The 288,358-nt window shown below is 34.5% G+C and overlaps 3 protein-coding genes across 3 annotated transcripts; 1 reads left to right on the plus strand and 2 right to left on the minus strand.

Annotated features, from left to right (window-relative positions):
• Positions 1 to 81,974: 81,974 nt before the first annotated feature.
• On the minus strand, positions 81,975 to 219,522 carry LOC140744852 (alkaline phosphatase). The gene is made up of 12 exons (XM_073076545.1): positions 219,162 to 219,522; positions 115,809 to 115,995; positions 106,126 to 106,207; positions 101,018 to 101,159; positions 99,378 to 99,552; positions 98,433 to 98,611; positions 92,154 to 92,361; positions 86,628 to 86,807; positions 83,949 to 84,143; positions 83,409 to 83,606; positions 82,784 to 82,911; positions 81,975 to 82,343 (listed from the first exon to the last, which is right to left on the minus strand). The coding sequence occupies exons 2-12, from the start codon at positions 115,903 to 115,905 to the stop codon at positions 82,098 to 82,100; spliced, it is 1,830 nt and encodes a 609-aa protein (XP_072932646.1). The 5' UTR covers positions 115,906 to 115,995; positions 219,162 to 219,522; the 3' UTR covers positions 81,975 to 82,097.
• A 10,656-nt stretch (positions 219,523 to 230,178) lies between these two features.
• On the minus strand, positions 230,179 to 232,683 carry LOC140744851 (uncharacterized). Its single transcript, XM_073076544.1, has one exon. It carries the CDS (start codon positions 232,669 to 232,671, stop codon positions 230,755 to 230,757), a length of 1,917 nt encoding a protein of 638 aa, XP_072932645.1. The 5' UTR covers positions 232,672 to 232,683; the 3' UTR covers positions 230,179 to 230,754.
• A 36,143-nt stretch (positions 232,684 to 268,826) lies between these two features.
• On the plus strand, positions 268,827 to 277,602 carry LOC140744853 (uncharacterized). Its single transcript, XM_073076546.1, has 2 exons — positions 268,827 to 269,032; positions 269,124 to 277,602. The coding sequence occupies exons 1-2, from the start codon at positions 268,827 to 268,829 to the stop codon at positions 272,803 to 272,805; spliced, it is 3,888 nt and encodes a 1,295-aa protein (XP_072932647.1). The 3' UTR covers positions 272,806 to 277,602.
• Positions 277,603 to 288,358: the final 10,756 nt, after the last annotated feature.

The following is a 288,358-nucleotide window of genomic DNA, read 5'->3' on the forward strand; positions in this document are numbered from 1 at the left end:
AATTTAATCTAATTATATAGACGACTATTTAATTATGATTATGAAAAACGGAATAAGCTTTCCATTAACTTTACAAAAACTCGTAATTTCTGATTAATCGGGCAATTAACCTTGAGAGCCCTTAATAGGCAATCGTGGGTCGTTACCCTTACCTTTATGACCATCCTAAACAAATTAAAATCAAGGACTGGTAACGGTTCCGTACTCAGCATAAGCAAACTTTTATGGACAGCAAAATAAGTTTGTTTTTCATTAAAATCATGAATACTGTAAAAACAATGGTATTTTTGCGCAGTAGTTGAACAAATTTTCATTGAGACAATTTTTTTATAATATAGGAGTAGCAGACGAGCATACAGTCCACGTGATGGTAAGTGGCTACTGCCGCCCATGAACATCTGTAATCAACCCCAGATAGGATTAGATATTCTTATCTGAGGTCGGCCACAGATGCGCCGCTACCCCAGAGGACTAAGCTGGAACGCCTCGGAAAAGTCTGTCTCCCCTTACCACACCCTTCAAACCGGAACACAGCAGCGCCTAACACTGCTGTTATTAGGTAGAAATAGCTGTGGCGGTGGAGCCGCCGGAGTTGAACCACAAAGGGTTCTACCACCTTCTAATTTTTATTTATTCAATTACTTTTATCAACTACATATAAATCAAAAGAGTTTAATGACTTTCCTAATTAAAGTTTAAGGATTTTCCTCATCGGCAGTTTTTTTTTCATACATTCAATTTTATACATTCTTATAAGTAATTAGTTCTAAGAGGTCTCACGCTACAACCTACGGCTATAATTTGGATGGCTCACTCATCCTCTTAATATTAGTAAATTACATAGGTATAAATAGTTTATTCTTGTATCTTAGTAAGACAACGCTATCTGTTGATAACTAAACCAGACTAATAAGGTAATAAAATTGTTTTATAATTCCATCAATAACTTATGGTAGAGTCATCACTTGTATATAATAATACACACCATGTATTTATCAATTTCTAACACTTTTGCTAATGTTTGCATATATTAAATCTACGTGTAGACTTGTTCCTCCGAATGGTCATAGCATTAAGTTACCCTTAGGGAAACCACAAAACGCGTCTAAAGAAGTTTTACATCTCAAACAAATTTCCCTCCAAACCATGTTGACTGTGACCCTCGTTACTCCATTCCCGATTTAATTGATTAAAGCAACCCAAATCTTACCCAAAACGCTTGAATCCTGAATGTTTTTGCCAATCGTATAGGTTCCTCACTGTGCTTAAAATATGTACCTACTTGAAACGAGAGCTCTATAATGGTTAGCTAACGATTAATCCATGCATCTACGAGCCCCTAGAAACCCAATACTCAAAGTTTATCGTCAACCCTTTAATGTTCCACATCTGGGCACGAATGTCCTCTTATATAAAGAGAGATGTTTAGGACATAGTCCACCGCATGTCGGCCAGGTAGGAATTTGTAGACTTCATACACTATGCACATTTACGTAGCGATATGCAGCAGTTAGCAGTAAACACTTATCATGAGACGGACTGCATGCACATTTGCTATTCCAATGAAATAAATCAAAAAATCAAAATGAAGGCGAAAATTTTAACTTTTAATGCAAGACTGTATAATTTCTGGTTTCACAGCATACACACATCAGACATCACTTACCCTCGTGAGATATTGTACGACATTATGATGATGATGATGATGACCTATACTATGGTTCATTATGTAAACCAAATAAATAATTAAGGAACCATGTGATTAGTTTATCAAAACTATGTCAAAATCAGATATTTTAACACTTTTAAAATTGATTTCAAAGTGAGAAGAGTGTGAAGGTTAAGTCAATAAAAACATTAAACGTTAAAAAATCATTTTATCGAAACCTTCGAAGTTGATAACGTCAAAAAGTTTATATTGAAAAAAAAATATATTGAAACGTTTTATAAAACTCGTGGTTATCTCGAATATCACGTTTGAGTGCTCCTTGCGTGGATGATGGAATAAGGTATTTGTCGTTCTTCAAGAGACATAGAGAGAGAGAATACAAGTTAAATAAAACAAGTGATTTTTGCGACCAAAACTTCATATGCATATTGAGTTGTCCCGGCCTCAGAGGAATATCTTGAGAATAATCTTAGTTTTACAGAAATAATTCAATATTTTTACTATTATTTTTCTATATATCTACTGGCCAAGCCCTAGTCACAGTGGAAAGTACGACCGGAGTCAAAAATAGACCCGAGCACCAATTAAACAACAACCAAAAACATGGAGTTGCCTATTAAGGAAAACAAAGAGAAATTTGGTTATAAGTAAATAGTTCTAGAGACATATCTACTCCAAATCGTCTCCAAGATAGTAAAAACCAATATGTTTGATTTATTTTATATTTACAAAATATTTTTAACTCTTATCGCTTATATTTTGCTGTGGGGCCGAGTCGACATAGGTACCCGTATAAAAGTATTTTTTACTCAAATACCATTCAGCTAAACTGGAAGGCTTACTTTTAGCAATTTTGGTTGCACATGCCGACGTCCAATCGTACAAGCTTTGATTTTAGCAAATAGACGTACGTTGTTCGTAAATTCTTTATAACATACCTTAACTTATTTAAAACTTTATCTATGTACTACACATTTACTTAACACACTTTTTCATCGTCAAATCTTACCAACGTAAATTTTACTTACATGTAATTCGACTTATAAAAGCTTCATTCCTATTACATATCTTAACTTGAATTCAACTTAACACCATTGAACCAAACAATGCTATTCACGATATATTCGTAGCATATATTGTGGATAGGATTGTAGATAACTACATATCCAGGGCGGAATCTTCAAGTGGCGTCGGAATTGGATTAGGATATGCATCGAATTAAGCTCCAATTGAGGGTATGTTGTCGTAACAATCTCGTTCGGTCCTCAGTAATACTGTTGTTTGCAAATGGACAGCATTACAGGGAAGTTTTGGTATATCTACTTGTACGTAAAATTATAGGGTATGTATCTACTAAAAGGGCTTTGTTCACAGTTGTAATCTAGGATTTCTTGTATCGTCGGTGGAATGGACACACACAAAGAAGACACATACCAGAACCGAAATCTAAAATATCATTCAAACGTTTGCCTGGCCCTCTGGCCATTGAACCCTTTGCGTGTCTGAGTTGGGGGTTCAGAATAAAAATAAATAAGATGACGTTTCTGTTTTTCTTTTTCCAAAATAGCTATAGTAAATACTTATAAGCACGTAACTGAAAATTAGGAGTAATTAGGACTAAAACTTTTCCCCGTTATTGTTTTTTTTTTTTCATTGCATTCTCAAACTGCACATAAATAAAACTAACGTATTCATTTTAATATTACGTATTACTCGCAGTGAAAGCCCATACTATCAATGTAAGCCCGAGATTCATTCATTGCGTTGAAACTGCACAATATTCGTTAAGCTTCATAAATTCATGCAAGTTTGCTTGTGAAAGTTCGGGAGACATTATTTTAAGAGGAGTTATGCGTTTCAGTGCAACCTCAACTGCAATCCTTCGCCATACTTTATCTTTCCGCCTCGTTACGCCCTTGCGAAAAAGTTTTCACAAATTCAAACTACATTTACCAAGAATGTTGATGCAAGTAAAAATACTTTTACGAACATACCGTCGGTTTCAAATAGGAAATATGTAATACCCCCCAATTTTCAGGACACAGAAAAACTTTTCTTTATGGACGAATAAAAGTGTTTCAATGTTTTCTTAAAAAAATAATTAACCTCTTATTTAAATCTATTGACAGATCATGTATTGACGAATGACGTAATAAACCATTTTTTTTTATATGCCTCTAAGACTTAATCCCGCGATATGTTTGAAGGTATAAAATTAAACGCTTTCACTTCAATTTCCATATTAGGTTTCTTGCACTGACAGTGACTAATTAATATTGAAATTATGAACACAATTAGACGTAGTTATGCAAAATGGATCCAACCCACAACAACCGTTTTTTTAGTTACTATCACAAATGGCATCTCCATATCAACTTTGGTATATGCAAAAAATATTCAAGCTGCATGGTACATTTTTTCTTCAGAAATATACAATAGGTATTAGTAATACCAACCATAAATTAAGCAATTTAACTTTTACTAAAAGACCTATTTTCTCACAAGCTAGTTTTTGTGGTTAGATCTCTTTTGCATAACTACGTCCAATTGATTACGCGGAAGCAATTATAATTATCAACTTACCCGTGAACATCAATTCTGATACAATATTAATATTAATTTCTCTGACTTCCTGTTATACTTAGGGCAATTTATTATATTCAATAATCTATAACTACTTCTATAAACATGGTAATGGTAGATGGTTGCTACCGGCTAAACATTTTATCCATTCCAAGTAGAATTGAGGCTGCTAGAACTTTGACTTTGACTTAGATTTTTGACCTATCTGCATCTGAAGGTGGTAGAACCCTTTGTGGTTCGACTCCGGCGGCACCAACGCCGCACCTATTTCTACCTTATAACAGCAGTGTTAGGCGCTGCTGTGTTCCGGTTTGAAGGGTGTGCAGCGCATCTGTGGCCGACCTCAAGTAGGAATATCTAATCCTAGCTGGGGTTGATTACAGATGTCCATGGGCGGCAGTAGCCACTTACCATCAGGTAGACTGCATGCTCGTCTGGTACTCTTATATTATAAAAAAAAACAAAAAAAAATGTTCGTAATTTAAAATAGTAAATTGTATGACTACACCTCCTCGCAACAACGTCAGAGCGGCCTATACACTTTTTCCTTTCTCCATATTGTAAATCGTTTTCTGTAGTTTGGCTACTCTGATGCGAACAGCCTCAATTACAGTTTTAAATTCGGTCGATTGCATATATGTCATCCTGAAGAAGTTGTTAGACTCCTCGACAGCAAGGCTGCTGTTGTATTGCAAATGTATAGTATAGACGTATTGCACACTGAAGATTACTTCTACAAGATTCATACAAAACTATTTCAATGCAATACTCTTGTCTTGCTAACGGATAAAGTGACCGAAAGAGAAGTAACCGGAAAAAGTAGTAAAGCAACCGGTATACAGGTATACAGTACGACATCCATCCTACTATCGTGCGGCAGCAAACTGACTTAAATCAACTAAATTAAACCGCTTTAAGTTAAATCAATTCATGTAAAATATCTCTGCTCTGTCACTTCTTTCAAACAGTACTCTTAGTATGAGTTTTTGCGTTTTTACAAAAATGACTGTTTTTTATTTGTTTACGTATTTCCCATACATTTCTGAGTTAAAAAAACTAGTGGCGCTAAGGGTACAGAACACAAACTGTTAGTTATCTGAAATTATAAAATGGAATGAAAACCCTCAAAAAATATGTACTTATTTGAAATGGAAATTGAAGCCTAATTTGGAATAATATATTCAGTTTTATGACATGGCTTTCGTAAGCGCGAATATAAATCTACTTTATCCAAATCTTGACTAACTTATTTTTCGGAGCCCTACTAGCCTAAGTCACGAGTTACGATGGATTCTTGCGTCGTTACTGCGCTAGAATGGGTTGGGTCTCATGAATTATGACCCCGAATCGCTCTACAACTAGGCGGGTTAACCCCATAAATAAGCCCTAGTCAAGCCGACGCATAGAATAGATCAATTTTTAGCCTATTCAAGCTAAATTGTGCCCACCTATCATGAATAAAATGGGATTTAAAAGTAGAACACTTTATTTCTATTTACTGCAACAGTGAACATATTTTTATATATGGAATAATATTTGAAGACTGTGGTAAAGCCAGTAACTATTTAATAATCTGTGGTAAAGCTATCGTCTGCATAAATAATTGTTTACCGAATGGCACGCAACACAACAAGAAAATATATATATAAAATTAAAAATCGATAGAAACGTAACTGTGTATATTGCAAAAGTAAAAGTCATACAGGAAACAGAACATATTGTTTTCCGGAAGTCCACGCTTTATGTCTTACAGTTGTCAGGTCATAAAAAAGGTAAAGATAACGTTTTTGGTATAAAGCAACTGCAATATCACGTAGATTGCAGATGTCCATGGACGATCTTGACCGCTTTAATAAATAATAATACTGATAAAATACATGTAGCAAGCGAGCATGCCGTCCACCTGATTGTAAGTGAATACTGCCGCATAGACATCTGTAATTAATCCCAGATGAGACTAGAGTGCTACCTGAGATCAGCGACTGATGCTTTACTACCCATGAGGACAAACTAAGAGCACCCTGGATAAGTATACCCCCCTTACCATACTTCCATCTACATTCACTTATGGTCGTTTGTCACTTCAATGAAATAAGGCTAGTAAATGCTCAAGGTCCTATGGTGATACAGTGAGAAATCTAGATGTTTGGATTGAAGCCAATTCAAATTACCTATATTTGCTCCGAGGTTTATATTCAATTGTGTTAATGTTATTCTATTGGCACTTTGGCAGCAAGATACTGTATACATATATATGTTTGTCTTATGTAAGTCGTACGCAGTTAATAATAAAATAGCTTCAGCTTTGATATACATAAACAAACAGTAAAAATTTAAAAGTCGTTCTTTATGTGACTTTTGTACAACAAACATTTGGTTAGAAGTATTCCCGGAACCCTATGACACAAAGAAGTCGGTTAAAAGTCATGAAAACTTATAGTACCGATACCTCAGATGTTGAGAATGTTTATACGGTGGCATTTACCCCGATGTAACCTATCTTTTATTTTCTATCGTTATATGCATAAAAGACTTTAAATAAATTTAACAACCCAATATTTTTCGTTTACAAGTAGAGTGTAGTCAGTATTTCATAAAATTCATATATTTTAAACACTTGACAGTACTATGTTGAACCAATTAAAACAATATATTTTTATACCTGTAAACAAGGCAACGATGTTTTTTAAGCTACATTTGAGTACATTTTCATAACAACGCCCAATACAGAAATAACAATCGGAACTCAATAAAACTATATTCAAACATACATAAATATCAATCCTGGTTACATATATCGACTTTTTATGATGCAATAAATTGAGTTAACGCTATTGTGTGTGTACAACTTTTGGCAATGAGAGGACGTATGGCAATCAATAACTTACCGATTTCTCGCTGAAGACCATTTTTGTCATACATCGAACGCTATGGGTCAGAACTATAATCGTAAGCTGTTTTCATGCAATTCGAAAAAAGATCCGTTTTAGTTTTCGTAAGATTTCTGGGTTCTCAAAGCATCATTCTTTTTATTGATAGCAAAACAATCTAATAATTCGAAACATCTAATCGTTGATACATTAGAAAATAATTATTTTTCATAATTTTGAGACACAAATTTCAAAGTATATTATTACATATGAGCTACGTTGGGCTACAACTCTGTTCAACTTGTACCAATAACCAGAGATAAACTTTCATTACTTTCAGATTCAATACTACAACATCCATCGCTATGAACTGTATGACTATAAAAGACTGATTTAATCCAGATTTATGTGAGCCGTGAACCGTTTAGTTTGCAATGGTACTATAGCTCAAAGCCTCTCGTTCATGTCATCCGAATATTTGATCCGACTCTCAATTGTACATACGTTTATTTCCAGTCCAGCCACAACTCAAATAACTGATAGCACTTGTGAATCGGAAATTAAAACCTCGTCAAAATAAACGTTTACAATAAAGCAGATACATTTCTAACATGCTTACTATTGAGTTTACCTTTGACTACAAATGTTCCACGGACTACAAATTTGTTTGCTGTTTCTATATTATAAAAAGCCTTATTCCTCTAGCATAGGTGCCATGAAGACATATAAAGCGCTCAAAACCAAAATAGGTATTCATAAATTACGTAACATTTTTCTTATTTTGTCAGATCTTATTTGTCATACTAAGTCTCATATGTTACCTGTTCTTCTATATATCTAATAACCAATTTGTAAATATGGTCAGGTTGATTTCCATATAATTACATGCATTTACTGCAAATAAAACGATGCATTTCCGTTTGCTACATTTATAGCATAATAAGACATGGAAGAATTATAGTTATGCATATTCATGAGCTACTCATTCTATGACGATATAATTTCATTTGTCTTCAGATAATCGTAGAATAGTTTTATTTCTACTATCAAAAATATAACATAGATTTAAAATCTTCACAAAAGCCTGGAGGTTCTAAAATGTGATTTACATTTAAAACTTGAATTTGATACGTGTACTCCTAACCTGACATGATTACTGTAAACTGCGTACAGGTCATCACCATATATAAAGAAATTAAATAGAGTCCTAATACAAGACAAAATTATTTCTTTGATATTTTATGGGACTAAATTAATTTATACGAAAGCATGACCTATCTGTACACAACGATTGTCCATGCCCTACTGCTTAACCAAAGCACTACATAATTGGTTCTATAAATAGGTGGAGTTGGCTTGTACTAACCTGTCAAACCTTGGGGATGAAGACAAATATTTAAGTATACTAGTTTGAACAATAATAAAAAGTCACGATTTTGCGTAGCACATGCTGAGCGCCTTTGATAATAGACAAAAACTGATAAGGTGCGGCCTCGCCTGGTATATGTTAGTGTTGAACCGAATGTGCTTAGCTCGAGTTCACAAATAAACACTTGAGTAGTGAACGACCCGCTGTTTCACCTTGTTGGTAGGTCCTTCCATCCATTTGAGCACGTTAAGTTCTCGGCCTTGCAATATGCAGTCTCCCCTTTGCAACGTTTTTAATTTAAATCACCCAACATTAGCGAATGTCTGAACATAAACATTTAATCACATAGAAATAAGAAAGAAAGAAAGAAACACATCTTGCCATTGGTGAGCAACGGAAATCTTCAAAACATTGTGAAATACGTTCATAGATTTTCTCAAGAGCGTGATGTCCACCAAACTCTTTATAAGAAAAGATTAGTGTAGTGTAGTATAAGGAGTTAATGATAATATTTTAGGAGTCTATTTCATTGCTTCTTTGGTCACAAACAATTTAAAGATTCGTGTACGTGTCGTGTTCGTGCACCGTATGAAAGAAAAAGCTGTAACCTTTGCAACCTACATTTATTATGCAGAAAGTAACTCACTGGGTAACCCAGTTACTTTGTTTTGTGGAATGTAGGCTCACCTTTGCCTGTTGAAGCTGTGTTCAAAGGTCACAAATGCAAATTTATTTTTCTTTTCATACCGCGAAAGTTTAAAACACGCATTATTCATTTTTATCTAAATTTCTGTTGAAATTTGTCGTTTTACAATTACCGCATAGGTTCTCACTTTGTTTGGATCAAATTATGTTTCATATGTTAATAACTTACATAAATAAAAATTGTTGTTAAGTTTGTTGTAAAACTAATGTAACCAGTTAATTATTATATTACTAGCTGACCCGGCAAACGTTGCATTGCCGTATAAATAAAAAAAATGTTAAGGGTGAGCAATCCTTATCACTTAGGGGGATGAAAAATAGATGTTGGCCGATTCTCATAGATACCGGATAAGCACAAAAAATTTCATCAAAATTGGTCAAGCCGTTTCGGAGGAGTATGGCAACGAAAACTGTGACACGAGAATTTTATATATTTGATGTTAAATCAAGAAGCCTATGTACGTCTTTCTCACAATGTAGATAGACACAACGACACCTCATACCAAATAATTTGTCATACATGACTGATACTCGTAAAAACTTATCGAACGTAGTTGGGTAAAAATAAAAGTATGATCAACAAAATAATCGTAAAAGTTATCACAATGGATTGTTGCCTACTTTGCAAATCTCTAATGAATGTCTTTGGTACACAACAATCTACACTTTGCCCTTCCGCCTTCACTCCGCTGCATCAACGCTTTCAAAGTATTTTTTCTCGCATTTCCCGGATCAATTTCAAGCTAATTGGCACTCCTTTAAAGGAGGCTCTTGCTCCAGTTATGAGTTATGTTCGAAGAAATTGATCTAAAACTGCGATATTGAATACTTTTTCTTTAATAAAAAGTGGATTGTAGTTCACTTAGCAAAGCTAGCCTAAGTAGGGCTTGTGTTTATGTAAGTATAAATAGCGTACCCTAAGGTCAGGGCAGGTCAGGAACCCAAAGCTTCAACTTGGATCCGATTGTAGCTCAGAAAAGACGAAAATCGCTCCGTCTTTATAAATCAAGCTTTGGTTTCGATCAATCCTTCTAAAATCAATATCAAATAATATCAAAATTAATTCTTCTCCTTTCGTCGTAAGATGTTCCGTATTGGTGAGAAAGTGGCGTAGGAAATTCTCTAAGTATACTGAGGGCAGATTTTTAGTCGCATAAAACTATTCATTGATCCTAGTTTAGTGTCGTCTAGAACTAATTGACAGGAAGCTGCTCAGATGACTAACAAAGGCGCTTGAGCTGCCTAATAGCCCCAGTGACAGATAGGAGCATATACAAAGAGATGCGAACACAATCCTCTTCATTATTTACTCGAGCCTACCGTCTCCTCGATTATTAATTAGTCATAATTTTGATTGACCCATTTTGACGTATCATTTATAATTTTTATATTGATTTATTGTGTTCTAGTTTGAAGGGTATAGTAAGGTAGATGAACTTGATAGAGATGTTCCAAATTAAATCTGCAAAGCAGAAAGCGTACGACTCTAATGCTTTATGGTGTTCTTAGGCGGCACTTACCACTTACTATCAGGCGAATTGTATACGCACTGACTGCCTTAATTTATTAAAAATAAAATAACCATAATAACATAATACTGTCGTTTAGTATTAAGATAATACAATCTTTCTTAAATTCTGTAGTGTGTACATACAATATACTATACACTGAGACTGTGTTTGAGCTGTAAAAAGGATGAAAAATATTATTTATGTAGCAATCTCGTTTAGTTATGAATATTTGTATCCAGGGAGATATATTTATTAATTTAACAATATTAACAAATGAGTACACAAGTAAAAGTTGTTTATTATACCAACAGTTGTTATAAAACATACAAAATATTTAAGTGTAATTAAGTGTAGTGTAATTTTTTCTCAAAATTACATTATCTTTTACGATCAAAACTAAGGCTTATATAAATTCAATGAAAATTTAAAAATAGTTTCTAGCATTGAGTTCATAATAAAATTTTAAACCGTCGAGATGCCTAATTAACCTGAAACTGTTGCATTATACCATTGTAATATATAAGTGTAATTAAGTGTAGTATATTTTTTTCTCAAAATTACATTATCTTTTACGATCAAAACTAAGGCTTATATAAATTAAATGAAAATTTAAAAATAGTTTCTAGCATTGAGTTCATAATAAAATTTTAAACCGTCGAGATTCCTAATTAACCTGTTTCATTATACCATTGTAATAAGTAAATTGCACGTATTTACAAAATTACAAACATGTTATTATGTACAACAGTTAACAATAATATCACACAAATACAAACGGGAATACCAATGACATCGCAACAAATGGAAGCTAAATTCGATGCATATTCTAATAGAGTATAGGAGCGCTGGTCAATTCCGCCCCGGATTACTACCAGTACTGTACTGTACATTCTGCACATGCAGGCTTACCTGTCATGATTCTATTATGGGTAAACATTCTGATTGTGTGAGGATCGACTGTTATAGGTATTGTGTTACGTTAATTTTATTTGTAGCTGATTCCATTGTGGTTTGACTATTAAGATTACCGCCACACATATTTCTGCCTTATAACAGTAGTAGTAAGCTCTGATATGTTTCATTTTAAAGGGTGTGATAAGAGAGACTTATCCGATTCGAACTTAGGCATCAGGGAGAGCTACACATGTGTGACCTACCTCAGTTAAAAAACAAAACTTATTTAGGAACTGCATGCTCGGGTTAACTGCATGCTCTTATACGCTGCATGCTATTATATAAAAACTTACATCCTTCAATTTTTCGGACGGAGTTCCAAACAAAAAACAGAGTCAAATTGATTAATTTTCGTGAAATCTGCTCGAAGCGGACGTCCGTAAATGCACTTAAGAAGAAATGGCCGAAACTTCGAAGAAAATTATAAATTTTGTGTTTATGGTGTACACTTTAAAAACACTGTGGCGCTCCCTTTAATTCGCTTAACTCTTTGATAATAGTAATGTAAATGTAATTTAACAAAAGCATAATTTACCTGTTTTGTTGACGAGGGGGGAAAATCTAATGACCGATTCCCAAAAAATTCATCGAAGTAACCTATTGATTATATTATGTAGAGTACAATGAAGATGTACATTCACAGCTCAACAAAAGTTTCTAGAATTTTATTTTTAACTTAACGTGAAGTAACAATACAATAGTTACTTTCAAAACATACAAGCTCAACATGGCGATTAAAAATTTCATACGTCATAACAAAGCGCAAAATGTTCTTTGTGGGAAAAGGCCGGATACAAAAGTCCAGAAGCTTTTGGCCGTAAAGCTTACGCTCTTTATCTAGCTTACGGCTTACAGACTAATGATGATAATGGACTTCAGACCCATTTGGTAGATATACTTGCCATTCGCCTCTCCAAGCCAAAAAGTTATACACTCAGAATAACATTTACTCGATTTATAGCACCATACAAAGCCAAAAAACGCAATTAGGATTGAATTATGTGCACTAAAGTATAATTGTATACAGTTTCAATTTCTTAGACTTATTTTCATCTTAACATAGAGTGATACGTTTATTTAGAGTACATCCACAATTTACGTCACAGACATAGAAACTTGAAAATTTAAACAATAATAATTATTTACATAATTTATGTATAACTCATATAAGTATCAAAAATAATATTCCGATTTTCTGAATGTTATCTTTATTTTCGATTTATGCTTTGATTTACAAGCAAAATATAAATACCCTATCAATACTCTGCATTTGTGCATCGCAGATAATCAATCCCGATCCTTGCATCATTTCAGATCAAAAATCTGAGATTATTTCAATGTCTGTTTTGATAAGTGTTTGAAAAAAATATCTAGATTAACTTTAATTGAGATCCCCCTCTACGGAGAACTTTTGTAGTTTTCCCTCCTCGTAAAATGGGTTTACTTCGATACAATGCATAAGTCCATTGTCCATTGCTACGAGTCAAAGTGTTAATTTCATTACCTAAACTGCAATGGATATCTTAGACACAAATTAACACTGTAGACATGACATAGACCTATAAATAGTAAGGTAGATATAGAGACAACTTTAATATTAATAGTTCCAGATACGTGTACCAAGTCTGGTGACAGTGTCGACTTTATAGTGAACCGACTTGGAGGAACTTGCGACAACTTTGATTAGGGTGCAAAATTAATTCTCCCGGGGGACCAGCCAATCTAATTCCGCGAACAGTTATCAAGTGGCTCGGAAATAGGGATGTGCTGTACTTGTACTAGATCCGATTTCTAGGACCCTAATATCGCGATTTTATTTGAGGATCAGCGAAAGTTCTTAGCCCGATATTTCGAATCAGGTTAAGGACGGAATCCAACATAAACCGCAAACACGAATAGCGAACTTCAATGTAACATACATAATATATAAACCATTATATAATTAAACATACAAAACTTATTTAAAGTATCATATAATAGTACGTTACAACTGTATCATACAGTCCGCATAGATTAGTAAAGATTACTCACTCCTAACAAAAAAATGTACCCAGTTTTGAGAATTGAATGAAATAGTTGCGTAAAAAAGTTTTGCCACGTCTCCGTGCTAACATGTCCCTAAAATATTTGAAATAGTTATTTATTTATTATGTAAATTTAGTAGTATTAGTTATTTTTTCGTAAATTTTCTCTAAAAATGTTTTTATTTGTCAAGAATTCAAAAAAATAACTTACTAATAAGCCGTTTATGGCTTCATTCAATTTCAAGGCGGCGAAGTATCTTAACTAATCTATGACAGTCCGTTACAAAGTTTAAAAATTAATCTTCGCCGACTGTTAAAATGGAATTACCGAGATAATATGTATTAACATAAAGTGATTATTTGACAATTCAAACCAAGTTGTGTGATACCGGACGTTATTGAATCGATCAGCTTGAAAATCGAATGTCTTTGAATCGATTCCAAAATAGATTAATCGTAGAATGATCCGAACTTCTGAAAAATTGGATAGCACATCGCTGGCTCGAAAACCTTTGGGCGTTCTGATTCCTGGCTAGTAGAACTTGCGAGGCGTAAAATGATTATTCAATACCCGCTACTTAATACTTGCAAATTCAGTGGTTCTTGGGTTCGTGATGTGGGACGGTGAGTATTAATATTTAATGTTGCGTCAACAAACGCTTTGAAGATAATATCCGCCAATTTGGACGCTTAATTTGGACAAACGTTTTATCAGTGGAATTTAAGATTTACAAAGTTAAATTTGACTCAGGAAAGATTTTCCTTAAAAGAAACGAGAGAAAAAAATACTTGTTGTACAAAATGTAATTGTCATGTCATGTACAAAGAATTAATAATAATGTTTTATCTAATAATGTTCCGTTACCGTAAAGTGTTTGTTTACAATCAAATACAGATCCTAATTCGATGTTCTAATCTCGCCTACGGTCATGACAGTGACGGATGACAGACTTCGATCACTAGTTCTTATTAGTGATCGAAGATGACAGACAATAAACAAAGACAGACAACAGTAGCACTACCATGAGTTGGCATAGAAACGCCACTATAGAAATTGTAAATAGAAAACTATTGTCATTTTGCTAGTGAATAACATAACTACTATCGTTACGGTATTTCTTGACAACGTCTGTCAAATTAATGACTCATGGGACCGAATTTGTATGGCAATAGATCATAATGACATTCGCTAGCGATTTGATTTCGATAGGTTTTTTACGTATCGAGTTACGCCACTACGGATTTTAGTTCTACGAGTAACCACCAGAGACGCTGTACAATTTTTCATACATTTATTTTACGCAGTCGCTAGCGAGTAATAGTTTTGTAAACTCATGGTAGTCCTACAGTACAGTAAAAGTAATAGTAATAGTTTACCAAATCAGCATCTACTGGCTTTGTAATTATACATTAATAACCATTCAAATATAGGACTAAGAAAACACATTCCACGAGAACATGCGCTTTGATCATCACCAAACGTTGCCATAATCACCTAAAAACATTATGGCCTACACCTTCAGTTTTCGGAGTTACGTTCATTAGGTATATAAGATTGTTAGAAAATTGAACAATCGAGTCGTCTTATAGCAAATTCTCGATTAACCGATATTCATATTTAAGGCCCATGTAAAAAATGTAGGCAGCAAATGCGTTAAATAACATGTAGCGGCTTATCGGTCTTATTTCAGCTACTTTATATTCCTTCGTCGTAGTATCTCGAAAATAAAGGATCCGATTCTGGTGATAAGGTGTATGTTATGAACCGATTACGTGTCAATTCGCGGAATATCAAAAATATTTGTTTCTAAAGTTTTATCAAAGTAGTACATTTGTTAGCTTGATACATTTATTAGTTATGTATAAGGTGCATCGTCCACAAGACACATGAGGATAAGTATGACGAGAACTTATAAGTAAAACTTAATAAATGGTTACTTGTTTTTATTTAAGTAGTTTAATAAATTCGATTTTTTTAGTCATCTACTCTCCTGTTTATTCCCCACTGTTGGGCTTGAAACTCCTGGCATGATTAGTATGATATAGATGTTGGCAACGTCAAAATAATTTTAACAGTAGTTTTAGCGACTTTATGATGATGGTAATTATTTAATCTCAGCCCTTCTCATTTTAACAGCTTATTCTTATTAGGCCGTAGCATAGTAATCCACCAAGATAGGTGGTTACTTTTACGTTACCTTGGTGGATTACTATGCTACGAATAGAACCAAATAGAACGATTTATTATTTTATACCCACTAAAGTTTTAAAACTTGTCAAACGAAAGGGAAATAGGGCGCAAACAAGCGTACGGCGGTACGTGAACAGAAACGGTTATACCGGGATGCGTTAGTAAACAATGACTGATTCACAAGTTTGTGTAGTTTCCCTTCGATAAAACACCCCCAGGTTGTTTTATTTACATTCCGTTTGTATTGTGTCGATACACGGCCTCAATACAAGTTTAAGTGTTTGGGAACATCTAAGTAGTGAGGTTCACAAAACTTTCGATACTACAGCCACTTATGTGATATCGAAATTATTCAAAGTAATAAGTTGTACGCTTCCGTGAGGAAAATAGTTCCGTGACACACATTTTCGCTGTCTACGTAATAGGTCAAAGACCGAATGTAATAAAAGAAAAACCTTTGATTTTTCACACTACTTTTTTGTGATATCGTAAGAGTATCTTCTTGGTGGGTAAGTTTATCAATCCTTACTAATATTATAAATCCGAAAGTAACTCTGTATGTCTGTCTGGTTGTGTCTTCTTCACGCCCAAACCACTGTACCGATTTTAATGAAATTTTGTACAAAGATAGTCTGAGACCAGAGAAAGGACATAGGATAGTTTTTATCCCGGAAATCCCACGGGAACTAGGGATGGCGATCTAAGATCGATTAATCGGAGAATCGATCTTTTCTACCAAAAAGTCGAGAGAAATTTTAATCGATATTAGTAAGGATTGAAACGTAAACTATGCATTTGATCAAGTGATGATGTTTAGCAAAGTTGAAGGTACGAATTTTCAGTTTTATGTATGTTAGTATTTTATATTATTTTCTTTTAAACGCGGGCGAAGTCGCGGGCAAAAACTAGTGTAAATTATAAGTATTGAGAGATAAACACATTGTCATCGGTGGCATTGAATACTCACCTGACTGAGTGCTCGTTTAATTCTCCGATTATAATTTCATAACATAACATATTCATCTTTCATAACATACATATTTCATAACATACTACAGTGATCGCCAACGATTCTTACAGATGGAGACATTATGGAGTATGTTATAGAGTATACTGCGAGAGTATCAGTTGCAAAAATACCCAAACTTTTTAAATAATAAAGTTGCACCACGTTCTATCTATTTATTATTTAAGAAGAAATTAGAATTAAACTTTTATATAGATATGTACAAGCTTTTTTTGCTGTATAAAATTATTCGCGTATTTATGGTGTCACATGTTGATAATTACAAATATCTGTTTTACTAATTACACCGGTCCCTAATTAATTAATTAAAATTCCAGACTACTGGTCTATAAAGGTATTAAACAAATACTGAGGATGTCATCCGAATTAGTAATTTTAGATTTGCATATTCATATCGATATTTTGATTAGCTATACATAACATTGTACATAATAGGTAATAAGTATCATAAATCTGTTTAGTAATAATCATAATTATTTCGTCTTATCTTGATGGTGTCACAGGGGAAATAAACTAATTATACTCCAACTTGATTCTGCCTAGTAACGCATTTGTTGCCAACTTCAGATAGGAACATGATCTTATCGGAGATTCATTACAGATGTCGGTAGATGGACGGCAGTGGTCAGTTATGACAGTGTACTCGTTTTATACTTCAACATTATAAAAAAATCTTCTTTTTTCATTAACCTTATTTCACTCTATAAAAAGGGAAACAATTCGTATGCATGAAACACAAATGACCTAACCTCTTGAATTATATAAGTAAAGTTTAATTGGTCCGGTTGGCAATTCTACTGTTGGAGACGAGATTTATTTTCTAAAATAACATTTTACAAATAATTAAAAGCAGGATATTAAGTGTTGTCAAAAATATCTATTTTTTCATCTTTGGAAATAAAAATAGAAAGTGACCATTTTTTTAAAAACCTTACTTTAGTTAGACTTACCCTTAAGTTAGACTTTGGCGATCATCTTTGCTACGGAGTGTGTGAAAAATTCTCGAGGTCTTATGTAAACTTCTAAGTAAGTCTAGGTGAGTCAAGGTAAGTCATATGTACCTTTCTAACTCCCTTTCGATAAGGACAACCTGTAACTTTGAGGAGCTCTAAAAATGATCGACTGATACCATTTTTTACTCAAAGCGGGGTTATATTCGGAGCAACGAAAGTACATTTTGATATGTCACAGTCAAATAGCCGCGGGCTGCGTATGTAATCCATCAAAGGCTTCAATCAATGTACTAGATTGAAACGGTAGTTCTACTTTAGAGAACATGTTCGTTTCGTTTTTAACACACTTTTATTAGCTTGGGTTGTATGTATGTATGTACGTAACAGTAACGGAATCTTTGAGCCCGATTTCTATCCACTTTGAACGTTCAGTTTAATTCAAAATTTTGAAAAATTATCAAAAACCGATGACAATACAAGATTTTAATAATTGTGTAGCATTGTCCTTATCAACATCCTTAGGATTAACGATTTTCGAGGCGAGAGAAAGCGCCTTAGGGATAGTACAGGCAAAGTTACTCGATTGATGTTTAGTTTTGAAAAATAATAATGTTATTTTCCTATAACTCATATGTACTGTAACATATCTATAATGCCATCTTGTAGAATGATTTTTAGGATTCCGTACTCAAAGGATAAAACGAAACCCTCCGCTGTCTCTTCGTGAGTCACAGGGCTTTATCTCTTGAACCGTAATAGATAGACACTTGATTTTTTTACAGACGATGCATAATGATGGTCGCTATAACAACAAATACTAAAAATTAATAAAACAAATATAGTTCAAAAAACTAAAATCACGCTTTTATGATAAAATCAACTAAAAAGTAGAAAATCATTTTCAATCTAGGAATCAATTAAGGAACAGTAAATTGTATAATTGTGAAAAAAGCGTGGAGTGCTCCACTTATCAATTTTCGAAAAGCACCCCTCACTTTTTCCTAATTGATTCCTAGATTGAAAATTATTTTCTACTTTTTAGTTGATTTTATCATAAAAGCGTGTTTTTCAGTTTTTTGAACTATATTTATTTCTCTTGCATGGCTTCCGATAAATGTGGAGTAATACAACTTTTATTCGTTTTTTGTTATATTTTTTTAATAAATATATAGGTATAGTGTTTGCCAGTTTTTCTAACCAATGCACATTATTATCTTCCAGATAATTTAGCAATATTACGCATAATTGGTAATAACAATGATATTTCCGTTTTGGATTCCGTATGACAGAATTAGGTTAAGCGTACCAATTCATTATTTTCTCTCTAACCAGGCGGAGAATCGAATCTGAGCCACTCAATGAGGCAGACGATACACAGGTCACAAAGAACTTCAGTTTAAAAATTATGGTCCTCATAATAAAAAATGGTAGAGCGATAATTCGCGGTTCGCGGTTGCGGCTATTGTAAAGAATTTTCTTATTCCACTAAAAAAAAACGGTAAAAAGTTCCACAGCAAAGTGTTGCGGAAATCTTTCGAGTTTAACGTAAGTTTTGCATTTCATAGCTGTACAACCGAGAACAAAAGGAAATAGGTGTAAGCAAAGAAATAATATCTTCTTTTAAGGAACGCTTTGCGTTGATGAGTGAATGAATCTACTTGAAAATATGAATACTTCTAAATCCCCTTACATCCGGTGGTAAAATTTCATATGTATGGTTTAGCTATATGGTGCATACTGTATGGCTTTAAATATTTACGTCGCCGTGAGAACGTAGATAATTATTTAATTCAACAAGTGTTGATTGGTTTAGATTTTTGATCACGTGGAGTCTCCCGCTCTCACATATACCATTGTACATATTAGTAGCGGATTGTTGCCAAGTAATTTTATCCTAACTTTATGGCATGGACTTTCGCAAAGTAACCCCTGACACTATTGATTAATATTAAAATACTTAGTGAATTTATTTAAGGGTGTTCTTATAATCTGTAATTACATTTTTTTATATTATGAATTTGGTGTTCGAACTGGACGCGGTAAAGTTTTTGTAAAACTTATTTTTTCCTTAAACTTACATACAGTATAGTAAGTAATTAAAACTTATATTAAGAATTTCATATTTTAATCGTCCACAGACAAACAATTAATGTCAATAGAAGTACCAATTATTTTACTCAGATCATTCAAAACACCGCTTTGTAATGACTATTCAAATTAATGTTAGACCTCATTTAGTTCTGTTGCGTACCTTCGGACGCAGCTTGCGGAAGTACAAACACGCTTCAATTACTAATTGTATTGGCCCACTAATCGATAAACTAGTTAAGGCAGTCTTACATGCGTTGCTAGCTATTCGTACTTTCCACCCACGATGCATGATGTATCTGTGTAAACTTGCCCAGCATCCATTTTATTTGTCTATGTAGATCTGCTGCCTATTTTCAAAGTTATACTTCTAGCGCTCTTGTCAGTGATAACGAAAGGTTAAGTAACCGCTAACCTCCTTAGGATTAACTATATCTAATTATCTTTACTTTTTCTATCTATAGGAACAAAAATAATTTATCATTATCATCAAGCCTGTGCAAAAAGAACGCATTGATACATTTTACACAACACGCTTCACACTTTTCAACATACCCTCGAGACATTTTACCTTAATGAACCCTTCAACCTTAAAGTTTAAACGGGTAAATTGCACATGAGTTTGCCAATTAAATCAAACGTTAATTAATTTGTAATTTACACTATTAGAAGCTATGAAACTAAATGACAAATACTATGTAAATGATGACAATGTTAACAATGCTACAAATACAGAACATTTACACAAGAATGTGCTACATGATAATTGAGAGCGAAACGAAAACGTTCTCTGAGGACTGTGAACATTACTAATGACGTATTCCGGTGAGGCATACCTCAACAATGTGTTTCGGGGATATCCGGAGTAATCCGAGGCGGGAGAGACGCAATTTGTCGGGCAAGCCGCGCTCTTGACGGGCGAGCGTCGTGGCACTGAGCGGCGCGCTGGCCGAATAATTGAAACTATACAGCTCTTTTATGTTATACATACATAAATAGAATTTGATTATAATAATAATAATATATCTTTATTTCAGACCCTTTATTACAGTCCATAGATTTGGTTAGTACATATTTTAATAATAAGTCATCGATTAAATGGTAAAAAAATATTTTCAAAATAACTCTACTATTGGTCATAATAGCTGAACATTTTAACAGTACTCAAACCTTATTTACTATTTTATTATATGGTACAACCTTATTTTATTAGTTTCTTTGTATTTAATGAATACAAAGAAAATAAATAAATAAATAATGACTAATAATAATTTACTTTCGTGGTATAATAAAAAAGCTAGGCCGCAGAGACGCCATTTGTCTAGCAAGCCGCGCTTTTAGCGGACACGCGTCGTGGCAAACTACCGCGACCTGTATCCTTACCAGGAGTTTTTACGTTTCGAGATATATGACTGTTTTGGTATTTGTTTACGTATTTGCCCATACAAATTCCAATCAGCGCCCCTAGCGGATTGTGTCAGAACTAGGAAATCGTATGGGCCAATACGTGAACAAATACCAAAACAGTCATATTTGTCGAAACGTAAAAACTCCTGGTAAGGGTACGGGTAGCAATAGTTTTAGTTGAAACTCCCTATCACGTATGACATAATATTATTTATAGAATTAAATGAGTAAATAATTTTGATCTGACTGCCCTTTTGATTATAATACAGGTAATTATGGTAATGTTAATCGTACTAAAATTATATTAAAAAAAAATATGTATTAATGTCATTTATTTATATATGACTAAAAATAAAGACGTTATATCCTTGTAAGATATATTGCTTATATCATAGGACTCCCGGAAAAGGCGCGTGAGTAAAACTTTTCGTATAGAGATATCCCACAAAAGTAAATGTTTCCACTAACTTTCAATCCCTTGTGTTTTTGTAAGTTTTCGAAAATACTTACAAGATAACAGTCAAATATCTTACCTCTTTTTTCCTCTGGACATTGAGTGTAATAAAAATACCTCAAAGCGGCCCTATGAATTCGTAATATGCACAAATTTTCGTATGTTGGTCGACACAAGAATTCGAGAAAGATTCCAGGGTGTGGAAATCTTGTTAGATGCCTACCTGAAGCCTAAGATTAGAATTCCGGCAACGAAAACGTACAAGATAAATAACTAATTCTCTATCTTTGTATTATGCTTAAGTAAACAAAGGGAATATGTACATAAAAAGCGGAAATTTAAAATATACATAAAACCTACTTCATAAAATTCATCATTAAATAATATAATATGAGTCATGTCATATTATATTATTTAAAAGAATAAGAAGGGAATTCGAACATCGGACCTCTCGATCCAGAGGCCTTGATTCAACAACTATACTGTCAAAGCTTTTTATTACTACTATGCATAATTACAATAAGATATGAAATAACAACTTGACCTGATTCACAAACTCGCACTCAATCCAACTATAAACTTTGAACCCAACTACATCAGGCGGGCAATGTATCGCCGGACCCAACTCCGCGATCAGTCATTCTTCAAAGGCCGTTGAAGGTACCCAGCGGATTATCAGCGCTATGATGGATAACGCAAGTCATTTGTGAAGCCTTTCTTCACTCGTCCACTATATTTTTTACGACCTGAAAATGAACATTTCGGAGGCACCGGCGACAGTTTGCGACTGCCATGAATAATATTACGCTTTATATACAGAGTTGGAACTTCTCGGCCTAAACAGTGGTTTAATACTTTTACGACTTGACGTAAAGAGTTAAGGTCCTTGGTCTCTTCTAGTGCATTTGTAAAAATATTCTTCTAGTGTAGTGGTTAATTAAATTTAGTAAATTTCAAAATAATGTCCTTTTATTATTTTATCAATGTTTATCCTGCTTTTGCAGTCTGGATTCAAATCCTAGATATAGCTACGGTTAGCGTAAATACTGCCTAAATATTGATTCGTATAGACTTCGCACGTAATACTAAGTAATACTAAGTACGAGTAATATGAGAAATTCATTCCGTATAAATTTTCTTACTCGCGATAATACCTACTTAAAATCGACTGATTGAAACAAACACATATACCTTCGTAGGATAATTTTCTTAAAACAGTGTTAATCTCTGTAAATGTATAAAGGCAATATTAAAGAGTAGTTCACGAGACGTAAATGATTACAAGGTTTCGATATTAACTAAGACGCACGAACAATGCAGGTACATCGTTATAATATCATCATCATTATCATCACCATCAATCAATATCATCATCAATAGTGAATATTAATGTACTTGAGTTTATTTCCCCTGTACGGTAATTAAAAAGTAATAATTATTATTACACTCTAATAAACATGTTACGTTTAAATAATTCCCTATATGAGTTAACATCGAAATAAAGAGGTAGTGTGGGTTGATAAGTTGATAATATCTTGTTATTATTTCGTATAATTTCATAATGGTCCTCCATAAAATTAATGTATGGATACGATAATTATTTTGTACACGATGTAGATAAAATTATAGAGTTAATAAACTAAGGAAGCCCTTAATTAATAATCTGCGTAATCTGCGTAGGTCTTTTGAAGTCAATATTAATAATAAGTTCCACTTCTTAGGTTCTATTTTTAGATACCTATTTATTAATTTTATACATACTGATGTCGCCAGCGAACATTCAGGCCACTTGACTGTGGCCTGAATGAGTAGTCATTCAGTCGAATGTGACCGAATGAATACTGACTAAGTTGGAACGCTTCGAATAAATAGGTACATTTCCCTTACCCGGAAATCGGAACAAAACAACCCTTAATACTGTTGTTATTAGACAGAAATAGATGTGGCAGTGGTGATGACGAAGAACTGTGATAAAGAAGGATAATTATGCTTTTTGCCGGCGGCAAGAGTGGGAGCTCGAACCGTCCAGTATGCGACCCCGAGAAGGACGACGGTATGTATGGCCACATACCGTCGTGAACACCAGATGGTGTAGGAGGAGCGAAAACTGCTCCCCCAGGACAGAGCCCGATCGGGGCATCACGCTTGAAGGACTCCAGTTGTGTTCCGTCGGAGTTCTCCAACAAACGTTGAGGACGGCCACCGGTAAAAATCCCACATAACCCGGCGTCGCTCCCAAGTCGTCGGGCACCTTTTGAAGGTTTCCCCCTCGTAAATCAAAAAGAAAAGGCCGCGCCTTGAATTTAATATTTCTTTGTCTTCATGTAATTATACGTCAAATCAATATTATTTTTTTATTAACACACTAGCCAATAATAGTCTGGATGAATAATATCATTGCAACACAACATTACTCCTCTAACCCACCATAACAAATAATGAACTATAAAACTATGATAATAGAAAATTATATAGATATTCGAAGAAGATCTTAAGAGCCCGTTATTAAGAGAATTAGAACGCGTAGGTGTGGGTTGTTTTAAGTGGCCTAAAGTATTTGTTCTGAACACTCCTCGAGTCGAGTGATACTCGACTAACTCGAGAGTCGGTCCCACACCTTTGACGCTGAAGTGTCGTATCTACCCACTGTTTGTTTTGTGAATGATACGGTTACGGACCCACTACAGTTTTATTACTGCTTTCTATGTCTATTTTATTATTATTCTAGTTGGTAGTAATTATTGAATTGTATAGAATAGCTTCTGATTTTACTACGCACACTTCTGCAGCCGCTAACAGCAGATATCAATTGATGTTTGTTAGATAGATAGATAGATAGATAGATAGATAGATAGATAGATAAATATTCTTTATTGCACACTTCAATAGAACATAACAATAGTACACAATTATATTAGTTAATTGTATGCAATAGGCGGCCTTATCGCTAAGCAGCGATCTCTTCCAGACAACCTATGCATGGAAAAGGTAAGGAGGGTAGCGAGGAAAGTGGGAAGTGTGTATCAAGTTAGGGAAGGAATATTAAACATGCCTTGTTGCAGAAGTAAAAAAGTAATAGAAATCATAATCCAAATAACAAAGTAACGAGTATCTAGTTTTACACTACCTGAAATAAAATACCTGAAATCATTTGGATTGAAAATATTTTATCTAATACCTCATTATTATTAATAAGATTGTAAGCAGCATACGAACATATAGTCCACCTGATAGTATCCGTGACAGTATCAGTGATAGTATCAGTGACGTCATCGACAACTGTAACTAAATTTCTCTAGAACAGGAGCTCATGACTTTATTCACAGATGCATTGCCACAATTGAGGACTATGATAATAAGTCACCCGGCATCTCAACCCTTCCACCGAAACGCAAGATTCGCTTTGTCCTAAAAATAGATTTGATGGTAGTATCTTACTAATGAAACCATACTGGTTCATAGAAGTATTTTCGTAAATGTTCTTGTAACCTAACCTACAGTGGTTATTATATTATAAAATGGTTATTATGATATAAAAATATGATCATGTGTTTTACTACATAAGAATATTTGAATAGATTTCACATCTGTGACCAGCTATAAATATGAATGAAGGAGCAGGCGATGACTAAATTGAAGCGGTTCTACGTAGCCAGTGATTAAAACGTTCCACATAAACCAAACCCCATTTGCATATCCAAAGAGAGGTTACAATACGCCTTCGATTTACTTAAACAGAAGTGGGTTTGCCTCAATTACGAGGCTGAGAATAGTTGGTGGTATGATTGAACTTGGAACATACTTATTTGATTTTTTCTTAATTTTTAAAGGTGTTTGAAGTCTAGCCAGCCAGCAAGGTGGACTATGTCCTAATTATCTATGTTTCTAAGTTTTTAACGAATAAAACAGAAATGAAAATAAAATAGAAATGAGTTCAAAGACTAATTATCTATCTTAAATGAATAACAAAACGTACATGATTTAAATGAATCACATATTATTTATGGTATAATATTATGTTACAAAAATAGTAGGTAACGTTACTGTTGTAATATTTAAATTTGACCCTTCTTTCTCAATTGGCACAACACTATATGTAATGCACATCACTACTGCTCTGTGTTGTCTGTGGTAGAATCTCTCACATTAAACACGTTCCAAGTTAAAATTTATTTTCATTTTAAAACTATTTCATTAGTTACAAATAATTTACTCACAAAGATACTATTAACAGAAAGACAATACATATGAATATTTTCTTATTTAGGATTAATCAAAAAGCACGAAGCGTTACCAAATTCCGGTAACACACGCAGTACTGTATAGTAAATCACATTATATACTAACTCCATTATATTTGAGCACATGTGTATAATTACACTGCCATTAGAGAAGCTATTGATATTTAATATCCTATACTTAAGCCAATGAACATTATAACAATGTGAATTACAGGTCAAGATGTCAAAATTACTATAGTTACTGCACAAGCAATTAACCCCATAACGTTTGAAGCTACCCCAATTTGATTTAAATTCTCTTATCCTAGATTTTATTTGCGCTACAAAATTTCATACAATAAATTTAAAATTACTCCTCCGAAACGGCTTTACCGATTTTCACCAAATTTATATGCTTATTCAGTAGGTCTGAGAATCTACTATCTATTTTTCATAATCCTAAGTAATAATGGTTGTTCACCCTTAACATTTTTTTATTTCAGCTAGTAGGTCAGCTAGTAAAGTATATATGTTAAACTTTACGTGAAACACGTTACAGGATATATAAATGTCTCAAATACGCAGTTATCTATTAGTACGTTAAAGCTACGAATATATATGGCGACATACAAATTATTCAGTGCGAAGTCACATGTGGTTAGTATTCGCAAAAAGAGTATATTTTCAGTTCGTAAAAAAATACTAGTGAGTGAAGAAAGGGCACAAATGACTTACGCTATCCATCATAGGGCTGATAATCCAGCGATGCCCTACAGGGGTTTCTGAAGGATGACAGATGACGGAGTCGAGGTCCAACCAGATGCTTGCGATATATTCGCAGTAACGTATGACGTGACAAACTACGTTGACTATACAATCGAGATAACCTAACCGAGAATAGGATGAATAAATGTTAACTTTGTTGATGTATTTTCCGTAAATGCCCAAAAAATTGTGTTAGGAACAATAATAGTAACCTCTTCGTAATAGTGACCGCTTCGCTACGCACATCGTTAAAAGTATTATAGTAAGTATTAATTCATTCATTGTGTTCTATAGTCATTTTATGAGTATTTTATAAATTCCTAAATTGTCAAAAATATAGTACACCATTGTATGGTACAGAAAGTAAGAATGAAAGAAAGTTAATATAGAAAATATATTTTTAATTGCCAATACACACGTTTGACACGAATGTATAGACATAAACGAACCTCAATAGGTATAATAATAGTCAGCGTAGTAACTGTAACGTTTCTAACGTAATTAAAACTTTACTTGAGGCTTGAAACTAGGTTTTGAACATAAAATGAAACCCTTCCAATAAGCCGTAAACTGTATTAGACATTTCGGGTTCACCTAGGTAACTTTACCCAATGAATTTTACAGATCAGACGGAACTTACTCAGTGCCTATTTGTGATAAATTAGCTTCAGTTAAAGGTAAAATTGAACCATTCATCAACAACTTTAGGACAAATTTCATAAGAAATATTTTTTTTGTTTATTTAACCTTGCTTATCTTTACCACGCTTTTATTAGCTTAATATGTATGTATGTATGTAACGGAAGCTTTGAACTCGATTTTTACCCACTTTAAACGGTCCGATTAATTGAAAATTTTGAACAGTTATCACGAACCGATGATAATAGACGATTAAAATCACCCCATTCACCTCATCAAGATCGTCAGGAATCAGGACTAACTATTTTCCTAGTGCGATTCTAGCGTGGTTTTTAGTTTTTAAACTATAATTATGTTCATTAACCTTTTTTCTCGTTAAAACGATAGTATTCTTATATTTTAATATTAAGCAGCGTTGCATTATATTGTCATAGAAATTGAAATAACTTTTAGAATTCAAATAAATAAAACGTTTACGCGTAGATTTACCATTTAAATATGTTAAACCTCAATTTTTTGAAAAGTTTCGAAGGAAAATGTTTTACAAATACGAGTATAAGCTTCGCAGCACAGACCAAAGTGATCGAATTGCTTAACCACTTAAGAGTGTTCACATTAGCACATGTTAGAATTCTCTCGTTTGAGCGAAAAACGGGTCACATTTTTTCATTTCCACTTCTTTTACTAAGTAAAATAAAGTTGAAACGGTTTATTTGTTTAAATTCGTTTCTTTATTAGAAAAAAATATTTTTTGAGTAGAAGTATAATGATTTTATTTCCTTGAAATATTTTACGCAATTTCATTTTGGACTTATTTACTTAATATAAAGAACTATTTAATGTTAGAGCATACTCAGTGTTATTTCTTGTATTTCTATGAACACTTTTATCAAACTGTGCAATAGCCTAAAGATTAATTACTTCAATTCTACTAACGGTTGGTTATATAGACCATTGACAACGTATTCACCAATCTGATTTTCAGGAAATAGTGTGACGTAGATCTGATTCAATTAGGTGAGACAACAGTGAGATGCTAACACGTATCATCTCACTGTTGTCACATCTAATTCTGTCATGAGCATTCACTAGCATTAATCGCATCGGCTTATTTAACAACCGGTGAGCGCCCGTCAGGAGCGTGGCTCGCCCGACAAATTACTTTTCGCTCCTGGATTATTCCGGATATCCCTGGAAAATATGACTGGAACACTCTCGCCGAGATGCATCATAATTTTGTCGTTTTTGTGTCATTAATTAAAAGTTATTCGTACGATATATGTATTTATCTAACTAGTAGGTCCAGCCAACCTGGGCTACGCAGAAAATAATAGAAGCGTTACAAATAAATATGAAATAAAAAGGAACTATAAAATTATAACGCCAGATACAAGATGTAAAAGCAAACAAAACGAAAAGGAAGAACTAAAATAGAAAAGAAATAAAAAAAATATTCAAAGGGCACATGACTTGTTGGAGCGATGCCAATTAGAGGAAGTGTTTGTTCAGCAGTTCCCCAGGACTTCAACGAACAATGAATGGATGCATTTAATATGCTACAATGACCATTGGTTATTATTTAAAAGCCCCTATATAACTATTTTGAAGGTGGTAGAACCCTTTGTGGTTCGACTCCGGCGGCACTATCGTCAAACGTATTTCTTCCTAATAACAGCAGTGTTAGGCGCTGCTGTGTTCCGGTTTGAAGGGTGCGGTAAGGGAGACAGACTTTTCCGAGGCGTTCCAGCTTAGTCCTCAGGGGTAGGGGCCTCAGGTAGGAATATCTAATCCTATCTGGGGTTGATTACAGATGTCCATGGGCGGCAGTAGCCACTTACCATCAGGTGGACTGCATGTTCGTCTGTTACTCCTATATTATAAAAAAAAACTCTATTGCATCAAAAAAGGTCATCAGTCGCATCGCAGACCTCGTAGACGACAGATCACTAGCCGGCACGCGCCCGTCTTGAGCGCGGCGGCCGACAAATTGCGTCTCTCCGCTCCCGGATTACTCCGGATATCCCTGGAACATATTGCCGGGGCATTTCTCCGCGGGATTCATCGTGAATGATGACCCCATCCGTAGGCTCTGTTTTGGTTTCGCGCTTAATTATTTTTCAGCTTATTTCGTTGTTTGAGGCGTTTGGGTAACTGATTCTTTTCACTTAATGTTGAAGACCATTTGTATTCAATTGTTGAGAATTATAGCAGTTTCATATTGTTGTCTCAATATAACTTCCTAATATTACTATGCATCTTTCAACAGATATTTTAAGTAATCATTATCTGGACATCGGTAAGTATTTTTAAAAACTAATATATTTTTTTCTTTTTCTATTTAAATTTTGGTAACAATTTCACGGATTTTATCAAATTAGAAGCGGCACAAACATTCAGTTCAACGGAGGTTAGTGGTTACTGCGCCTGACCCGTAGACATCTTTAACCATCTCCAAACAGAGCAGTTACGCAGTTCTAATTGCAGTCGATAACAGATCCGTTGTTACTTCTGTAGGGTAAGTTAAAACGTCTCAGTTAAACATGAGTAAAGAATAAATCTGCTTTTCTTTAAACCGAATTTTACACGAAATATACCTAGTATGTACCTACTAGCACATATCTACATACATAAATACATAATATATGTAAAAAAAGGTATAATCCTGTGTCCTCGATATAGCAACAAGTGGCTTCTAAATAAATAAAAATTATAACGAACAATGTCTTCAAAGGTGAAATCCGAGTACTTAAGAATAATTAACTGTTAAGGTAAAACAAGTATTACAACTATGAAATATATATATTAATAAGATGTTATGTCACTCAAACAATTTAATTGAATTTAATTACACCTTATAATATTAAACTCATTCAAGCTGGTTAGGCCAGAGTATGCCAAAGAATGAGAGTTATGCATACATACGCTTGAAGAAACATTGCTTTCCTTCTGGGCAGGAAAAAAAAGCTTTTTGTTTCGTTTTCGAGCCGATGTTTCCAAACGTGATAATCTAACCAAACACATTAAATTAAGCGAATAAATTCGAAAGCCTCTATGTTTAATTTTTACGTATATTATTAGATACATTTTATGACTGGGTTTCCCAAGAGGGCCTTCTCATCTGAACAATAGACGTTGTTGATACTACAGTTTCCATGCTGCATAATGAACTCACGCATACATAATGGACATAATATATCCCCACGGTTCACTGAACATACTACGTTCTACGTGTTTGGTATTCGCCTACGCCACCGAATTATACTGCCTAAAAATTTAAATTTGCCCCAGAATTATGCGGTCTTATGTAAAAAATTAAGTTCGTATCCCAGTTAATGTCCACTTTTTTAAAAGGAGAACCCTTTCTGGTTTGACTCCGGAGGCACCACCGCCACACCTTTCTACCTTATAACAGCTGTGTTAAGCGCTGCTATGTTTTGGTTTAAAGGGTGGTAAAGGAGACATTTCCGCAGCAATCCAGCTTAATCCTCAGAGGTAGTGGAGGCTATGACCGACCTCAAGGTGAAATCTAATCTTATCTGGAATTGATTATAAATATCCATGCACGACACCAGTCACTTACCATCAGCTAGACTGCATGCTCTTCTGCCATTGTTAAATTATAAAAAAACGTATCGTGACATAAAGGCCTTTTTTATATGATTACAGAATCATACAAAAACAATAAAATTAATCAGGTTATTTCATGCAGTCCAAATATTTATACCTATCACTATTAAATACTGTTGTTGAACTTATTTTATTAAATTATTGATATTTACTGATTGAATATTAAATTAAAGCTCCATCTCTCATAACCTTTATTCAAAAAATATTTAACGGTAAATTTGTTTAAGTATGCATCGTATTTAATTGTATTACTCTGAAAATAATGAAACTGATATTTCGTGTAATACATGACATTTTATTCGGAACAATATAATTTTAATAAGCATATTTTAATAAACGTGTAACAATATACATTACATAGGTAATTGTGTGGGTTTTTCTGAAAGCATTTCTTTTTATTTTCGCTGAAGGATAATTTTATATTCACAACAACAACTTAGAAACAAACATACATTATTAGAAATCTTTTAATAAATGAGTCTAACAATATATTGCTAGATTGCGAAATATTTTAAAAAGGGACCAGACTGATGTAAATTTGACTCATAAAATTGAGAAAAAAAAACTTATTCGCACATCATCATTTACAAAAATCTTCATTCATTTTCTACAACTTTCGAACATAGATTACTAAAGTTTATTCACTCCTAACAAGAAAATGTAACCAGTTTTGAGAATTGAAATTGTTGCGTAAAAAAGTTTTGCCACGTCTCCGTGCTAAAATGTCCCTGAAATATTTGAAATACATATTTATTTATTATGTAAATTACGCAGTATTAGTTATTTATTCGTAAATTTTCTCTTAAAAATATTTTTTATTTCTCAAGAATTCAAAAAAATAACTAACAAATCAACCGTTTTTGGCTTCATTCAATTTCAAGGCGGCGAAGTATTTTTACTTATGAAAGCTTTCGAAGCATATCTAAAAAGCGTGTGAACTGTCAGCTGTAGCTTAAATTTACTTGGTTGTCATTTCATCAGACACTTTCGCTGTTTGCGGAGTTGTTGATTTCTTTCAAGATTTCATAAAACGATGGCACAAGGGCATTATGTAAAGTAATGTCAAAGTGAATCATCATAAGAACATTTCCCACTTTCATCTTCCAAAAAATTAAACCTTTAAATCAAGTACTAATAATAATATTTCTCAAAGCTAACAAAATGTATGTTTTTTATTTATTTAATGTCAACAATTCTTCGTATAAAGTCTGTGTAAATATCTTTAAATTAAATCATAATATTTTCATCAATATCAATTTGTATACTTGTATATAGCACTGAATGTCGCAAATTTAACTTTGATTTATGATATGAGTATGAAAATTACTTTAATTGATTCGCTCGACAAGTAATGAATTTTAGATGCGCAATCCATCAAATTTGCAAGTCCATTTTCAGTTATTAAAGTTCTATCGTATTGTTGTTATTCTGTACTGTCTCGATGTTTAATCCTCTCTTGGCTTCTATTAAATATTTTTGCTATTTTTAAAGGTATACAGATAAAAATATGTAAATAATATAAATTAACATTATATGTAAGTTTATTAAACATGTATATTATGTAAATTTGAACCTAAATTTTACGAAATGAGTGAGTATATTCTTTTGAAACATGAATCGACACAAGATTGAGTTTTTAAAAGGATATATGAAATGAAAAGGATTTGTATTCGTGACGCAAATAAGGAAATGTAGATAGGCCAAACAAATATAGACGATACAAAATACTTCCCCAAAACAATGTTTACATGATACAAGGAGTATACCCCTAGAAATAGTTTCCCAGTAAATGCGGCCATCTATGATGCTTGGGGTTTATTTACAGAAATCTTGCATTTCTATTACTTGGAGTGTTCGGCTCTGAAGTAATTATTACTGTATTGAGTGTTACGAGGGTGTGAGGGGGGTTTGAGGTGCAAAACTATTGACATTTTAAAAATAAATGTTAATTTTATTATGAATTTCTAAGTGTTTCCTATCCATTTATTATTGAAATTATTTTTTGGAGACAAATAAAATACATGTAAGAAATATTTTTAAATAACAAACTTTTGAAATGTTAAGTAAGTGAACTGTTGAACTAAAGAAAAATATTTTTACTTGTTCGATTAAATGAAACACTTTAACGATTGAACAATGCTATTGGTCACTAATAAAATTACGTACCAACTTGGCAAAATGTATATAAACCTAAAATTTCAAAAATGTTCATATCTTCTTAAACGCTTGAGGCTTTATTTCAAGTGGAATGACGTTCTTCGTATTCCTTGCGTAATGGCTCTTGAACTCCTTTGAGACAAATCCTGACCTTTAAACCTAACCTTTGCCATACCTTGCACAAAATGTTTCGGAATAAAAAAAATATCACTCCCTTTTGTGAGCACAGCCGTGCCCCCCCCAAGCCTATTTTACCTTGTGTCGAAGTTGACAATGATACTGAGTCAATGGTTTTTTATGTGAAACGAGCTTTTTCCCGCGGCTTCCCTCGCGTTACGAAGTAATATTTTCATCCCCTATTTTATCCCCTTGGGGGTAGAATTGATCAAAATCCTTTCTTAGCAGATGCCTACGTCATAACATCTACCTGCATGACAAATTTCAGCCCGATCCGTCCAGTGGTTTGGGCTGTGCGTTGATAGATCACTATGTCAGTCAGTCACCTTTGAATTATATATATTTAGATTAAAGTAGGAAACGAGCGTGCAGTAGAGCTTATTTATAACAATATAAAAATAGCAAACAACCATGCAGTCCAGTCATTGTAAGTGGCCGTTGCCACTATAATCTGTAGTCACTCCAGATAATATTAAAATAGTAGTAGTTGAGAACAACAGAGTAAGAATGTCTACGATAAGTTTGTCTTTCTCACCACACCCTTGTTATAAGTCAAAAATACATATGGTGATGGTCTCTTAAAAGTTAAAAGCACAAAGGGTTCTATTATTTTCAGACCAAATTAAACTTAGTTACTTTCATCCATTATCCATTGCCATCCATTGCCATATGGAGTAGAAGATACTACTCTTGAAGATAAAGTTGTAAAGTTGATTAACTCTCGTATCATCTCTCTGTCAAAACACAGTAGCTTTAAATAACGGTTTTAAGACAGAAATAGGAAAAGCCCCGTCAAGTCCAGCGCTCAGGTTAACAACTCCCAATTATGCGAACTATAATTTCTGCAATTCTGCCAATCCGCAGTAAATGCACATACCTATTTATCGATGAGTACCGATTTCACTCTGTTAATGTTTTGATTTGACGTCGCTTGGAAATGATTCGGTTAGTTTGGAATTTCCGATCAGCAAGATTTCCAGCAAACAATCATTGAAAATTCTTGAAATTGTAAACTTAAATTACTTTGTTTTCTTGCTAAACATTAAGCTAAAAATTAAGGATATACTTAATCATATATTTTTATCTTCGATTTTTATTACTTTTTAATCCTAACTTTATCAAGAATAATATATGATGTGTACATACATACATACGTCAAAGGTATGTTGGCAACAACCACCTTTATCTCACAGTTGGTATGATTTTCTAAAGTCTAGTGCTTCTAAGTGTATATTACTACATACAGTATATTACAAATTAAACACCTCAAATGTCACTTATCATCATAATAACCGGAATCCACTCATAAAAATGCCAGCACCAAAACGCGTTTTAAAATCCACTAGCGGCCTCCATGTCCCTCCAATCCATTTACGCTTCCCACATTGCTTAACTTTGTAAGGTTAAGATCTACTCGAGCTGCAGGCTATACACATTACAAGTAAAGTAACTTAAAACAAATATACATTACATTTAAACAGTAGTCGAGTTAGTAATGCAATTACTGTGGCAAGGGAGACATACATTTCCGAGACACTCCAACTTATTCCACAGGAGTAGCGGCGCATCTGTGGCCAACCTCAGGTATTCTTATCTGGGGTTGATAACAGATGTTCATGGGGGCAGTAGCTACTTACCATCAGATGGACTGCGTACTCGTCTGATACTCTATATTATAAAAATACTAACTTTTGCTATATGTATGTCAATTCACTCGTTTTTAAATTCTGAAATATGTTATCTGCAGCGTACATTGTATGGGCAGTGTATATTCGCAATAATTCTAAACAAAACATTGAACAATGGCAGAGGAAATGGTGTGACGTCCAGAACCTATTTCGTTTAGGACAACAGCTGTAGCCTTTGTTACAGGGTTTTTTGGAATTTGACAATATTTTTAACGTTTCAAAGTGCTTTAAATAACTATATAAGTTTTTGAAGGTTTATAAAGCTTTGTTTTTTTATTTTTCGGTAACAATATTTTTGTCTATTATCTATTACTATCATTTAACTAAAGATGTTTTGACGACTATATGGCAAGTTGCCTACGGTTTGGTCTAGGCCATGACAAGGTAATATGACTACTTCGTTAGTTACAACATAGTTCTTATTAACTTCAAGAATCCCAACAAGCATTGCTTGTTTATTTACGTCATGCCAACATATTCCTTTAACGGGCGAATAAGTACGAAAGCCATCACTAACCTATGTAATTGGATAGTGTAGGTTAATAGAGTTCGAGATTAGATTGTATTATACCAAAAAAATAGGTTAATATTTGTAATGTGAAATAATATGATAAAATGATAACTTTACGTATTCAGTATTGTCTCATCATCAACCCATTACTGTCCCAGTGCTGGGCACGGGTCTCCTCTCAGAATGAGAAGGATTAGGCCATAGTCCACCGCGCTGGCCAAGTGCGTATTGGTAGACTTCATATACCTTTAAGATTTTTATCTCTCAGGTATGCAAGATTCCTCACGATGTTTTCCTTCACCGTTTAAGCAAGTGATAATTAATTTCTAATACGCACATAAATTTGAAAATCAGAGGTGCGTGCCTGGGATTTGAACCTCGGACCCCTCGATCGAGAGGCCGCGTTTCTTAACCACTAGGCTATCACTGCTATTCAGTATTGTCTAACCTAATGTTATTTCTGATTTCTTGATTGATTTCTCTTGTATGCCTATGCCTATGTAGCTATAACTTTATATCTTTCTGTATCATTTATCGCGTGTAATAATAAAATTAATCCTCAGTGTTAATTTAATACTTCCGTCTTCTCTCTCGGCAATTTCAGGAAAATAAAAAAAGAATAACATCTCAATAACAGGAGCCGAGAGTCTGCAGTAAAAGCCACTTTATGTGTTTCGCGCTATCTCTTTATTTCCGGGAAGATTTAGAGCCTATGAAGATTCCTATATCCACTAAACATTGTGAATTCTTAGAACGGAAAATATACTGCTTTTACTCAACTCTCACTGAAAAACTTAAAGAAAATAAGAAATTAGATAGTGATTATTATAATGTAAGTACTGTTAAGTTTTATCGCGAGCAATTAAAACAACGAATAGATTCAAGAGAATTACTTAAGAAAATGATCAATATTTATTTATGATTTAAGATTTAATCACATATTCCAAAAACTGAAAATATAGATGTGATTTATAGAATAACTGCTCTGAGAGCAACTTTGCCATAATTACACTTTAATCATAACACACGATCAAACATGAATTAAAAAATATATCTCTCCACAACGCTTATAACAGTTGGTCTACATTATTAAAACTCGTAAATCAATCCGCTACGTGAGGAAGCACTCCCAAATTGGACAAGTACCCGTAGTTAAATTGCATCCTTGTATTGAAGACGTGGGGCGCCTTAAGCATCAGAGTATTCGGAAGAACCGCTCCTCAGATGCGACCTGTTGACATTTCAACTGTAATAGAATATTGATCGAGCAAATTCTGCGGTCGACTTCAGTGGAGAAACCCTCTTAGGAGAAGGGTTTACTTGAAATTACTATTGCCCGCGGCTAGCACATCATTCATCAATAAGTGAGTCTACTACCACTAGTCCACTGAGTCTAATCTATTGTATTGTTCCTTAACTATTATGAATATAATTGTAAGTAAAAATCAAAACCTCTTTTCGTTGGTTAGTCATAAACGAGTTAATTCGATCAATATTATTGTAAGTAAAAATCAAAACCTCTTTTCGTTGGTTAGTCATTAACGAGCTAATTCGATCACTTCCTTTAAAAATGCAAACGAAGAAAAAGGAATCAAATGAGACGACACTTTGAAAGAAAAATATACGCGTAGAATTATTTTATAAGAAAATGAAAAATTCATTCATCAAACTTCATTTAATACACTACAACAGCTTTCCTGTGTTATTAGTTTAAAACTTAATCAACGAAGACTTATAAACAGCAAATTAGCGCATAACTAGCCAGCTTCATCAAACTTTGAAAGTATATTAAAAGAATATTATGAGAAAGCCATCAGGTTTGCCCTTTTGTACCTTAACTTTCTTTTAGTGTTACAACAAATAAATATTCACCGATTTTTCGTTAATTTTGTGCCTGTATTATAATTTTAATGATGTGGTCAAGATACGGGAATAATTATTATACTACTTATGTTCAGTTTGGATCACGTTTAACACGTTTTCAGGGGGACCAAACTCATCTATGATTAACCTTAGACGTTGTTTTTGAAGTCACAAATCTCCATGGACGGTAATAATTAAAAATCAAGCTGCATGTTCATTTACTGTTTCCATTACAACTAAGAGCGAATCGATACTGTGTACGAAGTTTTTTGGAGTTTACTCCTTAAGAAACGATTTGAGTTATAAGGCCCGGTACGGAAATTTTATGAGGAGTAAAATCAAGTGTAACACGAAAAGTTGAGCCGTAACGTAGAAAGAGACAAACATATATATCCAGTTATCCATACTGTTCGAATTTGGAGAGAGGTGAGGGGGCTGAGAGGTTGTTACTAACCACACTTGAATAAAAAACACACTTATATGTTCCACTGAATATATATTAATAAATTTACAAGGGGCCTCTTATAGTATCTACGAAAGGTTCTCAACAGCGTGATTCAACGGCTGTTTTAGCAGCGCCATCTAGTTTAATATTACGGAACTATCATATACAAAGTATTTGAATATTGAACACAAATTTGAATATTGAACACACACTTTACGCGCAACACCAGTGAAGTCACTGAATAGAAATGTCATAATTTTATTTTTTTTGTACTAGTGACGTGAAGGAATGCGTTGTATCGGTAAAATAGGTTCACAGACTACATATTAAAAGTATTTTTGGCCACAAATAAAACATAGATAATTTAAAATAAGCCAAATACGAATATATTAATGATCCATTACAATCCCTCCTTTTTATTACAATCATCATATCCTCTCAAAAAGGAAGTAATGTTTTTAACCAAAATATGAATCAAGAGTGCTTTTATTAATTTAAAATACAGTAAGTTCAAATCCCATATGAAAGTAATTATTACAATAAAAATAATTAGCAATATATAAAACATTAAAACGTTATTAACTAATTTGTTTACATTTTTGCATAAATTAAGTTATAGGTTTGATCATTTATAAACACTGTGAAAAATATGAACATTGGCGCCATAATATGATTAACAATCTTTTAAGAACGTTTTTAAAGAAGAGTAACATATAAAATCAGTAAGCAATTGAATAAGATATAATATTAGCAAAATAAGTTTTTAACATAAAGAGGCTTTTGTAAGTTACTGATATTTTAATTTAACTTATAAAAATGGATGCATTATTGATCAGCACCATCTATCAACGATAAACGGGCAAAATCAAAACAGTATTATTTAATATTTATTACAGAATTATTGCTAATGAATTATGTTCAAAATAAGTTATATAAAATTAGCAATACGTTTTAAATGAATTCTAGAATTATAAAACATTCAGAAACAATCCAAATTACATATAATAACATGTTTATTGAGTCTCATATAAATTGCATCCGTAAATTGCAACAAGGATATTTTATAGATGGCAAAGAAATTATAATTATTAAGTTTTAAGTTATAAAACGTTTAACATTGTTTTAAATATAAATAATTATATTATATTAAAATTTACTTTAATATAAACAATTATATTAAGTTACCATTATAATATTTGGAACCAAAATACATAGATTGATAAACTTGCAAACTTACAATTTATAAAACTTGCCACTAGATGGCGCTATTATACCCATGCGCCCATATATACATCTATATACAACGCACATAAACAGCAACCTAACCATCAAGTTTTAATGTTTTGATTTTAAAGTTTTCTTGTACTTCTATGCATTGATACGTGTATTTTTATGTACTATTAAACAAATCATCAAGTGATTAAAGTTGAAAAAATATTTGAAAATATGCAAGAAATTGATTTAGATGATAATGAAGAAGAATCCAAAAAACACATGGATGCGGTTAATTGGTATTTTCTATTCGATATATATCATAATTATCGTTCGTAAGGAGTAAACTCCAATCGTGCGTCGTAGCTGACACACACACACTTTTTTTTATGATATATTATCATAGCTGCTATTTGGAGTACATGTATTGTGAAAATTTATTGCCTACCTAGTACAGTTACATAGATAAACCGAAAAACGCCGCAATATATCAATTTCATATTATGGGTACCTTTTTAACTTTTTTATTACAGAATCATTAAACCTTTTAAACTGTAAGATTCCATTCAATTTCAATAACAAACCGACAGTCAACGGAGACTATGTAATAGGGTCCAGTTACGTAACAGGTCCGTACCAAAAGGACACGGAACCCTAATGGAAAACATATACACATTATTACATGGCTACAAAATCAACATAAGTTGTGTTAACAAAATTCCAACTCAAAATTACTCTGTTTATTTTGTGGTTGTAAGTGAAATACGAATTTCATTATTTGCTTTTATACGGAAGTTAATTAATGCTTAACAAGGTGTGTAAATAATACTAGTTCATACATTCTTTGTGGGTAATTATTTAACAGTAACCTCAGCCAGGCATAAAGAGCATGCAAAACGTTTCGTTCTTTTATAAATTTATTCAGTGAAGCTTCCTGTGTATCTGAATGAATAACTTGGCTGCGACTTTATAGGCGCACTTAAGTTCTATTTTTATTTATTTATTTATTTATTTTATAAGTTTTTGTACACAGAGAAAGTAATAAATAAATAACATAATAGAAACACAGTACAAAGGACTACTTATTTCACAATGAAATTTCTTCCAGCAGCCCTGGGATTGGAAATCTCACACGAAAACAAATTCAGCGCGCAAAAACAAAATAATAATAATCTACTAAGGTTATAAATACGGATAAATATATAAATACATACAATACATACATATAAACAATATATATAGGTATATATACATATTATACTTACAAATTATATACATACATATTATATTATGACATTGATAAGTAATACTCTTTGACTCTCTTTTTAAACAAAGAAATACTCTTAGAGAGACGAATATTAGGTGGTAATGAATTCCACAGTCTAACCGCATGAACAGAGAAGGAGTGGGAATAGAGAGAGGTTTTGTGGGAAGGATAGTTTAAAAGGGATTTAAGGTGACGTCTGCAGGGTGCCAGAGAGGGCCGTGCATACGAAAAACGTTGCTTCAGGTACGAAGGAGAGGATGGATTTTTAAGGATATTGAATAAGATACAGAGGATACGAGTATTCCTGCGTAGACGGATTGGGAGCCACTTGAGATCCTTGCGAAAATGAGAAACACGATCAAATTTACGTAAACCAAAAATGAATCTAATGCATAGATTTTGCAAGCGCTCAAGTTTATTCAATGACTCCTCTGTGGCATCCAAATAGCATGCGTCCGCGTAATCCAAAATCGGTTGAATGAGAGTTTGAGTGAGAGAGATTTTAGTTTTAAAGGGCAAGAAACCTTGGAGACATTTAAGCGAGTGTAAGGTGAAGTGAACCTTACGACTTACCTCCCGCACATAAGCGTCCCACGATAAGTTGGAGTCCAAAATGATGCCGAGGTTTTTTACAGTTGAAGAGTACGGAATAGGAGTGTTATTAACGACTAATTTTGGCAGTGTATTGAAGTCCAGCAAGTTGCGATGGTACTTGCTACCAATAACAATAGCTTGGGTTTTGCTAGGATTGATCGAAATTCCGTAAGAATTAGCCCATTTACTTATTTTACAAAGGTCATCATTCAACTTATTAATTTCATTATAAGCGTCGAGTACAGTGAAGTGACGGTACAGCTGCAAATCGTCTGCGTAAAGATGGAAGTTTGAGGAAATAATTTTTGTAACGGAATTAATAAAGATAGAGAAAAGTAAAGGAGAGAGAACGCCACCCTGAGGAACACCAGCAGCTAGCTCGCACCAGTCCGAGAAGTATTCTCCCTGGCGGACCCGCTGTAATCTTCCTCGAAGATAAGAATTAAACCATGTAACGGCAGAAGATGAGACGTTAATGGAACTGAGAACTCCGGTAAGGATATCGAAATCAACAGACGTAAAAGCACTGCTAAAGTCTAACAGAACCAACACAGTTAGAGATTTGTTTTCTATCGCCCACCGAATATCATCTGTGACATTTAGCAATGCCGTTACAGTGCTATGACCGGGCCGGAAACCAGACTGGTAAGGACTGAGAAGAGAGTTATTAATTAAGAAGGAGGAGAGTTGCTTATGGACAATGTGCTCAAGTACTTTAGAAAGAAATGGCAGTATAGAGATAGGACGAAAATCAGAGAGAGAAACAGGGTTCGCATTCTTAGGCAGAGAGATAATGTTTGCTTGTTTCCAAGCTAAAGGGAAGGTACATATGGATAAGGAAAAATTTAATATATGAGAAATGATGGGAAGGATATTTTCGAGGATTAATGAGATCATCTTTGAGCACAAATTGTCATTTCCAACCGCGGCCGAAGTAATAGACTTGATCGATTTTCTAACGTCTTCTTGCGTAACTACCGTGAGGTTAAATGGTGTATAAATTGGTTTCGGAGCATTTAATAACGTGCTTAGAGTGTTGTTTTTAGTGACTGGATCCAAGCAGGAAGGCGAAAGAGAAAAATGTTGGTTTAAGTGATTTAGATCCATGTCACTATCAACAACAGATGAGGTTTTGCCTATACCAACAGATTTAAGAAATTTCCAAACCTCAGCGGTGTTACGATTAACAAGAGAGTCGTGGAAATAGCGTCTCTTTGCATCCCTACACAGGCGACTGCAGCGATTGCGTAAGTGCTTGTACTTGGCCAGGTTCCGCTCCGAGGGGCAACGTTTGTACTTTTTCTTAGCCCTATCTCTGAGACCCATACACTCCTTGATGTCAGAGGTGAGCCACGGAGCTGGAGCATGCCTAACTTTAACACGCCTAAAAGGGGCGTGTAGATCGTATAATTTGAGTACCTGGTGGTTGAACTCACGTACCTTGTCATCAATGCTGGTGCTATTGAGGAGTCGTGACCAGTCAATAGCATCAGCATCACGCCGCAACGCCTCCAAGTCGATGCCCTTATAACCACGAAGTATGAGATATTGCGTCTTACGCTTAGAAGTACGAATTCGATAAGATAGATACACAAGATCATGATAAGAAAAAGAAGAAGTGAGTTGCCCATGTGTATCGACGTTGCCAGGTGAATGGACAATCATGAGATCAAGGAGAGATGGAGTGCAATTTGGAAAATGGTGAGTTGGGCCAAGTGGCAGAATATGGAGATTGTAAGAAGCTAATAGGGATTGCAGCTTAACACTGCGGATATCTTTTTCAATAAACATGTGTTAAAATCTCCCATTAATATAATGTGATCAGAAGTAGGGCAGATGTCACTTAAAATTTCATCCAAGGTGCCGAAATAATCAATGTTAAGATTTGGACAGTATAGTACTCCTAGTAGCAGTTTAGAGGTGTGAATTGTAAAGAAGAGAGGGTTTGAGAAAGGATTCCGAAATTAATAACGCGTCCAAGTGAGCAGTGCTAAAGGATGCCAAAAGATCGGAATAATGAGCAGGAATACTTTGTGCATTTATATGAGCAACATTGAAATTGGACAAGTAGCTGGAGTAAGTATTGGAGATCTGATCATGCAAGGTTAGACAAGCGGATGAAGAGTCACTGTCCGCACTTACAAAGCTGCAGACAGAGGAAGAGCATGAGAAAAAGCTATCATTAAGGTCAATTAAGTCATTCATAATTTTATATAAATATTTAAATAAATTAAAAAAGTATATTAATAAATAAATTAATCGTAATAAAAATAATATTTAAAAAAGAAATTGAAATTAAATATTTTTAGTGCGCAAACCCGTAACACTCACAATCAGGCAAGCTGAAAGAAATTTACAATACATATTTAAACCAAACCAATGATGATTACAACAGGTAACACAAACAAAAATAAAACATATATACAATTAAGACATCTCATACGTATCACTATGCAGAAATAATTAAGAAAATATATAACAATTAATAGTCATCACATTAGGAAAATATAAATATCCACTTACTATCCGTAATACATAAAGTACTTAACAATCATAACGTCACTGTCACTTAGTCAAACATGCCGTGTGAAACGAAACGTAGTTAATGTCATTGTCAAAACAAATGACACATAGTGACAGTGAGGTGAAATGTCTAACAATGTCAGAAAGCAGTTGAATTGTGAGCAAGCAAATTTAATCCTTAAGTTAGATAAACGATTTTAATATGGATTTAAAAGTGTAAACAAGACGAATATAGTGATAAGCATTATTTCAGCGTACCGACAAATACAATTATTAACATGGGAAGTGCTACGCGACCAAATGCAAAAGGTTTGTTTGATAAACAAGTTAGTGAAATGAGTTCATCAGTCTTGTAACATTGTAAAATACAGAAAAATGAACTAACGGCGCCGTGTTTTTCGGGCAGCAGTAGCACCTTTAGAAGCAGCATTTTTGGGTGACAATTGTGTTTGGCTCGACTCACAAGCTGCATCAGTGGTCTCAGGAGGATATTGTGCAACTAATATCTGGAGTTCCGCCAAAGATTCAATTTTCCGTCTGGACTTATTTGGGAGGAGTACCATGATTTTTCCCTCGACTGTCCAGCAGTTCTTCACCCCGAAGTGTTTCCGTGCTGCCATGAACGCTTTATGTCGTGCTTGCGTTAAAAACTCGGAGATGGTGATTCCAGTCCCTTTTAGAGCCGTTTTACCTTCCCAAACGACTTGCCGATGCTGGTTATCATGGCTATTTTCTTTTATTTTCAGTCTGTTTATTTTTGGAATTTATTAAAAGTGGTGGATTTAAGAATTAATTAAACTAATCTAATATAAGTGCTTTCATTACATTAAACCTGAAGATATTTATGTAATTTGGTTATATTTCAACTGCTGATGTTACAGAACTCGTATTTCACATTTAAATAATAATTTATTTTTATCTTGAAAATAAATTTCGAATAGGTAGTGACGTAATTTCGATTACTAAACATTTTAATGATTAATTTCCGCCAAAAAGCTATGTTATTTATGATTATTTACGAAGAACTATATTAAAAAAAAAACGTCTTTACCTATGTACGCACAATTAACATGGGTTGCCTTTTAAGGGAGAGATTTGGAAGTAAAATTTATCTTATCCTACAATTACTTGTATCCGCAATAGATAAATTACAGTTTCACAGTTAACCGTTCCATGATCCTTATCACTTATTACCGACTGTAATCCGTAGTCGCTATCTACAAGATTTATGAAAAGAGAGAGCAATGGTATTCTAAGCCGACAGCAAATAGCTTGCACTTATTTACTATCCGCTAATCTCAGGCCACTCGGGACCTATTTACAACGCCATACTTCGTAGTAAAACATTAACAAAGAGAGATCACTATAAAGGAGTCTTGTTTGTGAAATTACTACATAGCGCTACGCATGACCTCTGATGCATATTAAACATTACAACTAGCTCAGGTGAGCTCAAAAGCTCCTACATGTGGAGTACATGTGGATGTGGGGTACTTGATATAGTAGAATGTCAGAGCAGTTGGCCAATGATTATGCAAAAATCCATACTAACATATTAAATTTTTAACTCGGTTCGTCAATGTTAGCAAACGTAAAAAGTAACCTCATGGAATTATTAAATCATCATCATCATCATCATCAATATGAGAAGGATTGCTAAGTAGTCCAGTACTGATGTGTACTGACTTATTACAATATAGTTTTGAAGACTCTTTTCAAACGTATTTAGCTATAATTTTGTATTTTATGCAGCTTATTTAAATAATCTCTCCAGAGATATTGCTCCAGTTTTCTCTATAAATAAGTTAAAACCCTTGTCTTTAGTTTACGTTATCAAATTCAGAGAGACAATTGCAACGAAATAGTACCAGAGAAGTAGTCTAAAGAATTAATTTGAGAAAGTATTAGTAAGTAGGAGAAAAATAAAGTCAGTGATAATTTAAGTTTATATAAGAAAATTTATAAAACTCATAATTTAAAATAAAAAGTTTAACAATTTTTGGGGTTCCGTACCCAAAGGGTAAAAACGGCCTAAGATTAGATTACTAAGACTTCGCTGTCTGTCCATCTGTCCTTCTGTCCGTCTATCCGTCTGTCCGTCTGTCCGTCTATCATAGGGCTATATCTCCGGAACCGTAATAGTGATTTTTTTACAGAGGATGCATAACGGTGGCTGCTATAACAACAAATACTAAAAATAAAATAGAGTTGAATATTAAAGGGGCTCTCCATACAACAAACCGGTATTTTTCGACATAAATTAGAATATCCTGTGTTATAGGCACTATAGGCATACTAAACAAACATCCAGATTCAAAACTTTTGTGGGTCAAATAAAAGTACCGATGACTTAACAACATGATTACGGACACCATAAGTCGCATTCATTAAAATCGCAATTTATTTTAAGCAAAAAATATGTTATCCAACACTTCCTTCTTACGTGCATCGTATAAATTTTAGTTTAGTAAAAAGCATGCAAAACGATTTGTTGTTTTGTGAATTTATTCAGCGGAGCTCGGTGTATCGCTAAATGAACAGCTTTGCAGTAACTTTACTGGCAACATTTGCGTTGTAAATTAACCGGTAACCCACCTATTTCCTGAACTAGAAAACTCGCCCACGGAAATTGTGGTCGTATTAGCGTGCTTTTTACTGAACAAGAAATACCATGTAGGATGTGTTTTCGAACTACGCGTCGAGCTATGCTGAGATTTAATTAATATTACCTTATAATCTTGTCGATTGAAGATTATTATATAAGTTGACTGTTTTTTTTTAGAAATAAACGTAGCAAAATAAGTTATTTGTAATACTGTAGCACGCCAAAATATGTACTAAACCAACATTTATTTCAATTATTTTTTACTTTGTAGTGACATAGAAGTCGTTTGTATTTTTTTGTTAATTTTTTTTTTTCACCCTTTTTAGTGATGACATTCTAACTTTTATATTAATACAATATAAAATTGTATAAACGTGATCATGAATGAAGGTAAGGTCTGAATTTACATTGATTGGAACCGCCCCGAACGCCCGAACTAAGCGAGCAGGGCGCGGCAGCGCCCTGCTCGCTTAGTTTTGTCTTATATGTTCCAACCTAACCTAACTAAATAGTCAATGATGGACTGGCTTTGCAATTTCATTAGAACCTACACAAAATATCTTCAAACACAACTTAATTATTCCCATCGGTTGAGGAGTTACATATTTTGACTCCGGGCCACATTATCAGACCCTTAAATAGTCAATGATGAACTGGCTTTGCAATTTCATTAGAACCTACACCAAATATCTTCAAACACAACTCAATTATTACCATCGGTTGAGGAGTTACATATTTTGTCTCCGAGCCACATTATCAGAACCTTAAATAGTCAATGATGAACTGGCTTTGTAATTTCATTAGAACCTAAACCAAATATCTTCAAACACAACTCAATTATTCCCATCGGTTGAGGAGTTACATATTTTGTCTCCGAGCCACATTATCAGACCCTTAAATAGTCAATGATAAACTGGTTTTGCAATTTCATTAGAACCTACACCAAATATCTTCAAACAAAACTCAATTATACCCATCGGTTGAGGAGTTACATATTTTGTCTTCAGAACCCGCTCTGATCCTCATCATATTTAGATGGGACCAACTTGTAGCAATTGTACACACACGAAATTAAAGGCATTAAAATAGTTTCATAAACGGTGAAGTTATGGCTGTTATATTTACATGGGTGGAGGAGTTCCCCTCATTTTCTCCAGAACCCATCGATGGATCCTAACCATATTTAAATGGGACGAACTTCCAGCAAGTCTCTATACAATAAAAAAAGAATTATTAAAATCGGTCCACTAACGGCTGAGTAATTCGTGTACATACATAAAAAAAAAGATACCAGCCGAATTGATAACCACCTCCTTTTTGAAGTCGGTTAATGAATCGTATACCTGTGTCTACGTAGTTCTATTTCATGAATTAAAATATACAATGGGCGATTACAATTTGTTTCCTAACATAAATCAACAATCGGATTCGTCAAACGTTAATAATAATTAATATGTGTTTTTTACAGATAAATATTAAAGAAAAAGTATACCACGAAACGACAAAATAATTACCACCTTGATAAAAACTGTCGTTAAATATTCCTTATCTGAGATTAAGCATTGCCAACTCTATATTTTTCTACGTTTTTCCTTTGCTTCATTAACTCTCTACATAATTCCAACATCAGTAATGGTCTTTCCGTATAATGAATTTCTGTAGCAGCTGTTAATATTTTCTACCGGAAAACTTGAGCTGCTTTCCCGAGTCCCACTTAAGCTGAAGTATAACGAAGCTCAATAACTTGTTTCCTCCTGTTTTACATTTCATCGATAAGAATATTGTTTCCGTAATGAATATTTCTTTAAATATTTTAATATAGTTTATATTTTTATTTACATCTTCATCAGTCCCATCGCTGGGCACGGATTTTCTCTTTGTAAGAGGGATTAGGTCATAGTCAATCACGCCGGCCAAGTGCGAATTGCTAAACTTCACACACCTTTGAGACATTTTTAAAGCAGTCAGACGTATAGGTTTTCTTACAATGTATTTCTGCAGCATTTAAGGAAATGATAAACTACTTCTTATATGCACTTAACTTTAGAAAATTAGACACAGTGCCTGGTTTCAACCCCCTTACTTGACGCTTCACATTCCTTAATAAGTTTTAAATGTCACTTAGTAATTATTATATATATTAAGATGTTGTATTAACCATAACAACTTTTTGTGTGTTTTGAATATCGCACAATTTACATAAGATAACTTTATAAACATATTTTTATTGAATGTTTTGTGAAATTTATAATTTTTTGAATGAGTCTTTTAAATTACCAATTTGTTTCAACATACTAAGTGCACATTTCAAAGTATCTTTTTCCTTTGTGAGACGGATTACGTTATGAGAAGTGCACAAAGAGAGTGAAAAAGATAATGACCCACAACTAATGGTATAACCATTTATATTGCTCATAAGCCCTGGAAGACAAATTCTTAGCCACGATACCAGATGATAGCTGGTTTATATCTGCTTGAAAATATCTTTTAAGAACAGAGACAGGTCGGTATAGTTCGGCCGGCGAGTACCACCACTACACTTATTTCTATCACCTATAATATTCTACATAGGACGCAATCATCTTAGTTTCAACAGATCTGTGATCGGCTTCAGGTAGAATTTGTTATTTATGGAATTAGTCACATTTTTCCATGGGCGGTAGTCAACACTTAAACATAGATTAGTAAAGACTACTCACTCCTAACAAGAAAATGTAACCAGATTTGACAATTTAAATCGTCACTGTCATCTATTTTCGTGTTTGAAAAATTTAAAAAAAATTAGGTTTTAGATCTTTTACGAATGAAACGATATTTCTCCGCACAATTTCTTCGATTTCATCTTTTTGCGCCACTTAACTGCGCATGTCGGCATTAAATGGCTGACAGAATTGTCAGCTGTTTAAGCCATTTAATGGCTCCCTTCAATTATAAGGCGGTGAGATATCTACACTTATCTATGCAATTAAATGCAATGAGAAAAAGTTGAATATTGAAAAATGCTTTCAAACTAACGAACACTAGCAAAAGGTGGTATGAAAAGTCCATATAAATCCTGGATAATCACCGCGGCGACAGTCTCAAGTTTCTTATTGCTTAAGTCACGGCCACAGCTCGAACAAAGTGATGTCATAAAGCTACACTAGCGGATGCAAATTTTAGTTATTGTTTTCAGTGATCTTTTGAACTATGTCCCTTTGTTTTAGCAGATTTTGAAGTTATAACTCATGATAGGAAAAATTGTTCGTGGAACGATTTTTGTAACGAAAGCAGTTAGGCTGGAGCGTCACGTTACGATAATTAATCATCATCAACCCATTACTGTCCCATTGCTGGGTTGGGGTCGCCTCTCAGATTGATTAGGCCATAGTCCACCGAGCTGGCCAAGTGCGATATTGGTAAACTTCACATACTTTTGAAACCTTTTTTTAATACGAAAATTATTAAATAATTATCGATATATGATATGAACCGACACGATATGAATACATCATTAAGTTTATTATTTCAAATTTTAACAAACAGGTATTATTAATTTTTATGGTATTGATATATCTTCTTGTATAGTTGAATCTTAGCTTAAAACTAGTTTAAATAAAAATTAAAATATCTAGAAGCCTTTACTGTCTCAAAATACTAGTATTAAGATGCGTGTAAAATAGAAACATATACTTGTGCATGGAACTCCATATTATTTTGCCTGAACTATACTTCAAATGTTCGCGGTTACAAAGCAAGCCGCGCTCGCTCGCTGAACATCTCTCAAGATTTCGGGTACATGGAAAAGTTTTGAAAAATGTTTTTAGAAAAGTCAAGGAAAATAGCCGAGGAACGTTGGGCACTTTTCAAAGGACTTTGCAATTCACTTTGAATAGCTTAGATGCAAACAAAGTCAGTAGTTCCCATTAAAAATGCATTTCAATAAAAAGCGAGAAAAGAATGGATTAACTGTTTGGCGTTTATTAGTGTAAAACTTTCTGTATCACAAAGTTTGTTGAAAGATGAAACCTATTTAGATTTTTCTTCTTGGAATATTTACGTACTTAGTTAAGCTCTATTTTTCCCTCAAATCGTTCGTTAGTTATGTGGGTATTAAAAATGAATAATTTCTTAAACAGTGAAGGAAACATGGTGAGGAAATAAGCCTCTTTAAGAGTTCTCCATTATGTTCTCAAATATGTGTTAAATCCACTAAACAACACTTAACCAGCGTGGTGAAATGTAGCGACGTAGTATTATGTGGAGATCGAAGATTTAGCGCTGATGATGATGAAAATTTTCAATTCCACAGAAATTCTTCATCTCCTGTAATAGTGTCAATATGTCTTCCATAAGCATACACATTTCAGAAACATAGTTTCTTATTAAGAAATCAGTTAAATATGCATAACGTAAAAATACGTTAAAATATATTTTTTGGCGCATGTTCTTTTCGTAATTGCCAAGTCGGTGGAAAAATATCTATTTTTTAATATTTCATATTTTCCTCTCGTATAAGAATTCATAATTGATTTGTACTGTGCAGCGGAGACCAATTTATTCGACACACAATATGTGTACTTGTTTGATTTATTATTTTACTAAGCAGCATTAAAGCATAATAAATCCCTTAAACGTCACAAGCTTGCGACAGCAATCTTGTAAAAAGGACGAAGAAAAAGAAACGTCCAACCTAATTCAAAAGAAGACATAAGAGACACTAGATTGAATGTAGTCAGTAGTCAGGTTTTTACTACGGCGTAATAAAAAAAGTCTTTGTCATTTCCTCCCTTTATTTTTCTACTTGATTGATTGGCGGGCTTTCTGAGACGAACATAAGAAAACGGTTCCTTCAGTTTATAAATGAGGAAAGGGATGATTGACGTAATCCTGATGTTGGTATGAACTTTTACGTTAACTACAATCTTGACAGCGCTAAAATGACAGAAATTTAAATTTAGGAAGTATTGGTCTCTTCATAATTTTCAAACTCTCTTCTGCAACTGTCCATAGTAAACACAATTACTTTATTTTTGGTAAAATAAAATGTTCAAAACGCGTTTGTGCGTCAAAAATAATACACATTACTTTGTGTATAAACTTAACTCAACTAATTAAACAAATGGATACAAATGAAAGATAAAATATAATGAAAAAATTCGTGTGGCACTCGGAGACTGCCGCGGTAAAGCTATTGCATAGCATTTTTTATGCTATGAAAACGCTCAGAAGGAATTCCAATTGTTATGAAATGTACGATAATTTTTCGGCAGATACGGTAATAAAAATATATTTTTTATTAATAAATCGCCCTTTTTTCGAAAAAATGATCAATTAAAGGCATATATATAATACGTTTATGAATTCATTAAAACAGTTTCCCAAAAAGTTTCAAGTAGCCAATTATCGTACATTTGCGTACGATAATGACTCGCTATCGTACATCGTACGGTGGTATCAAATTATCGTACATGTACGATAATTATCGTACGGTTGCCAACACTGATTATACATCGCATTTTTCATTAATAAATGCACTTTGTTTATTCATATTTAAAACACTTTGTACACAAATTATTTGTACCATAAATCATAATGGCGTTTTGATTTTGTGCTGTCAAGTCTGTCAGTTGTAATTGTACGTTTAAAAATAACAAACACTCTTTTACGTTATTTTATCAATCCAGAATTCAACATAGCTTATGTTGATAAACATATTATTTGGATAATATGGTAATATAATTTTGAATTTTATAATGGGAATATAAAATATACTTCACGCAATTTTAAGATTTCTGCACGGATTATAAAAAAATGTGTATTACTGCCATCTGTGTTCAAGTTGACGAATTAAGGTTATCAAATAAAATAATAAGGAATGTAAAATAATACTTTGTTCAATTATATCCATATTTTTCTATTGACAGTCAACAACTCGGTTGCCTGGAGACTTGATATCCAACAGTCCTCCACCGCTATTTTCACTTACACCACCAGGGGCGCCGGCAGCATTTGGTCAAGGTGACGGCGCACCAGTATGCCATTTTCAGTTCTGACTTCATAATGGAGTCTACCTAATCTTCGGATGACGACTCCGAACTCCCATTTAACTCTTGGGTTGGTGTAACTGCGGACTTGTACCTTATCACCTTGTCCGAACTCCTGCGTTGGCGGTGCATTGTAATGTAATCTGGATAGTGGGGCGGATTTCTTAAATAAGGCATGCATATAGGTTCTTACCTCTCTGCCGAACATTTACTGATAAGGTGATAACTCTTTTGTATTAGGTGTACGTCTCAAGCGTGCCTTGACAGTTAACAGTTTATCAAATAAACTTCCGCTCTTGCTGATATAAAAGAACATTCAGGTATTAGCCGATTATTTTCTTTTTGTACATTCAAAAATTTAAATTTTAGCTTTGTATATATTTCTTCAAATTCGTACCTGTATTTTATTTCCTCTTCTAAATTTTCTTCTTCTGTAAGCCATTCAATTTTTTCTTGAATCGCGTAGAATTTGTTCAAATTTTCTTGTAAAGAATTCAGTCGTATATTTATTTCTTCAATGTCAATTTTTTCTATTCCCGAAATGTAATTTTCGGTTCGTTTCATTAACCCACGTAATGTGGCTCGTATTTCCTTATTGTTTTTTAGTTCATTCGACATCTCGTCGCCAATATCAAATAAAATAATAAGGAATGTAAAATAATACTTTATTCAATTATATCCATATTTTTCTATTGACAGTCAACAACTCGGTTGCCTGGAGACTTGATAGTTGGATATCAAGTCTCCAGGCAACCGAGTTGTTGAAAGGTGTTACTTATTTTCGTTACGGAATTTCTCGATTCGGTCGCCGCGCTCAAAGCCCGCGATAAAAGCTATGCAATAGCTTAAAAAGAAGCCGGTATCCATCGATAAAATTTCAAGTAATATACCTAGGACAGTAAAACCGTAACCATAAAGTACTGTGTACCTATACATTTCAAACAACATCACGTGAATTCAATTTGTTCCCATTTCCAATTTTCTTTTCACTCTGTAATAAAAGCAGGAAGCTGAATACATTCGTCCTACTATATTGATAGATGTATTTAAAGTGTACCTACAAGACATTGAAATTTTATATTCATTAGTTTTCCGCCTCCAAATCGCATTTTACCTTTCTTTGGATTTACAGCATTGGATCCCAAATTATGATTTTCTATGATACAGTTACAGCTAGGAATCAACCTACTAAAGACTAGGATTAGGTATGCAGGTGGTAGAAATATTTGGGGTTCTATTCGGGCGGAATCACCGCCACACCTATTTTGGCTTAACTACAAGAGCAATAAACTGTGGTGTGTTCTGGTTTTGACGGTGTATTAAGGGTGTGTAATACTTGTCCGAAGCCTTCCAGCGGAGTGGAAATGTAATTTTATCTGAGACTAATTACACTAATTGCTCCAGCTCCATCCCAAATAGAGGCGAGTCTTGCGTTGGAACCGCGGATGAGTGCTATTAGCGTACCCGCATTCCCGACAAAAGGGCGTCCAGAGGAACACCACGGGGTTTTAGTCGGTAGAAGTCTGGCATATCCTTAACGCTGCGCCCGCGGCTAAAAGAAACCTATGCAGGGATCCTCCACCAAAAAAAGGTTAGTTGCAGCTGTGCATAGCGCATATAATATAGCGTCATCGTAATATTTCAGTCTTTTTACACTCTTTATACTATATTACATTGATGTTATAAAAAATTGACTTCAATTTCTAAAAGACTTTAAAAATTCAAAATTTATGTACATTTCTTAATTTCGACCCTCACCTGTGATTAATGATCTGAGATAGTTCTTTTCTAAATATATTCCTTAAAAACCTTTTATTATAGAAAACCGTCTCTTCATAAACATTTTTTGTGTATGTATTTTAAAACATCCACTTTAATTTTAAATCCATTCATTTGGACAGATCTATTTAAAGAAACATTTCCATCAATTTATCTTCTTCGGCGAACAAGCCATGCAGGATTGGATATAACTCACTAGAGAGTGCGACTTTAAAAAACTTTGAACTCTCTTCACCCAATCTATTATTTTTATACGCTTTGATTTTCTTAGCAGATAGAAGCTTGTTGCCGTGGTATTGAACGTTTTTGCATTTCGTTGAATGCGATTTGTATCCTTATATTTATTGGTTCAAGTAATATCTATAAGATTAGTTTCGTTAGTACCTTACTAAAGCAAGTTTGGTATAATTAATTATGTACTTCATTCTAGATATATTAGCGATACTGCTATATTATACGATTACATATTTATACAAACAATACTTGTTCTATTTTGATGTTAGCGAAATGCAAAACATCATGCAAACATCAAACATACTGTAATAACACATGAACTATTTATAAAAATAATATTTAGTATTGTGTGCTCAAACCCTCCTTGAAATACTTGCGAATCAATGATTCCGTCACTAAATTCACTTTCCATACAAAAACTAGAACATAAGCTCAAAAGCTCGAATAGCAATTCCATACTTCCGTATGTTAAGCATGAAAGCAAAAGCATATATTTTAAAGGATTTGTTTGTATGGTAATACAGCAAACGGTGTTTAAATAGGCATTTCCTGCAATTTATCGCTTCCAACGAGTTGACCCCGGTAAGCGTCGCAAATAACTCGTGAGGGTACGGAACTGAAAAAATAAATTTCTTTTACCAATCTGTGCCTTCAATAAGAGATAGATATCTCGGTGTTTAAATGTTATTTTATTTCCTAAATTGCCTGATTTTGGTGTATGTATCTTATAAATTTTAATTTGCTAGTTAAGTTGGAATCTATACCACTCGTTAAAGAAGAAATAAAACACTATCTCATTCTTGTAAACCTATTACAGTCCCACAGCTGGGCACAGGTCTCCTCTCTGAGTGATATGGGTTTATATTCATAGTCCACCACTCTAACATATTGAGTTTCAACCCCTCTTCAAATCCTGTTGAGATTTTTTTAAAGAACACGCAAGCGTATAATTTACTCACGACGTTTTCCTTTGCCGTTTGATAATAATTTTCTAATACATATAACTCGAGCATTGAACCTCGGACCTTCGACCTTGAGGGTTCGAGTTTCAACCACTACACTATCATTGCATCTAATCCTATGTGGAGTTGATTACAGATGTCCATGGGCGGCAGTAGCCACTTACTATCAGGTGGACTGCATGCTCGTCTGCTTCTCCTATATTATATAAAAAAAATAAGTTGGAGCTTATAATAATGGATATTTTTAATACACTATCATTTTCCTGCTCCGCTAGAATTTTTGTATAATTATAAGACTTGTTAACGTCGAGTACTTTTCCAGACACAACTACGGTTTCTCATTTATGAAAACATGTGATTTAAGTCTATAACTTAAATTATGTTTGTTGATATAAAAATATTTAAAAATTACACAATTATTCGGCAAATAAATACTACCTACATACGCTGTCACATCAAGTCACGCTTCTCGGAAATCAATATACGTAAATAAAACCCGCAATTTAAATTGGGTATTTTCGGCAATTTATCGTTTCCACCAGCTCAACCTTCGGAAGGGTCCGAATCGTATTGATACAATACCATACTATAAATATCTTGGAACCCGATACGCAGTCCTTACCCATTCAGACTTTTATTACAATATCTACTGATAAACGTTATCGCCATTCAAAGCTGTGATCTATCTTACAAAAAACATCATTCAAAGTCCCAAACTAGTAGGTATTTACAAGCAAAAACTTATTTTAAAAAGTAAATTTCATAGCCTATTGACAAAAAAAAAAAACAAAAAATATATCTCTATTTTACACAAGAAGAGTCTCTCAAACAACGTGGACGACAAAATACATTGTTTGTGATTCTTTTTTGCGAGAGCACTTTATAAGATTTGTTTGTGGTGACGGATAGAAGATTACATTCTTGGCAAACAGAAAGCCGTGGATTATCTTCAAGAATTCTTGTGTAAACTATAGGTCCATTTTGTATACATTCCAAGTAGGTATAGAATACCTTAGGTATTTCTTAACGTCTTTAAACGGTATTAATTTTCCTTGAAAGAAAATGTAATTTCATGAGTGACAAAATTTTCTTTTGCGTGTAGCGAAATGTCTTTAAAAACGAATAACTAGAAAAAATACCAACTCCGAAAACCTTTTAACACATTTTCCGTATAGATCTACCATTAGAAACGAGTTAATTCGCTGAAACACGAAATAAATTAGGCAAGTGTTTGCTAAATTGTAGCACCATCTTTTATCAAAGAGTTAATTAAAGTGAGAAAATTCTCTTTTACATCTAATTCTGGAATAATGAGGTAATTATGCGCGGCGGGTTAAGGAGAAGAAAATTGAATAATTCGTAACATTATTCAATTTAGCGAACACAGAATCTGCGCAAAACCAACATAAGCTTACAATACGGAAGCTTTCTTGTAATAATAAAATAATAAATTAATATTTATTGCCTCTTTGAACGCAATGAATTTGTAAAGCATGTTTTTAAGGTACGAGAACCAGCTGGTATAAATTGATAGGAAACCGCCATTGCATCGATTGCTAGTGTGAAGCGGTTCGACGTTTTGTTGTAAAGGTGTGGATGCCAGGTGACTTACATAATATGAAGCGACTATTTTAGTCCTCAGGAGTAGCGGTCCGAAAATAGTAGTACCCTTCGTGGTTCGATTCCGGCGGCAGCTCCGCCACATTTATTTCTGCTTAATGAGGGTAGTGTTAAGCGCTGCTGTATTCTGGTTTGGAGGGTGTGGTAATGGAGATGATCCAACTAAGTCCGCAGAAATAACAATGCATTTGTGGCGATCTGAAATAAGAATCTAAACTTATCTAGTTGTTGAAAAATGTCCATGAGCTGCAGTAGCCACTAGCCCACAGGTGCACTAAAACTCGTTTTCAATTTCAATATTAAAAAAAACATATACTTCCATATACACGTCCATATCTTATTATTCATTGGCGTAACAGCAATGCAATCAATTATTAAGTAACAATAGTAGTAGCAGTAGTTCTACTACAAGCAATCTACTGGATGTCAATAGAAATTGATATTTGCAATCCAATATCATAAAAATTAACATTAGCGACCATCATTATATCATAATATTACCTTAATTGCGAATTAATGAGTCTTTTACGCAGTTGTCGATGCAGAAATTATTAAATTACACTTTTATACTATGTCACTGTAAAATACTCATAAAGATTAATGATTTTTACAAAAAATATGAATTTGTGATATTGATTTAAACTATTCCCGAAAAATGTAGCATACCTTTATACCCAAGATATATGAATATGTGGAAGAAACAAAAGCTTTGTATGTGTGTGTATAATATTATGAAAATGTGTGCGTAGAGTGTATGTGTGGGTATGCTTTTGGTAACATAGATTTACCATTAATAGGAACCACATCAAAGGCCATTTAGGTGGAGAAAGCCCGTAATGATTGATTGTTATTAATTACGTTCCTAATGACTTCATTACCAACATTCACCTTTGATGTACTTCCTCTACAAATATAGTTGTACAAGATACGAGTATAAATAAATCCTCAAATGACACTCTGAAATGTATATAAAATATGTTTAAGCTTAAAAAGTGCCGTAAAATATTTGACGCTCATTTTAATTTATTCAAATAAAACAGTTCCTGGATTTCGACGCCAAGTTTGAAAAAAGTGGCGTTTTTCTCACTTTCGAAATGATGAAAATAAGACAGATGGGCAGATAAGCTGATAGCCTAGTGGTTGAAATTCGGCTCAATCAGCGGGTTCGAGATTGGAATCCCAGGCGTGCACTTCTGATTTTACAACGCACACGACGAAAGGAAACGTTTTTATTAAATAATAGAATAGTAGCAGACGAGCATGCAGTCTACCTGATGGCAAGTGGCTACTGCCGCCCATGGACTTCTGTAATCAACCCCAGATAGGATTAGATATTCCTACCTGAGGTCGGCCACAGATGCGCCGCTACCCCTGAGGACTAAGCTGAAACGCCTCGGAAGAGTATGTTTCCCTTACAACACCCTTCAAAACGGAACACAGCAGCGCCTAACACTGCTGTCATTAGGTAGAAATAGGTGTGGCGGTGGTGCCGCCGGAGACGAACCACCTTCGTACATACTTGCGTGAGTGTTCTTTAAACAATCTCAAAAGTGTACGACGACACCAATGCACACTCGGTCAGTGCGGTGTTTTTGTGAAGTAAATTTAGAAGACTAAATTTTTAAATGAAAATTATCGGAACATTTTTTTGGGAAAAAATATTTTGTGACATGTGAACTTTCAAAATGTGGTTGCACTTACATGAAGTGTGATGAATAATTGCAAGTCACGATATAATTATTTTTATGTTTCTTGTAATCTTAGTAGTATCATAACACTCAATACAATCATTTATTATACTTACAAAGGTCCTTTTATTAAGAATTCCATGATGGGAGTACAAAATAAAACTTTTAAAAACTCCTGTTGCATGTAAAATTTTAAATGAACCTTAATGGCTTCAACAAGATTTTACAATTACCGTCTGAAACTAACAACCAGAACCGACGACATATATTATACCCTCAGAAACAAGGAAGCTCACATCAAATTTAGCCACTAGAGGTCAACTATGTCCCCACCGAGCTCTATGTTGTTTAACTTTGTAGATTAATTACAATCTACACTGTCAGTAGTTATATACAACAACCCTTCGTTTTAACGTATCTGTTTACACAGATATAGAAACAAATTTTACCATAAAAATATGAATATTGTCATAGAGCACTTATTTGCATATGCCGCAGTGATTAATTGCCAAATGTTTGCAAAGCCTGCTTTATTAAAATTCAACTAATTTCATTTCATATGCGAGGGTTTGAAAATAAACATTGAAAATTGGTTGCTATTGAACATCGAATTAGTTTATTACAAAAGGGCTTTAATTCGCTTGTAGCTTTATCACTACAAGCAAAAGGCGGGTCTCAACAAACTTAACGGGAAAACGTTGCGTTCAACGAGCTCCCAATTTTATTCTGCAAATCCGGAAAAAAACAGAACAGCAATAAACAAAACTTAAAGTTTTGCTTCCAAAACGACTATCTATAAATATTTAGTAACGGGCAATAAAAACTTGCAGTTATGGAAACACGGCAACCGCTTCCAACATGCTATTCAGCATACAAAGTTTGAAAAACTGTACAGTTTAACGCTTTGTTGAAAGTTAAGTTGTTCACAAAAATATATGTCGTTAGCATTGTAAAAAGTCGTGACTGTTGTACTATGGAAATAATTTAACCTTACAAGTCTCTCGAGGCTAGTTTGGGCAAACTTATAACTCGAATAAATGAATATTACGAGGTTAGGCTTGTCCAAAATATGATTTCATTCTGACGTTATTTTCTCGAAAATTTGTGTAGGCACCTATATAATCGACGCTATGTTTATGTACGAGTTTTAGAACTTGTTTTTGAAGTTCCATAACCAATATATTGAAAAACTAAAAAAAAGTAGGTACATTCAACTGCAATATCACTACAAAAAAGTAAGTAGTGTAAAAAAGGTGGTTAAATGGGAAAATAAATGAACCCCTATTTTGATCTTTTGGAAATTTGGTTCTTTTCGGTACAAACATATGGCATGGACGATAGGTATAATTAGAATATTCTGATCAGGGGATTGAGTGTGATTGGGATTACCGTCGTCGCAGAACGGAGCAGTAGCCCAAGATTATTTATTTTCCTCGTAATATAGTATTTAATACCTTATGAAGTATCTACTAAAATGGCGTACATAATTATAATATTTACTAGTAGCGCTTTCATTATAAGGAAAATAAACATCTGCATTTAAACACAAAATATATAAAACAATAATTTACTATTAATATAAACTTTTTATATTCGGATTTTTCATAAATAAAAAGTCATATAAACTTATGCAAATCTAAAATATTTCTCATTTACAAAGTTATTCATAAAAATATAAACACGAGAGTGATTTCATGTATCACATAAAATACGCCATCTGGCACACATTTATAAAATTAATAATAACCAAAGCAAAGCTCTGATTAATAAACCGTTCTTTATTCCGTGAGCTAAATTGAATATGAGGATAGGCAAAAAGATAAACACAGTACACAAACGTTTATTTTTTAATCAAAAGCAAATCTTATGGCAGTAATTTCTAATTAAACCAGGAAGTTTGTGTAGTATATCCGCCAGCGAAGGTTCGGACCTGTTCATAAGGAAATCCGATTATTAGATTTTTATGAGCCTAGTTAAGACAAGTTTTAACCGTCAAATGATTAATCGCTATATTTTCGTGAATCTCGCGTCTGGGTAAAAAATTCGAAAGTGGACAAGTATTAGTCTGAAATGCCTGAAATATCGGACGAAACTGTTTTTCAAGCGTAGTAGTCCTCACTCTAGTATTCTAATATTTGGTAGACTTTCCGTAGATAGAGTACTCCAGGTCAATTGTAGGTCTGTAAATAATCGGAGACTTGTACTGCTATTTAATAAAAATCAATTAATATATAAAATACGTGTACCTCGAGTAATAGTAATAGTAAAGCAAAAGTATAGGCAAGCACTTCGTCCCGCGGTAAGGTCTCACAACCAAAAAAAAGGGGCCAAATCAGCCTTATATGTACATCATATCTTTTCCTTAGAACACGTCCTCATATGGAGGACTTAAAAGATTATGGTATAATAAATTATAGATTCAGTATAAAAAAAAAGCATTGCACTCCCTGCAAACCATTGTATTAACTCCTTTGTTGGTTATAAACAAGCCCATATGGATCCTGCGACACAATCCGCACAATACTAGAGATGTGCCGAGTCCGGTCGACTCGAGTCAGTACTCGAATACTTACATAAACTTGCATACTCGAGTACTAATAAGTGATCATTCGAGTAACAGTCATATTGGAATACTGACGGTACTCGTACACTGACTCGAGTTTGAGGTACCTTATATAGGCAAACGAGTGAATACAGCAGGAATTGTGCAAATTAAAATTTGTTTAATTGTGTTTAGCCTTTTTTTTACCTTTTTTTGGAGTTTTTACTATTTTGTTACAAAGTACTCGAATACTTCATGCTAACTCGAGTACATTGTGAATACTCTGGACTCGAGACCTAACTCGATTATTTTTTTATGAGTACTAAAGTTGTCGAATACCAAAAATGGCCGACTCGGCACATCATTACACAATACAAATGCTGGCCTTAAGTGGCTTGACATTGTAAATGGCTAAATCCTTTTATGTTTATGTACACGACGATTTTTCAGTTTATCTTCGCTTAATTGTAATCCTAAGACCCAAAAGTCAAACCAAGCGAGTAATTAAATGTACATTTGTAACGTTCTCAGATTAAGCTTGTTAGTCCGGTATTAGTCCAGTTTCGTGTTGTTACTTCTTAAGATACATATAGGCTATTTAAATGTTATTTACGCATTGGCCTTAATGTTATATTTCACGAAAAAGATCTTGTTTGAAAAATTTACTTTTTGAGTACCACAGTAAATCTTCTGATTTAATTTCATTTGACTATAATTTACTTACTCGAATTGTTTGAAAAATATTTTGTAAAACATTTATTGTATGGAATCTTTCTCTTTTTTAATATTTTGCAATCCTTTTATTTTATAATCCGATCTGCAATTAATTCACTTTTATTATATCCTTAGTAATGAATTTTCCCTGAAACTCAAAAACCTTGAAGAACTTATGGTTTGAAGATGTTCGATTCCGAAGGCAAAACTATTTCTGCCTAATAACAGCAGTGTTAAGCACTGTTTCCGGTGAGTTCGATAAACCGAAACGTTCCAACTTAGTCCTAAGGTGGCAACGCGTCTGTGGCCGACCTCAGACAGGAATCTTATGGGGTTAAAATTAGATGTCCATGGACGACGGTAGTCGCTTACTATCAGGTGGACTGCATGCTCGTTGCTACTTCAACATATAAATAATGATACTAAAATATACTTTAACGCCTGTCCAAAGCGACATATTTCCTAGCCAGATTCACTTAAAGTGCTTTACGTAAATGAAGGTCGAAAAGTGTGCGCGATTCGAAATAGAGCAAATTTCCCCCAAGGCTTCCCTCGTGTTAAGAAATGGAGTGTTTTCGTGAACGTGACCGGTCACGTGCATCGCTTCAAGAGTGTCACTGGGGTCTAAATTAAGATATTGCTGGTAGATAACATTTTTGTTGGAAAAATCAAGTGGATTAGATAGTAAAAATATATTAAAAGTTTTTTTTTGAAAACAAGCGTTTAGTAACGTCGTTTGTTTGTATACTTTTAAAAAAAAAATTATTACGTACCCTTACATGGGAAGGTATTTGACCGCCATATTATACAGTACTAGAAAGGAGAGATTTAGAATGACATCTCTAATCGCATCAAACTTGGTCATACAAAAAAAAACGTATATGGAAATTTTCAGTTAAATCGGTTGAGGTCAACTGGTTTACAATTCAGTTACAAGATTTAATCCTCGTTTATGTACATTCGAAACAAGGCAAGTCAAATAAAAACTTGTAAAAGTGAAATACAAAGTATAGTAGTTACATTTACAATAAATAATATTTGTACACATTTTTTGTTTGCTTTACTTCTACTAAAAATCAAAACTTGCTTTAATCTCAGGGTTCTTAAGTATATAATATATTAATAATATATTTATAATATATATATATATATATATATATATATATATATATATATATATATATATATATATATATATATATATATATATATATATATATAATATTTATATTGTATGTTCAATAGATGAACTGTTCAGTGTTCATGGTCATTTTATTAGACTACACCAAAGACCAAATGCAGTTCTTTCTCAATCCGTGGTTTGGTTGTCATAACCATTGAACTATAATAACAACAATAGGGATTTATAGATATATAGGAGATCTTTGTCATAATTTTAGTCATCTTAGTATTACCCTAAATCCAACTATAAGAGACATAGAGTCACACAAAGAAAATAATTAAAAAGAAATTAACAAAAGGAACTAGTATATCAATTCCATTTTCAAAATTACTACTTCCGATAAAGATACGAATAATAAAATTAAAACGAACATTACATCCGATACTTGTATCGGATGAGTAACGGAGCGACCGCAGCTGCAGCTCGCATTAGCATGCAACGGTGTGTTTTAATTTTGCTTGCTTTGTTTGTTTTATCCGAACAATTACAACTCTAATGGCCAACCACATTGTTGGAACTATCACAGCTCGGAACCATTCTCGAATTTGTGATCAAATTAACAGTTAAAAATTGATTCCTATCTGTACTGGTTCGGTTAGTACAAATATAATGCAAATCGGTCCACTACCGTCCTATCCGGCACGGCGTCCACACTAAGAGTGACGTCCCAGATCAACTAACAGCTAACTCGATGTCGCCAGATTCGCACCACTACCGCACGCCACACCGCAATACAAGTATCTATGTTTAGTGTCTAATTATGAAGGTACTTACTAATACCCTACACTATCTATAATTCGCAAAGTATATATTCGTAATCAGACAATTTTGCCGCGTATTTCAACGGTGTTTAAAAACAGTATCCAAAACATAAAAACATACTGTAACAAAAAGAACTTGCAGATTTAGTCCGTTTTTAATATTCGGAAGAAACTCCGACAAAGATACGAATAATAAAATTAAAACCGACGTTACATTCGATACTTGTATCGGATGAGTAACGGAGCGACCGCAGCTGCAGCTCGCATTAGCATGCAACGGTGTGTTTTAATTTTGCTTGCTTTGTTTGTTTTTTCCGAACAATTAAAACTCTAATGACCAACCACATTGTTAGATCTATCACGGCCCGATAACATTCTGGAATTTATGATCAGAATAATAGATAGAAGGTGATTGCCATTTACTGTTCCTATTGTTTATTTTCATAAATAAATGTTTTTTTCCGTGCGTTTCGTCCACATTTAAAACAGTGTACTAAACACACTAATAAAAATAACCTTTACATTTATTCCGTGTATGAATTTGCTTCATCCGATAAAGATACTAATAATAAAATTATAACCGGTATCGTATCCGATATTGTATCGGATGAGTAACGGAGCGACCGCAGCTGCAGCTCGTATAGCGTGCAACGGTGTGTTTTAATTTTGCTTGCTTTGTTTTTTCCGAACAGTTAAATCTCAATATGGTTGGAACTATCACTGCCCGGAACTATTCTGGACTTTTTGATGAAAATAACAGTCGACTCCTATATGCTTTTCCTATTGTTTATATTCAAAACTAAATAATTTTATTGCGCGTTTCTTATGCGTTTAAAAATATTTTCACACTAACAAACACTAACCAACTCTTTCCCGTAGATAAAGTTCCAATATTCATTGATTTCCCACGTCTATGATAGTGCCTACTGCAAACAGGTCAAACAACCCCTTTTAATAATATACGGCCCCTCGAATCCAAAAAGATTTTCAAATTAGATTTGTATCGTATTCCCAGAGAACAGCATGTTCGAACAATCAGCAGCGTCATAATACATAGAATAGATTAGTATAGTAGATATAGATTATATTGTTTATGATTATTTGCCAACAGTAAACAGCCAATCTAAAATGTTATTCAATATCTTTGATCATAACTACGGATTGCCTGAAATTCTACTCGTAACAACCTTCATTCTGTTCAGTTCATATTTTCAGTATAAATGAAGAATGAAGAATAATAAAATAACTAGTTTCAATGATTGAAAATGGTTTCTAAAATTACAATATAGATAGTTTAATGTGATTACGTCTTGTAAATAAAGCATAATTCGTAATTTGAAGCGAAACAGACAGATCGACTTAGTTCATTCGTTTATTATTATTATTTTTAGGATTTTGCTGTTTTCTTGTAGGTATATAAATTCACAATTATTACTTCTTTAGACTAAAACTCTTACATATGAAGGAAACCTAGATTATTTATCCACTACGATGATCACAATACTCCCACCTACTTCAATTTCCAATCATGAAAGCATACAGAAGCAATTAAGAACCCATTATATTTTGATACCACAGAATTTGAACCGAGCTTTAATGTTTGACCGATTGGAACGGCAATTAGGACGAAGTTCTCTTACGTACAGTCAGCTCCAAAAGTAGATGAACATATTAAGGTTTCAAAAATACAATATGCCAAAGCATTTATAAGTAGCTGAACACAACTAGCACCATCTTATATGTATTTCTTATGTGCGTGTGTATGTCACTGAACTCCTCCTAAACGACTGGACTGATTTTGATGAAATTTTTGTGTGTGTTCAAGGGGACTTGAGAATGGTTAAGATTCACAATTTAGTCAGTGGGAAAAGGTTTTTTATTATATATAATAATATATATAATAATAATCTCAGGTCTGCTGGAAGAAATTTCTTTAGAAATAAGCAGTGCCTTTGCACTAAATTTTAGATATAGCTCTCTTTTATGTTGTATTTTTGTGTGCATAAATTAATAAATAAATAAATAAATATATAAAAATAAAAATATATGTAATAAATTATATATAATAATAAAAACCCTTTCTTCTTATGTGCGTGTGTATGCCACTGAACTCCTCCTAATGGACTGATTTTGATGAAATTTGTTGTGTGTGTTCAAGGGGACTTGAGAATGGTTTAGATTCATCTGTGATGAATTTAGTCTGTGGGAAAAGGTTTTTTTTAATAAATTTTTAATTCGTAAGTACATAGTTATAGAATCGGAAACTATGCATTTGATCAAGTGATGATCTTTAGCAAAGTTGTTGTCCAAGAGCCCACGAGGATTTGGGAGTTGGTAACACTAATTTTCGACAGATGGTGCCCACTGTCTTTCCAATGCAGGTACAAATTTTTCGTTTTATGTATGTCATATTATTTCTTTAAAATGCGGGTGAAGCCGCGGGCACCACTAGTAATTATATAATTATATACGTTCATATGAACGTCGTAAAGTTTCAAAAGTAGCTGAACAGTAACATATCATACGATGACGTTAGCTATTTTGCACATACAATGTTTAGGCACTTTTGACGCGTTAGTGTCATATCTTTTGACACTTTTGACAGTTTATAAAGTTCATCTAATAATGATGCTAGAGGTATTCAGTTAATTATGAACGCTTGATTGTATAGTTATTTTTGAAATATTCATCTACTCACCTACTTCTGAAGCTGACTGTACAATGGCTATCAATAACAAAGCTCGTTTCCGCTATAACAATAACAACAGTTAAACCACAATGTGATGCTTTCAGTTATTTCGTTGTTGAAACTTTTGATAGAAGATTTGAAATGCTGCACAATTTAAATTTTCTGTCAAAAGCGATCAAGCGCGAGAGCGAGAAGATATTTCGGTATGTGTTGCAATGATTTTTCCAATTTTTCATTTATCACAAGCGAATAATATTTTTCGATATTATGTGCACATTTGAAATCAATAATAACAATTTTATAAAGGTGAGGGAAAATATTTTCAGGAAACCGACACGCCTGAAAGTTATTTAAAAAAGATCTCAAAGGTATATGAAATTCACCTATTCGCACTTGGCAGTATGGTGGACAACACTGTGAAAAAAGGATGACATTATTCCTGCTGTGAAGAAGACTTCAGTGATCTTTAGATGCGATCTGTATTACTAAATGACGACAAAAAGTGAATGTTCATTTACGGCAAAAACCACATCAAATGGCAGTTGATATTAATTTCCTAACAATGTAACTACTATCACTAGGTTAATAAATTAAATAAGTCATCATCAACACATTAGTGACCCACTGCTGGGCACGGGTCTCCTCTCAAAATGAGAACGATTAGGCATAGTCCACCGCGCTGGCCAAGTGCGTATTGGTAGACTTCACATGCCTTTGAGATTTTTTTTATAAATCTCTCAGGTATGCAGGTTTCCTCACGATGTTTTTCTTCACCGTTTTAACAAGTTATAATTAATTTCTAATACGCACATGCCTTAAGTTAATAAGTTATATAAGTACTCTTCTTTAACTCTACAAATTGAATAACACGGAGCGGCAATTGTTTTAATTACGTATAGGCACACGATTTCAATATAAATTATTAAACATCTAGTCTGTGTGTATGCATGCTAAAATTTATAAACGTTCGAACTTCATTTATTTTCAATAGTGACATAATAAATTACCCTGACAACTATTGTGTGCAATAATGATCAGAAATTTGTATTGTACCTGTTATGTACCTAATAATGGCACAAATTGCCCAATTTCAACAATAGGCCGCTGCTAAAATTTATTGTACCTACTTCGTTTCGAGTGATTGATGATCCAAAGTAGCTCCATTTGGTCATATTGTTTGTTGATAAAAGACTTTTTAATAAAATAAAAAAGGTGAGTGAATTAAGAAAGCTTTTCATGAACTTAGCATTTTATGTTCTGCTCTACTTTTAAATTGTATGCGATACAATTATCTCCACATCACATACATATTCATCAAGCTCTACTGTGTTTTTGCATCATTTTTATATCTTTAGAAGTAATTGATGATAATGTGGAATAATTACCAAACAGGTAAAGTGCTGCGAAACACTGCTGTTTTTTAAGTATATTAATGGAAAATATTGGTATATATGGATGAGTATATTAATGGAAAGATATATTATATGTTAAACAATTACTTAAGCGTACCAACACAGCCGTGATCGATCTCCGGTAGGCTTATAGTTTTATTTGGGATTGATGGTAGTAGAACCCGTATGAATTGGCCGAACACGTACTACCTCCATATCTTTTTCTAGCGTAAAACAGCGTGAACCTGAGATGAGAGAGGCGCGGCGCTACCCCTGAGCCTGATCCAAAACACAGCAGTGCTTACCACTGCTGTTATTAGGCAGAAATAGATGTGGTGGTGGTGGTGCCACTGTTGTAGTATGACACCATAGGGTCATACCACCTTTGAATGCTTGTTTGCACTTCATAGACAGTAAAGTGTAACAATACAATCGTGTGTAATTCAAAGTAATATATAATTCGAGATGCGATGATGCAAAACGGCCCAATATCGTAAATCAGATGCCAGCTCGGCTAAGTGGCAAGCCGCAGATGTTCGGAAACGAGTTACGATGACAACAAAGCGCGCAGCGCACATCTCTTGACTCAAAACTTTGTTTGGAGTTCCCGGAGCACATGGAAACTGTTTTTGTACTTTAAATCCCTTTTTTGTGGTAATGTCCTGGTTAATTGCGAATGCATAATTTATTTTGTTTTATTTAGTTTATTTAGTTTCTGTATTGTTGCTGTTTTTTACTCGCCAGAGGAGGGTAATGTTATTTGAGCGTATGTATGAGGGATGTGTTGGAGCTCCGTAACCATAACTGAAACTATGGGATATCTGAAATAAAAATATAACTGATACGTAACTGAATCCGATACAGAAATTCTAGATAATTTCGGATTGATTACTAAATGATGAATTTAGATTTCTGTTTCTGGGTCTGGGTGTTTGTGTATTTGTCTCTGTGTGTTTCCATAGCACCCACGATACAGGGAATCCTAGTGTGGGGCTGTGAGTGTAGAAAGCGTTTTTAGATATTATTTTATAGTTATTTAAATTTGAATTCCATAAAAATCGAATAACCGTAACAGAAATTATCCAAAACTATCAGTAGCACTACCATGAGTTTACAAAAGTATTACTCGCTAGCGACTGCGTAAAATAAATGTATGAAAAATTGTACAGCGCCTCTGGTGGTTACTCGTAGAACTAAAATCCGTAGTGGCGTAACTCGATACGTAAAAAACCTATCGAAATCAAATCGCTAGCGAATGTCATTATGATCTATTGCCATACAAATTCGGTCCCATGAGTCATTAATTTGACAGACGTTGTCAAGAATTACCGTAACGATAGTAGTTATGTTACTCACTAGCAAAATGACAATAGTTTTCTATTTACAATTTCTATAGTGGCGTTTCTATGCCAACTCATGGTAGTGCTACTGATAATCCGACATAATTCCATATCCGTAGCCGATATAATACTCGTATTTTTTATAATCCTCCATCCATCCATATCCAGATCCGAAAGTTCGTATCCATAATATCCCTAGTCTGTTTTGTATGTCTGTTTTATTCTTTGGCATGCCCTACAGCCCACATGGCTTGATGGACTTTAACGGAGAGTCATTGGATTTATCTAATTTGTCTAACACTAAAATAACTATAAAGGAAAGCCAAAGTTATTTTTAAGTCAGGTTATGTACCTAATCATTACTATTTATCAGACTATATACTTTTATTAGAGACATACATGATAATATTTAAAGTATATTATTTATCATATATTGCACAGGAAAATATAAGAAGGCGAGGAAAACTGCAATATAAGATGAATGTATAAAATGACGTGAGCGGTAGAACTTTATGTAAATGTATGCAAAGATGTATCGCTTTTATAATATTAACCATGCATTATGCATGAAAAATATATTGTTACATTAGGTAAAACAATACAATCGTGTAGAATACTTTTGAGTACACTGGTATAAGATAGAGGTCGGATATTAAAAATTTTAAGTGGTTTGCGTAGAATTATAATTAAGTTTCTATATACACACTAGCTAAAGGCCTTGCCTAACAGAACGCGTATTTTAGCGCCGCGCTAGGCGTTAGCGCTAGAAGAAAGTTTTGACGCCGCGCTCTAGTGCCGAGTTATCTTGTACAGAGTTACTACTAAGCAGTCACACGGGGCACTTACACGTACAGCTGTCGCGGCGCTAGGCGTTCTTGTCGCCAGCCGTTGTATTTTTTACAGATTTGCTTACAAGCGTCATTATAAGGAAAAAATTAAGCGCGCGCGTACGCGCTGTTTGACCGCTTACTTGTAACTCAGTACCCTACAACTCAACGGCTTCAGGATTTAATTCTAGCACTAACGCTCTAGCGCGGCGCTAGAATACGCGTTCTGTGTTAATACACATAAAACTAATCCTCGAGCGTCATATCGACGACTGTCGCCATTAGTCGATGACAGTCGTTATCGGAGAACAACGACAGTCGAAGACAATTAGCATGTACCTACCTACGTCATCGGTGACAGTCGACCATCGGCAATGGAAACTGTCGCTCATGAATTAACCCCCATAATGCCAAATATGGTATGCCTAATTATTTTGCATTGCCTATACTACATAGTATAAGATCGATCCTCAAATAGAGATTTAAATCGCTTTAATATTATATTTTACAAAATGGCAAATAGATGTAAGTAAAATTGCTTCACCGGCCTTTATTGCGATTCGATGCTCGAAGTCCTTGATTTAGGATATCACGATTTCCATAATAAAGGTGGCATCGATTTAACCTCGACCGAAAGGGAAATTTTATGATTATGAATAACCGATAGATTTGAATCGGTGGGCTGTTAAATGTGAGAGTAGATTGTGGAATCATTAAGTGGTTTACGAAAATCAGTAAATTGTGGCGAGATAACTCAGGCGGAGGCTGTTATCGACAAGTGCAAAATTTGTCGTTTATTAAGTTCTGAACCGTAGAGTGAAATGGCTTTTTATATCGTGTACTATATTATATTATCTTGTATTATGTTGTTTAGCTCTGGTGTATATTGAAATATTTGTAGTACAATCTTGTGTCTAGTATTTTTTTTTTGTAATATAGGAGTAGCAGACGAGCATGCAGTCCACCTGATGGTAAGTAGCTACTACCGTCCATGGACATCTGTAACCAACCTCAGATAGGATTAGATATTCCTATCTGAGGTCGGCCACAGATGCGCCGCTACCCCTGAGGACTAAGCTGGAACGCCTCGGAAAAGTATGTCTCCTTTATCACACCCTTCAAACCGGAACACAGCAGCGCTTACACTGCTGTTATTAGGCAGAAATAGGGGTGGCGGTGGTGCCGCCGGAGTCGAACCCCAAAGGGTTCTACCACCTTCAAATATATCAATATAAGTAGTTTGGTATCACGTGCACTATAATTATGTAGGTAGGTTTTATTTTTATGATATTAACGTAACGAATGTGAACGTAGGCCGATAATCCGTCGTCAGTAATTAATTGCAAATAGGATTGGATTGGAGTTTTTAGGTAGGAAACAAATACATTTCTATCCCTATGGACTAAAATGTAACGCTTCGTATAGATCTGTCTTGCCTTACTGTAAAAAGTAGAATGCAGATCACAGCAATCTTTAATACAGCTGCTATCAGCAGATGAGGCGTCAGCATGATGCCGGCACGGACACCGTATTCTACCATCTTTTTGGCTTACATATCTATTAACTAATAAACCGTATTCCTCAATATCAACATAAATTTAACCAGGGAATTATGGACTGTTAGTACAATTACCTACATAGAAACACTATGTTCCTCCCCTGGGTATGAAAACTTCCCGTGATATTAACTCACTCTAACGTATGACACTCCATTATATCAAACTTCCTAGTTTGTTTGGAGTATATCAATCTCTTAATGTGAATAGCAATGGAGTTGTTATTAGTTATGATCCTTTCGGTGGGGTAAAACTGTCTACAATATTTGACACACTTTTCTCAAAAAGTGAGGGAGTTTGGTCTATTGCGCTGGCCGAGTGTTGATTGCTTGACTTGACAGCTTTTTTAAAAGAAATATTAGATGCGTATGTCTCTTCACTATATTATTATTTTCCTTCACCGTTTAAATGCAAATAATTTTAAGAATACTGAGGTGCATGTCATAGCATTTTTAGTTGGATATGAAGATGGCAACTAATTTGTGGTTCAACTTTACTAACTAACTAACTTAGGCTGTCACAGTCAACCACCACCGCCCCAAGTTCTGCTTAATAACAGCAGTAATTATATTATTAAGTAACATATTTTATTTTGAGCGGTGTGGTTAAAAACGAGACACTGCAATGAATTACATGGAGTCTGCTATTTTCATTTCTTAAAAACAGTATCTATTGAAATAATAATATCCGCAAGAACTCCGCAAATAACCTTAGAATAACAATTCTTACTACGTAAAATCAGTGCAAATTTCGCAAATTATGGAATAAAATAGAAATTGGAGTAGCCGTCGTACCACAGAGTTAACCAAGGAGAATTTCCAAACTATTCCGAGTAGGATGTTTAGATACTGAAAATCAAATATATTAATTACACAAGCCATTGTCTGCTTAGTATGCAGATGAAACTCTGAATAATCAAAGGGTACATTTCAATAGATAATAGCAGTTTGGGGACTTGTGCTATTATTCGTAACAGGCGCCTAAACCCATGTGTAACGGACTACGGGTCGACCTCTATCGAAATAGTGTTAAATACTTCCTTACGATTGAACTTTATTTCACGCTGTGTACATAACTTAACAAGAACTTAAAACTAGTAGATAAGGAAGAAATCCGAATAAACAGTCCTTAACTCTGTAATACTTTTGTAAATGAATTAAAAAAGGTAAAGCTATTAAAAACTTTAAATTAAAATAAAGGTCGCAATTAATTCTTAAATCGCAAATCAGCCAACACCACTTTTCGTCACAATGTTTTTTTATTCATTTTCATTTCGTTCAACGCCATTTACTATCAAAATAAATAAAAAACACATTTTGACAAAAAGTGCAGTTGGCTGATTTGCGAATTAAGGTATCGATATGTGAAATATCTGGCGATATAACCTTTAGAAATCATTCTCATCCCAACTTTTATATAAAGAGAGATCCCAATTTTGTATATAGAGATCCAAACTTTTATACTATCGGTGACATAATTTACATAAACTTAAACATTCCTACCTTACAATGTAATGCATGTGTAATTTGCAAGTGCACATTTCATTACATAAACTGCAGCTCGGGGATTGGTGTCATTATTTGTAACACTAGCACTCGTGTTTATCAGGCGTTCAGCGTTTATCGAAATTGTGGTAAGTACTGGAATGAGGCATATTTCTCTGTAATTTAGCAGTACACGAGTCTTTACACTGTAAATGTAAATGCAGAATTAACAGTAAAATGCAGAATTTATATTTAACGTTATTTCATGTATTTCATGATTTCCGGCTACTTAATTATACTCATAGTTTTCTATAATATATTTTACTTGGAAGTGTCAAACAGATGTATTTATTTTTAATGGACACTTAAACTAAAATATTTCAAATATTATACGAATGTAATGTAAAATAAAAAAAATGTGAGCCGTCACGGGACGCCTGGCAGATGTGAAACATCGACATTATTTTGTAAAAGTAATATGCAGAAAAGAACATATTGTGATAGGAACTAAATATGTCATAATGATAAAATAAAATATTACGATTTTTTTCCAGATAACGATGACTATTTATTGAATAAACATTTATTTTCATTAAATACAAAAATTAACGAATTTATTGATGGCTTAACGCCAGATCGAGTGGGAGAGAATCGCACAGTCGATTGCGCATGGCGACGCGTCGCCACACCGTACACACTACTGCATAGACTGTATATATGTATATACCATCGTATAGCGTGGCGACGCGTCGCCTGCGTCGGCATGCGTCGCCACGCCAGAAATCGGTTTTACGTGCGGCTATAGATGTTTCACATCAAAAAGTCGTACTTCGCCAATTTTAAGATGCCCCCTAATACGCCCTAGGACACTAGTTTGTGGTAATAAATTTTCGACTCACCATAACAAAAACGAAACTACTACATACCCGGATAAATAAATCTATATTAGAACCTTGCATTTTTCTTACATAAAGGAGTTAATCTAGTAAAAAGTTAAGTTTACCTAAGGGGTCATCGTTTTTGCGACATAAATCTTCATCAACTAGCTGACACCTTCACAAAGATACTACCACATAAAAAGGGACCCGACCCAAAAAAGGTCCAAGTTTCTTAAGCCAATGGCATTAAAATTATTATAGTCGTGACGCCGTATCAAAATGTCTTGTGAACAGCTACATTTATTTACCATTACCGTCATGCACCAATGTTATATTCCTAGGTAGAGTTTGAAAGTACTAGAAACCTTTTGGTTGCAGCGGCATCAACTCCGCAACTATTTCTGCTTTATTTACCAAAGATATAGTCAAAAATACAGATGGCCATTTAACGATCAGGCGGAATGCTCGTTTGCCACTTCCTTTTCACAAATGATAACATGTTAATCCCCTTAATATTTTTAACCAAGAAAAAAAAACATATTATGTGGGGAAAAAAATAAACTTTATATGGAGTAAAACTTTTTGATGACCAAACATAATTAGCAGTAATGTGACTAATATTTAATTATCACCTCAGCAAAAGTGACAGTCATGAAATACCACAAATTACTACCACTAACACAATTTGTTGAATTTGTTACGTTTCGAATTTTTTATGCACATTAATATAATTCAGAATGAAGTTAATCTCGTAAGAACCAACTTATAGCAGGTCACTGTGTTTGTGTCATAAATCTTCGTCAACAACGTCACCTTTATAAAGATACAGCACATAAAATAGATGAGGGGCTGACCTCGGTGGAACTGAGTTGTTTTACTGCTATACGTCACGGTAAACAGCACATACGGTAATACATATAAAAGTGGTAGAAATAAGTGATTCGATAAACATCTGGTGAATAGGCACTTATGGAAATCCACCAATAAGAATGCTTTATTTGCATTTGTTTAGCTTTGCTTAGCTCGGGCTTTGTTTTTAGGTTTTCGTACCCAAAGGGTAAAAACAGAACCTTATTACTAAGCCTGCGCTATATGTCTGTCACCTGGTCTGTCTATATCTAGTACTGTAATAGATATGACATAGAATAGAAATTAATTGAAATTTTAAAGAAAAAAAAATCAAAATAAATAAGGATCGCAAAACAAAAACCGGTATTTTTCGGCGTTTTTCGCTTTATCTATTGAATCGTAATGGAAAGACAGCTCAAATTTTCGTAATGCATTCACTTTTATAACTGCTACGTTAACAAATACTAAAATAAAATAAAACAAATTAAAATTTTGTGATACGGAACTCTCCATGAGTTTAGACTTGGGTAATTCTATAGAGAGATGCGAATTAAAGATTATAGCTACAAATATGAGCTACAGATCGCGATCGGTATACCATCTTATCGCACATCTTTGGTAGGAAGACAACTTTAATTGGGGCATAGAAATAAAGGTAAACAATTATAATTTCTAAATTATACACAGACATCATTAGTAAAAATCAATAATCAACACGACAGACGTTAATGTTATCAACATAGAATGGATTAATGACGGCGTATTTTCCTATTGACAATAATCTTCTCATTTATTACTGAATCCATTTGATTATTAACGAGCAAAGGAAATTTAATATTGTTTAGCCTTAGCATTATATGGATGAACGTAGCTGACTTGTATAAACTTAACATATCCCTTTGTCTTTGCGCCTACTCACGACCTAAATAAACACTTTGCGAAATAGGATTTAGTAATTAATCATAATTGTTAATAGAATTAATTTCTTACGATTTCTGTTTTCTGAATTATTAATGAAGATAACAGTGTAATTTGGATTTGCGTTCAATACTCTTCTTGTCGATTTCTTTTTTATGCATAATTTATTTATTTATTTATTTGGCAATCCAACAGCGTTACACATCGATAAAAGAAGATTACAATTTGTTACATATAATATGTCCAAAAATGTATTTTAAAAATATTATAGGTATTTGAACGGAAATGTCATAAAATCTGCCGATATTTGTAATCTTGGAGATGGTAAATAAAGTAAAAAAAAACTAACGCGCTATTAAACATAACTTAGAAAGAGACGATTAAATTAATTTTCAGCGGAAACAGTAATACTAGGTACGAGTATGAAAAGGTTGTCCTGAGGAGATAAATACCCATTCGGAAAGGATTATGTTTGTAATGAAGTTAGGCTCCCCGTGTAGCCGCAATAAAACAAAGTTCAGCCACCGGCAGCCCCACGTACGACCTATTTATTCCATTTATACCTCGCCAAACTGGAAATAAACACGCTAAAATGTTTTCAAACTATTCTCTATTCTTCCTTAATATTTTCACAAGACCAAGAATACAATACAAACATTATTTTTGTACACCAACTAATAGATGACAAATATTAATATACATATACATAATAAAAAGTATAACAGTCGGTCTTATCACTTAAAAGTGATCTCTTCCAGACAGCCATAGAGTTCTTGGAAGAAAACATTTAAGATACGGAAATACAGGGTAAGGTACAAAAGTTATACATACCGATCTGATATTAGCTTATGTAGAAGGTGAAGAAAGTGAGGGATAGAGATAGTAGTAATACACGGAAGAGGAAAAGACGATATAATAAATACATATAAATAATAAGAAAGCTTTTAAGTAGTCTCCATTTCAGTCTGTGTATCCTAGAAACAGTTGTTGATATTTACTTATCGCCCCTGAAGACTATTAGAGACTTGCTCCCTGGCTCTAGTGTCAATAAACAAAGACCTCGAATTTCCGCTCCATTAGCTGCAATTCTATGTGATTACACTGCAGCCGCACTATTAGTATACTTGTTTGCTTAATCGCAACTGCATAATACTGATAACTTATCCTAGTACAACGGTTGCCACATTATGTGAAACTGTATTTGTTCATCCATATATTACCTTTAAAATCAATGACAGGTGATCAAACAGGTCTTGTTACTTCTCAATCTAGCAGTTATTCGCCAATCTACATCATCATCATCAACCCTTTACTGTCCCACTGCTGGGCACGGGTCTCCTCTCAGAATGAAAAGGATTAGGCTTTAGTCCACCGCGCTGGCCAAGTGCGAATTGGTAGATTTCACATACCTTTGTAATTTTTTTTTTAAGAATTATCAGGTATGCAGGTTTCCTCACGATATTTTCCTTCGCCGTTTAAGCAAGTGATAATTAAATTGTAATACGCACATAACTTTGAAAATTCAGAGTTGCTTGCCTGGGATTTGAACCTCGTACCTCTCGACCAAGAGGCCGCGTTTCTTAACCACTAGGCTATCACTGCTATTTTTTCTGCATTCGCCAATATACGCGTAGCCCTAATTCGAGGAAATTTCAAGCCCTTCATATTTTGTAGTCTTGACTGACTCTCATTTTACTAGTACGAGTATAGTAAAAAAAACTTACTTCATGACTATTGAAATTAATGATATTAACTCGATTAACAGGACACACTTGCTGACATATTATTTTTGATATTCCAACGCAATTCGCATATTTCACGCATATTACAGTTATTTATCATCCTATAAGTTAATTTCTCGACGATGCACGACTGCTTCGCAATTTCCGCTTCCGAGAAAAACAAAAGAAATTTTATTTATACCTGCCCGAACGTAAACATATTTTGGATAATCTTGATTCATATTTGTGAATGTGATATATGTAGTAACATATTACGCTACTAATCAATTACTGAATGAGTAATCCCAATTCGAATCCACATTTGACCAGCGTAGTTACCTATGGCCTAAATCCTCTTAATTCCAAAGGAAGGTCCGTGTGTAGTAGTGGAAAAATAATGGATTAATAATGATGAATATTATTCGAAACCTTATAAATTACCAAATGAGTGTGAAGTTAGAATATTTTGTATATATATTTTGTTGGTTAGTATTTAAAAATAAGTCGAAAGAGTTATTCCGATACTATTTCGTGTAAAATATACATTCATGGCATATTTAACAAATTTAATCCTAGCTAAGAAGTAAAGCTCTCTTTTTTTGAAATAACATCAATATCTAACAAAACTATAGGTATACATTACAGCCGAAACATGTCTGGCCTTACTGTAATACCCCAATAATGAGATTTCTTTGAAGGACACGTGTATTATAGGTAAGTCTTTGAGCTAACAATTATTACGATCAGAGTAGTATAGTATAAGCAATTTTAGTTAGCCATTTCAATGTTAAATGAATTTATATATTACTTCTCCGAATATCGGTACAATGTACCGATACACAATTGAACCTGAAACCGTTATACGCTTTCAAATAAAACGTCACAGACATAAAGGTTGGGATATATTGTTTTTCTGCATATACATGTTTTTATGACCAATATGTAGCAGAGCATGTCGTTTAATCACGCTATCGTTAAGCAAAAATAGGTGAGATAAAAAGTCAGGAAGAGGCAGAAAGGCACGTTTGTTTGTTTGTTTGTTGACGAAGACATCATATATAATGCACAATGCCATTATTTTCTGTTCCATTAATATAGGCACATATATTACGAATTTAATTTCAACGATTTTTTCTTATATAACCTAAAAGACAAGTAGTATCAATACACATTTTCCCGAAAGTACGCTACGATAAATTTATGGATCAAAGTAAAGTTAATTAATTCACTACATATGTATATTCAAAATCAGGACCATTTTGTTTAAAGCTATACACTACATATTCAGACCGTAGACACATTTGTACTGTGCCGTAGATCATATTCCTATATAGCCCAACCTAAAATAGTCACATGAGTTTTTAATTTAGGTTTGATCACATCTGAGTCAGGTACAATTTCATTGTTACCTGCTACCAAATTCGAGTATATGAACACGCTTTGACGAAAGTAATTGTACCCAATCTATTCAGACCGAAACAATAGCTGATTTCCAAAAATATATGACAGAATGGTCTAGAATCTTCCAAAATAGTTTAAATGGAACAATTCTTTATGAGAGACGTCGTCCCATTTCATATTTTTACATTGCAAAATCTCATCGCTCTTTTATCTATCAGATGCTGAACATTTTTGCTTTCCCCATTTTTCTACTGAGACGTTCCTCAGAACTTTATGTTCTTATAAATTATTATCTTTTAGTATTCAGAATACCTATTGTTCTCATATTAATAAAGAGTCTTTTGTTACCTACAATATTGAAGTGATTTCTTGGGAATTCTTGATGCTATTTTTCAGTCTACTAATTACCTATTAATTGTAATTGAAAGAAGGCAAGAAGTACGAACAGTAGATATTTAAAATTGTCTTTAAAAAATCTTATAAATTATAGAAAAGATTTTTTTGTACTTTTGGTAACTTTGAAATCGGTCATAATTAATTTTACAAAATATTTATTGATTTCAAAGTGTAATGTAAATAAGACATCTTATTGTTTTTAATGAAAGAAGTTTCGTTATTCAATGAGACTTCTAAGTTAGTTCTTAGGAATGAACTAACTTTGAAGATGCCTCATTGAAAATAGACCGTTTTATAACATCATTATAAGTTCCAATAGAAAATAAGAAAATCAAGTAAGTGGGATTCAGTGTCTATAAGGCTTCCGTACACAAGATGGTTGCATTATTTTCTTTGGCGCTTTAGAAAATCAATAGGTTATAAAGGAGTACAGGTAAACATACGGGTGCACCGCCCTCAAATGAAAGGTACAGGATCAAAGGGCATTGTTCCCGACTTAGCACAGCCATGTGTTGTGATATGTTGAGCACAAAAGGGATTAATGTTGCAGACCTCAAAGCGCCCGTGCTTTATTATATCCTGCAACATTAGATACGGTAATCTAAGATTATATCAACGTTAATGAAATTAATATTTAATATAATGTATTTTGGACACATTTTCATAATATTGGAATAGCAAACGAACTTTCAGTCTACTTGATGGTAAGTAGTCACTGACGCCCATGATCATCTGCAACCAACCTTCTGCCTGTTCACAGGTACGTTGCCTCCAATGAGGACTAAAGTGGTCGCCCCATTTGCTCAGCCCGCATCCACACCTTACACGATATGTAGAACTGCTTCATGCTAACAGTCACGGTGATAATATCGAAGCTAAAATTCATTATTCGTTATAATTCATTTATTTGGACAACCTATCCTAATTTTAATTTATCTCGTAATACAAATTTTGGATTTGTTAACACCTAATATTATTTTTGCAAGGGCTACGACGTATTGTATTATAATAAAACAAATGTTTACCTACATTACCTACATTACAGACATAATAGAGAACATTTTAAGCTTATAGCGACATACATTTTTATCTTTACTTGGGTATAAGTATAGTATTTTTTTTTACTTCAAATATCGTTATAAGTATCTCACGGCTCCTAATAAACATGACCATGACCGATAAATGCTTAAACAAATCTCCTTTGACAGAGAAAGGAACATTGGCGCCACGGCAGTATCGTACGAAAAGTAAAAGCCGACGTAAGATAACAAAGCAGAAAAGTAACAAAGCGGAAAAGTAACAAAACGCTTCCCGTCGCGTTTCGTGCGTTACAACCATCACTTTGCTTTGACACTGTTGGAGATACGTAACAATACTCAAAGAATTGTTTCACTTTCTCTGACTTCCTCCCGCGCCTTGTTATTGTGCGTACTATATTCATAAAGAGCGTTAAGGTTTCGTAAAGTTGACTTTACTTTTGAGTTTGTGATTGTTTTGCGATTACGTGATTTAAGGAATTTGTGCCCATTATAACAACAAATGACGCCTAAAAGTAAGATTTGTTTCTTAGATCTACAGACGTTTTGCCACAGATTTCATTACAAAAAAAATCAAAGTTTTTATTGCTTTCCACTAAGTTCATTGAAAAGTTACATTTGTTGTTGCAAAAGGACGAAATTTTGACTAACGAAAGGGTGTCCACGACTATTTTCGACGGTTGTCAGTCACTGACAACAGACGTCGACTGTCGGCGCAATCACTGACAACGACAAGCATCAGTACCCTTACCATGAGTTTTCAAAACATCCCACAATTTTACGTTTCGTTTACTCAATCCAATATACTGTTCTGTAGCACTACATGAGTTGGCATAGAAACGCCACTATAGAAATTGTAAATAGAAAACTATTGTCATTTTGCTAGTGAATAACATAACTACTATCGTTACGGTATTTCTTGACAACGTCTGTCAAATTAATGACTCATGGGACCGAATTTGTATGGCAATAGATCATAATGACATTCGCTAGCGATTTGATTTCGATAGGTTTTTTACGTTACGAGTGGCTCACACTACGGAATTTAGTTCTACGAGTAACCACGAGAGGCGCTGTACAATTTTTCATACATTTATTTTACGCAGTCGCTAGCGAGTAATACTTTTGTAAACTCATGGTAGTGCTACTGTTTGCTTCAGTATACTGAGTAAACGTAACAATAAGTAAGTGCTCAAGTCTTTCTGTCTGCCTCACATGTTCATAAAAAAGAGAGACAAAACAGAAAGCACTATTTTGTCAATTTAGACATTTAATGTTACGTTACTGACACTATAATTCTGATACAATCCGCTAGGGGCGCTGATTACTCAGTAAAAACTCATACTAAGGGTACAGTTTGGTTTGTGGTTCGTGTATTACCTCCCTTGCATCCACAGGTAGACTTGGAGCTCCAATATCGAGTTCTAATCGCAGTTCAAAATCTCAAACTAATTAGCGGTCGGCGTTCCCTAATAAACCCCGAACTTGGAAGAGCTGTTATTCAAGATCTAGAGATAAAAAGTCCTAAGGTTTCTTCGGTGCCTCAGTTGTAAAGATACATTTTATGTTCATTTATCAGTAGAAAGTAGAAAATTGTCCTGGTACAGTTTTCGAATTTTACTATTACGTATTCGTAGTTCACCATTTTCAAAAGTTCTATCTATGTCATTAAAATAACTGATTCGCAAAGTGGAAAATAAAATAGAATAACAAGTTCCAAGAAAAGTTATTTGATAGGTAATTGATTAATCAAATGAAAAAGTTTTTATCATCACAAGTTAAGAAAAAAACGATTCATTATTTATAATTGTGTCTAGTAAAATATAACACTGAGTAAACCGGATCACGAACGGGATGTTAATAAAAATAAAACTAGAAAAAATAAACCATAGATTTATTTATTTATTTACACCAAATACGTATTTACAAAACTTAGTGCCAGTGTGTCTAAAAACATTTTCTGTACAAAATATCTTTGTGATCGAGTATCACTTATGTGAAAATCAAACAGTTTGATCAATCGTGAACCGAACAGTACTTAAGTGTCTGATCAAGTGAAGAGTAAATAATATTAGGTAGTATTGTGTGACGAGCGTAGCGGGTAGCGGAGCGGCTGACCGTGGGGCTCGTTCATCGGACATCACGCTTGAAGCTACGACAACTCGACGCCCGCTGGGATTCTCGCTCCTAGTGTCATCCGCCGCAGATATGCTGCTGACTTCTGGTGGTACGCAACTCGGTATTTTTATCTGGAATTTAAACTTAAATTAATGATGCATAGACAAGAAATCAATATTGTAATCATGTAAACGTTTTATTCATATAGAAATTTGTTAACGAACTACTTCTTATAAATTATAGATGGGCAAGATTTTGGAAGAAAACTTCTTTAGGGGCATTGTGCACTTTTGTATTGGGTAACAAATGTTAAACTCGCGTCAGGATGACCTGATCGAAAATTCGTAAGATGGCAAAGCAAGCAAAAGTCAAGATGTTATATGTTGTCATAATAGAAAAAATATGTCAATGGGTGTCAGTTTCATTCAGTTAGGTTTCGAAAGTGTTGTTGTTGAAGTTGATTTTTATTACTCTCATCTCTAAAGCGACTAAAATCCTTTGATAAACATACAAATGTTCTATTCCGACAAACATCAACTCACTTTTCTAACAATGTTCATTGTGTTCATACCTGTGGCTGCGTAAAGTTATTCTCCGTGCACCGTCTCGCTTGGTGCGCGAGGCACGCCGCGTACGCGATCGCATGCGGAATGTAGCTTTGTTCCACCACGCCCGCAAATAGTATCGTTGCCATAGGACCTAGAGATATTTCCTTATTGAAATTCTATCGATTCGAAGATTTATTGCAAAATCACTGTTGGGAATAGTAGCAAACAATATATAAGCATCCGTATGTTAAGTAATCACTATATGAGTCTGTAACTCATCCAAAATAAAACAAATGACCTGAAAGTATTTGTTGGCACCAGTCACTGTTCAATCAGAACACATCTACATAGTACAATTGTTGAAAGACAGACATATCGATAGTGATGGAGCCGCCACGCCATGTTAATTACACAAATTAACTGTGACTATTATTGTGAAAACATAAGTACTAAAATTTTAGATCTTTAAGTAATACCTACCGAATTCTTATGATATAAATCTATCTGCCTGTCTGTCTCTTCACTCTTTTTGATTTTTTATAGGGAAATTTGAAACTCTCGCAATATTACCCATGATATAACTTTCATAATTATAATTACAATAGCTTAACTTAAGCTTAGCAATAGCTTAATTTAAGCTTAACTCACCTAACGCATATATAGGCACATCCTCTCCGCCATGCGTCGCCCACTGCCGGGGTACAGCGGCCGCGTGCACTGCGTCCGCTGGCGCTGATGATGTTCCATTCAACGGCAACGCTCTAGGCTCGGAGTGTCCTGGCCCCGTACCGTACAACAGCGTCGTGTATCGTAGTCCGTCTATGTCTGATGGGACTGTGTCTGCTCCTAAATGAAGAACTTTGTCTTAATATATTGAACTAGGATTGGTTTGTCTTAATGTATTGTAGTTAGGCTTAGACAATCGTTAAGAATAAAAGAAGCATGAGTGACTTTGTAAGTAGCGACTAACAACTTATGTTATCTTAGGCTGTCAATAATGCTAGCTGCATTATATTAGTAGAAAAGTATTACTATTCTGAGTAGCTAGCACTCTTGACAATAAGACACGGAATGAACTAAAAATGCGTCAGTGTTGCTGATGGAATATCTTGTATTTTATGGGATCCACCAATTATAATCAGAGCAAAACCACTCAAAATAACTTACTGATTATACCAATTAGCTTACCTAAAATCGGATGTCCCCTGGGTGTGGCCTGGCCACCGAAAGTCATTACATGTCCGTGATCGGCTGTGACAACAATCAAAGTTTCCGCTGGATTCACCCGCTCTAGTGCCGCTAAAAGCGCAGTCTCTAACTCCAAAGTCTCATCGAGTGCTCTATACGGGTTGTTGTAGTGATGAGCGTGGTCTATTCTTCCACCTTTAAAATGTAAACTTACGTTATTGTGGATCTATCCCAATGAGATGTAGAACAATGTAAGCACATTGGTTATGAAGTTTCAAAAAAAAATTTTAACAAAAAAATAAAACCGACTTCTATGTCACTACAAAGTAAAAAATAATTGAAATAAGTGTTGGTTTAATACATATTTCTGAAGTTGGCGCTCAATATATTTCGTTTGATAATGGCGTAAACAGCGTGTCTAATATGAGCGCCGACTTCAGAAATATGTATTAAACCAACACTTATTTCAATTATTTTTTACTTTGTAGTGACATAGAAGTCGGTTTTATTTTTTTGTTAAAATTTTTTTTTTCACCCTTTTTAGTGATGATATGTTAATGTTTGTATTAATATTATGTATAATTGTATAAAGGTGATCATGAATAAAGGTAAGGTCTGAATTCATACGAATTGGACCCACCCGCTCGCAGGGCGCTTCCGCGCTCTGCTCGCTTAGTTTTATATTGCCTTATATGTTTCAACCTAACCTAACCAATTCAATACGAAACACTATAGGCGAGGCTACATGCAATTCTATATTGTTTGCTAGGATAGGTTGGAACAGAAAAGTAAATAAATCAAACTAGGTGGTAAAACTCTGCGAGTGAGTCGGTCCAATTTACCTTAATTCAATAGTTAAGGAAAACTACAGCGTATTCATTAATCATATTTTATATTTGTAAGAAGTGATTGTCAAGTTACTGTTGTTTAGGCCAGCAGTGTCCCTGCGTCACTAGGATTGAAGACTTTACGGTCAAAGTTATCAGGGTTAAGACCTTGAATTTTCATCATATGTGTCTGCTTAGTGACGTTAATACATATATGAAAGCACAAAATGGCTAAGGTCATTTTTTTCATTACATGTACCTGCTTAGGACCTGTAAAATATGTGTGAAAGCACTAAGTGGCTTATTCATGTGGTTTAGGCTGGATGTACCTCTGCATCATCAGATCTAAGGAGTTGAAGGTCAAATTTTTCATCATATATCTCTGTCTACCAACTTCATTACAACAAATGTCTAATCTATATACTTTACATTGGAGGCACCTCTGCATCATAAGGATTGAAGAATTGAAGTTCATATCTTCCATCATATGTCTCTACTCAAAGACCTTATCATATATTCGTAAGCTCCAAATGCCTAACTTGTATGGTTTAGGCAGGAGGCACCTCTGCATTATCAGAGTTGAAGAGTTGAAGGCCAAATTTTCCATCATATATCTCTACCTATCAACCTTATTAAATATCCATAAGTTCCAAATGCCTTACTTGTATGGTTGAGGGAGGAGGCACTTCTGCATTACCAGGGTTGGAGAGTTGAAGGTCGAATTTTCCATCATATCATGTTAATCTAGATACTCAATGTTCATTTAAAGTTTCATGAGAATTGAGTGGGCAGAAGGAAAGTTGTCATAAAATATGTAAAAAGCAGGGGTAGTGATGATGAGTTCCACCCCATTACTTAAGTTCTAATCATCAGAGCATACTTATATTATAGTAGGAAAGTACCGCAACAAAACACCCTTTCATATGAAAAAAATAAAATTGAAATTGGTTAAGAAATACTCGAGTTATTGAAGTTTATATCGGGAAAGAAAAGAAAGAAATCGGGTTTTTCCAATTTCCCGGGAAAACGGGCGAAAATTTTCAAATTTCCTCGAAATGGGACCCCCTGTGAAACTAGCCGCATACAATGGTGTATGAATCATGTCGATCGGTCGCGGCATCGTGAAAAAATCGCCGAACAAACATAAAAAAAAAAAAATATATACGGTCGAATTGAGTAACCTCCTCCTTTTTGGAAGTCGGTTAAAAACGATTTACATTTCGCAGTTAATCCCTTAAAATAAAGATATTAGAATTTCCTTTAAATGTGTGGTAGTCAGCTTAAAGGTAAAATTGTCGAAATGTTAATAAATGAATGAGAAATTTCGATAACGAAATAAAATGAACTTTATCCGTAAAATACTTTTCAATACACGAAGTTTTCAATGTGTAGTACCAACAAACCAGTAAACAAAAGTAGATAACGTTCATTTTAAGCGACCATATTTATGCGGTTTCCACATTGGGAAGTTTGTGTACTCGGGCGTAAGCGGTAAATTCACTTTATTCGGATAGGATATAAAACAGCTCAAATACTGGCTTTTTGAATATTCACCTAGGTACTAATAATATGAATATATCCTAAGAAAATACATGTAGTATTAAAATAAAAATAATATTATTATAAAACATATTAATCAACAAAATACGTTATGCAGACGATTATACTTTACTAAAAATTGATAATATTTTAAAAGTATTTATTTATTCGTAACAAATTTAAAACTGAAAATAAGACGCAAAAATATATGCACGTTGTATGCAACTTCAGCTGGAAAGTTTCAACTTTTGGTGCCGCAATTCTAAATCTTATCTGTTTTTTGTGTATAATTATAAATATAAATACAACTAACCTTCAAGCAATAAGAAGAAACCTTTGTCATTCTTCGTCAGTATAGACAAAGCAGCACGAGTCATATCGGCTAAAGATGGATCGTCAGCTTTCACAGTGGGGCTCGACGACGTGCCCTCGTCCGCGTCCGCTACCGCTCCCCGCTCCGCGTTGAAGTCCATGTGAGAATACTCGAATAATCCTGGACAATGTTTTTTGTAAAGATACTTCGAAAAGTTATACTATCTTGAAATTGTAAAACATTTTCGCTTTCGCGGAATTAATTGTAAACATTATATCCTTATGTACAACTTAAACCAGATTATTATCCCTAAGAATACTTCCTTCTCCATCCTGATAATAAGGCGTGGGAAATAAATAAAAAATAGGATAATTACGCCCATTTACTTATTTCTGCAGCTACTTATTTACTAGAATAATAAGGAATAGTCCGCTTTCACAGGCTCGACGACGTGCCCTCGTCCGCGTCCGCTACCGCTCCCCGCTCCGCGTTAAAGTTCATGTGAGAGTACTCGAATAACCCTGAACAAATGTTTATTTTGTAAGCGAGCAGCTTTTAACATGTGATTGTCGTACACTTCGAGTCACACGTTAACTTCGAGAAATTCCTTATGCTATACGCAAATTGTGAAACAATTTTGCTTTCTTGTTTTGTGCCGTACAAATAAGTAGATTTTTCACTATTTTAATGCCATCAATATCATTTCATCCGTACACAAAAAATTGAAGCTAGGTTACTAATTTTATAAATAGTACTGAGAGTACTCCTATATTCCTAACTTAGACGACTTTACAAACTAAGCTCTTTATACAAAACTTTCGGACTTCTAACTTGTTAAGACAAATTTATTATTGTTGTATTGAAATTTGTGTGATCCGTAAAGTTAAATGATGTTATAACCTTTTAGATGTAACTTTTATTTTGGTCACTATTATGTTAATAAACTGGTTAAATAAATAATTGTATGAGTAATGAGTATGCTTCATTGTAAATATCTTTTTTTTAATATAGCAATTGGCAAAATCAACTATCTGAAATATCTATTTGGTAGGTACTATATAGGATTATAGATGGCAAATTATAGAAGCGTATACAAATATATCTAGTACTTTAGACGTGTATTAATATTGAATTGCTTTCATTCGATGTTACGACGGCCATTCGCGAAATCTATTTACTCGTCTTTTCTGGCGCGCAAACGTATTAAATGGGATGAAGTATTAATCTACTAATCATGAGATAACATTGAGTATTTATTTTACTGAATACCTGTAAACAATATGCGGTTCACCCCTTTTACTGTCTCACTGCTGGGCTCCTCTCAAAATGAGAAAGGCCGAAGTCCACGAAACTGGTCATGTACTTACGTATACACTTCACATACCTTTGTAACTTTTTTTAAATATTTCTTAGGTTTACAGTTTACTCACATGTTTTCCTTCACCGTTAAAGCAAGTGATAATTAATATCTAATACTCATAACTTTAAAAAATATAATATTTTTGTGCATATTTTCTAGTACTCCAGAAGTTTGAAAGAGAAGTTCCTTTACCGACAAGAAGATTAAAAAGGATTGTAAGGATTACAACCGTCGTACTGATTACACTGTCAACACTGTAAAATGAAGTCCGGTGGAGGTAAATAAGTTCGCGTTTCATAAAGAGAGAAGCTTAATGAGACTGTAGACTCATTAAAATCATCATGAATCAAGATTATTTAATTTACAGTATATAAATAAAGTCGTAAATATAAATGAAAGGAAAGAAAGCAGCTATTTTTACTGAAGCCAGTAATTAATTACATTAATGTCTATCTTATAGTAAAATGTGTAAATAGAAATTGAAAGGTCATCACATATTCAGACTCAATTCATAAATGTTTTCAAAGCTATTGTATGTAATTGAAGGTTGTAGAACCCTTTGTGGTTCGACTCCGGCAGCACCACCACCACACCTATTTCTACTTAATAACAGCAGTGTTAGACGCTGCTGTGTTCCGGTTTGAAGGGTGTGGTAAGGGAGACAGACTTTTCCGAGGCGTTCCAGCTTAGTCCTCAGGGGTAGCGGCGCATCTGTGGCCGACCGCAGGTGGGAATATCTAATCCTATCTGGGGTTGATTACAGATGTCCATGGGCGGCAGTGGCCACTTACCATCAGGTGGACTGTATGCTCGTCTGCTACTCCTATACCTATTACAAAAAAAAAAATAACGTGGACCAATAAATTAATACACAGTTTTCATATTTACAAGGACAGCTTGACAGCTCAAGCAAAGACTTAACAACAAAAGACTTAAAAGACGTGTGTAGTGTGTAGCCTAAGGCGCCAAGCATAAAGCTTTGAAGCCTCAAATTTACTATTCAGAGTGAAATCTAATGGGTTGCAGGAAAATTAATCATCATGAATGCTGTATTCGTAATCAAAGCAATACTATAATTTTAGCGTACTTACTCGTACTTTGATTAATTAAGTACGAATTTACCTGTTCCTATAAATAGGAAGATGTGGTTGTGATGTTTTGTGGTAAATGCAGGTTGCATCTAACTTTGCAAAGGTTTGCTTTAAAACCATTTACAAATTACCAGTGCAGATAGATAGTCAAAACATTGGTTTTTTATGTTTTGATATCTAATAAAAAGCGTAAGAATAAAGGAAGTGAATACAACGCGATGTTTTAAATTTTCAAATTAACAGCAAAATTTTATGAACCTATTCTAGAATCATAGCTAAAAACATACATTTTTCCAATTATAAATACATCTTCAATAACAGTTTATTAGCTGAAGTATCCATCAATATTTACTTAATTATATTGCTTACTCGAGAGGTTATTGACTTATGAATGTTTTCTATACCTCTGTCGGTTTCGTGTAAAACCTTCCCATCCGGTCCTTTGAGGTTGCGTGCTTAATATGCTGAGTAAGCCGACCCTTAAACAAACCCCACAAAATCGATCCTCATAACAACCGCTGGTATAGCATTTTCAGAAATTCGTGATACATCAGTCAGCTTTAATTAAGTGAAATAATGGACGCGCCATTTCTTTTATCAGGAATTTTCACGAAGCTTGCCGATCTTCCAACGGAAATATGTTACCGAGCAAAATTTTTAGTTAATAATGAAATATTTCTTCATTAGACACGAAAATGTAAAAACAGAGAGTACGTAATTTTGAATTCTTTAAAGTATGAATTACATAAAATAGTGAGTAAGATTTTGGTTTATTATTGGCTTAAATTAATTACGAGTATAATATTTATTTACTAGTTGACCCGGCAAACGTTGTGTTGCTATATAAATAAAAAAATGTTAATGGTGAACAACCCACATCACTTAGGGGTATGAGAAATAGATGGTAGCCGATTCTCAGACCTACTGAATATGCATATAAAATTTGGTGAAGATCGATAAAGTCGTTTCGGAGGAGTACGGTAACTAACATAGTGACACGAGAAAATTCTCTTATATATAGGATGTTTCGAAAAACCGATATGCATTTCATTCCTGTATTAACTATGAAAGCTAAACTTAAATAATATGTCTCATTTAACGAATGAGGATTCTCATTCGCTATCAAGTCTTTAATTATCCAAGTGTCTTACTTATGACAATCTTGACATCAAGGAGGAAATTATTAATTGGAAATATAATATCCTTATTTACAACTTATACCAGATTATTATTCTTAAGGATACTTCCTCTTCCATCCTAATCGACGAGGGTATGAAAATAATGATTAGCCCCATTGATATATTTCTGTAGCTACCTATTTATTAGAATAGGATTTGAATAATAATAATTGTAGCATTTGTAATTATAATGAGTCGTTTAGATACAATTTTAGGAATTATTGTGAGCTATAAAAGAACTCTATTGACCTATAAACAATACAATGCGATAAACCGTTCAAAAATGGTACTGATTGTTTAAGAAATATGAAAAACATTTTTTGGAGTTTACTCCTTAAGAAACGATTTGAGTTATAAGGCCCGGTACGGAAATTTTATGAGGAGTAAAATCAAGTGTAACACTAAAAGTTGAGGCGTAACGTAGAAAGAGACAAACATATATATCTGTAGGATTGAACGTGTAAAAGAATGAGATGGAATACATTACACAGCGTATCTCATTCTCGGGGTCTCCTCTTTGCGCGATACTTCGTAGTCTCACTGTATAGTTCACTACCTCCAGTCTGAGAGTTGAATGTGTGCGTATGTTTGTACGTGTGTGTTGCGCGCCTGCGTATTATTTTCTATTCGATATATATCATAATTATCGTTCGTAAGGAGTAAACTCCAATCGTGCGTCGTAGCTGACACACACACACTTTTTTTTTATAACGCAGTCCATCTGATAGTAAGCGGCCACTGCCGCCCATGGACATCTGTAATCAACCCCATATAGGATTAGATATTCCTACCTGAGGTCGGTCACAGATGTGCCGTTACCCCTGAGGACTAAGCTGGAACACCTCGGAAAAGTATGCCTCCCTTACCACCCCCTTCAAAACGAAACAGCAGCGCCTAACAGTGCTGTTATTAGGCTGAAATAGGTGTGGCGGTGGTGCCGCCGGAGTCGAAACACAAAAGGTTCTACCACCTGATAACATTTTTGCATAGCTCGAATAACAATATTCTGATGCACTTTTTGTTTTAATTTCGACAACAGCTCCTATAGATTCAAAAAATTCAAATTATGTCTTAAAGGATGGAACCAACCGTATTAAAAAAATTGACACGTGATTTATATAATTTATAATATGTACCTAATTTATATAGTCTCGAAGTCCTTACAAATAGAATTAATTACAATACGCGAGTCATATTGAATGAATCGGCGATCACTTCCGTATTGCTTTGATTACAGAAATTCGATAGAATTGAAGAATTTAATATCCGACCAAGGAAACTCATTAAATGCTTTCGCTTTATTATATCACTGAGGATTTTAGGCATATTTAATGTAAGACAGTCATAAATGTTACCAAAATATTCGTCACAATATTCAAATAACATTTTCGAGAAGCTTGTGCTGTTATTTGAGTTTGTGTCTCATCTTGGTATGTACTCTTTAATCCCGAATTGTTCTATGCTGAATAATTTTTGACTTAAATGGTTATGAAATTCTCGTGTAAAATGATGACATTACTCAATAAAATGATTAAAACGTTTGGTATATTTGTCACTGAGTTTGACTTTTGTTTGAAAGTAATGTCCTTTGTTTAAATGGACATAAAATGGAAAACATCGAGCGTGATTAAAACCTTTCTGAGGGCGTCATTGTTCACGACTTCTGTTTGTCCATCAAAAACTACGTTCGTAATTTCACGATGATTTCACGTGAACATGGAATTCATTGCATTTTGACAAAAACAACGTTAAAACAACACTTGAAGTGTTAATGAAATACGGCCATTGAGTTATTTTCTTTCCATCGTAATCATATTGATGATGATTGTCGTAGAAATCAGTCACTAACATAATACAACCGCAGAAAAAGGAATGAAAGTAATCTTAGAAAACTTACCTAAAATATAATCAACGGATCTCGGATCCAGCTTTGCAAGTTGTTCCCTTGAGTGAATGTATTGCGCTCGTAACCGCCGCCGCTTCTTCTCCCTCGCCCAGTCTTCTGCGAGGTTCCTTCCATCCAGTCTTCGTCCTTCTCGATTCGGATGCTCGGGATCTGGTGTCACAGTTGGCAGGAAATGGCGCCTACCGCCACCCATTATTACCTTTTGATTCGACACAAATTTTCTTTATTAGAAATGTGAAGGTAAATTAAATTATCTCTGCATCTAATTTCTGCAAATATAATAACAGTTTTTCTTTTGTTCTGGATTGAAACATGATGAATATTAAGTACCGTGGAATTATTCATTGTACTAAGATTAATATTGTCCCCAGGGCTCCATCAATGAAATTTATTATCGAACTTTGGAAACCTTAATTCTGTGTATAGCAAAGCTCATACTTAGTCCTTACCTTATCATGAGCTACTTTTTCTTACATACAGCTGTCACTAGACTAAACAACGGCAATACTACAAAAACGAAGCCAACATATTTGTCTTGGTATTATTAGTTTCTACGGGAAAACGAGGTTTTTCTTTTTTACTTTGCCCCAACTCGTTAAGGATAGATGAGAAAGATGAAAAAGACCAACAAAAACATCTCAATGCAACCAGAAGATTAAACTTGTAATATTTACATAGCAGCAAATATTAAAGCATATTATATTAATGATCTTTAATGAAAGTCGCTTTCCATGAGCCTTTGAATAACTGCTGAATATAGGAATTATCCAATCTCATCTCATCAAGCTCAAAGTCCGTATATTTTAATATTAATTAACATGTATCAATAGAAATAGCTGAGATTAAATTTCACAGTACCCATACTGTTCAATCAGAAATTAATATTACATATGCAACATTAAATACACGGAATTCCACTATGTTGTCGCTTAGTGAAAGTAATTAGTATTAATCTTGAGCTGGCAATAAACAACGTGCAACACGACAAATGTAACAGAGACTAAAATTAAGCAGCTTCGCAGTAAATTTACAGTTACAAAGCAATACTCTATTCAGAATGCGAGAAAATCGTATTTAAAATAGTAATTAGAAGTAAAAATTGTACCCACGACGACGATAAAAGAATTGGAACTATTGAGATTAAGTTAACTCTTTTAAAAAAATGTTGGTTTTGCGTATTGAATGTGTAATTTCTGGCTAAGCTCAAAATGAAGTACGGATATTATTTTTATAGATTCAGATTCAGCTCATTACGTAAAAAATGTGTAAATCGATATTAACAACATAGAAAAGTAGAGTCCGCATAAAACTGCTAGTGCCGCTAGTACCGCGTAATTTAGCAAGGTAAAATGACCGAATACGTGTCTATTAACATTTTCAAATATTCGTCTTAGACGTATGAATAGTATTCTTCCATTTTATACATTTTAACATATTTATATCTACGTAAAACAGACACTTTCTATTAGATACATTGCATGCCTATTATGTACTTCCGATAACGTAAAGAAAACAAAGACTACAATGTAATGTAAATAAGAACACACCTGATCAAGCTATCTAATTAAACACAGAATGACACACGGAACTTGAAAGCGATCGTTTAATTTAAAAGTTCCCGTACTTGCTGGGTGTGTTTCAGGCTGCATTTCGTACGACCCACATAACAAACTTGTACGAACTTGAGACAAAGTTTAAATTAGTTTAGAGCCGCCAATAAACGATAGGCAACGTGCGATGTCCGCATCCAATAATTTATATGTTTTATGCTTATGAAACTAAGAATTAAAAAAAATATTATTGACAAAAAAAATATACGCGTGCTGGGATTTTCTGTGCTGTAACTTATTGTCCACATACAATTTGAAGATAGTGACCACTTCCTTATTCTCATTTCATATACTTTTTTTTTCGAGGGGAAACCTTCAAAAGGTACCCGACAACGTGGGAGCGACGCCCGGTTATGTGGGATTTTTACCCCGGTGGCCATCCTCAACGCTTGTTGGAGACCTCCGGGATCTCCGACGGAACACAACCGGAGCCCGCCAAGCGCGATGCCCCGATCGGGCTCTACCCTGGAGGAGCAGTTTCCGCTCCTCCCACACCATGTAGTGTTTACGACGGTATGCGATCACACATACCGCCGTCCTCGGGAGCTATATATCTACGGAAACTATTAGCTCCATACTAACTCGTTTTAACACTTGTAGTGTAAAAGAGTAGTTTTACCTGTTTCTTGCAAGTTTTGTTTTTTGTCTTTCCATCACATTTTTTTTCTTGATTACAAGTTCGACCATTTCACAGCTTTCCATCATCAAGATTGTTTTGTACCACATTTTAATCAATAAATAATTAATAAATAAATACATAAACATTTTCAACTACACTTTTACCATATATTGGCTTCTATTCGATACACGACACTATATAAATGATCGTACATGATGTACATTTTCGGCAATAACACTAACTTACATGAAATACGAGTATTAGTCCCGAGTCGGTAGTAAGTGATAAGCACTACGAGTGTAACGAAGGCTGAGGTCAAGCCACTAAGCAGCGGGTTTAATACCCGGCGACACGGAACTTGGGATTCGGTCATATATCGTCTAATGCATTCTATGAATAAAATGTGCACATACATTTTCCACATCCTGCCTACATTTTAACATAAAGCTATTGTCCAAATTCCACGGTTCTAGCTTTGGTAGTTAAAACAAATAAATTCTAATAATTACAACATGTTTGTGCTTTATGCTTTACCCTCTTTTTTCCTTCTTTTTCCTTTTCTCTATTTACTATTATTTCATTTTAATGTACATTATATTTTCACAACCTGCCATCATCATCAAAATTGTCACGTACAAAATGCTATCTAACAGCAACTACGCCGTTTTATGTACCATAATTTTAATCAATAAAGAGTTAATAAATATTATAATTGAATACGATCATACAGTCGTATGTTCGATACAAGGTGAACAAACATCTATATAAATGATGTACATGTCTGGCTATAATACTAACTTACATGAAATACGAGTATTAGTCCCGAGTCAGTAGTAAGTGATAAGCACTACGAGTGTAACGAAGGCTGAGGTCAAGCGACTAAGCAGCGGGTTTAATACCCGGCGACACGGAACTTGGGACTCGTTCATATATCGTCTAATGCATTCTATGAATAAAATGTGTACATACATTTTCCACATCCTGCCTACATTTTAAAATAAAGCTATTGTCCAAATTCCATGGTTCTAGCTTTGGTAGTTAAAACAAATATATACTAATAATTATTACAACATGTTTGTCCTTTATACATTTTGAGTTTGCTATATTATCATTTCTACCCTCTTTTTTCCTTTTCTCTATTTGTTATTATTTCATTTTAATGTACATAATATTTTCACTACCTACCATCATCACCAAATTGTCCCGTAGAAAATGCTATCTAACATAACCCATTCCGTTCGTAAAATAATTTAAGTCAATAAAAAGTTAATCAATACTACTAATTAATACATACATACAGACTGAATACGAGTATTAGTCCCGAGTCTGTAGTAAGTGATAAGCGTTGCGAGTGTAATGAAGGCTGAGGTCAAGTGACTAAGCAAGGGTTTTAATACTCAGGGACACGGAACTTGGGATTCGTTTCATATATCCTAATGCATGAATAAAATGTGTACGGACAATTTCCACGAGTGTAATTAAATGAAAATAATACACGATTAACTTGTCGAAAGCCTTTGTGTGGTCAGTGGTGCATTATGCTTTTAGGCCGCGAGTATTTCATATCTAAATATATTATGTTATCACGTATTTTGAAAGGATATTTTTAAAATCAAACGAACATACGAGTATTAACGTGTCAACTTGTACTGGGGGCCTACTACCATCTTTTAAATACCATCATAGTTCAGGAAAGTTTTATTTCCTCCTTAAAACAGTAAAATATTCCGTCATACACAGTTGAACAAACATAAACCGGTATAAATTTTTCGCTTATCCATTGTATAAAACAAACTGAAATATGACGATTTTACTTAAAAAGTTAAATTTCCTGCAAAAAAGTAATAGTATGCTTAAAATAACATTGTGTTAAGAGATGGAAGTAACCCCCTTGATATGGTGAAAGACTTTATTTCTCTTAAGAATTGACATTGACAATTCACTTACAGAGAAAACACAATCTTAAAACTATTATATGCCACTTGGCATAAGTAACATGATATAAATAAATGATAGTATAACAATAATAAGTATATTGAAAGAATATGTATGGTATATGTATGTATATATATATAATTATTTTGTATCTAAAACAAAAACAGTTAAAATATTTTTCAACAAAGAGGGTAGATTCAGAAAAGTACACTCCGGATTGCAAGGAACACTGATGATATTTTTATTACATGTGTACACATACGTATTGCACATACGTACCTATTGCATATTTATTAATTATATTATTCATTTATTATAAAGTACACATGACGGTTTCGACGAGAATTACCGACTATTATCTAATAATCATAACCGTGACCAACCCTTAGCATTCCCTCCTAAACACGGAAATGCGCATGAAATTTAGCCACTAACGATAACCCATCCAAATTTCGAGTACAATACTAAAATCACAATACGTAATACTCAAATTAATAATATAAAATAGTACTTTGGTTACCAATAGTTAACCCAAATGGTCAAATAATACGTATACAATACCCAAATAAAATTAATTAATTTGTGGGAAGCATCACCAACGAGCAACCGAATGAATTCATAATATAAACAAAGGTTATTGGACTGAAAGTATGCATGACCGATTCATATAATATTACCTTTGTGAAATGTAATTGACCTCATGCTACAAAAGTAGCAGACGGGTTTACAGTCTACCTGATAGAAAATGCGTACTGCGGCACATGGACACCTATAATCAACTCTAAATAATATTAGATAAACCTTAGGCAGTGATAGCCTAGTGGTTAAGAAACCCGGCCTCTCGATCGAGGGGTTCGAGGTTCAAATCCCACGCACGTACCTCTGATTTTTCAAAGTTTTGAAAAGAAAACATCGTGAGGAAATCTGCATACATGAGAGATTTATAAAAAAGAACTCAAATTTATTTGAAGTCTACCAATAAGCACTTGGCCAGTTCAGCGGATTATGGCCTAATCCTTCTCATTCTGAGAGGAGACCGGTACCCAGCAGGGGAACAGTAATGGGTTGATGATGATGATGAGGTCGGTCACAGTTGCCCTCGGAAAAGTATGCGTATCTGAATGGACTAAGGTAGAACGAACACAACAGCGCTTAACGCTGGTGTTATTAGTCAGACATATCACATTATATTTTTCGGTACCCATATGAATCCTATATAATTTTCCCAGTTCATAATAAACTTCAATTAAATTAAAAGCATTTTTATAACAGATGTAAGAGTTTATACCAAAGTTATTTATTATATAAAAGCCCTATTTTGTCTTTTACTTACTACTGCTGATACTTTACCTGCGAAGAAGTTCTTTAACTTAAAAAGGACTAGTCGTATATTCCTTTTCCCTTTTTTGGGGAGAAAGAATGGCTCTAAGCCAAGTCGAAACTAGTAATCACGGTACCTTGACATTTATTTACTCGAGCTGAAAGCTTAAAGCTTGCGATAAACTTTTTAAGGATACAAACAACTTTCCTATCGAAAAATACAAGTGTTTTCAGCATAACATATGAACTGGGGCACATTTATTCCAATTCTAAAAGTAATCTCAAAAGTAAAATTTATTAAAGGTACCTACTACAAAAAGCAACATGTTGTTTTACTAAATAGTCTTTGAGTCTCCTCTCAAAATGGAAGGGCTGTAGTTTAATACTCTGGCCATGTGCGGTTTTATAGATTTCTTATTATTTTTAGTACATTAAAGACATTCTCCGGCCACTGTTTAATCTAATGCAAATCACAATAAATTTCTATTGTACTCATCACTTTGAAGAATCACAGGCGTGATTCGAATCAAATCCATTTTTAAAGTGTTAGGCTACATTTTACTCCATCAACGAATATTTTTTCGCTTAGGCTGTTTACCGACTTCGCACCGACGCGGAACAGTACCGCACCTACTGCTGCACTAAATATATAAAAGTACATAAAAATTCATGAACATGTTACTACTACTACATGCTGGCTACTTCAAAAACAGAGGTTTGCTATCGCCCTTAGTAAAACGACGAATGTGAACTACTTATTACTTTTTACTTCACCAAAATACTTACATTTATATTCCTCCCTGGTTCGTTTTCAACCAACTGCAAGGCGATATCCTTGCAGTCTCTGCGCACAGTGGGCGGTACTCTGCTGTCATCTTCCCAATACCTGGAGGGTGCGTGGGCGTAGAGCGCCGCCGGAGTGGCATGGGTGATGCGAGCGGTAGTGACGATGCCACTCGACTTTCCTGAGAGATAGAATTTTGTGATTATACATAAAGAAGATAGGGGATGAAGAGGAATTTAGTGATCAGTGAACATATAGAAGATAAATCTTATTTATAATTTGAAAACACATTTAAATAGTGAAATATCCATTTTTTTACCAGATCGGTAGATGCATAACTAAATCTAAATATAGTTAAATAAATCAAATTATACTTGCTTAAAATCACAGATCAAGTCAAAGAGAAGTAATAGATACTTAACTTTTAATACTATTTATTTTGCTATAAATTGTGTTTCTGAAATAGTTACACAATGACATACGAGTATGTCACTGTGTAACTATCACAGTAACACAATACAACAACAACTATTACAGTACCTACCTAATATTACAGTATAACTTTTTGTTATTATTCATATCAAGTTACCGACCCAAAAACTCACTATGAAGTCTTCGACAATCCTATATTATGTTACATAACAACTCAGAAGGCAATTATGCACACTGACCTCTCAATATCCCTATTGAAACAATTAAGTATTCATAATTATGTCTACCTTATAAAAACAAAGGTATTGCTGTGGTTGAAGGATTTTGGTAAGTGAAAATCACTTACACGGGACATCGCAACCCAATCTCCAGGATGCTCTCCCTGAAGATTACTGTAACGGCAGCACTTTAATCCTGTTTGAAGTTGATTAGACTTCCATAAACGACGATAACTTACTATTAGGTTACAATATATTCATGTTAATATAAATGAACCTTCACATTCAGCAACTAACCTGCATCATGCACCCAATCGATCAACGACGTAACTTTCGAGTGTATGGCGGATGCGCAGCTGTTGAATCTACCTCCAGCATCCAAGCCCAGAGTCTCGTATCTGGCTTTAACTCCACAAAGAAGAGCAGTAGCGCAGGCCGACGATTCACCAGTCTGAGCGTCCACGTTATATGTCTGAGAAGAAAGGAAGAACAAGAATGATGCTCTTACATTTTGTTATTCTATCTTCCTCTGTATCTCACACAGGTTCACAAGATAATAAATCATCGCGTGTAGGCAATAACCTTAGATATAATAAATGAGACAAATCATTATTATTTAAAAAGTAAAATAAAAACTTGGGTACGTAGAGACTGAGAAGATTTGCGGTTTTCATCTAATTTTAATTCTCAATTTCTTTTATCTTTAGAAATAATGTAAGACCTATCCAAGTAGGAAAGAAGTACTTTATGTAATGTTAAACGTTCACTGCATATTGTTATTAGATCTGAATTAGTTCTAGAGCTTTTTCTGAGATTTGAAATTCATTGCTACCATTAGAGCGACAATCAACACAGAAACACTTTTCACACTTTTAACTACTAAGACCCAACTTGGAACAATTGGACTAAGAACAACTTAACTACAATATAAATTATAACTTAATATAAATAAAGCAGTAGAATACTTATATTATACCGTAGATAATTTCAAAGAAAAAGGTCAAATATATATTTTTAGGCAACATTATTTTACCGTAAAAATTTAGAAGTTACTTTGTAAGCATCTTAGAATCTAAGATAATTTGTAACTTTAATCCTATTCACGAATACTTTGCTTAATAAAATTTGGAACTTAAAGGTATGCCTTCGGCGTTGTTTGTATCCGACCGTCCCAACCCAAATGTTGCAGATAAGGAAATCTATTTACTTAAGTTTTAATTAAACCTGATAAATAACAAGATATCGTCTTAAATATACGTTAGATTTTCTTCTCTTTCCTGTAGCGAATAAGCTCATTTACGTCTAAAACATACATTAAATGAGGAAAACATGTAATTAGCTTATTTTCCTATTATCAAAAGAACAGGTAACTCAGGTTGTTTACGAATATTCATTCCAAAAGCAAATTAATTAACCCATAGGCGATTTCCTTAAAAATCACTTCTTGAGGAAAAGTATTTAATTACTGTCTAAACAATACGATCAACTCACAAAATCTCCAGGTAAATAATTATTTGTTTCTGTATAATATACAAATGACAGTATATGGCAAATGAGTCTTCCTAACCTAATCCTCAAGAGTATCATTCCCACTGCTTTTCTTAAGGACTCGTTAGGAAGCCTTGTTTGTCACCAAAAATTTCCATTAATACAAATTATTTTTTGTTGGAAACTTTTGTCGTATAGCTGGTTAAAGGTCCCTTCTTATAATTGGAGAGTTCCATGATGCTGTAGAAGAAAAAAATCTTGGCTGCGGAACATTCGAGAGTGGACGGGGATAGCAAACGCAGCTGAACTATTTCGCCTCTCAAAAAACCGTGAGGGATTTCAAAAGCTGATAGCCGACCTTCACTAGTTGGAGAGGCATCGCAAAAAGAAGAAGATGCTGCTGTAGTGAAGATTGATAAATGTTTGCTTACATAAACATAAAGTGTTACCTTCGCTAGCGCCACAGCAGGAAACGTATCCCACGCCAAGTCTGCGTCTTCCCCCGACTGGCCTCGTCTCTGCCCACGCAAGATTCTTGCTGCAGTTGCTGTAGTCAAGCTCATGCCGTCACCAACTACTAGGATCACGTTCCTTGAGGAAACAAAAACATAACATTATTTTTTGTAAATTGTTTAGTAAGTAATAATCTTAATCAGATGTCAATCAGATAAACCGAAGCGCCAATGTCTTGCAAACTGTAGATGTAACATTTATTATTGGTTACAATTACAGAAGTTTCATTACGATTGATATCATGTGTAAAAATACTGGTTTACATTTCTTACAATTTGCGATCATATTTTACAATTAAATTTATTTCCATTGAAATACAAAAACCCGGCACTTGGCTATAAATTTCCCTTATCAAAAGTGATGATATAAACGTCAGCATTGTTCGAACCCGTATAAGTGACCAATAAAACTGTTACATTTTATTATTTTAGTATTTACCCAGATTTTATGCGACAATCCAATTAATTATACAACACAAGAAATAAATGTATACATTCCGAGAGCGGTTTACATTTCAGCTTTGTGTTCCGGTATGCATCATTAATCTTTAAACATCCTGCGCTTTTTCATATCTCCATTGTTAAATATAACAACGATGTGATACCTATAACATGCCTTCATATATTCGTAGATATAGTACAATATAATGTAGGTAGTTACATGTTATTATTATAGTACCTAGTATACATATAGGGAGTGTTTATCACGGGCAGTACTTTTTAAGGAAAGGCCCTACTTCTACAGTTTCAGTTTGGAGTTTGTATATTAGAAAGGTGTTGAGAAAACTTCAATAGTGTAATTTGGAAATACGACGCCATCTCTTCTCGTTTTGAGGGTTTACAACTTAATAAGTAACAAAATTTACAAAAATAAAAGCATTATACTTTTATTACAAGTATTTTCTTGATACGTTCCTGAAATAAACTCGCAGGAAAACGTTCTGTTTTTCAACGGGTAAATTTAAACTAGCACGACTAAGTCTTGCGCTATGCCTTTGATGGAACACAGCAAAAATATAAATGTACAGAGAATAGAAATGTACGTATGAACAATAAACGGGTTATCCCTAAGGAGCATCTCCTTTAGATAACTAGGATAGAGAATTCATTAATATAACAGATTTATGTGAGATATGGTTAATAACCTCACATTACGTTAACACACTGAATTATAGTTAATTCCTTTCTTATTCACATTGTAATTGAAAGTAATAAGGAAAAGACCACAAAGCGGTGTAGGGGCATGTATTACTGGTGTATTATGATATGGGATGTGTTCAAAGGGTGCACAAAACGCTCTTTTTTAAAACTGGCAATATACTGACTATAGCTTTCGCTAGTTTTAATTATAAAAAATATAAGCAACGTAAAATATTTGACGTTAATTCAATCAATTTTATCATTACATAGTACAAATTTTATTATAAACGTTGTTTAAGGAATAGATTGTTTATTGGGTAAATTGTCCATGAACAGTACACCCGGCCCGTTGCTACCAAATTGAGTTTGACCCAAGTAAATTAAATTTGCTCTAGATAAAAGGAAACCACTAGAGTGATAAACGCTCTGCACAGAGTGTTAGAACCGTTAAATAATTTATCCTGAGGAGAGGGAGGTAAAACCAACTTGAAATAAATATGACGATAAAATAAACGCTTTCTACACTCACAGCCCCACACTAGGATTCCCTGTGTCGTGGGTGCCATGGACACACACATAGACAAATACACAAACACCCAGACCCAGAAACAGAAATCTAAATTTAGATATCTGTGTGGCCGGGGATCGAACCCGGGTCCCTTTGCGCGTCAGACCGGTATGGTGACCGCTCCGCCACGCGGATTGTCTAAACAAACGATCCGCGAAAACAAAGTAAGTATAAAGGATCCAACCAAATTATTAGCATAAAATTGAGCTACTTAGAAGTCATTCACTTCCCTCACTCTTTCGTTCATAGAATTCAATGCACCTAATATTGTATTATATTGATGAATCGGTTTTTTTTTATTCGAGTGCGAGTAATGTTATTTGAGTGTATTTATGTATGTCACAGTCTTTGACATACATATATTAGGTATCTTTGAATTCGTCTAAATTGTGGGAATAACAAAGGTAATATTTTTAAGCAGTCGGGACATTATCTCATAGCAATTCTCCAGTCTATTTCAGCAAATTTGTTACAATGACATCTATAGATCCAAAAAAATATTTCCTTAATGTTTAAACATTTCATAAACATACAACATTTCTTACAGTAAAAAATTTACTGTCGTAGATAAGAATGTCATTGTAGTAGTGCGCTAGCTCTAATTTCCAAGCATTTTTTATTCCAGCGCAACTAACATTATTGAGCGTAAAGATGTCGGCAGTCCGTTTTAATTATCGATAACGAGCGCGGCAGCGCCAGATTACTCTCGCCATTAAGCGCAACCTCTAATCTCCGAATATCTGTAAGCTTCAGCTATAATTATTAGCTAGCTATTCTTGGAATCTGATAGATATTCCTGCTGACAAGATTCCGGAAAATTTCCGAAATACCTTCGAATACGACGTCCGAGTACTTAAGCAAGAATACGAGCGTGCATGAGCCTTATTTATGAACGAAAACGATCAATTTGCACCCACGTGTGTGTGTGTGTGTTTTGTATGTGTGGTTACGTGAAAGAGAAAGGGATGGAAAATATGAGCTTGGCTCCGTTTGCGGGTGCGTGAGCTGCAATTTCATAAACTATATGAACTGTATAAAATTACATGCAAAAACATTAAAATTCATAAATCATTCTTACACGTAAATCTCCTAATACTTCTGTTTAAAGGGTAAAAAAATTAAATCTTTATTTTATAAGTACTTTTTTGTAAAATTTTAACTTCTCCTGTTTTCCAAAACAGAGCCGCCGAAATTTCATTGAAAGGCCAATACACACAAAGAAGCCATTTGTCACGGGGCGACAAATTGTGTAATAAACTTTATTCCACCCCTTAACCTCTCCCCTATTCTGTCTGTGTGTCAGCCGAAGCCTTGGCAAGTGTTTCTGTTCCGAAAGTTCACAATTTATAGCTTTATAAAAAAACCATATAAAATAAATAAATACACAATTTATATTATAAAAGTTAGCAATTTCATTTAATTGTTTACAATTTGGGTCCACACAAATTGTTTTGTACAAAATCACTGTTAATTTAGCTAAAAAATCTTAGAAAATATCTGTGTATGTATGTGTATGTGTTTTCGAAAATCACTTTCGAACAATGTATGATACCAATGAACTATGAAGTGAAACAAACTTATTTGCGGGGTATGAACCTTTTCTTAGAGTGAATAAGTCGCCGCGCTGGCGAAGTGCGAATTTTTATAATTTACACCTTAATGATCTTCCCTGGGAATTGAACCGCGGAACCCGTGATTGAGAGGGTTTTAACTACCGGACTATCACTGCCTATATAAACTCCCATATTACCCTGTTTAAACCGTATACTCATTTACGAAATGTAGAAATGTTTTAACTCAATAATTTTGAGTGACGCGACATACTTTTAATTATTCAAATAATTAAAGTCAAAGCTTTGCAATATTAAACTTGTGGTTCAGTAAACGTTTTCGGATCGTGTGTTAAAGTCAAAACTGAAAAGCAGCCGAATTAAAATTTACAGGCGTCCTTTTAAATGTTAATTGAGTCATTAAATAAATGCGAAACCAATTATAAAACCGTCGAACAGTTTTGTTTCACTTTTACAAAGAGTTAAAAGGACAGTTGTAAATTGGATCAGCTGCAATGGTTTATTTTTACTGATAAGTGGAACGCCTACTTATTTTTAATATGTTCGGCAATTTATTTGATACTTTTACATATTAAGAGATTTTTAATTTACATTAATTTAAAAATATATTTAATACTGTAATGACACGAGATGAGATTTTGCTAATAATATAAGAGTAGCACACGAGCTTCGGTCGTATCGCCGGAAAGAAGAAGAAGAAGGAATAATGACAACCTGAAAAAACTACTGATGACAGGTAAGATAGAAGGCAAGAGATCCCGAGGGCGCAGTCTAATACGATGGTCAGACCAGGTATCGCAACATCAAAGATACCAATCAACAAGGCAAGATACCAGTCACCAGGGCACTGCTCGCAATCTCTGACAGTCCACGGTGAGAGGTAGACGGTAAGAGGCTACTGCCTCCCATGGACATCTGTAATCAACCCATACCCCTAAGGGCTCGTACACAAAACTGCGATGCGACGCGACGCGAATTCGCAACGCAGAAAATTGCGACACGAATTGCTGTGATGCGATATCGTGCGACATAGCGTCTCCCAGGGTGACCATTCTTCTGACAACCGTCAACCGTACGGAACGTATTTTGAAAATTAGGTCGTGACAAGGATCGTAAAAATAACTGTGCACTTTTGTTCTTGCTTTTGAGATACAGGAAAGAGTAACAAAGAAGATTTTGAGTTCAATGGATGAACTTATCATATATGTATCATATATCATTTATTTTATATTTAGTTTCCCAAAGAACAGGGCGTTCCTCAATCAGTAATATGAAAAGTCAACAGCGTAATTTGTCATTTTTTACATTAAAGTATACGTCTTCCCACCAAACAAATACAGGTCTGTGCATCTTCCCCACACGCTGCCTCAAAATGAACTAAAAATGGCGTCAACAAGTGTGACGAAACATCGCAGGAATGCGCGATGCGAATTAATTCGCAAGTTTTTGCGATGCGTCGAGTGAGCTCGCAGATTTTACGATGCAACGTCGCATCGAAGTTTTGTGTACGAGCCCTAAGTCGAACCATACAATCTACCACCTTTCTAAAATTTTCTAAGATGGTAGTAGCAAAGAGGTCACTAGTTACTGCCACACATGTACATATGTAACCAGCTCCATATAAAGCTACGTTGTCCTAAAACTGATCACGAATACGTCATCACTTCTGAGGACTAAGATTATCATCTCATATGTTAGTTACATTTAACGTTACTTCAATAGTGTTTGTTGTATTCTCCATATTATATCAAAGGAAAAATACTTACTTTGCAATTGGTTTCTTATCGGATGCGTATTGTAATCTCTTCTGTAGTGTTTCTTGAGCTTGAGCATACCAGTAGTGGCGATCTGTTAACAAAATATACATTTACAGTAAGTAGAAACAACTATAAAAGAAGTAAACAAATGTAAGAAATTGGTTAGGTACATGGTTTTAACTATTATTTCTAAATCACAAGCATAGTAACAAAAGTTTACTGTATCACGACGTAAACGGTGTTCAATATAAGAGCCGTATTTTTCAATACATTTTCCAATACGAAATTGTCAATGTTACAAGAACCTTTAACGTATTTTTTTATGATCCATGTAAGTCTAGACATACAAACATATTCTCTACACGCATACCGGCAACTGAACTTACCCATTAGTAGTAGAAACCCAATAGTTTCCAGTACGTTTAGCTTTAATAATTTTATTTAGACTTAAACTTTCTCATTCATACTAAGAAAAGTTCATAGAACTTACTTATCTTCGAAATAAGAACCTCATCGTATGGGTTTGTAATTAAGCTTAAAATACAGCGAGTTGGGTAAATAACTTTTATGTCTATTTACAGATGAAAGCAAGTTATCATACGAGTAAGCCAACCTTTTCAGACGGCTTTTGTATAACTTTCCCCATATCTACATATTACAGCCCGGGGATCCAGACTTTAGACACGTCGCAAATCTTACAAAGTTTCACTAATCAACCTTAATACAAAACAGGCAAGATTATCTATGTACAGGCATATTTTGTGTGTGTTACGAGGGATCATGAATTTATTCTCGATGAAGTAAAATAATATTGTAATGGTAATAATTTACAAGTAGTTCTTTTTTTTAATTTCGATTTTACAGATGTTTATTATTTATTGTAAATGAGTCAATAATTCAATTCTCACCTAATGTATTCTTTGACTTATATTGTGATACTGAACAATGCTCACATTTTTAAAATTTAATGCCATCGCAACTGTATGATAAGTCCTCACTTTTTAATAAATTTAATAAGTCATGACTATAACAATAATTATCATATTTTTACACGCTTTTTATTAGCTTCACCTGTATGTTTGTATGTTTGTTTGTATGTTTGTAACCGACTTCTTTGGGCGCGATTTTGACCCACTTTAAACGGCCAGATTTCGTTCAAACTTTGTAGATTTATTTCACAATTATACTATTTACTGTTCCTTAATTGATTCCTAGATTCATTTAGATTTTCTACTTTTTAGTTAATTTTATCATAAAAGCGTGTTTTTTAGTTTTTTGAACTATATTTATTTAAATCCACAGTGAAAGTATCCTCATCATTGATAGGGTTTAACGAGAGAAACGTGAAAGCAAGGTCATTAAACATTTAATTGGCATCGCAACATTCAACTGCAAAAGCCATTATAATTTCAAAATAATATTCCTTTAAAATAAATATTTTCATATTTTTTTCAGACACAGAGAGTGATACACTGATACGGTCTAACAAGGGACGACATCATCCTGGTCAACCTATTAAGGTCCTATCGCTGGACACTGGTGCTCTCTTAGAGTAACAGGAGTTGAGGCATAATTCCCTTTACTGGCCGAGTGGAAGTTGATAGACTTCACACACCTTTAAAACATGATAAAACTCTCAGACGTGTTTTCCTCACGATGTTTTCCTTGACCGTTACACAAAATTATAATTACTTTCTAATACACATATAACTATAATACACATATATAGCCGTGATAGCCTAGTGGTTAAGAAACTCGGCCTCTCGATGGAGGGGTCCGAGGTTCAAATCCCTGGCACGCACCGCTGATTTTTCAAATTAACTATCACTTGCTAAACGGTGAAGGAAAACATCGTGAGGAAAACACGTCTGAGAGATTTTCATACCTGAGAGATTGATGTGATGTGAGATGTGAAGTCTACCAATACGCACTTGGCCAGCGCGGTGGACTATGGCCTAATCCTTCTCATTACGAGAGGAGACCCGTGCCCAGCAGTGGGACAGTAATGGGTTGATGATGACACATATAACTGAAAAATCAGAGGGGCGTGCGTGGGGGTTGAACCTTTAACCGCCAAATTGAGAGGCTGCTTTGGAGCTACTAGACCATCGATACTTTCGATATTACAACAACAGAAACAAGAGAGAACAAAGTAGTTAAACACCTAATTGGGATCGCAACATCCCACCTTTCCCAGTTTCAACCAGTCTGAGCCTTTGAGCGTGTGTCAAGGCTATTAAATATTTAATGCAAGGTAAACTATCACAAAGCAGCTCTGAAACGACGTCCCTCGCTTAAAGTTGAATAAATGGCCGAGTTTGTTATATGTAACAGTTTATTTCCATATTTGTAACTTTATGTTGTGTAAGCTGTGATAAAAAAAGTCATGAATACAGTTTTTCAATGTTATTTGAGAAAGTGCTTAAAGCACAATTATTACAATGTATCTGCCTTACTTTGCTATGTAATTTAATGTATTTTTTATGAAATTGATTTTTTTTCAAATTGACAATTTGCTTCCTGCAAACGTCAGTAAGCATCTAATGGTAAGTGGTCACAACCGCCCATGGATCTATCACCATTTTTGTATAGGACTAAAGTCTTACCTGAGGGGATAGGCGTGATGAGAGATATTTTAATATTACTCCTGAGGACTAATTTGGAATGTCACGTGTAAATATCTTTTAATGAGGTATCTGGCAGAACGGACTATATGACCATATAAGGGAAAGTTACGATAACGTATTAACGCTGCGATGGCGCAACGCTCGCGAGGCCGTCTATGCGTTAAAATATTTGCGTCGCGTCGACGCAACGCAACGCGTCGTGTAGACCGGCTCTTATTCAGCAGTCGCATATGATCATGTCTACCTACTGTATGTTAATTTGCTTTAAGTTCATCGTCATTGACAACCGATTATTGTGCTGCTGTAGAACACCTCGAGTCTCACTTACAACGAGAGAAGTTTAGGCCATAGTCCACCGCGGCCATGAGCCATTTCCAATACCTATAACTTAAAAAATCAGAAGTTTCGAACCCGGAACCTTCCAATTGTGAGTTCGCATTTCAATTACTGGACTATCGTTGCTTGTTCACTATGACTACTTTATGATAAATAAAAAATATAAACGCACAATCACGGTAAGTTGAATGTGTATTACGTTAGCTTACACTCAACATGTTAAAAGATACAAATGTGTCGTATTGTATGGTGCCTTTGTTACGTTTACAAAGAATGAAGCTTTCATTGAAAAATCTGAATTTTATACTGAAAGCGGAAACGCTTTCGAGTACAAAGCGTTTTGTGAAATCCCAAAAATCTTTAGGCATTGCCATACTCATTGACATACATTAGTAAAGGCTCATTAGTGCTTGGATATCGAAAATGATTTTTATTGCACGACTCATGATGCGAAGCATCAGAGAGTGCTTTACGATCGAAAAATTTTTTTATTATTATAGCCTTGATAGTTCACGGAATCAAGATATTTTGCATACTATTGTCGAGATAATTTAATGGAGATTAATTCCATACTTTTTAAAAATTGATTTACTGCAATAGAATTGGAAAAAAACACCAAAATAGGTAAAAAAGAAATCCTGTCCGTCATGTGTGAAACCTGAAAACACTGTAACTTGTGAAAAATCCATCATTTGAGTTAATTTTTTTTTTTTTTAATTCTAATCGACGATTGTAGGTCACTGAATGCGAATGATTAATTAATTCAGTATCGTTTAATTGCAATTAATAAAAAACGAAAACTACAAGACTGTATATCTATAGATATTATGTACATTTATTCCACCAGGGGCGCTTGTGCAGTACCTTCTTCCTACTACAGCTGTTTTTTCGGCAATTAATTTTGAACGACTTAAGTTTTTTTTTTTTTTATATATTTCATAATTAAATGAGCATTATGAGTCGTGCACTTTTGGATTTTCCAAACTTTTTTTTCTTTATTGAAATTTTGCTGCACATTCATAATTTTAATGATTGGTATTCAACCTTTCATCTGGGTTTAATGTTTAAATCCCCAAAGCACACCTCTGTACTCTTAGTATGAGTTTATAGTTTTGACATAAATGACTGTTTTTGTTTTTGTGTATTTCCCATATATTTCCAATTAATTCTGATACCAAAACAGTCATTTTTGTAAAACCGTAAAACTCATACTAAAGGTACAGATCTTTTAAAGTTATTATTATTATTAGCGTAAAACAAATTATTTGTATCACATGATTTAACATAAGGAAAACGTCGTGATGGAAGCCTACAATGGCCCACGCGTTCGAGAGTTCTCTTAAAGGAGTTTTCAAAGATACCTAAACTTATTTATTATAGTTCATTAACAAAGTATGGACGACGATAATGTTGACTTAGGTGTTCCATTTTTTTTTTTCTATCGTTAATGTAACGTCTTATTAATAATTCACCATCACTATCAATTCAATATATTTATTATTATTTTATTATAATAAATTATTTATAATGTTAACAAAACTATAAGTGTTTACGCATCTATTGATACTTGTTGTCTTAGGATAATCTAAAAACATTGTCGGGCGCTTCTGAGTTTTTGGATTTTCAAACAACGCGTGTTTCAATTTTATTAAATCACTATTTCCAACACACTGGAATAGTGTTCCGAATCCTCCATTCCGTACAGGATTTTTGGGAGTCCCGTGGAAAATAAGTCTGTTTATTTTCCACGGGACTCCCAAAAATCCTGTACGGAATGGAGTGAGTTTTCTACTCGAATTTCATTTGTTTTTCAATCAAAAAACAGTTTTCCAATTCTGTCCATTACGTCCAAAACACCTTTGAACAATGTCTCGTGTATTAGTCCAACCATTTCCAAATTGGCCCAAACAAACGGACAGAGTATATTGAAAACAGGATGTCGCTTTCAACTATCGGACCAACTAGTCAAGACCTTAATAAATTACATTTTAGAATTATAAACACAAATATGCCGTTTACGTGTCCGTCGCAAATATGCCCTGCGTTTACGTAGTAACTACTTATTAATCTGTGCCTGCGTGTAGATCTGCATAGATCCCATTTGTTCTACGAGATGGAGGTAATGATGTTTTATGCACATTCCACACCTTGCAAGACAATTAAGGCTGTCGGTCTCAGTTGTCGTCATTGAATAGCTAGCGTTAAACTTAATCGGAGGCATTCATGACAGTTTTAAAACATCTAACACAGATTGTTAGATATTACCTACTTCGATGGTAGATATCACCTCAAGCCTCCACCAAGAAGAAAGACTTATTTCCAACAGTGTAACGTTAAAGCATCATATATTCATTCACTTTTATTCAAATGCACAGAACCACACAATAACTTACGACCCTATGAAGTATAGGTAATGATAAGACCGCTTGCACAGCAGCGCTTTGTTAAAAAAGGGTCTCAATATTTCTGAACCGCATAATCCCACAACTTGTGGAAATCCCTTACCCGAAAACTTTTTGCCCTTGAATATTTAAGCGAAAAAGGTTGGATTTACCCGAACAGACCCTAGTTAACACTGTTAACTATGATAAAATTAGATTAAGCTACACTCAAATATTACATGAATTTATTATTTAACTTTCATTACTATTTTAATGAAGATTTGGAATATATAAAATTAATTTGATTATTTATTCAAAACTGTATCCTAATAATTTCTTAATAATTGCTTTAATCATTACTAATGATAAAACTATTCATCATTTGAAATAATCCTATAATTTATACAACAAATCAAAAATTTCTAAAAATATTGTTTATACCTTCTCTAAAATACTAAAGGGCACATACCCCTATTAAATCAGCGGAATAAAACATATTTTAAATAATAAATAGTGCATCAACTTTCCGTAGTATTTTAGGGATTGCCTCAACTGGGTCAAGCCCATCTCAAACAAAAATCCTGGATCCACTACAGACTCTGCCGTGGGTCATGAAGCCCATAAAACTGTGGTTGAAAGGGCAGAGCCATAATGAGAAGCTGGTATCGAGGTTTATATACTTATATGCTATGTATGCTATTTAGTGGTGCTATAATCTAACTTTTGGAGTAGTCAAGACTACAATTTATAGGGGCTCGGATTGCAAATAATTAGCGCCTGTGCACGACACCCGCGCCTAACACGTGAGGTCACTATAAATAAAATGAGGGATAACTTCTGTCCGGGAGACCGTTTTGTGTCATTTTAGGGTTTATTTATAAGGTGAGGATGGTAAAGCTTGATAGTCCAATGATGCGAAATCATTGTCTCAATTTATAGACACCATGTTTAAATCCAGGCACGTAATTTTTTGTAATTAAGTTGTGTTTTAAACTGAATTATTTTTTTTGTGTTTCGGTTATGTTTTCGTAATCACAGTGAAGAAATAATATTTTTAAATAAGATTAAAGTAGCAAACGAGCTAACACTGATGGTAACCCATACATACTATGAGCATGGATATAATTAGATTCCTTATTTAGTCGTTCCAACTTTATTTTTAGTATTTGTTGTTATATCGACCGCCGTTACGCATCCGTAAACCGCATGTGTAAAAATTTCAAGTGTCATCTATGACGGTACAAGGCAGTGGTAGCCTAGTGGTTAAGAAACTCGGACTCTCGATCGAGGGGTCCGTGGTTCAAATCCCAGGCACGCACCTCTGATTTTTCAACGTTATGTGCGTATTAGAAATTAATGATCACTTGCTAAACGGTAAAGGAAAACATCGTGAGGAAACCTACATACCTGAGAGATTTATAAAAAAAAAGTCAAAGGTTGTGAAGTCTACCAATACGCACTTGGCCAGCGCGGTGGACTATGGCCTAATCCTTCTCATTATGAGAGGAGACCTGTGCCCAGCAGTGGGACAGTAATGGGTTGATAATGATGAAAAATCTTACGGTTCCGGAGATATGACAGACGGACCCACGGACAGACAGCGAAGTCTTAGTAATAGGGTTCCGTTTTTACTTTGGGTAAGGAATCCTAAAAATAATATTCTGTTTTTTGTCATGTGCAACTAGTGAAAAAGCCCCAAAAATGAATGTCAACATTTTTCACAAAATCCAATACCAATATCATATCCGTTACAAAAAACTCATGCAAAAAACCAACGCGTTTGCCTATCTGTGACATACATATAAACTATGGGAAAAAATGGAAAATGCTATCATTTTCTTGTTATTTTCAAATCTGTTTCTTTATACATTAATTTTATTTACCGTCAAAATAACCACAGAAAACATTTGAAAACAAAAATTTCAATCGCTTTAGTTTTAATTCATAACGATAATTATATTCATGGGACTTAAGAAAATAATATTTTATTTTTACGGAAAAAATAATAACGTTATTTTTTCGAGAGGTTTCAATAACGGTCACTGCGTCCTTTTGATAATCTTAATTCGTTATTTTAATTCCCTACGCAATAATACCGTGGTTCAAATTACAATCCATTTTAATTAACACTTCAGTACGGAGAGGAGTGGGCGTAATATAATTACAAGAGGGATACTATGACTTTATTTTTGTGCTCTTAATGTATATAATTGTATTATGATTTAAAAGTGGAGTTCTTTGGAAAATTAATTATTAGTTTTAAACAATAACTAAGTGGCTTTTGTTGTATATTGCTGCAACCCTCGTGGTATCCTAAATGAAAGTATTTTTTATTATTGTCTTTCCCCGCGATTTCGTTTGCTTTTAGCCATCACATAATAATACAACTTTCATAAGGGTTACCTCTTTAGGGGTCGATTTAAAAAAAACTTTAAGTTGTTTATTTATTTCTAACCATTAAGAAAAACTATAATTTTCATATCACTTGCCTCAATATCGGCAGATTTTATACGAGTATAAGCCCTAGAGGTGGTGGAGAGAGAATATTATAAAACCCTTCCTTTATCATTATCTATTTATTACAATTTATTGGTTTTAGTTTCAGTACTTTATGTTCTGTGTTGATACGTCATTAGTCAGTAAGTTTCCTTCCACTTTTATACGTACTTATAGATTTTAGAATTTATAATACAAGTATTTAATATTATTATATAAGTATAATAAATGTTTAAAATATCCATATTTTATATTTTATAATGGGAATAATTCCCAAGAAAGCCATTTGCAGAAACTTTGATAACAGTTCTTGTATGTTTTGGATATTTGTTCTAAATTCTAATTAATTATTTTAATTCCCTACACAATAATATCGGTTCCAATTACAACGAATTTTCAATAACACTGATTCTGGCAAGAGCGAGCGTAATCCTGATTACAAGGGAGCTACGAGGATGACTGATTAATTCTGGCAATAAAATTAATCAACGAGCCTCTTCTTGTTCTGAACCATTTATTGATGTAATTGTTCATAAATTTTATATACTTGTATTTTGCATATACTTGTTGTATGTCTAACTGGATTTAAAATTTGACCATGATGTTTGTCATAGAATCAAACATTTCGAAGACTAAAAACTCTGGAGCATTGCATAAAAGACTATCAAACTACGCCCGACCAGCAATAAAAAAACAATTAAGAAGATATAAATATATGAAACTAAAGAAGTAGACTTAAATTATTCACAGTACCATCTTGTATCGTACCCACTTCAGATGCTTATATGTTTTTGTAATACATCCAAGAACACTTCAGAAATAACACGTTTCATATACAAGTATTGTTTCCTTTATTTATGTTCGTTTTATTATGTCATTCGCAAATATTTGCACCAAAATCCAATAACATCGAATTCTCAACGAGACCGGGATTAGCTTTTCATCACAAAGTCATCAATTCCATATGTTTAATGATAATATCAGCGTCACTATTCACCACATATCTAGTTTTCCCAAACCAATTTCCAACTTGTATTCGCGTCCATAAATCATGGATTATTGTGTTTTCCATGCGCCAGAACGCGAGACCGCCATATATCGGAGATAACGCGCTGCAATTTCAATTTGTCTAGTCGCTGGTATCCGGGACAAACTTTTACCACTCTACTATTGCAGGCCACGACCAACTATACTACGAAGTGATGAGTTTTGATATCGGACGCGGTGCCAGGGCGCGACAACGCAAACTTTCCAAGTTTCAGTTTATGTCACCTATAATCGTATATTATAACGGCATTCAATTTGGAAAACACGCATAACTGCTTTTAAAATAACTCTCAGCACTATGTATCAAAATAAATTTTGATTTATCGCATCGTTATAGAGCTGAAAATTTATTGTTGGAATAAATAATACGTGACGTAATAGTTGCAGGATGTAAACATCTACATTTATGATTTAAATACGAAATTGGAATAAGTAAGGATCATAGTGGGGGTGGACTACGAGTCCATCTGATTTATGGATCATTCTGATTAATTATGATTCATTATTTGAATTTTAATTGACCACAGACAGATTTCTACCGCAGATATTTAGTTGGAGACTTTTCCTAATAAAACGGTCATTATCCACCACCAAGGATTTAGAAGTTTAAACTAATTTAAACTATAGTTATTATTGGTACTCTACGTATTACTGGTTATTGGACTTATTTAAGTTTCCTTGAGTTAAACATTTAGCAGCGCCACAGACTGCAGGCCGGTACTGATCGTTAATATCGTGATCACGATCCAGCATAATCATTATGAATTTTAACATTAAAATTCTACAGATGAATTGTATAACTTACCATAAGTCTCCTTGACTTCAGCATTCTGCGGCGCGGGGGACTGCACGCCGGTACTGATCGTGGACATCATGATCACGATCCAGCACCAAGCACTCATGGTTGGCAAGCCTCATCAGTGCTGACGGGCGCTGCCGCCCCACTGAAGCTTAACTGACTTTCTTCACTACTCTTAAACTTTCTTCTTGATCTAGAATAAGAAACAAGAATTTAAGAATCAAGAAAAAAATATTTAAAAATTAGCTAATCAAGGTAAAATAACGTCTTTTTTCGACAAATTGGCAAGGAGGCAACTAATCATTTCCAATATAGACACAGAGAAAAGGAAGAATATAATAAAATACTTAACAATAAAAATGTAAATAGACATTTTATCTTATTTCAAAAAGATTTGCATTACCAATACAATCCTATACAAAGGTGAAATGAAATACCTTTTCGAGGAAATGGAAATATTCGAAGTTGAATTCACAAAGCCGGTATTCCGCAAACATAGCTGAGCTTTAAGCTTTATCACCTCTCTTAAACATTACGTTATTTAAAAGGGAAATACTATACTTAAGTTATTTTTATATTTCAGGAACAGAAAACTTAATATCTGATGCATATAAACTGTTGAAATGTAAGACTTAACACTTCAGGAAAAACGGAAGTTGTCATCTATCATACATGCGTTGATTTCGCATGAACGAAAAAGCATACAACTCTGTTTTTCTATAAAGCAGAAATACGTATTGCTGTTATATCACCTGTGTTTGTCCCCTCGCGTTCACGATGAATTTAATATGAGTGACGTCGTTTCTCAATAACGTTTTCTCAGAGCTTCCTCAGGTACTTTTTAGATAAATTGTGTGTACCTATTCCACTACTATGCTAATTTTCCTACATATGCTTTATGGAAAAAATACATGTCACGTACTCCATTTGAAAATTTTTGAAATTTGCCAGTACATTTTTACTGTACACTTCTGAACTCTTAAACATGTCGATCGTGTAGGATGAAAATAATGGCAACAATCGCAACGCGCGTGTGCATATGAAACGATAGGATGCAATGACATGCGAGCGGATGGGACACGCGTGCGAGCATAAGCATGCACGACAGGAAAATCATTTATTCTCTTTCCCACACAGTCCGGTGAAAATCATGAAACTTGCGTTCGTCAACAAATGATTCCGTGCCGTTATTGTCCGTATTAAAACAATTATATGCAACTTTTGTCAAAATTTTGATTCCCTGCCAGATAAAACGTGTAAAAGTGATTGTTCGCGACTTTTATTTTGAACTACTACGCTGCAAAAACAAATAAACGAAGCGTGTTTCAACACGTGTGCCAATTTAATTTTGTTAATACAGGCCGGCAACGACATCTGTTTCCAATTTCAATTTGAAAAATTGGTTGTACGTATTTCACGGCTACTGTCTGCCTATCGTGCAGGTTTTCATCCATTTGATCCGCTCTGTTCCCTATTTTTTTAATTTACATTGTTAAATAGTAAATTAAGAAATATAAAACAAATTTTACAAAAAAAGCACGTCGTTTTTCTTAGGTAATTAATTCATAAGACCTATAGTCACAATCATAATTTTTTGCACTTGTTACCTATAATTTGATGTATATTTTATATATGATGCTTGAAATATATAAATAAAAATAATCTCAGACTATTTAGAACGATGCCCATCTATGTACCTTAAAAATCGAATTTTGATGGACGTTGACAATCAAAAAGCTATCCTTTATCGTTAGACCATCACAAAAACTCAGAATATCTTATATACAGTTAAACTACGTTAGTTGTTGATAAAGATCTTATCAGCGTGAAATTTCGGTGGCAGAGTTAGAATTCAAGTTGAATTACCAATGAAGCGATCATATTAGTAATTATTAATTGACTTCAGATAGAACCCAATATGTTTGGAATTTATCACGTCTATGGGCGGCAGTGACTTATCATCATGACAGTAAGCAAGTTTGTTTTATATCTTATTTTATAAAAACAAATTACCATATATCTAACAATAAACAAATATGTTAAAGTTTTGATATTTCAACCAGATATTTCTGCCAGATACAGCCAGATATTTCTGACTTCAAGTAAAATCAAACTGTTCAAACTAGATCTCGCGGTTTTCTGGAATTCAAGGTGGCCGCCCAACTTTAACTTCACAGTATCGGTAACGAACTGAGCTTGGAAGATAAAAGTATTTCGTAATCAAACCAACAGCTGACTTAGATAAGGTAACATACTTTTGTCGAACCAATATAAAGTTTTTCAAACTTTAAGGCACTGGAATCCAAGGAATTAATAAAGGGTTAAACCAAGTTGGGATTCCGTAGTTGTATGAATTAAATATTTCAAAAATTCCAAAAGAATAAAAATAAAACATTAATACATAATACTCAGATGCGATTTTGAATTGAATGACCGCATCTAAAACATTCATAGTCCTATTTATCTAATATATATCTTTAAGAGGATTAGCTGGCGTTCCTAAGACGTTAAATTCTTAGAATTGAACATAGCTTTGATTGAACTCTCTGATGGCAATAATTGGAAGCATGGTATATAATTGGATAGACGTATTAATAACATCGCAATGCTTCTTAAGCAGAGAGAGAAACTAACGCCTGTTATTAATATTCAATTTATTCAAATTTTGTCTACCACAAATCAAAATTGAAGAAATTTACAAATTTCAATATTTGGTATGAAAAACATTAGATTATAAATAACTAACAGTACGGGCGGCTTCGTCCGTTTCGTCGTCTTTTTTTTTTAATCATAATAAAATATAGGTGTCTTATTGTGAAAGAATTTTCATGATCGGTTCAGTATTTCCGAAGATTAGCCTTTACAAACAAACAAACACTCAAACAAACTTTACCTCTTTATAATATTAGTATAGATGTGCGATTGTTACTCTCATCATCGCTGTTTCCCATTAGTTTGATATTAATGAATACCCCTTAGTCTCATACCTAAGACTTAACGTCGTTTGAAAAGTAAAAGTTCATTTGAAATGCGTTCAAGCACTTGAACGTTTGCCGCGCTCACACTTTGTTCGCATCTTGACACCGCAGCTTGCTTTGTGATAAGCAACGCTACTGTTCCAATTTCCCCCGTTTCTCGTTCTTTCATCGTTTTCTTTACAATCTCGAGGTTATACTTTTCTGTTTTTAATTAGCTACAGACGAAATCAAGTTTATTTGGGATCCGAGGAATGCCAGACATTTCAGATGTTTGCAAGTTTCGTGCGTGTTTGAAATTAATTATCACTTGCTTAAACGATGGAGGACAATCGCAAGGAAATCTACGCGCCGAGTTCTCTAAATTATATTTCAAAAATCTGTCTAATCCATCAACTCTCATTGGAAGAGTTGATGGATTTTTTGTGATATTTATACCTGTGTAGACCTGACTGTAATTAACGACGAAGCAAGATAATAATTAACAAACAGATTCGAGTTAATAATCAGTCGATTGGATTTCCATTTGAAATAAATGTAAAGTAAGACTTTTATGATATTTTTTTACTAACAATAATACATAAAAATATTTACAATGACATTCCGAACGCAAATACATAACCTGCTCTCGGTGTCAGCCAGTGTTCTCGTAACTGCAGTAAGCATAGCTGCTTTTGTTAACGCGCGTGTGGTATTATTTTTTGTAAATGTGAGGGTGTCAAAGTATGTATAACGAGGTATGTATTTTTAAATGTTTATCAAATTTTAAATTGTCATTGAACCCCAAATCCGCGAACTGTGTTTTTATGGGTATCACAACAAAAGGGGATAGAAACGTTGGAAATAGCTACTTCTGCCAACTTAGGTACGGGTAAAGTTTGATTATATTCATCGCTGATAAATAAATATTTGTCTTAAAAAAATAACACATAGCATCAAACTTCAATTTAATTCAATGCACGAGCAATATTACATTTATACGTCTCAAAACATAAACAAAATAAATAATTATAGTTTAAAAACTAGAAACAACACTAAAATCGCACAAGCAAAATCGTTAATCCTGACGACCCTGATGAGAGAAATGGGGCAAAATTATTAAAATCGTGTATTGTCGTTGGTTTTTCATAAGTGTCCAAAATTTTAAATTGATCGGACCGTTCAAAGTGGGTAAGAATTGAGTTCAAAGATTCCGTGACATACATACATACAGGTTAGGCTAATAAAATCGTGGTAAAAAGTAGTAAAATAATCAAGAGTCGACAGCACTAAAGTCGATATAACAACTTAAAACAGTAATAACTATAATGTTATATCTTAATTAGTTTTTGGTACTAATAACGTCTAGACTGCGCGATTAAAGTGTCACGACAAGCCAACGTTATATTATAAATTGTTCAAAAAGTATTTGAGTATTAATAAATTCGAAGTGCTAAAAAGATTCTAGTGGTAGAAACTCTAACTCTCGATCGATCCTACCTTCAAATCCCGGGCTGATTTTTCAAAGGTATTCAAAATTAATTATAATTTTCTTTAACCTTCAAGTAAATAACATCCCACATCGTGAGATAACCTGCCCACTTGCTAGAATTATAAAAAAAAAACTAAGGTATGTGAAATTTACCAATACGCACTAGGCCATAGCGGTGGACTATGACCTAATCCTTCTCGTTCTGAGAAGAAACCTTTTCCCAGCAGTGGTAAAATAATGTATTGACGAGGCTGAAAAGATTTCCCACTGTAATCTATTGTAAAAGCAAAAAGTAGAAGAAATAGCGAACAGTGCTCCTAGTCACGCAACCGTTCGAGTAACACGATCCGATTCGCCTTTGATACCGCTGGCGATTATGAAATAGGTATAACGATTAATCACTGGAAAGGAATGAAAGTAATAAAGCAAATTATTAGAATGCCTCTTTTTACTAACGTCAAATTTAAGATTATTGCAAAGAACATGGATAATTGAAAGATTACTCGAATGATTATGTTTGATGATTATCATCTGTCAGTACCGAAAGGTTATTTTTACATAATTGCCAGATATTTCTTATTTACTCATTAATTATCTTTATATGATTAAAAAATCATAATAATAAACACGTCGAAAATAATTAAAATTTTTCGCGGAATAATCGCGACCTGCGGCCTTTATTAATATTAAATCTAAATATATATAACTCAAAGATGACTGACTGACATAGTGATCTATCAACGCACAGCCCAAGCCACTAGACGGATCGGGCTGAAATTTGGCATGCACGTAGATGTTATGACGTAGGCATCCGCTAAGAACTTAACTTAACTTAACTTTTTTTTTGCGTTCCAAACATTTAAACTGAAATGCCTAGCACGAGGAAGCTATCAACTATCGATAGATATAGGTATAAATGGTAAGTAGCTAATAAATAAATTTCCAACAATTTTCAGAAAATAACAATTAAATTTCAGAAACAAGTATCGGTACATAAATTTGTCTCTGTAACAATTACCAGGTATACCTTATTCATTATAGGTAATTGTTAAAATAACAGCGTATAGTAGTAACTACTTTGATATACCTTATACATTTTCGGTAAGGAATTGTTAAAGTAAACTATTGTTGAAAAGTAGGGCGTACTATGGACTAATTGCCCTCGTTAGTTAAAAGCACTTTTGTCTGTCCTATCTTTTCCATAATTACGAACTTAATTACTTAATTAGGTGGTATTATTGTGGGGATTTTTATCCATTTTATTTTACTTGTAACTAGAGTTAAGTATTTAATTAAACTTTTTTTCATTAGACTCCGATTCGCGGTTTTAGTTTTTTTCATCAATGGCCGTGATCACGTGGTATTGTGGTTTTGTGGAACTCGGAGTTTCGTCGTAAACCGTAAAAATAAATTAAAACCGTGTATCGTGAGTATCCGTTGATATTATAATATCTCAATTGGATAATCTTTATATATATATATTTCTTATGTGCGTGTGTATGTCACTGAACTCCTCCTAAACGACTGGACTGATTTTGATGAAATTTGTTGTGTGTGTTCAAGGGGACTTGAGAATGGTTTAGATTCACAATTTAGTCCGTGGGAAAAGGTTTTTTTTTAATTAATTTTTAATTCGTAAGTAGTTGTTGATTTTGAAATGTTTCATATGGATTCGACAGACTTCGCTACCATCGCAGTTTCAAATATTCTATCTATTTTTCAAACCCGTAAGTGATAAGGGTTGTTCACCCTTAACATTTTTTTATCTATATGGCAACACAACGTTTGCCGGGTCAGCTAGTATTAAAGTATATTTCTACCTGTTTACAAAAACTAGCGATATTTTACTATCATTACAAGCATAGAAACATAATAATTTTGCTTAAGGCTTGATGAAGCAATCTGGTTGAGTCCCAAGGGAGAAGGATTACAAACTCGAGATAGATCTTAACCGAACGACGACATCTTAGAAGATTCAATCAGTACAATTAAGGGATGGAAAAGAAATATAAAAGGAGTGTAATTTACATTCTATATTATCGGATTGGGTGTCCCATTCTCACAGGACTTATAATACCTTCTTGAGTGGAAATTCTAATATAGCTTTGCGAACCACCCTTTTGAGTGGGTTTACTTAAGTGGATTTTGTACGTAAACGAGCATCCCCTTGCGAGTTCGTTCAGAGCCCCTCGCACTGTTTTTAATTTTAACGCGGAAAATGATATTGTTAGTCTATACCTTTCGCTGCTGATATCTTTACCAGATACGAAAGTCCCTTAGTTTATCCGCTTACAAGATTGAGAAACTTGGGGGAACGTGATGAAACGTGGTGGTTGATGGAAAGTGGAGAAATAGGGTTTTATATTATTGTTACGAATGCAAATTTCCTTATCTTTAAAAGTTTTAGAGCTTATTGCGGATTATGAGATTCGAACCCCAGACGTCCAACTATGTCCGATCATAACGCCATAACATAAGACCTCCAACCAACGGACGATCACTTAAGCTTTAAAGAAAAGGTAATATGCTTTAAAATAGGGATGGCGATTCTTCCGAAAACAGAAGTATAATAAATCGATTCACTAAAATATTGAAGCCCAAAGAATCGATTCTCCAAAAATCAATTTTCGATCTCTTCAGCAAAAAAGGAGAAGATAGCGAAAAAAGGTCATCGGGACCAAACAAGCACTAAAATTTCTATAACACATTCAACCACCTTCGAAAAGATCGACTTTCTATTATCTAGGATGATAGATCGATTCATTATCCAGTTATAAATCGATTCAAATAATCGACTTTAATGGCCTAAAACTTCGATTCTTCGATTAATCGATCTCAGATCGCCATCCCTACTTTAAATGGAACCTATTTCTTTGCAGCATTACACAGTCAACAGCAGACTGATTTTCAGCACTTTCCATACCAAAAGCCAGTTTATGTCCCATTGCGCGACAAAGGCAATATCTGTGAGAGAGGGTTCGAACCGTCACCTACTGGGGTGCTGAATTGTTAGCTAGCTGAATGCTTTTAACTTTACCCAATGCTAAATTGAGTTTAAAGTGGAAATAACTTCTAACTTCCGTCTTAATATTGATAAATTTAAATAGCAATTTGAATTTGAAAGGTATTTACAGATATCAAAAGGAGATAAAAATAAAGGAAACTAAATTCTTTGTCACTCACGCATTACTTTAGCACACTACGAATGCAAAGACATGTCATATTATTATGTTTAAATCCTTCGGGCCATTTGCGCTGCGTTCCAAGATAAGTTCCAAGATAGATATCTACAAACAAACAAATGTATGTATATATTTAAAGGTGGAACCTGTGGTTTGGGTCCAACGGCACCACCACCACAGCTATTTCTATCTAATAACAGCATTTTTAAATGTCTTCTGATTGGAGGTAAGGGAGACAAACGAGGTATTCCAGTTTACTCCTCATGGGTAGCGGCTCACCTGTAGCGGACTTCAGGTAGAAATCACATCACTCCTATATAAAAAAGAAACATAAATACGCTCGAAAAAACATTATCTTCCGCAAACGGGTAATACAAACCATTTTGCAATCAACGTCATAAACAAATATACATTGAAATATAATAACTACCTGTCATTAGGTGGCGTTACCAGTGGTGATTCCGTGAACAAATTATATTATTGGAATATAATATTTAGACAGCAAACATTTTCCATGCGGAGAGGTATTAAGGATTTGCGATCACAGAGTGACTCGCTAATTGAATTCGACAAACGCGTCAGTTACGAATACGAGTGACTTTAAATTATATTCATTTACCTGATATTATACACTCTATGTATGTATGTAATAGTACTATAAGCAAGAGACTAACTAGCTAAATAACTAAAAGTTTGAGAAAACCGGTATATCTATGAATTATCCACTGCATTTTCAAAGTCATGTTAAGTATACTAATCGTGACCGTCAGAATGGCCGGTCACTACCCATATTTTACATCGAAATAATTACTAAGAGTTGCTACCTAGTTGCTACTAGTTGCTATTAGTTGCTACTAATTGCTACCTTCGATTAAAAAAAGATAAACTACTTTTTAAGGTGACCGGCCATTCTGACATCAGGATGGCCGGTCACCTATCCAGTGAGAAGAAACTGCGCAAATAAATAGAGTTTTTTTGTAATCAATAGTTGCTACCAAATTGCTACCTTCATATGCATCGTATTGGACTTCATAGCTTTTAAGGATAAAAAAATATTACGGATTTAATATTAGAGGAATAAACGCCTGTATAATGTATAAGCATAATATGTTTAATTTCGGGTTTTCTCTTTTAATTATACAGGCGTATTAGGCGTTTAGTCCTCTTATATTAAATCTGTAATATTTTTTTATCCTTAAAAGCTATGAAGTCCAATACGATGCATATGAAGGTAGCAATTTGGTAGCAACCATTGATTACAAAAAAACTCTATTCATTTGCGCAGTTTCTACTCACTGGATAGGTGACCGGCCATCCTGATGTCAGAATGGCCGGTCACCTTAAAAAGTAGTTTATCTTTTTTTAATCGAAGGTAGCAATTAGTAGCAACTAATAGCAACTAGTAGCAACTAGGTAGCAACTCTTAGTAATTATTTCGATGTAAAATATGGGTAGTGACCGGCCATTCTGACGGTCACTACTAATCCGTACCTACTAAGCTAGTCCAATCTACTACGTATAACCTAAACACTAGTCATTCTAAAAAAACCCGTACTCAGTAAAGAAATATTAATACATGGATAATGACGATTTAGTTTTACTACTCTAAAAAAATCTAGGGGGCCTACCACCATCTTTTAAAAACCATCATAGTTCAGAAAAGTTTTATTTCAATATTGCATTAACATAATTATGTTCCGTACCACAACCTCCCTAAAACAGTAAAATACTCCGTCATATGAAGTTAAACAAACTTAAACCCCTAATATTTTTTCGATTATCCATTATATAAACCTAAGTGAAATAGTCATATTTTGCTTAAAAAGCTAAATTTCCAGCAAAAAAAAAAAAGGATGAATAATTTCGACCGACGTGACACAAGACTGATTATTGTAATATTATAAAAACAATCTTACTTTAACGAGACCGTGGTACGAAATTTCAATGTATGATTAAAATAATATTGTTTCAAGAGATGGTAGTAACCCACACCCCAGGTAGGTATACGTACACAGTACGTATCAGAAATCAGAAAATAAGGCTGTTAAGACATAAATAGGTACTCTGCAAAAAGAACCCTGCGAAGAAACTTAAGTGACTTCCTGTTAATATTAAATAGTTTATGTTAAAAAGCAACATTTTAATTCAAATGTAAACTGTAAGAAGGTACAGTTTTTTTTACTTTATTTCATTACTCACGAATATATGCCTGCTTATTCTGAACTAGTTAAAGAGCGTTATACTTAAACCAAAAAAATGGGTTTTAACAAAATTTGTTTAAACATGAGTTTAATTTAAATAAATTTATGCCACACACGGCTTGAACTAATTACCTTTCTATGTTTATTTTTTCTGATTTTTTATAATATTAAGTCAAAATAGGTTATAGAAAATTATGGAAAAAATATATAGAAAATGATAATATAATACTTATGATGTCCCCGCTGTAACTCGATTATAAAGAGTTCCACGAAATCAAAATTGCATTTTAGAAATGTCAGTATAACCCAATGACATTTTATACTTATAGACAGGTTATACCCGTACTAACTTGACCGAAAACTTGAGCGAAACTCCATTGATAGCACACATGCACGTTTTTTATTTTACTTACCTTTCACTACTTAGACAAATGTTCTCTAAGGGACAGAGCTATTAGAACAATGTGATAAAAAAAGACAACTAGTGTTTGACATTGCGTTTAAAGTGTACGCCAACGTAAATATTGACCATGGAATATAGTGACCAATGATTACTTCAGTCAAAACGGGACATCGATTTTTTTATGTCAACTACTTTTTATTTGAAAAAATATGGTTTAAAAAACTAAAAACACGTTATTATGATAAAATCAACTAAAAAGTAGAAAATAATTTTCAATCTAGGGATTATTTAAGGAACAGTAAATAGTATAATTGAGGAAAAAGTGTGGGGCGCTTTTCGAAAACTGATAAATGGAGCACCCCATGCTTTTTTCACAATTTTACTATTTATTGTTATTTAATTAGAAGTTACTTAATTAAACGTTACTAATAATTCAAGATGGCGGAAATTTGCTTTTAAAACATTGTTATTTTAAATTTATGGATTTTAATATTTAGTTATCATTACTGTTATTTGGGAAAACGGACCAATTTTGTGTCCCGAGGTTCTTTTCGGAGACAACGGGACGAAGCATCGAAAAAAGGGACTGTACCGTTCAAAACAGGACATATGGTCACTTATCCATTGATCCGCATGCTTGTCAAAGACAAAGAAATAATGGGACAGAAGGTAAAAAATATACAAAACTGTTGATATGTTTTAGTGCGACGTTTACGTAGAAATTTTATAGTACATTTTAACTAAATAATTTATTATATAAATATATAATTTAAAAGTCTGATACAAAATATGTAGATTTTATGGTTTATTCTATTTTATCTTTAAATAATGTATCTATACAGATCGATTGGTTTAAAATAGACAATTTAAAAATATAATCAATTTTTTATTCAAAATAGGTTCTTTATTCTTTTTTAATGTAATTGCATCTACCACCACTTCACAAGGTGTTTCGATATGGAGAAGAAGCGAAAAATTTCTGGCTATACAAAGATTGTTTATCAAGTTCATAGATATACTACTAATAAAGACGTAGATAGGTTACTAACAAAACAATCGGCGCTTGTTAGTGGCACTCATCGGGAGAAATACACACTACTTTATAAATATTATATTTAAACAACACACTAATAAATAGTCAAGAGGAGCAAGTAGGACGGCATGTTCGCCTCTTAATGTGCGGGCGATAGGTGCGCCGGCGGCGGCATCCGCGGCGCGCGGCCAGTCGCCCCCCTCCTCGACCACTTGGCCTACGGCGGTGGGCAGAGTCGGACGCTCGCGATAATTTGTAACCGATCCCAATTAAACAGTTAAAATACAGTCCACTTCTTTCATTTCGAGCCCTAGGCATATTAGGTTGTCCCTGTAGTTCCGGGACTAGAATAGGGCTACGGTATCCCCTGCCTGTCGTAAGAGGCGCCTAAAAGGGGGCTTCCGGGGTTGCGGGAGGCAAGAGTGGGAGCTCGAACCGCCCGGCCAGCGGCCCCGGGAAGGACGACGGTATGTGTGGTCGCATACCGTCGTACACACCAGATGGTGTGGCGAGCGTCAAGCTCGCCTGGGCGGAGCCCGACGGGGCAACGCGCTAAGAGGACTCCGGTTGTGTTCCTTTGGAGATCCCGGAGCCCTCTACGCAGCGCAGAGGACGGCCACCGAGGGGGTTTTAGTGCGGTAAAAATCCCACATAACCCGGCGTCGCTCCCACGTTGTCGGGTACCTTTTGAAGGTTTCCCCTTCGATAACAAAAAAAAAGGCATATTAGGTGCTCTAACACGGCACGTCTAACTGAATATGCAAAAAAAAGGATAAACATATAACTTTATGCGTGGCGTCTATATGGATTAATTGAATAGCTACCTATAATGTGCTTGGTATAGAGAGAATAAATTCGTATATGCATTAATTTAATATGGTATTAGTATTAAGGGAAAAATACGTAATTCAGTGCGTGTCTCTGCGTGAATGTTGCATGGAATGGAGAAGGGTGTTCAAGAGTGTTTTATGATTAACTACTAGTATGATTTTTGGATGCAGGCAAAATAAAAAATAAATTCTTTGGTTTTGTAAGATTTAATTATCATCGTCCATGGTATGTTCAGAGCAAGTCCGACTCTAATAATTTGGATGCGAATCGTCTTCCCTTCTTTCCTTGCGAACAATGTCCAACCACTTTAGTCGCCCTATTTCATTTAATGGGAACCTAAAACATACACAGAAATACAATCACTACACAGAAATAGTATAAGAAAAAATATCGACTTAAACATCAAATTAATAAATATAACTTTCAAATTAGTAAATGATTTGTGTAGTTTCTTACGATATATATACCAATAATGTACCTTCTGGACTATTTATTAATTTAATCTATGATACATGGATACGCACAATTCATAACGCTTCTCTTTTACACTTAGTAATATGCCCATCTTTTTATTCGCTCTATTATCTGTGACATATATTTACGCTAAATTTAATTTGAATTATTGAAAAATCGATAATAACTTCTTGAAATTGAAATACTTACGAATTATAAGTGATTCCACCACCTTGGGTGATTTTTCCGCTGTAGTTTGTGCAAAATATCATGACACAAGACGGCATTTTTAATCACTTTTCAACACAGAAACTTTGACATAGACACGACCATTCTGAGAGGCGCGCGGCCCGTGACTAAGTTGTCATAGGCCAATTAGCCCATGAATCATGTGCCAAATTTCGAACGTGTATGACTCATCTACGTCTTTATTAGTAGTATATCGATGGTATAACCACAATTTGATAGTTATTTATAACAGACCTATGATAAACTTCGCAAAACAAGACAAATTGCTGGCCTTAGAGGCTAACTGTAACTAAAATTCCCAAGTTTCTATGCAGTTAGCGTATTTATGTATGTTTTAAACAAACCACGTTCCTAGACTAGATACTGTAACAAGATTTGCTAAGACTGAAAATCCTTAAAACTTTCAAGTTCTTTAATGAATAAATACTGACTAAATGTCTAGACTCGATTTTATATTCTGTTTGTGTCTTGAACTTGTCTTATATAACGGATAAACAAGTTAATTGCCTGCGTGCAATGTTATAAATGTGTAAATATTTAGATTTCATTAAATTATAAGTAGGATGGATAAACCTATTCGATAAAAGTAATATATCCTTCGATCACAAATAAGAACTACGAGTAGATACACAATCCCATACAAAAATGAACTTCAAAAGTGGCGTCAAACGTGTTTATAAAATTCTAAGCGACAGAATCTAAAATTAATGCAAAATCAACCTTATCACTATTATTTAAAGGTGTTAAAAACTGCTTACCAAAAGCAATAAATTTTTACGACATAAGCTAGCTGTCATAAGGTATCACTTTGGTTTGCTGTCATAAGGTGCGCAGGTTTGTGCACCCAAATGTCTATTTGGGTGCTCTTTTCGTTGCCCCGTTTTTTTGTCGCTGATTGTGTATCTAGTTCTTATTAGTGATCGAAGAATATATCACGTAAATACACAGTAATTTGAGTCGGTCTCTATATTCGTATAGCCCTACATTAGAATCCAGGTTTTTACGTGCCATACATAAAGACTAGACTGTACTAAAGACGAAGCTGGAGAGCCTCGTAAAATTATGTCTCCAACTATACTTACGCCCTTAAAACCAGAAGACCTCGGCGCTTAACACTGCTGAGAAATAGGTGTGGAAGTGGTACCACAAACTGTTCTACCTTTAAGAAATATCGTATTGAAGTGTACCATCTTATTTGTAAACTTCGATTACATGAAGAAACTATGTCACACAAGTCATATGTTTCACTGAATCTAAAATGTCGCCTTATCGTCTAGGTCATACGTGACTGAAAGTAGTACGTAATTTAAGTCATGTCACCGTTGTGACCTTATGTCGTGTTGTATAAACCATTGTTTATCGACATTTCGATCAGTAGATAATGTAAGTAAAGTAACAAGTAAATCAATTCCATTGAATTGATTTACTTGTTTTGGTAATCTCATTTGTTGTGGTTGTGGTATTATTTACTGCGCAAATATACGTGATAGGCTTTTAATTACAGAAGTGTCCGTACCACGTCTATTTCTGTCTCATTATCACAATATTTAATAGTGCTTTTTTAATTTATATTATTCTCCGCCCAATAGTAACTAATTACTGCCATTTATGGACACCAATGAGCATTCCATTAGAACAGTATGTATTTAAAGCTGATCATAGATGCATGGTAACTCCTGAAGACTAAAATGGTAGCGTCACATGTCAGTCACCGAAACGCAGAATTGCTTCACAATAGAAATAGGACTGACTGTAGTAAATCTCTGGTCGAAATGGCTCTACCACCATTCAATGAAACTTAAAAAAAATAGTACATAATTATTATACTAACCTTGTGGTAAAAATAACATACCAAAATGAATAATACATCGTAATTTATATCACAAGTTCTCCCACACGATAGCAAAACCAAAATATTAATTTTCCTTTTGACACAGTATCCGCAATTGTTCAAGTCCCACAGAGCAATTCATTTCTCACCCACCAGGGAGCCGAACCACTCAAAGCTTATCATGATAACGCCTACCTACAATAAAATAACGGGGGCATTTTTAGGGTTCCGCAATAAAAAGGAAAAAACGTAATTAAATTGGATCTTTATTATTAGGCTTCCTCGGTCTGTCTATCTGTCATAGGGTTCTATCTCTCGAACCATAACAGACATTTGAATTTTATAAACTATGTTTTTCAAAGGCTACTATGACAGCAAATACTAAAAATAAAAAGTTAAAAATAATGGGTTCCCCATATTAGAAACCGAAATATTTCAACGTTTTTCATTTTAGCATTCAATTGAACTTCTGCACGTGCCAAGATAACAAAAACTAAAAATAAAAGTTAAATGAAATTAATTAAAAAAATATATAGAGCGCTTATTTCACTATGACACGGAACCCCTGTATGACGCCCACTCTCATTTGGCCGTTTTTAGTAAATTACACTTTCAGGTCAATAATCTCACCGGAATCCGTTGTAAGCCATTAGTTTATAGTGGCAATAGGAAGTAGGTTATGGCGGTGCGTAAAAGTTTTTGTGTTTTAATGAGGCATCGCCATAAAAATAACGCCTTCTTAATTAAAAAAGTGGTCCCGCGACAATGGTCTGGTGCGCAAAAAGATTCAAGTTCGAACTCGGTGAAGCCAGATCAGTTTGCTTACATTATTTTTGTAAGTGAATACTGTTGTCCACAGCAGAGGACAATAGGAATTTTATAGATGAGGGAAAAACGCCCTAATTTTAATTAAATTTCGTAGTTAAGTTACCTTAGTAATTAGTATCGACTTCAATCTTTTTATTTTATTTCTTTGTTATCTTTAATCTTTATAGTTTGAACTAATCAGTTGATTGTTACTAGCTGACCCGGCAAATTTTGTGCCGCCTCTAAATCTATTTATCAAATATATTTCCTACAAAATATAGCCTATGTTACTCGTGGATACTGTAGCTTTCGAATGGTGAAAGAATTTTTAAAATCGGTTCTATAGTTTTTGAGCCTATTCATTACAGCCAAACAAACAAACAAAGTTTTCCTCTTTATAATATCATTCATTGTAGTAAAAGTAAGGGTCTTTTATATAATGTTATAATGAAACATAAAATGAAATTACCCGTTACATTTTCTATAATATTTCACGTTCTTATTAACCGCTTATTGCAATTTTAATCAAGACTTAACGTGGTTTAGTGTTCCGGCTTTTAATTTAGTTTTGAACCAAAATTTCAATAAAAGAGAATCTTTGTAACACAGAAAATCGTATTAGAGAAAAATATATTTCAAGATTGAATTAAATCTCTCGTGAAATTCTATTAAAATGAACTAAAACGAAATTTGTATAATGTAAGTCTTTTGTGGGAAAATGAACAAAATAAAATAATTAAGACACACATCATGGGCGCCACATAATCCCTTTAGTGTTCCACCGCTGGACACGGGTATACATTTAGAGTAAAACGGATTTATGCCATACTCCATCACGTAGTCCAACAATGAATTGGCAGATTTTAAACATCTTTGATAACTTTTTTATTACGACACACTTACTTATTAATTTGTTAAAAATGCACCTACATTTATGAAAATCTATTTTTATTTAATTACACGTGCATAACAGTAATTATAATAAACTTTTTATAGATCTTACAAAGCAGCCTCGGGCATTCAATTCAGACGCCATCAAATCCAAATTTACAATTAAAACATAAAGCATTAAACTTTTCTCATTTCAAAATACCATTGAAAGGGGTTTCATTAAAATAATATCCGTCGTCTTTAATCATAGCAGACAGGGTCAGATTCAGTCTATTACTTTGGAGTTTACGAAAAATATTACGTCTGTTCCTATCTCATCTTATTTGCTCACGTTTTTCATCTCGCTAAGAGGATTCTTCTTAAGGGATAAACATATTTAGTTAAACATGAAGTAATAATTAATTTGCTAGAGTTCTAGTATGGATCGAATGCGGAAACATCCTCGATAGATAGACTTTAATGAATTAACTATGAAATTGTTTGTTACGTCTGCACCGTGTGTGAGAACTGAGAACGTCGTCAACCTACTACTTTCCTACTGCGGGAGACGAGTCTCCTCTAAAACACAGAAGAGCTCAGGCCATAGTCCACGCTTGCGCTGGCTAATTTTGTATTGGACTTTACACAAATTTCAGTATTTTTGTTTTTTATACAAAACTTTCATGATTTTCTCCTTCGCAGTTAAAGCAAGTTATAATTGATTAATAATACGCACAATGCACATAACCTTAAAAAGTGGCTTTAAAATAATAAGCTAAAATGTTTAAAGATTCAAAAACAAACAAGCAAATAATTACACTTTAAACACATGTGCCAATTTTATTTTGTTAACTGTAGGCTTTCGATGACATCCGCTTTCAATTTCAATGGAAATTCACGTGTTCAAAACATTTCATTGGACCGTGAATGTAATTGACGCTGACAAACGAATAGCAGTATTTTAATCCGACAAAATGCTATTTAGATACAGGTACCTTTTAATAAAACATAATGGAAAATGTGATGCACATCCTGATCCACAGTTTGACATCAAAATCACTGCGGCATCTTTGTAAAGAAAATATTTATTTTAAGACCATAGCAAAGTTATAGTATTTAATGTGTGACCTGACATAAACCTTCAAACTTGTTCTAGATATAGGTAACAATGTAAAAAGTGAAACAACTTTAATACTATTGACTTAAGTTAGTTAAAATTAGGTCATTTAACTCTAAATTATTTTGTAAAATGCAATATCTACTATAAGGTATAAGTATACATATAGAATTACGTAAGAGATTACCAACTTCCTGAAGAAATCGTAGATTCTAGCTGCAATCCGAAGCATAATTCTCCTGCACAATAGGTCCACCTTCTGTGGTAATAGAAAGTTGGAAAAGTTGTGTTCCAAGAAGAATATAGACAAAAGTAGGAAACTGGAAAGTTCTAACGCTGATTGCGGTCATGGCCCGGCCGGTTGTTCTCCACCAGGAAATGCCGGATAAAACGAAATTTATGTCCGGACGTATTTTGAATTTTACTTCCAGTCGGAAATGTGAAACTCGGAAAAATTATAACTTACGTTCTTACGCTTAAACATACATTTATTAATTAAAATGTAATATTGGAGTATTAAATGGTGTTTGCTAAATACACTTACAGAAGTCGCGACATGCGAACTTACACATTAGTACAATAACTGAAATAGCAACTAAACTTAACAGTCATAATTTAATATGCTACAAATTTGTATACAGAATACAAAAAATATTAATTACGTTCACAAATATGGACGTTTGATATTCATTACGCATGAGTCCTAACACAATTGTATGATTTCAAAAAAAACGTGTCAACAATATTGCGACATTAGGTGAAAACTTTAATCTTAAATCTTAGAACATTCACAAAATTTACCAAGACTCTTGAAATCACTCCCAGGAGTGCAAATTGTTTCAATGCGATGTTTCGCGAAACTTTGTCTCTATTTTTATATTCTAAGTCTGAGTTCACGATGTTTCGTTGTATTGTTGTATAAAGTTATTGTATCAAAATTAATATTGATACCTTAATACCTTTTGCATAACGCACTCAACACCTAAGTTGGCTTAATTGACTCAATTCAAATAACAACTAGAGTAAGATTTTGAAGTTAGCAATTAAAAACTATAATCAAACAAAATATTGTTGGAGAAATCTTACTATTTGTATCTTATTATGAATTTAAAATATTTGTCTATGAAACTAGCTTTTCTCATCAAGCTTAAGTAAATCTGCGTTAAGTCGTATTTGAAAAATACTTGATTTAACTATTCACTACATTTTTAGGGTTCCGTACCCAAAGGGTAAGAAAGGAACCCTATTACTAAGACTTCGCTGTCTGTCCGTCTGTCACAGGACGCTATCTCTGAAACCATAATAGATAGACACATTATTTTTTTACAGAGGATGCATATTGGTGGCCGCTATAACAAAAAATACTAAAAATAAAATAAAGTGCAATATTAAAGTGACTCTTCATACAACAAACCGTTATTTTTCAGCATTTTTCGTTCTGACCGTATTACCGTATTAGGAAGACAGTTGAAATTATTACAATCCGTTTACTACTATAACTGCTATTATAATAAATACAATTATGAAACAATAATATATAACTCAAAGGTGACTGACTGACATAGTGATCTATCAACGCACAGCCCAAACCACTGGACGGATCGGGCTGAAATTTGGCATCCAGGTAGATGTTGTGACGTAGGCATCCGCTAAGAAAGGATTTTGATCAATTCTACCCCCAAGGGGATAAAATAGGGGATGAAAATATTACTTGGTAACGCGAGCGAAGCCGCGGGCAAAAGCTCGTGGAACAATAAAACATATGGTACGTGGTACGGAAGCCTCCATGTGCGAGTTCGACTCGTACTTGGCGAATTATTTATTTCTATTAAATTTAAATATTGTGAAACGGTGCTTTTAAAGTAGTTTAAACATAATTTGTTTTTCATTTCTTGGCATTTGGACTTTGAAAGCTGGCGTTTAAGTAATTAGTGCCACGTTTGAGGTTTACGTGTTTTATGAACACTTTGTGGTTATTTTTTATTTTAAGTGTTTACCACAAAGTATAGCAGGTACGGCGTAATTAATTATAAACAGTAAGTTATTTGCTGTGACCTATATTACGTCATTTTAACTTTAACTTTTTAGACCTCGTGTAAAGTAAACCTTTATAAAAATGTTATTAAAATCAGAAATACCTGAAGGGCAAGGGAGGATTATTGTATTGACAGAAAAAAATGTACTATTTTTTAATTGGTTCTTAATTTAAGTTAGGTAAATTATTTCTGAGTTACACCAACAGTTCTGCAAGTTCACTATAGAAATTGTTAAGAATGTAAATCTTGGTTTTTCGATTCTTATCATTGTTATCTTTATTTTTAATTTTATTTACAAGTCGCATAAAGCATGTTTACGTCGTGGATAGGAAAAATCTAGTTCACGCTTCATAAAAAATAATCCCCAGGGGCACTTATCGGAAAATGTCGGATACACTTCCCCGGAACATTATGGCTAGAGTGATTAATATCAGCTGCGATGTACGCCGACGATTATCTGCTGGGAGAAGCTTTACAAAGTTCCGTATCGTTGTAGTATATAGGGTCATAACTCAGAAATATCTTCGTTTCATCGATACTGTGTTCCTATGTATGTGTATTTCTAGTCCCTTACAGCCAGGGTCGTGGGTGGAAGAATATATTTTAGATGTAAAGAAGCTCATTATTTGTATTTATTTGTAGTTTCCACTTAGCACCATCATTAAAACAAAATTAATGTTACAACCTCCAATGTAATATTTCTTTATCTTTTAACATCTATTCACCCCTTCTTAATTTGGAAACTCCATTCAGTACCGTCAATTCATATAATTTAATTAAAATCGCTACCCCTGAGGACTACGCTGGAATGCCTCGGAATGGTATGCTTCCTTTACCACACCCTTTAATTCAAAAGCACTTGACACTGCAGTTATTAAACAGAACAGGAGTGGCGGTGGTGCCTCCACAAAGAGTTCTACCATCTTCAAATGATGTATGATGTAAAAGTTTCTAAACAAAGGATAAACTAACGCTAAAGTGGGTTAGTCATCAGCTAAAGTGCAGCGAAATCTGCTAAACCGCGAGCGTATAATGACAGGCAAGGCACACATAAATGGCCGGAAGCACAAAGACAAAGGCTGGAGTAACGAGGGCAATTTGTCCGTAGCACTATATTTTCATGGGTACCATTTGGCAGGCGGTAAAGCTTGTTGGGTAAACCAAAAATCGGTCTCGTTAATAAATAAGTGGAAAAGAGTGCGTGAAAGTTTTACGTGTCGTATTACTTTTTCGGCGAAATGTGAATGTTACCAAGTGAATATATTAATAGTTTTTGTTAAATAAATCCGTGATCGTTTTGAAATAAGTAATGTGTGAATTTATTAAAAACGTAAAAACTCATACTAAGGGATCAGTTCTGATACCATCAGCTAGGGGCGCTGATTGGATATGTATGGGCAAATACGTAAACAAATACGAAAACAGTCATTTTTGTAAAAACTTAAAAACTCATACTAAGGGTACTGGTCTACTTGACGTGACTACCAACAACAACCCACGAGGAAGAACATCGGATAGAATTAAGACTAGGTGACATAATTTTTCATAGTATAATCATAAACAGTAAAGTTATAAATAACATAATACGGAAAAAAATTATCCATGTACATTTGTGAAATCTACCAACAAGAATTCGTCTCAAGCGTGGTTCCCTACGAACTCCCATTTCCAACAGTAAAATCATAATGAAACGACGATGACAAATCAATCCCAGCATGCGTCCGCGATATTATAATGATAATGAGACAGTCGATCGAATGTGCATCAAATTATACCAAACATCCATTAGTTTATTACATTACAGCTGGCCATAGACTTCCTGTACTTGGCATCACTCCAAACGAATTCTGAATCAAGTACCTGGTAATAAAAGTTTTCATATCATTTTCCATATAATAAAAATAATTATAGTTCAAAAAACTAAAAACACGCTTTTATGATAAAATCAACTAAAAAGTAGAAAATAATTTTCAATCTAAGAATCAATTAAGGAACAGTAAATAGTATAATTGTGGAAAAAGTGTGGGGTGCTCCATTTATCAGGTTCGAAAAGCAACCAATTAAAATAATCAAGTGTCTATCTATTACGATTTAAGAGATAAAGCCCAACGACAGACGAACAGACCGCAGAGGGTTTCGTTTTAACCTTTGAGTACGGAATCCTAAAAATCATTCTACAAGAGGGCATTATAGATATGTTTCAGAACATTTGAGTTAAAGGGAAATAACATTATTATTTTCTAAACTAAAAATCACGATATATAAATTACGCATATTGAAACTAAATAGCAATAATTATTATTTGCAATCTAAAGTTGCGATGAACTTTGCTGAAGGTGCTTGAAAAATCTCGCCTCGAAAATCGTTAATCCTGAGGATGTTGATAAGGACAATGGTACAAAACTATTAATGTTTAAAATATTGAATTGTCATCGGTCCTTAATAAGTATGCCAAATTTCGAGTTAATCCGACGTTTTGAAGGGGGTTAAAATCATGTTCAAAGATTCCGTTACATACTAACATACATACGTCTGAAGCTAATAAAAGCGTGTTAATGAAGCAGCTACTCGTATGTTAGCCATGTAAAAAGTGGTCACTACTGCCCACACTTATATGAAACCAACTTATAATGGAGCATCTGATGTTGGTTGACGTGTGTTACTCAAACCTCAAAGGATTAATTTTCAACTTTATAAAGCAAATCTGTAATAACATTTAACAGCCAGATATGAAATTAGAATATATTATTTATTTGTTAATTATGAATAATTACAATCAAATTACAAAGTACTAACTAAATGATATATTAATTTTGTAAATAATTAACAAAGATAGGTACATTTTACTATGTTATTAAATGAATTAAATCAAAATTAAATTTAAGTGAATATATTTTATTTTGTTAGTGTAACTACACTTGTCTTTTAAATTATTTATTTGTTCGCAGGAAAATTATGTACAGCTCCTCATATATGATTTAATCGCGTGCTTAAAGTTCTTTTAAAGATACAGTTATTTGTAAGTATTATAAATTATATACATTTTAACAGTTCATAATCAATAAACTTAACAGATAAAACAGTACCCTTAGTGTGATTTTTTCCGTTTTTACAAAAAATACTGTTTTTGTATTTGTTTACGTATTTGCCCATACATTTCCAATCAGCGCCCCTAGCGGACTGTATCAGAACTGTTAGGAAATTTATGAGAAATACGTAAACAAATACAAAAACAGTAAATTCGTAACAACGTAAAAACTCATACTAAGGGTACAGATCCTGTCACATCACTATAACATGCTATAAATACATAAAAAAAAACTATAAATATGACATTATTGACACAAATGAACTGTATCATTATTTTATGGATATTATTTTATGAACAGCCGAAGCAATCTACTAAGAGTCCCAATGGAATAAGATTACAAGCGCGGGACAGCTCGTGACCGAACGATTGGCATTTTCCTGCAAGATTCAATTACAGTACAATTTAGTAATGAAAAAGACATCTAAAAGAGTACAACACTCTTTTAAGGCACGATATTGGTCGTACTTTTGTAACCAAATATCACATTTTAGGGTTCCGTACACGAATGATAAAAACGAACCGTATTATACTAAGCCTCCGTTGTCTGCCTATTTGTCACAAGACTATCTCTCAAGCCCTCTTGAACCGAAATTCGACACTTCTTTTTTAAAGAGTATGAACAAAGGTGGCGGTCCTAACAACGCTAACAACTACAAAATGCTAAAAATAAAAACTGCTTGAAATTAAATAGGGGTCGCAATACAAGACACTGATATTTTTTGTCGTTTTTCGCTTTATATATTAAACCGTAATAGATAGATAGTTCAAATTTTACACAACATATTTATTTACTTCTAAGGCTAACAAATACAAAAAATAAATGAAAATTAATCGTACGGAACCTTCCGTGTGCGAGTCTGATTCGAACTTGGCCAATTATTAAATAAAATCTGTTTTGGCTTCAGTAAGCCTCCTCATAAGAGGGTTTGCACTCGATAGCAAAAGTCCTTTTGCTTGGATGTAAAATCAAAGGGATCTTATAAGGTTTCATGAGTATAACATAAGGTGTTCAATCTTTTGTCAACTGTAGGTGGGTAGAAGCAAATATCCACCAGAGTTGTCTCGCCAATGTCGCTTCGTGCGACCAGTCGTCGTCTTGCGCTCGGCGGGAGCCTACAGACGTTCTGTATGTGCCCTCTCGCTGCTCCTTTCCACGTGGATTACCCTTGTGCCGCGTGTGCATTGTGAAGTGCAGAGACTACTCCTCGGGGAGATCAGGCCGTGCTTGCTTCCTCGAGCCCCGTGACAGCGCCGTGCGCGTCCCCCCTGACACGATTCGAGTCCGCAGACAGACTTGGAAGGCAAGGTTGGTGGTTTTTCTACTCATCTGCTGGGACGAGGATTGGGTCATACCTCTCACACTATACAGTCCACTTATATCATCCCGTGGGATTGCGTGGCCGTGCCCGCTTACCTACACACCTCGCGGTCTGGCCTTCGAGCTGGTCCGCACAATACTTTTGGCCTTCGAGCCGGAAGTATAATCCTACAAACCCGTGCGGTCTGGCCTTCGAGCTGGATCGTACAGTATTTTCTGGTCTTCGAGCCGAACGTAGAATAGGCTACCTATAAAAAATTACATTTCATTGCTCACCGCCATCTTAACACGTTTCATTCTTTTGTATCCGCCATATTTATTCTGTATTCCACGTAACACGTTTTACATTTATTCATATTTTATTCCCTTACAAACTCATTATATATTATTATATTTACTACAATATTGAAATTTAAAATTAAAAATGCCTCCTAAAAAGGACAAATGTTCAGAAGATTCTGAGTTTGTTGACTCAATAGATGTTGATTTAACCGTGTTAATCAATAAAAAACAACGTATTTTTGAGCAAATGCAAATAATTTACGATATGTCAAAAAACATATCTGATAGTAATTCACAGGAATTATTTTTATTGCGTATGTCTGATATTGATCAGCTGCGTACTTCTTTTGAAAAATGCATTTTTGAGATTTTTGAACTTGAGTTACAAGCTAATGAAAATACTGTGCTCAGAAATCAGGATTTAAAGAGCTTTGATGAGTTGTATTTTAGTGCAAAATTAAATTCTTTAAATGTAAAATCAAACCTCACAAATAATAATCCAACAAATAAATCTCAATCACTTTTGGAGTCTAGACCACGTCTTCCGAAATTAGAATTGTTTAGTTTTGACGGCAATGTTGAGCATTTTAATACTTTTTATGAGACGTTTTGTTCGTTAGTTCATAATCAGCCTCACATTCCGAAAATAGATAAATTTCATTATTTACTTACGTGCACTAAGGGTTCCCCCTTAAATATAGTTAAAAGCGTTCCAATTTCTGCTAATAACTACGATATTGTTTGGCAAAGTTTACTAGATAAGTATCAAGATAACCGTATGTTGATCGGTATGTATTTGGACAAAATGTTAAATTTTACACCTTTAACAAAAGAGTCATCCTCACAATTAAATACTTTTATTGAAACCTTTGACCATTCTTATAAAGCTATTCAATCTTTAAATATCGAAGACGTAAATAACTACATCTTTTGTCATATTGCTTTGCGGGCCTTAGATCCATGTACTCGTAAGTCATTTGAACAAAATTTAAATCAAAAGTGTATACCTAAATTTGCGGAATTAATGTCGTACATTAATAACCAAATTAAAGTTTTAAATCATTCAGCCTCTTATATTACTTCAAATAATAATTTGCCACAAAATAAACGTCAACTAGACGGTAGGAATAATACAACGCGTTCAAATAGAACCAGCAAACCGCTAAAGAATTACTCGCATACATCGTCAGCATCGCATACTATTCATTCTAATAATCAGTTAATCTGTTTAAACTGTGGTGACAATCATTTGATATTTCGTTGTGCTCAGTTTCGTAAACTGAACCCTTCGCAGCGCATCAGCCGTGCTGATGTGTTGAAGTTATGTCATAATTGTCTTAAACCGAATCATAATGCTAGGGAATGTAAGAGCGACTTTAAATGCATGGTTTGTCAGCGGCCGCATCACTCATTATTGCACAGGGATTCGAACCCGGCCGCAGCGGCCGGCAGCGCGCGCGAGGCCGTGCCCGCGTGCGCACCGCCTCCTGCGGAGCGAAGCGACGTTATGAATGCTCGTAGTAGTCATGCGTCATCGTTGCAATCTTTTAATAATACCGTGTTGCTAGGTACAGCGATCGTGCATGTTTTAGATAACTTTAATAATTATCAATCCTGTCGCGTTTTAATTGACTCGGGCGCACAGTCAAACTTCATTTCTTTAAGTTGTTTACAGCGTTTAGGTTTGACTCAGCGTAAATGTCCATTTAATATTTTCGGATTAGCTGGCGAGTGTATTCAAAATCATGGTATGACGTCATGCGTCATAAAGCCGCGTCATATTGATAATAATTTATTTAATATTGATGCTGTAGTACTTTCTAAAATTACTTCAGATTTACCTACGGTTAAAATACCGGATCATGTAGTAAGGGAATACAATAATTTATTTTTAGCGGATCCTTATTTCTTTAAAAAATCACCCATTGATATAATTCTATCTGGTGATGTTTTTCCACATATATATGATGGTAAAAAGTTTATTATAAACCCCGACATTCCTGCTGCACTGAACAGTGTCTTTGGTTATGTCATAACGGGCAAACTAATTGCACCGCCGTCATGTGACGTCACGGATGCAAATGTTGTAGCGTCTACAACATTGGTGTCGTACACCGTTGAAAATAATCATCTGAATGACACTCTCAAACGTTTTTGGGAAGTGGAATCTTTGCCGTGCGAAATTCCCCTAAGTCCAGATGATGAAATAGCTGAAAAAATATTTATTGAGAAACATTATCGTAACGAAAACGGCCGGTATGTTTCACCTATTTTAATAAAACCTAATCATGAACCGTTAGGTGACTCGTATGACACCGCCTTTAGGCGTCTTGTACAAGTTGAGCGCCGTCTCGCGCGCACACCTGTTCTTCAGAAGGCGTATTCCGACTTCATGAAGGAGTATGAGTCACTAGGACACATGGAGCCATATTGCGGTACGGAACCGACGAAATATTTTATTCCACATCACTGCGTATTGCGACCGTCGAGCACCACCACTCCTTTACGTGTGGTCTTTGATGGATCTCAAAAAACGAGTACTGGTGTCTCCTTAAACGACACTTTATTCACTGGTCGAAAACTTCTTAATGACATCTCAAAGATCATTCTTAACTTTCGTCTTTATGACATATGTCTCACAGCAGATGTTTCAAAGATGTATCGAGCCGTGCTCATAGATCCAGGTGATAGAAGTTTTCAGCACATATTGTGGCGTGAACAGCCATCAGATCCAGTACAAATTTATGAGTTAAAAACAAATACCTACGGATTACGTAGTGCGCCGTACATAGCTATTCGCACGTTGCATCAGCTCGCGCAAGATGAAGGCTTTAGTAGCCTCGCTTCCCGTGTACTTCTAGAAGGCGTTTATGTTGACGACGTGTTATGGTCGTGTCAGTCTGTCTCCGAAGCTTGCACGTTGCAAGATGACTTGACATCCCTTCTTAAAACTGGCGGTTTTGATTTGCGTAAGTGGGCAAGTAATTGCCCCGAGTTATTAAGTCGTATGGACTCAGATCAAGTATCTGAAATTAATTTTCATGACGATACGTTATCGTCTTCGCTGAAGGTCTTAGGACTCACGTGGTTGCCTTCATGCGATTCCTTTTCTTTTAATTATAACCTTAATGATAATAAGGGTACCAAACGCTCTGTCCTTAAACTCCTCGCGAGTATATATGACCCCGTGGGTTTTATTGCGCCGTGTACCTTTGTAGCAAAGTGTATCATGCAGGACTTGTGGAAATTAAACCTCGCCTGGGATGATCACTTACCATCAGACCTACTACAAAAGTGGGATAAGTTTATTATTCAGTTGCCTCAATTGTCGAAACTTCGTATTGACAGGCACTTACTAGTACCTGCTTTTATTAATGCACAGCTCATTGGCTTCTGTGATGCGTCATCCCGGGGCTACGCTGCTTGCGTTTATTTACGCAGCACAGATAACAAAGGCAATATTAAGGTTCGGTTATTAACTAGCAAATCAAAGGTAGCTCCCTTAAAACCTTTGTTGTCTATCCCTAAGCTTGAGCTTATGGCAGCCGTGCTGCTCTCCAAGCTTATTCGTTTTGTCGTACAAAACATTAAAGATTTTAATTTATCTGTTATCGCCCTAAGCGACTCGAGTGTAGTTTTGTCGTGGCTTCAGACGCCACCATACAAGTTAAAGGTTTTCGTTGCTAACCGTGTTAGCGAAATTATTGATACAATTCCCCCGAATTGTTGGTTTCACGTAAATAGTGAAAACAACGCCGCCGATCTTTGTTCGCGCGGCGCGCTGCCCGAGCAGCTGCTCGCCGCGGCAGACGCGTGGTTCAGCGGTCCCGTGTGGCTTGCTGCGGAGCTGCGTAGTTGGCCGACGAGTACATTTTTCTTAAAGGACCATACTAATGTTCCTGAACAAAAATCAAATACTGATACATTTACCTTTAACTCGTATAAACATAGAAATTATCATTATAATGACCTTGAAGATTCATTTAATCAAATCTCTTCTTTTAACAAACTGCAACGCGTTATGACTTGGTGTCATCGTTTCATTAATAACTTAAAATTAAAGAAATCGTGTCGTAAATTCGGCTCTTTACAGTCTTCTGAGTTAAGACAAGGTCATAACTCAATTATTCGTATAATTCAGAATAACTACTTTCAACATGAAATTCAATTGATAACAAAAAATAATTTTGTGCCTTCGCTTCGTAAGCTATCTCCTTTCATTGACTCTGACGGTTTCCTCAGGGTGGGGGGTCGTATCCTCCAGGCAGATTTACCTTTTAGTGCAAAACATCCGTTGATGTTGCCTAAAAAATGCCATACTACAATTTTAATAATTGAATATTTTCACAAATTATATTTGCATACGGGGCCACGCACACTGCAAGGCATCCTATGTACTAAGTATTGGATAATTAATGCTCGTAGCATCATTCGTTCTGTCCTTTCGAAGTGCAGAAATTGTTTTAAATTTAGGCCTTCCGTTACACAGCCTATGATGGGTACGTTACCTGCATCTAGGTTGAAAGCAGATAAAGTGTTCAACCACGTTGGTTGTGACATAGGTGGTCCTTTTCTTATAAAAGAAAGCTTACGACGGAATGCAAAAATTAGCAAGGCATATTTATGTCTTTTCGTATGTTTTTCTACGAAAGCGGTGCACTTAGAAGTGCTCACCGACTTATCGTGTGAATGTTTCTTAGCTACGTTTGATCGTTTCGTGGCACGTCGCGGTCTCTGTAGTTGTCTATATTCCGACTGCGGAACAAACTTTATCGCGGCGGCTAAGCATCTTAAAGAGGTTCACAATTTTTTGAATCGCTCAAATATTCGCGATGCTATCCTCGTAGGGTTGTCATCACGAAGTGTCGAATGGCGTACGAATCCGCCAAACGCTGCTTCTATGGGTGGCCTGTGGGAGGCCGGTATAAAATCGGCCAAGCACCACCTGTACCGTGTTATAGGTGACAGGGCTCTCACATTTGAAGAGCTTACCACTCTTTTTTGTAAAATTGAGGCAGTTATGAATTCGCGACCATTATGTTCTCTCTCGAATAATCCAAATGAATTTGAGGTTTTAACAGCCGGTCATTTCTTAATAGGTCGTAATCTGTTAGCTGTACCGGAATATGACGTTGAAAACGTTCCTCTGAATCGGTTGTCACGTTGGCAGTCCGTTCAAAGGGCCTCACAATCCTTTTGGAAACGCTGGTCTAATGACGTTTTGCATACTTTGCAACAGAGGGAAAAATGGTTTTCTTCTACACCTAACGTAAAGAAAGGAGATTTAGTACTTCTGAAATCTAACTTAGCAAAGCCTTTACAGTGGCCTCTAGGTAGGATAGAGGAAATCCATCCTGGAGTGGATAATGTCGTGCGTGTCGTAACTATACGCACAAAAAATGGGCTCCTTAAGAGACCCGTCAATAAAATTTGTCCTTTGCCATATACAAATTAATTACAAAAAATATCTATTTATTTCATAGCTAGGTTAGGAATACACTTTACAAATACACTATACAATTCTGTTATTATTTTATTTCTCTTGAAACTTCGTAAGTTTCATATCATTTATTTACTTATTTATTCATACCTACTCACATTACATATTATGGAAATCATCACAGTGATTTCGGTGGGGGGTATGTTCAATCTTTTGTCAACTGTAGGTGGGTAGAAGCAAATATCCACCAGAGTTGTCTCGCCAATGTCGCTTCGTGCGACCAGTCGTCGTCTTGCGCTCGGCGGGAGCCTACAGACGTTCTGTATGTGCCCTCTCGCTGCTCCTTTCCACGTGGATTACCCTTGTGCCGCGTGTGCATTGTGAAGTGCAGAGACTACTCCTCGGGGAGATCAGGCCGTGCTTGCTTCCTCGAGCCCCGTGACAGCGCCGTGCGCGTCCCCCCTGACACGATTCGAGTCCGCAGACAGACTTGGAAGGCAAGGTTGGTGGTTTTTCTACTCATCTGCTGGGACGAGGATTGGGTCATACCTCTCACACTATACAGTCCACTTATATCATCCCGTGGGATTGCGTGGCCGTGCCCGCTTACCTACACACCTCGCGGTCTGGCCTTCGAGCTGGTCCGCACAATACTTTTGGCCTTCGAGCCGGAAGTATAATCCTACAAACCCGTGCGGTCTGGCCTTCGAGCTGGATCGTACATAAGGGGTGTTTTGAAAATAACCACTTTCGCCCTCGCCGCTTTTATATTTAGACTCCGAAAACATAAATAATTGCAATTAAAAATATAATGAAGAAAAAACTATACATACTTTGAAGGTGGTAGAGAACCTTCTGTGATTCGACTTCGGCGGCACCACCGCCCCACACCTATTTCTGAGTAATAACAAGAGTGTTGACTGCCGCTGTATTCGAGTTTGAAGGATGTGGTAAGGGAGACATACTTTCCGAGGCATTCTAGTTTAGTCCTCCGGGGTGATGGCGCATCTGTGGCAGACCACCTACATCTACAACAATCTTATCTGGGGTTGATTACAAATGTCCACGCTATCCAGGCGGCAGTAGCTACTTACCATCAGTTGGATTGCGTGCTCGTCTGCTATTCTTATAATTAAAACAAACACATACTGTATTGATTACAGATGTATATTGTCTTCATATGTTTATATATTGGCTGAGAGATAATTAGATATACAATTAATTTCGCGTATTTAATTAAACTGCGCCTAACCTAGTCTGTGTAGATGGTAACTAAAATACAAAGTTAAATAACGTTGAGAGTTGGACGGGTGACCGCCAGTGGGTAAATATGCGCGCTTCTGTGTTTCAGGGGGCATGGTAAGTTTTAGGTCGCAGTTAGATACAGTCCTTAGGCTTTTAGAGTTCCGTGCCCAGAGGGTATGACAAGCAAAATGGGACCTTATTACTAAGCTTCCACTGTCTGTCTGTTTGTCTGTCTGTCTGTCGGCTCTATCTTTCGAACCGTAGATAGATGCTTGAAATTTTCACAGAGTTTGTATTACTATGATAGCGCATTTATTGTTTCTCCGTGGGGTGCTCTTACCACACGTGGTTTCAAGTATAATAAACCTTGTAAATGTACTGAATGTAGATATAACTACTACATTCATTATTATTATGTACATAATATAAACATACAAAATTCGCAATTACAGTATCTTTTATTTCTCGAAATGTAAATTAATTCTGGACCAGTTTTCGCGAATACTTCTTTTGCCAACATTTTCAGTACTCCCTCATTAATATGCTTCAAGTGTTCCAGACAGTTAATTTTTTAATTTCTGAAACAAAACAATATTATGACGAACCACGCCCTGTCATTAAGAAAATTCTGAACATTGTTTTTACAAGAAAAATCGCCGTTCTCTTGGTCGTGTCTTCAAAGCAATTCATTGTTCTCAATTTACTGTTTGATTAATTTACAATTTTGCAATGTATTTTATTTTTTTAATTGCTTAATATTATTAAAAACCGTAATGTTTGAACGAATTTCACGAAATACATATTAAAGTGTTCACACTTCATTTTTATACTTTTGAAAATATTTTCCTGAAAATTTTTAATTTGATGTCACACGTCGTTTCGTGAGTAATTACTGGCTCACACCTGTGATTCTACTCGGTCGTTATCAGCGTTGGACGCTTAAAAATATCTAAACCCTATATCTATGTATATAAATCTAAAATACAACGTATTTACAGTTAGAAAGTGTGTACGTGATTTGTTTGTTACGTTTTCACATTAGCAAAAACCTTGCTTAATATTTAAACTGATATTAATAAACGAGAAACCTCAATTCACTTTTGATATAGATTGAAATATTTCTGGAAATATTTAAGATTCTGAACAAAAAACAGTTTGCGTGCGGGAAAGCACTACTTGTTAATTGTCTTCAAATCTAGAATTAAAATAATAATTATTTATTTTAATGAATTGCAATACTATTGTTATTAAGATATTAACAAACAGATTTATTACGTTGCCGGTAATATCGTTGTGGCGTTCCAGTGAGATAAGGCTTTTGACAATAAATCACTTTATCAGTGCAATTTCGAATGCGGACATTAAAGTAAATAAAAAAATGAAAAATCATTTTAACTATGGCAAAAAAACTCACATGCCTATTTATATGCTATACCGTTCCTATTAGTGATCGAAGGCTATACCTACCTGGTACCTATAATAAGTCTCATACTACGTGTGTCTTGTTACATTGGTAGTAAAGAAAAACGGTGATTATCGAAAAGTTTTACAGTTACAGCAATTTATTTCGCGCAACTAATTATGAAGTACCTAATATTTTTAATAATTACAATAACGTACACTAAAGTATTTACTTACATATAATAATTCCTAAAGATGGGATGCTTCCACGACTAAAATTTGCGACATACGAGTATCTCCGAATTTATAGACTGAAATGATAAATAACAATAGGCTTATAGGCAATATCGCTTGACGAATTGACAATTTACGTATTAACAAGGCACCTACGAATTGATAAATAATGAAGAAAACCACAGGAAATCATTAAATTCGGAGAGCATTAGACTGGATTAAAACATTCAATAGCAAAATATCGTTCACTGATGAATGAGTTGATAATTTTCTCCCCACAGTAACAGAACGTGACATATCGACGTTTACACTTTAAGTCCCTGCAGAGTTTGTAGTTCACGTCATAAACGAACACATAGCGACAGAGATAGGTACCGAAACCTAATTTCATAAGCGTCACCTCGAATCTGGGTTAAAGTGAAAATGCAAAGCGGAGGCTAAGTTCCAATTAAACGTCAAATACCGTTATACTTTTGCATTAGAAGTTTAGTAGTTAGAAAACGTGTGAGGAAATTCACAAACTTTTGTACAGTAATAATAATAAGTTATTTTTGATGAAGTGGCAGACTGATGGTAATGGCCACTGCCGGCAATAGACTCAGAAATCAATCCCAGTTATTGTGAAAAACTTCAATTTGTGATAACCTAATAATAAGAAAATCGGGCTTTAATTCTGAAGTCCAAGATTCAAACACCATGCCCGCGGCTCTATTTTATTTACTTATATGAATTAGAAATGAAATATCACTTTCTTAATGTGAAGAATGTTTTAAAGGTGTGTGAAGTCTACCAATTCGCGCTAAGCCAGCGCGGTGGACTATGGCCTAGAATCTACTCGATCTGGGAGCAGAACTGTGCCCAGTATTGGAACATTAATGGGTTTACGACGAGTCAATCCCAGATAAGACGTATACAATAATTAGCTACTACTATATAATAAACTAGTTGAACCGGCAAACTTTGTACCGCCCAAAATCTATTTATCAAATATATTTCATATAAAATATAGCCTATGTTACTCGTGGACAAATGTAGCTTTCGAATGGTGAGAGAATTTTTAAAATCGGTCCAGTTGTTTTTGAGCCTATTCATTACAACCAAACAAACAAACAAAGTTTTCCTCTGTATAATAGTAGTGTAGAAAAATAAGAGCACGTTAGAAAGGCTGTATAAACCAAAGCTAAAGTGAAACTGCTAACTTGAAATTAAATGTCAAATGCAGCAATGTTGAAAGTTATAGTTCGGACATGGTAACCAAAGAAAACCATAAAGCTTTCTGTAGTTAATGATATTGAATGTTGATGGTAGTAGTATCAGTAAGTTTATTAAAAGCATATTATTGACATATTCTATTTAAATACATTTTTTATAAATTTAATTTATAAAAAAAAAATCACTTCTTCTGAGTAAATTAATTCATTCCAATAATATTGGCTCTAAATTATTATAATACTAAGCTAAATGTAACTAAAAGTAAGTAAAGTTAAATTATAAATAATAATACGCTCGTATATTATGAGATAAAGACTTATAAAATAAAGATGTCGTAAAGAACTAAATAAATACTTATTTATCCACACTTTAATGAGCCGTGTTTGTATTGTAATACGAATCAGAACCTAAGTTCAAATTGAACGTCAAAAGCTGTTGTGCAGCATACATTAGCTGTTAGATTTAACAGTTTGGACACGTTTGCAATGAAGCTATAGAACAGATGTCAAACAGAAATGACATTTAATTTCGCCTACAATTTGTGTTTGGTTGCTGTGACATGTACAATTCTAATCGCTGTCTGTAAATTCTGATATTTTAAGAGTAGTTCTAATATAAAGCTGGGTTTATAAGGCCATGTGTAGTAATTGTTTAAATTTTGACTTAACATGCTTTTTGGCAGATATTGTATAGTACAAATATTGTGTCCAACTATTTGGAAAATAATATCCCATATTATATTGACTTGTGGCATCAACGTGTAATGCAGTAGGATTACGAATTTCCTGGTAAGCACCAAAATTAATACCACCAATAGTAAATATCTTTCGATCGAAAATATTTCGCGAAATCCATATTGCGGATTAATTGCCGAAATAAGCGAAAATATTTATTCGAAAGGCATTAAATACTCGTTCAATTTTTCATTTTCAATTCAATAACCTATAATTGTATGGAACATTCTCAATGTTCTCGCATTACTATTTAATATGTTTACGTTTCCTGTTGAGTGAATGCAACAGTCTTATAAATACAGGAAATTTCGCCTTATATGAAAAATATTGCACGCAGAAATATTATAGCTTTTAATATAGCATAAACAACCACACAGGCTGGAATCGGTCACAAATGTACTGGAACAGTAGCTTCAAAATATCATTACTGTTATTAGGCTGAAATAGGTATGGCGGTGGTGCCGCCGGAGTTGAACCACAAACAGTTCTAAATCTTCGAATACTAAATGTACAGTCAGCTTCAATAGTAGATTAACAGATTAAGATTTCAAAAATAGGCATAAAAATATTTAAATAAAACACTTATAAATATTCATTTTCGTATTTATTTCAACCTTAAAGAAACAAAATAAACAATTTATTTTGTTCAGATAAATATAGCTGAACAATATAAAATGTTTATTTTGTCAAATATATAAAATAAAATATGGATCGAAGGATGTTAATCTATTTATGCACGTATATGTGTTAATCTACTTTTGACGCGCTAGTGTATACCTACTTTTGACACTGTGATGTTACTCTAATTATGAACCTATGGGTGTTAACCGACTTATGCACCCTTGGGTGAATACCTATTTTTGAAATCTTAATTACTATTGAAGGTACTATTGACTGTACTTGTACAAGCGATGTCGATTAAATGAAAAAACAAATACTTATTCTTCGCGTGTAGAAAACCCGTTAGAGCAAGGAAGAGTAAGAAAAATCTGTACTGCTGAGCCATATGGCAGCGTCCTAGGGGCTCCGCATTTAATCTACAAGTATAGCCGCGCCAAGCTTCTACTCGTAGTTCGCTTTGAAGTTGGTCGAGCAGGTGTAGGCATACAATTTGCTAAGGCGACGCGACTCATTTCTATATTCAGAGTGGACTAACAGTTTTAAGCGGACTATATCTCTGCCAGTTCTGTTATAAACTAGCTCTATGGATAATGTTCAGGACAGATCAACGATTAGATTGCAGGCGTGTGTAAACGTTTAGCTTAGCACGCATTGCGAATACAATGTAGCCGATACGACTGTGCCTATGTGATTTTAGCGTTAAGCTCCCTTCCATCAAAGATTACTGAACTAGTTTGAGCTTGGTATTCAAAGTAGGCATATTGGAATGCAAAATAAAAAAATCTATGTACTTATACAAGTAGATGCATTCTTGGGCGTATTTGTCGTAAAGTGAATCTATCACAAACCGAAAAAAAATATAAAATGATTGGTACGCAATATGTTTTTAACCGACTTCAAAAAGAAGGTGGTTATCAATTCGGCCGGTATATTTTTTTTATGTATGTACACGAATTACTCCGCCGTTAGTGGACCGATTTTAATATTTTTTTATTGTATAGAGACGAGCTGGAAGTTGGTCCCATTTAAATATGGTTAGGATCCATCGATAGGTTCTGGAGAAAATGAGGGGAACTCCTCCACCCATGTAAATATAACAGCCATAACTTCGCCGTTTATGAACCTATTTTAATGCCTTCAATTTAGTGTGTGGACAATTGCTACAAGTTGGTTCCATTTAAATAAGATGAGGATCAGAGTGGGTTCTGGAGACAAAATATGTAACTCCTCAACCGATGGGTATAATTGAGTTTTGTTTGAAGATATTTGGTGTAGGGTCTAATGAAATTGCGAAGCCAGTTCATCATTGACTATTTAAGGGTCTGATAATGTGGCTCGGAGACAAAATATGTAACTCCTCAACCGATGGGGATAATAAGACTTCAGAAATATGTACTAAACCAACATTTATTTAAATTATTTTTTACATTGTAGTGATATAGAAGTCGGTTGTATTTTTTGTTAAATTTTTTTTTGTAAAAAATCGCTCATCAGAACATCCCAAAAATATAACTTAAAAAAATTGTATCATCTATTGAGAAGACTTGCGTAGCTTAATGATATCCATTAAATCACATCTTCATACATCATGTCCATTGTATTAACGACAAAATATAATTCTTATGTGCTATTAACTATAAGTATAATGTGATGGGGATGCCCATTGCACAAGTAATCTTATTCTGGGAGAATTTACAAAATATATTTTTAAACCTTATTAATAATTTGAATTGATGTTGTTTTTGAGTTATTGTAGCAATGTTATAAGTGAAGCTTAGAAATTTACAGATTTTTTTAAATTACACATAGCCATTACACAATTATTCATAACAAACTTTAATCCCTTGCTCAACTTCCATAAGTTAGCTCCGTAGGGTGGATTCCCAAAAAATTTTTCTTGTGTAAAGTATGTTATATACGGGTAAATGTTGTCTGTCAGACAACGTCAGACTTACATAAAGTACAAATAAAGATGGCCTACTATTTTCACTATTATTCCTACATGAAAGCATCTTAGTGAACAAGCACTTTATGGCCAATAAATTCCAAAGTAAATACCGAATGCGAATAGAACTTTACTCCAATAATATGTAAATACATGTTTTTGTTGAAAAACTTCGAGTAACTTTACACTTTGTTATCCTTTGCCAAAAGAACTTGCCACACATTCGAATTTCTAGAACCCTTACAAATTGATTTAAGATTCAGACGTACACTTTACGTCAATAAATGTAATGTTCATTTGTAAAGACGTATAGGGAATTACCATTAACCTAAACAAAACCAATATAACTTAGTATACAAGATGTGCTAAATAATGAAATAAAATAAAAAATACTGGTATTGTCATTACTGTCCCACTGCTGGGCACGGGTCTCCTCTCAGAATGAGAAGGATTAGGCCATAGTCCACCGCGCTGGCAAAGTGCGTATTGTTAGACTTCACATACCTTTTGAGATTTTTTTTATAAATCTCTCAGGTATGTAGGTTTCCTCACGATGTTTTCCTTCATCGTTGTAGCAAGTGATAATTAATTTCTAATACGCACATAATTTCGAAAAATCAGAGGTGCATTCCTGGGATTTGAACCTCGGACCCCTCGATCGAGATGCCGAGTTTCTTAACCACTAGGCTATCATTGTCATTGTCTGCCTGCGAATAACGCGTAACAAAATTAAACAAATATTTTCACAATAGAGAAATTTTCATGAGCTATTGAGAGTTAAGTATATATCCTATCAACCTCATTGCTTCTTAAATTGGCATATCGTTTGTTATCTATAGAGTGTTTGCTTACATCACTACTACCCTTAAAAGACTTTAATCTACTCCAATTAAAACAGAAGTCCTAGACTACCTGAGGTTGATCACAGATACGAAGCCGCCCCGAGGACTAATTGGGAAGCCTAACGTTAAATTATCCTTACTATATCCTTTAAACTGCTTCAAACCGCTATTATAGACATAGATATTTTGCTACCACAGACAAAATACAAGTAGTTTTTTTATATAGAAAAATCAAACAAGCATGCAGTTCATCTGTTGATATCTTCTGCTCTGTCTACTGTCCATGGAAATCCATAATCAACCCTAGTTAAGGTTCTATTCCTACCAGCCAAAAACGCTTTGCTATCCCTAAGGACTAAATTAGAACGCTTCAGATAAGTATGCCCCCATTACGAATTTACGACAACCTTCAAACCGGAACACAGTAGCGCTTAAAACTAATATTTACTAAACTGAAACAGTTGTGGCTTTCATTTTTTAAGCGCCTTATAACACCTTCTAACCGAACCAGTAACATTGTGTTAAATATTTGCTTCATAAAGTATACAGTTATATGAATAACAATATTACGAAGCAAGCTCTACATGAAGTTACGATGCAGTAGCTTCATTTTTCAGTTTATTAGTTTGCGCCATAACGAGCGTTTAACCGCTCTCGTCTGTTACGTTTATTTAAATTACGATCATTAAACTATGAGTATAGAATTCAAAATGAAACTATATTTGAAGTAAACGCGTAAATATTTTACTATTTTATAGTACTTTGAAAGTACCGCAAGCATTGAATTACGATTACATTAAAAGTACTAACAACAAATATTTATGTGGATATAGTTTCGGTTGGATCGCTTATAATTGATCGTTGAGTCGATTATAATAAGGTCATTAAACGTTATCATAGTTTCCGCCTTAAAAATATCATTGTATAAAAATTACCTTTATTCTAATATGTTGTTTATGCCCTCTGGTCCACGAAATATCAAAATTGATTTGTCACAGCATTTGTTCAGTATATTTTGTTCTTTTAAAGTATGGAATATATGGAAATATGTCTCAAGCAAGACTAATATAATCACAACGTCCTTCAGAAGTACCCTTGTGTTAGGGCTGCCATCTTTGCTATATTGTACTATATTTCAAACAAATTTTCGACATATTTTTGCTGGAAAGACACTACATTTTCATCGATCATTCAAGTCTCAGAACCGTCCTCCGAAACCATATCATAAGGAGCCATACTAGGTAGAAATAGGTTGGCGGAATTTTTTTGTTCAAAAAATGTGGAAACCCTACCTTGAGCCTTTCTAGGCCGACCCAACTATAAATTATTGTCGTTAATAGAACACTCTAGCTACCATATCTCACCTACATTGTACGTGATGTCTGCGGAATAATAACAGGTTCGTGAGGTTTCACTCGCAATTGTGATCCCGAGGGAGTTGAATCAACAAACAAACGGAAAGGGATGGGAGATATTATTATTTAATCGATTCTGAAAACTCGGTAGCAACCAATTTATCTTGTATTATATCTAGTAAGAATTTGGTTTTAACGTTGATTGTTATAAAAGAAAGAACAGCTAATTAGTTATTAGGCTTAACATAAGCAATAGGAGTTAGATGGACCATCCTTAAGAAAGGTGAAACTTCCACTAACTTCAAATTAAGTACATTATGTCATTTGTATAATTTTTAATGTACAATTAAATCTATTGTTATATTGCAGGTATTTACGTATACTTTATTATACTTAAACCTATATGGACGTAGTTAGATTTCACATATCTAAATAACTAGATTTCTTTAATCCAATTTTATTTACTATTCTTATTCAACAAGCACTAAAGTTAGCTCTTATTTATTTAATAATAAATACTTCAGACCGGTTTGCTATCTTCAATTTCTCATCCCTAAAACAGTTTATATAGGTACAAGAGCCGTTTAGTAACATAGTCCAATATATTTGCATACGCCAACAGACACTACGATACAATGTGTGTAGCTCACAAAATAGTATTTGCGTTTTCTATTGACGTGAAAAGTTGTTTGACGTCGCTACGTTTGGAATGTAAATCGGCCTGTAAGGGTGCCTTGTTTCGTTTTTTTTTATAGTGGTTAGTTTAAACCGGTTTTCCCAGATGTTAAAGTCCCATTCCCATCCCTAAAACAGTTTATATTCCTACAAGAGCCGTTTAGTAACATAGCCCAGTATATTTGCATACGCCAGCAGACGTGAGCACCCGACCTATCGTACGATACAATGTGTGTAGCTCACAAAATAGTATTTGCGTTTTCTATTGACAAGTTGTTTGACGACGCTACGTGTGAAATGTAAATAGATCTGTAAAGGTGCCGTTTTTGTTTTTCAATGGTGGTTAGTTTGAAACGGTTTTCCCAGATGTTAAAGTCCTGTTCCCATCCCTAAAACAGTAAATATTCCTACAAGAGCCGTTTAGTAACATAGCCCAGTATATTTGCATACGCTAACAGACGTGAGCACCGGACCTATCGTATGATACAATGTGTGTAGCTCACAAAATAGTATTAGCGTTTTCTATTGACACGAAAAGTTGTTTGACGTCGCTACGTGTGAAATGTAAATAGATCTGTAAAGGTGCCGTTTTTGTTTTTCAATAGTGGTTAGTTTGAAACGGTTTTCCCAGATGTTAAAGTCCTGTTCCCATCCCTAAAACAGTAAATATTCCTACAAGAGCCGTTTAGTAACATAGCCCAGTATATTTGCATACGCTAACAGACGTGAGCACCGGACCTATCGTACGATACAATGTGTTTAGCTCACAAAATAGTATTTGCGTTTTCTATTGACACGAAAAGTTGTTTGACGTCGCTACGTGTGGAATGTAAATCGGTCTGTAAGGGTGCCTTTCCAGAGTGTACGAGGTAGCTAAGCGGTGTGCGAGGTCGAAGCTTAGTTGCGATGCTAAGCGAGTTCGGATATAAAGAAAGCGAGGAGAAATATATGCACTTGTTTTATGTTTGGATGTGGACGTAAATAGCTGCAACACAGTTTTATATCTATAGCAGTTGTTTACGATAATTCAGTTTATTGTGAATACTATGTATGTGTTATCTTTGAGTAAAATTTGCTATGAAAATACTTAGCTGCTTAGCTCAATTCGCGAATATTAGCTCGCATCCTTCATTTAAAAACATAGCTTATCTATTAGAGCTGCGCCAAGCTAAACTAAGCGAGTCAGGTGTTCTACCACTACACTAAACACTAAACTCACAGGTAGCTATCCATCCTAGCTTAGCCCTTAAGATGCCTTTCCTCCAGACATGTGTAGATAGCTGAGCGGTCCTCCAAAGATATTCGTGTTAGTTAAGCGGTCAGTGAACTCGAGGTTATCCTTCTAAACTATTTAACCATTCCACCAAAACTATGCGGGTAGGCAGATGACAACGCGCTTTACTTACTTGGTGCGACCTCTACTCTACTCTACACATAGCTACATAACACACCGATCGCTGAGCCTCAGCCCAACCTCTATAGTATAAACCAGTAATTAATATAGAGTTATTACTATTAGACACCTCATAATCATGTAAAAATTTGTCAAGCTCTTTAAGCTATAGGGCCAAAGAATGAAACATACAATGAATTAAAAAACGTTACCCTTAAAAGTCGGATAAAAAACATCAGCTACCTTAAAAACATTATACAACAGTAATGGAGTTTTGATAATCAAGTATGTTATTGGTGGAATTGATAGCTTAGTTTTCTTTCAAATCTCTGGTAGAAAAACACCGTTAGGTTCTATCTAAGTTCAATCTTAGTCCAGTCACGCGCCGACCTAACATCCTCATATCAGAAACGAGTAAGGACGATCGGCTTTACTTGGCGTCTAAACTCTATATGTAATAACACTGAAAAGATAAAATAGTTTAAATATTAAATTCTCAAAAACATTTTTTAAAACTTGGAAATATAACATTATCGAGATACATAGTATAAAATTATTACACAATTTCCGGAATAGAATTATGTATTGATTAATTTTAATACGACGATAATTAATAATTCAATAACATCGAAGATAATTATTTTTAGAGCACTGAACTTTTAGAAATTACTGCAGCATAATTATGATACTTTCAATTAAATATAAATTGAATTAATTAGTTTTACACTTCAATAATTATTGTAGTGTCAACTAAATATATTATATTTTCTGTTCATAATGCGTAATTAATTAATTTTACCATAATATTGTAGTCCAATATGTACCCAGCAATAATTCAAATTTTATATTTATTCTCGGAAACAATTTTTGTAGTTTTAGTGTTGACATTCACTTAAATTAAATGCTACATGTGCATTAATCCAAGCGAAGTGAAAAAGTCGCGAAAAATTTTAAATTTTTTAACATTTTAACTCTCAACTGTACATATTCGGAAGGGGTTCATATTGTGAGTATGCATCAAAGCTGTACATATAGAGGTTCACGTATTTTTTCAAAATACGCAAATAACCGCACCTAGAAATGTTCGCGACTCTTAACCTACATATCCGATACACTTTTATTTCGGTTTCGGGTTTGCCAATACGAATATAAATATACTGGAATTGTCATTGAACATTCCACCAATGGGCACTCAAAAGTTATTGTACTCAAGAGATATAAATATAAAATGCTATAGGTTCTAGTTTTATGGGATTGTAATATAGACGTTATTTATCAGAAACTGTTTGAACATAAACCGCACAGTGCAATAAATGGGCATTTACCTCTTGTTTTGTTCACATTTAAATATTGCCAAATACGACTAAATCCAAATAATGCGGTAAAACATGATTCATATATTGTTAAATGGTATGAGAGATATAAACACCCGCACATTCGACTTTTACGGGATTATAATATGAATACCATTTCGCAGAATGAGTTGAAACATCAGTAACCGCATGCAACAATAAATTTTACTTTTATATCCCTAAAATTACCACATTTGATACCGCTGTTTCAAATGTTTTATTATGTACAAACGATTAGTTATGATTTTATTCGCGTTTAATAAAGATAGATTGTGATTGTTCCAGTGAATGTACATGTTTTTTTCTTTTATTTGCACATCATTTTAGCTATGAGTCTGAAAAATGTTGTTCTAAGAAATATATCATGTTTTTATGTAAGAACAATAATAAACATATGTATTATCCACTTGCTATTAGTTATCAAAAAATATTAAAGGATTCGTAAATAGAGTCGACCGTTTTATTGATACCCTTGTTCAAAAGTGATTATTACTAATGGTACCATACCATACCATAGTACCATACCATTAGTAATAATCACTTTTAACCAATTTTTGTATAAAATTTAAACTTAAAAACATTGGTTAAGAGTGATTTATTATTATTAACAGGCGAAAACAAAATGTATCTCTTATAACACCCTCAACAAAACAATAATACAATGTCTCTAATAATAGACCAGGGTCGATAATTTTTAACCAATTAAAATCGTAGTAGGATGAAACCCATTAGAAAAGGAGGGGAATATTATAAAAATGAAGGGAAAAATAATTTACGGGCGATCTGAGGTCGGGGAGGGGATGGGGGTGAGTCTTTAAGGGTAAAAAACGGTTTTTCTCAATTTCCGGCAAAACTAAAAGTCCTTTCGAAAAAAGTCAAATGGCGAAGTTGTAGGTAATAAAAAGATCTAAAACTTTTGTATTTACACTTTTTTCACATAACCTCAAAATTTATGTGAAAAATTCAAAAAACCAAGTTTTTGGTTTTTTATTTTTATCTTTTACAAAAAAATTTTTTTTTTAACGAAATTTGGCGAAAACTTACCTTTTTATGTCCCAAATACGCTGTAATTTATTTGATTAAAAATATTTATTTTTTCACCTTATTTTGAATTAATATCGAAAAAACACCCTAATTTTCAATCGAAAACTCACCCGTCAAAATATCAGCTTTTTTCAAAAAGTTGGTATGTTTTCTGTTCGTTGAAATCTCTACTTTTTGATGGTGAAAAAAAAAATATATGTTACTATAGTAAATTTTCTCTGAAAATGCAAAAAACCAAAAAAACTCGAATTTAAATTTGGATTTGAATTTGAAATTTGGAAGTGCTGGATACCACTAAACGACACAAAGCTGCTTTTTTTATTTCATACACTTGCTTATCATCTGCCTTATTGCAGATGATACAAACAGATTCATCCATACTGATAATCTGAAAAGACAGAATCGAATTAATAATGCCTTCACTATTTTATCGTGAATATACCCCCATAAAAAAAAATATATTAAAGAAATAAATGTCAAAATGTCTAAAAAATATATTAAAAATCTATTTAAAATGTATAAATATATAAAAAATATGTATAGTAAATATATTTTTAATAACTAACTTTTGGCTGATTTTCATGTATATTTCATATATTTTGAATACATATGAAATATATTTGAAATGTAAAAAATATATATGAAAATCGGCCAAAAGTTTGTTATTACAAATCTATTTATGATATATATTTTATATATTTTTTATAGATTTTTAAAATATTTTTTATGTATTTTGAAATATATTTTTTTCCATGGGATTAACTAAATTTGTTTGTGCAAAATTAAGGAGATTATTATTTTTTTATCTTGTACTAAAACATCATTTAATTTCAATCTTTAGGTTACGTTACGTTAAGTATACTATTTTTTAAAGAAAATATTACGATTTTTATGTTTGAGTTGATTGATACAGACAAAAATAGATATAGTAATTACCTTCCTATGCAGATTCGAAAAGTTTTTTTTTTAAGTAAACTTGTCACAATTATCTTCAAGAAACTCAGCGTGCACGTGTATTTTTATAAACGATGTTGTATATTGTACTGTATTTCGAATACTGGTTAGGCTAACGGTTGTAACAGCTGCTACGAAATAGTAGGTATGTATGTAGTAAGACCCAGACTCGCCTAGCCCCTTCCCCACTTCTCCATGAAATACCTTTTGATGGGCTACTATTTTTCGTAGGTCACTCAGGTATATAATTTTTCTTAAAATAGTTATAAATAGACATATACGCATATAATTTAAAGAAGATTCGACAACTTTCTCCAAATATTGTAAATGTCTTATTAAATATTAATTTTATTAACTGATTTGTTTGTTAATTATAGTAGTATATTCTTATTTGCAATTTTTTTTTATCAATGTAACATGTAATCTAATGTTTTTCGAGTAATTAAAGTGGTAATTTTAATAAATAGCTCAAATTTTTTTATAATACATAATTAAAAAGAAAATTTCGAATTCGAGTTTTTTTTTATTTTTTACATTTTCTGAGAATTTACTATAGTAACATATATTTTTTTTTCACCATCAAAAAGTAGAGATTTCAACGAACAGAAAACATACCAACTTTTTGAAAAAAGCTGATATTTTGACGGGTGAGTTTTCGATTGAAAATTAGGGTGTTTTTTCGATATTAATTCAAAATAAGGTGAAAAAATAAATATTTTTAATCAAATAAATTACAGCGTATTTGGGACATAAAAAGGTAAGTTTTCGCCAAATTTCGTTAAAAAAAAAATTTTTTTGTAAAAGATAAAAATAAAAAACCAAAAACTTGGTTTTTTGAATTTTTCACATAAATTTTGAGGTTATGTGAAAAAAGTGTAAATACAAAAGTTTTAGATCTTTTTATTACCTACAACTTTGCCATTTGACTTTTTTCGATAGGACTTTTAGTTTTGCCGGAAATCGAGAAAAACCGTTTTTTACCCTTAAAGACTCACCCCCATCCCCTCCCCGACCTCAGATCGCCCGTAAATTATTTTTCCCTTCATTTTTATAATATTCCCCTCCTTTTCTAATGGGTTTCATCCTACTACAATTTTATTTCACTTTTTATTATTTTTAAAGGCTTCTACCCTAGTCTATAAAAATAAACAGTAAAAATAAAAAACAAAAATGTCCAATATTCAAATTGATTTATTCGTTGGCAATGCTGTAACATGTTGCAAATATTAATTGAATGTTAATTTCGTGCGAGAATTTCTAAAATTCATTCGTAAGCAAAATTTAAAAGTTTCTTTTAATATTCGGTTTCAGGGAATATTCGTTCAATTAGCAAAATTTTCACGAGTGCTTTTTCCGTACTGTATAATTTATAATATTTTTCTACTAGCTAGAAAACGTACCTTTGCTTGCGTCATTTTTTTTCATTATGCCTCCTATAATATAATTTTCGATCTTAATCAAACGTTCCTGCCATACTCTATAAACTTTTTACTTTATTTACTGTACAACGTTCACTACTACGCTCTTTTTAGTATTTATATTATATCAATGTTAATTGGAGCATAATATGAAAGTTTTAGGATAACTATTTACTTATCACCTTTTTATTTTTCTTCACTATATAAGACTAATATATAATATAGATTTTAGACAAAAATAGGCTAAAATTCACTATGGCGCGAAAAGAGCCACAATACCGATTTAATATTGCTTTGTACTGTCATACTCTATTATTTTCAACTCACTCCCTTCTCCATTTATCACTAGCAATAAAGAACCGCTATACATTCGCGTCAAGACCCACATATTGTATTTAATGATACTGTTCGCAAATAAACGAACGCCTTTAGAATAGTGAATGTGGTTCATATCAATTATACTAAATATTGTATGGAGAATTGCAATGATGGCTGTTAAATTTTGAAAAGAAATACAATATCATTTAACATAATCATACTTATTGAGGGTCGCGTGACGGAGCCACGGTAACCATGGCCCGCATTCGATCCCCGGCGAAGAATAAATAATAACTAAACGCTTTCTATACTCACAGCCCCACACTAGGATTCCCTGTGTCGTGGGTGCCATGGACACACACATAGACAAATACACAAACACCCAGACCCAGAAACAGAAATCTAAATTCATCATTGAGATATCTGTCTGGCCGGGGATCGAACCCGGGACCCTTTGTGCGTCAGACCGGTATGGTGACCGCTCCGCCACGCGGGTCGTCAAAGAAGACATAACAGATTTATTTTTGGGTCGAAATGTATGTGTTCATAGCACTCACACCATATTAAATGTTAGTATATGGAGCTATGCTTGCATAAAGCGTTATTTGTTAATTTATAAATAATGGATATATTCCTGTTTTAAATATACATCGACTATGATTATGTATGAGCGTTGCAGACCAAACTCATATCCCGAACTCATTTCCAGGATATGCATATTTACCAACTCGTGGCTGCAACCTTTTATACCTCTACTGTTGGGCAAGGTTATATTTTACTCAAAAGAACAATTTTAAAAAGATAAAGAAGCTTCTTAAAATTTCTTAGCATTATTGTAGCTCCAGTTATATATAGCTAAGTTATTTTTTTTTTATAATATAGGAGTAGCAGACGAGCATGCAGTCCACCTGATGGTAAGTGGCTACTTCCGCCCATGGACATCTGTACCTACCTGCGGTCGGCCACAGATGCGCTGCTACCCCTGAGGACGTATGTCTATGGAAGTATGTCTCCCTTACCACACTCTTCAAACCAGAACACAGCAGCGCTTAACACTACTGTTATGAGGCAGAAATAGGTGTGGCGGTGGTGCCGCCGGAGTCGAACCACAAAGGGTTCTACTACTTTCAATAATTAAGTAATTTAAGTAAATAAATAGTGTGACAACACCAACATATGTAGGAAAAATGCATTTTTTTAACGTGTGTATTGTGTGTCAATGTGTGTATGTTGTACACACTACATACGCAATTATCTAAGTACACGGAACTGCATGAAATCAATTCTAACATAGAAGTATGAAGACTGCAATAAAACTCATATGTAGGAAAGAAGAACAATACTAGTGAGCTGTTGTACCATGAAACAATGTACACTTGTTCTGATTTGCCTCAATACGCCCAGGTCGAGAACTTCAATAGACAATTAATGTGTATGATCCATGAAGTTTACAGAACTGCATCGTCTTTGTCGACTTGTCTCACTGTGGACTGATAAATAATAAACGATTACTCTCTTATGTCCGAGTAACTCAGCTCTGAGCTGTTTAAAATATTCAGACCACATAAATGTGAGTCGCTGAGATGTAGCTCTATTTTTCAGCTCATATCAGTATCAAAACAATAATTTTTTGTTCATACTACTCCAAGCACATATTAAATATTTTTAACATTTCATTACGCAATCTTCCTATAGATATATTATGATTATTAAAAGAAGCTACGAATTGATGTTGTCTATGAGCTGGTCTGCTGATCGCGCTCATTTGCTTAAGTTGAACTACATCCAACGTATTTATTGAGATACCCATAACTAGATGACTAAACGACACAACTCAACATGAATAAATAAATTTCAAAATAATCCACGTATCGCATAAAAAGCCAGTAGTTACAAATGTTATCAACAAAATATTTATTTTAATCGGTAAAATAGTTTTATACAATAAAAGGCATTTAATTAAAGATCTTACTGATAAGATCCTTAATTGATATGACTGATCATAGCCTAGTTTTCTCAGAAGCCGTCGCTGCCAACAGTGAAACATTCGCCTTATACCATTGACACATTTAACAACCAGCATTGATTTGTCACAAACACACAAAACAATAGTCTTCGTTACTGAATGAATGTGAATGGTTAGCCTCAAAAAGTGTTAATTACCGCCGTCGTTACTGTACTTTTTTTGTATTTTTCACTAACACTGTTTTTAATTGGTGACACCTTTAAATTTTGTATATACGACCAAATTAAAAGTGTGTTTCACGAAACAATTTTTGGAAACAAAAAAGACGTAAAGTTTTATTGGCGTAACTATATATCTTTTGTTACAGTTACGTACACAATAGTATCTTACAGTAAATTGGTATTACCTATACTCTGAGGATTCGTAAAGCTATTTGTCTGAAGACAATGTCGATTGATCGTAAATAAAATATTTCAATTTAACTTACAAAATTGCCAACTGACTCCCTGTTACTATTTTATTGCTAAAATGCTACAATATTCAATTTATACGAACTGAAGAGAATCTTAAAAATAACAATATTGAATTTTACACACACACACACTTTAGTACTGTAGTAACTTGATTGATTACTTGTTTTTCAGGCGCGTCGAGATGTCGAATTAGATTTGTTTTTTCATCGACTTCGCTCCCCTGTCGTCAGAGAAATAAGCATGAATTTGAGATGAAAAAAAACATTTTCCAATAAACGGATACATTGCTTGTCTTAGGAATCTATTTATTTTCTTGTTTGCTGAGATTATGAGATATTAGAACATGTTTGATGATGTTTATTTACGATTACTTATCTGATATTTGTGAAGTATAAAGATTATTTATTCGTAATTCAATTGAGATTGGACCACCGCAATAATAAGTTCTTCAGCAGTGTGGCTTTACGGTGTGTGTGTTTAAGTGGTGTGGTAATGTATATCTATATGTATATATCTCTATGTATATCTATCAGCGCAACGAGGAAATTCTTGCAATCTTCAATCACTCTAAAAAGCTTGAAATTTTGTCTCTATCAGTTGCCTTCACCTTCTAAACGCTTCTGAAGCTTCATCATAACGAAACACCTTGTGAAGTGGTGGTAGATGTAAGATGTTCATTCAAAAAGTTCTCTGTAAAGAACCTATTTTAAATTTTAAAAAATATTTGAATTGATTTGATGTAGCCTATTACATCAATTGCGATACATAATAATATATGTTTCCATAGTATGGTTTCTAAATATATTTATGGTTCCAATATATAAATGGAAAAGCAGAACTCAGCAAAAGACGCAAAGACGCTCGTAACTTATTACACGAGTAAGCTCCTTGTTAATTATAATTTTAAGAAAACAAGCTGTGTAGTTTCCATTGTTAGAACAAGTCGAGAGGGCTCTAGCTGGAGAGGGCTATAATCGCAAAAGTTTCGCTACTGAAATCAGGTTAACATTGTTGTAGGTGAAGTAAAAGTTCTGTTTTATTATAACAGATTTTATTTTTGAGAGATTCGCTCGCATACTCCCGTCAAAAGGTTTTTATATTTCGATTCGGTTTATACAATCGTGATCATTCTGTTATTCTTCAGCTTTTAGAAGTCGACTACTTTATATAGGCTATCTTTACACAGGTTTTACCCATAAATTGCTCAAGCTTCATGGGGTTTCCATTAAAAAATATTTTAACCTTCATCTAATAAAAACCCCAGGCAATATAATAATATGGAACACCGAAATAAAAAAAATGAAATATTTCTACAATTTTAAAAAGAAAGGAAAAGGAAGAAGACTTTAGAATATTTTGCTTACCATTGTGCACTCTTGGAAACCAGTGCACCGCATCGAGAGACCCAATGATAGACTTTACTGGAAAATATATTCTCTGCATAAAAACCGAGAAGCCTGGTAACGAGCGGGAAACTTCATTTGTAATAAAACAATATCAACGAGCATTGAATTCGTGAAGTGCAACGGTTCTCAAGAACATCTTCAGCGGAAACTGAAAATGTTGTGCGGAAATTCAGAGAAAAGTAAATGCAACAGCTATTCCTCCGAGCGTCTCAACAACAAACGTATGAAATCGAAAAAGTTTGCCGAAGCAGAGAGTTGTGAAAACATTTCAATATGAAATATGTTGTATGACGTCTTCAAGTCGCTGCTATAGATCTTTAAGTTTCTCTGCAATTAAAGTTTGATATGAAACTCGTTTTCCAGACGGAAGATGCTTTAAACTGAAACGGTTCAAAGCATTTCTTTCAAAAAATAATGCCTATTGTATTTGGGATGAATTTGCTTCAAATTTGCGACCATTTTATATCCGGTATATAAGTAACTTTTATTACTTCGCTTATTCGAAATATTTCAAATCATCATTACTTTATTGCTTTAACTTTTTTGAATATCCAAATTCGAATAAATATTCCTATACGGATAGAATTTAGCAAAACTTTGTTTCGGGTTAAATAACAAACATTATAGAAAGAGATTCAGATAAAAAATAACAAATTGCAAATAGTTTACCCAACTTTGTACCCACATCGACTTAACTTTCAAAAGGACAATTGCAGGACTATTGCTCCGAGATTTTCCTTTTTTGTCCCTTTCGAAGAACACGCCATTACAATTGAGCAGTTCTCTACATTACAATGTTTTTTAGCGTCGTAACACATTCGTTTCGGCTAGTTTCTACTCAGCCATTTTCAAGGCGGAGAAGTAAATGGGATTTTATATTTGTAAGGACGAAGATTCGGCAAGTGTGAATCGCACTCGCGCTAGGGTTCCTTGCTACATACAATAAACTTTTAGTATGTATGTACAATACATATGTTATGTTAAAATTATACATAAAATTTATATAACTTTAACATATTTTGTTTGCCTGTTAATTGGTTTTACGATAGGGGCGAAAACAAAAATTTCTTGTACGGAAACTCATATAAGCTTATTTTTTTATTTGTTAGGACTTTTGCTATTATAATACATACTATATCATGCAAATTTCAAACGGCTACTTATTACGGTTAAAAAGGTACTTTAAAATAGATAGCTCTGAAATAAACGGTGTAAGCTTAGTTATAATATGTTACTGTATGGTTTTTTTTTTATAATATAAGAGTAGCAGACGAGCATGCAGTCCACCTGATGGTAAGTGGCTACTGCCGCCCATGGACATCTGTAATCAACCCCAGATAGGATTAGATATTCCTACCTGAGGTCGGCCAAAGATGCGCCGCTACCCCTGAGGATTAAGCTGGAACGCCTCGGAAAAGTCTGTCTCACTTACCACACCCTTCAAACCGGAACACAGCAGCGCCTAACACTGCTGTTATTAGGTAGAAATAGGTGTGGCGGTGGTGCCGCCGGAGTCGAACCACAACGGGTTCTACCACCTTCAATACTCCTACGGAATCCTAAAACATCGTCGTATTTTTTTGTGAAATAGCCTAAGTCTTGATGTAAGTGAGTTCATGGGTGTTAAAATTAAATGGCTAGATCTTCGTTTATATAAATTGCGGTTTACCCTTACTTGTGAAAACTCAACCATGTTTGTTGATACAATTATATAATTTGACAATTATGTATTATTAATTTAAAAGTTAAAAGAGAATGTAAACCACCTGATGGTTAGTGAGTACTACCACCCATTGACATCTGTCTCAAAGTATGTCAAATCAGAATACGGCACGCTTAACATTGCTGTTATTATGTAGGTATAGGTGTGGCGGTGGTGATGCCAGTGTCGAACTACAAAAGGCTCTACCACCTTCAATAAACACATAAAACCAATAAAAAATACAACTGTATTTACTTACTTCTCGCTTATAATTAAGGCGTCTCTAATTAAATAATAGGTAATTATTTACTTGCTTCTTGCTCTGTGACCGGACATAATAACCTAAACCTAATAAAATATAATAAAATATAATAATAAAATATAATAAAAAATAAAACCTAATGACCGGACATTTAAAATGTATTCATGTAAACTCTGTTTCTTATGTGGGTAATCCATTTAATAAATAAATAAATAATACTTCTTAAAGAGCAAATGTTAACATTAAGGTAAATGTAATTGTATTTTCTTACCTTAATCAAAGCTAATGGAACTTTTATGAGTCGGCTTCTTCGGCGTACCTTAATCTTTTTCAATTTCTTTGAACTTTGAATCATTATCGGAACCCAAAAGATATTTTATTGCATTCTAACTCAAATTTACACCAAATGAGTTTTTAGTCGTTTTTTCAGTCGTAAATTATACTAATTAGAAACCTGGCTGCGTCGAACTTTAAGATGAAAAACAAATGATTTTAACAATTCGTATCAGTTTAATTTGAGTTAAATGAACATTATTAATTAAATATTCAGTCCATGTCAAATTAAGTTTTTTGGAGCAATAGCGAGAATTTCTGAATATATTTGCATATCAGCGAGTCAAATAGCCAACACAGAAAAAGCACTCATAATTATATACTACTTGCATTGAATACAAAATTTAATCATAGAAGAAAACAAGCATGAAACTAACGTGATCTTATGTGGTCAATACGAAATAGGTAATCAAACTGACCCCAAATTAGGTCCATTATTAGGTCCTACCAAAGCTCAACGGATGCGTTGCGTACCTTAAGTACTAACTTAGAACGCTAAGTATAATCTATCTTTCCAGACCCTAGACTATACACAGCTGATATAAAACAAACATAGAATAACGAGTAGTTCACCTCCAATTTTATTAAGGTGCAGCAAAGCCGAGTACTACCGGTTCTTAAACGCAAATCTCACTACTTTTTTACACGTTTACGTATTTATAATATCACGTTAATTGTGACAGTTTAAAACTTGCACATTGGAGCAAAGTATAAAAGGCGTATTCTCTGGTATGAACAGACATTAAAAGCTTGAGCACATCATACATAATACTATATTGTTATCTAGTATAGCACTACCCCCTACCCTTCGATCAACGATGTACCGTCAAAGGAGAAGACTAAAAGATTATTTCAAAAGACTAAAAGGTTATTTTCAAAGCATATTCTAACAAAGTGCAAAGCTTATAAATATTAAATTCTACATTAATGCTTTATAATATAATTATTCCGTTATCATTTGACGAGAATATTTTAGCATCGTCCATTTTTTTATACTACTGAAATAGAACACCCTCCCCCCCTCCTGAGAACTAACAAGAAGCCTTGGTAAGTTTCCCTTACCACACTCTTCAATGATGTACGGAGCACGCTCAACACTACTGTTTTTAGATAAAAATCGCACCACAAAATATTCTACTATCTTCAAAACAGTATTTTAACCGATTTAATAACAACCTTTTTTATATTTGTAAGTATTTTTTATAACATAAATCAACTTTTACATCAGCCGATTTTCTGCTTACTTATATTTCTTGTTTACTTAAATTTTCAACTCCGCGGTGCTTAAATTATCCTTTTTGCTAACATAAAGTTGCCGCTTCGACTTTTTATTCGCTTCTTAAATTGGTTTATTCAGCTAATCGCTGTTTGACGTGTAACTTTATTTATTTTAATTAAAAAGAGTTCTCGTTAGAATTTACTTTATTCCTAAAACAATCAAAGTGCAAACTCATACATTTAATAATGATTGTTAACGCAAGGGGCTCAGGGATCAATTTCTGGGCATGTACCCATTACATCCATACCCTGGCATAGAATACTCCTTTACCGACTATACATCAGTGTACAATATACATAATTAACCTGTCTTGGATTTTATCCATTCATTCATTAAGTTTTCAACAGAATTCAGCTAAATTAGTAAGTAGCCCGTATTCAACAGTGTTTGATCTCAGGAATGCGAGAGGATTACGGTCTCTCAGCTCCATTATTACTAGTACTTGATGCTAAATTATTCCTCTAAATTCATTGCATATCGCACATTGACGTGCCGGCTTATTAAGGGAAATGGAGTGGAATGTTCGGGTAGTACCATCACCAGTGAAGGCGCTAGTTATACCACCATAACTAGCGTAGTTTGAGCGAGGTATAACCACAGGTATAACTGCTACACATATATTAGTAAAGATTACTCACTCCTAACAAGAAAATGTAGCCAGTTTTGAGAATTGAAATAGTTGCATAAAAAAGTTTTGCCACGTCTACGTGCTAAATTGTCCCTAAAATATTTGAAATTATTATTATAAATTATTTAATTATCATGAAAATTACGCAGTATTAGTTATTTATTCGTAAATTTTCTCTAAAAATGTTTTTATTTGTCAAGAATTCAAAAAAAGAACTTACTATAATAAGCCATTTGCGGCTTCATTCAATTTCAAGGCGGCGAAGTATCTATACTAATCTATGCTGCTACACTAATTTATTTCTTTTTCATGGAAGTGTGGACATCGGATAACATACACGTGAGACCGTCTTTGTCCTTAGGTGAAACACCGCGTTTGTAATCGATTTCTGATAGAAACGTCTGTTTTATATGGAGTTGGTTACATACATATGTGTAACAGCGTCCACTTACCGTCAGGAAAGATCGGTTGCTGCTTGAAACTTATTTAAATAAATTACTTAAATTGATTTTTATTTCTGAAAAACTTACTAGAAAGTAATATCACGAATTTTAAACTTAAAATTTATATAACCATCTGATACAATTATTAACTGTATTTAAACATAAGTAAAAGATTGAAATTCAATAACGGATTATCATATAAAATGTGTAAAAATTTTATTACACCACTTTTAAAAGTTAATTGCGCGATGAGTTAATCCCTGTATAAAATGTTAAAATTACGAGCTGATCCCCATCTAAATGTAAAACTCACGTACAGAAAACGTCACCTATTCTACTGAAAGTTGGTGAAGGTTCGTTGAGTTCCAATCTCTTACAGACTAGCGATGCTAACTGCACACCTATTACCAACAATGCAATCTTCATCCCGATAACAAATTCCATTTCCCGGACTAAAGGGTTCAAACCGCTAAGAAATCGCGCGTTTGCGGTAGAAATGAGAATATTCATAGTGCATTCTGTCTTCAGTTGTGAAGTTTAATGGGATATTTCTAGAGACAAGCGACTTTAAAGTTATTCAGTCAGCCGCGCTCCATTACAGTACTCGGGGGGAACGAACTAATTTAATATAGCAGACCTTCGCTCGTTTCAAACAAACATTATGCTGCGCTTAGAATTTATTTAGACTTCAAGTTTTCTGACCTTTGTTTTGAAAAGCGAAGAGAAAAGATCTCATATACATACTAGTACCATGATATAATTATCAACTTATTCTAAATATAAATAACATTTTATGTTGGCAATTCTTTACACACTTTATATATGGGAATTATGACCACTCGACACCATAAATTATGTGTGGTTGAACTTAAATAAATCATAATTTATTGCAAACATATAAATAATTCCTTATTTTCATTTACATTTTTAAATATAATATACAATTCGTTAACAAAAAGAAACAACTGGGACTTGAAATATATATTATTCTATCAATTGTGTAACCGATTACCGATCTACCGATAAAAAGGTGACGAAAATGAATACGGTTTTACTGTCTCTATCGAGTTTCTATTTACTCTTAGGTATCTCCTTGAGATATGTGCCTGATAAATGCGGTACAGCCACGCTACGTTCTCGCCTCATGAAAATTTTATTACAAGCATTTGGGTTTCAACCCTTCATATACATAATTTACACTTCAGTACGAGCAGCGCCTCGAAATCTCGCAAGTTTAGATTGACGTTTAAATTTTTATAAACATATAAAGATGTCTTGTAGAAATAGAGTGTGATTAGTATCCCAAAGGTATGCACTTAAGCATACTTGCTGAAGGTCAATGGTCACTCGGCTGTCATTGCTCAGAATTATGGTAGTGTTTCCCATTAGATGAAATAGTGAAGTTGTGGAGCGGTCCTGCTCCACTAGTCTCATTTCAAAGCTTATAAATTATAAGTATAGATCCTTAGCATTTCGATAGAGTGATTCAGGATCTTGTAGCGCCATCTCTTATCAAGTTATGGAAGATCACTTCGAAGTCAAGCAATTATGACTTGCTTTAATTCTTAAAGTTAACGGAATATGAAATGTATTCAAATGATCGAAGTACCTATTCAATTTGCCAGCGTTGAAAGCACCTAGCAGTGAATAGTAGCTAATTAGTTGAAGATGAATGATAACGATAAAAATATTTAATTATCTAGCATCAACTCAATAAATATCGATAATGCTTTAAAATTGCACATTGTATATCCTTTTCCTATTATTTTCTTGCTTGTCTTTAATACTTTATGCAAAAAATGCAAAGCAATTATGCCTTATAAAACACGAAACCTATATTTTAATAAATAAGTCACAATGTTCGTGGTAAAGCGCTTATATGCCTGTTATCGCGGTAATCCGATTAAGTTAGCGGGAAAGCTCTACAATACAAGGTCTGAATTTCAAACTGACCATTAAAGCGTAATTTCATTTTAATCGGTCTCTGGTTGGGCCCATTAAAAAAGAAAAATTAAGACGGCTTTGGTGAATAATAAGCTCAATGCCATAGAATGGGTGATTTAAAAAGTTTTGTATTTCGCTAGCTAAGTATAGCTTCACTCTAGGTTTTTAATACATGTTTATCTCTAAATATATATAGCTCAAAGGTGACTGACTGACATAGTGATCTATCAACGCACAGCCCAAACCACTGGACGGATCGGGCTGAAATTTGGCATGCAGGTAGATGTTATGACGTAGGCATCCGCTAAGAAAGGATTTTGATCAATTCTACTCCCAAGGGCATAAATTAGGGGATGAAAATATTACTTCGTAACGCGAGCGAACTCGCCCCACATATAACTTCATAATAACATACAAAATTACCGCGCTAATTTAGTTTGACCTAGTTATGATAGTAAATACCCCAGACACACGTCTTTGGTATTCGAAATACAGGAACAGTAATGCAATTTAATAATCTATCTATAGTCATTAATATCACGCCTAAGTAAAAATAACAAAGTACTGTAGGCGATATAAAATCATATCTTTTTTTTTACGAGTAGGAGTAGCAGACGAGCATGCAGTCCACCTGATGGTAAGTGGCTACTGCCGCCCATGGACATCTGTAATCAACCCCAGATAGCATTAGATATTCCTACCTGAGGTCAGCCACAGATGCGCTGCTACCCCTGAGGACTAAGCTGGAACGCCTCGGAAAAGTATGTCTCCCTTACCACATCCAACAAAACGGAACACATCAGCGCCTAACACTGCTGTTATTAGGTAGAAATAGGTGTGGCGGTGGTGCCGCCAGAGTCGAACCACAAAGGGTCTACCACCTTCAATAACTTCAGTATCTTCAGATATAATAAAGATTGTGTCCTGACCAATAGTAGAAAGGAACTAGATTATTTTACTTCCAATAAATATCAACGAGTCTGTCCAAACAAACGCCAGTTTCAATGAAATTCCAGTTCTTATCCGGAAAATATATCAATCTGTTGATTCATCTATGTATACTCAAGTGAGACAGATAAATTGAAGAGAAGAGAAAGTTCAATAAATACCTAATCTTATTTCATTTACGACTTATACAAGCAACACTATTATTTGATGACTAGATTTTGCCTCGGGCTCTATACCCACGTAGACGTCGTTTAACAGAGTGAAGACTATCATATATGTTAATACAGTTGACAAACTATGTGTGGCTATCGTGGAACGTATTATATTAAGTTTAACGAAAACAACATAAAAATCTGACAGGTGAATTTTCAAACGGGCCTTCAGGGCCAAACTCTAAGTACGAGTATAAGCGAAAATTGCTGAAAGGAGTTACGAGGCCGATTTTGTAAATCTGCATCATTACTTTTTTAAAATATCCATTTCCCTAGCCAGGAATCGAACGAGTTCATTTTGAAAAAAAATACACCCTCTATGTTATTCCACTATCTGATAGTGTTGCTTATAAGGATCAAATTCTGGAAAGTAATGATAAATGACAAATTATTTATTGGAATATTCATAGTATTCGCCGAAAATTAATACTTCAAAATGGATGGCATTTTTTTTCATACATAACAAATAAATAAATACGTATTTATTAATCTATGGCTGCAGCTACAACTGAATTTTAAACGGCTTTAACAAGCCCAATTAATACAAAGCTCTCAATTTCATACAAATAAAAAACACATCGCACAAAAACAAAGCGAAACGAAACAATCAAAACGGGATTAACGTGACGAAATATCATAAAAATTTCAAATCCCACGAGGGAAGCGCATCAAATGAGAGAAATCCGAGAGAACAACAGATAAAGCTATACAGGGTGAATCATTAAAATAACTCAGTTTGAAGACGTAAGATGGAATGAGTTTTACGATTTTTATATTAAATATTAAAATTATTTTTTTATGTCATCAATAGGATTAACTTCAGTCATTGCATTTTTATGCGACAGTCGATCTGATTTACCCTGGGGCTTGTACCCAACTTCTTAAACAACAGGGGTTTTACCCACCGCGAACTAAGAGGGAGCAGGGGCAGTCCGCCCCAGCCCTAGGGGGCCAAATGTCTACAAATTACCTAATAGACATCTGTATAAGCTTATAAAATTGGGTCAAATTCTTAGACTGGGGGCCACATACAACATTTCTGACGCCGGCCTCCCACGAGCTTAGTCCGCCACGGACCAACCTGAAGCACACCACATGCATCATGTATCAGGATAACTGAATTGAAGAACTCAATTTGCAATAATACAACTTTCCTATGAAATGACAGTAGTGCATTTAATCACTGAACATTATAAGGACCATAAAACATATAATATTACACTCATAAAAATACTAACCACAATCGAAAACGCTTTTCCCAAAAACGTATTTCTCTATCTATAGCGGCTTTTAATAGCACGTCCTGTATATTGGGGATATTCCGTAGCGCGTATATCCTTTAAGCAGGACATTTACGTCAACCTACTTTTTTATGAGCTCCATGACCCTCAATAGTGAAGGCCAAATCGGCCGCGTCAATTGTTATCGATACACGATAACAGTATTTTATCTTTAACCCGAATGGCTACTTTCTTGACTCCCGAAATCTGGAAATACACTCCTTATTTTTATCAAAAGTTATACAAAAAACTACAAACTTATTCAATTAAGCTTTCCAGTCGTGTTAAGAAACTTTCGTTATATTTTTTGGCATGTCCTACATTTTTGTTATAAGAATTTGGAGGATTACTAAAGTAACACTAACTTAAATAACTTGTGTGTAGTTAGTTTTTATTAAAACTGATGAATGCCTGCTTCTTCATATGTGTTTGTGTGTATTCATGCCATCCGAGGCAGAGAATCGTAGTATTGCGGCATAAACACGCATTACAGGAAAGGCTTCCCACATCTTGTTGAAAGGGGTGTGCTTGTGTGTGGTAGATCTATTTGTGAACCAATATTAAGACCATCAGTTAAACACTGTGTTTCCCTAATAAGATATGGTGGTGTGGTGTGGCCAACCTCAACTAAGGAATATAATATTTTCTGGGTTTTTTATGAGCGCCAGTAGCCACCAAATGGACTACATGCTCGTTAACTACGTAAGTGTGCAATAAAGAGTATTCTATCTATCTATCTATCTGTCTACCTATCAAGTAATTAGCTACTATCAAGAACTCATAGCTCTGAAACACCGGCATATCGCAAATCACCTGTCAAGTTAAGAAATGCCGAGTGCGGTTTAGACTTGGACGGGTGATAGATAGTAGCAAATTGTCTTTATGCCGTGCCCTAATTAATCAGTCTACTCAAGTTGTTGTCATTAGGTTACAGACTTTAAGCCTTAAGGGCTTCGGGCGGCTTGAAAACTTCCTTCTAAAGAATTGGGACGCAATTTTTTTTTAACGGACATTGGAACAGTATTTATATATTTTATTGTATGATTTAAATAACAAATAAAAATTCAGCCTACCTGATACATTTGCATTCCTCAGAACTAAGACGGTCGCCTCATTATATATGTAAGTCAGCTGACATCTGCACCGAAACTGTTTTACGTTATAAATAGGTGTGGTGGCAGTACCGTGTTTTTATTTCACGCGGTGGAAACCTTCAACAGGACCCGACGCACTAAATCCCCCCCCCCCCCCCCCCGTATTGGCCATCCTCAGTGCTTGATGGAGAACTCAGGGATCTCCGATAGAACAAAACCGGAGTCCTCAGAGCGCGATGCTTTTATCGGAATCTGCCCTGGGAGCAGTTTACGCTCCTTATGTTTACGACGGTATGCGATCACACATACCGCCGTCCTTCCTAGGTTTGCTTGCTGGACGGTTCGAGCTCCCACTCTTGCCTCCCCCAACCCCGGTAGCCCCCTTTTAGTCGCCTCTTACGACAGGCAGGAGTTAACGTAGCCCTGTTCTGGTCCCGGGACTTCTACTCCAATAGAACTTTACTAGTTTTACCACCTTTATGAAACTAGGGTAACAAAAAGCACTTATTCCACCTGATGATAAGTCACTAAGAAATACAGGTTCCAGCACATAGGATGGTAGTGTTAAGGTCGGCCACAGTTGAGTTATCCCTTAGAGCTAAGTTAAAAAGCCTTTTGTAAGTCTAAAAGGTACCCTTACACACATTAATACAGATTATGAAAGTGGTAGAACGTTTGTGGTTTGACTCCTGCGGCACTTTCACCACACTGCTGCTAAAAGGCAGAAACAGAAAATGAACCACTTTAAGAGGCAGTGGTATACAGTCAAACAACGAAGGGCTCTACCATCTTGACGTGGACGTAAATTGTAACTATTCCCTTTTTGATCTTAGAATATATAAAGGTGCGGAGCGTCATGGTAATGTAATAGCCCAGCGTAATCACGGGGGTATCATTGAGGGTATTAGGTAGGTGATAATGGAGATTACCAATGTTATCAAGGTAAGGTAAGAGGTTGGATCGTAAAAGATAATGGTTACTTCAATGTAATACCAAGTAATTGTAGAAACCATTTGTTTTCATATCGCTCATTACCACCGACCTAGGCAATTAGAATATTCCTTTCGAGGACATTGTTATAGTTAAACTATTAAATATTAATGTTATGGCCGTCTGAATATTTAATGAATTTTACTTTAACACTTAATCAATTTTGTTTCGACAGCGTTAACACCAAAACTACAGCATTTTCAGGTTTATATTAGTTATTTTGAGATATAGTTTTCTGTTTTAAAGGTTGTATTGTATACTTATCATGTGTCAATTTATAACACTTACTGATTTCCAGTTTTTGTATAAGGTTTTCTTCACTGCCAGTGTTAATAAATTGTGTTAACAAATACATATAACTCCAAATTCATTCATAAGTCTTTGCCTGAATCGAACTTTTCCGGAGTATAATTATGGACTAAACTCAATTTATAAATCAATACATCAATGACTCAGAATTTCATAAACTAGCATCTTGTTCCTAAACTTCACAAATACTAACTTCGGCACAAAAAACACATATCATGAGTACCCGATACATATTAAAAATACTAACATCAGTCAATTTGTATATTAGAACTTTAAATCATCATCATCATCATCATCATCAACCCATCACTGTCCCACTGCTGGGCACGGGTCTCCTCTCAGAATGAGAAGGATTAGGCCATAGTCCACCGCGCTGGCCAAGTGCGTATTGGTAGACTTCACAAACCTTTGAGATTTTTTTTTTTATAAATCTCTCAGGTATGCAGGTTTCCTCACGATGTTTTCCTTCACCGTTTTTTAAGCAAGTGATAATTAATTTGTAATAAGTACGCACATAAATTTGAAAATCAGAGCCTGGGATTTGAACCTCGGACCCCTCGATCGAGAGGCCGCGTTTCTTAACCACTAGGCTATCACTGCTGTAAAAGCCATTATAAATTCCATTATTAGAACGTCAAGTCACCGCATATTTGTTATTAAAACGAGAATATTCATAGTGCAGTGCCACTCCAGTCTTGGAGTTTATTAAGATAAATTTCAAGAGACAAGCGACTTCATAATTATGCAGTCAACCACTGAACAGGTAGTTCTGCATAGCGGTTCACTAGAGACGACAGATCATTAACATTTACCGCATTTAGATGAGAATAATATACTTGCATTTATATAAACTTCACTTTACGAACCACGTTAGGATTCTTTAAGGTTTTGATGTACAAGATGACTTATAAGTCAATCCAACTTTGTCCCCAGGCAAAGCAATTCATCTGTGGCCGACTGCCAGCAGGTAAGACCCTGATCTAATCTAGGCTAAAATTACAAAGGTGGCATGGATGGCAGGGGCCTATTGTCATCGTGTAGACTGCTTGCTCGTTTGGTACATTTTTGGTACGTTTTTGGTTTGGTACATCGTTTGGTACAAATTTGTAAAAAACTGCACAAAATTTAATTCAATCCTATATCACTTATTAAAGAAGTTAATGTAGAAAGGACAGTTCGTATCGATGACATGAACTATCGCTTGTGTATTAAATCAATAACGCTCATGTGTAACCTACCTAAAATATAGTACCGCGCTGGCCAAGTGCGAATTGGTTGACTTCACATACCTTTGAAAACATTTTTTTTTAATTTCTCCGTTTAAATTACCGTTTAAATTATTAATAATTAATGTCTAATGCGCACATAACTTTGATAAATGTGAAGTTTCTTAACCACTAGGCTATCACTAGGCTATCACTGATTTTAATGTAGATAAGGTAATTTAAATTAATGTAGGTACTTAAAACCTTTCCACAACCGCCCAGCCACAGGGAAACCTAACCCAGTTACCACAAATACAAGCTTATTCAACAATAGTTAAACTGTGAAAACTAAGAGCTTAAGCAAAATTTACAGAGCGGAACAAAGCAGTTAATGTTGTAGAAACACTTATGTTTAATGTGCAACACATTATGTCTGAAGTATAATAAAGAGGCTTTAATATTGCAACAAGTTTGCATGCAATGCGTCTAGACCTTACTTGGTTGGATATCTAGGTTAATCAACAAAGGAAAGCCGAGTAGTTGAGGGAAAACCAAATTAAAGTATTATATGTGACGGAACAAGGTTAAAGTTGAACAAGGTTAAAGTATATTGTGGGGATAATTTTTCATTCTAAATCCCTATTACAATATTATACCTTGCACCTTTTCGTAAGTCTTATCTACACCGGCCTCGTTTTCGCTTGTTTGGGAAAAGTAAAGCCGCAGTTCTTGAAAATCACGCCCGGAAACCTAATAAAGATATACTCTACCTTGGGGAGCTAATATACGAGTACAACAGGCGGTCGGGGATACCTGTCGCCGACAACCGCTGCCAATGGTCGCAAATTGTCGCAAGCAATCACCGGCATCGAATTTTGATGTCCGTCGCTGACGACAGTCGACGAAAACTGGCGACCATGAACAACGAGACGAGGATCGTTGGCGTTCGCCGGCGACTGCTGTCGACTGTTACCACCTGTTACTAGCAATTGCCGCCAACTGTGGACAATGGTCGCCGGCGCGAGTTAACTCTATTATACATAGGTATTAATGCCTCATGTCCCTGTAGTTCCGGGACTAGAATAGGGCTACGGTATCCCCTGCCTGTCGTAGGAGGCGACTAAAAGGGGGCTTCCGGGGTTGCGGGCGGCAAGAGTGGGAGCTCGAACCGTCCAGCTAGCGACCCCGGGAAGGACGGCGGTATGTGTGGTCGCATACCGTCGTAAACACTACATGGTGTGGGAGGAGCGAAAACTGCTCCTCCAGGGTAGAGCCCGATCGGGGCATCGCGCTTGGAGGGCTCCGGTTGTGTTCCGTCGGAGATCCCGGAGTTCTCCAACAAGCGTTGAGGACGGCCACCGGGGGGGTTTTAGTGCGGTAAAAATCCCACATAACCCGGCGTCGCTCCCACGTCGTCGGGTACCTTTTGAAGGTTTCCCCCTCGAGAAAAAAAAAAAAAAAAAAAAAAAAAAAAAAAAAAAAAAAGGTATTAATGCCTCTAAGTTCAAACGAATCAATCAAAGTTCGATATCCTGATTATGGGTTTTGGATAGTTTGTTACCTCCTCTTATGGAATTTAAGAAATTTTAAACGATGCTGTAGTTCGCCTGCCACAGATGCGTTGTTACCAATGAAAACTATGTCCGTCTTTGTGTCTGTACATTTTTTTGTAAAAGGTACAAAATATTAAATAAACAAATAAAAACTAATTTGTAACGTCTCCCAAAAAAATTCAAAAAATTTATACTTCCGATGGTAAGTGGAGATATACTTTACCATCGGTAGTAAGTATCGAAGTAAGTAAATAAGAGTTCATTATTATTGCAATATTGTTCCAACCCGTTTATTCGTGCGCTGTCCCTTAAAACATCAAAGCCTACTTGAAATGTAATTTACATTTAAATCCTAACAAAAAGTATTTAAAGTCGTGGAAGCGAAAAAGTCTAATGAATTTGAAACTTTCTCTGTAGCGTGAATAAAAACAATAAATCTACAGTGAATCCAATCCAATGGCTTCCGAAGTAATTTTGTAACAATTAGGTAATGATCCGTGTTTTTTCCGAATACAATTATTCGGGACGTCGGGTCGGTGATGTTTAGTACTCTCTCGTCGTGGCAAGATAAATGTCTTACAGTTTTATTAACTCCGGACGCAAAAAGGACATTATGCTGTAAGTTAGACTAACTTATTGCATCTTACCTTCCCAAAGGACGAACTCTCAATATAATTTTTATTTAATGGACTTACATGATATTTGGAGGTTATCTATCAGCTCATAAAAAAGATACAGGAATTTAAGAAGCATTACATAAAAAGCAGTGATAGTGATTAACAAACACGGCTTCTTGATCGAGGTGTCCCAGGTTAAATCCCAGGCACGCACTAACAATAATCGGCGAAGTAAAACATGATGAAGAAACACGCACACCTGAGAAATTAAAAAAAAAAGAAGTTTTCAAAGATATGTGAAGTCTACCAATATGCACTTGGCCAGCGCGGTGGACTATGGCCTAATCCTTCTCATTATGAGAGTAGACCCGTGCCCAGCAGTGGGACAGTAACGAGTTTATGATAGTGGTGACATTACGAGTACAAGGTTAATAAAGAGAAATAAATCACAAGTCTTCTATAATTCTTAATTAACTCGTATCAATATAATATAAATTACTCGAATCTCCGCCCGCGTGCACTTCCTCTTATACATTAATTCAGCTAACTTCACCCCCGGGGTAATAGTGTTACTTACAACAAAGTTTCCTAGTACTCGTGAAAACTCCGTCGAAACTTATTCAAACAATTTAAAGATTGATAGAGACAAAGAAAAAGTGTCCTGATTGATGGATTTTCTAGCGAAACAGTTTAATTTTAAAGATTTTTGATAAACTAAACAAATTTAGTAATTCCATTTACTTTAGAAATAAACTATCTTTATTTTTTTATCACGCGGGCGTGTGGATTTTTATCAGAAAATCATTTACTACATTAGTAAAATTGGATCGACTTGTGCAAGCAATCTATCATTTTAAAGGTATATTTCCTAATATACCTACATACCACATGCACGCGTGTCGCGAAAGGCTAATCAAGCTTGCTTGGACGCGTGAACGTAAACAGGCATGCCAGGAAAAACGCCGTAACAACGTATTAAAATGTAAATATAACATTGGAAAATTGATTACATTTTGTAATATCGCCCAGTACATATAAGGTACACATGTACTCCTACGACAATTTCAGAAACTCGAATATGCAAGCTTTAACTAAGGAAGTTTTGTTTGACTAAACTTGGTTTAGTGAAGAAACTGCAAGCATCATTTCAGTAATACCATACGAATATAATACGTAACGTTGTTCCATTATTGATATTGTTACAGAAACGTAAAAAAATGTGCAGTATTTTAATTAATTTAACATTATAAAAAGGGTCCAAGATTGTTAACATACGAGTACATGGAAAAGATTAACTCAGTATAGTTCGACTACGATAATATTTAAGAAAATGCCGTATGGTACAAAGCATAACAAGTAGAATAAAAAAAAAAAAATCTATAAAAACGATAAAATGCTTCGTAATCGAATACATAGTTGAAAGTAAACTCCGTATTCCATGTAAAAAATTAAATCACAAAAAATCAACTTCAATAGGAAATACAATTAACAAGACCTTAAAGAAAATATACGACACTAAACAACCCAATTGAAGCAAGATCGACAGGGAGCAACGTTAAAATTTCTAATCCAATGAGGAAAAGCATCCGATGGAATAATCCAGTTGAATAGAGGAAAAGATTTGCCGTATCCGTTCTTCGTCCTGCGTATATCCTTTAAGGCGGACATTTACGAGAACTTATTTTTTATTTGGATTCTCAGAGAAAAACTACGGACACGTCATTCTTAGAGAAGGATCAGATACATCAATTTGGTATATTAGCGTGGTGACTCTTTATGTATGATATTGATACATTTTACATAATAATATATGATATGGACCTCCGTATTCAATTATACTTTTCTAGCGATGTTTACATTGTCTAAAATAAATTATTATTATTATTATTATTTACTCAAGTACTCACGATAGGGTGCTTTATTTCTTTGTTACTGATACATCGTCTTTGTTATGTAGTTCATTGATAAAGGAATCGCGTGTATTTCCAACTTTATAAAAACTCAGAAAATACAAAGAACGAAAATTGAAAAACCTTAAAAATGAAATTCGAATCCTTTCAGAATTTTGCAAGTTCCATTTGTTCCCACGTGTTTTCGTCGGTCGTGTAGACTCGCATGCGGATAAACAAATTAAAAACATTTTCCCTTTGAAAACATAACCTTTCTCAGCGAGTTGTTGTGAGATTGTCATAAAATACTAACTCAGAAAAGGATAAACAATGGTATTTGTTTAATAAAAAATCGAAGAAGCGGTTATCACAGTTTATACGGATCCTAAATATGTGATATATAATTATTTGCACCTGTCATACTTTCAATATTATAACATATATAACAATTCAATTATATCTTCTGATAATAAATTTATAACTAAATAACAAGAAATTATTAATATGTCATACTGAATAATATACATACAAAAAATATAACGTTATGCCGTCGTACATTTTTCTTTACATTTAAGATAATATTTTCATGTATTCAAGACAATATTTTGATAAATCGTCTGAATGGCATAATTGAGTTTCTGGCTTCACCTTTTAACTTTAACATTTAAAACAACTTGGGATATAGACGTTACAACATACTTAGAACGAAAACAATATACAACAAGAACAAGCGTACTTTGCCACGCTTCAAAGCGCCGTTCAGTTCACAGCGAAATAAATCTGTCTAAGAATTGCTCAAGCGAATAGGAAACAACAATTTTGTACGTCGCACCACATCTAGACGCCACGCTACGTCACTTAGAATCTGGGTTAATCAACGGAGGAATAGAAAAGAGGAACAGTTTGACGAACCCTGATTGTACGCTTTAAACTGTTTGGTAAAAACTGTGAATTCTTCCTATACCAAATGTTTCTTTCCTCTGTAAAATTCTGGATCAACGAACTCGGATTCACTGAATCTCACTGTGCTTTTACTCAATCATTGCCTTACTTGTAAACAAAAACGAACCTCATGAAACCTTTTCAACGAAGTTGTGGAACTCTAGTGGAGTACAGTAAAAGGATGAAATTCCTTTTACTGTACGGAAACCTGGCTACATACTTGCTTAAACATGTTTAAGAAAAATGATGCAAATCCAACATTCTGTAGCAGGTGTGGCTGAACTCTGTAGAATTCAGGTAACCGTTTCACTGTTCACTGTTTAATTGTGGAACCGATACGGTTACCTGAATAACCTCGCGTAAATATTTAACTTATTAAATTTCCAAATTTAGAGTTTTTATACAAAGTGGTGGGGGGGCTCAATAACTTATTACATTTACTCCTTTACAGCTTTTTATAGAAAATGGTGGGGCACAATTTAAAAATTCCTATTTCACGTTTAAGCAGCATAATCAAGTATGCTCCGGTCTTTCAGACGTGCATAGAAACCCGAACCTAATACGGAGACATAAAAAGGGTTGTTTTAAAAGGGCTTCAGTTATTTGTTTTTCATATTAATCATTTACTTTAAGATGGCATGTATGTACATAATTAGCAATAAATGTTATAAGCACCAGTATTTCAAGTATACATTCTAAACTCTTTACCCTCTTTCACATTTACTTTACTTTCACCTTGGTTTAAAACTTTAATGATTTAACCAAATTTTTTATACTAAATTCCTTATAACAAATTGTTCAAATGTAAACATAATTTAAGACCTCGGTATTTATACCACGGTCACAAACTTCAAATAAGAGAAACGAACTTCCTCAAAATAAATTAGAATCCATTAATTGTAAGTGTCGAGTTCTGTTTCTAAACCCAGAAAATTCAGAAGAAATTAAAAAGTCCTGAGAGTCTTTAACAAAAACAATAAATCTTTCGTTAAACTAACACAAAAAGACACCACTTAGAACAATTGGGCAATGACCCGTTTTATTTTCGCCTAAATTATTCAGGACCGCGATTTCGCGGAGTTTTGTATTCTGTTTAGTTTTAGGTCTTTGGTAAGATTACTCGTATTATGATAAAGTTTTTTAAATGATCCTTCATTAGGCCTTAAGTTCTTTTTACAAATACAATCTCGAGACTATTTATTATTTACGTTGATCGCAATTGTTTTTCCAGAACGTAATTGTGTTTAGATTCTTAGGGCTAAAATAAATAATCAGAAAGAAAATGTTAACTTAATATTCGTAAAGCAAAATAAAACCACATAACAATTATCCACATACCTTTAAGAATATTCTGCAGGAGGAGAAGTATGTTTCCTTACAATATATCCCTTCTGCCTGCACTATTACGAAGCGAACATGTAATTTTTTATAATCTTAAAATGAATAAGTAAAATTATTGATAAATAACTATAAGGTTGCCTGGCAAACACGTCGCTTTCTTATGATAAGACAGATTTTAATGTTATTTTTAGGAAATCCTTAAGTAACTTGGCGACACGATAACACTTAAGTATGAACTAAAACGGGGTTCGTTTAAGTAGCTTACATAAGTAATATCTTCATCGAAAAGTAATGTAAAGCAGTAGAATTGCTTGCAGAACTGTAACTAAAATATAAAAACATATATAATTTTGGCTGTTCATGCACATCTGTTGCCAACTCCATGTGTAACAGGAGTTCTACCTGGAGCCGAACACAGATATTATGTTGTCACTTCTGAGGACTAAGGAAGGCTCCTTATCTATATAAAACTTAATATAAATAAATGCATGCATTTTTACAGAATTATTTTATGAAGAAACCAAAACATTACCAGAGACATTTTACTAGATTTTCTATGAATTATACATATAGGTCATGTTCTTAATAAAACTTATTAGCTTACATTCTATCTTCATATGCCAATCGAAATTGCTTCTTTTAGTGCCTACAATAAAATATTTACAAGGCAAAGAGTGATTCCAGTTCGCCATTCATCAAGAAAACTATGTTTGTATGTTAACGGTCAGAGATAGGCCTGCGGCGAATAATAAATTGGCTTCCGAACGCTATGTGACAGAAACTCCAATATGTAACAAAATGAAGGCATCGTAAACACAATAATATGTATATCAAATGACATACTCGTAACAGTTTTGTGACTATTTATCCATTTCGAACGAACGTACCTACTAAATAAAAAATAATATAATAATAATAATTAAGTCTGATTAAATGATTTCAGAATTTCATAATAAGCTAAACATATACATAAAGGGTTTATTGATTATTAAAATTTTAGTTTTAGTTTTAAAGTTTTAATATATGCGATAGGAGTAGCAAACGTAAATACAGTATGTAAAATAAATTCACAATAAAATTGTTTTATTATTTATTTATTTTTAGTTATTTATTAACTCTATTATTGGCCAACAGAAATTTTGGCGCAATAAGCAGTCTTAATGCTAAATAAGTAATGTTGGATAAAGTTAGATTTAAAACAAATTTGGAAATATTCTATAACACTATGATATCAGCGCTCTACCATGATAGAGTTATTGCATTTAAATTGATATTAACGCAGATGGCGCCATCTGCGTTAATGGACGGATGGACAGTACCAATTTGAAATAGGTCAAGAAGATATTTTGAACGACTGAAATAACTAAAATTAAATTGAAAGTGTTAAAAACATGGACATTGTTACAATTTTAACCGTTTCAAATGAAGTACACGATACAACAAAGTTATAATATTTACAGGATGTAGTTCTGTTACATGGTTATCTACCTATGACCAAACTTCGGATACCTTAATCGGGGCATCATTAGAGATATTGGAGGAGCCATAACCGGATATAACGATAACGATGAAGTTACCCGGATAACGAAACATTTACCCGGGTGAGAGCAAGCTGTATGTGAATATTTTATTTAGCGAGTTTACGAAATTCAAAGTCGTTATTTCATGCAAAATATTTTTTTTAATAACGTATCTTAGACTAAACTCAGACAGAACTTCAATCCTATTGTACCGATTACAAATATGACATACGATTAAGTGAACTGCACACTCACTTGCTACTTCATGAAAAAGGAAATAATAATCCTATTGCAATAATTGGTTGTTTTACATTTATTTAAAAGTATGTACTTAATGTTACTGTTCGTCCTCGTTAAAAGTTTACAGAGCGCCACTCCGGTGTGTGGTTTACACAATTACGTTTTCCTCTTCCAGCATTGAGATTTGTTAATGTAAATTAAAAAATATACGTTGGTAATTGGCTTAATAAAATACACAACCACAAAAGAGCAGTGCTTAGTTGTTTAAAATTTAGTCTCCCACGCTGGGATGACAGGACATCCTTGGTTTGAACCATTTTAAGGATAATAAAAATATCGAGAGTTCAAATAAAGTAAATTTGGTAATCTAAAAATTACCAAAGTCTACCAACCTGGACTGGACTGGAGAGAAAACCATGTCCAGCAGTGTAATGGTAATGGGATGATGATTCACATAAGGTAATTCATCGATTTGCAAAAATTCAAAATATGTTACTTCTAACCGACAACAGTTGTAATAAAAACACAAAGAGAGCACTTTCAAAATAAGCCAAGTTTAAATAGCACATGTACACCCTCTATCATGTATGAAGGATTAGTAAATAAGAAAATAAACCAGAAACTAAACTATGTTATTTCTCCTCATAAGCCGCATAAAAATATTTTGGCACAGATGACATACCATTCACAAAAACTTATGAAACACGAACTTTGATACTCAGTTTTACTGAAACCGTAAAACTTCTCACTCTCACGTCATAAACGAGGGCCACTTTCCAAAGTCCATGTTTATAACTTCAGTGGTATTATTTTTTATTTCGTAATAAGTACACCAACATTTTTTGCGATACGCCTAATGGAAAACAGAGATAACGGCAAAGTAAAGGCACGCTTGGAAAATACACTATACTTTGCTTTTATTTCCAAATCATAAGTGTTAGGGAACAGAACATTTCCAGAGCAAAGATCTTTGACCCAAAGGGTAGCGAGGCCCTAACCGTTACATATAGAATTGCTTTTAATTACACTTAACTGTATAACTGTAATAATAATATAACCATGATTCTAATCCAAGGCACCTACTGTCTGCTGTTGTTCAGAACTAGCTCATAAGTTGAGAACAGCATAAGTGCACGCAGACTTTAATCACCTTTCAAAACTTACAAACTAATGAGATCTCTCAGCCATGCAGAGTTTTCCTCTTAATATTTTCTAACACTGTTAACAATTGTTAAATGTGAAATACGTTCCTTAATTTAAACCCAGCATTAAGAACCGAATGGGATTGAAAAAATATATAAAAAACTCACAAGGCTCAAGAAGACTCCTTTACCCTGGTAGACATATTGAAGGGTGTGGTACTTATTCGAGGCGTTCCAACTTAAAACGTTAGTTTACAGAGTAGGAACGAATTTGTAGAAACCTTACATCTTAACAGTAGTTAGCTAAAAATCTGTGAAGGCGGCAGTAACTAGTTACTAAATAAAAACCTCTATATTATAAAAAAAAAACCTTTATCTAAAGGTCGACAAATAAACAGCAACATGGACTCCAGGCTCCATCCAGGCTTTGAATAAAGTCGTAGAACGTAATTTATAGGATGCACCCATAAATACAGGGATTCCGTTTTATTACACTCCACTTATTCAATTACTTCGAGCTTAATAGAACCAGGATACTCATAATCCACCATTTACGTCCAATTACGTTTTATTTCCTTACCAGCTTAAGCGGTATTTTATAAACATTAAAATTATCTTGCCTTACATTTCTACATAAGTAAGACATTAAACAACACAGAATCACATATAATTCTGTGTCTTACTTATTGTAAAATCTATATGAGCATTATAATGTGTCTTTGTTTAAACGAACTAATTTCTTCAGATGCAAACCAGCCCATTATCGTAATAGTCAACATACCGACTTTCATGTACTAGCAGGTTCAGTTCCCGGACAGGCAAATATTTATGTGATAAAATAATTAAGGTGAATCATACATGATTACGATTAAATACAGATAATTAATTTTACTCAAAACTCAGAAAAAAAGATAAGTCTGTTGATTTAATATCAATAATAAAAGTTAGAACGTTTCTAAGTATTGAAAACACACAAAGAAACAATTTTCATTTCTTTTTCATATGTCTAGATACCAGGGCAAAATCTAGGCTAATCAAAAGAAACACTTCAAAGAAAACGAGGGCTCTTATTAAAATGTTATACATCGTGAAAATATCATTAAGATATTCAAATCTTATTTTTTATTTTCTACTAAAACTTAATTTGTTTACAAGTTGAAGATAATTACGAATGTCCAAAACACAGACTATAATAATTATACTTTTATCAAAAACTTTATGACTTTTCTTAGGATCCAATTATATACCCAGAGCAAACGGGAATTCCAGTAAATCATTATATGTTTATTATTAGTTAATTTATTCTCTATTAAAATATGATTTTCTTCAAATAATTTACTAGAATCACAAAGATTTATAATGGCGTAACGGTTTTGTTTTATCACAGAACTATTCGCAAAGCGTTAACAATTCCTTCAAAGCAATATAAGTAAAAATTCATAACACTGATTCCACTATTTTTATTGAGAAAGTTCTAGAGCTTCCTTAGGTGAGCTGTTTGCAAGTTTCCTATGAACCTATTCAAGCCTTATTAGCTCCATACAATTAAACTGAGTGCGAATTGCGAGCTACGAAGAGCAGTACGGGAAATTGTAAATAGCTTAAAGTTGGTTTCTCAAGGAAACCTAATTGGTTTAATTAAGGACGGTCCTTGAATATTCCTTGAGTAACTATGTTTTTGATTTTGTACTAGGTATTCACTTGTAATGAATACCTAATTTAGTTTTGTTTATAATCATCGTTATTATATTTATTTTTATACGTACGTATAAGTTTTTAAACGTAGGTATCATATATTTTAGGTTAGAATTTGTTACGCATATTAATTTTAACTTAACATTGTAAAAATAAAAAAAGTGTGTGTGTGTGTCAGCTACGACGCACGATTGGAGTTTACTCCTTACGAACGATAATTATGTAATATCGAATAGAAAATAGTTAATGACGTTTTAATGTTTTATATATTGCTAATTATTTTTATTGTAATAATTACTTTCATATGGGATTTGAACTTACTGTATTTTAAATTAATAAAAGCACTCTTGATTCATATTTTGGTTAAAAACGCTACTTCCTTTTTGAGAGGATATTTGATGATTGTAATAAAAAGGAGGGATTGTAATGGATCATTATCATTATTATACGTTGCCGCCCAGCGACATGTATACATGTCCGAAACGAAATGTACCGTAACCGTCCACGGACATGTATACATGTCCGAGTTTAGCACCTTCGTATTTGGCTTATTTTAAATTATCTATGTTTTATTTGTGGCTAAAAATACTTTTAATATGTAGTCTGTGAACCTATTTTACCGATACAACGCATTCCTTCACGTCACTAGTACAAAATAAAATTATGACATTTCTATTCAGTGACTTCACTGGTGTTGCGCGTAAAGTGTGGATATATATGTTTGTCTCTTTCTACGTAACGCCTCAACTTTTCGTGTTACACTTGATTTTACTCCTCATAAAATTTCCGTACCGGGCCTTATAACTCAAATCGTTTCTTAAGGAGTAAACTCCAAAAAATAACGCAAGTAATATAGAATGATGTTCTTTGTTTACCCATAAATTTGATTCTTAAATAATATCGAAAACTAAATCGATAAAACATAAAAGTCGTGATGCTCTTATATCTGTACCATACTTTTCATATAGTTTCATAGTGTAAGATATAAAATGTCGTGGACTTTTATAAAAATCTAAAAGCATCTCTCTCTTATCGTGTCCAGTCGGCTATGATTTCGCTCCATTATACTTACTCAAGACGTAAAACCCACAACTAAGTAGATCTTAATGTTAGCTGGATACAAGACAAATAAAAGTATGACACGTTTCAAGTCTTCATATTATTAATACTAGTAAAAGAGTATTAAAGTAGGTTATCCTTCAGTAACAATAAGTATATTGTCATAGCTAAAAAGAACCATTAGTGTCTTTTAGTTTACATTGCAAACATAATATTTCCATAGGTTAAACTGGTTAATTGTATTAAATGGAATGCTTATAATAGTGCGTTCCTATAGATTACATTACGTTTTATCTCAAAATCTCTATTCTTACATACATTTGATATAAAATGGGTAAAAATGTGTCTCGTTAAAAATAGGTATGTATCTATTTTCCGTGACAAAAAATATTTTGTATATCGACAATAATAAGTAAATTGAAGTGTCCTTTCAAAGTTTATCTTTAGAAACAGTTAATTTATTTTGACCTTTTCGCGAAAACTTGCTTTTTACTACGAAAATACTAACTCACAAAAACATGCCCGGAAACTCGTTGATAATAAAATATTTATATGTCCAGTCGACCACACTAAGTTTATACGTTAAAGGACGAAGATAAGAAGTTTCTGACATGTGATACATAAACATGGACACAAATCAACGGAAGCTCCAATACATAAAAATGTCGTAAATATCAGCTAGTGATGTGACCGCGTAACAGAGCGGTGCTTATATTACATTTGGAAAGATTGATAAAAACAATTCGCTTATGTTAAAGTATGCCGTGGAAAAGGCACTTTGTTCGGTTTGATGCACATTGGAATATATTTTCTCGTAGATCTCCTTTTCTTATATGGATTATGTATTTTACTGAACAGCACGAACTATCGCACAACAAAATGCTCATCTTTTGTAGATGTCAGGTTTTGTAGCGCGGTCTTTAGCGTATAATATATTACTATTTTATCATATTATTATGCTCAGATCACCAGTAAGAATAAAAAAAAATTATAGTTTAAAAACTAAAAACCAGACTAAAATCGCACAAGGTCAATCGTTAATCCTGATTCCTGACGATCCTGATGAGGAGAATGGGATAAAATTATTAAAATCATGTATTGTCATCGATTCTTGATAATTGTTCAAAATTTTGAATTAAAATTGTGGGTAAAAACCGAGTTCAAAGATTCAGTTACATACATACATACATACAACCCAAGCTAATAAAAGCGTGGTAATACTACAGTTACAGTTTCCAAGTTATTATAATTAGCAAATCTTTAGTTTTTAATAATATGAGTTTTTAATATATGAAAGAAAAATACAAAAACGGTTATTCAAACCATCACTAACCCTTTACTTTTTCACAGCTGAATATTATCATAAAGCGACACAAAGATTAAGTGAAAAGTGTATATCCTTGCGAAAGTATTATTACAAACACGTCATAAATAGCACAGGGAAGTGTCAACAAAACAAAAGACGGCTACAGTGCGAAGACGAAAATCACTGAAGTAACCCGAGTCGTAGAGGATAACAGTATTACTTCAATGTAATTCAACGTGATTGTGGGGGGCATTACTTTTTATTCTTCTCATTATCACCACGGGGTCGCCATGTATTGGGTAACAAACGGTTAGGATGCCTGCCGAGGACAGTTTTACACAAATAGGCCGATAACAATTCGGCACGCGTAATTGAAACGCGTACTAGAATATGTATTAGTGCCGTAGTGTAAACAATTCATCTGTAACCGTTGTTGTACATGTTTTTTGTAAATTACATGTGATTCTACTGTGTAAATGTTTTTTTTAAGAAATAATATGATTATATTATGATAAGATGTATTTATTATAATCCTTGTTGCTTCTGTACTTATCGCTTTACTAACAAATAAAACAAAATAATGTCCAGACTGTGACTTAAGACATTTTATTCTATCTTTTTTATTAAGAATCCTTACAGAAAGAACCTTACGACTAAGGCTACATCGTTTTTTGTTCAACTGTCTGTCTATCCCACCTTTATAGGATTGTATCTTTTAAAGCAACTGTTTGCATCGTTTACAGAAAATAAATCTAAAGCTTATCTACGTATTGTACAAAGATTTTATTGTTCTGTTGTTAAAAGAAGTGTAACACATTAGAGTACAAACGTCGATTTCGGTGTTATTGTAGTAAGAAAATAAACTTATAAGAAAGACATCAGATGAGAAGCAAGGGTAAAGATACCCTGACCTATATACCTTAATTGTATCTAAGACTTATTTTATTTATTTTTAATTAGTATCCAAAAGCTTATAGTAAATCTCTGGTATCCAAAATTTAAAAACTAGTCTATCTACTAGTAATTGTATAATCAAGTATGCGTGATGTATGACCGCCATCTATTACTTGCAGCGATACAAAAGTCATCGTTTTTGAAAAGGACATTTCGTACCAAAATTGATAGCAGCTATCAAACGCGTTTGATATAAAACCGACATTTCCTCCTGTTGTCTTGTGTTAAAGGTATCAAGTGTAACGTGACCCCGCATCGAAATTTTTGAACAAACATAGGACAGTATTTCCTTTGAAAGCGTTACTCTTTAGTTACCCGGCAGTTACCCTTTGCACGTACCGAGGTGTGAAGCGTAAACATCGGGGCGTCTAATAATAAAACTTTTCTGTAATGGCCGATAACTCGTTCTCTTAATTAGGGAAATTTAGGAATTATGGAAACATATGCAAAATTTCACGAAACTTTTCTCGTATCTCATGAGGGTAATTATAGGGATTGAAGGGATTTGTACATGTATAACGGGATAAGTCGACGTTAACTACGATGCCAAAGGGTTCCGGGGTCGATCCCTTTGAAGTTACACTCAGAACATAATTATTATCCGTCTTAAATTACTGTACAAGTGTACATATTTAGTACATACAATACGAAAAATAAAGAACTTATAAAACTTACAGAGAAAATAATTTCAGATTTTTTCGTTTCTAGGTAAAAAGAAATTATCAAATCAAAAAGTATCATATCGATCCCCTGGCATTCAGGACTTCGCAAAATGTTAAGGCTATTAACAAGGTTTAACTATTTACACACCGTTGAAAACGTTTGAAAGCGTATAAACATTTACCTTCCTTCATATTCCAGCTATAACTTTAATTTTCTCTCTCAACAAGTGAACAAAACGAGAAAATAAAAACAAGTTTGAAGCGCTCACAATTGAGAATCCGTAAAGGCTCGTTGAATTTCAATCTCTTTAAGACTGTGACGCTAACTTGCGCGTTATTCCAACAATGCAATCTTTATCTTGATAGTAAATTCCATTTCTAGGACTAAAACATCCGCAGCCGGTTGGAACGCGTGCATTTGCTATTAAAATGAGAATTGGAATGGAATTCCAGTGAAGGAATTCTGTGAATATTTATAATTATTCCGAAATCATATTCTGCATTTTGACATTTGTTTTCTGTTTAATTTTGGATCGCATTATACATGTTTACTCTTATGTTTTAATTCGTTTATTTTGCATTTTACATATTTTACGTCCTCTGAAAACTTGTTTGACGGAAAATTTCATTAAAACCCGTCCATTTGAGTGCAAAAAGTTGTATTATGTCACGTGTCACATCGTGTAGCCGTCACACGCGAGATGAAATCTGGGTTAAACGTCAAAAGAAACAGGAACACCACTCTGAAGATATATGAAAGACTGTAGAACTGGTTCGCGCGAAAAAAAATTTAGAATTATTTTAGCCTATTTCATTATAGCAGTACTACAAAGGTGAGAGGACCCTTCACTGTTCGGCTGCAATGTCATCATCTTCACCATCACCCATTTCTACCTTATGACAGCAATGTTAAACACTGCTTTTTGTTTGAAGAGTTTGACGAGACTCACAAGTCGATCCAACTTTTCCCTTGGACCAAGCAACACATTTGTAGCTGACACCTACCCTTACCAGGAGTTTTTACGTTTCGACAAATATGACTGTTTTGGTATATATATATATGTATATATATACGAAGACTAGTATAATAAATGTAGACAATTTATTGTACACTTTATTTTAAATAATGGCGCGATTAAAGAAAAAGAAAATGCAAAATCCTAACAAGGAAATATCTAATGAAATTGAAACATTTCCAGAAACCAGAATAAAAGAGAAATCGGTTGGAAAAATAAAACAAACCCCTTACAATTAAGTAATGATCCGTATTTTTCTGACCTAAATTATTTATGGCGTTAGTCCCGTGAAGTTTAGTGCTCCGACGTGCCAAGATAAATGCCTTACTTCGACTTGATAACATTAACTACACTAACTATCCGCAAAGAGAAAGTTCTAGAGGTGAGGAATACTGTCAACAAGTTTCTATAGCTTAATAGACATTATTACCCTCTACACTTCTACACTAAATGGAGTGCAGTTCTAGAAGTGGAATATAGCTGTAATTACTCTAGTTTAGCTGAAAACCTCTGTGGAAGTTGGTGCACTTAAACAGCTATATTTGACAGTTTCAGCATGATTTAGCTTACATTTGAATGTTAATTAAAGTCTGATTTTGTGCATTTATTATTAATTTTTAATAAAATTTGTTATCCCAATCCCAGGCACACCGATTAATATATTGTCACTTGTAAAGCAAGTAGCAACAAAGAAAAATATTGCGAGAAAACCATCAAACCTGACCATTTTGGTAATTTTCTCAAAACCTTGCGACGTCTGCATTTGGTCATTGTCGTGGACTATAGTTTAATCCTCTAACATTACGACGTCTGCAAATCCATAGCTGGCCAGTATAGAGCCAGTATAGAGCCCAGACGGCCGTCCTCAGCGTTTGGTGGAGAACTCCGGGATCTCCAGCAATTTACGCTCCTCTCACATCCCCTGGTGATTACAGCGATATGCAACCACACAAACCGCTGTCCTTCCCGGGGTCGCTTACTGGACGGTTTGAGCTCCCACTCTTACCACCCACAACCCCGGAAGCCCCTTTTAGTCGCGTAGTGACATTTCGCCATAAGCCAGAAACGAAAATGGGTTTTAAACTACCAGTGATAAATCGTAACCAATTTGATACACCAAATTAGACTTTCAAAGTAAGCTCCGTAGTCGATTATTCCTTATTCACAGCCATTAGAGTCTAATCGGGCCCTCCCTGTCGCGTTATTATTTCACTTAATTTATCGACCCTATTAGGTGATTACGGTACAAAGAGTTTTAAGGGTCAGTGTAATGGACCCATTACACTTAATAAATGTCTAAATTATTTGCCTTTACGGATGTAAACAGAGTCATTTTACAAATAAAAAGGGTTTGAGGATTGAGGCCCATTATATAAAGCAATGTTAAACAATCGGCCAAAGGCGAATCGAGGTAGCAATATAGCTGAATTTAACAAAAAAATACGGGCGCTTGCAGAAAAGCTTTCTGTTATTAGATCTTACGTAAATCAATTATGTATATGCGCACATCTACACACCGCACACCGTCTCTATCTCAAAATATATGAAATCAAGAAACCAAATAAAATTGACCCGTATTTATTGTTCTGCTCGTCCCAGAATATATTTCGATCTTTAAAAGCATATAAAAGGGAAAGGGTTCCTACAACAGCATCTCTATATTCTTGATCTCGCTGTTAAATTGCCACAAGTCAGCAGGTGTAGTCTGCCATTTCTGAAAAATCCCCGTTCCCGATTTTATCATATAAGGAAAAAAACTCAGCAGGAAGAAGGTTTATCTCAATCTGATTAGCAAACGTTGGCGCCCTCGGCAGCCTAAATGGGCCCGTAGATTTAGATATCAACGCTCATTCCTCTTTGTAGTGTCACCCTTTGTACATAGTTCTTTTGGTTGACAAAAGGTTAGCCATTTTTCTTCAAATCTTTATCGTTTTTCACACATTCTTTGCGTATATGCACAAAAAGAATATGTAGATACCGAAAACAAAGTTTCATAGAAATATTCACCGAAATAAAACATTCCTGAACTAAATTTATATTCTTGCCGTGGTCATGTTCATTTTATTTACGTTCAACGCCATCATTTCTAAGTGATAGCATCTTCACAAAATAAGCCATAAAGGTGCCAGGTATTACCATAAAATTACCCCATTTCGTTGTAATCGCGTTCGTAATACAACCCAGTTCTTTATTGCATCAAAGTATTAGATTTTTTCGCTATATCTACAAAAAAACTGTTGTTCTCGGCGGCTTCGAGCACTAGGGGATAATATTCTCCATTTTCTATGAACAATACTGTTAGCAAGGGACCCGTTATCGTGGCGCCGTGGCTTACCGCAGCCGGGGGTGATATAAACATAATTGCCCGACACGATATTGTCGAGCACGCTTTTTTGTCGCAGGACGCCTAAGTGCCTATATTAATTGTATAAAACATAACTTGAGACAGTTTCTTGGTCTGCACAAGAATTTTCATCAGACGGCTATATACCTAACGACAGATCATTTTATAAGTTACTAGCTGACCCGGCAAACGTTGTGTTGCCAAATAAATAAAAAAATTTGAAGGGTGAATAACCTTTATCACTTAGGGGTATGAAAAATAGATACTAGCCGATTCTTAGACCTACTGAATATACATATAAAATTTAGTGAAAATCGGTAAAGCCGTTTCGGAGGACTACGGTAACTAACATTGAGACACGAGAAGTTTATGTATAAGATTATCACGGCTTATTAATAATTTTTCCATAAACCAAAAATACGCCTAGTCATACAAAATTGGTTCCAATTAATAAGAACACTTAAACAAAATAGTTTTATTGCAAATTCTTCATGCCACCATAATTTTGTGAAAAATTCATAGCATTATCAAAAAATTCTATTAATGTAATATTGGAATAGATCACAAGGGCGTTCACAAAGCAAATTTAAGTGCTATTATAGATATTGGAAATTTCATATGCGGTCATACCATTATCTCATCCTTTGACACAACACGGCGTGTGAAAAGCCTGCATTTTTCGCTGAGAGGTGGGTAAATGGAAGTGCACGCCACAGAATTCACGAAAACAGATCCAAAAATGTTTGTAGCAAGTGAAGCTGGAACTTTCCGTATTTTGACTGCGGCAAATCCATCAGTACGCATCTATCCGGCGGCTTTTAGAAGCCATTTTTAAGAGCATGTCTAGTATGGTCGTAAGGTAGGTAGGTAAGGTGATGAGCTAACGGCATCATGCCGGTGATTCCTCCATATATCCAGTAAGTCCTCTATATATCCAGGTGATTTCCTGCGTTGAACTGTGGCCGTACCTGTCGATGCCTATTTCTTTAGTCAATGCCTACGATATTAATAGGGAGTGAAGAATAATTCAAGGCTTGTTCTATGCACCTATTTTTTTAAACTTCTTTCTGCGTGTTAGTAGAAATTCTTGGACTATTTTCTAACATAATCTCCAGTTCCCACGTATACCCAATATTTAAAACTAGTGTATTAGGCAGGACATCAAAATCAATTTAGACAATATAATTTAAACCTATCAATTAGACCTTTTTCTAGCTACTTAGCTAGTTTTAGTTAATTGTAATAAAACTTATATTTAGATTTTACGTCATTCAAGGGTTTAAACAATGTCTGATAATATTATAATGTTAACAGTGACAGCTATTATAATTATAATAAAATATTCCAGCTAAACCACTAAACTGTTAATAAATATGCATATCACCGTCAAAAACGTTTAAGCGCACACCACATAAAATACAAGCCACATCTGACATTTATTACGTTTGAAAGTCAATGTATTTTCAGATGAACGTTGAAAAAACGTCCCTACTACCGAATGTTTGCACGACACGAAGCGAAAACTAAATAAAGAACAAAACTTTTTGGTTGAACGCGTAAGAATTATCCTGTTTGCTCTGTCTACTAGACGTGTTCGAGTGGAGTCTATCATTGGTGAACAATGGAAAATGTGTAGGCAATTTCGTATTGCCTTTCGTACCATGGGAGTCCAAGTTTCGTTCGTTTGTTAGTCTTAGTGAACATTGATAAAATAATCCTAATTTTGGAGTCTATCCTATATAATGTTTAGATTTTTTTATTTGTATAAAGTACATAGTAAGATACATTGTAAATAAAATCAAGTGTCTATTTATAACGATTTGAGAGATACAGCCTTGTGACAGACGGGCAGACAGACGGAGGCCTAGTTCCACTTTTACCCTTTAATTAAATACAAAATTTAATAAAGGAGTTGTGTTAAATAAAATTATAGGTATATTACACAATTTATGACCCAAAATTAAGAATTCATAACAAAATTTGACATATTATTTTTATAAGAATATTTTCGTCTTTATATGTTTTGAATATAAAAACGAAACGGCGGAAGAAACTCCACGCTTGTTTTCTTTACCAATTTAGAAAGATCAAAAATTTTACCTCACAAAGTAACATGAGATGTAGGAAGGATAACGACCTTCAACTTATGTATGTTTTCCGATACTTCCAAATGAGGTAATCCCCTATCCCATATCTCGTTTACAATCGTCATCAAAGGACCCGCCAATTCGTTCACATGCAAGGGATCGAACCTTTATTATATTTACTCTTAAATGGTCCGGGTTTTTCATCGAAATTTCCTCGTAGTCGAGTCTACGAGGAAATTTGTTAGCCAATTACAGATAAAAACCTACCAATTTCAATCTGAATTTTACTTAATACTTATGAAAAGGAATCAAAGCAAATCAAATATATTTATTTGTGAATATAGGTCTTGCAAGTGTTCATATGGTTACATAAAATGCGCTATATGCCACCCTTTTGGGTATACAAATGACATAATTTATAAGTCCTATTAGAAATCATTAAAACAAAAAGTGTCATTATCATTATTAATATTATTAAATCATTGAATTATTGACCATATTCGTTTGAATTTATTAAATTATTATTAAATACCATACACGTCATATATCGGCGTCAGTAAAAATGTATAGTTACAAAACAGAAATCATTTAAAGTCATCACTGTAAGACTGTAAAAAGCAAATGAAGTGATACTTTAAAATTGATTACATTTGACAGATTTTCCTTAGAAGACATACGAGTATTATTGAGTTCATATCATCATCATCATCAACCAATTACTGTCCCACTGCTGTGCACGGGTCTCCTCTCAAAGTGAGATCAGGCCATGGTCCACCGCGCTGGCCAAGTGCGTATTTGTAGACTTCACATACCTTCGGGATTTCTTTTTTTTTATAAATCTCTCAGGTATGCAGGTTTCCTCGCAATGTTTTCCTTCGCCGTTTAGCAAGTGATATTTAATTTCTAATACGCACATAACTTTGAAAAATCAGAGGTTTGAACCTGGGATTTGAACCTCGGACCCCTCGATCGAGAGCCGAGTTTCTTAACCACTATCACTGCCTTTTGATATTGAGTTACTTTGAAGTAACTTTCATTTTATTTTGTTGTTCAAAATAGAAAATTATTGAAGTGAAGCAGGATACGAGAGTTGAACCCTAGGGTTCGAGGGCAGAGGTTGAGCCTAGGCTCACACCTCTGATTTTTCAAAATTATGTGCGTGTTAGAAATCAATTATCACTTGCTGTGATGGCGAAAAAAACATCATGAGAAAAGCCGCAATCTTACACCCTTCTCACTCTGAAAAGAATCCGTGCCCAGCAGTGAACAGCAATGGGTTGAGGATAGATTGATATGATGGATTTTGCACGCCCTTGAAAATCCTGTGAAAAGTTTTTACAATATTTATAATATTTACAATAGATAACAGAAGGTAACAATTTATTTACAATAGCTATTTAAACACCGCAAATAAAACGTAATTGTATAATTACATAATCTAACAATGATTAATTGTACAAATATTATATTTCCCAAAAGCAACCTCTTAACATGTAATTACGACAAGATTTATGGGTCCACAAGGCCCAAGCTTAAGTAAGGTGTAACAGAACGGATGGGAATTACGGGAAAATAATTGAAGAACATTCAAATTAAATGGAAACAAATAAATGACTTACTGTTTTGGTCGATGTGACTTGATTCAATAAGTATTATAATTCAAATTGACACTTATATTTTCGTCTCACTGTTTGTGATGATGTTTGAACGAGAGTAAGGAATAACCTATTTTTTAAGAAAGTGCTTGCTTTTCATACATTGTGATACAAAATATTTTTTGAATTTTAAATCTATCGATCATAATCTGATTCTAATTTCTTTTTGTCAACTGACTTGCGATACACTTTTCAATGTGCTAACTTTATTACAAAATAGGTTTCATTCAATAAATAGATGGATATAGTGCGCCCCTAATTCGCATCTGCTACAAAAAATATATTTGAACCTTTATCGAATAGTTCCATCCAGCCACAGCACCGCCACACCTATTTCTGTCTAATAACAGCCGCGTTAAGCGCTGCAGTATTCCGGTTTGAAGGTAATGGAGATATACTCTTTCGAAGCATTCCAGCTTAGTCTTCAGGGGTGGTAGGGGCATCTGTGGCCGACTCCAGGTCGGAATCTAATCCTATCTGGGGTTGTTTACAGATGTCCATAGGCGGCAGTAGCCACTTACCATTAGGTGGATTGCTTGCTCGTCTGCCAATCCTATATTATAAAAAATATGCTCACTTCTATATAATTCGGTTCTGCTACTAAAAATTATTCAATCTTTATGGAAGCAAGTGAAACATAATTCAATAGCGCTGCCCGTCTATATTGTTATGTGTAAGGTTGAAATAATTACCGTAAGGCTCAGAAGGAGGCGAACGACATGAAAACGAGGAAAGGAAATTGTGAAATTCTAACCATAAATTAAATTGCTCCCGATTTCCAACAGTAGATGAGTCGGATAAAGCGTTTGTTTTGCTTATGATTAAATTTAACGTCAAAGTACTGTGGAGTAGATTGAAACAGGTCGCAGAGATGTCGATAATTTAATGGGTTTTTCTTAGTGTCTTTGCCACGGCCATTGAAAGGACAGTTGTGAAATGATTTCACATTCTGCCTTGTCTGAATCTTTGCTACATCTGATAAAGTTCGCTGGTTGGTAATATCGTTCACATCGTGCGAATTTAAGGCATTGTTAATTTGTACAAAGTTAATATATTAAAACATTCCCTACAAAATGAAATAAAACGCCACTTATGATTTTCGTAGCATCTCAATTCCAAATCTCGTAACTAAAATATCTGCAATTTTGATCTTATTCAAGTAATAAAAGATCCGATGGGAAATAGTAAGAACTAACGCAGCTTTCAGATGGAAATATAAAACTGGATGAATGAACATTCAAGTGGTTAGAAAACTTTCATCTTTTTAAATATAATTTAGCTTTCATTCTCAATTAAAATTATTTTAAAAACTATATTTGAATTAAGGCTATAAACTAAAAATCTCAAATAATACGAGTGTAAAACAAAGCTCGTAATAAGAACCTAATCTTATTAATTAAAATTTTACTATCAACCAACTCTTTGATATACAAAGGAATTAAGGGATATACGACCTTTTAATCTTTTTACGCCCTTCGGCAAATTCCTTTGTCTTAAATTATCGAGGGCTCGACTTTTACGACTCATCCATTTAACTTATTTTGTGGTACCTAATCGTAAGAAAGTTTTTTATTTCAGAGATAAAATTATAGAATACAAATAATAATAAGTATATAACGATTTTTTTTGTTTGTAGCATAAGTAATCTAAATAACTAAATTATTTGTTAATATATTACTTATTTATTGTTCGTTATCAAGGCAAACTTAATGCCTAATGGTACTCCAAAAACAAATACTTAAAACAGACAATATGTGAATACAAATCTGAAAAATCTGATCGCTCCACATTGTCGTACAACACTATTATTAATAATTATAGTTTAAAAACTAAAAAACACGCTAAAACCGCACAAGCTAAATCGTTATCCTGATACCGGACGATCCTTATGAGGAGAATGGGATAGAATTATTAAAATCGTATGTCATCGGCTCTTGATAATTGTTCATAATTTTAAATTAATCAGTCCGTTCAAAGTGGGTGAAAACATACAGGTCAAGCTAATAGAAGCGTGGTAAAAATATAGATCAATTATAAACGGTTTGTATAAAGAAGCGTTACCTCAACATTTTCGAAGCTTAATATGTCTACTATCAAAATGTGAATAATAAATATAATATATACGTATAAAAAATTACAGATTCCTTTGTCACGTCTTTTAAGAACAAAACTTAATTTGAAACAACTGAAAATTATTCATCAATCAGCCACTTCTGAAGTTATTCATTACATAATTCACGAAAAACGTTGAATCAGTTATAAATAAATTTGGCTCTTATTTAGGGAAGGAAGTTATTTTAAACCAATTTTCGAAGAACAATACCCAGTGATTGAAGTAAGAGGTGTTTAATTTAATTTCTCTGCGCAATAACTCTTTTATTTAAAAACGAACTGACCGCCGCCTTTAGCTACATTTTTCAATCGTATCATAAGTGCACATTATATCAATAGGAACGATATGTTTGTGATTTGCTTCGCGTTATGCATATTTTAAAGTTGGTAGAACCCTCTGTGGTTTGACTCCGGCGTCACCACCGCCATACCCGTTTCTACCTTATAACAGCACTGTTAAGCGCTGCTGTGTTATAGTTTGAAGGGTGTGGTGAGAGAGACATACTTTTCAGAGGCGTTCCAGTTTAGTCTTCAGGGGTAGCAGCGCAACTGTGGCCGACATCAGGTAAGAATATCTAATCCTATCTGGGGTTTATTACAGATGCGGCGCGCCACTTACCATCAGGTGGACTGCATGCTCGTCTGCTACTTTTATATTGCAATAAAAAATTAGTTACATAATACAAAAGCAAGTAGAATACGTATATCATACCAAGAAGCACGAACTGCATCGCCTAATTTGAACCTTCCAGCAATTTCAAACGAGGTAATATAAATACTTCGCTGAATATAGTTCTGTTCTGTAAAGTTTCGGAAACAATAACAAGTTTTATAGTAACGTCATTTTGTTTTCGTATGCTTTTCAGAAAATCCATTCTATTGGTATCATTGGAATGCCTGAAAAATAATTGGTCCGGAGTTCGGAAAAAAATACTATATTTTGCAGTATTTTACAAAGCGAACACTATGGGCCGATTTCACCAACGTCGCATAAATCTTATTCCCAGAATAAGTCGTTAGTTACTCGCGAGTAAGCCTATTTTACGTTTCACCAACATTTATCGTAGGGATAAATCTCCATACTGGAGTAAAGTCGTATACCGCCGATTTCGGCCGAGTAAGCTGCTATTCTTAGATTAGTAGTGTCATTGTGTCATTGTCAAAGCGCGAGATCACTGCCAACTCAACTGTCAAGATAACGTATTATCCGAACAAATGTAAGAGTATGCAGCGCTACTGTGCAAGTATACGTCAAACTGTCTATTTTACTTGGATGGATTACGTATTCGTTCAATTCATTTGTTCAACGTCACAAAGTAACTATGCGAGAGTAAGATATCCTTAGACTAACATGGTGAAATGCAATTGAAGTTAACCATGGAATAAATTAACAGATTAAAGATATACCGGGATAGCTACTCTAGTATAAATTATGTGTTGGTGAAATCGACTCTTAGTCGTGTATGCCCTATATATATAAATTAAAACAAATTTATATCCAATTTCAACAAAAAATATCTGTTAATCAATGCCGTAAATTTAGAGTGAAATTTTATGATAAATCAAACAGTAAACCACATGCCAAAATTCATAAATTTTGAGCTCGAATAATGTTTTTAAATGTAAGTAATGTGAATAAGCAAATGTCGGAATTTACCGCATCACAACTTATAAATAAAAACAATACATTTTACCACTTTGAATAATTAATCATATATTTTTACTTATAGATGTACTTCGTTCGGATGAATTCAATAATATTGTTTTCAATGAATATAAAGAAAGTAAACGGCCAACAAACGAGGATTTCAGGGTTGATTACACTTCCTGAGAAAAAAATATAAGATACACCATACCTTCGGATCTCAAAGGGAAAAGGGAATCACAATGAAAAGGTAAGCAAAATGTTAAACGATTACCCAAATCAGAGTCCCGTAAAAGGAATCGCGTTGTTTTGGGGGAGTTAATATTATAGGGGTGAGTGTTGAAATTGTACCACATACAATCACAATCGGTACTCAGTTCCATATAACTTTCGTTATTGTTTTTGTAATGATTAGGTCTGGCCTAATCATTTTTTGTTTTTTTCCCAAAACTAGGTTGGCTAGGAAAATCTTATATATAAAATTCTCGTGTCACAATGTTAGTTACCGTACTCCTCCGAAACAGCTTTACCGATTTTCACCAAATTTTATATGCATATTCAGTAGGTCTGAGAATCGGCTACTATCTATTTTTCATACCCCTAAGTGAGAAGGGTTGTTCACCCTTAACATTTTTTTTTATTTATATGGCAACACAACGTTGACTGAGTCAGCTACTAGTTTATAAAATAAGATTATTATAACATAGGGAAAAACTACTATGATAATACAGTCATGTCTAATTATAATAGTCATATCTAATTGTAGCTACAAATATTTCTATAAAAATAAATATTTCCTTTTTTTCATTCCAGAAATTCAGACTAAAATGACATGTTGAAAAAATACTCCTTCTGTTGAACAGCTCCTCGATATTACACAAAAACAAAAGAAACAGAATGATTATTTTCCAAGACTTTCCTACCAAAAACAAACGAAATTCAACTACTCGTAAAATATCTTTGAACGGACTATGGACTCTTATTTAACATACATTGCTCTTAATTAACATACATTGCTCATAGCGTTTGTGTAGAATAGTTATACTTCATCTAAACTAGTCATTAAGGTGTTTTCTTAACTCCTAGACAGAACGTAAAGTTACTTAAAGCCAACAGAAACTAATTCCCTCCGCAACACGCCTTTAATAAAAGCAGGAGTAGTTCGTAAACAGCTTTCCAATCCGAGTTCGCCGAAGGAATAACGTTATTTACTTTAAACAAGGATTATCTAGCTTCGTTATTAGATTAGTTATAATATTTGACTGTTTATAAAAAATAAATATTACTTTTTTCCCGATTTAAGTCATGAAATGCCGGCTAAAGGCAAGTCATCAGAAAATCCATTATTGATGGACATTACACTTGCACATCTCTAGTGGAAAAACATCCAAATACTGGTATTTACATATTATATATAGAGCGAGCACTAAACATTGTAAACAAGCTTGTTAAAATTCATAAATTTGCGTATAATAATGAATATAGTTAAACCCAGAAGTGAACACTCAACCGACTTTATGTCACATAAACCACATTTCAGTATATAATCGTACCATAAAGTTCAACCGCGGTGATTCGTATGAATGTTGTCAGAAAGCTATCATAATCACGGGCTCGGTTACTGCCATTGACATTTAATCGAAACCAACATTTGGATTTCTACTGACACATCACAAAAGTTGTGACTGATCTCTATTAAGCCCTATTTAGTACTGATTTTGAAAGGTGAGTGATTCGACCGTCACACCCATCTCTAGCATGATGCAGTTTTGCTTTTCGTTAGAACAGTGTGGATGTCGGCTGGTAGACATTTTAGGCCATCTACACGTAGACATAGACATAACAAACGTAGTGTTATCAATCGCTAATCTATCGAATGTTTTCCCTACCAAAGATTAAAATTTGAAAGTTTCTGCCTACAAAAAATACCCACTTTTTATCTTTGGTCCGAACGATCGTTAGAGCTGAAAGACACTGCATCTGTGATAGGTTTCAGATACCATATATATGGATGATTGGTTAGTACCTATTGATTGTCCATGAACAACAACACTTACCATCTGGTGGACTGCATGATCATTTGCTATATCGATCTTAGAAAATTTCATAATTTCACACGATGTTATTTAACTTTGTAGATCAGTTACGAGCTACGCAGTCTCGGGGCTACGCGTTTCTTGTTCATAAGATAACCTAATGAAAATTTATCTCACACGTGTAACATGTTATGAACACGCCTACGCTGAATTAAGTAAAGTGTTATATTTCGAACATATTATACGCAGTATAAGTTATATTAGATAGGTATATGTTCAAGCGTATTGTAGGTGTCTATTTGAAAGTATTCAATATTCATAGACTTAAAAGTTAAGGTTACATAACATGGGTACTTTAAAAATATAAAATCAAATGAAATTGAAGTCAAAAAGCAATAAAGAAAGGAATGCAATAATTAGGTACAAATGTACAAATAATGAGGAAACCACATCTATCCCACATCAAGATATCTAAGTAATTAAAAAATGTTGCAAGCAAAATTGTAAAGCAAAGTTTAGTTTCTTTAAACCAACCATAAATTTGGTTGTTCTAAATATAGTTTGTCAAATGGATCCACAAAATACTTTACGCTATAAATCACGAAATGCCACCACCGGCACCGTTTCAACCAAAGTTTGTGATTTTACAAAGAATAATCATAAAAATGAAACTTGCCTGGGAATTGTGATTTATGTTCGGAGAAATCAGTACTGTAGTTTCCACAATTACTCAATGCTGGCCACTGATGGCTGACAAGACCCCACTTGAAAATAAATGAATCCCAAACTGCACGGAAAAGTCATTAAAGTTTAAAAACCTTTTTTTTAGAGGTCGCGAAGTCAATATCAGTTATTGGTATTCTAGGTGAATATTTAAATCTTATTTATTCAGTTAATATAACCGCGATAACATAGATAGTTTTCGCGATTTCGCTTCCAAAATACATTTGTTATTACAATAATTGTTACATTGTTACACAAGTACGCAAGTGTTCTTGAAATTTAATTGACAAACTCAAAGCAACCTACATTTTACTCACAATATTTGTCTTTAATAATAAAGTAAAAATAACGAACTTGTAACAAATAAAAATAGAGGTGTAGTTTTCCGGGATTCTAACCAAAAATCCATATCACCGGGATACAGCTGCTTTAAGAGAAATCTTATCATCTATAGATATGGGCTTCGTACAACGATGTACTCGTACAGAGCTTATACTAACCCAATTCCGAGTTTCGCATACTCATTCGTCGAGATAGAAAACTGAAGTACATCCTAACCTTTGCGCTGCAGACCGCGTCCGAATTCTATTTTGTTACTTGCCAAATAGTAAGTGCCTTGATTCAATTTCGGTCAAGCGATACTTCGTATGACAAATGTAGGGAACTACGGCTGGCATACTGTTATGAGCCTTGCCAAGTACTAGACAAATTCTAAGACCTTATGTAAGTTGACCTTATACCATGCTATTTGGGAAAGCGTATAAGCTACAAAACGGGCGGCAGACGTTTATATATGTCAATCTAATTATAGTCTTCAATTTTTTGCCAAGAAACCAATGTAGATAGAGCGTCGTTTTAGCACATTATATTGAACCTTGCCTATTGAATACAAGAAATTATTTTTATTTATTTATTTATTTAAACTTTATTGTAAACTTAGGGGTTACAAAGGGCGAACTTAATGCCTAGTGGCATTCTCCACCAGTTAACCCTTGTTGATGAAGAAATGTTGTGGTGGGTGTTACGTTAATAAAAATTAGAAAACAAGTCCAAAAAAAAGATAAATGAATATATATATAAGAAAAATACTATTACACTTTGTTCCGGTATAGTTTCTCCACGTTAAGTATTAATTTAGACGTACTGATTTTTCAATACACATAAATTGTTACATAGTTACTTTGAAGTCTCGATTCTGCCATCGACAAAAAATATTCAATGTAATCCGATGAAAGCTAAAAAGTAAAATAGTTAGTTATTTCTATATCTTACTTTAAGTCTTATATAGATAAGTATTGTACTTCATATAGTGCCTTACCACACTCTCCAAACCGAAACACAAAACAGTTTCGCAAACAACGCTATTACAAGGTGGAAGTTCGAATGCCAGTGGCACGGGAAATCTAGTTCTACCGACCTTTCAATTTAAGAATTTGTGTGGTTTCACCGCTACAAAGTTCATATTAGTCGTCAATCTATAACTGTCCCACTGCTGGGCAAGAGTCTCTTTGAGTGATAGAGACTTAAACCATAGTCCACCGCTATGGCCAAGTGCGAATTGGCAGTCTTTACACACTTTAAGAACTTCTTTTCATAAAGAGTTTTAAGAGCGTTTGTTGTAGCCTTATTTTAACAAATAAAAAATATGAATCAGAAGACTGCAATACTCTCATTAAGATGTTTGTCTTTACCAAATTATAATTATAACATTACAAATATGTATACAACCCAGTTCTATGTCAATTTACCCTTTTTCGACAACAATAGGTACCTCAAGTGTGTGCCAGATTCGCACGACGACCGCGACGGGGCCGAAAATAAATAAAAAAGGCGACAACCTTTTCTTCGGCGCCTAAAGTAAAAATCTGGCATACAATAGGCTCTCTGGAGTCTGTGGATACAATTTGAATAAAGTATATAAATTAAGGCATACATTATTCGGTTGACACATTTATAATTAAATAGTATTCAAATATCCTCTGAAAGGTTGATGGTTGATGATTTGAAAACTTTCTTTTTTGTGAAAATAAAATAGCTAACGATGATAATACATATTCTACATAGTAAGTGGTTTCGTTATTGTATAATAGGTTTCTAAATTGCAATGAATTAGACAGGTTGATTTTTTTAAATTGGGCTTAAAAACTACTTGCTTTTGAAAATAAAGTAGCTAACGAGAATAATATATCCACATAGTAAGCGGCTCCTGCCGCGCATGGAGCTGGAATAATCCCCAGATAGGTTTGAAATCCCACCTAAAGTCGGTCACAGATTACTCCACGAAGTTGAAAGGCTTGTGTTACGTCTTTGTCAGCACAAAATACATCAATGCGTCAAACTGTTGAAATATTTAAACTAAGCAATATTTTAATAACTTTATTTAATGAGACATCTCTTTCGAATGTATATAGAGGAGACGTAGTAGCAGACGAACATTCCACCTGATGGTGAGTGGTTACTGCCAACCGTGGACATCTGTAATCATTCCCAGATAAGATTCCTACTTGAGGTCGCCCACAAATGCGTCTCTGCCCCTGAGGACTAAACTGGAATGCCTCGGAATGTCTCCCTTTCCACACTCTTCAAACCAGAACACATCAACATACAACACTGTAGTTATTAGGCAGAAATAGGCGTGGTAGTGATGCGCAGTCAAACTACAGAGCGTTCTTCCACATCCCACCAAACTTGCATAGGTGGTGACTAAAATATTTAACCCAGGTGTGGGGCAACAGGAGTCTATAATGGAAGACAACTTCAGTTGCATTGACTGATGCTTAACTAGGAGAACTCATAGCTTATCTTGCTCCCATACATAACATATGAAAACGTTTAAGCAGATTTGCCTCTAGCGTTCGTTCCTGCCACGCGCTTACTATACTCAATATTCTTCATACTGACACATCATTTATAATGCCAGCACCTATAAGCCCCAGTGTGAAGAATAGTCAGTTATAATTTATTTGTAAGCTGTAGTTGAAACTCAGCCTCTCAATACAAGGCTCAAATCCCAGGTACCTTTGATTTCTCAAAGTTATGTTCGCATTAGAATTAAACATCACTGCTATAACGGTAATAACATTATGAGAAAAGCTACACGCCTGAGAGTTTAATAAAGTTCTCCAAGTTGTCTAACGTCTACCAATTCGCACTTAGCCAGCGGGGTGATTCAAAGCCTAAGACCTCTCACTGATACCCGTTCCCAGTAGTGGGACAGTAATCTCTTCACGACCGATATTTGTAACGTCACTTTACGGTTCCTTTAATAGTAAATAAATCAATGAACTTTAGATGTTCGAGAATAAGCTCAAAGCGAGCTTAATATCGTTATAAGTCTCGGACTTGTACCCTCACCTCCGACAGCGAAACGTGCTTAAGTCCCGTAACTTTGAGAAACTTACTGCAAAACAGTGGTCGGCATAATCCTTGTATCTCTTATCTAAGCTTAGTAATGCTTATATTTTAACGATAGTTTAAAGTCCATGTTGTCATTTTGAGACATTAACATTTAAACACTTTTTTAATATGTCATGATTTCTTCAGTGTCACAATCAATATTGAACCTTTAAGAATCTCTCTCAGACAGCTAAACAGACAAAATAATTTAACATCGAATTTTTGAGCTTTGGTATAGTTGAGTTATTGTGTAATTGAAGACAGATTACCAAAATGAAAATAACATTGGATATCTTCAGATATTAAAAGGCGTATTTTAAAAAAAATCACATAACATTAATTATATCGTGTCTTATTTAGACATCTCAATGCGTAAACCTGACGTTTTTATCATATAATCTATACTATGACTAAATCACATAAAGAGTAAAATGTATGAAATATATCATCATATTAATCCTGTATTAAGCCATAATGCGATCAAATCTAATTCCCAATATAATATATTTAACCAAAATCATAACATCGCTAATAAAATAACAAATTAGCCATTTCATTACCCAATCACATAATAATTCCGGTAAATATCTGTCAATAACTACATTCAATCACGTTAAAGCGATTATGAAAATGCGTCAGTTTGATCGAGCAGGGTAAACCTTAATTTCATCGTTAATACCCTGTTGGGGTTTAAGCAATATGATTAGTGTCCATTGTTCCCGTAATTTAATAATATAGGTATCAATATTAAAGTGGATAAATACACAAATTTGTAATTAAAATTCTCTAAACTTTAGATAAATTAGATTGTACTTATTACATCATTAATTAATTACATTGATGCCAACTACACATTGAAATTACAAGTAATTAAACAATTTATATTTTAGTTTGACAATAAAATTGAGGTATTATGAAATAATATACAAATACATAAATAATATCAACGGTGTGCGAAGCCTATCAATCCACACTTGACCAAGCGGCTTTAACCCACACGCTGAGAGAAGACGCGTGCCCAGCAATGGGAGAGTAATGACTTTACCAAGACGATGCTAAACCCTCACTGGAAACTGAATGCGAAACATTTAAAACTACCATATGTCCACCACGGCAGAACATTATCTACTGTTATAAACAAGATATACAAATAATAATATAAGTAATGCTAACAATTATTGAAAGTTCTTTACGTATTTATAGAACGTCAATAACTTCAAATTCATAATTAATGCCTGCCCAGCCACGGATCAAACCCGTAATCTTCTGCGCATAGCCTATGAAGACCTCAATAATGACGTCATTACATACTTAATTATATAAGAATTACTTCTTAATTAACCACAAAAAAGATCTCCGTTTAGATAAATAATCCACATTCGCCAGTATAACGGTAAGCGTCTACGTTTTTCCTTTTACATTTTACGTAATACGAATTAGTATTGTAGTCACACAACTAATAACCATTGTGCTCGTACCTACCCTATTTTCTTTTAGATCTTTATCTCTAGCCTCTTTCAGTTTTATTTGTTCAATTATTTATTTATTTAACACCACGCTTCTCTGCGTAGCTCCCTGAGCGTGAATTCCCTTTTACGATTTTTCGACATTTTAGCAAGAACCCTAAGTATTTGCGAGGTAAAATTCCTGAGAAAATCGATTTAATACAGAAATGCAGATAGAAAGACAACCAGATACACAGATAGATAACAGAAAAACGTGCAAATACAAAAGAAACATAAACAGAAAACAAATAATTAAAAAGTGGTTTTGTTATTTTGTTCACTAATATGCAATATATACATACATACTATACAAATAAATCTCATTTACTATCTCAAAAAGACACTTCAAAAGAGAACAATTCTACTGTACCCATAGAATTTTATACAGGGCAGACATGTACGATAAAATGTAACAATGGCAAGACCTCCAAATGGCTTGCTGGATTTTAACATATGAGGTATCTATGACCATTTTGTTTGAAAATGACCATATGACGGTCTTAAATAACCTATATCTCTTTATAAAAAAGTCAATTTAATTTTATTAATTGGTAACAAAATTATGCACGTTACTGTCTGCTTTAAGCATCTGTTTGCTTTTGACATCCCGTATATACCAGTGTCATTGTAACAAAGGATAGGTCCGATAACAGTATCCTTTAAAATCACAAGCACGTTACGCTTTGAGACCAAACACCTTAGCCCTTTCCCATAGCGCTCAATATACAAAGCAGAGCAACGCAAAGACTTGATAAGTGAATGGAGCTAGCTGTGTTTCATTGAAGTGCCCTGACAATATCGATAGAATACAAAGAGGCAGGTAGAGTGACGGCCAGAGAGACGGGCATATGGACAGACAAACATACAAATACACAACCTGAGGATTGAGTTGGAACGCTTCGTATAAGTATGTCTTCCTTACTACACCCTTCAAAGCAGAACACAGAAGCGCTTGACGCTGCTGTTATTAGTCAAAAATAGGTGGTGATGATTCCAGGCGTGGTTGTAGTGATTCCAGAGTCGAACTACAAAGGATTTACTACCTTTAAACATTTTTGCATGTAACAGTGGTACAGTATAAAAAAGGCTATGTCGAATAGCAGTATCTTTGCAATTCACAAGTACGAGGGTTACGCTTTGACACCAAACACCTTAGCTGCCTGTTCCCGTAGCGCTCAATAGACAAAGCTGAGCAACGCAGACTTGACGAGTTAACGTAAGGCTAGCTCTGGGTCAGTCAAATGCCCTGACAATATCCATACAATATAAAGAGGCAGGTAGAGTGACGGCCAGAGAGATAGTAAAATAAACGAATACACAAACATAAGGAAAATAAAATTATAATATTTTGTTCATATACAGTTACGGACTGTAATGTTTTGTAGCGTATGTACGAGTATATAGCTCACATTTTATGGCATGCCCTCCACCCCACACGACTTACGCTCGTTACATTCGTCTAAATTGTGGGATTATCAGAGGCTATACTTGTAAGCAATCGGGTATTATTTTTATAATAATTACTAGATAAGTTTTGTTTGCAACTGTGCATATGACGGTTATAAATAGCTGTTACTTTATAATCACAATCAAGGGCATACAAAAACAGTGAAATCCTTTTTTTGCAAGAAATATGCACGTTACTGTTAAAACGTCACGTGTGAACAATGTTGCGGAAACAAAGTCCATATCCGATAACAGTATCTTTGCAATTCACGAGCACTTACGTGACGCTTTGACACCAAACACCTTAGTCCGGTTCCGTGGCGCTCAATAGACAAAGCTGAGCAACGCAAAGACTTGATGAGTGTACGTAAGGCTAGCTGTGAGTCATTCAACTTCAGACAAAAGACATCACACGTACATTGCTACCGAGAGCCTATATAGGACCGCACGCCAATTACAGATCTCATCTTATCCCCAAGTCAATGTTCTATAAAGCTCCACCGATAATAGAAAAAGGAGGATTTGGAACCGAAACATACCTACATGGCAATTGTGAAAATAAAATACATTTGCCGTATTCAGTATAGTAATTATTTTAGTATGTTACATATTTAACCTGGTATGTTCAACAGTCAACATGCAAGGTAAATATAATTATGAATTTCAGTAAATTACACACAGAGAAATGTTTATGTTCGTTAAAAAAACAGATATTTTTATCTAATTCCAAGAATTTATTACACATCTAAATAGGTTGAGTGACATCGTATATATTTTATGACGATTTGCATGGCATGGTGATGATAATCTAAGCAATTTATTCTACAAATAAGGATGAAATTTCGCTCGTAAAAAAACTTAACGTGGATAGGTTACCTCCACTCAGCTAAATTTAATAAGCATTGAAAAAGTGTGACTATGTTGTGTATGTGACACTACCACATTGGACTACCACTATTGGACACCATCTTACGAATTTAATTTTTATGTACATTTCCCTAGAAATCTGATGCTGCTATGTTAAAATAGTGGGATAAAATTAGCTTACCACAAGTACATAAAAAACTAGAATAGAATGACTTCAACCATATGCAAATTATGACATCATTTTCGTGCCAAAAGCAGTGCTTAGAGAAATAAATAGCCCACACTTTTCCAACTGCCAAACTTTGCGGAACCATATTTTATAAATTCGCCCGAAGTAATTTTGTTCAGTTTATAGGTGGTAAAACTCTCTTGTTTTAAACCTTGCTACATATATATTTTTTATCTTTTAGAACCAGTTCTCATATTGCTTTTTTATAGTTCTATATGAAGGTAATATATAATAATATGTAAAGTCCCAACTTAGGTTTCTGGTATCAGTATCAATGTTTAGAAATAAACTTATTTTTATCGAAATATCTGTGTTTAAAGTAACTTTTGATATGAATTATCACTTTTGCTTGAATAATGAGAAAAAACATCAAAAGAAACTTGGAGTAGAAGGAGAACTTGAGAGCGCCTGAGGTTCCTAAACATTCTCAAGGGTATGTGAAGTCTACCAATCCGCACTTGGCCAGCGCGGTGGACTATGGCTTAAGCCCCTGATATTCTAAAAGAGACCAGCGCCACTTCCTGCGATATATAAACCCCATTGAGTAACGAGAGAACGTAAAAGAGAAACAACCTACTAACTTATTTCAGCTAAAATCACGCCCAAGAACTTCGGTTAATCAAAGTTAGAAAAGCCACAATCACCATTACGAGGAAGCGATGTCCATAACGCGTAGTTCCCAAATGTTATTGCTAACGATACCTCGTACAGTAATAGTATTAATTAACTTAATGGACGTTCTTTTGTTTGTTTGTTCTATGCCCTATAATGTTTACGATGGACCACTATTTGGTAATGAGCTATAAAAGTTGTTTGATTCATTCCAAGATTAAGTTCAGCGCCTAAGGGATTTGCTTTACAGCCACTGAGCGGAAAGTTGAAGAATGGGTGAAGAAAAGACAACCGTCTTATTAAGACTGTTTTATTTGGTCCACTAGCTTTCAACCGCCGTTTCGCCTTCGGTCAGACGTTTTTATCTATCCATCGGGAATGCTTACACTTTTTTTCAATAAAAAAAGATTTCCTTTTCTAAACTCCTGACATTCGGTTATGTAGTTAAGGCGTTAAAATGTATCAAATAAATAACCAAAGTCATAAACGCATTTATAAAATATTAGAATTGCTAATAATATGTATTATTGGTACAGCTTTCATTAATGTTGACTAAACCGAGCTTGTCAAAATCAATGGAAAATCTTATGGATTACTAGCTGACCCGACACACGTTGTGTTGCCATATAAATAAAAAAATGTTAAGGGTGAACAAACCTTATCATTTAGGGGTATGAAAAATAGATAGTAGCCGATTCTCAGACCTACTGAATATGCATATAAAATTTGGTGAAAATCGGTAAAGCTGTTTCGGAGGAGTACGGTAACTAACATTGACGTACTTAACATTAGACATTAACTTTGACACGAGAATTTTATATATAAGATAGATTGACAAGCGTTTTACGTGACCATAATTTGAATGTTATATTTGACAAAACAAAGTATTAGACAAATATTTGATTGAAGTATTGTTCACAATAATATTTTTTTTTTCAACCCAGTACAGGGGCACTTGCCACTTGTTTTTGTAGACACCATTTGAAAGCAATAAACTATTTTTTTATTATTTATGTAAATTGCTTGAATCTAGTCACGAACGTGCTCCTCCACGACGATTAAACCGAAATAATCCATGTATACTTATCTACATATCCCGTCAAATCAGAACAAAGCAACAGTAAACACGGCTATGAAGCAGAAATAGTTGTGGTAGAAATACTTTGCATTCGAACGAAGGAAAATTCCAATACGTCGGAAGCTCGATGACATATTCTCTTGTTATTACAGTTATTCTGTCATAGAGACATTGCGGCAAGACTCTCAGACGATATTCATACAACAACATTGATGTTTCATAAAAAAATATTTGTAACATTTCTACCTAAATATTTAAAACTTATGTATGTAACTGTAAGTATATTTTATACGGTTATGTAAGCTTTGTAGAACTTTCAGGTAAGTTCTATGTAATGTTTTCAAAGGGATCTATAAGTTTCAACTGGTAAATTCATTCCCATTTGAAAAAGGGGAACGTACCCAGTAGTAAGTAATGGATTAATGTTGACGTAAAGTAAAGATACCTACTTTTTTGTAAATACTCGTAGATAAAGTCGAAAACGAGCATGCGACGAAAACGAAATCCATCTTATAGTAAATAGACATTAGCAACCATGAACATCTATAACCATCACAAGACAAAGGTTCTACGTGAAGTCGGCCAAAATGCGCTGCTATTCCTGAGCACTAAGATGAACATCCTCCGAAGAACATTATATTAATTTATTGCTATCATGATTTCTTATCAGCAGTGATAGCCTAGTGGTTAAGAAACTCGACAGCAGTGGGACGATAATGGGTTGATGGTGATGACGATGATGATTTCTTAGACTTTAAATGCGATAGAAAGTCAGATGTGGCCCGTGTGGTATTTTTATTTAGGCGATGACCCACGTGGCGGTGTGATTACCAACCACGGGTTTAACGCGCAAAGGCCTCCGGGTTCGATCCCCTGCCAGACTGATATCCGAATGAATGATTAATCTGAATGAATCCTATGAATTTAGATATCTATTTTGGGTCTAGGTATTTGTGTATTCATCTTTGTGTGTTTTTGCCATCCACGACTCAGGGAATCCTACTGTGAGGCTGTGAGTGTAGAAAGCGCTTTTTTCCAAGTTAAATTATAGGATAGAGAAAAGTTAATAACGAATGCAGTCTATAGTGAAGCTCGAGACTAAAAAATCCTAATTGCGCAACAAATCTTTGCAAGACTAGTTTCTTATCCGACTCCTCTCTTAATGGGGCAATTTACCACCGCCCACCTAAATTCCTTCACTGAGGAAAATGTAGTTTCCCGCTTCTACTATGTTACTAAAATATGTTACACGTCAGAAACACTTTTCGAAAATTTTGTCGGCTTCATTATTAGTAGGTTTATATATAGGAGTAGCAAACGAGCATGCCACTCGAAGTGGATATTGCCGTCCATGCCGTACATGTGGAACCAACTCAATACAGACCGAGCATGCAGTCCACTTGATGGTATATAGTCACTGCCGCCCATGGACATGTGTAACCAACTCAATAGAACAGATCCTACCCGCTCACAGGTGCCTGGTCACTCCTGAAGACTATGATGGTCTTCTAATATGTAAGTCAGCCGGTATGAAGTCCCTTTCACCGACACGTAGAACTACTTCACACTAGAACTAGAAACACACACTAGAACTAGCAGGTGTGAAGCTGTTAGGTCCTACGTCCTCAGTTGAGGCAACTACTTAATTATATGAATTCAACAAAGGTATATTAGACGATAAAATCTATTACCAAACACTAGTTAACCGGCTGTAATATCATTAATTGTTAGTTGTCTTTTGTGAAAATACAGCCACAGTTAACAGTATAATGCTAATAAATATAGAATATTCCGCGGCTCTTTGTCACACTGCCTATTCACGGCTCCACGCCCCTGTTCATATCATATTTTTAACGTAGCGAAAAAAATGTGAATCTGTGGTTACTCTGTAATCGCCATCAACAAAAAAAAACATCTGTTCCCTTTAGAATTCAAATGATAATAATTTGATATACCTACTGCGTGGTATTGTTAGGTATCAAACACAAAATGTTGATATAAAAACCTTGCTAAGCAATAATTTAAAGGTAACTTGCTATTTATGTATTCTTCTACTATTCTAACAATTATATAAAGTCTTTGACGGCTTTGTGTGTTCATGCCCACGCATAAAATCACATCTGAAATTACACTCAAGTAATTAAAGACAATTAATCCAATTAGCAACAATTTCCAATTTACTTCACGAATGTAATAACGAGATTGTAAGGTTTCAATCGTAACAAAATTAGACGAAACCCAAATTACTTTTCAATTGATTTTGTAGGATTTCTGGATACTAAGTGAACCGATCTTTTGAAATTAGCTATCGTTACCGATCCTTATTGCTAATTGATAAAAAGCTAAGTCGAATATTCTTGGAATTATTTTGTCATGGTTTTGATTATGAATGAATAAATAATTTTAATCATTATCAATAATGAGTAAGAAGATAAATGCGGAAAATATTGTTTTAAAGATTAATAAATGTTTTATTTGTATTTTACGTTTCTTTAATATATTTCGTTACAAACAAACAGTATTATAAAACTAAGATAAGTGAGTAGGCAATTAATTAGACACTCACATAATTCTACGACTTCAAAGACATTCTTCTCAAAAACTTTAAGTACTTTTTTTTAAATTTTATACGTGTTTTTGTACAAAAGTTATCCATAAACGCGTATTTTTAAGCGTTATTTCCAAAATAAAAATAATCTTCGTGCAAAGTCGTAAACACTAATAAAGTTGGCGTTATTGGAAAAGTTATTGCTAGTGATAAATCCATTTCATGGGCGGCACTTAAAAGGTTATAAAATAATTGTACACTCGGCGGCAAAATTTAAAAGATTTTTCTCTTAATATTAACTTTGTGTTGTTGGAACAATAAATAAGTACTCACCGAGCCTGAACAATAGAATCGCCAAAAATCACTATGTCTTTGAGTTAAAAAGTTTTAGAACAACTACAATAAAACACTACAAACTTTATCTAACAATATCCGATCCACCACATGCTTATGAATAATTAAAATATGCAAATAGTTGCAAAAGTTTCTAGCCCACTCAAACTTTTTGCAATTGCGCGAACTTTCATGACGTCAAAATAATATAAATTTGCATCACACCCGCATAAAGTTTCGCGCACGATCGACGTTAGAGTTGCATACGATCACATCATAATATATCGAGAGGATCCGAAAGTCATATCGCTTTCCCGCGTATTGTCCAGGTCCGATTCCAATCGGATCTCAGAGTATACTGCTTTCAGCGTAGGACCGCTTCCAGCACGCATGCGCCGCTCTAAACTGACAGCACTACCCTTACGAATTGGAGGATATAAATCTGATATTAAAAATACGCTTAATTCTAATTAAACAATTTCTTAGATTTGAAATTACTTGTGTTTTATTTTATTTGTACTTTATTACTTTATGCCTAAAATACTTCCTGTTTTTACATAAACTATTGTGTAAAAGAGTATTGTGTAAGATTACTTTTCTCATTCTTGAAGCCTTACTGAAAGTATTTTACTTCGTGTAGCACTTACGTAGACAATTTCATTTAAGAATGCCAAATGATAACTAAGAAGAGATTTTGCGGTAAACGTTAGGACAGTAAATTTACTGCACCTACAATATTTCATCAAAAAGTATTTTTAGTCAGAACCCTTTACTCTATTAGCAAAGAATATTATAGCCTTACTTTTAGTCCTTTTCAATTCCAATTCAATTCAGTTTCTGCTTTTAACATTCGCCACGTTTAATATAAGCTCAATATCTCTCGAACTCTGCTTTTTTCATTTTACTACTTAACTGTTTCTTTTATCACGATAGTTACCGCTATACCTCGTACTTCAGAATGCTTTAAAATACGCAGTGAAATAGAAGATTATGTGGCGTTCCGACTTGTCCCTTGGAATCGCCCTGATTGGCTTTAAATGTGACTTTTGTTTTATTTATATATAAGGTATTCTATATCCTTTTCTGCGTCCCTGACAATGTTTGTACTAAATTTCATAATCATCATTTGAGTAGCCGTAAAAACGTAGCAAACAAACTACCAAACTCACATCCGCTTATATAATAATTGTAGTTAGGATAATTAGTAATTTATTTTAGACGTTTGAATTCTGTCTGTAATATCTATAGTGTATAATTATAATACATATCGTTTTTATCGTAAATAAATTCTTTCCTATAATCGGTTTTTTGTTACAAACGCTGCTGTAAATAAAAAATCCGCAAGTGGAAATAATGTTATTCATACCGAATATTCAGAGATTATCATCTTCGAGCCGAATGGATTCAATAAAATCGGTTTCAAGGACAAAACGAGGTTCTCATCGTGACCGAACACCTTTTAAATAATGCAAATTTCGCTTTGATCCAGACCCGTTCAGATTCTAATCATTTTTGATAATGTGAATCACTGCTCATTTTCATTACGTTGAATATAATTACTAATCGAATTTCGTGATTTATCATTTAAAACTTAGAGACGAAGAGACAACAGATGTCGATATTTACTTGGTATTAATGAATAAATGAATTAATTAATTGATCTGTAAAAGCATGAGTTCATAGAGTTAACAATATACCTAATTATATATGTTTGCATTCAGCGTAATCCACCAGTTAATTCTTGGAACGAACCTTTTTGTTTTATATAAGTTTATACTTATAAAATTTAAGATAAGAAGTGTCAAGAAAATAATTAAATATTGTTTTTAATGTTGAAAAATTTAATTAGTACTAAAACCTTAGTATTTTGTGTAATTGTATTAAAATTCTTCTCATTCTGAGAGGAGACCTGTGCCCAGCAGTGGGACAGTAATGGGTTGTTGACGATGATGATGATGTATTAAAATTGAGGAAGCATACATATTGTTCAGGACTTATCAAAATAAAGGAAGAATACGATGATATAGGTACGCAAGATTGAATTGATTTTGACAAAACGAGGATTAAATTGCTTTTTGTCGTGTAGTAGCGTGACAGGGCGGATCAGGCCCTTGATGACGTAGCCATATTGGATATTACTAATCTCGTTCATATTGCCCAAGGCTTATAGCACGATCGTTTGTAAATAACTTTATCGTGAATATTGATCTAAATGCTTAGCTTAAGTTATATTATTTGGTCAGTAACGATGGAAAATAAAACTGATGGTAATCAAAAAACAAATATATTTTTGTTAACGAAGTTAGGTCAGGTAAAACATCAATCAAGCTATAATATGGGAGTTGTAATGATGTTATTAAGTGCAATGATTTCGGTAACAGGAAGCTCTCCAACTTAGTTTTCTGTTACGCGGAGTTTTTACATCTGCAACTATGAGGTACTAATATTTTATTGTATAAAACAAATTGTGAAAATAAATTTAATTCTCGAAGGATGTGAAGTCTACCAAACCACACTTAGCCGGGAGACTGGCCCAAAGCATTCCTGTAAGAAAAAAATCGATTTATAATGATGAATACGAATTTCACGTAAAGATATTTATGGTGAAAGTAGTCGATAAATTTTAAGATAGGTATAAAATCAGATTGATTAACCTCCATGACTTCCAATCACTATACTTGACAACTTAGGTTACGTGGCACTATGGTAACAGTATTAATTACGATACTTCTCTCAATGCCTCCTAGTCGAGGCCGAAGGAAATATTTTATATATTTTGTTTAATTTTGGTTCACATTAATAAAACGGAGGGCGATAAAGAAATTCGGCCTTCACATAAATATGAAGCGCTTCTTAATGAATTAGAAAGAAAATTCTCTTCCACAGATAAAAAAATATTGAATGACAGGTAATTTTACAAGGCCTAAAAAAAATAGAAGTTACTATTCAAGTAAATAATTTGTAAATAAATTTGTAGTAAGTATTTTTATTAGTATATCTTATTTATATATTTTTACGATCCATAAATCCTGAGGACTAAGTTGGAATTCCTCGGGTAAATTTTTTTCCTTTCCACACCCTTCAAACTAGAACACAGCAGAGCTTTACACTGCTGTGAACACTGCTGTTACTAGGTGTAGCGGAGTTATCCCCGGAATCAAACCAAGGGTTCTACCACTTTCAAATTCCTACCTTTGTTCCTGACAAGTTGTGAATATTTCCTCGAATGACGTGCGATACTAAATAATCGGATGTCCGTCAGTGGCAACCGTGGTTATTGAATCACGGTGTGGGCGGCACAGTAACAAAGTTTGACACTGATTGAAGTCTCACAGCCTCAACAGATACTCCATTTATATCTATTGTTCTAAAACTGATACAAACTTGCGTAGTACCACTGTTTCCACGAATAGTAAGATATTAATTCTTTGTTTTTAAGAGGGACTATTTGATAGAATAATTTCTAGTTATATTACAGCTCATTAGTGTTTTCATACTCTCATGTTACTTGTTCTAATGTTAGTTAAGTATCTATCTACATAAGCATATTAGAAATTAAAAATAGTACAAGATCATAGTTTTTACAAAATGTATTTTTAATCGACTTCTTCGAGAAATAGAATTAGTGACAGAAAAATGGAGAGTTATTAGTTAACGAGCTTTTGCACGCGGCTTCGCTCGCGTTACGAAGTAATATTTTCATCCCCTATTTTATCCCCTTGGGGGTATAATTGATCAAAATCCTTTCTTAGCGGATGCCTACGTCATAACATCTACCTGCCTGCCAAATTTCAGCCCGATCCGTCCAGTAGTTTGGGCTGTGCGTTGATAGATCACTATGTCAGTCACCTTTGAGATATATATATTTAGAGAGATAGTTCCGTTTTAGCTTTTAGATACAGATCCTTAAAATATAACGATTACACGATAATAAAACAGCAAGTTAATGATAATAAATTGCCACATGGTACTGTAGCGCATGTGGCAAGTAACAAGAGTTACACCACATACTAATTTGGTACTTCATAAGAAAACCAATTTACTTTTGCAGCGCAGTTATATGGAAATAGCACTCATAGAGGCCAGTGCCACTTGACCATCAATCATATCGTAATTCATTTATCAATATAACATCATTCGGAAGTATAATAAATGAAGCGAATGCAGGACATACGTTTTAACATAACAAAGACCTATGATTTTCTAACAACGGCATTATTCTAATGCTATTGTTAACTATTTCCTTTTACAGAATAAATATGACTGGTCTTCCGTGTTATCATTAATCTTCGAGAGCAGAAGGCCTGAATATGTCGTTATTAGTCCTGGATGCCAGCCAATGTTATGCATCGTTACGTGTATCCGTGGAAATCCAATTCATTTCATTACTATTCTTTATATTGATTGCTTTTTTGTCTATTTTCACATAAAACAGTAAAGAAATATGACTTATTTGTAAAATACTATTACCAAATAAACACACAATCCTTCTGCTGGTAGGTAAGTGATCATTATCGCCCGTGAATATCTGTTAGATGGGATTAGATCCCTACCTAAGGTAGGCCCTAGGTAGGTAAGGTAAGGTAGGTAATGTTTTGCTGCCCTTGAAGACTAAGTTGGAACGTCTCGGATAAGCATGTCTCGCTTACCACAGATTTCAATCCAGAGCACGGCAGCGCTTAACACTGCTGTTAAAAGGCAAAAAAGAGGTGTCACGGTAATATTTACGAAATAGGACCGCAAAGAATCTGCTACCTTTAAAACACGCATAAAAATAATTACTATAATTAATCTGTATCTACAGCTATTACGGTCATGATCCCATAAATGGAGCCTGCGAGTTCCTCCTTTATGCGACCCGTAACGAGTGTCTGTTTGATGATGATAGACATAGTATGGTTACGATGTACAGATACTCAATTACATACAAAAGAAATTTAAGAACTAAGATAAGATATTCACTTACCTACATACGAAGGAAATTTAGAAACTTAGATTTAATTATTGAAGCTATTATGAGGTAAAAACATTCATGATGGCGTCTTAAAGGCCATTGCAAATTATTTTAGATAGATAAAAGAATTTTCTTAACAATAATCAGATTTCTTAAAGCATATATTATTATATTTACACAATTGAATACGGAATTAATGCATTTTAACGGAACAGTTCAAGAAGCGCTATCCAAAAAAGTGTACTTCTCTCTCTAAACCTTTTTATTTTAAACATAGGTAATTGGCCTATTGTGTCTTGCGTACTCAGGAAATTATATAACCTTGTGTACGTACCCTATATTCCGCATATTATGACAATCCGTCTCTAAACACACCCTTAATTACCCTGTTTACACCATTTCTTGGTAACAACTTGTGTTATAATTAAACAATTTAAGTAGTGAAATGTTATGTATACATTGCTGAAATAACGAGGAAATGAGTATTTCTATTAATGAAAGATAGCGAAATAGTATCGATATTTTATGATATGTGGCCTTCAACTAAGAATTTGAATCAAACGCCATCCTATTTGTATGATTATTCTTAGAAGTCTTGTGACGATGATGATCACTGAACATCTTCAACCCATTATTATCCTACTGCCTTGGTTGGATCTCCCTTTCGAATGAGCACGATATAGGTTTTTCCGTCACGTTGACTGACTTATCTCTACGACACACTTCCAATTATCCCAGTCTAATTCTCCAGAACTCAGAATATTCAGAATTTCAGAATTGCGAACTCCAAGATTTAAGAAGTTAATAAAAAATATTCATCAAAGTTATCTTGAAGGTCTTGAAGTCATATAATAATATACATAAAAGGTACAGAGTAACGATATAACAACTATACGTAAGTAAGTTCACACTAGTGACCAGAAGTATTATAACTTATATACTTATAACTTATAACTACACAAGTATCTCCGTTATTCGACTGTTCTTGCTGAAGTCGCCGACCAGTATGCCGCTCCCTGTAAACTCAAGCGCCGCCATGGTGTCGTCCCCACTTCGCATACCCGCGTCTTTGTTTAAACTGTAAACCCACAAAACATCCCATACCTTGATACTATGGTATTCCTAGCAGATATAAAACTCAACAATAACATTTAAAAAGCATACAAAGTATCATATAAAGCAATTGAAACACAATTGTCAAAGAAATGCATCTGTTACAAAAGAAGATAGGGTAATTGATTCATATTTTGCAAAAATACAGTTTCGTAATATCGTATTCTATGCTTTGATTCTACATGCATGCACGAAATATAAATCCACAATGTACATATATGATCATTCTTCAACTGGATCTGGAGAAATAAAGGAATGTTTCAATAACAGAGTGCTCGTTACGTTTTCTATTTTTCCAGTTATTCCTTGTATCTAGTTTTCTGATACCTCAGATCTAAATCGTCAAATGTACCTACTCGTGAATTTATTTCATTATTTTAATATGACACATATTATGTTGAACATTTTTAGAAACGTATTTTTGGAAAAATGTTGGGTCTAAATAAATTGATCGCAACTTGATTCTAATAGCATAACACTAATTATAAGCACTGTCAGTCAATGTCATGAACCACTACTTACAGCTAATTAAAGTTTCAAATTGAGAAATTGGATGCATGTATTGTTACAATATTAATATACGACCGACTTGAAAAGTCTTGATCCTCTTTTTGTGAAAAACTTCACTACTGGCATTATCTGTCGGTGTAGCACTATTTTCGAATTTATAAACGAATTTAGCCACCTCACTTATAAAAAATCTGGGGTTAGCTGACTGCGAGATCATTCTGTATCTCTCTCTAAAATTTGTACCAAATTGATCATTACCGCCTTACATTATTCTGTTTCAAAAATTTCTGTCTTAAAACTTCACAACGACGTATCTATGTACCACACAACATACGGTATAACATTAAAAATACATTTTCTGATAGAGCACATTATATCTATTGATTTAAATCTTCGTCAAAAACATATAGCATTAGGGGATGATCACGCTGCGCAAAAATATTTTATTAGATAAGGTGACGGCTCGGATATTTTATTTGGCTTTTGAAACGATACAACACTTGTGCTTCCTGTTTAAGTAGCTATGTTACTTTCTGCTATAATGAAAGTGAGGAAATTTTTACTTCTGTTAGCAATATATTCAAATTATTTAATTATAGTATTATTTTAATTAATTATTTTGTGTTATATTTATTTGATGTGTTATTTTATTATAATAAGTGCCCATTTATATAGTCACTGGCTGTATGGGTTATACGATTTTGTGCATTAGCATAAAAAAAGAAAAGAACGCGCTTGGCGCGAGACTTGTATTTTACGCGGGAATAATAAAAGTTATAAATTGGATCAAGAAAATAGTTTATGTTATTACTTCCAAAATAAAATTGTGTTCCAAAATATTAGTGTTAAAAATATGCTTCCCAAAAAATCATATTTCAAAACTAAATATTTTGTAACTAAGTAAGAAAGTAACTATGAATTTGGCAAATAGTTTTTCAGTAATGTTTTTCAGTGAATTAATTCAGTGTGTGTTTATTAATTTTATGTGTTTTTATGAATACAGAACAAGCCATTATAAAAGGTCATCGTTATTTTTAGAACTGTTTTACACAGCTAGATTTAGAGCGGATCGATCGGTTGACTGAATTGATTTAGCGATGATAGAATTCGAGCAACACAATTTACGTACTCGTGTTCTCTATATTTAGAATGAGAATATCAACAGATATTAAACATAATTAGCTTGATTTAACGCCGAAGAAATTCATCGTGAGGTAATTTGCAGATTAATAATAATAATATTCCGGTAATATTCAGATTTTTTTCAAAGGTGTGTGTGTTTTTTATAATGTAGGAGTAACAGACGAGCATGCAGTCCATCTGATGGTAAGTGGCTACTGCCGCCCATGGACATCTGTAATTAACCCCCGATAGGATTAAATATTCCTACCTGTCGGCCACAGATGCGCCGCTACCCCTGAGGACTAAGCTGGAACGCCTCGGAAAAGTCTGCCTCCCTTACCACACCCTTCAAAACGGAACATAGCAGCACCTAACACTGCTGTTATTAGGTAGAAATAGGTTTGGCGGTGGTGCCGCCGGAGTCGAACCACAAAGGATTCTACCACCTTCGAAGTGTGTGAAGTTTACCAATAACAACTTGGCCAGACCTGGATAGGACCTAATCATTTTCATTCTGAGACAAGACACGTGACCAACAGTGGATCAGTAATGGTCGATAGTAAACTATAAAGATGTCAATAACATTTTCATTCCGTCAATGTAATCTCCATATCCTATTTAAATATTTACAAAATCTCACTTTCTACCTAATCTAATCTTTACTTTCGTCTGAAGTTGAGGCCTGTGCCTGTAATCACATTAAGTGCTCGAAGTGGTCCCCATTAGCAAACAAACAGACGATTTCAAAACCACCGCAACATTTGAGTAGTACCCGTAGGAATTACGGCATACTCGTACTATTTCTCCCTGAGGCCTTGAGGCCGGTCTTGGTAAACCTTAGAATATAAAAAACAGAATAGCTTCATAAAATTAATGCGCTGCATTTGTTCGTATATAAATGAACAATTATTGAAAACCACATCACTACACCCTCGTTATTTCTCCAATTTTATAACCATTTTGAATAGGTTGGAATAGACTTTTGTTATCTATTTGTTATCCATCTATTCATTCTACATGTTTTCTTCTCTACTTGTAGAGGAGTTAGATATTCGTAAAATTTTTGGACATACTCTCCAACAATATAATACCAAATATTTTTAATATTCTCAACTAAATATAACATTACAAAATATAGGAAGCACAGAGTTCAAAAAAATTATTTATGGCCTACTGCTAGTATCTTGCACTTATGACCATATTGGGCTCGAATTTCAAATGTTACAATCTCCTATACTTTGAAAAGTTTTAAAAAGTACAATAAGCTTAAACTAGCTTATCAAAAAATCGTAAGTAGAACTTTTACTACATCAACATTAGCATTTGGCAAGGCGTTGCCAACAATGGCTCGGTCATTCTATTACACTTTATTCAGAGTCCAGAAAGTATGAATTTATTCATTAAAATAGTTTGAACTTAGGTCCGAACTTTCCACGGTAAAAAGATTTGCGCTCAGGTGAACTTCGTTAGCACATAGTGGACTTTAATACTCTTTTATTAAAGTGACTTAAGCTAAGTTATAACTATCCCGAGTTTCAAGATTTTTAACTTTTAATTAGCGGATCTATGGTTTTTCCTCGGAATTTTCTAACGGGACTCCGTAATATATAGTATTAATACCTTTAACGTCGCGTTTAAGATCGGAAACTAAAGTTTTACCAACTCTTACCTTACTTAGCACTCTTCTTTTTATAAAATAGCGATCGAGCATACAGACCATCTGGTGCTAAAAAGCAACCCATGATCTTTCACCAAATGGAAGTTAAAAATAAGTACCTGATTCCTGAAGTTTCCCACAGATGCGTTGCTACCATTTTAATTTAAAAATGATTCACGTTTCCATCCCCTTCAGACTACATTACAGCAACGCCACACTATCACCTGAGGCAAAAATGGGTCGAACAGCATTTTAGCCATGAAAGTAGTAGACATGAAGGTGGTAGACCTTCAACAATATCCTTGGCCGTTGTACAATTAATAAGTTAGAAACAGAAACCCTTCAACGTATTTATTCGTTAATAACGTATGATAACAATATTTTCATTGCCGTCTAATCATAAATTACCAACCTGGCCTTAACCTAAGCACTTTTATATATACGGTAAAACGTAAACATATTTACAGAAGTTATACCCGTAGGCTTATTGCGAGAACAATTGCCCTTACACCTTCGTGTAATTTGATAACACTTTATTTTAATAAATTATTTTGCTCGCTCGCTACACAATGGGACGATAAAACTTGACGCGTTACTTTATATAATAATTTTACTTTACGAAGTAAATAATTGGGCGCATATTTAACTGAGCCATAGAACGGAAGTTTTGTGGAAATTATAGCTACTTTAAAATACGTGTGAATTATTATTATTTCTTTTTCTAATATTGGACTAGCAGGCGAGCATGCAGTCCAGCTGATGGAAAGTGGCTACTGCCGCCTATCTGTAATCAAGCCCAGATAGGATTAGGTATTTCTAACATAGAGGTGGGCCACAGATGCGCCGCTACTCCTGAGGACTAAGCTAGAACGCCTCGGAAAAATAGGTATATCCTCCTTACCACAGCCAACCTTCAAGCCAGAACACAGCAACGTTTAACACTGCTGTTATGAGGCAAAATAGGTGTGGCGGTTCTGCCGCCGGAGTCGAACCACAATGGGTTCTACTATCTATTTTATATCATGTGAGACCTACTGAAGAATAGCTTACTGAAATTTTACTGTATTATCGTAGTCACCTTTACTACCCCATTACAGAGTCTCTGCTCGGAATGACATGGATTTAGGTCATAGTTCACAACACTGGCCGTGGCTTTGAAAACATAATAATGAGCCCAGAAGCATGCAAATTTCTTCAGAAAATCTATGCTTACGGTTAAAGCAAGTGATGTTAATTTGTAATACTGATATAGGTTACTTTAAGTAAAGCCAGCCGTGCCTTCAAGATCGAAAGCTTAATTAGCAAATAATGGCATAATGTAAGAAGATGTGATTTTCAACGTGACCAATTAAAATTCAATACCAAAATAAAAAATAAAAATCATTGATTGCATCAAAAATATTACGTTGTTTTACAATATTGTGGTGTACCCTCTTTTAAGTACGTTAATACCTATAGTACACGCTTTTCCCTTATATAATACTAAGTACTACAAAATTTAAATTTCCCGATATATTATACTTTAATACTGTACGATCCAGCTCGAAGGCCAGACCGCACGGGTTTGTAGGATTATACTTCCGGCTCGAAGGCCAAAAGTATTGTGCGGACCAGCTCGAAGGCCAGACCGCGAGGTGTGTAGGTAAGCGGGCACGGCCACGCAATCCCACGGGATGATATAAGTGGACTGTATAGTGTGAGAGGTATGACCCAATCCTCGTCCCAGCAGATGAGTAGAAAAACCACCAACCTTGCCTTCCAAGTCTGTCTGCGGACTCGAATCGTGTCAGGGGGGACGCGCACGGCGCTGTCACGGGGCTCGAGGAAGCAAGCACGGCCTGATCTCCCCGAGGAGTAGTCTCTGCACTTCACAATGCACACGCGGCACAAGGGTAATCCACGTGGAAAGGAGCAGCGAGAGGGCACATACAGAACGTCTGTAGGCTCCCGCCGAGCGCAAGACGACGACTGGTCGCACGAAGCGACATTGGCGAGACAACTCTGGTGGATATTTGCTTCTACCCACCTACAGTTGACAAAAGATTGAACATACCCCCCACCGAAATCACTGTGATGATTTCCATAATATGTAATGTGAGTAGGTATGAATAAATAAGTAAATAAATGATATGAAACTTACGAAGTTTCAAGAGAAATAAAATAATAACAGAATTGTATAGTGTATTTGTAAAGTGTATTCCTAACCTAGCTATGAAATAAATAGATATTTTTTGTAATTAATTTGTATATGGCAAAGGACAAATTTTATTGACGGGTCTCTTAAGGAGCCCATTTTTTGTGCGTATAGTTACGACACGCACGACATTATCCACTCCAGGATGGATTTCCTCTATCCTACCTAGAGGCCACTGTAAAGGCTTTGCTAAGTTAGATTTCAGAAGTACTAAATCTCCTTTCTTTACGTTAGGTGTAGAAGAAAACCATTTTTCCCTCTGTTGCAAAGTATGCAAAACGTCATTAGACCAGCGTTTCCAAAAGGATTGTGAGGCCCTTTGAACGGACTGCCAACGTGACAACCGATTCAGAGGAACGTTTTCAACGTCATATTCCGGTACAGCTAACAGATTACGACCTATTAAGAAATGACCGGCTGTTAAAACCTCAAATTCATTTGGATTATTCGAGAGAGAACATAATGGTCGCGAATTCATAACTGCCTCAATTTTACAAAAAAGAGTGGTAAGCTCTTCAAATGTGAGAGCCCTGTCACCTATAACACGGTACAGGTGGTGCTTGGCCGATTTTATACCGGCCTCCCACAGGCCACCCATAGAAGCAGCGTTTGGCGGATTCGTACGCCATTCGACACTTCGTGATGACAACCCTACGAGGATAGCATCGCGAATATTTGAGCGATTCAAAAAATTGTGAACCTCTTTAAGATGCTTAGCCGCCGCGATAAAGTTTGTTCCGCAGTCGGAATATAGACAACTACAGAGACCGCGACGTGCCACGAAACGATCAAACGTAGCTAAGAAACATTCACACGATAAGTCGGTGAGCACTTCTAAGTGCACCGCTTTCGTAGAAAAACATACGAAAAGACATAAATATGCCTTGCTAATTTTTGCATTCCGTCGTAAGCTTTCTTTTATAAGAAAAGGACCACCTATGTCACAACCAACGTGGTTGAACACTTTATCTGCTTTCAACCTAGATGCAGGTAACGTACCCATCATAGGCTGTGTAACGGAAGGCCTAAATTTAAAACAATTTCTGCACTTCGAAAGGACAGAACGAATGATGCTACGAGCATTAATTATCCAATACTTAGTACATAGGATGCCTTGCAGTGTGCGTGGCCCCGTATGCAAATATAATTTGTGAAAATATTCAATTATTAAAATTGTAGTATGGCATTTTTTAGGCAACATCAACGGATGTTTTGCACTAAAAGGTAAATCTGCCTGGAGGATACGACCCCCCACCCTGAGGAAACCGTCAGAGTCAATGAAAGGAGATAGCTTACGAAGCGAAGGCACAAAATTATTTTTTGTTATCAATTGAATTTCATGTTGAAAGTAGTTATTCTGAATTATACGAATAATTGAGTTATGACCTTGTCTTAACTCAGAAGACTGTAAAGAGCCGAATTTACGACACGATTTCTTTAATTTTAAGTTATTAATGAAACGATGACACCAAGTCATAACGCGTTGCAGTTTGTTAAAAGAAGAGATTTGATTAAATGAATCTTCAAGGTCATTATAATGATAATTTCTATGTTTATACGAGTTAAAGGTAAATGTATCAGTATTTGATTTTTGTTCAGGAACATTAGTATGGTCCTTTAAGAAAAATGTACTCGTCGGCCAACTACGCAGCTCCGCAGCAAGCCACACGGGACCGCTGAACCACGCGTCTGCCGCGGCGAGCAGCTGCTCGGGCAGCGCGCCGCGCGAACAAAGATCGGCGGCGTTGTTTTCACTATTTACGTGAAACCAACAATTCGGGGGAATTGTATCAATAATTTCGCTAACACGGTTAGCAACGAAAACCTTTAACTTGTATGGTGGCGTCTGAAGCCACGACAAAACTACACTCGAGTCGCTTAGGGCGATAACAGATAAATTAAAATCTTTAATGTTTTGTACGACAAAACGAATAAGCTTGGAGAGCAGCACGGCTGCCATAAGCTCAAGCTTAGGGATAGACAACAAAGGTTTTAAGGGAGCTACCTTTGATTTGCTAGTTAATAACCGAACCTTAATATTGCCTTTGTTATCTGTGCTGCGTAAATAAACGCAAGCAGCGTAGCCCCGGGATGACGCATCACAGAAGCCAATGAGCTGTGCATTAATAAAAGCAGGTACTAGTAAGTGCCTGTCAATACGAAGTTTCGACAATTGAGGCAACTGAATAATAAACTTATCCCACTTTTGTAGTAGGTCTGATGGTAAGTGATCATCCCAGGCGAGGTTTAATTTCCACAAGTCCTGCATGATACACTTTGCTACAAAGGTACACGGCGCAATAAAACCCACGGGGTCATATATACTCGCGAGGAGTTTAAGGACAGAGCGTTTGGTACCCTTATTATCATTAAGGTTATAATTAAAAGAAAAGGAATCGCATGAAGGCAACCACGTGAGTCCTAAGACCTTCAGCGAAGACGATAACGTATCGTCATGAAAATTAATTTCAGATACTTGATCTGAGTCCATACGACTTAATAACTCGGGGCAATTACTTGCCCACTTACGCAAATCAAAACCGCCAGTTTTAAGAAGGGATGTCAAGTCATCTTGCAACGTGCAAGCTTCGGAGACAGACTGACACGACCATAACACGTCGTCAACATAAACGCCTTCTAGAAGTACACGGGAAGCGAGGCTACTAAAGCCTTCATCTTGCGCGAGCTGATGCAACGTGCGAATAGCTATGTACGGCGCACTACGTAATCCGTAGGTATTTGTTTTTAACTCATAAATTTGTACTGGATCTGATGGCTGTTCACGCCACAATATGTGCTGAAAACTTCTATCACCTGGATCTATGAGCACGGCTCGATACATCTTTGAAACATCTGCTGTGAGACATATGTCATAAAGACGAAAGTTAAGAATGATCTTTGAGATGTCATTAAGAAGTTTTCGACCAGTGAATAAAGTGTCGTTTAAGGAGACACCAGTACTCGTTTTTTGAGATCCATCAAAGACCACACGTAAAGGAGTGGTGGTGCTCGACGGTCGCAATACGCAGTGATGTGGAATAAAATATTTCGTCGGTTCCGTACCGCAATATGGCTCCATGTGTCCTAGTGACTCATACTCCTTCATGAAGTCGGAATACGCCTTCTGAAGAACAGGTGTGCGCGCGAGACGGCGCTCAACTTGTACAAGACGCCTAAAGGCGGTGTCATACGAGTCACCTAACGGTTCATGATTAGGTTTTATTAAAATAGGTGAAACATACCGGCCGTTTTCGTTACGATAATGTTTCTCAATAAATATTTTTTCAGCTATTTCATCATCTGGACTTAGGGGAATTTCGCACGGCAAAGATTCCACTTCCCAAAAACGTTTGAGAGTGTCATTCAGATGATTATTTTCAACGGTGTACGACACCAATGTTGTAGACGCTACAACATTTGCATCCGTGACGTCACATGACGGCGGTGCAATTAGTTTGCCCGTTATGACATAACCAAAGACACTGTTCAGTGCAGCAGGAATGTCGGGGTTTATAATAAACTTTTTACCATCATATATATGTGGAAAAACATCACCAGATAGAATTATATCAATGGGTGATTTTTTAAAGAAATAAGGATCCGCTAAAAATAAATTATTGTATTCCCTTACTACATGATCCGGTATTTTAACCGTAGGTAAATCTGAAGTAATTTTAGAAAGTACTACAGCATCAATATTAAATAAATTATTATCAATATGACGCGGCTTTATGACGCATGACGTCATACCATGATTTTGAATACACTCGCCAGCTAATCCGAAAATATTAAATGGACATTTACGCTGAGTCAAACCTAAACGCTGTAAACAACTTAAAGAAATGAAGTTTGACTGTGCGCCCGAGTCAATTAAAACGCGACAGGATTGATAATTATTAAAGTTATCTAAAACATGCACGATCGCTGTACCTAGCAACACGGTATTATTAAAAGATTGCAACGATGACGCATGACTACTACGAGCATTCATAACGTCGCTTCGCTCCGCAGGAGGCGGTGCGCACGCGGGCACGGCCTCGCGCGCGCTGCCGGCCGCTGCGGCCGGGTTCGAATCCCTGTGCAATAATGAGTGATGCGGCCGCTGACAAACCATGCATTTAAAGTCGCTCTTACATTCCCTAGCATTATGATTCGGTTTAAGACAATTATGACATAACTTCAACACATCAGCACGGCTGATGCGCTGCGAAGGGTTCAGTTTACGAAACTGAGCACAACGAAATATCAAATGATTGTCACCACAGTTTAAACAGATTAACTGATTATTAGAATGAATAGTATGCGATGCTGACGATGTATGCGAGTAATTCTTTAGCGGTTTGCTGGTTCTATTTGAACGCGTTGTATTATTCCTACCGTCTAGTTGACGTTTATTTTGTGGCAAATTATTATTTGAAGTAATATAAGAGGCTGAATGATTTAAAACTTTAATTTGGTTATTAATGTACGACATTAATTCCGCAAATTTAGGTATACACTTTTGATTTAAATTTTGTTCAAATGACTTACGAGTACATGGATCTAAGGCCCGCAAAGCAATATGACAAAAGATGTAGTTATTTACGTCTTCGATATTTAAAGATTGAATAGCTTTATAAGAATGGTCAAAGGTTTCAATAAAAGTATTTAATTGTGAGGATGACTCTTTTGTTAAAGGTGTAAAATTTAACATTTTGTCCAAATACATACCGATCAACATACGGTTATCTTGATACTTATCTAGTAAACTTTGCCAAACAATATCGTAGTTATTAGCAGAAATTGGAACGCTTTTAACTATATTTAAGGGGGAACCCTTAGTGCACGTAAGTAAATAATGAAATTTATCTATTTTCGGAATGTGAGGCTGATTATGAACTAACGAACAAAACGTCTCATAAAAAGTATTAAAATGCTCAACATTGCCGTCAAAACTAAACAATTCTAATTTCGGAAGACGTGGTCTAGACTCCAAAAGTGATTGAGATTTATTTGTTGGATTATTATTTGTGAGGTTTGATTTTACATTTAAAGAATTTAATTTTGCACTAAAATACAACTCATCAAAGCTCTTTAAATCCTGATTTCTGAGCACAGTATTTTCATTAGCTTGTAACTCAAGTTCAAAAATCTCAAAAATGCATTTTTCAAAAGAAGTACGCAGCTGATCAATATCAGACATACGCAATAAAAATAATTCCTGTGAATTACTATCAGATATGTTTTTTGACATATCGTAAATTATTTGCATTTGCTCAAAAATACGTTGTTTTTTATTGATTAACACGGTTAAATCAACATCTATTGAGTCAACAAACTCAGAATCTTCTGAACATTTGTCCTTTTTAGGAGGCATTTTTAATTTTAAATTTCAATATTGTAGTAAATATAATAATATATAATGAGTTTGTAAGGGAATAAAATATGAATAAATGTAAAACGTGTTACGTGGAATACAGAATAAATATGGCGGATACAAAAGAATGAAACGTGTTAAGATGGCGGTGAGCAATGAAATGTAATTTTTTATAGGTAGCCTATTCTACATCCGGCTCGAAGGACCAGAAAATACTGTACGATCCAGCTCGAAGGCCAGACCGCACGGGTTTGTAGGATTATACTTCCGGCTCGAAGGCCAAAAGTATTGTGCGGACCAGCTCGAAGGCCAGACCGCGAGGTGTGTAGGTAAGCGGGCACGGCCACGCAATCCCACGGGATGATATAAGTGGACTGTATAGTGTGAGAGGTATGACCCAATCCTCGTCCCAGCAGATGAGTAGAAAAACCACCAACCTTGCCTTCCAAGTCTGTCTGCGGACTCGAATCGTGTCAGGGGGGACGCGCACGGCGCTGTCACGGGGCTCGAGGAAGCAAGCACGGCCTGATCTCCCCGAGGAGTAGTCTCTGCACTTCACAATGCACACGCGGCACAAGGGTAATCCACGTGGAAAGGAGCAGCGAGAGGGCACATACAGAACGTCTGTAGGCTCCCGCCGAGCGCAAGACGACGACTGGTCGCACGAAGCGACATTGGCGAGACAACTCTGGTGGATATTTGCTTCTACCCACCTACAGTTGACAAAAGATTGAACAAATATAATTATTTGAAATATAATGCAGATTTCCCCAGGACACATATAATACGCCTAACACGCCTTTGAGTAGCCTCACTAAATCGAGGGGACTATTCAAATTCCCGGACTGATGGCCAAACACCCTCGACAAGATTAATTCGAGTTTTTCGAAGTAGATTTATTCGATAGGTTGGAAAACAGCGATCGCGGATGCTCCTATCCACCGTCCCATTCCGTCTATCATTTGTCAGTGTCCTTAGCTTATCTGATCCCAAACTGAATGAATTTCAGGAAAGGTTTAGTGTAAACCTAACCACCGTAAACTCACATTGCTCATGTTCGGAATAGCTAACGGAAACGTTTTCTTACCTCCTTTCCTGTTATAATGCTACTGTTATTTTCCAAATATGATCACCTTAATGTAACTTTTCTTTATTTCTTGGTAATTGATGTCAAGAGCAGTTTTGTGAATAAAAATCTTTTTCTTTAATTATTGTGGCCGAATTTCAACTTTTTTAATATACAATTATAGTAGCTAATACACGATCATGCGGTAAAGTGACTGCTGCGCATGGGCAGCTGTAACAAGTTTCATATAGAACATGAGTTCCATCTGAAGCTGATCGCAGATGCGTTTGAACTCCTCAGGACTAAGATGGTCGCATGTGTAGGTCAGCTGGCATCCACACCCTTCCACGGCAGCACAACTGCAACACTCTAAACATAGGTGTGGGGCTGTGGGCCAAAAAGGGCTGTGGGCCAAAAAGGGCTGTGGGCCACTTTTTCCACTACCTTCCATTAAACTATTCAGTAAAGAAATTATTGTTGAAATGTTTACAGATCTGGAGATAGGTGATTCTGGCAATCCTGATCGCAATCTGGCTATAAACAATCGCGTGTCGTGATAAAGCACTTTCAGCCGAGAATTGCTTCAAATGCTTTCCAGATTACCTCCGAGGCGTGATTACGTAAACCATTTGTTTCACTAATGCATTTTTAAGATAACACATTCTGGCTTACAATGAATATTTCTGATGTTAGAGTATCAAATGATTTGTATTGTTTTCTGTGAAAATATTAATACCACTTACAGGTAACTAAAGTCTCTTCAACTATTTCTTCGCTTTGAAGGCCCTGGGTAATCGTTGCCAAACTAATATCGAACTTGGAATCCTTTATGGCCACAGTCATTCTTCTGTAGGTACATTATCAATAATGACTGTTATCCACTATTGATAATGTTTTCAACCTTTATTTAACTCCTTTAAAAACATATCTAAAACTTTTTGTAGTATTCGTCTTTTCTAATTAATGTCTATTATCTTAATTTCTCAGGTCTGCCTTTAGAATAAGGATTTAGTGCAATGTTTGATTGAATTTGACTAATTATACAAATTTAAATGTACTTAACTATAAGCTTGTTATTAACTTTTTAGTTTGTTTCTCACTACAAAATACTTGAGTCTTTCAATTACTTTATTACAAATTCGTGTATTGCCTAAGACTACCCTGCCTGTACTTATAACATTACTTTATAAAAGAGACTGCCTCAGACAAGAATATTATTGGAACGAATTTCCCGATCGGCACAAATAACATCATTAATCTGAATTTCGTACGTGTTTCCGCAAATTACGTTCAAACTGTACATTTCCGAGTCGAAATACATCCTTTTTCGTAATACGTTATTTCCGCAAGCTTTCTCAATTTATAAAAGTATTTTTGTGAGTTTCCCTGCCACAAAGAAGAATATTTCGTAAATTGATTTTTTATTTATAAAACTTATCTGCTATATTTTTTTTATAAACTGTATAGCAGGATAATTATAGGAATTTTCGAGCATTTATTTTTTAAATAGATTAGTATTTCGTGCCCTGGTTAAAATTAATTCGCAAGAAGGATTTCAGAATACCTGTTTTATATTTTAAGGCTTAAGTGACGTCAAATTTTAATTAATTATTACCTAGATGCATTGCATATTTATTTCAATTCATACTGATTAATAAAATAAAAAAATATATTAAAAAAACTTGGAATATCGCTGCAAATAAATTTTATAGTCACGTTTATTTGTTTATAGTACTACATATTTACGAGTAGATTAAAGTATTTAAAATAAGAACATAACTACGAACATAACTTTATTTTCCAATGCATGACGGTACGACACGATATAATAATTTATAGTTTTAGTCAGATTTTTTCATACCATGGTACAAAATTTGTTGCATAAACGATTATTTGACATATTTGTCACAACTGACAATATTTTATGCCAACAAGTCGTGAGTCCCGCACAGAAATGTTATCGTGTCGTCTACAGTGAATGAGGCTGCGGAAAATGCAAGCCGACTTAAGAAAGCTTGACGGCAATACCCGGCTCGCATAACAAGGTAGTGCCGCTAACTGCGAACATTTGAATACGCAGTTACACTCGCTCGTTTTGTGGTTTGTGGTATGTCACTTGATGCACAAAGCAAAATAATAGCTGTTGCTGCCACTAAATTTCAAACTATACTGTAATTGTGAACTGCAAGGTCCTGTTTCAAGTTAACTAGTGTTTGAAGGGCGGTTTTACAATAGATAAATATTATTTTTTGAAATAGGTATTAAAAATTGATTGAAAAGTAGTAAGTCCAGTATGGTTCGACAGGGTACCGCCACCTTCATTTCTAGCATGAAACAGAGTTGTGAGTTTTGCCAGGCACATTCTAGCTGACTTACAAGTCATATTATATATACGGACGACCTTTTTTTTTTGTTATCGAGGGGGAAACCTTTAAAAGGTACCCGACGACGTGGGAGCGACGCCGGGTTATGTGGGATTTTTACCGCACTAAAACCCCCCCCGGTGGCCGTCATCAGCGCTTGGTGGAGAACTCCGGGATCTCCAATGGAACACAACCGGAGTCCTCCGAGCGCGATGCCCCGATCAGGCTCTGCCCTGGGGGGAGCACTTTGCGCTCCTCCCGCACACCTAATGTTTACGACGGCATGCGACCACACATGCCGCCGTTCTTCCCGGGGTTGCTCTCCGGACGGTTCGAGCTCCCACTCTTGCCGCCGGCAACCCCGGCAGCCCCCTTTTAGTCGCCTCTTACGACAGACAAGGAATACCGTAGCCCTATTCTAGTCCCGGAACTACAGGGACACTATATACGGGCGACCTATACGTACATGGAGCGACTGTTTTAGTCTCTAATAAAAACTCTATTAAGAGTGATTTAAATATTTAGACTATGGCTTTGTTGCGTAACTTACGCAGTTCAAGGAGAGTAATGAGTGAGATCATGGCGCAGATTTATTATGATACAGGTAATGGAATTAATGATAACAGCTCTAGTTACAAATTAAGCTATTAAATAATATTTATAAAAAATATTTAAAAAAGATTTTTTTTATCAGAATTTAAAAAATAAACATTGGTGCAGTACAACTTTAACGTTTATTGCATTTTACAGTTATTCTAGGAACTACTCGTTATTGCATACAGTTTACTAAACATTGTATTATCATATCGCCTATTTCTTAGTATACATTAAACCTTTGTGAATAATTTCGAACACATTACGATTGACGTTTTCCTATTAAACGATAATATAACACTTTATAGAATCCGTTGTTGGAAAACTTTGTTATTTGATTCCTGCGGCAGCAGCCTTACAACTATTTCTGCCTAATACTAGCAATATTATGCGCTACTGTGCTCTGGTTTGAAGGATGTGGTAAGAGAGTGATGTCATAAGAGTAGCAATAAAACTATGGCTAACCTCAGGTAGAAATCTAAAGGTATCAAATCTCCAGTAACCACTTACCATCAGGTAGTCTGCATGCTCATTTCATGATCAACCTATCACTGTCAGTGGGACAGTGGGCACGGCTTTCCTCTCAGATTGAGAAGAATTAGGCCATAGTCCACCGCGCTGGCCAAGAGCGTATTGGTAGACTTCACATACCTTTGAGTTTTTTTGTTTTTTATAAATATCTGAGATATGCAGATTTCCTCACGATGTTTTCCTTCACCGTTAAAGCAAGTGATAATTAATTTCTAATCTCTAATACACTCATTATGTGGAAAAATCAAAGATGCGTGCCTGGAATTTGAACCTCGGACACCTTGATCAAAAGGCCGAAATTATTAACTACTAGGCTATCACTGCCTTTTAATGCTATGCTCGTTTATTAGATCTATATTATGATACTCCAATCCGCTCCAATACCTCATTGATCAGGTGGCATTAAGTAACATTTATGTTCCTTCTTACTCCCTATAAAAATATATATTTCACACTTGATCGTAAAATACATTGTTGACGCGAGACAACGTGATTCGATTCACTCACTTGTATCTCGTTGAGAGGGAGCGGACTGCTCGTTACAGGAGCTGACCCTACCTATATTGAAGTGTATACTTATACTGTAGAGCAGGGGTGGCCAACTCAATCGTGATAAGCCCAGTCGTTTTCGTCGATAATTGCCAGAGATACAGTTTTGAGAAAAGAGCTTGATGACTTTTTTACGCTGAAATTCCTAGAGGTGCAGTGAAATAAAGCTTAGTAGAGTGTACAGAGTTTAAGTAAATAATCGAACTCGGATAAAGTTGGCTACCCCTGCTGTAAAGGAAACGTAGAAACGTGCTTACTTGGAACAAAGATAAATATATTTTTTGATCGTGGATATGCTATACCTATGCTTGATACAACGACTCAGTCGACTGGTAGCTCCTTGAGATGGATTGAATCGGTCGTTATACGTGACTATTCTGACCTTACCTACACATTAGGAGTACATAATTGGATACAATAAAAAAGAAGTACTTCTTATTTATACATATAAGGTACAAAGGTTTGTAGAGTTCATTTTTAAGACTATCGAAATTTAGATAGAAATAGTATATAAGTTATATAGAAAACGTTTTACATTTGTCAATATGTTAGTCACAATTTATTTTTATACCCACTTAAATACACATATTACTTCAACATAATTCAATTTATTTTGAATACCAAATATATACTTATATTTGTAAACAAAGAAAGAAACGCATTTTATGTTACGTAATAATTTAAAACTTAATTCAAAAGATGTTTTTAAGATATATAACTATTACAAAGCAACATAATATGATTATAGTTTTTCGTGTAGAATTCCCTTACGCGAATAGGTAGGAATGCTTAATTAAATAATAATAACTAAATGAAACCTCTACAAATACAATGAACAACAAGAATTTCTCAAAAGCAACCTTACACTATGTAATTAACCCTCAGATAATGATTACCTCAGGCAGTAAAACGTCTTAGTAACACAAGTTCTAAACTTGAAACTCTAGCAAATAGGCGGTTACGTTAGATATAAGCGTATATTCCCTCCCTTACTTATCTACTTCGCAAGATTGCATCTACTTCAAGTTTCAGAGAACATAATTTAATTGTGCTAATAGCGGAGCATCAGCATCAATTTTATAGACAACTTCCGTGGGATAATTATCACCAGTCCTGGGTTCAGTTTTATCGAAATATGTTATTATTTTTTATATAATATACGAGTAGCAGACGAGTATGCATAATGTAACCAAGATAAGATAACATTAACTGAGATCTATCTGAAATCGGCCACAGGTGCACCGATACCCCTGAGGACTAAACTGGAATTCCTTGGAAACCTTGTAGTGTGTCAATAAAGATAATCATCATGATTGATTTATAAATATGCACTTTATATTATATGTTTTTCTTTTGCTAAACTGTAATAATAATTCACGTAAACAAAGACGAATACACAAACGCTCAGGTACAGAACAGAAAAGTAGGTAAATTAATAATATAAACATCTGTCTGGCCGAGGATCAAACCCGGAACCCACTGCGTGTCAGACTAGTATGATTACCACTCCACGACGCAGATTGCACTTGTTTACAATACGCTTATATCATAGAGCTACAAGCGTTTCAGTGTTCTAGTTTAGTTTAACAATAATTTTCAATTTAGCGTCGCCGTTATTCGCCTCGCCTCGCCATTACCCGTCACAAAGCAAGGATAACGCCAGTAAGATTGTGCATACTAAGACGCTCAGAGCAATTATGACTTCACTTGGCTTGCCATGCATCAGATTGTATGACGATTTGTCATCAATCTTTTGTACAAAGATGTTCTTACAAATTAGGAACTATGATTAGTTAGATAAGATAGATTTCTGATGTCTACTAACAGGAAATCTATCTTACAAGACTGCAAGCTGGCCAGTATAGATAAACTTATTCACATGAATAGAATAAGCAATGTAGTTCAAAAAATAACTAAGTTATTTTGTAAGCGTGACTTTCCATAAGGTCAAAATGTTACTCATTAGAAATCTATTTATATATTTTCACATATTTATTCCTCTTCTCAAAATCAACAGAAATGTAGTCGAATCCGATCTGATAACGAAAATTCTTCAAGCAGCGTTTCGCAAGTTATATGTAAATACTCGCGCTCCATACTTCCACATACTTGACTGAACACACTGTACTGGATGCTCGTATCTCGAACAATGTCATACAAATCACAGCGTATGAAAGTCTACAATGTGAGATACGATGATCAGACTGATGCGTCGGGAGACGTGTCAACATAAATCCATCAATTTTTATGATCTACGTGACGGATACAGGTAGCCATTTATGGCTATAGAAAATTGTTCGAACGTAAACGAAATTTATTTATGTTGCAAGGTAACATTGTTTGTGCTATTTTTCGAAGGATATTATGTACTTAACAAAAGTATCATGTCAGTGCAATAGACTCTCTGATGTTAAAGAGAGTAAAATATAAAATCGTGGTTCAAGTTTCAAACACAACCGACACCCTTAATTATGCTTAATTATAGCAATGTTAATCGCCTCTTTGTTCTAAATTGAAAAGATAAATTGCGAGGCAGACACTTACATGGGGCAATTCAACATAGTTCAAAGGTATAACAGTGCATTTGACACCGACTGCAGTTAGTATTTCAATGCGAGATGCAGTCGGTGGACCAGTTAATATCAATTCAATTAATTTTTAATTTAATTTACGTTACTCACAGCAAAATAATAACAACTACATAATGGTATCAAAGCGTTCAGCAGGACTGGAAGAGGCCCTTCTTGCGCATTTCTTCAAACTCCTTCTCGGCGTCATATGTCCTGTTGAATTTAGCATACTTCATTTCCCTCTCGTTGCCGACAACCTGTTTGAAGGTAAGCCCACAGAATCCAGCATGACTGAGCTCAATCATGATGTTCTTATTGATGTTGCTGTGGAGGAGGTTCAACATCACAGGCTTGGATGTTACGGACTCTGCCTAACTTGCCATCTTTTCAGGCTTAAATCACCAAAAAACCTTGTATCCTGCACTTAAGGTAACTTATCACAAGTGATGATGATGCATCGCTACTCTCAACACTAATCTTACGCAAAACAATCACATAATGCGTAGTTACCCTAACGACTTAATCGGCATAAAATTCGCAGAGTACTTAACGGTGCTACCGAATTTTTAAATACAATCAATAATTGCCAACAGATATCAAAAGTAAGCCTTGGCTGGCATCCAGGACTAATAATGACATATCCAAACCTTCGTTTGTAAAAGATTAATGATTACGTACTCCTGTGAAGCGAAATTTAGCATGTTATGAGGACTCAGCTTAACTTCTGCCAAATTAAGTAGAAGAAGTCATTAGAGTACCTTCGTCTGTGGCATTGGCATGACGCAAACGATGTTGGATCTAATTTCATGAAACAACAGAATTGTAATTTCAAAAAAGGTTGTTTCACAGATCATAAAGCTGAGCATCAAATATCCTGAAAAGTTACGAAACGCTACATAGTGAAGAACCGCACTGGCTTAAGACTAGAATTGTCAAAAAGTTATAGCTTCACTTTTAAGAACACATTTTTTTCTCATTACTTTAAATAATAATATTAACGCGAGAGCTTGTGTAAATAAATTAATAGATATTTGTTACTCTTATACAAAAAAAGCACTGATCAGATTTGAATGAAAATAAGCATGCACACTTTATGACCTCAATTAAGACATAAGATACACTATATTGTGAATACACTATATTGGTAATGCCTACGCAGACAAAATTACCATATGACCATTGAAATTGATGGAGATTTATTTAACCTGCTCTATGGAAGATGAAGGTCGCTGAACCTTCTTTATACGTATTTATATGAACATTTTAGCTTAGGGCATAGATTAGTAAAGATACTTCGCCGCCTTGAAATTGAATGAAGCCACAAACGGCTTATTTTAGTAAGTTCTTTTTTTTCAATCCTTGACAAAAATTTTCTCTAAAAATGGTTTTACATTTTTAGAAAAAATTTACCTAATAAATAACTAATTTACGTAATAATTATGTTATTTTGTATCAACAATATCACTCATTACAAACTAATAGCGCCATCTACCATGAAGTATGTAATATGTATGTCTGTGTCTATGTACGTTTATCATTAAATAAAGTTAGTTCTTGTCTATGACTCAACTGTTTCATTTATAAGAGGTTATGTGTCCAGTGAATTATAGTTTTTCTCGCAATTATTGGAAATTAATAGACTTTGCAGATTGAGATTAACTCTAATTAACGCTGTAACTGTGAAAATGACGACGAACTACCTCGTCAGTGTGCCTAAATTGAAAGGCCGGGAAAATTACAGTGAGTGGGCTTTTGCGGCTGAGAATTTCTTAGTGTTGGAGGGAATGGCCGATTGCATCAAGTCGGAAACTTTACCAGCAGAAATAGGAGCAGCAGGTGACGCGAAAACCCGAGCCAAGTTGATTCTGACAATAGATCCGTCGCTGTACGTGCATATTAAAAGTGTACAAACGACACATGAACTGTGGAAGAAATTGAAGAACCTATTTGATGACTCAGGATTCACGAGAAGAATCAGTTTACTGAGGAGTCTGATTTCTATTAGACTTGAAAATAGCGTTTCAATGACTTCGTACGTGACACAAATCATCGAAACAAGCCAAAAATTGAGTGGTACGGGTTTCAATATCAATGATGAGTGGGTTGCATCGCTTTTATTAGCGGGATTAACAGAAAAATATTCCCCTATGATAATGGCGATCGAGCATTGCGGCATACCATTGACAGCGGACGCCATTAAAACAAAGCTGTTGGACATGGAAGAAAGCGGAAACGGCGGTGGCGACAATAGCACCTCTAGTGGCGCGTTTGCGAGTTTCAAGAAGAAACGGAATGTTGGTAGCGCTGCGACCAAAGACAACGCCCAGATGTCAAAGTCAAAACCTAAGGTGACATGTTACAAATGTAAACAAACAGGACATTACCGCAACCAGTGTACTTTTACGAACAAAACTTCGTCAAATACAAATGAACGGACGAGTAGTAATGCGTTCAGCGCTGTGTTCCTGAATGGCGAATTTTGTAAAAAAGATTGGTACATTGACTCCGGGGCGAGTGTTCATCTCACCGCGAACGAGGAATGGTTGTCAAATGTGTCGCGAGATCATAAGATCAAGGAAATTGTCGTAGCAAACAAAAATAAAGTACCTGTACTATGTACTGGTGATGTGCGGATTACGACAAAGACGCGTACCTGTGAATTCGACATTACAGTAGAAGGTGTATTATGCGTGCCGAAGTTGACTACAAATCTGTTGTCTGTTAGTCAACTTATATCAAAAGGAAACAGAGTTTCATTTAGCAATAATGGTTGTCAGATTTTCAACCAACGAGAAGTACTGGTAGCTACAGCGAGTCTATTAAATGGGGTGTATAAACTAAATATGTCTGAGGATTGTTCATCAGCTGCAGCGATGGTGTCCAGTGAAGTTTGGCATAGACGTTTAGGTCATGTCAATAGCCAGTATTTGAACAAGATGCAAGATGCTGTTCAGGGATTGACACTGGATAGTAAGACTGATATATCAAAGTCATCTTGTGTTGCATGTTGTGAGGGCAAGCAGAGCCGCTTACCATTTCCCAAAGAAGGTAGCAGAAGTACAGAGTTACTACACAAGGTGCACACAGATCTCTGTGGACCTATGGAAAACCAGTCAATAGGTGGTTCTCGATACTTTATGCTGTTCATAGATGATTATAGTCGTATGACATATATTTACTTTTTAAAAACTAAAGATGAGGCATTGAAATGCTTTCGACAATATAAAGCAGAGGTAGAGAATCAGCTTAATAGAAGAATAAAAATCTTGAGAAGTGACAATGGGAAAGAATTCTGCAACAATAGATTTAATGATTTTTTGATGTCTCATGGGATAGTACATCACAAAACAAACCCATACACGCCTGAGCAGAATGGTATCTCAGAACGATTTAACCGGACTATTGTTGAGAAAGCCAAATGTCTTCTGTTCGATGCAGATCTCGAGAAAAGGTTTTGGGCGGAGGCAGCACATACTGCAGTGTACTTACAGAACAGGACTGTGACCACATCATTAAACTATAAAACCCCTTTTGAAATATGGACGGGTAGAAAGCCAGATGTAAGTCACTTGCGTGTTTTTGGTAGTACAGTCATGGTGCATGTGCCGAAACAAAATAGATTAAAGTGGGACAGAAAGTCTGAAAAATGTATCCTTGTCGGCTATTCCGATAACGTCAAAGGTTACAGAATTTACAACCCAAAGACTAATGTCATCACTACCAGTCGAAATGTCGTAATATTGGAGAAGGTAGAGACAGAGAATGTTCTAGAGGTACAGGAAAGTTGTTCAGACAAGGAGAATATAGTTCCAGTGGGGGAAGATGATGTGACTCTCCAGGAAGATTCCCTTGAACAACCAGAGAGCTTGAACATGAATGACAGCGGTGAACTGTATGTACCTTGTGAAAGTGGAACATTAGATAGCTCTGGGTCTGTTACAACAGACAGTGAAGACTCCATTATACTGAATAATGTCAACATGACAAGTGGTCCTAGGCGTAGGCAGCAGCCAGACAGATATGGTTATGCTAGTGCATGTATAGAGAATGACAATATGTTCACAGGTGAGATATTGTTGCAAGAAGCTTTGGAAGGTCCTGAGAAAGCACAGTGGTTGGCAGCCGTGCAAGATGAATTACTGTCGTTTGAGAAAAATAGTGCATGGGAACTAGTAGATGCTCCTAAAGATGGTACTATAGTACAGTGCAAATGGGTTTTACGGAAAAAATACGATAGTGAAAACAATGTGCTATACCGTGCTCGTTTGGTCGCAAAGGGCTTTACACAAAAATATGGTGTAGATTATACAGAAACTTTTTCGCCTGTAGTAAGACACACAACTCTGAGACTATTATTCGCATTATCAGTGAAATTAGGTTTAGATGTTACCCATTTAGATGTCAAGACTGCGTTCTTGAATGGTGATTTAGAGGAAATCATTCATATGAAAGTGCCAGATTGTTATAATAGTAATAGTTCAGTTTGTAAAGTATTGAAACTTAAAAAGGCCATTTATGGACTTAAGCAGGCCTCTAGAGCTTGGAATAAAAAGGTTGATAATTGCTTAGTCAGTAATGGTTACAAAAGGTCAGAAATAGAACCATGTATGTATATAAAAGATATCAACGGATGTAAGAACATTGTAACAGTCTATGTTGATGATTTCTTTATATTTTCCAATGATAAAATTGAAACTGACAGTTTGAAACAGATTTTATCTAATAAGTTTATCATTAAGGATTTAGGCCAAGTTAAACAATGTCTTGGAATGAATGTAACTTTCAATAAAGAAAAGGGATATGTATATTTAAGTCAGGAAACTTATATTGATCAACTTTTGAGTAAATTTCAATTAAGAGACTGCAAAACTGTTGATACTCCTATGGAGGTCAAATTAAATGTAAAGAAAGGTCAAGTAGGTATAAATAGTCATGTGCCCTATCAACAATTAATTGGCAGTTTGATGTACTTGTCAGTCCTGACAAGGCCAGACATTAGTTATTCTATAAGTTATTTAAGTCAATTTAATAACTGTCACACAAAGGAGCATTGGGAATATGCAAAGAGAATATTGAAATACCTAAAACGAACTAAATGTTATGGAATAAAATATTGTAAAGAAGGCAATTCAGAAATTACAGGCTATGTAGATGCTGATTGGGCATCAAACTCTGTAGATAGGAGATCATATACTGGTATGTGTTTTTTATTATCTGATGGTGTTATCTCATGGGAATGTAGAAAACAAAAATGTATAGCCCTCTCTAGCACTGAAGCAGAGTATGTTGGCCTGTCTGAGGCATGTAGGGAAATATTATACTTAAGAAGCCTGCAATATGAAATAACTCACAAATTGTACACATTTAGTCTTTTTAATGATAATCAAGGTGCACAGAAGCTGTGTGCAAACCCAATTCTTCACAAACGTACAAAACATATTGATATCAAATATCATTTTTGTCGTGATCTAGTTAAAGATAAAATTGTGAAAGTTTTGTATTTGCCAACGGCTAATATGCCAGCTGATATCTTGACTAAAAGTTTATGTTCAGCAAAGCATTACAAATTCATGTCACTTCTTGGCATAGTAGTTTGTGTAGAATAATTTTGTTAAAATTGTTTAGTGAATATTGCGATAAGTGGGGGTGTTATTTTGTATCAACAATATCACTCATTACAAACTAATAGCGCCATCTACCATGAAGTATGTAATATGTATGTCTGTGTCTATGTACGTTTATCATTAAATAAAGTTAGTTCTTGTCTATGACTCAACTGTTTCATTTATAAGAAATTACGTAATTTACGTAATAAATAAATAATTATTTGAAATATTTTAGGGACATTTTAGCACGGAGACGTGCCAAAACTTTTTTACGCAACTATTTCAATTCTCAAAACTGGGTACATTTTCTTGTTAGGAGTGAGTAATCTTTACTAATCTATGGCTTAGGGTAATTTATTCTATTGGATTCAATATTTGTTGCACAATTATTTATGATCGTGTAATTAATTTGAGACCTTGTTGATATTTCAATGATTATTTATTTAAAGAAGTAAGTATATTTTGAAACCTTTTCAAATGTTACAATAAACAATTTTCTTTTTTACGTGAAAGTATTATAAATATTTTTTTATTTTACTACAATAAATCTTCTTTTTTAAACAAATAGAGATAGAGTAATCAAGTATCTAATCAAGTGATTCAGGCCGATTCTGAATATTGAGCCATTTGTAATAATAGTCGTATAAAAAGGTTTATAAAACACAGATCAATTTTGATAGCAAATTCAAAATGGTTGACTACATCATCACCAAGCGTATTCGCACAATCATGGCAATACACGACAAATGGCATTTAAAATATCGTTAACAAAACGAGTAACATTTTTTAATGCAGAAACGAATGACTTTTTTATGAATCAGCACATTTTTCATGGTGAAATATGGTTTAATAAAAAATATATATAAAACGGCCGTATGTAGTGATCTATGTCTCAGAACATGCTAGTTATTGTTCTGAGATCTATGTTTATATTAGGACTACAAATAAGTTTCCGCCGTTTTTCATCAAAGATTAATTATTTATTATAACAGAACGGTACTTAAAATTAGTAGTGTCCATCACTTGAAACTACTTTTTCCCATCTCTCAGGCAACATTCGGATCCCACGTCTGAAGAACTCATTATATTTTGAGGCTATCCACGAATCAACCCAATTTTTGGTATCTTCATATGTTGTGAACCGCTGCTCCGACAGGGCATGAGCCATGGACCGGAACAGGTGATAGTCGGACGGTGCAATGTCTGGTGAATACGACGGGTGCGGTAACACTTCCCAATCAAGTGTTTCCAAATACTTTTTCACGGGAAATGCTACATGTGGACGCGCATTGTCATGTAGGAGAATAATTTTATCGTGTCTAGAATAGTATTGAGGGCGTTTTTCCTTCAGAGCTCGGCTCAGTCTCATCATTTGTGTACGATAGAGAGTTCCAGTAATTGTTTCGCTCGGATTAAGCAACTCGTAATACACTACATCCAGCTGATCCTACCAAATACACAGCATGAGTTTTTTTCCGTGAATATTTGATTTTGCTGTCGATGTTGACGCGTAGCCAGGTAATCCCCATGATTTTTTTCTTTTTGGATTATCATAATGTATCCATTTCTCATCACCAGTTACGACACGATGTAAATAACCCTTCTTTTTAAGTCTAGCTAGCAGTATTTCACTTAAGCATAATCGGCGTTCAATATCTCTCGGCTTTAAGTCGTATGGAACCCAATTTCCTTGTTTATGAACCATTTCTAATGATTTTAAATGATGTGAGACTGCTTGCTAAGTGACTTCTAATGTTAGAGCAAGTTCCTTTTGTGTTTGAGATGAATCTTCCTCCAATAATCCATCGAAATCACCGTTTTTAAACTTGTGAAACCACTCACGACACGTTCTCTCACTTACAGCAGCCTCACCACATGCTTTCACGAGCAATCGACGCGCCTCAGTAGCAGATTTTTTCAAATTAAAGAAGATAACTAAATATTCCCGCAAATGACGCTTACTTGGCTCCAATTTGGACATTTTCAACTAACAAAAATTATATTTTATCAATATGAAGTCAATGATATCCATAGGTTATCTTGTTTTTGAATGACCCAACTAATTTTCAAGCCAGTATCATCTGCGAAAGCTTACAGGAACTCCTTACCACACCGTCTACATTAAAACGGCGCAAACTTATTTGTACTCCTGTGTATATTTTACTGTAAATTTTCCAGTTTTCCACAGAATATAAATATTGTACTAAATCTTATTATCTAGTCAGACAGGTTACAAATTGAGTAAAATCTTTGATGTGCCAGAGTTTTATTATTGTAATATGTATGTTTATCATATTTGATGATATTATTCACTGTGAAGCAAATATGCTTTATTTGTAACACATTCTTATTCTGTCCTTGGTACATTTCTATTGAATTCATACGTACACGTGGGATGATAATCTGTGAATAACATTATTTCCACTATCCGATTTCGTTTGTATGAAGATTCTGATATTTCAGGATTCGGCATATTTTTGTACTTATTTATATTTATGATGAAGGAAAGGAAAATATTACTATTTATGTATACCTACTACTTGCTGCATGCGTGAGTAGGTAAGTGTGTTATATATTGGCCTTAATCACCATAGTTAGAAGTTCGCCTTAAACAAAATTATCAAGAAGACACCCGATCCTGCACCGCCGCCGTGCCGTGCGAACGCTGACTCCACTCCGCACCACCGCTCCGTTTCCACTGTATAGTCCCGAACGTGGGAATTGACTCTGGGCGCTAACATTGCCCCAGCAAATCACTTAGGATAGTTAGTTTTAATTTAGGCTAGATTTAATCCAAAACATGTAACATTCTGTTTTGATTAAATACGTATACTCGTACATAAGTAATTCGGTCTTTCTGTATCCTGGCTGCTGCATCCCGACGCATTATATAACTAGTGCAATACTTATTTTATAAAATAAATATTTGTGTGTGAAACTATGATAACAAAAAAATACTCATGTTTAATTTAAACCAAAAATTAATTTAAAAAAAATCCAAGCATTGTGCAATCTTGATATTCGCATGCACACACTAATGAGTAGATTTCTTCCATTCAACTTCTATCACCGTTGGGTTAGAAAACTTTGTTCCAATAAAAAATATAGACTAGATTATTTCCTTTCTCACTATTTTGTTACATTATCTGTGGCTGCGAAATATATTTCCAGGGAAACGACACATCTGTTAATAAATGGCTTCTGATAGGATAGTAGCATTAACGAGATAAACAAGGCTTATGTTCCATTAGCTTTGGATATGTTTTGGTACAGCCTATTTCAAAGGGCCCGAACAGAATTTACTTTTTGTTAGATTGAATTTGAATAATTCATCGACCACAGATAGATTTTTTGACCCTGAGCAAGTTATGATACTATAAAAATTATTTATACAAATATTTTTACAAACCCATTAAAATAAAAGGTTAATGAAATACAAGTGTCAAATGAACCTTTTTCCTCTCATTGAAATTCAAACTAAATTCAAAGTACTATAAATTGTATATAAAGTAAAGCGCAAACGTTCATTTTCTTACTAATTAACAGTGACAAAGCGACTCTACCTATAAATATATTTAACTGCGAAGCAGAACAAGTCATTGCAGATTCAAAAAGAGCTTTGTATGAAATGCAAAACAATAAAAAGTAGGTCGCGATTTGAAAAGAATGGAAATGCATGCAGCTAAAGGCCAATTTCACAAAGCAGTATTATTGGCATTGAACGTAACACCAGTCTCACACGTTGGGGCTGCAGCGAACCAAAGAAAGTAATATTATGCATTACAGACACATCACACTGATTATGTACAAACCACATAACTGCATGTCACTCTTACAATTACATACTCTTTCTATTTCTATATTCTTGAAATAATTAGTCTTGCTTTGAGTTCTGAATTTTTGCAATGTCTTTTATAATGTAAGTATGATAAATTAGCTGATAAAGACGCGTTATTGTAAATGATGATTGTTGAAGAATATAATGTGTTTCTAGAATCCCTTGTGAGCGTTTTCATTTAAGATTAATAAGATACCAGGGGGGCTAGCCAAGTTGACATTCTACAGTCGCTTGCGCTGTAGAAACGCTATAGAAACGCTAAAATGTATGAAATTATCAATGATCACGTGATCAAAATAGCGAAGTAGAAAAGTCGTAGCCAAGTTACACGATAGAATAGAACGCTAGCGATTCTACAATGCCCATGTCATTGCTTTTTTCCATACAAATGACAACCTTTGACAACCTATTGACAACCTTTTGATTTTTTTGTCAAATTTGTTAGCGAAGCGTATTCTAAGATAAATGTCATAGTGAGCGATTGCGCCGACCCTGTAGAAAACGTAAACGCTAATAAAATGGCGAATTCTGTATCAGCTGTTTGTCACTTCACTACGCGCTATCACTGCATTATAGACTATAATTACTTTTGATCATTTGAAAATGTATACCTACTTTAAATTAGTTGAAATTTGAATATGGCTCTCTATAACTAGTGTATCCTAAAATATTATAGAAATGAATTGCACCGACGTTTTTATATTTTAAATTAATATGAACATATAATACAATAGATAAGTAGATAGGATAGAACTTAGAGTTATTCCAGTGCTTAAATAAAAATATTGTCTCAGTTTAACTGTTTTATTGAATCATTATTAATCCTTCTCATAAATTTACTTGTAACTAAACAATTTATTTAAATCTTAAAAGAAAAATATAATATTAATATCCGTATCCTTTTTTTCATTATTATCTCCTGTTTCTCTGCAATCTCCCTGTCTAGGCATAAAGCTGGTAGTTATGAGGTTTATTTGTTGAGATGACATGTATGTTATACACCCAGTGACATACCCATTTATAATTATTGCCTCCTCGGAAGCCGCTCCTACGATGGGAGAAGATCCTGAGTAGCTCTCCTTTTGATGAGCTTAAAAGTGCGGGTGGATTTCATAAGCTCACTAGCAAGCCCATTGGGGTGTCCTTATATGACGAGTATATGATTTTAGTTTATTTGTCACTTCCTCTTTCCCTGTTGTCTCTGCGGCATCAGCTATCATGCGAAGCATTTTCGATTGGAAGCGTTGTGTGATGTCCAAGTTTGAGTTGGATGCGGTTCTCCAAAGCTTAGATCCATATGACCATATCGGTTTTAGTATGACTTTGTAGTAGTCAAGTTTGTTGCTGAGAGACATTCGTGCCATGAGCCAGTAAATTTTACGAAGTTGGACGTCCAGATATTTTCTTTTGGTCACATCACAAATTACATGCAATCGCTGTTACTGTCATTAGTAATATCGCTATAAACAATAATTTGTATGCTCTTTGTAAACAATCACCAATCACCATAGTTACCGTTCATAGACATTATTAAGTTTAGTTTTTGCAAATAGTTTTAATTACCAAAATACATGTACTATAAAATATGGTATATTTTTTATGTATATTATGATGTTATATTTTAATATTACTATTAAATAATTAATCATTACCATGTAGGTATTTTGGCTGGTGTAGAAACCAGACGATATTGTATTTGACGGCACATTGATATTAAATGTGATCGCTAACCATAGACTTATGGTATATGTAGAATGAAACTTGCTAACGAATAGAATAGAAAACGAATAGAATGCAAAGTTTGTAACATGGCTAGCCCCCCTGAACGAACAAATGACACGAAGTAACGGAAAGTTATTAACTTTTTAAAAGTTTGTCTTTAAAATATCCATATAACTCAAATATTGCCTAAGACAGCCATCTTTTTATATAATAACGATTATATTCCACTTTTAGCCCCGTTGATTTGTACAGACATTAAACGTGGTAGACACGGGTCGTGACGTAACAGACAAAATATTTTTTGTCTATATAAGTGTTAACTCTTTCATAATATACTTACATATATGTAGGTCAACACTCATTTTATTGGAGAATACTTTGTATTCGGCCTATAACATACGCAATTTAGTATGTATATAAAATTACCAAGTGATGAAATATTATAAATACATTTTCTCCTTCAGGCGTCATCCTTAACGCTATTTAGGTCGTGTGAAGTGGAATTATTATAAAAGGATGCCCTACATTCTTGCAAATAATGATGCACCTGCTACTGCTATTATATTGAATATAATTGTAAAGATTATTTCATGCTTATATTATTACGTTACGCTACATTTATTAAAAATACAATAGGAGTATTAATCGTCAATTTGCCCCTTTAGAGGAAAAAATCATCCTTTCTTTGTTATCATCTAATCTCCCGTAATGTTTTTTTTTATAATATAGACGTAGCAAGCGAGTATGCATACCATCTGATGGTAACTGGATATTGTGGCCCATGATCATTCGTTATCAGCCCCAGATAAGGTTAGATTTTTACCAGAGATTGACTACAGATGCGTTGCTACCCCTGAGGACTAAGTTTAAGCGGAACAAAGCGGCGTTTAGTACTGGTGATATTATAACTTGTATAGTAAATTTTATTGTAAATAATAACCAATATTTCTGCCTGAAATATGTTTGGCGGTGGTGCCTCCAGAGTCGAACCGCAAAGCGTACTACCTTCGAAACACCTTCATGTAAGAAACTTGTTTGTAAAATTTCAACGCAAACAGTACCCTTACTTTGAGTTTTTACGTTTTACCAAAAATGACTATTTTGATATTTGTTTACGTATTTGCCCATACATTTCCAATCAGTGCCCCTAGATGATTGTATCAGTACTGGTTGGAAATATATGGGAAATACGAAAACAAAAACAAAAACAGTATTTTTTGTCAAAACGTAAAACTCATACTAAGGGTACCGTTTTAGTTTTAGAATCAAATATAACCAGTTATTTCATGATCGGTAATGTGTGAAACTGGTCTTACGTTTAGATGATTGACATGTCGATCCAATATACGATGTTTTCAATACCACAAGCACAATAGCCTTACGACATTGTTCCCAGCTTTCAAATAGCATATCGAAGTTTATACCTTTAGCCGTATCGCTACATAATATTTTATTCAGTTCGTATTTAGCTTTAGGTATCGGATATTGTCGCTTTCAATGTCAAATGAAAATGTATAATGGATAGACAATAATTATGAGATTTGAGTGCGAAATTTTATCTCTATTTTAAACAGAATACATTTTTTATTCGTGACATACGTTTTTTCAGAGTTGCCTATTAAAATATAGCCGCTAGTAGGTACTTATGAAAGCAGTAAATTTGAAATTATTAATTCTTTAAAATGAATATTATTTATCTTGCATGCGATTTAAAATTGATTATATTTATCTTCATGAAATTTTGGAAAAATTGAAAATGTATTTTGCATTTAAATGACGTTTACTTAAATAAAATTTTGAAAGTTGTACTTTTATTTATATATTTTACTTGATAATCTCTTTTTGATAGACCATCTTCTAACATAAATTAACTTATTACTATGCTATACCTATGTCCTATGTACATTGATAAGATATTTTTGCATATATCGGAGTTCTACTTTTGACGCGTTAATTTTTATCTTATTATGATGCTAGTGGTGTTTAGGAACTAGTTACGTGTAAGGGACAGCCCTACATGTTAAGGCTGCATCTGCCAGCCCTACACGGTACTTACGCTGCATCGTGTCTTCGCGGAACCGTCAACGCTGACGAGGCGCGTCCCACGTGCAGGTGGCCGTCCGCCATGGGAACAATTCACCTCCATCGCAGAAAGTGACTCTCTACCTATCACATCATATATTTTTTTGTTACAAGTTGTGTAAAATTTCAATAAACCTATTAATTAGTGCGCGAAATAGACTATTTCGATTCTTTCCTCGACGCCCAGCTCCCATAACTAACTTATGATCGCTTGAGTGTCTTTTGAAATCTTAATCTTTTCATCTACTTCTAGAGCTGACTGTACCAAAAGTACAAACAATATATTCTACATATTGTTTTATTTATATGTTTGCATGTAAATGGCTATGTTGTTTACATTTTAAAAAGCAGAAAGTCGAGGTAAACTGAGCCAGGTGTGAAATCTTTGCACAAATTGAAGAGTATAAACGTAGAAGATTTCAGATTTGAAAACAGTGCAAAAATAGCATGAACATTGAACGATAAAATATAAGCAAAGCAAGATGTTAGTAAATAACGGCGGTGCGCTGAATATAAAACGATTTACTTACGTGACCCGCTGACTATGAGATGGGAGAGCGTGACAAGACTTGGCGTTCCGAATCATTCATAACTTAGGATCAAACTGTAGCAGTTGCGAAGCGTCTTCAATATAACGTAGAACGACTCATCTTTGTAATATGAGCGCTTAATTAATCGCTTAAAACGCTAAAATCTCTGTACACTCACAGTCCCGCAATAGGATTCCCTGTATCGTTAGTGCTATGGACACACAGACACCCAGACCAAGAAACACAAATTATTTAGATATATATCTGACCAGAGATAAAACCGGGACCCTCTGAGCGTCAGACCAGTATGATGATCGCTAAGCCACGCGGGTTGTATAAAATTATAATGGTCTATAAATAATCGCCTAAATTCTGAACGACTTGAGCGGTATGTGCAATATGGTCTTTACCATAAGGGCACACGGGACCCGGGTCCTAGACCCACAACTTCACTGGGCCCCAAAAGGCTACAAAATTCGCTTACCCAAAAATAGACATTTTTCTATTCCTCGATATTGATTAACAATTACCGCCAACATTTTTAAATTGAAATATTGGTCGTTCACCAAATTAGTTTCTTTTTTTCTTAACAAAATATCGCAGAAAATATCACTTTATGTTCATTTTACACCGTAAATACTTATATAATTAAATAATAAAACAGGCGCAGTGCTGGTATATACGAAATATTTCCTTATGCTGTGTACACCCACAATTAAACACTGCAATACAAAAAGGTCCATAATTAAAATTTAAATAATATATTTCGAAACAAAATGTTCAAGTTAGCGTTAAAAATATTTACAAGCATTTAACTGGCGTGGAAGGGTCAAAATTGTATGTATAAGGGACTCTACATGAGAATTTATGAGCACTTTACCCATTAAAGGAACAAACACTCGGAGATTTAGTTAAATGAGTGTTGTTTGTGTATTTATGTCAGCCCTTTAAATTATTCGAATTAGTCGCTACATTCAAAATACAATAGAAGTGTATAATGTACTATATTAAAAATTATATGCCCTCTAAAATCCTCTTCCTACCCTAAAAACTTTAACTATTATTATTAAAATCGGATAAATGATTACTCACGTTAAGAAACCCACAGACATGTACTTATTGTATGTACTCGTAGTATTTATAATTTTCTTCATAAAATAATATGCATAAAATAGAACCACTGCATCAAAAAGTCGACTCCAACATGAACAAATTCACAAAGGAAAAGCTCGTTTTCATTATAAAACGATTTGTTTATGTTGCCCGCCGCAGAGATATCTTATAAGGAATGGAGGAGGAAGTTTTGAATTGTTCACAACTTAGCGTCAAACCGGAATAGTGATGTGGGATGCAACTTAGTTTTTGTACAGTCGATTTTACGACACGTGACAAATTTTCGAGCGATTTCATACACGTATGGAGTTCAGTAGGTTTCCCGACTGTTACTACGCGATCACACTTAAAGTATCGCCCGCCAGTGGACATGGTTGAGGGTTACGCTGTCCTCTTGATTCATTTGACTACGCCGATCCCACCACGCATAGTCTACTACCAACGCGTTACATACTCGTAGTATTGTTAGAATAGGACTTCACGTTCTCATAAGTGTAGCAACAGTAGCACTTGGCCCGCGCGGTGGACTTTGGGCTAAAGCTACTCTTACACTGAGAGAGTAGGTACTTGTGCCCACGTAAATTAAACGTAATACTCGATCAAAGAACGATATTTGTTGAAAAGGGATCAGGTTTCCCGATAGATCAGATCGAACCTAACAGCCTCAAATCAAAATGGCGTTATAGCGAGGTGGCGCACACCTATATCGGATACGACGAAATTTATGAACGGCTATGGGTCGTGTTCAACAGAACCCGACGGATTTATGGACGGGCCACCTTAACGTTTTGGTGATTCAGACTATTCAACGGTGATGAATCGACAATTCTGCGGCGTTTCCAGTATTTGGCCTCTTCTGTTGACGTGAGAAACGTATTTACTGCTTTTTGCGCGGCATACGTCATATCAATGATTCAATGTTTTTTATAATCATAACAAGATATAACCATAGTAGTAACAATTAACTTGATTATATTCATTAATATATCAGAATCATTCAGTGGAAAGTTTTAAAACTGTTTTAATCGTATTTGTTTCTACATCGTCAAAACAACGTCGACAAAGAAATTTATTTATACCAATAGGTCCAATAGTGTTTAGACAAATAAAGAGGTGGCACCCATACTGGTAATTTATGATAACTAAATGGAAAAATGCAAATGATAAACTATAATAAAATTATATAAACAAATTTTAACTATGGTATGCTAAACTCCTAATTTAAAATTTACAACTATTGTTAAGACATACAAAAAGTTATTAGTGTATTTAATTATATACTTGAAAATAAATGATGGATTAGTTTTAGAAAATTATGTGATAGAATACATGACGACCCAAATATATTGACGCTATAATATACACCGCTATAGCATAAGTAGGTAAAGAGAGTTCTTTTAAAATTGTAATTTTTAAACTAAATATACTTAAATATAAATTAATAATTTAAAGATCTTTACACTCATCTGTATATGTTTGCCGGGTATAAATCTCACAAGGAACGCTAGCGTACGTGACTAGAACTATTTGTTACAATCTGATAGTCTATTAATAATTTGTAGCCATAGTGTTATAGCATACATAAATATAAAATAATATACGATGCTGATTGGGCAACATCGCCTATAAACACCTGCAGTTCCATGTATCATGAAAGACGGCAAGGCTTGAAAAAAATTATGTAGGTATAGAATATATGAAGACCACATTTATTATCCACTGCAATAATATGAATGTTTGAAGGGGAACAAAGAGAACGCCCACGAATCCGAATAAGCACTACTTACCATTACATGTTAACAAGGCCTTAGAATATGTAGATACGCAAGTAGAACGACCTCAGCTAGCTAACCACAGATATTAAAGTATGTCACAAGATAATAATTGGCCAAGTGCGAGTCGAACTCGCACACGGAGGGTTCCGTACCAGGTATTTATTTTTATTTTTAGTATTTTTACCCGACTGCCAAGGAAGGGTTATGTTTTTCGCGCGTATCTTGTATGTTTGTCTTTCTTTATTTGATCCTATCTAACAAACGGCTGGATGAATTTCAACAGTTAAAGTGTCATTATATTTGTCTCAATGACCCGAGTGTCCTTAAATAGGTGTTAGTAAAAAAAAATCAAAATGGCGGATTTTTGGCGCGAAATAGTAACACATTTAAAAAGAAAAGTTAACCGAACCTATCGAGTAGGGTATCAAATGGAAAGAAATTAAACGGAGATTATAAAAACATATTTGTATATATATAAAACAGTAAGGTGACTGACTGACTGACTAACTAAATGACTTTTTCATTTTTCAGAAATCAACGTACAGCCTAAACCAAGGACCTTACAGTTCTGAAATTTTGCACACAGGTTCTCTATATAGCTTGAATAAGTACTAAGAAAGGCCTTTTGGAAATTCTACCCTTAAGAGGGTAAAATAGGGGAAAAAAGTTTTTTTGAAATCCTTTAATTTTGAAGCAACTATTATAAAATTTTGTATTTGGGTTTCTGGATAGGAACAAGGACGCACCTATTTATCCTCTCCGAAAAATCAACCCCGTAGAGGGTAAAATAAGGGTTAAAAGTTCATTTGAACAATCGTCAATTTTGAAGCAAACACTATGACATTTTGTATCAGGCTTGTTGGAAAAAAATAATGAAATGCTACCTCTAACGTTTTAAAAAAGTTAACCAAATCTATTGAGTAGGGTGTCAAAATAAAGAAAATTAAGAGGAGATTACACATACATTATATAATATATCTTATATATAAAATTCTCGTGTTAGTTACCGTACTCCTCCGAAACGGCCTCATCGATTTTCACCAAATTTATATACATATTCAGTAGGTCTGAGAATCGGCCACTATCTATTTTTTTACACCTAAGTGATAAGGGTTGTTCATCCTTAACATTTTTTTTATTTATATGGCAACACAACGTTTGCCGGGTCAGCTAGTACATATATACTCGTATATACACATCGAGATGACTGTCTGACTAAATGAGTGAGTTGCTGTGCCAGAGATTAACGCAAAGGGAAACCGCTGAACTTAAGCGTGCTGGAATTTTACACATAGGTTCTTTATATAGCGAAAATGAACACTACGAGGATAAAATAGAATAATATTTGTTAAATAAAAGAAATCTTGGAAATCAGAAGCTTTATTTCTGACTTCAAAATTACAACATGGCAAGCCCGAAATTATACAAAAATAGGATTGATGTGTCCAGCTCGACCGCGCGTGTGAAGACGATTAACCGCCCACACTACCCCACTCCCGGAACGGGTCCCTGGTAGTGAAAGCGCCTTCCAAAATTGCACCGCAATGATTATCTTGTGCGTAAACAGGCTCCCCCCCTGTAATACCTCCTGGTATTACAGTATTAACACTCCATCAGTGGACAAAGTCGCGTGAGTGTCCGTCTTACTTGGCCCCTTTGCGTGTTAACATCAGCCACTCTGGCTACACCATCAACTCCTGGATAAAGGTGCGCCACACGTCCCATACGCCATTGAAGAGGCGGAGCGTTATCTTCTCGAAGAAGAACGAGATCCCCCACGTGCAGAGAGTTGGAATTGTTAGAGCGCCACTTGACACGCTGCTGCAGCTCGCAGATATATTCGTTCTGCCAACGCCTCCAGAAGTGTTGGCGAGTCTGCTCGATGCGTGCGTAGCGCTGCAAGCGGGTAGATTTCTCTTCGTGAAGCTCAGGGTCAGGCAGCGAAGTGAGCGGCCGACCGATCAGAAAGTGCCCTGGAGTGAGAGAAAGGAAATCATGAGGAGAGGAAGACATGGGGCACAAGGGACGACTATTTAGAATAGCCTCCACCTGCGCAAACAAAGTAGACAACTCCTCATAAGTGAAATAGGAATTGCCCATGACACGCTTTATATGGTGCTTGGCTGACTTGATTCCGGCCTCCCAGAGTCCTCCAAAATGAGGGGCATAAGTAGGAATAAAGTGAAATTTTATATTCTCATTCGTTGCAAAATTAATTAAATTATTTGAATTTTCCTTAAAAAAGTTTGCTAGTTCCTTAGCTGCCGCGACGAAATTACGTCCGTTATCACAAAATATTTCTAACGGTTTACCGCGACGAGCAATAAACCTACGCAAGGTCATGATAAACGCATCCTTTGTTAACTCAGTAACTGCCTCCAAGTGAACACACTTGTACCGAAAACATACGAAAAGGCATACATAACACTTGGAAGCTCTTGCGCCGCGACCCCTTTTATTTATGATAGTGAACGGACCACCGAAATCAAGCCCCGTTGTTTGAAATGGAAAATCAGGCATAGTGCGTTGTGGTGGGAGGTGTCCCATTAATGGAGTAATCGTTTTAGCCTGTAGGCGTTTACACCGCACGCAGCTGCGTACCGTGCGACGTGCTAAAGTCCTACCACCCAATGGCCACACAAAATCGCGCACAGTACATAACAATAACTGCGGACCTGCGTGCATATGTCTCAAATGTTCATAATTAAATATAAGATGACATAAACGATGTTTAGCATGCAAAACAATAGGGTGTTTTTTATTATAGTCGTAGTCGGAACGATCGAGTCGACCGCCGACACGAATTAGGCCATTTTCATCTAAAAATGGACATAGTGATTGTAAATTACTTTTAATTGAAATGGAGCGTTTTTTATTTAATGCTTCATACTCGAGTGGAAAAGATTCCTGCTGAGAGAATTTTCAAAGGAATATGAAAGAATTATTTAACTCTTCTGCAGTTAATGGCCCGATGATTTTAGATTTTGGTGATTTAATATTGTGAAGAAATCGCAAAACGTACGCAAACGAACGTTTCAGACGTATAAAATTAGAAAACCTATCAAAATGAATTAGAAGTTCGAATGTTTGCACTACATTAGCCTTAACTTCGAGCAAGTCACAGTCCCCATCCCCATGATGGTACAGAACCACGAATTGAATTTCGAAGAAAACTAGCCTTTTTACCTCTCGAGATCAAGTCTGCGGGGTTTTCGCTGGTTGGTACATGACGCCAATCAGCTGTGGAAGTAGATTCTGTGATTTCAACTACTCGGTTAGCGACAAAAGTTTTTAACTTATTTGGATTGGTATGCAGCCACCCTAAAACAACACTGGAATCACACCAGTGCACGCAACGCGATATTTTACATCGTAAAGACCCTAGAACTATTTTACATAGCCTAGCAGTGAGTAACGCACCTAACAGTTCCAATCGCGGGATTGTAACTGGCTTGCTAGGGTTTACCTTAGATTTAGAACAGAGCAAATTTACTATAACTCGACCATCCTCACTAATGGATCTTAAATAGATACAACAACCGTAAGCTGAACCAGAGGCATCACAAAATGAATGAAGTTCTATTATAGTAGGTTTCTCACATAGGACTAGTCTAGGTACATGAATTGAGTTTAAGTCTAAAAAATCCAACTTTATCTCGTTCCATTGTTGTTGCAAGTCAGATGGAACGGGTTCAGACCAGTCTATGCTACGACGCCATAATTCCTGTAACAAGACCTTAGATCGAATTGTACATGGACTTAGTAACCCAAGAGGATCGAAGATTTTAAACGAATGTGACAAAATCAATCTTTTCGTAACCGGTTCATCGCACTCGTAGGGAATGCTTATCATGACGCGTAAAATGTCTGACGAAGGTTCCCATTGCAAACCCAAGGTACTCGTCGATTCGCTAAGAGTTAAAGCTCCTTGATTATCCTTTAAAGAATCTTCAAGAATGGAGGCAACATTTGATTTAAATTTTCGAAGTGGAAAGCAACCTGAACGTAAAACTGAAATGACTGAATTTAATATGTGATGTAATTGTGATATGGAATCAGTGCCTGTAATTAGGTCGTCCATATAAAAATCGCGTTGAATTATTTGTTTGATTAAATCGTCCCGGCATTCCTCCCCTAGTTGCCAGATACACTTAGTGCTTAAATAACTAGCGCTTGCAAGGCCGTAAGTGACAGTATTAAGCCTAAGAACTTGAAGAGGTCTCGACTCATCCTCCCTCCATAAAATAAGTTGGAGATTACGATCATCCTCGTGAACATTAATTTGTCGGAACATCTTCTCGATGTCGCCGGTTAACACGTATTGGTGTTGACGAAATCTCAATAGTATGGAGAACAGAGAATCCTGGACCGTAGGGCCTATATATTGTAAACTGTTGATTGAAAGACCGGAGGAGGTGCAGGCGGAGCCGTCAAATACAACGCGTAACTTAGTTGACTCGCTGCTCTGTTTGAATACCGCGTGATGACACAGAAAGTAAGAGGGTTGCGGTCTATGATCAATCAAAACAGAACAGTGACCCAACTTTCGATACTCATCGATAAATTGTGAGTATTGAACCTTAAGCTCCGGTTGCGTTTTAAATCGTTTCTCTAAGTTTAAAAATCTATATTTTGCCATTAAATAAGAATTACCTAAGGAATGGGGCGAATACTTTAAAGGTAAACGCACACAAAAACGACCGAAAGAATCACGAGTAGCGTTAGTTTTAAAATGTTGCTCACAGGCCTTCTCGTCTTCGCTCAATAGCCTAGCAGAATTTGGAATTTCCTCTAGCTCCCAAAATTTACTTAAACGATTGTTAAAATTATCTTGATTAGTTAAAACATTAAAATTACAATTTATATAATTAGATTTCCTATTGGAAATATGATATGGTAAACAGACGGAACCGGATATAATCCATCCGAATTCTGTATAGATAAGCTGAGGTTTGTTAGAACCTAAAGATTGACGTTCACTACCTACAATGTTAAAAAATAGATCAGCGCCGACTAACACGTCAATCGGTGACGGTTTATAAAAAGTTGGATCGGCCAACTGAACATTTGCAGGTATATTAAGGAACCTTGCATTAACAAATGATTTAGGAATATTATCTGTAAGTTTAGGTAGCACCAGGCAAGTTAAGTTTGTAATATAGTCACTGTTTAATGATTTTAATTGGAATGAACAAAAGTCATTTACGCAGTGAGAAATAGAATTCCCGATCCCTACAATGTTTACAGGCTCCATAGATAGAGATTGTAAACCTAGCATGTCTTTAAGACTTTGAGACATTAGACTAGACTGACTAGACTACCTGAGTCTAGTAGAATACGCACTATCGCGCGCTTATTAGTTTGTGGATTGACCGCTTCAACCACGGCTGTGGACAAAAGAGTAAATTTGTTAATATTATTAGCAGAAAAATGCACAGACATATTCGTCTGTGTTTCTGAAGAAACAGTAGTGTGAGAAGAACTAGAAGCGTCAGCCTGAGAGGCAGATGCTTTATTGTTATTGCAAAGCAACGAGTAGTAGGGATTCACCGGTTCTGGGGCACCGATTTTCCCCCCTCCCCTCTCTATTCACCGGTTGTGGGGCACCGACTTTTCCCCCTCGCTTCCCCGTCCCCCCGCTGCCCTGTTTGCCACGATCGAGGGGCGAGCCCGGCTAAAAAAAAAAAAAAAAAAAAAAAAAAAAAAAAAAAAGTTTGGTGTCAAAATGGGGGTTTCCGACCACGCCCGATCGATTGCACGCATTTATTTTACGCTATCTCCTTTGCTTACGAAGTTAGCTTTTATGAATAACGACCTCTAATTCATTATCTAATCACCTCCTTATCTCATTAAGCTCGCTATGTCCATATAACAATACGGACCTTACTTATCTAATCACCACTCGCTGTCCTCACAACATAATAGGGTCATTATCACTGTGTCGTTAATGATGGGGGTATGCGCATGGTAATGCAATAAAAAAAAACTTCGTATTGACATTGTTTATTATTTCCAAAACAACCTTTTGAACAATTGCGATACTACAATATCGTTTATCAATTTATCCTCACAAAACAGGCTTAAAAAATCTCTGAGTGTATTTCCATAATACATGTAATGCAAGTATGTAAGACTATATTCTCCACAAACTGAAGACCAATCAAGTTGTATTCTATATCTATTAAAATCCCAATGCTTTGCGTTCCTTCTGAAAAAGGCTTTGTGATGGCCTGTTGGTGGTCGGCCATATGAATCAAAATACCCACCGATGCCATTTCTGTCTATGTACATGCCTACCCAGTGAGAGCCTGGTTCACTGTCAGGGTCCAAATTACTTATCAAGTACATTGGAGTCTTAACGTATAGCGGTAATCGGTTTGCTGCATAGACATTGTTTTTCAAGCTACAATGAATTTTACTTAAATGCTTCTGAATCTCGATTGTATCCATTGTGCATGCCTACTTATCGATACCTCTGATAGGTACAATACACTATTTACAAATGCAGAGCAAAATTATCCAAACCTTATATTTAAAGGGACGCAATATGGTTTAACTCGAATGAAAGACTTCAAATAGGTATAATATATTACATTTATTAGGCTTTTACTTACATCTAAGTATATAAATTTATCTTAACTACTGTAGTCGACGGTTACATTTCGGTTCTTATCAATTTCAATAACGTTATCAAACTCTGCATACACTATACAGTTAATAGTTTCGGTTAGAGTTGATTCAAACCGAACTTCTACCCTTACACTGCCATGCTTTATAAGATTCCAATGAGTCATGGAATTTGATGACAAATCAGGAGTTAGGTCAAACGCTAATAGGCAGTAACCTTTTGCATATTGCTCCCTAGATATTCCATTACCTTCATTTAGAAAATGTATACCAGTCCCCGAAAATAAAGTGTGATAGGCTGCAGTAAAAATATCATTCTCGAATGATGGTTGCAATGCTTTTGAAGGTATTTGTTGGCCATCAATATATAAACAAAATGTGTTCATAGCATAGTTTTCAAAATTGAATGGATTTTTAGTAAGACTTCCATTGAATGCTGTGTTGTTTACAAATCCAACTATACATCTTTTAGGTACTTGCCCCAGAAAAATGTTGTCAAGAGTCTTTCCCTGAACCCCTGATGGTATAGTTAAAACTTTGACTTCAGCTCGAGTAATAGGATATTTTGCTGTAGTAGAGGCTAAGACTTTTTGATGTGCGAGGAGTACAGTTGGATTTATTCGTGCTCTACGAACAATAAGAGTTGCATCCGTAATGCATACTTTACATTTTATATCACTTCGTAAGTTGGATTTATTCGTGCTCTACGAACAATAAGAGTTGCATCCGTAATGCATAATTCACATTTTAAATAACTCCGGGCACTGATAAGGTACTTATCATAATGAAAGGAAACTTGTTCGTACTTGTTTGTTGGCCCATTAGGATATGGTGAATCAATAGCATTGGAACTTTGACCGATGATAAGGTAATAGGATGTAGTTATCTCGGGTGGTTACAATAACCAAATATATTTAGACGCTGATAAGTGAGTGCTTATAAGCAGGAAGGGAGGAGTATGCTCTCATAGTTCGTTTGGTGAAGTAACAGTGAACAGTTTGGTTTGTGAAGTGTAGTGCATCCAAGTGTCAACAATGGAGGTAAGTAAGTCTTGATAATATTGAATTGATTTGTGTCACTTTCCAATATCATTTCATTTGACACTAACTTTGCCTTTGTGTTGTTTTAGAATATATATGAAGCAAATACATTTAAACAATATTATTGCACGCTATCTGACGAGGAAGACATATCTCAAGAAACAAAGAAATCAAAAATTTTAAAAAGAAATAATTCGAATGATAACTTGGACTCAATATTCGAATTGCCAAAGACAAAAATTAGAAAACTTTCATCAACCGTATCTAGAGCTCAACGAGATGGTGGAACAGTGTATATAACTACTAACAGAGATGATGAAGCACATTCGTCACATTTAATAAAAATAGATATTTATGATTTAAATAAATTATCCAACGTGCCACAGTCTCAACATTGGAAACATGCATCCCTAAGAATCAAATATTACACAGACGAAAACAGTTCAACATATAAAGAAATGAATAATGTTATATACAAAATGTGCACAGATATTTCGAAAACAGAGAGTAGTAAGAAATACTCATTTAACAATAAATAATTAGTTAATGACCTAATCATACTTTTAAAATATTTATTTATGGTATAATAACTATTAAGTGAGGGTTGATTGTCATGCTAATTATTTTGTTTTGATGTATAATTACTTGCTAAGTATATAAGAAGAAAGTGCCATTTTCATATCATTACCAGTTGGTTTACAACTTCATACACGTATAAACGACCTCCTCTGTAACCCTGTTCTACACATCATAATGGATAGTTTCCAAAAAATTTATACAACTGTTTTCGTCGATGAAAGTCAAATTGAAGAAGAACTTGCAAAAGTTTGTGAAGAAATAGAAATTAACAATGAACTCATCGATATATGCAGACAAGTCGAAAGTGCAATCATAAATCAAAGTAGTCAACACGATAAAGAATCGCTTCAGACTTCCTGCTTGCTTGAAAATCCTACTAAGTATGTATATTTTTTTTTTTCTACATGCATTTCTTTCTATATTACATTATTTAAATCTTGAAATATAAATACATTTTTTTTTTTTTCATAGTCAACACCAACAAGTCGGAGGTGCAATGAAGAGAAGCAGCTATGACATCGACAGTCCGAAGGCCAAGAGGATAAAAGTTAATGAAGGTGCTTCAACGTCATCTGATATCAACCTCACAGACAATGGAAAGGTTATGTGTGATGTTTGTCAACGACTTGTAAGTAAAAGATATTTTGCCAACCACATAAAAAGTAACATTCACAAAAATAATATTTTTAAATCTCATAGTACTCAAGCTAATGTTTCAGTAATCGAATCAGCTTTCGGTCAGCGAATAATTTCATACAGAATCAAAAGTAAATTAAATGAATCAGTAGATACACTTAAAACGCCCGAATTATTTTTTAATTCAATAAAAGATAATATTTGTTCATTGATCGAAGAGTCCATTAAAATGCACATTTTGTTTAAGATCAATTTTATACTACATGCAAATTTTACACAGCAAACCAAAGATCTTACAAACACATTCGATTTTCAAACATGTAATTATACTGTTTCTCAAGGTGATGACTTAAATATTTTTTTTTCATCATTAATTGAGACGTTATCAAATAAAATCAGTTCATTCGAGAAAAAAGATAGCGGTTGGAGTTTAACGCAAATCAAACATTTAGAAATGAATATAAATAAATTCAACCCACTACGTGGCACTTCGTATATAGACCTACCTCATGACATTAAAGTAAGAAAAGCCGTTATTAATGTGCAAAACGCTGACAATATGTGTTTTAAATGGGCATTGCTTTCCGCCTTATATCCTACTACTAGTAAAAGTAATAGAGTTTCATCGTACAGCATGCATTCAAACAAACTAAACTTCAATGGCATCTCCTTTCCAGTAAAGCTTTCGGATGTACCAAAAATTGAAAAATTGAATAATATAAGTATTAACATATTTGGATTAGAATATAATCGGGAGAAAAAAATTCATGATGTAATTGGACCATTAATAATGACTAAATTTCGTAAAAGTGTACATATTAATTTGTTATACCTTAAGAAAGGTTTAAACGCTCATTTTTGTTATATCAAAAATATGTCGCGATTGGTGAGTAAACAAATTTCTAACCAAGAGCATGCAATTTTCTTATGTGATGGATGTTTATTACATTTTCCAACTCAACAGCGATTAGATGATCATCAGGAAAATGATTGCGCTCATATTAAAACCAATATACCAGATGGTACTAAAACATTGAAAGACTGGTTCGGAAAACCAGCGGCAAATAATAAAATAAAATTTGAGAATTTTAACAACAAACTAAAATTACCCTTTGTTATATATGCTGACTTTGAAGCATTTTTAAAACCAATAAATGTATGTTCTAATGATCCGTCTAGGTCTTACACAGAAAATATTCAAAAGCATGATGTGTATAGTTTCGGTTATTATATAAAATGTTCGTATGATGATACTTTATCAAAATTCGAAACATATAGTGGGCCAGATTGCGCAACAGAGTTTATGAAACGTTTATATGAAGATTTAAAATTAATATGTACAAAAAATATTTTTCAAATGAGGCCTAAGCCTTTATCTAGTGATGATGAAAATAATTTATTATCGGAATCTAAAATTTGTCATGTATGTGAAACGAATTTGAACGAAGATAAACATTTCGATTTTGACTTTCATACTGGCACTATTAGAGGTGTAGTTCATGAAATCTGTTTAAAAAAATTTAAGACTCCGCGTTATATTCCAGTATTCCTACATAATCTGAGTCATTATGATGCACATTTTATTGTTCATGCCCTAAATTTTGTCGATGGAGAAGTAAAAATAATTCCGCAAAATAAAGAGAGGTACATTTCTTTTTCAAAAACATTAACAGTAAATAATAATCAGATAAGTCTAAGATTTGTAGATTCATATAAATTTTTATCTTGCAGTCTAGATCAATTAGCTAAAAATCTTAGTGATGAACAATTTCATGATTTAAAAAGAAACTTCCCTTGCAATGACGACTTTACCAAATTAAGGAGAAAAGGAATTTATCCCTACGAATTCATGACTTCTTATGATTCATTAAAACTCAAGTCACTTCCAACTCAAAGTGAGTTCTATAGCTCGTTAACAGATTCAAATGTCTCCGATGATGATTATAATCGTGCAAATGAAATTTGGAAACATTTTCGTTGTCAAAATATGTTAGATTACTCAAACTTATATCTTAAAACTGATGTATTGCTCTTGACTGACGTTTTTGAAAACTTCAGAGAGCTTTGTATTAAGACTTATGGGTTAGATCCCGCTCACTACTACACTGCTCCAGGGTTAAGTTGGGATGCAATGTTGAAGTATACAAAAATTGAATTAGATCTATTGATGGATTACGAACAAATAGCATTTTTTAAGGCCGGTATCAGAGGTGGTGTATCTCAATGCAGCAATCGTTATGCAAAAGCAAACAATCAATTCATGGAAGATTACGATAAAAATGAACCTCAATCATATTTAATATACTTGGATGCTAATAATTTGTATGGTTGGGCTATGTCTCAATATCTACCCACTGGAGACTTTGAATGGGTAAACCCTGAAACAAACTTTAATGTATCCGATACATCAAATATTGGTTACGTTTTGGAAGTTGATTTAAAATATCCTGATGATCTCCACGACTTGCATTCTGACTTACCACTATGTCCTGAAAATATATGCATTGGTAATTCAAAAGATATAAAATTAATTTCAAATCTAAACGATAAAATTAAATATAAAATACATTACAAAAACCTTAAACAATGTCTTAGTATGGGAATGAAGGTAACTAAAATACACAGGATACTAAAGTTTAAACAAAGTCCTTGGTTAGAGAAATATATAGATTTAAACACAAACATGCGGACATTAGCAAAGTCTGTTTTTGAAAAAGATTTCTATAAATTAATGAATAATTCAGTATTTGGAAAAACTATGGAGAATATAGAAAAAAGAGTAAATGTTAAGTTGTTAACACATTGGGAAAATAGAGGTAAAATTTTAGGTGTCAACGACTACATTGCAAGGCCAGATTTTAAAAATTTAAGTATATTCACATCAGACCTAGTGGCAGTACAAATGCTAAAGTGTAAACTTAATTATAATAAACCAATATATTTAGGATTTTGTATTTTAGATATTTCAAAGACCCTTATGTATGAATTCCATTACAACTACATGATTCCTAAGTTTCAAAACAAAAATAAATTATTGTATACGGATACAGACAGTTTAATTTACCAAATATTTACAAACAACTTTTATGAAGATATAAAACCTGACCTTAAGATGCATTTCGATTCTTCTGATTATCCATCTGACAATATTTATGGGTATCCACAAGTTAACAAAAAGAAAATAGGTTTTTTCAAAGACGAAAATAATGGAAAAATATTTAGAGAATTTGTGGGTCTAAGATCTAAAATGTATGCAATAGATGTTGAAAACAAATTTGTTGCAAAGGCTAAAGGCGTTAATAAAAGTGTTACAAAAAATATGCAAATGCATAACTATAAGGCATGTCTTTTCGAGAAAAATATTCAATTCGGAGCAATGTTAAGATTTAAATCAATCAAACATAAAATTTATACACAAAAAATAAATAAAAAATGTTTATCATACAGCGACACTAAGAGGCATATTTTGCCTAATGGTATTGACACATTAGCTTGGGGTCATTACAAACTTAGATAACAACGGTGAAATATTGGTTTACTTGCAAATATGTTTAATGTAATTCTTTGAACTATATATTATCTTAATTGTGTTTATAAATGTGTATGTCTAGTTTATAATTGTTAGTTTGGTAATGTATTTCAATGTTTGTTCCTGTAAACCATTTCATGTATGTGTTCTAGTTTTAAGACAAATTATACTTGATTATTATAAATGTATATTGTTCATTAAATTATCTTCATTGTTAAATAAAACGTTGTGCAGTCAACTTGTTTTAAAAATGTTTCATTTCATTCATCCCTTTACTGCAATAGTTGCTGGTCCAAGTGGATGTGGAAAGTCACAATTCGTTACAAACTTCTTGAAATATGTAAAAGATATTTGTAGTACAAGTTTCGATCAAGTTACATGGTGTTTTGATGAAATGCAACCTTTATACAACTTGAAACTTGTTAATTACCATCAAGGTATGCCAGATCTTAGTATGTTTGATGGGAAAGGTCCCCAGCTTGTTATCATCGATGATCTTATGAGAGAATCGGATGGCCGCATCGTTGACATTTTTACAAAAGGAAGTCATCATAGAAATTTGAGTGTGTTTTATATAACTCAAAATTTGTTTCATCAAGGTAGAGGTCAGAGGGACATTTCCTTAAACTCGAGTTATATAATATATTTTAAAAATCCACGTGATAAAACACAGATTCGACACTTAGCGAGACAAGTATCACCTGAAAATACTAAATTCATGGAAGATTCTTATAAAGATGCAACGACAGAACCTCATGGATATTTAATGATAGATTTAAAACAAAATACTAGTGATATATGTAGATTAAAAACAAAAATATTCCCTTCTGACTGTTACTGTACTGTATACTTACCTACAAAGGGGTTTAAATATGCAAAGCAACAAGAAATTTCCGTCATTTATTAATAATGTCTCGAACCTTGAAGACACATAAAAAGTTTTTAGAAGCTCTTCATATTCTTAAACCAAAATACCAAAAAGCACTCTTAAAATCCTGCAACGAACAAGAGATAAATTGTATTTGTGAATGTATCTATAACGTTTTACAAGGTAAAGTACAACTCCCAGAAAATGAGAAGAATAAATTAAAGAAATACAAACACTTACTTCGACAACTGGTGCGTAAAACTACAAACAAAGTCCGTAAAAATATTATAATTCAAAAAGGGGGATCATTTTTACCAATAATATTAGGTTCAGTTCTGAGTGCACTAGTAAATACCCTAACATGAACATGGAACACGCTAAGAAAATGTTACTTATAGATCCAGGTATAATAGAAAAAATTAATCAACAAACAATGTTAGACAGTCCCATGTCTAGACTGGATGCCGAAATGCAAAATATATTAAAAAGTAATATTGAAGATAGAGAAAAGTGTATTCTCTATTTACAAATTTTACAAAGGTACCTACACCATACTCAAGAAGACCGAAAACCTTATGAGTTACCTATTGTTACTAATTTTTCTGATGTTAATACTGGTGATACAGATAATATCAAAATGAAAATTGATAATAATAAACTGGAATTAGATACGAATAATAAATTTAATTTAAAGAAAGATTTTAGTGATATAAAACTACAGGAAGAAGCTAAGACTAATATAGTTGCTGAACAGACTCCAAAGCGAACAACAGTTGATATAAATGAACACGAAAAGGTTAACTCACCAACGTATACACCGAAACAAATATTGAGAGTGATACCTAAAACATATTTAAAGAAAGGTGAGCTGTTGCTAGGTCTCTTGTCTGATCACAAGGATAAAATTAATTGGGATGGCGAGGGTACTGTATTCATAGACAAAGTTAAAATTCCTGGAAGTAACATCATAGACTTGGTGAGTGATTTTATTAGACCAAGTAGAAAAATTGATCCAGTAGGATGGCAACAATTTGCAACTTTATTGAAAGATATCAATACACCAGTTACCTACCTTGGTAATACTAAAAGAACTGGCTTTATAACTCAGCTAATATTAGATGAGCATAAGAACTTTACACCTCGAAAAGATCCGAATTCAACACCAACTAGTACTGAAAGAGAAAAAGTAAAACCCAAGAAAAAATTAGTCTGGGAGAAATGGAGCCCTTATTAGAAATAAATAGTATTTATTATAACCCTTCTCATCCTGCTGCATTCGGTAGTATTAATAAATTAGCCAAAGCTATGAAAGGTAAAATGAAAAGAGAAGATGTAAAAGATTGGCTACGCTCACAAGAAACATACACATTACATAAACCTGTAACAAGAAGGTTTTCCCGTAACAAATACATACTGTCAAATTTCAATATTCTTTGGCAAGCGGATTTAAGTGATTTGAGAACATATTCTAAGTACAATGATGGATTTAACTTTATTCTTTGTGTAATTGATGTATTTAGCAAATATGCATTTGTAAGAGCTATGAAAAATAAAAATTCATTTAATATTAAAGAATGTTTTGAAAGTATTTTCATTGAAGCTAATGCAACACCCATACATATTCAGTCTGATAAGGGTACAGAATTTATTTCCAAAGATGTGCAAAGTTATTTAAAAAGTAAAAATATAAATTACTATACTACTAATAATCCCGATATTAAAGCAAGTATTGTTGAAAGATTTCAAAGAACCCTCAAAATGAAGATGTGGCGTTATTTTACACACAATAATACTTATAAATATATTGATGTTTTACAAGACTTGGTATATGCATATAATCATAGTTATCATTCAAGTATTAAAATGTGCCCCTGTGATGTTAACTCACATAATATTATGACTGTATGGAATAATTTATATGATAGAGATAAGAAACAAACAGAAGCAACAACACAATTACCTAACTTCCACATCGGTGACTATGTAAGAATAACCAAGTATAAGCATATATTTCAAAAAGGATATGAATCTAATTGGAGTGATGAAATATTTATTATATCCTCAATTATAGATCGGTCTCCATGGGTTGTATACACTTTGAAAGACTTACAAAATGAAACAATAAGTGGGACTTTCTATGAAAAGGAGTTACAAAAGGTATCTTATAATCCTACCTCAAGTTATAAAATAGATAAAATAATCAGTACGCGATATTCTGGTGTCAGAAAGCAAGTGTTGGTGAAGTGGAAAGGTTATCCAGATAAATTTAATAGCTGGGTGTTGGCCTCTGAATTAGAAAAAATATGATGAAAGAAAGTTTCTATTTAACATTGCTAAGTAACAGTTCTATGGAGTACTTTCCTGATAACAAAACAACGAAGTTTTCAACAAAATTACCAAAATCCTTAACGCTAGATGGGGAATGGTCAGTTGGAGTTGCCGAATTTCAATATCCATGTACCATGTTTACTGTACAAGAACATGAAAATATTATATATATTACAAAATCCATGACCATGCCAGGCGATCAAATACCATCCTTAGTATATTACAAGACTCATATTCCAGCGACGAATTATGACAACATAGATCATATTTTGGTAGCTTTAAATAATACAAAGGAAAATATAAAATTTCGTTATGATGAAGTATCAAAATTAGTTTGTGTTTCTGTTACCGATAAATCAATAAGATCAGTGAAGCTATCTCCTAAGCTGTCGTTTCAACTTGGGTTTGAACCTGACAGGAATCTCATTGAAAGAAACACAGGAAAGTGTCCTGCAAATTTACATTTAGGTCTACCATCACAATTATTTGTATATTGCGATATAGTTGAACCACAGATAGTAGGTGACGTCATGACTCCTTTACTAAGAATTATACCATTAGATCCAATGAAATATATTTATGGGGCGAATAAAATGCATGTTTTTTCACCTCCTCACTATTTACCAATCATGCGACGAGAATTTGACACTATTGAAATAGATATAAGGTCAACCACTGGTCAAAAGATACCATTTCAATTTGGAACTGTGTGTATCAAACTTCACTTTAAAAAACACAACAATGTTTTCTCATAATAATAATAATAATAATATGACTTGCCCCTACGAACATTATTATTCCCATCAAGCTGGTTCTGGTATTGGAGTAATATATAAAGGAGCCGCGTTTCAACGTGGTCATGGCATTGGCAGTTTTTTAGGAGGCTTGTTTAGATCAGTTTTACCTTTGCTTTCAAGGGGTGCTAGAGTTATAGGAAAAGAAGCACTAGGCGCTGGAGTTGGTATTTTGTCGGACTTAGTGAATGCACGACCCATGGAGGATTCAATAAAATCTCGCCTCAAGGACGCTAGTTCCAATTTAAAACGAAAAGTTGATGAAAAAATTGATAGAATAAACATGTCTGGATCGGGGTATATAACGAAGAGAAAGCGTCTTTCCTCACTCAGTGCACGCTCAGCTGCTAAAGTGAAAGCTATTAAAAAATTGGCAGTTTCTCGTGCCAACATAAAAGATATTTTTTCATAACTAATAAATTTAAGGAATTATGTCTTTCTTACATAGTCATTCTTGTGAATGTATAAAGTCTGAACTAGATTTATTTGCATTGCCATCAACACAAACAAGTATTGAAAATGGTATTTGGATTCATTACAAACCAATTTCGTCTCTTGCTGATGATGGACCAATAGAATTTCAAGTACCAGGATCTGGTGACGATTACCTAGATTTATCGCATACGTTAATACATATTAAAGCAAAGATAGTTAACCTAGATTCATCAAAAGTGAGCACACCCACAGTAATAGCACCAATAAATAACTGGTTACACTCACTATTCAGCCAGTTAGATGTATATTTAAATCAAAAACTTGTGTCACCACCTAATAATACATATGCTTACCGTGCTTATTTGGAAACTCTGCTGAACTACTCTCCTGCCGCAAAGAAATCTCATTTGACTTGTGGTCTTTGGTATGAAGATGCAGCTGGTCAAATGAACTCAACAGACAACACAAATCCTGGATTTCTGAAACGACAAAAACTAGCATCTGAAAGTAAAGAAATAGAAATGATTGGACATCTACATGGTGATATATTTAACCAAGAAAAGTTTTTAATTAATGGGGTTCAAATGAGTGTCAAATTAATTCGCTCAAGAGAATCGTTTAATCTGATGGGTTCTTCTACTGATATAAAATGTAAAGTATGCATTACGGATGCAACTCTTATTGTTCGTAGAGCACGAATAAATCCAACTGTACTCCTCGCACATCAAAAAGTCTTAGCCTCTACTACAGCAAAATATCCTATTACTCGAGCTGAAGTCAAAGTTTTAACTATACCATCAGGGGTTCAGGGAAAGACTCTTGACAACATTTTTCTGGGGCAAGTACCTAAAAGATGTATAGTTGGATTTGTAAACAACACAGCATTCAATGGAAGTCTTACTAAAAATCCATTCAATTTTGAAAACTATGCTATGAACACATTTTGTTTATATATTGATGGCCAACAAATACCTTCAAAAGCATTGCAACCATCATTCGAGAATGATATTTTTACTGCAGCCTATCACACTTTATTTTCGGGGACTGGTATACATTTTCTAAATGAAGGTAATGGAATATCTAGGGAGCAATATGCAAAAGGTTACTGCCTATTAGCGTTTGACCTAACTCCTGATTTGTCATCAAATTCCATGACTCATTGGAATCTTATAAAGCATGGCAGTGTAAGGGTAGAAGTTCGGTTTGAATCAACTCTAACCGAAACTATTAACTGTATAGTGTATGCAGAGTTTGATAACGTTATTGAAATTGATAAGAACCGAAATGTAACCGTCGACTACAGTAGTTAAGATAAATTTATATACTTAGATGTAAGTAAAAGCCTAATAAATGTAATATATTATACCTATTTGAAGTCTTTCATTCGAGTTAAACCATATTGCGTCCCTTTAAATATAAGGTTTGGATAATTTTGCTCTGCATTTGTAAATAGTGTATTGTACCTATCAGAGGTATCGATAAGTAGGCATGCACAATGGATACAATCGAGATTCAGAAGCATTTAAGTAAAATTCATTGTAGCTTGAAAAACAATGTCTATGCAGCAAACCGATTACCGCTATACGTTAAGACTCCAATGTACTTGATAAGTAATTTGGACCCTGACAGTGAACCAGGCTCTCACTGGGTAGGCATGTACATAGACAGAAATGGCATCGGTGGGTATTTTGATTCATATGGCCGACCACCAACAGGCCATCACAAAGCCTTTTTCAGAAGGAACGCAAAGCATTGGGATTTTAATAGATATAGAATACAACTTGATTGGTCTTCAGTTTGTGGAGAATATAGTCTTACATACTTGCATTACATGTATTATGGAAATACACTCAGAGATTTTTTAAGCCTGTTTTGTGAGGATAAATTGATAAACGATATTGTAGTATCGCAATTGTTCAAAAGGTTGTTTTGGAAATAATAAACAATGTCAATACGAAGTTTTTTTTTATTGCATTACCATGCGCATACCCCCATCATTAACGACACAGTGATAATGACCCTATTATGTTGTGAGGACAGCGAGTGGTGATTAGATAAGTAAGGTCCGTATTGTTATATGGACATAGCGAGCTTAATGAGATAAGGAGGTGATTAGATAATGAATTAGAGGTCGTTATTCATAAAAGCTAACTTCGTAAGCAAAGGAGATAGCGTAAAATAAATGCGTGCAATCGATCGGGCGTGGTCGGAAACCCCCATTTTGACACCAAACTTTTTTTTTTTTTTTTTTTTTTTTTTTTTTTTTTTTTTTTTTTTAGCCGGGCTCGCCCCTCGATCGTGGCAAACAGGGCAGCGGGGGGACGGGGAAGCGAGGGGGAAAAGTCGGTGCCCCACAACCGGTGAATAGAGAGGGGAGGGGGGAAAATCGGTGCCCCAGAACCGGTGAATCCCTACTACTGCAACGTATTATGTCGCCGTTTACAGTTACGGCAAACACCGAAGCGACATGTGTAAGCGGTATGACCAGAATGTAAGCAGTTGTGACATAGCTTTAGCTTAGCAACTATGCCCTGGCGCTGCTGAATAGACTTAGACTTAAAATCAGAACATTCGTAGATCTTATGCTGACCTTTACAAACCGCACAAACTATGTTAACGATCTGCGCAGCGAACATATTACTTTGATTAATTCGTGGATTGTTGTTACGGACTTTATTGACCTTGACATTAGGAATTGAATCGCTAGTTCGATTATGATTGTACGTCTCGAGAATATCTGCACGGTTCTTTAGAAATTTCGTAAATTCAGCAAGAGTGGGGGAGTCAGAGAGCGTATTCCTGTACTCCTCCCATTTTAAACTAGTTTTACTAGATAATTTGAAGCTACTATGTGAATAATTAAAGTGTCCCAATGAGAAGTAGGTTCACCCAAACTAGACAAAGCACGTAAGTTTTTATTAATGTTATCTATAATAGATCTTAGTCCCTTATCGGTCTCGCTATTCTTAATATCAAAATTCAAAAGAGAATTCAAATGGCTCTTGATTAATAATCTTTTATTATCGTAACGTTCGCGCAGAAGCTCCCAAGCCTTATGATAATTGGATTCAGTTACCTCTAAGTTACTAATCACCCTTGCTGCCTCACCCTCCAAGTAAGAGTTGAGATAGCAAAACTTGACAGGTGTTGGAATATATTGGTTATCGTGAACGAGAGAACAATAAAGATCGCGAAATTCAAGCCACCTAAAATAACTGCCATCAAATTTAGCTATCTGAAGAGTAGGAGGTTTGAAACCTATGCCTGGTTGACTGGGACAGCAAGCAGAAGCAGAACTGTTAACGTCAGTAATCTTAGAAGTGTTAGAAGTATTATGTTTGCTCTGAAGGCTTTGAGCTGTAGCTATTAAAAAGGCAAAGTCGAGCTCGATATTATCACGCTTGGTTAGCTCATCGTCTATATTAGCACAATTTAAAATTTCAATTTCACCTTGCAACTCGTCAAAACTACATGATAGACCTTCTATTCTCGATAATTGAATCCCTAAAGTTGACACTTCAATATCGCTCGGACCTGATAATTTTTCCAAAGTAGTTAAATAATTTCTAAATTTAGTTAATCGACCCTTAATATAGCTACGCTTGCTTATGAGCTCTTTTAATTTAGATTCAGGCATAATGTTGAAATATAAAGCAGTCCCAAGGAATTAGCAAACAAACACTCAAACTTTGAAAAGTTGAGATAATAAGTAAAAAATATTTGCACGCAATTAAAACGGATAGATATTATGCGTCTTACGCCAATCCTCGGATAACAAACCGGTTCGCCGGGCGAGCGACCGACACCCGCAACGGCAGGTACTTGCCGCGTAGAACAATGAGAGCGCCGTAAACAATTCAGCCAACAATGCACACCTGTAATTATAATACAAATATGATCAAATCCTAATAAAAATCATGTATGATTAGGAGACAAAGAAATATGCAGAAAGCAGAGTAGGTATTATCTAACAATGGAATTATTTTAACTGTTATGTTATTTTACGAAAAAAAAAACGAAAATATATTTAATTTATCACTTTCTAGTGCAGTATAATGTAATATAATAAGAGCTGATGTGCAAAATATAATAATTTTGAAACACGTGTCCGCGTGTCCACGTGCCCACGTGCTACGGTCGAGAAATTACTGAATAAATTTCAGTAAATGGACGAAAATACTTGAAATTATGGGCTTAAATAATCAGAAATGAATTATTTCACGAATTTAAAGTTGTCACCAGGCACAGATAGAAAGCTAGACTTTATAGTACCTAGGTGATAGGCAATTAGGTCTAAAGGTTGAAAAAAAGGAAATAGGGACACTTAGCTGATCGGTTAGCGCTGCGGTGCGTGTTGCTGACCGGCGGAGAGACACGATGCCAAGCAGTTCCTCCTCCTGAAGACCCTCTGGACTGCCACGTTGACCCAAAAATTGCTAAATCGCGGTGATCCGAAGATTGCTTGCTTGAGTGTCCTGTCACGGTCGCCACTTTTCTTTTGTTAAATAAAAGAAATCTTGGAAATCAGAAGCTTTATTTCTGACTTCAAAATTACAACATGGCAAGCCCGAAATTATACAAAAATAGGATTGATGTGTCCAGCTCGACCGCGCGTGTGAAGACGATTAACCGCCCACACTACCCCACTCCCGGAACGGGTCCCTGGTAGTGAAAGCGCCTTCCAAAATTGCACCGCAATGATTATCTTGTGCGTAAACAATATTGTTTGAACATATTTTGTTTTTGAAGCAGACACCTACTATGAAACTTTGTATTTGGCTTTCTGGATAAAAATAATGAAATGCCTATTTCACTGCTTTTGGAAATTCTACTTCAGCCTTTTTGGTGCAGTCGGGTTTTTGATTTTTTAAATTAATTACTTGTTTATCATAGTAGGAAGTAGCTTCATTAGTAGGTATATGCATTTTTAAAATATAAAGTGGTGAATATTAACTAAATTTCGCCAATATTAGATCCATTTTCCTGCTCTCTCCAAATATACAACAATTACATCATCATCATCATCAACCCATAATTAGTCCACAGCTGGGCACAGGGCTCCTCTCAGAGTGAGAAGAATTAGGCTGTAGTCTATACCGCGCTGGCCAAGTGCGTATTGGTAGACTTCATAATTCACATACCTTTGAGATTTTTTTATATATTTCTCAGGTGTGCAGGAAGCACGTGTCTCATAAACAAATAGATGCTAACAAGCTATAAGTAAATCTTACTTTTTATTGTCTATATTTCATCATTTCATTTTCTTACCCCGTAAATTGCATAGGACTATATGGGTGACCAATTGACCATTCTATTCACGGTTTTAAACTTTTAATGTGCACTCCTAGCCCTGTTTTCGGCATAAATATATTATACAGAACAACACATATACAAAACAATATAATAAAATTCGCCGTCTCAAAATGACAATAAATAATGACCATTCATGACAACGAACTCGTAAGGTGACCGACGGGTTTTCAAGTAAAACCGGTTATGAAGCGTCCATGGTCTGCTGACCACTTAGTACACATTAAAGTAAGGTAAAATAAAATGATTATACCGATATTACCAGTTTTAAACTTAGTTCCATTTTTCCTTGTTTGAAACAACACAAACAAGATTAGACATATTTTGCAGTCAGTGATAATATCGAGTGTGCAATATTAACATTACCTATCGTAAAGGATCGTCAAACCACTAAAGGTTCAACCGCCTTATAGAGCAAGATCCCAGGGCCACCAGACGTCACGTATTTTCTGACGAAGGAAATGTGGACGATTGAGTAGTGTTAGTATGTACTAAGAACGCATGCCTACCTGCTAGCTTGCTCAGACGGCCAATTTTCAGGTATCAGGTAATCAAGGTACATAAAAACTTTACTTACCTCACGTAAATTCTCCAAGCTGATTTTTACGTATATTTTAGGCAATATCCTTAAAAATAAGTCGCCAATACTCCCAGACACTTTCCGTCGGCCGTATTGCTTTGCAGACGCTTTAAAGCTCCCAAAATAATTACTTAACTTCACGTAAATTCTGATGCTCCATTTTTATATATGTCTACCAGACAACTATTTTAAAATCTTTTACAAGAAGACAGACCGATCCAAGGGGCCAATCAGCCCCTAAGCTCAATTTTAATGCCTCTGTGGGTAGGAGCGCGAGGGCATTATCCACGCGCATGAGACTGAGTGAGACATGTATTAGGATATATTGACCTCTCTCTCTCTCTCACTCCGTTACAATTTACTCATATAACTTAATTATTAATATTAAAAAAAATCAGCTAAAAAAAATAAAAAATCAGGTAAACAATTAAAAATTAACTTGTAAAAAAATGCTCATTTGACTACAATAATTCTAGAATTTTATCCTTCAAGCTGTTTTGATAAATTCGAAAAAACTTCAATTTTTTTTTAAGCAATATCAAATACTCGATAGTGTTAACGAATTCATTGAATAACAGCAATTTTTTTTTTAATTATTTATTTATTGGGAATTAATCATAAGTAAAATACAAAGTAGAAAAATATTAATCTCTCAAAATTTCTGAGTAGTGCCTCTAATCTTCATTATCATCGTCATTGAAATTAGACAATTCATCATCCAGCCAATCTTGATATTGAATATCTAAATCGTCATTGTCGCTATCAACATTGTCCTCATTTCCTTCCACTGTAAAAAAAAAAATTCAAACAATGAAGATCTGAAAAAACTAAACTGACATAAAAAATATGAGAAACGAAAATAAATTACCTGATTGTTCTTCTAGCGACTCACTGACAAAACCCGGTAATTCATCTCCGTCGAACCAATGAAAATCATATGTTCCATCTTTTAATGTCCAGCCATTATTTTCGGGTTTGAAAATATTTATCATCTTCATAGTTGCATTGTTCCAAAGACTAGCAATATAGTTAGCTCGTCGGAACTGTTGCCAAAGCTCACTTTTGCAAGGTGGTAAGCTGCTAGCATCGAAGTTTTTCAAATTTTTCCGATTGAATTCTTCATTAATGTCAGAAACCATATAATTGTTAATAAACAGTTAATAACATATATAGTTATAGTTGTTAATTAACAGTTGTTGTATTCAACATAATACAAAAATTTATCTGTGATGTATACAACGTTCCTGGAATAATTGATGTAGATGCTGCCAGACTCCAACTGTTTATTAACAATTATATGGTTTCTGACATTAATGAAGAATTCAATCGGAAAAATTTGAAAAACTTCGATGCTAGCAGCTTACCACCTTGCAAAAGTGAGCTTTGGCAACAGTTCCGACGAGCTAACTATATTGCTAGTCTTTGGAACAATGCAACTATGAAGATGATAAATATTTTCAAACCCGAAAATAATGGCTGGACATTAAAAGATGGAACATATGATTTTCATTGGTTCGACGGAGATGAATTACCGGGTTTTGTCAGTGAGTCGCTAGAAGAACAATCAGGTAATTTATTTTCGTTTCTCATATTTTTTGTGTCAGTTTAGTTTTTTCAGATCTTCATTGTTTGAATTTTTTTTTACAGTGGAAGGAAATGAGGACAATGTTGATAGCGACAATGACGATTTAGATATTCAATATCAAGATTGGCTGGATGATGAATTGTCTAATTTCAATGACGATGATAATGAAGATTAGAGGCACTACTCAGAAATTTTGAGAGATTAATATTTTTCTACTTTGTATTTTACTTATGATTAATTCCCAATAAATAAATAATTAAAAAAAAAATGCTGTTATTCAATGAATTCGTTAACACTATCGAGTATTTGATATTGCTTAAAAAAAAAATTGAAGTTTTTTCGAATTTATCAAAACAGCTTGTAGGATAAAATTCTAGAATTATTGTAGTCAAATGAGCATTTTTTTACAAGTTAATTTTTAATTGTTTACCTGATTTTTTTATTTTTTAGCTGATTTTTTTAAATATTAATAATTAAGTTATATGAGTAAATTGTAACGGAGTGAGAGAGAGAGAGAGGTCAATATATCCTAATACATGTCTCACTCAGTCTCATGCGCGTGGATAATGCCCTCGCGCTCCTACCCACAGAGGCATTAAAATTGAGCTTAGGGGCTGATTGGCCCCTTGGATCGGTCTGTCTTCTTGTAAAAGATTTTAAAATAGTTGTCTGGTAGACATATATAAAAATGGAGCATCAGAATTTACGTGAAGTTAAGTAATTATTTTGGGAGCTTTAAAGCGTCTGCAAAGCAATACGGCCGACGGAAAGTGTCTGGGAGTATTGGCGACTTATTTTTAAGGATATTGCCTAAAATATACGTAAAAATCAGCTTGGAGAATTTACGTGAGGTAAGTAAAGTTTTTATGTACCTTGATTACCTGATACCTGAAAATTGGCCGTCTGAGCAAGCTAGCAGGTAGGCATGCGTTCTTAGTACATACTAACACTACTCAATCGTCCACATTTCCTTCGTCAGAAAATACGTGACGTCTGGTGGCCCTGGGATCTTGGACTATTATGATAGTAACTTACTCCTTACTATTATAAGGCTGGTGATATTTCTAGTCTTAATGGTAGCAGAATTAAAGACCCACTTCAAATCTATCATTGATTTCTCAAACGACTCTGAATAATAATTGACGAGAACCCCACAATAGCCACTATACGACTATACTATACCCACTATACCCCCTTTTATATTCATCTTTTTTTTATTTTTAGTATTTGTTGTTATAGGTGCCCACGATTTATATACATTGTAAAAATTTCAAGTGTCTATCTATTACGGTTTAAGCGGTAGAGCCCTGTGACAGACGGACAGACGGACAGACGGACAGACAGCGGAGTCTTAGTAATAGGGTTCCGTTTTTACCCTTTGGGTACGGAACCCTAAAAAGAACCAACGAATTAATTTCGTACGAAAACCTAAAATATTGCGTAGATACCAAAATATTCGCCCCGAATTCTATAAAAAATATTCTGATCGAAATTCATAAAGTTAAACGAGAATAAATACCGCACATCTACTAAAATCATTTTACGTTATAAATCTTCACGTTATTCCACTTTTACGGGAATTGCCTATAATTTCTAGTAAATTCGAGGGAGACTTGAGAATGCTTTTGAACCTTAAAAGCAAATCCAAGTAATAACTTGAAAATACAATTACGAACTTTTATCTTATTTATTACCCACGAGAGAAATATTTTCATTTACATACATAATATAAAATATTTACTATGATTTACATACATTACGACTAAGTACCAAAATCATGTAATATTTAAAGGACCATATGAACCTTTAGAAAGAGAACAGTAAATCGCGGCACTGCCACAGCCTACTGTCTGTACTCCATTACTATCGTGAAGTATGTCTTGCGTTTCAGTGGAAAGGTTTGAATACTGACTGACTTACATATGAGGAAACCATGTTAATTCAAAGCTAGAATCCATATTTTTACCCGACTGCCAAGGAAGGGTTATGTTTTTCGCGCGTATCTTGTATGTTTGTCTTTCTTTATTTGATCCTATCTAACAAACGGCTGGATGAATTTCAACAGTTAAAGTGTCATTATATTTGTCTCAATGACGCGAGTGTCCTTAGATAGGTGTTAGTAAAAAAAAATCAAAATGGCGGATTTTTGGCGCGAAATAGTAACACATTTAAAAAAAAAGTTAAGCGAACCTATCGAGTAGGGTATCAAATGGAAGGAAATTAAACGGAGATTATAAAAACATATTTGTATATATATAAAACAGTAAGGTGACTGATTGACTGACTAACTAAATGACTTTTTCATTTTACAGAAATCAACGTACAGCCTAAACCAAGGACCTTACAGTTCTGAAATTTTGCACACGTTCTCTATATAGCTTGAATAAGTACTAAGAAAAGCCTTTTGGAAATTCTACCCTTAAGAGGGTAAAATAGGGGAAAACAGTTTTTTTTGAAATCCTTTAATTTTGAAGCAACTACTATAAAATTTTGTATTTGGCTTTCTGGATAGGAACAAGGACGCACTTATTTATCCCCCTCCGAAAAATCAACCCCGTAGAAGGTAAAATAAGGGTTAAAAGTTCATTTGAACAATCGTCAATTTTGAAGCAAACACTATGACATTTTGTATCAGGCTTGTTGGATAAAAATAATGAAATGCTACCGCTAACGAGGTAAAATAATGACCAAAACTTTGATTTACCGAAGTTATATATTTTATAGACCGTAAATGGTGAATTTTTTCGCGAAATAGTAACACGTTTTAAAAAAGTTAACCAAATTTATCGAGTAAGGTGTCAAAATAAAGGAAATTAAGAGGAGATTACACATACATTATATAAAATATCTTATATATAAAATTCTCGTGTTAGTTACCGTACTCCTCCGAAACGGCTTCACCGATTTTCACCAAATTTTATATACATATTCAGTAGGTCTGAGAATCGGCCACTATCTATTTTTTTACACCTAAGTGATAAGGTTTGTTCATCCTTAACATTTTTTTATTTATATGGCAACACAACGTTTGCTGGGTCAGCTAGTACATATATACTCGTATATACACATCGAGATGACTGTACGACTAAATGAGTGAGTTGCTGTGCTAGAGATCAACGCAAAGGGAAACCGCTGAACTTAAGCGTGCTGGAATTTTACATATAGGTTCTTTATATAGCGTAAATGAACACTACGAGGATAAAATAGGATAATATTGTTTGAACATCTTTTGTTTTTGAAGCAGACACCTACTATGAAACTTTGTATTTGGCTTTCTAGATCGAAATAATGAAATGCCTATTTCACTGGTTTTGGAAATTCTACTTCAGCCTTTTTGGTGCAGTCGGGTTTTTGATTTTTTTAATTAATTACTTGTATAACAAGTTGAATACAAATCTCCAAAAGGAGCAGTGACCATTTACCGTCAGTCTTCACTTATGCTTCAAACTATATCCAAAAAAGGTGTCAATACAAAATGCATTTTTTTCTTGGGGTGTGAGTTTATAACTTTAATGTATAAAAATGACAATTGCTTATTAATGTAAAATATCTTAATAATAATATTAGCATTGTAATAAAGATAACATATAGTAGTACTTAATTGCTACTATGCTAGACAAAAAAAATAGTCTAAGTGTAGA

Source organism: Epargyreus clarus, unplaced genomic scaffold, assembly GCF_041222505.1.
Source record: "Epargyreus clarus isolate Ecla_fem2 unplaced genomic scaffold, WU_Ecla_fem_2.2 ptg000009l, whole genome shotgun sequence".
In the NCBI taxonomy this organism is placed as follows: Eukaryota; Metazoa; Arthropoda; class Insecta; order Lepidoptera; family Hesperiidae; genus Epargyreus; species Epargyreus clarus.

What these genes read in the sequence shown, in the direction of transcription:
- LOC140744852 (XM_073076545.1), bottom strand. Translation starts at nt 115,905, where the DNA reads ATGAGTGCTTGGTGCTGGATCGTGATCATGATGTCCACGATCAGTACC. An exon ending in AACCAGGGAGGAATATAAAT is followed by an intron (nt 92,362 to 98,432) that starts GTAAGTATTTTG and finishes TCGAATCAAAAG; the next exon opens with GTAATAATGGGTGGCGGTAG. An exon ending in ATCCGTTGATTATATTTTAG is followed by an intron (nt 86,808 to 92,153) that starts GTAAGTTTTCTA and finishes AACATTGTCCAG; the next exon opens with GATTATTCGAGTATTCTCAC.
- LOC140744851 (XM_073076544.1), bottom strand. Translation starts at nt 232,671, where the DNA reads ATGGCAGCCGTGCTGCTCTCCAAGCTTATTCGTTTTGTCGTACAAAAC.
- LOC140744853 (XM_073076546.1), top strand. Translation starts at nt 268,827, where the DNA reads ATGGATAGTTTCCAAAAAATTTATACAACTGTTTTCGTCGATGAAAGT. An exon ending in TTGCTTGAAAATCCTACTAA is followed by an intron (nt 269,033 to 269,123) that starts GTATGTATATTT and finishes TTTTTTTCATAG; the next exon opens with TCAACACCAACAAGTCGGAG.